General features: G+C 47.3%; 2 protein-coding genes, 2 long non-coding RNA genes and 1 pseudogene across 40 annotated transcripts in view; 2 read left to right on the forward strand and 3 right to left on the reverse strand.

The window, feature by feature from the left end:
- Window positions 1–356: 356 nt before the first annotated feature.
- Window positions 357–2,865, reverse strand: LOC140619170 (uncharacterized). The gene is made up of 3 exons (XR_012019120.1): window positions 2,595–2,865; window positions 2,140–2,424; window positions 357–604 (listed from the first exon to the last, which is right to left on the reverse strand). It is a non-coding gene; the product is annotated as an uncharacterized lncRNA (long non-coding RNA).
- Window positions 2,866–46,673: 43,808 nt separating this feature from the next.
- EPB41L2 (erythrocyte membrane protein band 4.1 like 2) lies at window positions 46,674–240,243 on the reverse strand. 25 transcript variants are annotated; one of them, XM_072833939.1, is made up of 24 exons: window positions 240,109–240,205; window positions 162,879–162,998; window positions 148,677–149,152; window positions 147,375–147,581; window positions 118,314–118,418; window positions 104,055–104,097; window positions 100,600–100,675; window positions 97,079–97,297; window positions 95,730–95,817; window positions 93,536–93,688; window positions 92,896–92,993; window positions 86,896–87,068; window positions 81,229–81,398; window positions 76,453–76,515; window positions 74,415–74,561; window positions 72,978–73,079; window positions 69,418–69,582; window positions 67,372–67,425; window positions 66,591–67,157; window positions 64,622–64,744; window positions 62,945–63,043; window positions 61,307–61,387; window positions 57,849–57,958; window positions 46,674–47,645 (listed from the first exon to the last, which is right to left on the reverse strand). In XM_072833939.1, exons 3-23 carry the CDS (start codon window positions 149,136–149,138, stop codon window positions 57,854–57,856), a joined length of 3,300 nt encoding a protein of 1,099 aa, XP_072690040.1. In that variant the 5' UTR covers window positions 149,139–149,152; window positions 162,879–162,998; window positions 240,109–240,205; the 3' UTR covers window positions 46,674–47,645; window positions 57,849–57,853. The 25 variants fall into 25 exon arrangements, 24 of the variants coding, with proteins under 24 accessions (XP_072690040.1, XP_072690038.1, XP_072690043.1 ...); XR_012034572.1 differs by lacking the exons at window positions 162,879–162,998; window positions 240,109–240,205 and adding an exon at window positions 57,426–57,648; XM_072833937.1 differs by lacking the exon at window positions 162,879–162,998 and having other exon boundaries at window positions 240,109–240,243.
- LOC140608622 (developmental pluripotency-associated protein 2 pseudogene) lies at window positions 125,770–127,162 on the forward strand (annotated as a pseudogene).
- A 19,869-nt stretch (window positions 240,244–260,112) lies between the features above and the next one.
- On the reverse strand, window positions 260,113–275,427 carry LOC140637656 (uncharacterized). Of its 3 annotated transcripts, XR_012034732.1 has the most exons (7): window positions 275,291–275,427; window positions 263,875–264,046; window positions 263,623–263,696; window positions 262,912–263,215; window positions 260,949–261,923; window positions 260,692–260,783; window positions 260,113–260,517 (listed from the first exon to the last, which is right to left on the reverse strand). It is a non-coding gene; the product is annotated as an uncharacterized lncRNA (long non-coding RNA). The 3 variants fall into 3 exon arrangements; XR_012034723.1 differs by lacking the exons at window positions 260,113–260,517; window positions 260,692–260,783; window positions 260,949–261,923 and having other exon boundaries at window positions 262,701–263,215; XR_012034727.1 differs by lacking the exons at window positions 260,113–260,517; window positions 260,692–260,783; window positions 260,949–261,923 and having other exon boundaries at window positions 262,701–263,215; window positions 263,875–264,106; window positions 275,291–275,421.
- Window positions 275,428–280,877: 5,450 nt separating this feature from the next.
- The window catches only part of AKAP7 (A-kinase anchoring protein 7), a 127,359-nt gene continuing 119,878 nt past the window's right edge, over window positions 280,878–288,358 (forward strand). For all 11 annotated transcript variants that reach the window (XR_012034763.1, XR_012034769.1, XM_072834000.1 and 8 more), the window contains exons 1-2: window positions 280,878–281,000; window positions 286,359–286,490. Coding sequence is in view for 9 of the 11 variants with exons in the window: in XM_072834000.1 (XP_072690101.1) it covers window positions 280,982–281,000; window positions 286,359–286,490 (151 nt within the window). In the remaining 2 variants the exon portion in view is untranslated. The remainder of the gene's footprint in view (window positions 281,001–286,358; window positions 286,491–288,358) is intronic.

The raw sequence follows: 288,358 nt of genomic DNA on the forward strand, positions 1-288,358 counted from the left end.
GGCCTGCTCCAGGATCACCGCGTGCTGGGACCCACTGGGGCGGCGGCGGAGCCAGAGCCCGGCCTAGGCAGCTCCCGCGGGGCTCACCCACCCACCCACAGCCCGGGACCTCCAGGGGCCCAACCTGGCATGAGGCGCGGCCTGGCACGCAGGCCCAGGGGCACCTACGGCCCAGAGCACAGTAAAGCCCGCTCAGAAGCCACCAGAACACAAGCTGGAACAAGACCGCGCTGTCCCTGGGCGCCTGGGCGGCCTGCAGCGAAGGTCGGTGAGGGTCTGCTTGCTGGGGTCACGACCCGGGCCCACGGAGCCCTGCACTGGCTGCGTCTCCCTCTCCCTCCCCCCCCTCCGTCATCTCTCTTGCTCTCTCTCTCCCTATCACAATGAGTGAATGAATGAATAAATAGATAGACAAATATCCTTTTACAAAAACCCCCAGATGCTTTTACCCCCATAGTTTTCCACCTTTCGGGACACGGGCAACCGCGCGCCGGGCAGACAGGGGCAGCTGGAACTGGAACGTAGCCTTGGCTTCTGGGATGGGGTCGCAGAGCAGATCCGCTTGCGGGGAGCAGAGCAGGAGTCCGGGGGGCACGGCCACCACCTGGGAGGGGATGCACAAGCCTCGCACCACAGGGCCAACACCCCAACACTGGGGCCTGCCCTCGGGCCAGCAGGACTGGGGGACCCAGCGCATCCCCTCAGCTGGCACAGCCAGTGGGTAAATGGGTTCCCAGGCACCGAGAACAGTCACCAAACTGGGACATGAAGTTGGGACTCTGTACAAGGACGGAACCCGCAAGCCAACTGGGGAGTTGGGGCCCAGAATGGACTCCATCCTGCAGGTGCCCCAGTGACAGGGCCTGGGCTCTGAGCGGGCAGTGACAGGGCCTGGGCTCTGAGGGGGAGTGACAGGGCCTGGGCTCTGAGGGGGCAGTAACAGGGCCTGGGCTCTGAGGGGGAGTGACAGGCCTGGGCTGTGAGGGGGAGTGACAGGGCCTGGGCTATGAGGGGGGAGTGACAGGACCTGGGCTCTGAGGGGGAATGACAGGGCCTGGGCTGTGAGGGGGCAGTGACAGGGCCTGGGCTCTGAGGGGGAGTGACAGGGCCTGGACTGTGAGGGGGAAGTGACAGGGCCTGGGCTGTGAGGGGGAAGTGACAGGGCCTGGGCTCTGAGGGGGCAGTGACAGGGCCTGGGCTGTGAGGGGGGAGTGACAAGACCTGGGCTCTGAGGGGGGAGTGACAGGGCCTGGGCTGTGAGGGGGCAGTGACAGGGCCTGGGCTTTGAGGGGGCAGTGACAGGGCCTGGGCTCTTAGGGGGCAGTGACAGGGCCTGGGCTGTGAGAGGGGAGTGACAGGGCCTGGGCTGTAAAGGGGGAGTGACAGGGCCTGGGCTCTGAGGGGGAGTGACAGGGCCTGGACTGTGAGGGGGAAGTGACAGGGCCTGGGCTATGAGGGGGAAGTGACAGGGCCTGGGCTCTTAGGGGGCAGTGACAGGGCCTGGGCTGTGAGGGGGGAGTGACAGGGCCTGGGCTGTGACAGGGGAGTGACAGGACCTGGGCTGTGAGGGGGGAGTGACAGGGCCTGGGCTCTGAGGGGGCAGTGACAGGGCCTGGGCTCTGAGGGGGCAGTGACAGGGCCTGGGCTCTTAGGGGGCAGTGACAGGGCCTGGGCTGTGAGGGGGGAGTGACAGGGCCTGGGCTGTGAAGGGGGAGTGACAGGGCCTGGGCTCTGAGGGGGAGTGACAGGGCCTGGACTGTGAGGGGGGAGTGACAGGGCCTGGGCTGTGAGGGGAAAGTGACAGGGCCTGGGCTCTGAGGGGGCAGTGACAGGGCCTGGGCTGTGAGGGGGGAGTGACAGGGCCTGGGCTGTGAGGGGGCAGTGACAGGACCTGGGCTCTGAGGGGGCAGTGACAGGGCCTGGGCTGTGAGGGGGGAGTGACAGGGCCTGGACTGTGACGGGGGAGTGACAGGACCTGGGCTGTGAGGGGGGAGTGATAGGGCCTGGGCTGTGAGGGGGGAGTGACAGGACCTGGGCTGTGATGGGGGAGTGACAGGACCTGGGCTCTGAGGGGGCAGTGACAGGGCTGGGCGGGGGGCTCTCCTCCCACCCGGTCAGGTGGGACACAGACAGCAGCACCTGGTCACATGGGGTGGCTGTGGCTCAGCTGCCGTCCCAGGAGGAGGCCCCAGTGTCCCGTGTGTCCTCCTCAGCTCGCCCGAGAGCCATGGCCCCCTGCATGCCGCACCTGCCCACGGGCAGTTCCCTGTGAGGTGGCTCTCGGGATCCTGCTGTCTCGGAGGCCACAGCGACATCGTCGGGAGGACGGGGTGCCACTGGCTGGCGGGCCAGCTTGTCCAGTCACGCGGCACCGAGTGGGGCCCTGCTGGTGGGTCCTGCAGGTCCCCCGCCTTCTCGAAGCTGCTGCAGGGCGAAACCAAGAAATCAAAGTGCTGGTGGTTTTCGTGTCTCCTTAAGGTCGGTGGGGAGGAGAGAGGAGGAGCACCTCAGGGGGGAAGGAGCCCCCAAAATAAAACTCGGAACCCATGTCTCTGGCCTAATTAACCCAGTGCGTTTGGCTAGAGGACCGTTACCTAAGGCGTAAGCGTGTCCCTGGGCTCCTCAGAAATCCAAAGCACTGGTCCCAGAGGGTGCTGGGGACAGAAGCGCGCTGTGAGCTTCCCCACGTGGGAGTCTGAATCCAAGCTGAGACCTGAGGTCGTAGGTGGCCGCGGGTCGATGGGGTCATAGGCCCGGCGCTGGGCCTCCGGGTGAACAGCACGTGGCATCTCCCTTGCGCAAGGCCTCCGGGAAGGAACGCTGGCAGAGCGTGATGCCGTGGAGCCGTGCTGCTCCGCGCTCTGATTCTCTGATGAGAGACGCATTAGACAGGAAGAGGAAAAGGAGAATTTGGTGACGTGAGCAAACCCCAGGAATATAAATTAGTACAAATCAGAACCCAGATAACTCGATTCCCTACGGCACTCGAGGACCTCTTGGCAGAAAATCAAGTTTTCAACCTTGACAGAGAGCTACTTCCGGCTACAACTACCATCCGGGTTTATGTAACGGCATCTCTGGGTAAAGCAGCAGAACCCCAGACTGGCTGTCCTAAGCGAAAAGGCAAGTGAACGGAGAGACTAAGGGCTCACAGAGGCACCGCGAGGCTGGGAAAGCGGTCTGGGCGGAGAAGCACCCAGGGCTCCCGCGAGGCAGCCGGAGTCCCAGTCCAGGTTACAGAGCTGCAGGCCACCACCACTGCTACTCGGACAAAGCATCCAGATGCTCATGGTGGAAAGTTCCAGGAGCGCGTAGCTGGTGCAACCATCCCATGCAGACCCGCAGGGGTAAGACGCAGGGACGGGCCACAGCCTAACTCCCTTCGCTTCCACAAGGGAAGGTAGGCCACACACGACGGGAGTCTTCCCAAAAGGGAGAGTGGGGTGCAAAGCGGAAGGAGTGTGAAAGATCGAACGGTGAAAAATTACACGTGTTCGTTACAGGCTACCTGCCTGGGTCCACAGAGTGCTTCCCGCCACCACAAGCCTCATAGAACTGAGGACACGCTCACTGCTTCGAGGGACAGGTCTCAATGAAGCAGTTCCGGGATCCCCGGCTGGTGTACGTGGTTCCCATATTTGCAACCCATGGCTTAAGCATAACCACGAAGAACCCACCCCGTGAAGTAGATGAAAGAGGAAGAGGGGCGTCAGCCAAGACACGCATGTACCCGTGATGGAGCAGAAGGTCAGGTGTAGTTGAGGCTATGGTGCTAATTTCTGCAAATAATCACAAAGCTGTGGCTTTGTCAACATTCAGCGTTCTCAGAAGCAGCTACCCATCAGCTCGCGGCATTGCTTCTCTCCGGGCACACTCGGCGCCCCCTGCTTCAGTGGGCACGCGCGCTGCAGTTCCCTGCTCCACTGAGTCACCCACAACTCGTTGACTGAGGAGCTGAGCCCCTGGAGGGACTCAAGGCATCCAGCATCCTCGCATCCCGAGGCTCTCGGGGTCACATGGGTTTGATTCCCGCCCTTCCCTGCACCACGAGGTCACAACTGCATTGTCCATTGACAGCCACGGCCTCCCTCTTTCTCACTCCCATAGCACAGTGACCCCCGTGATCCCGTCAGCCCTGCGGCCTGGTGAGCACGTGGCGCCTGCGCACGGTGGTCCTAGGCCCAGAGCAGCACGACACCCAGGTCACTAGCGTCATCGTTGTATCCAGGTTGGAAGCACCCCTGCCTTTAGGCTAAAGCATTTCAATCAGCTAACCCAGCGTGCAGGGATAAGGATTTAAAAAAAAAAATTACAAGCAGATTATTTAGAAGTAATTATCTTCTGGTTCATGGACTCAAGTATCAATAATTTACATCAAAAAATCTCTCTGGGTCGGGCCACTTACATGATCATGCTGAGCCTGCTGGCCTTACGCACAGAATGCCACTCTGTGCCCGCACGTTATGTGGACTGTGTCACCTCTGGACCCGAGCTGGCCGTGGACTTAGGTAGCCCGTTTCCGGTGCGTGGCCTCCCGCCAGGGTCTCCCGCCTCCAGAAGGGAGCCCGTTCCCGAGATGGTGCTTCCTCCACCCATGAGTCTGAAGACCTTATCGGAGGCAGCAGATCGTTGGACCGTTTATGACGTAGTTGGGTAAGATGCTCACAAGGGACCGCCCCGTACTCCACGTGTGTAACACAACACGTTCTTTGATTCTATACCAAGAAATATTCTGTGGGCTAGAACTGAGCAGGTCAATTAGCCAAACAAATGATTGCAGCCACACAGGGCTCCCTGGGCTCGTTCTGGATGCCAACCCCCTGCTAGGCTCAGCCGGAGATACAATCGTAGGCCCCCTGATTTGTTGGGTACCATCTGGTGTCCCCCCCACACACTCCGCAGACTATTTTCTCATAAAATTAGCAAAGCCCTGGAATTCTCTGCTATATAGACCTTCTCATCACAGGAGTGATTTTGTAATTTGTGCTCCAGTCACGTGGAGATGTAACTCCAGCTATTTCTGCCAAGCGAAGCGTCCGGCAGGTAGGGGGTTTTGAGAATCGGTGTCTCCCTTCAGGAAGACCTCTGCCCTCAGGCAAAAGAATAAAAACTGTCGAAGCAAGAGGAGAGTAATCTCATCGCAGCAGGAACGGGAAATTGTCCCCTTGGGAAACCGACACTCTGTACGGCGTTGGGTGAGCATTTGGGATCCTCGGATGTGAGTCCCCCCGTGGACTCCACCCCCCGTCCCAGGGCTCACTCATTTTTGAGGGAGGACCACATTTTCACGGGCCTGACACACACAGCAAAACATTTATTGAATTGATGTAATTTGGCTTCTTTTAGGATCAAAGCTCCACTTCTGAGTCTTGGCTACTACAGCTTTACAGTTGCAAGATAATAGATTCTCTCGTCATGGTTACAGAACATCTCTAAATTCCTTTCCGTAGCTTAAACTGAGAATTTAGAGATTTGAGTTTATCACTCTCTGGCTGTAAGCCATCCAATGTTATCAGGAGCAACTACCCATTGATTTTTTCGTATCCGCCGTACTGTGTTCATGGTGGTGACACATGGCCTGCCGGAGACTCCTCGATGGATCCTGGAACCCGGATGTCCCAGGCAATCATTTCATTCATTAGCTAATCATTGCAAGCCATGGGCCACTAGATCACTGTCCCAGAAAAAATAAGGGGACATTCAATTCCCTCCACACTATCTCAGATTGAGATTGTCTCCAATTCCCCACATTTTCTTGAAGACTTATTATTTAAAACTCCACTTTCCGATACAAACCTCTGAGCAGTCTGGTTCAGAAGAGACTGGGTGGATTCAGATCCTGGCTCTGCCATGCATTAGCCCCTTTGAGCAATCTCTCTGCGCTTGAGTTGTGCTCCTTTGGAACCCAGGACAGTAGTGGCCACGTCAGTGGGCCTCATGAGGAGAGGGAGTTGGGAGGTGTCAATGCTAAGAACAGGGCTCGGCATTGTGAACGTGCTCAATAATTGTTAGCTCATTGCTATGAAAATAACGATGATTACTATTACTAGTATATTATCAGCCAAAATTCTTGTACATAAGTGAAAGAACCCAAATTTGGACATCTCAAGCGAAGCAAGAGAAATTACTGGAATATCTGGTATCCCGGAACGGATGGGAGCGGGGAGGACCAGGCCTGAGAAGCATGAAAGGACAGGAGAGGTCCTGAGGGCTGGGCCACCACAGCCACAGGCAGACAGGGCAGGGGGCGTCCGGTCCATGCACCACCACGGCTGCTGCAAAAGGCAGACGCGAGCAGCTCCAGGTCCCTTTGTCAAGACTGAAGTTGCAAACCACTCCTTAAGCTAAACCTGTCACATGCTTCTGGGCACCGACTGCCATGGAGGCTACACAATGGGAGTTCCCCCCACCGGGAGTTGGGGTGCTATTAGGAAAGAGGAGTTAGATACTGAAGAGCCCAAGGATGACAAGTACTGAACTGGTTGGGTAGCATTAGTGTCACCGGCGCAAATGATCAGCAGCCCATGGGTATGACATGGGACCAACAGGAAGTTCCCTCTTTTGAGTCTGAAATGCACTTGTCAAAGAAAGGAGGTTTTCAGCTTTTCTGAACATTTGAGGTGGCCTTCAGATCACACCATCTACACCAGGAAAGTCTCCCAAAGAGATGTAACCATCATACCAGCTCACTCAACTCCGCACATCTCCTCTCCAGCCTCTCTCCACTTCTAGGTCAGGACCCCAGCTTCCTCCCTGCAGCTCTAGGAGGGGGAGGGACCCCCAAGAAACAGAAAGGCCAGGGGTGCCTTCAGGGAGGGGGGAGGCCTTAGTTCATCTTGGACGGCTGGTCTACCACTGCGACGAGGATGGGCTGGGCCAGGCCAGCAGGACTTCTCTGTCTCTCTGGAAGTTTCCTCGTGAGGATACGGAGGGAGGAAGATTGAGTGGGAGGCTACGTCCAGCGTGTAGGCCCTTAGTTGCCGAGCCAAGATTTGAAATTTAATCTACATATAAACTTAAAACAGGATCAGACTCACAGCTCTGACTGGAGGCCCCCTGGGGTACAACCAGGGCCTCCCTGCATTCCCTGCACCACTTCAGCACTGGAGGCTCTTACAACAGAGCAGAAGGACAGGAGCCTGGCGCTGGATTTATATTGGACTTTCTGCTAAACTTGGCAGGTGGGAACCTTTCCGTCAAGTTAGGAAAACAAGAAAGATGACATTTCTTTCATCTTTTTTTTTTAAGATTTTATTTAAGAGAAAGAGAGAGAGAGAGAGGCAGCGACACAGGCAGAGGGAGAAGCAAGCTCCCTGCGAGGAGCCTGACGCGGGACTTGATCCCGGGTCCCCAGGACCAGGTGCTAAACCGCTGAGCCACCCGGGCTGCCCAAAAGATGACATTTCTTGAGTAGCTGATGGTCTGGAGCAGTTCCTGTCTCATCAGACAATACAAACAACTATTGCCTGAGCACTTCGCACGTGGGAGGCATAACGCCAGCTACTTATGAGCATCATGGGGGCCCCTCATTCTCACAAGCCCCGTCTGGGCTGAGTGCCGTAAACATTCCAGTTTGTAGTTGAATCAACAGAGGCTCAGAAAGGCTACGGAACCCTCTCAAACCCACACCGCCGGGTGTGAGTGAGGGAGCCTCATGGATTTTCAAAGTCTATACCCTCAACTATTCACTAAAGTCAGTGTTGACGGGTCTAAAAGTCGTGGCAAAGATACACAAGAGTGTTTTCTCTACACCTAATAATATTCATAATCTCCCATGTTCACGCTTACGTAGTGCCTGGGAACGCTCTGTGGTTTTACAGAATAATCGTGTCCTCCTGGGGTCTTCTTATCTGTGATATAAACCGTTTCCTCCTTCTTTGAAGATTTAACATCAACACAGAGAAGAATGACAATTTAGGGCAGTGTGAGGATGGTTCCAGTTACATTTTAACGTATCCTTTTTTTTAACTTCGGTATCACCCTCCTAACAGGACCGATGCCTTTGTCCAACACACCCCACAGCATCTGCCTCTCCCCTCTCCCCTTTGCAATCATTCAGCTTCTTCACACCCAGAACAGCCACACTCGGAGAGAGCCGCATCCCTGCATTTGTGCGTGAACCCAACTGCCATCTCTTGAGGAGACAACCATTTCTCACCGGTCTTAACGACCACTACAAGGCCACCTGACCTGTTTTAAAGGCCACACATGGGACGGAAATCAATCACCTTCTCTGGAATGGAGAATGTGGAATGGAAGGCCTTGGGGTTCTACGGTGTGGTCGGCCTACTGATGCTTTTGTAGAGAACACAGACCAGGTAAGAACCTCACGAGTCGAGACTTTGATTTCAGCAGAGCCCTGGCTTAGAGGGTATGAGCTCCTGAGGGAGCTCAAGTGCGGTGCTGGCACTCTCCGCACAAGGAGTCATGGCCACGGGCCAAGAGCAGTGACAAGCACACCAGAGAGTTGCTTAAACCTCGACAAGGAGGTTTATGGGGGGTCATGGGATTCAGGACCCACATCTCCTTCCAAAGAGCCCGTGGAGGGGAGCAGAGTTGGCTGACTGCCCCCAGCTCTGCCCGTTGGCCCCCCACTGCCTTCCCACCAGGCTGCACCTGTGCCGGAAGGCCCCCGCCAGTGACGAGCACTGCTGTGACCCCATCCCCATAGGGACGACTCCGACTTTCTTTTTTTGTTGTTTTTTTTTAAAGATTTTACTATTTATTTGGCGGGCGGGGGGAGCAGCAGAGGGAGGGGGGAAGCAGGCTCCCACTGAGCAGGGAGCCTGATGCAGGGCTGGACCCCAGGACCCCGGGATCAAGGCATCCAGGCGCCCCGACCCCGACTTGCTTACCTCTGCGGTTCACCTTCCCTCCGACCCTCCTTCCTCCTTGTCGCCAGCGGGAGGGGAGACCTGACGGGAAGAACTAGGAAGTGAGTGGGCCACATCCAGTCTCCAAGTCTCAAGTAATCACGTGACAAGGGGAAGAGTAACAGGGAATAGACGTCAATTAGAGAGAACAAGCAGTGTCCTTTATTCATCCCCCAAAATCATCTTAACATAGTGTCGATATTTGCGGAGGCACCACGAGGCACTTGAGTCCCCGCGGGTGATGGGTTGTTGTCCAACTCGGAGGTCGGGGTTCAGGCCCGGAGGCCCTGGACGCCTGCATGGGACCCGCAGCACCGGGTGGCGTCGAGGGCCCAGCCGGCCACTTGTGAGCAGGCCAGGCCTCCGGGCTCGTTCCGGGCCGCCCAGGGAGCCCCCCACCTCCTGCGGCCCCTGGCCTCCCGGTGGCCCCGCAGCACGGACCCCAGGGCCACCCCCCTCCCCACCCCCTGGCCACCAGGCCTCTTCTCGCCCTCAGGCCAGTCCCACTTCCAGACATGCTCTTGCTTCCCGCTGAACTTGTTTGAGGCTGATTTTTAAAGAATCCGATCTGGGGTCGCCTATCCATACAGGTAATATCTAAAAATTATATCCGGGGGCAGCAGGGGGCTTGGGTCAAGCATCGCGACTCCCGATTCTGCTCGGCGGTGACCCCGGGCCCGGGATTGAGGCCTGGCTCAGGGCCCTGCCCGCCCTGCAGTCTGAGTCTCCTCCCGCCTCGTGCTCACTTGCTCTCGCTCTCCCCCATCTCAAATAAATAAATAAATAAATAAATAAATAAATAAATAAATAAAATAAAACCTTTAAAAATCAATCTGCATACCACAGGTGTTTTCATTTATGAATGACTACACGTGATCTTCAGAAGCCCAAGCAGTATCATCCAACCCGCACGCTGGCACCAGGATCATTCCCCTGGCCCCGAGGGCCGCCGCGGCCACAGGGCGGGCCCCCGACCCCAAGCAGGTGAAGGCTTCGGGAAGACATGGAGCTTGAGGGCCCCGGCCAGCCCTCGGCCCACCCTCCAGGCTCCAGACAAGACCCCGTCACTTGCCCTCAGATCCCCAGCCTGCCCGGTGGGTTCCGGGCGCGGCGACTCCCCCGGCTCCAAGAGCCGGCTCCCTAGGTAAGTCTCCGTCCTGCCCGGGTGGACACAACTGTTCGTCCTAGTTCTCTGCAAAGCCCTAATACACAAGGGTTTTTCCTTCTGTTGCAGAGGGGACAATTTGGAAAAGGAAGGGACAGCCCAAGACAAGCCCATGCGACCAAAACAAATCCTTGAATTGCAACTGTCAAATTTAGGCTCCAGAGACTTCCACATGCGCAGGTGTTCAGAAGATAAACCACACTGGTCTAGCGATCTCCGTGAAAGCCCCGGCACTCAAGCAAGCACGTTGGCATTTAAACTTGAAACTGTTTAAAATTATAAAACTAATTCGTTAACATTCCAAACCCAGGTTTTTAAAAAGCACACCCCCCATTGGGTTTGTCTGGCGTTCAATAAAGTACGTTTCTGCTGAGATAGAAGAGGAGAGAAACCCCGACCCAGTTAAGCTCAGGCACAACTAATCTTGCAAATTGATCAAAAAACTGCTTCGTAAAAATTCCCTTGTTGAAGTGTCTCGGGAATAACTTAGTAAGAATTTAAAAGATCCCAGGGTAAATCAGGACAGAGAACTGGTTTTCCAACATGACACACACACAAAAAGGCTGTGTCTTTCACTTCATTAGAGAGGCAATTTTATTTTAACGTGACATTTTTTAAAGGCTATGTTGTCTCATTTTCTGTGTGTCACCCTACGTTTCTGCCACACCTACACCCTCTCGTGCAAAATGCTTCTAAATTTGGCAAACTCAGCTTTACCTCCCTTTTACATTGCAGCTGACGTTGTTGAGTTGTGGTTGTTTAATTATAGTTAACCAATAGAATACACAATGCAGAAGAAAAGATTAATAATAAAGCAAAAATTTTTTTAAATGAAAAGTCTCTGATAAAGGACTGTTTTCCAAAATATACAAGGAATTATTAAAACTCAACAATAAGAACACTAACAACCCAATTTACAGCTGGGCAAAAAATGTCGAACAGACCCTTCACCAAAGACAGAATTTCATAAATAAGCACATGAAAACACATACACCTTGCATTTCATCTGGGAAATACAAATTTTAAAAAACAAGAAGATATCACCACACACCTATTAAAATGCCCACAATCTGGAGCACAAAGGGCTGGCAAGGATGTGGAGCAACAGGGGGGACTGCAAAATGGGGCAGCCACGTTGGAGGACATTTTGGCAGTTTCTTACAAAACTCAGATACTCTTACCATTCGATCCAGTAATCATGCTCTTTGGTATTTACCCAAATTAATTGAAAACATGACCATACAAAAACCTGCATATGAATATTTATAACAGTTTTATTCATAATTGCCAAAACTTGGAAGCAACCAAGATATCTTTCAGTAGATGAATGGAAAAATAAATGATGGGACATCCAGACAGTGGAATACTATTCAGTGCTCTAAAAAAAGAAAGAAAGAAGAAAAGAAAAGAAAAGAAAAGAAAAAAAAGAAAAGAAAAGAAAAGAATAGGAAAGGAGAAAAGAAAAGAAAGGAAAGGAAAGGAAAGGAAAGGAAAGGAAAGGAAAGGAAAGGAAAGGAAAGGAAAGGAAAGGAAAGGAGAAAAGAAAAAAGAAAAGAAAAGAAAAAGCAAGGAAAGAGAAAAGGAAAAAGAAAAAGAAAAAGCTATCAAGAGGACACGGAAGAAACTTAAATATATATTACTAAGTGAAGGAAGCCAATCTGAAAAGGCTACATCCTGTAGAATTACAACTAGATGACATCTGGAAAAGGCAAAAACTGTGACAACAGTAAAAAGATTAGCGATTGCCAGAGACTAGGGGTGAGGGAAGGAGGGAAATGCCATGATCTGAACTTAGGAATCATATTTTCAGGAACTATAGTTTTCTGGAACTCTGCTAAAGGAAATTTTTCTCACTACGAATCTGAGTATAGAATATACCATTTAGAATTACAAGGTTCCAAATGTTCAACTATCTTCCTACTCGGGTGTTGAAAAAGAGTTTTAAACGTTGATCGGCCTTTACTGTGTCACTCGATCAACCATCCCCTCTTCTCTTTGTCACGTGTGTCTATCAAAACTCCCCTCTCTTCATATCTCGTGCGCGACCGCTTGGGAGAAGCAACCCACTGGCCTGAGCTCCCCTGCGACTCCTTGCTGGGTGTCCCACGCATGCAAGGCTCTGACCACTGTTTATCTAAGTCACTTGCAGGGTTGGGTTTGTGACTTTAAGAGACAGAAGTGACCAGTATCCAAAACAAAGGGCAGGCTTGCTTCCCTTACTGCGGACTTGGCAGGTTCTCCAAGTCAAAGTGCCTTTCCTACCATGCGACCCACTGCGGGGTGAAGGCTCCCATCTAGGTCTGCTTGTGCCACCCCCCTGCACAGCTCTGGGGCTACTGCTTTTGCTGTAATAACGCTTTTAAATCTCTAATCCAGGAGTCTCAGATCTTCTACTCTGGCCGAACTGAGCCAGGAAACAGAAGTAGAAGAACTTGTTAACTTATAAGTAGGATAAAATCTTAGACCATTCACAGCTCTTGACAGTAGGATTTGAGAAGTGCTAACAATTACACATGTCCCACCCTCGCAAAAAGCTGATCCCCCACATTGGCTCAACCGGGTCTTAAGCTGTTGAGTGCAGAAAAGTACTGAAAGAAGGAACAGAAAAGAACTGGGACAGTGTCTAGAAGGGGTGGCCAAAATTGGGCATGGCCACGCAGGTTCTGAACAGACTGAAATGCTAAAGACAACTCTGGGACTATGTTTGAGGTCAGGCTGCCTACCTCTTTCAGAAAGAGTGCCAAAGTCTGTTCTGTGCCTCTTACATTTCTTTTGTTAATTTATTCAGTCAATGAATATTTATGGAAGGCCCCGGACAAGACTAAAAAGAGAAGTTTTTCAGAAGATATCTATAAGACCAGATAGGTTCGTAATCTCATTTTCATTCTGTAGGTTTTTCACATTCTAAATAAAATGATCTCTCTCCTCTTGTACATCTGCTCATGTGCTCAGAAAGCACCTCTTCAGGGGTCCCTCCACCCAGGTACAGCTTTATTTGTATCGCCTTGTCTGCAATACTAGTGATACAAGTTTGTGAACCTTCTCCAGTGAGATGAAAACACAATTGTCCCATTGTTTGCCTAGTTCCAGACTTCTCCTTATCTGAGAGCTACACCACTAAGCTGAGTCTTGTATATTCATGCAGTCAGTCAGTCATTATTCAACAAGTATTTATTGAGTGCCTTCTGTCTGCTAGGTACTATTATAAGAGTTGGAAATTAGCAATGAACAAGATAGAAAATAGTCCATTCTGGGGGGAGATTGGAGAAAGACATTGGGAAGCAAGCTCTAATGCATATTCTTAGATATGGAGAGAGAGAATGAAATAGGGTAATTGGATAGAGCATACAAAAGTAAAGAGTATTTTATGCTAAAGGACTATAGAAAGTGTCTCTGAGGTGATGCTATCACTGACACTTAGAAGATGAAAGAAAATCTTCAAGGATGCATGGGTACCCAAGGTAGAACGTTCCAGGCAGAGGAAACCATAAAACACACTAATGACTGGACTCTCCCCAAAATAGAGAATCAGAGTGGCCAGAAGAAGGGGAGAGAACTGAGAGATCTTCAAGATCCCTGCCCAATAATGTGGAGTTAATACCTAAGCAAAATGAAGACTAGAAGGTATATGAGCAAAATAAAGAAGTATCGATCTTGTATGTTCTCAGACATCTGTCCTGGAATTGTTAGATCACCAGAGAGCAAAGGCCCAGAGTCACTTCATCTTAACATCTCAGTAATGGATTTTCATCAACTTTGCAACAAATTGTAGGACGTGCTGCGTCACTGTGTCTCCTCTGCCCTGTCATGTGCTGTCCAACGTCATAATATCTCCGGAGGTAGAAACAAAGCACAGAGATAAATTTTAAGACATCAGATAAAAGTATGAAATTAAATACCTTAGGGGCTTAAATATTGTTATTGCGAATTAAAGGACACCAGACAATATTGTCTCTGCCCCTGTGAGCCCTGGGGTAGAGAGAAGAAAGGATCCTGTGGAACCAGCATCAGATCCATCAAGAGTATTAGGGCCTTAACCAGGAAAAGGATGGTATTTAGAGGACAAGAAGGGACGAGGACAAACTTGGTTCACTTCCTTTGCCTTGGGTTAGTCTTTCTATTGGAGGCAAAGAGATGGGAGTGTCAAATACAAGCTGTTGCTAGAAGCATTTTTGGTTAAACACATTAAAGCTGACTCTGGGTCTTATCCAACTAACTTAGCTGGAAAAGATGGAAAGCTTTTTTCACATTTTTATTTGTTGTTAAGCATTATCTTAACAACCAAGCACATTTTTTTTTGTCTTTTTAAATATGTTAATTCCAGGGGCACCTGGGTGGCTCAGCCATTGAGCATCTGCCTTTGGCTCAGGGCATGACCCTGGGTCCTGGGATCGAGTCCCGCCTGGGGCTCCCCACGGGGACCCTGCTTCTCCCTCTGCCTGTGTCTCTGCCTCTCTCTCTCTGCATCTCTCATGAATAAATAAATAAAATCTTTAAATAAACAAGTAGTCAAAATGTTAGTTCCAGTGTAGTTAACATACAGTGTTATATTAGTTTCAGGTGTACGATGTAGTGGTTCAACAATTCTATACATTACTCAGTATTCATCGTGATAAATGTACTCTCCTTCACTTATTTCACCCTCCCCACCCTACCCACTTCCCCTCTGGTAACCATCTATTCATTCTCTAGAGTTAAGAGTCTGTTTATGAACAACCAAGTGATTTTAAGACCAGAAACCACTGACCTCAGAACTCTACCATTTTAATAAAATTTAATTTAAAAAATTAATATTGTCTGTTTCTATTCTTTTTACATAGACTCACTTGTATGTAAAATTATTATAATAGTTTTATGGGTACAATCTCATGTTCTAATATGGGCTTTTGGGTTTGGTTTGGAGGGGAGAGAAAGTTGGCTCCATTTTTGGTCATCTGAGATGAAGTAGGCTGACTGTCTGGGTGGAAGACAACTCTGTCTTCTAAATTTTCACAACAGAATGACAACTCTGCCTTCTGTGCATCTGGTCGCTAAGCATATGGTTCTCACTTTTATCAGCAACATAGACTTCATGCAGAACAAGCACTTGTCAGAGAAATCAACTGTAGTCCAAAGCTCCCCTATATCCAATGTGCCAGAGTCAAATGGACAAGAAAAGTACCTACACTGTTGTGTTTCCCAAATTGTATCTTGGTATTAACCAGACCAACACAAAGGGCAGTTCCCAAACCATTCTGTGTCAGCTCTTCAGTTTCACACTATCTATAAAGAGTTGATAGTGGAGGATTTCACGAAGAAGCACCTTTGTCTCTTTTTCACTGTGAACCAGATTTACCTGTGAGAAAAGACTCACGCTGGAAATGTATTGTGAGGTTTCATTCCTGAAAAATGCTGCTTTCTGCAGAACTTTTTCATGTGCTTCCGTTTTCTAAAATTAAACCATAAAAGAAGGATGATATAACTCAGTGTGCCTTGCAGTTTGGCTCAGCCGCTTGGAAAGTCAGCCACATTTGTAACCCATTACAGCAAACATTTCATTGCAGATTATCTGTTAACATCTCTTCCTGCTCTTTATGAAGAGTTCCATTCTCATCATTAATCTTTCATCGTGTTAACTTTTATAAAGCACATTACATCCTCCATAATACATATCATACGTACTGAAGAAATGGTGCACACTCAAAATATAAAGGAGTCGGGGACAATAACGTTCAGGGAGTCAGGACAAGTCTGTGCATGGAAAGGGCCAGGCCTTCCGTGACTCCATTGCAACTTCCTGATGAGAGAAAGGAGGACATTTCTGCAGAAATATTACTTAAGCAAATATGGGGAAGAAATATTCTCCTCAGTAGTCAATTCATGCCTGACCACAGTGAAGGATTCACAGGGGGAAACAGTGGAGCATGAAGTTGGAACGACATCAGGGTTGATCTGAGGAGTGATTTGAATGTCAGGTTTATGAGTTTAATTTCCACTCTGTAAGTAGTTTTTGAACAGGGAAGAAGCTGATGAAATTGCCTGGATAATTACAACCAAGATGGCACCATTGATGGGTCTACATCCCTCTGGAGGATAGGACATTTGTTGTCGGGGATGTTGAGAGTTTGTTTTTGGACGTTAAACTTTAAGTCCCAGCAGTATATCTTGCTGGAAGTGCCCGACAGATTGTGAGGTAGGCATCTGGAGCTTGACACTGATGTCAGAGAGACAGACTTGGAAATTCTCAGCGTTGAGGAACATGAGAAAAGCACTGAGTGGAGACGAGTATTCTGGCCTCATTCTCTTTCAACAAATATTTAAAATAACCCCAGAGAGCTGTGACATCTAAGACGAAAATGATCAAGCTCTCCTAAATGAGAGGGCATGGTGGACATCAGGGCACTTGAATGCCCTCAGCCCTCAAAGTTCTACTTCCTCACAGTCCGACATACTAAATTTAGAGCAGTCTTCAGTTGCTGGCATTCCAGCATTAGAGCGTTAATGAATAATTTGGCAGGGGAGGTAATAAATAATGAGGCTGAAATGCTGAAAAAAAAAAAAGACAAATGTATGTCATCTATAAACTGAGGAAACAAATTCTTCGGAGAATAACAAAGAAGCACTACTGTCAACTCTGCTGAGAAAAAATATGAATAGGCAGCAGCGCCTCAAGGTTGTTCAGTGGCAGCCTTGTAGCAGTATTACCCGGTGTCAAGAGAAACGAACGTCCCCGATGAGAAGCCACATCCCTCTGTTGAAATAACCTGGGAGAATGGGAGGAAGGGGAGCCATAAAGGTAACACCGGGCACCTTTATAGCAAAGGTAAGACCTTTGGGATGTGGGACTCGGACCCATGACAAATGAGCATAGTAGGTTACATTCAGAAACAGCCTGGTGCTGATGGGATATGGTCAGAACCGGTTAGCCTGGGTGGGCTGGGTGTAAGAGACAACGTTGCAGAAGGGGAAGCTCAACATGACCTACCGGGGGATGAACATTAGAGTGAGGAGGGAGCTATGGAAGATGGAACTGGAGAATTAAGGGACAAGATGACAGACCAAGGAGTTTGGGCTCCGCCCTGAAGGCAATGGGATTTATCAGAAATTTGTCAGGAAGGGGAACAACAGATGCCTATATATGTTGGAAAAGGGACTCCAGTGAAGGTGCACACAAAGGCCTGGCGTGGGCCAGAGGCCAGCAGAGGGAGGCCAGTTAGAGGCTTTTGCAACGGGAGGGCAGGTGCCGCTGAGGCCTGTGGCCAGGAAACCACGGGGCAGGGGGTGGTGGGGGGATGGATGAGGGGGGGTGGGAAGGACGTTGACCATGATCCTTGCGAGTCATGCACTTAGATGGCTGTTCTCAGACGTTAACCTTTCAGCCACTACCCCTCTTTCCTCGTGCCCCTCTATACCTCAGTCTGCCAGGAGATACAATTTCCTTAGATGTAAGGAGGAAGGGCAGAGAAAGTAGTATCACCTCACTTAGCACGATAAAATCTAGGATCTCCGGGGCCTCTCGTAGAGCTTGAGAGCAGGTGCTAATGCACGGCCTCCTCCGTCTCCTCTTCCTTTGGAGAGTTTCTCTTTTGTCACAGTCCCCACACAGGGGTTCCAAATAGGTGGGTCTACCTTTAAACCCCGATTACACGCAGGCCAAGATCTTTCCATGCTTCCGCTTAGCTCCGCTGAGAAACATGACGTCAGGTGAGGTCCAGAAAGCCTTCGGGCCCGTCACAAGGGTGTTGGAAACTTGAGTGCTTGAACGCAAACAGACGGGAATGGAGTTTAAATTCTAAGTCTTCTAAAATAGTCTAGGACCTTAGCCAGGTCTAGGAACGCTCTAAGTCGGGACTACATGACTCAGAGGGAGGTTGAGAAAATTTGGATGCGACCCTGGAGAAGCGACTGCCACTGCGAGGGCATGCGTGCCACTGAGCAATCTGATTTGGCTGCTAGTAACACAGACCCGACTCCAGTGGACTAAGCCCACAGGGTTTGCTCTCCTGCAGAAAGGAGGTCTTAGGGGAGGTCGTCTGCGGGCCTGACGCCTCCAGAAACCTTCAGGGAGGCGCACGCCTCCTATTTTCCAACTTCTCGGTTACGTCGTGGTCAAGATCACCGCTGGGCACAGGACGGAAGAAGTCACCCTCCCTGCTGGGAACCGTCCCAGAAGGGACTCTCACTTCCGTCTCATTGACCAGGACGCAGTCACCAGACCATACCTGACTGCTAAGTAGGGAGGAAAAAGCTAGTTTTCAGCAGGTCACGACACACTTGGTTCTTTTACAAGAAAAAGGAGGACTGACGTTTGACAGGTAATTAGCACTGCCTGCCATCGCTCGTAGTAAACGCTAGTCCCCTTCTCTTTGGATAAAAAACAAAATTCAACCTGGAATTTAATATCATATCCTTGGTTTTTCTTGATCAGTGACATAACAGATGGTAAAATGAAGAATATTTCCTCTTTTAAGAAATCGTTAATATATCATCCAAAATGGTCAATATTCTTTGACTCGGCAATAAATTAGTGCCAGGACAAAAATCCACCTCTCCTGATTAAAGAGATTTTTTTTGGTCTCCTTTCCCTTTTATCAGATGAGAGCTATATTTTTTATTTTGTCATATTTTGGTTTGGCTTGCTATTTTGCACTCAGATGTTAACAGGAAGCTTAGTCTAAATTCCAGATATAATCATCTCCCATTATTTTCTTAATTGGCCCTTGTACTTTTACCCTGATGTTCATGATCCTTAGAGCATGTGCACTTCAGATTCTTTTGAAAGTGTACGGAGGCTAACATAACAAATAAATCAGAAGATTCAGCACTTGTTCTGAGTATCCATTTGAATTATTGTTCAGCTTCAGTGCTTAGATAATTAATAGAGAGTTGAAAACCTCAGCTTCCAAGGCACTGTAGGGAGAGAATTGCCATTAAACTAATGCCAGGGATCCCTGGGTGGCACAGCGGTTTAGCGCCTGCCTTTGGCCCAGGGCGCGATCCTGGAGACCCGGGATCGAATCCCACGTCGGGCTCCCGGTGCATGGAGCCTGCTTCTCCCTCTGCCTGTGTCTCTGCCTCTCTCTCTCTCTCACTGTGTGCCTATCATAAATAAAATAAAATAAAATAAAAAAAAAAACTAATGCCAATGATGTCTTAAGATCTGGAAATATGTACAGAGTTTTCATTCATTTCAAATATAATACTACTGGGTAGGCAACCAACGACGTGAAATCCATCCTCGAGAACATTAAAGCCTTAGAAAACTTTCCAGGACTAGAATAGGTTGCAGCCAAATCGTTTTAAGGAACTAAATCTAATATGACAAGAAACAGGAATTGCTACATGACTGCATTTAATAAAATGGACATTTAAGAGAGGAAAAAAAATCACAAGAGAAATGGAAAAATTCATAAGATAAAAAGCAGACTGTGACCTATCGTACTTGTCCGAGGGCAAAATGCTGAAAAGTTAACAGATCAAGATTGCGCAAAGATCATGGCTCTAAAAAAAAAAAAAAAAAAAAAGCAAAACAGTAGAATTCATCTGGTAAGGACTAGTGAAGAGATTTCTTTTTTTTTCTCAACTGTTCTGAGGATCTTCAGAGAGAAAGCCGGTTTGGAAAATGAAGCTGCGGGCCCCCCGGGCCCCTGATTCCCCGCCTCGCAGCCCAAGGCCCCGCCATCTGACCTGGTGCCCGCACCCCAGCCACCTCCGTGCCCCCCGGCCCCCCAAGAGAGCCCTCACAGAGCTGTTTCAAGCACGTCCTTGCCAGAACCAGCCACCGGCCTCTTAGAGGCCTGCGGCCCGGCCTGCAGGGCACACGTGGGCAGACGCGTGGCCCTCGAGGCCTTTCCCTCCTGCTGATGCTCCCACCGGAGGGGGAGTCACGGGGAACCCCTGGCATTCCGGGGTTCTAACTCGCTGACCGGTGTGCCCGAGGACAGCTGAGCCAGAGGGCAGCAGCGCAGCCGGGCCGGCCCGGGACTGACGCCCTAGGTGCGCCCCCCCTCGCCCTGCCGACACCATGGGAGGCCTGCAGGCCTGAACCCTGCCTCTCCACACAAGGTCCCGCTGGCACCTGGCTGCCTGCTCTTCCTCTTGGCGTTCTGCTTGAGAACAAAAGCAACAGGGAAATGAGAGCTTCGCATTTCAAAGACTGAGTTGGCTTTGGTTGAAGGAGTTTGCCCCCAAGGACTTTGCCCTTTGCTACGCCCTTCTCCCCAGTCCTATAGCATCTGCACAACCAAGCTCTCGTTTTGTATTTGCCAGGAAGTCTAAGAGTCCATTGCAATCTCTGCCCTTTCATTTTCTTAGATCATTCAACAAATAATGATCCACTATCTCTCTCAGGAATCTCCCCACATACTGGGGATACAGTGGGGATTAACATAGGCCCTTGGAGCAGGGTAACCGGTTAGTCGCCTTCCGAAAGGTTCCTCCATCTGGAACCCGAGATTATATCTCAGGGGGAAATGAAGGGTCTTTGCACAGGTAGTGAAGTAAAGGATGCCAAGGTAGGATCACCCCGCATTCGAACGGGTTCTAAATCCAATCATGAGTCTTTAGAAGAGAATGGGAACAGAAGCAAGACAGGAAGAAGCACCATGGCAAAGGCCATGAGAGGACGGAGGCGGGGGTAGAGGGGAGCAGTGCCTGTAGGTGCCACGCAGTGCCAAGGATTGCCAGCGGCCACCAGACACCGGGGGGTGGGGTGGGGCAAGGAGGGACCGTCCCCCAGAGCTTGCAGAGGCAACCCGGTACCTGCCAACACCTTGATTTCAGACTCTGGCCTCCAGGCCTGTGAAGAATACGCTGTTGTTTTAAGCCACCATGTTTGTGATTATTTTTTTCCACAGCCCTGGAAGATAAATACATCCTCCCGTGAAGCTGACCATTACAGCGAAGAGAGAAGCTAACAGGAAAGTATGAATAGTGAGAGGCAAGTGTGTTAAGAAAATGAAACAGGACAACGTGACACAGTATCAGTAAAAGGCAGGTTGGATTAGAGGCTGAGGAAGACTGTTTCATCTCTTCCAGTAGTTCCTAGGAAATCTTATTTGTATTTAAAATAGTTGGTTGCTAACTGGTTAACAATTTTCCATGTACATGTTACACATGATTTTCTTTGGGTCATTTTAAGGTAGAAGTGAGACGCGCACCCTTCTAGACAGCTGGTTAGGGCATCATCAACATGTGTCTCATGACCTGGGGGAAGGGGCAGTACAAACTACCCCCTGCATTGGGGTCGTAACATTGACCTTAGGACCAAAATAAAGTTGTGAAATAAATCACTTGTCCAGGAGATAGGTAACAAATGTCATCACAATTCAACATCAACCACGTTATATTTTTTCATCTAACAGTTAAGTAAGTATTGTTTTTATGGTTATGCAAATGTTGGGGATACAAAGAAATAAAATGAGAGAGGTACGGTCTCATGCCAGGGGGTCTGTCATCTACGGGGGAAATGTTGACATTACATACGTTATTTCAAGTAAAAAAAAGATTGTTTAAAACCAGAACAAATATAGGATAAGGAGAGGGAGGTCACACGGGGCCGCTGATGATAAAGACCAGGCCCACTACATGCCAGGCACGTTTGAGTCACCAGGGATACATCAGTGACTAGCACAGGCCAAGAACCCCGTTTCCCCCCCTCTGGCCCCCAACCAGGAAAGACAGGCAAAAATATCCAATAAATGGATTATTTAATATTTCACAAGAGATAAGTGCTAGGAGAAAAGAACAGAGTAGAGCAGAGTGGATAGTACTGGAAGTGAGAGGAGGAGACAGGCCGGCCGTCTGTCTGTACGGGGCCGTCTGTCCAGGGTAGGCAGGAGAGGGTCGTTGAGCGGACATGGGAGCAAACACCCGAAGGAAATGACCGAGTCAGGCAGGCGGATCGGTGAGCAGAGAGGATTCCAGCAGCAGGGCCAGCCAACGCGCCAGCCGGTGTGTCCAGGGGGCACCGAGCGGCCAGTGCAGCTGAGTGAAAGGCAAAGGGAGATGGAGTAGGACAGTGTAACACATGCAACCCAGCAGGGCCCGCGGGGCTCCCAAGCTGCGGGGAAATCCACTCTCTCCTAATGCAGATTTGCTCTTATCTCCATAGAGTCTCACAATTACTTCACGGTGCAACGTCAATGTGACTCTTTATGATCACAGATATTTGCTATTGCCTACGAGAGCTTATCATTGTATTCCCACATAATAACCACATATATCCTGCCCCCCTTCTCTCACTGTTATCCACACACAATCTAAGAAAATTGCACACCAATGAATAGAAGGGCTTCCCAGAACTGTGGCAGGAAAATGGCAGTAATGTATTTATTAAAGATGAAAGAACAATGCCCATTCATAAATCAAAATGAGCTAATTTTAAAATGTCACCCAGGGATCCCTGGGTGGCACAGCGGTTTGGCGCCTGCCTTTGGCCCAGGGCACGATCCTGGAGACCTAGGTTCGAATCCCACATCGGGCTCCCGGTGCATGGAGCCTGCTTCTCCCTCTGCCTGTGTCTCTGCCTCTCTTTCTCTCTCTCTCTCTGTGACTATCATAAATAAATAAGTTGAAAAAAATTAAAAATATTTTTAAAAAATGTCACCCAGTCGACTATCACTCTGGGAAGGAGTGGGAGCAACGATGAACGGCCCTGGGATTGAAGTGGGGCTGAGGAGATGGCTGAGCACCAAGTCAAATGCCCAAGTGCTGTTCATCCTTTCAGGGGTGTAAAGGAAAATGCGGCCAAGAGAACATTTCACTTGGAAGAGGACAATGAGAAAAAGTGGAAATGGAACATTAAGAGGAGAATTTCTCCTTGTTTGAAGAAATCATTCAAAAGCACGACCCGACAAGAGACCAAAATGACCCAGAAGACGGCCAATCTTTGATGTTGCTCTTCAGACAATAGTTCTGAGAGAGACAGGATGGGCCTACTCGCCCAAAGGAGAGCTATTAGCTGGGGAACAAAAGGAAGAGTAATATTGTACCACAAGATGGAACTTTCTATGCAAAGTGCCCGCCTTAAACAGAAACCTTTCATGTGGTTTTCTACCTCAAATAGAGTAAAGATCTATCGTCTCTAAATGACATAACTGTAAGCAGGAAACTCCTGGGCCAGAGCAAGATTTATAGCCATAGGTCTCAGGCGAGTCAGCCTCTCACACCTGGAACGGCCAGCCAGGTAGCCTTCCCATGATGCCGCCTTCACGCCTACACAACCTTCGGCTGCATTTCCAAAGCAGGCTGAATGGCCTTAAGATAACATTTTGCTTCCAGTTATAAAGTAAGTAAATCTTGGGATGTAAGGTACAACATGGTGACTATGACTACTACTGCACTGCATGTATGACAGTCACCAACAATGGCCAACTCCTCTTCGACAAAGCAGGAAAGAATTTGCAATGGAAAAAAAAAGAGTCTCTTCAACAAATGGTGTTGGGAAAACTGGGCAGCCACATGCAGAAGAATGAAGATGGACCATTTTCTTACATCATACACAAAACTAAATTCAAAATGGATGAAAGACCTAAATGTGGAATAGGAAACCATCAAAATCCTGGAGGAGAACACAGGCAGCAACCTCTTTGACCTCAGCTGTAGCAATTTCTTACTAGGCCCATCTCTAGAGGCAAGGGAAACAAAAGCAAAAATGAACTATTGGGACTTCATCGAGATAAAAAGTTTCTATACAGTGAAGGAAATAATCAACAGAACTAAAAGGCAGCCTATAGAATGGGAGAAGATAGTTGTAAATGACATATCTGATAAAGGGCTAGTAGCCAAGGTCTATAAAGAACTAACCAAACTCAACACCCAGAAGTCAAATAATCCAGTTAAGAAATGGGCAGAAGATGTGAATAGACACTTTTCCAAAGGAGATATCCAGATGGCCAACAGACACATGAATAGATGCTTAACATACTCATCATCAAGGAAATACCATTAAAACCAGAATGAGATCCCACTTCACACCTGTCATAATGGCTAAATTAACAACACAAGAAACAACAGGTGTTGGAGCAGATGTGGAGAAAGGGGAACCCTCTTGTCCTGTTGGTGGGAACGTGAACTGGTGCAGCCACTGTGGAAAGCTGTGTGGAGGGTCCTCAGAAAGTTAAAAATAGAACTGCCTTATGGCCCAGAAATTGTACCACTAGGGATTTACCCAAAGGATGCAAGGGTACATGAACCCTGATGTTTATAACAGCATTATCCACAACAGCCAAACTATGGAAAGAGCCTAAATGTCCAGCAACTGATGGATGAAAAAAAAAATGATGGATGCATAAAGATGTGTGTGTGTGTGTAAGAATATTACTCAGCTATCAGAAAGAATGAAATCTTACCATTTGCAACGACATGGATGGAACTAGAGGGTATAAAGCTAAGTGAAATAAGTCAGTCAGAGAAAGACAAATACCATATAATATCACTCTTATGTGGAATTTAAGAAATAAAACAGATGAAGATGGGGAGGGGGAACAGAGAGAGAAGGAGGGAAACCATGAAAGAGACTCTTAACTACAGGGAACAAATTGAGAGTTGCTGGAGGGGAGCTGACTGGGGGGAGGAGTATTACAGAGGGCACTTATGATGAGCACTGGTGTTACACGTAACCGATAAATCACTAAATTCTACTCCTTAGACTAATATTACTCTATATGTTAACTACCCAGAAGTTAAATAAAAACTTGAAACATAAAAAATAAGTAATGAAATAAAATCCCATACAAAAATTATGTAGTCACACAATAGTACCAAACACTAAAAAAAAAATTGTGGAGGTTTACATCAGAACAAAAAGAGACATGAGCCCAAAAAATATACTTTAAGAAATAAAACAGAACAGACCAAAAGATCTGGTTTTCAGCTTCTCAATATATATAAAGCCCTAGAGTAATTACACAATAAAACACCTTGTAGTTGGCATGCCCCTAAGACGTTTGCATTTTAATTTAGGGATTTTGGATCCTGTCTTACTGAATGAAATTTTCCTAACAAAATTTGGTGAACTTGAGCAAAATTTCTGATGTGCAATGAGAAAACAAGAACCTCAAATAGTTAGCAAATTGTCTTTGTGGACTTAATTGCCATTGACAGAGAAAGGCCATTAGGCTGGAAAGATAATCATCATTTAGCCAAAAGGCATGATACAGTCTGAAATTAAGGGAAAAAATTCTATTAAAACAGTTAGAAAATGAAATCTAATAAAGAAAATATTAATTAAAAAATAAATTTGCTAATGGAATATATCTTAGAAGTTCTCATCACACACAAAAAAATTGTAACCATGTATGGTGATAGATGTTAACTGGACTTATTGTGGTGATCATTTCACAATATATACAAATATCATATCATTATGTCGTACATCTGAAGCTAATATAATGTTATATATCAATTATATCTCAATTAAAATTATATATACCATCTTTTGTATTTTTAAAGAATTTCTCTATAAAAATGTGGAAATGTCTTTGGGCTGAGAAAGTGGAGAAGGGTCAGTTGTACTTTGCTTTCATTTGAATTATTACTCTTATAACTACGAACAATAAAAAACACATCCATCCGCATCAATACAGACTCTTGGGATCCCTGGGTGGCGCAGCGGTTCAGCACCTGCCTTTGGCCCAGGGAGCGATCCTGGAGACCCGGGATCGAATCCCACGTCCGGCTCCTGGTGCATGGAGCCTGCTTCTCCCTCTGCCTATGTCTCTGCCTCTCTCTCTCTCTCTGTGTGACTATCATAAATAAATTGAAAAAAAAATACAGACTCTTCTAAACAAAAGGTCCTAGAGAGTGTCTTAGACAATATATATATATATATATTTTTTTAAAGATTTTATTTATTTATTCATGATAGTCACAGAGAGAGAGAGAGAGGCAGAGACACAGGCAGAGGGAGAAGCAGGCTCCATGTACCGGGAGCCCGATGTGGGATTCGATCCCGGGTCTCCAGGATCGCGCCCTGGGCCAAAGGCAGGCGCCAAACCGCTGCGCCACCCAGGGATCCCTATATATATATATATTTTTTTTTTTTTTATTCAGCCATAAAAAAGAATGAAATCTTGCCATTTGCAAAAACATGGGGCTGGAGAATACAAGGAGGGGTGAAATAAGCCAGTCAGAGAAAGGCAAATAGCACGTGATTTCACTCATATGTGGAATTTAAGAAAGAAGCAAGGAGGGAAAATAAGGAGAGAAAAACCAAGAAACAGACTCTTAACTGTAGAGAACAAAGTGATGGTTATGAAAGGGGAAGTGGGTGGGAGGAGGGTGAGACAGGTGACTGGGATTAAAAGCACACTTATCACGACGAGCACTAATACACAGAATTGCTGAATTACTATATCGCACGCTTGAAATGAATAGAACACCGTGTGCTAACAATACTGGAATTTTAAAAAAATTAATTTAACAAACTTTTTTTTAGTCAAATACATAATTACTTTGGAATAGGCTTTTACAAGTTTAAGAGTCCAACAACGCCAAGATTAACACTCAAATCAGGGAGGACCACAGGTCCAGCGCAGGGTCCCCTAATCTACCAGGATTATCCACTATGACACCCGTCTTCACTACACATTAATGACCTGTGTATAGACAGAGTATGTGGGTCTGAAGACTCTCAAAACACAGTCTTGGCCTTTGATGATTTTATGATTATTGCACAGAATTCTGATTAGTCAAACCTCACTCTGCACATCTGCAGAAAGTCAGCAGGCCACATACGACAAAGGTAAGGGATCCACACAGCTACGGTCTGCAAAGAGAGAGTGTACGGCGATGACTGAGAGCAAGTTGGAACAAAACAGAGAAATTGGCAAACAAGCCAGAGATCTGATGATTCTGCAATTAGCAAAAGACTGAAATGCCTCATAGAGACTTTTGCGGAGGGCATCCCGAATATCCAGGCCCTTGTCAGGCACTATGGCAGGAATTGTGAACTTTTGCACTTAAAAAGAATTTCTGTAGACACCAGAAAATACTATAGGGGCTTGTGCTACATTCACCTGATTCAATCTAAAACAGAAAGTGATTAATCCTTTCTAATCTCTTGGAAGGAAAACATTTGTCTTCTCACATTTGTAATATCAGCATTTAATGCTTCCCTTTTTTTTTTTTTAATCTTATGGGGAAAATCCTACTGATTTGGTGTACTATTAGCGAAGACAGGGAACATAACTGGGGGGAGGTTAAAGAAAAGTGAACATAAAAAATATGTATCAAATATTAAAAAACAGTACATTGCTCGGTTTTTTTTATAAAAGAGGCTGGCTTTGGACTTTGCATGGCTACATGACTACAGTTACCATCGTACCACAGACAAATCTCATTAGTGTGGAATTCAGCAAGTAGGAGAAATAAAATGAATTTTCAGCACTGGAGTGAATAATCCAGTTTGTCATTTTATCTGCACAACAGCAAAGAACCTGATAGGCCCTTTTCCTTCTTCAGCCAGGAAAGCTCTGAATAAGACAAGTTGATAATTAGAAGAACTAAATCATTGCTCGTTGTTTACTCTCCCCTCCTGTTGGCAAACCATGATCATTATCCATCGATCATTCTTTCTTTTTCTAGTCGTAGCCCCTGATGCTATACGTGTCAGAGAAGACAGTCCTAAATATTTATCACGAAGACAATCAAAACCCTTTGCTGTTGCCTGTGACGTGTTTTCCGCTTTGAAGAAGGTGTTAAGCTCATCAAATATATGCCGCTAAGCAAAGATAGCTTTTAGCTCAAAGGAAACAGAACTTTCTCTAAAGCAGATGACTATGGGAATAAAATAAGTATTTTCAGGGTGGGGGACCAGGAGGAAAGGGGAAAATGAGAAATAGAAGGGGGAAAAAGAAAGGAAGGACGTAGTATCTTATGGAAGAGCTAAGGTTATCGAGGCGTAAAGACTTTTTAATCAATCTTTGTAATCACTTGACTTATGTGAATGGTCATCATGAATTTCCAAATTCAACTGGAGGCAAGTAGAGGAACAATCAGGAGGCTCCCAGATGATGAGCAGTAGCCCTACGGGTATTTAGTCTTCGGGCGGAGCCTTTTTCTGAAGCCAGACGACACGCGCAGCGCCAGACAACACAGGCGGGAGGATGGAGATGTAAGTTCTACTCCCGGTTCTACTCCCTCTGTCCTGTCTGACCCTCAGCGTCCGTTGATCCCGCTTCCACAAGCGTAATCGAGCTTGCTTTCCTCACAGATACGAAGGAGCCAGCTCCCGAGCAGGCCCGACAGGGCTCTGGGGAAGCTCGCCCAGTGCTGCCATCCCCTGTCTCAGCCCTGCCTTCATCCCCCTGCGCGGCCCCGTTCCCACACACGCCACACTCGGGCCTTCACATGGGCCGCCCCGCCGCCTGGGTCCCGCCCTCTCCCGCACCCCCATGGCGCGTCACTGCACCTGACACTCAGGTCCCTATGAACCCTGGTTTTCCTTGGGGATGCTCCGCCGAGCTAGGCCAGCGTCACCCTGTTCCAAATGCAGGAGTGTCATTATTTAGGCAAGGCCGACAGATCAGGAGATGGTTGCCTCAGAAAAGGCAGTTTGTTCGCAGAGCAAGCAGGGCTGTGGGGCTCGGGAGACGCTCGTCCCACCAGGAGCACAGTTGGCGCCACATCCTGCTGCTTGGGCCGGGGCGGGGGACCCCAGGGCCGTGGGGCTCGGGGGACGCTGGTCCCACCAGGGGCACCGCTGCGGCAGGAAGGATGCAAGATCTCAGAGTGACACATCTGCATGGGGACCTCGGCCCCATCGGCCTTGGCTCCTCCTCGTCCACAGCCGACGGCCTCTGCGTCCCGCGTACTCAGAAGTTGGGGGGGGCCTGTCCCCACACTTGGCATTTGTGGCGTTTGCTCCGTGTCTTCGCCGACAAAAACGTGCCAGTAACAGGAGACACCGCCACAGGTTTGCAGGGCCCTGGCTCCTGGGTCACCATGGGGGCCACACACAGAAACCTCATGTCCCCTACTTTCTACCTTTGATGTCCTTTGAGCTTTATTTGTCCCCGCAGAGGAGCAATCCTGCAACTGAGATGTCGGTGACTCTAGTGACTCCTCCCCAGTCTCCATCTCCAACGCGAATGTCATGATTCAGACCCACATGTCTCAGACTCAGTGGAGGTTATAAAATCTGGTTTTGCCTCTCGAAAATACGCCAAATCCCATAGGAACGAACACTCACCCTACAGTTCAGGGGCCATGACGCGGCCCCTGCGGCCCGTGGCGCAGAGGCCAGTGGGGACACAGCGAGGCCTCGCCCTGCTGGCCAAGCAGCACCCTCCTGACCTGGGCAAAGGCACAGGATTGGCCAGAGCGACTCGGCTCATGTCTACACCCGCACAAAGAAGAACTGAGCCAACACGTGGCGCTTGTCCTGACGCGGGAGACAGAGGCTGCCAACAGTAACAGCGATTAACACCCGCGTTGTCTTCCACGCCGCCTCTGTGCAGACTCATTCTCCATCCAATTTATTTATTACTTGACTTGAAAACAGGAATCTAACCTAATAAAGATTTTCGGCTCTAAAAGCCGAAATGGTATAAATAGCAAAATTAATCAAGATCAAACAATTTCATTTCTGAAGTATAGATGCCTAAAGGTAGAAATAGCTACCAAATTCTTCTCCGTAAAGGACAAAATTAAGCGCAAAGAAAAGACTAGAGACCTGAAATGAGCTCAAGCCCCAGTATAATTAACGTGATACAAAATACGGGGTAACGTGATACAAAATTCCTCTCCCACCCAACTGACTCGTGGAAATTCTGAAAATGTACTTTTTTTCAAAAGATTTCTTTATCTTAGAGGATGTGCGGTGGGGAGGGGCCAGGAGGGGGACGGTCTCTGGAAGGCCCCGCACCACACCAAGGCACGGGTGAGGGCTCTGCCTCGGGACCCTGAGCTCATGAGCTGAGCTGCCCCGAGAGCCCGGCGCTTGACCCACTGGGCCCAACGGGCACCCAGGGACCCTCGAGACGTACTTTAGCAGAAGAGACTTTCAAGAACAGAAAATAGTTTGGGCCTCAGAATGCTTTCCAACATTGAACTTCAGAACGGTCCCCCCAAGATAATAAACATGAGGCACAGGACACTCTGCCTGGTAAGAGGAAGGGATGATTCAAGAAGCAGCGCCTCCCGCCCGGGGGTTAAATCCCAAGTAGAAACAGAGGCGTGTGAGTCACAGAGCTGCAAGGGTGCGGCAGTGGGAATGGCCTGGGGGAGGGTGACCTGGGATGGGGAGGAGTCTGGGGACACTTGAGCAGACGTGGGGGGGGGGGATAGGTGAGAATCCCATCGGGGGGCCGGCCTCCAAAGCATGTGGCCTGCACATGGGGCACACGCGGTGGCGTCTGTGTGGCGTGGGGGTCGACAGAGGGAGCTGCCTCTGCCGGGCCCAGGGCTCCGGCTTAGATGGGCGGCCCCCAGGGATGAAGGGGCCTGTGACCCACCACGCTTGTAAGAAGCCCCTTGGGCCACACCACGGTGCCATGGGGCACGGACTGGCGAGGTCTGCAGAGTTTTGAGAGTGAGCGGGTAATTCTCAGCAACACAGGGTAGTCACCTGGGAGCTTTAAAAATATATAGATGCCCCTTAAATCCAGTTTCTGGAGGAGCAGCCTACTTCTGGGTCTGTTTCAGGAGCTCTCAAATACGCCCAGGGTAAGTTGAAAACTAGTGGTTCAAAATTCCCCTTTTACAGCAAAGCAAAACGGGTTGAGCCCCGTGAGTCCCACGGCAGATTTCATCATCGCGTTGTCACCGTCATCACCAACCCGGAGATAAGGAGACACTGGACAGTATCTAATCCTAAGCACAAAGCACAAAGTCCAGAATTACCCTCCCCTTATGAACACCTGGAAAACTGGATAAAACACAGAAGAAGCTATTTTCAGGCCCGGGGGGGACTGCGGTCCTTAAGAGCAGGGTGAGGAGAAAGGAGATTAGGCAGGATTTCTGACAACCTCTAGACTGAGAATCTTGCTGAGTTTAGGATTCGGAGATGGGAAATTGGGGCAAAGCAGCTAGAATCTGCAGGGCAAAGTCCCCAACAGGAGGAAGCTCAGCAGAAAAAGAATTCCAAACATCTGCCCAGGGATCCCCTTGAGGCTTTTGCCAAATACGAATTTGTGCACACAAGATTGAAACCCCCAGGATCCAGGTGGAGTAACTTCCAACAACAACAACAACAACAAAAAAGAACCACTGCCCACTCTCTTACTTATTTCATTAGTTCGATTAGACAAGAAAAATAAATGATAAGCATGCAGGTTGGAAAGAAAGAAGTAAAACTCTTGACATGCATGTTGACACATAAAAAACTCTGAGGCATTTACCAAAATTAGCCCTTTAAAATTCATAAGCAGGCTCAGAAAGTCCTCAAAATACAGAATCAGTATACAAAGTTAATTGCACTTCCATATACTCGCAACAAACAATTGGAAATAAAAATGTTTTAAATCCCATTTATAATAGCATCCCAAACATGAAATACTGAGAAGTAAATTAAACATGTGCAAACCTGCCCTTTAAAAACTACAGAAGATTCCCGAGAGAACATTACAAAGGCCTAAGGGGATGGAAACGCAGCCCATATCCATGACCTGGAAGACTCGATGCTATTAAGATTCTCATTCTCTCCAAATGGAGCTGGAGATTCAAAACAATCCCAGTCAAAATCCCAAAAAGCTAAAAAAAAAAAAAAAAAAAAAAAAAGAAAAAATCCCAAGAAGCTTTGTTTGTTTGTTTGTTTGAAATCCAATTCTAAACTTACTTGGAAAAGAAAAGGACTTAAAATAATTGAAGAATTTAAAGTTGGATGACTTGCAGTTTCTGATTTCAAGGCTTACTACAGGGATTCCCCGGGTGGCTCAGGGGTTTAGCACCTGCCTTCGACCCAGGGCGTGACCCCGGGGTCCCGGGATTGAGTCCCACATCGGGCTCCCCGCAGGGAGCCTGCTTCTCCCTCTGCCTGTGTCTCTGCTTCTCTCTCTCTCTCTGTGTCTCTCATGAATAAATAAATGAAATCTTAAAACAAACAACAGTTTGCAATAAAAAAAACCTACGTACCCTAGGATTCCCTATATTTAACCATTTTCCAAGCAGTGTTTAACGCGTTGGAGTTTCAGAGATTCGGCTACAGGTACCTTTTCTTGGCCTCTTGTCCGTGTTGACAACGGTCTCGATCAGTATTTCCCAAAGTTGTAATTTCTATCACTTGCCCTCTTTCTCAACGTGCTGCAGCCACAAGAGGTCTTATTACGTACCTTTGATCATGCCGGAAACATTTCCGTTTCAGAGATTTAGGACTTCCTATTCCCTCTGCCTAGAATTGTGCTCCTCGAAATATGTTCATGGCTCCTTCTCTCACTTCAGAGAAGCTTCTGAACCATGTTCCCTCCCAGGATTCGTATGCTGAAGCCCTAACGCCCAATGTGGCGAGGGCCTTTAGGGGAGTAATTAAGGTATAATAGGTCCTAAGGGTGGGATCCTAACCCAACACACCTGGGACACTAAGAGGGAGACCCCGGAGAGGCCAGGTGAGGGCATGGCGGGGAGGAGGCCACCGAGGCCGAGGAGTAGGGTCTCCAGAAGCCAACTCTGCCAACATCTTTAACTTGGATTTCTAGCCTCCAAGCTCTTGTCTGCAGGAGACCAGGAAGCAGGAGGGTGGAGTACAGGGGACAGGCGTTAGGGCTCTGGGTTCAAGTCCGAGCTCTGCCACTTTCTAGGGGTGTGAGCCCCGGTGGGTCATGAACACTCCCGGCGCTTTTCTGTCTGTAGAACAGTGACGAGAGAAGTGGCCCTTACTTCAAAAGGCATTGATGTGAGACCATAATGAGACCCAGCACAGGCGATGCTTAGAGAACCGCCTGGAATAGGACACGCGTTCCGTAACGGGCACCTCCCATCGCGCACGGCCTGCTCGCTTCCCTGGAACGCCGGTTCCGAGGGACAGGGACGTGGTCTCATCCGGGGATGAGCTCATAGCCCCCAAGCCAGTGCCTCCAGTGCACATGTTAAGCCCTTAATAAGTATTTGTGGCCAACAATACTTATTAAGTATTGTTGGAATTTATTGTTGGAATAAATGCAAAAGCCGGTCGACCTCCTCTCAAAGTCCACAAAGAATGTAGATTCCCCATGGTCTGTTCTGTGATCATCTTTTTATTATTATTATCAAAGCCCCTTATTTGAAATTCACTGCCTTTGTTTCTACTTAATTTTTCTTTTTTTTTAAAGATTTATTTATTTATGATAGACATAGAGAGAGAGAGAGAGGCAGAGACACAGGAGGAGGGAGAAGCAGGCTCCATGTGGGGAGCTCGACGCGGGACTCGATCCCGGGACTCCAGGATCACGCCCTGGGCCAAAGGCAGGCGCCAAACCGCTGAGCCACCCGGGGATCCCTCTACTAATTTTTCCTATTGTTTTTGTAGCTGGACACGATCCACGCTCCCAGGTAACAGCCAAGGGCACTTCCCGCTGATGGACTTCAGAACGCCCCTTGTCCCCTGACGCGTCACTGGCATGAGTCACCCTTTACGGCTCAGGCCAACATGTGCAGAATCCAAATCAGAGGCCTGGTGGGTTTGGTACGACCTGCAACAGTCACAATTATCCACGGAAGGCTGCGGCCCCGCTCCCGGGATAAGAGGTGGGGTACGAGGAGCTCCCGAAGGCATTTTATTCCCAAATATCAAAATCTGCAATCACTTGTTTCTTAGCCAATCATGTGAAGTCAACGGTGGGAGCGTTCACTGTTATGGAAATCAACAGGCAATGCCATCTCCACTGTTACGTTCCTCAATTTTCACGGATGTATATTTTCCCCTAATATTAATGATTTTTCCCACTACCTGGTAAAGAGCCAGGAAAAGAATTTGCTGCCGTTACGTTAAGTAAGAAATTGCACTGCCTATGACATCCCACCCTGAATTCTGCTAAATCAAATAGGTTACCAGTGTCCCCACCAGTGCCATCCCTCCATAGCTGCTATGCCTCCTAAATATAACCCCAAGCAACCAGTTTGGATGGAGAGAAGAGCCCTTATAAATAAAAGGTCCCGAGCTCTGAAGGATGTTTTAATCGATTCTGATATTTAATCTTCTTGAAGTTCGCGGTGCTGTGGCATTTTTTTCAAGATTTAAGAAAACCTTTAAGACCAGCAGTCTCCACAAATCAAGATCTAAAAAGCAATCGCCTTTGCAACAGCATCAAAAATATGAAACACTTAGGCAGACATCTGACCAGAAAATGTCCAAGGCTACGACACAGAAAACCACAAAACATCGTTGTGAAAAGCTAAAGAAGATCCAGAGAAAATAGAGACATGTGAGATATCTGTGGGTCAGAAGGCTCAATATTGTTAAAATTTCAATTCTCCCCATCATATTGACCGTCTGCTCCTTTCCTTTTTTTTTTCTTTTTTTTTTTCGTCTTTTTTTATTTTATTTTTTTTCGTCTGCCCCTTTCCAGATGCAATGCCGTCTCAGGGAAAATCCCAACGGGTCTTTCTAGAAACATTGGCATTGTGATCCTAAAATTCACACGGAAATGAGGGTGACCCATCTTAGCCCAGACGATGCTGGAAAAGAACAACGTCGGGAGCTTAGAGTACCCGATTCAAGGCCCGTTTCGAGGCTCCAGTCGTTGGAACAGAGCGGCCCTGGATCAGTGGGGCAGAGTCCAGGGCGCAGCGCCCATTGGACTTCTGGTTTTGTGCAAAGGTGCATGGGTGATTCGACAAATTCTCCTGGAATAACTGAAAAAAGGAAGGTGCTCGACCCTGCGTCTCTCATCACATATAAATACTAACTCAGTAGATCACGATCCTGAACGTAGAAACTAAAGCCGCGTAACTGCGAGAGGAGAACCCAAGAGGAAATCTGTACGACCATGGGCTGGCCAAGGATTTCAGGGGTGGGATGTGGACGGCGCGAGGCACAGGAGAGAACCGGCCAGCGATGTCATGAAGACGCGAAACCGTTGTTTTCGGAGACCTTGGTAAAGGGATGAAAAGACAGAGCTAGAATGGGGACCTGGGTCCTTGCGAGTCCCGTGGGGAAGAAACCAGACTTCTTAGGACAGCGAGTGGCACAGCCTGGAGGAGCAGCGGACGGCCACCTGCGCCTCCCACGTGCCCTGGCCGCCACCCAGAGCTAGGGGAGCCTGGGCCGGTTGCGCGGAAGCGGACAGAGCTCTGCCGACAGCCACCTGGCCGTGGAAGCCGTGACACTGACCCACACGATGGCGTGGATGAGCCCAGAGGACCTGTGTCAAAAAAGGGACAGGCTGCACGACTTCACGCGTATGAAGTCGGAGGACATGCAAAGTGACACCAGAGAGAGAGCCTGGGTCAGAGGCTGGCCGAGGCCCCTGGGGCATGCATGTGCACCCGCCGAAGCCCCCGAGCCACTCACCTTACTCCGTCACCCACGTCCCCGGAGAGCGCGTCATTATTTTCCCAAGATGGTATGTATTTATTCAGGAGACCCAGAGAGAGGCGGAGACCAGGGGCCCTGCGGGGGCCCGATGTGGGACTCGATCCCAGGACCCGGGTCACGGCCTGAGCCGAGGCCTCCGGGCGTTGCATCCAGAGCCCCGTAAAGGGAAGAGTAACCTTGGAGCCCGGGCACAGGCCGCGCCGAGGACCCAGGCAGGGTGGGCTCAGAGGCAGCGCCCCTGCCTCTCGGCCCCTTCCAGGCGCCCCCTGGCCCCCGATGCCGCTGGCGTCCTGGGCGCCCCCAAGCTGCCGCCTGCCTATCGTCATGCCCCGCGGCCAGGCCGGGCCCCAGGTCTGCAGCCGGCCGGAGCCTCACCACCAGCCTTCCTTCCAAGCAACGTCTCCACGGCCCGGCCCTGCCATCTGTGCTCTGCACGCCCCATCTACACGGCCACCTCGGCCTCCACCCCGAGCCCCAGATTTCCAGGCCGCCGGGTGCATGGCCCCCGTGTGACATGCCACCTGTGCCCCCGCCACCTGGCCTCCCCCGGGCTCGGCAAACACCCGGCACCATGCAGGTCAGCAGTGACAACGGGCTGGGTCTGGTCGTGGCTCCAGGCTGGTTCCTCCCTACATGTGTTGGGGTGACTCAGGGGTCCCCGGGCCCCCATGGGGCGTGTTCCGAGCTGCCTCCCGTGGCCACTCCGAGCAAGGAATGGGCTCTGTGGAGCACCGGAGGTGCGGGGCCGAGGACCGAGCCGGGACCAGCGGCAGCTCCGGGACGTCCACCCTCGGACCTGGCCGCCGAGGCACCGGGCCCTGTCCTCGGCCCCTTGTCTCCGGGGCTGAGCCAACCTCCCGGGTCAGAGGGCGCCCCGCGGCCCCGTTCAGGGTCCTGCAGCCCCCGCTCCTGGCCTGCCCTGTGTCCGGTGTCTAGGGGGTGATCCCTCCCGGATCAGTGTCTCCCCAGGGCTCCCACTGACGCCACTGTCACCTCACCTTGCTAGGGCTCGCCGGGGCCAGGGCACTGAATGGAGCGACACACAGTCTGCACGTCCCGGGTCCCTGGCTCGGGGCGTCGGGGTCACAGTGAGCATCTGTCAAGCTGAGAGAGGCCGCACGGCCGCCCCGTGGGAAGCACCCAGAGAAACGGCCACAGGGCGCCAAGGGTTCGGGGGAGGAGAGCAGGCGGGGTGGGGCAGGTGACGCCGGGGCCGCCCCAAGGGCTCCTGCTGCCATCGAGACGTCTCTGTGCCGGGACGAAGCTGTTCGCCTAGGCGCCGGGCCCAGGCCCCAGGGAGCCCGCATGCTTGCTGCTCCCCCACCCAGGGGGACCAGGCCCGGGCCCAGTATTAGCTACACACCTGCATGGGAAGGAAAATTCACGTTCTCCAGATCACGGGTTCACAGCTACAGGAACGTGGCTACATGTAATCTCAACTCTGAAATTTAGAAAATATAGAAATTCGGCCAACGTCTGGGAATATATGAGTAGAACACATATGCCAGTGGGGTTTGCTTTGAGTCAGGTACTTCTCGTTCCAGACAAACTGGACACCACGTTCCAGACAAACTGGACACCACGAAATCTAGTCCCCCGGGGTCGCGCCCAACCCCACCAGCGGGCTCGTCCGGAATGGTCTGGAAGGGGCACCTTCCAATTCCCCTACACTGTGGGCCGAGTTACAGAGTAACTTGCCAGCAGTCCGCTCAGAACCCGCAGGGCTGTTGACTCAGAGCAAAGTCCACCAGATTCCACGGAGCTGCGCCGAGCGGAGGCCACAGCCGGTCCCGGCGGGGACACGATGCGCTCGGTGCCGGCGGCCTTCCTGGCCGAGCTCCCCGGCAGCCTCCTGCTCGCTGCTGTCTTCCTGCCCGTCGTCCTGCTGCTGCTCCTGCTCATCGCCTGCTTCAGGGCCCAGCTCGTGCACGGTGAGTGGGAGGCCGCGGCCGCCCCTGCCCTGCGTGACACCCTGCCCCGCGCCCTCGGCTGCCGGGGCCTCCCCGTGGGTCTGCACAGCCTGCCCCATGCCGCCGAGGGTCCCTCGGGGCTGGGGCCTGAGCGAGCGGCAGGAGGACCCCTTGCTGCGGCCCCGGCCGGGCCCCTGCCCGACCTAGACCCCAGCGCCGACCCTGACCCCAGTCCTGACCCCAGCCCTGGCCCTGGCTTGGCCCTCACCCCAACCTAGACCCTGACCCTGGCCCAACCTCTAACCCCGGCCCCTACCTAGACCCCAGCGCCGACCCCGGCCCCGGCCCTGGCCTGGGCCCCACTCCGACCTAGACCCTGACCCTGACCTAACCCCTGACCCTGGCCCCGACCTAGACCCTGACTCCAGCCTGCCCCCAACCTCTGACCCTGGCCCCTGGCCCAACCCCGGCCCGACCTAGAGCGTGGCACTGACCCTGAACCCGACCCCGACCCTGGCCCCCACACCCAGCCCCGGCCAGGCCCTCAGCCCGACCTAGACCCTGACCCTAGCCCCGACCCTGGCCCCGACCTAGACCCCTGCACCCGGCCCCAGCCTAGACCCGACCTAGACTCCAGCGCCGACTCTGACCCCAGGCCCACCCCTGGCCTGGCCCCCACCCCAACCTAGACCCTGACCTTGGCCCAACCCCTGACCCCGGCCCGACCTAGACCCTGACTCCAGCCTGCCCCCAACCCCTGGCCCAACCCCAGGCCCAACCTAAAGCGTGGCACTGACCCTGACCCCAACCCTGACCCTAGCCCCCACACCCAGCCCCAGCCTGGCCCCTCCCCGACCTAGACCCTGACCCCAGCCTAACCCCTGGCCCCAGCCCAACCGGACCCTGGCTCCGACCCCCCCCAGCCCCAGCCTGGCCCCCACCCTGACCGAGACCCCGCCCCCGCCCCACCCCCCAGGCCCACCTGTGGAGCAGCACCTGGGCCTGTGCCGCGGGCCTCCGTTCCAGGGCAGCATACCCCACGGCCGTCAGAACGGGGCTCGGGGCCACAACACAGGCACAGACACAGGTGTGCAGGCGACGTGTGCACACGCGCACCTGTTCTCATTAAGGTGCCAAACGCTGTGAGATCAGGGCGCTTGGCGAACATTGGGCTGAGGGCTTGGCATCAACTCTCCGTGAGTCTTTAGTCTGAAGGAAAAACCAAACCAAACCAAAGCGAAGCACCAGGAGCTCCAAGCCGGTCAGGCCGCCGCTGAGTTCTGCTGTAAGTGAGCAACTGAAGTGTGACGACGGGCTGAGCGTCACTCGTGTGTGTGGCAGGCACCAGATCGGCGAGCTGAAGGGTCCCTGGCAGGGCTCCCGAAGCTGGCGCTGCTGCCACGCACGGCGCCCGGGAAAGGAGCAGCGAGGGGGGCATGAAGGTCCTTCCTCTCCCGCAGACGTGTGCCAGGTGCACACAATGTCTCTACAGGGGCCCCGCTGCCCACAGGGGCTCCCGACCCTCGGTGAAGGCCGTTACGTATGACCTACAATCAAACAGAAGGACAGCTGGGGTATTTATTATTTTTTTTTAATAGAGGGGAAGGGCCAAGGGAGAGAGAGGAGGAGAATCTCAAGCAGGCTGCGCCCCCAGTGTAGACCCTGGTGCGGGGCTCGATCTCACACCCTGGGGTCATGACCTGAGCCGAGATCAGGAGTTAGATGCTTAACCGACTGACCCCCCAGGAGCCCAGGGACACTTGTGGGAGGAGATGGGGAACACAAGGAGGCCCTGGAGGATGGGGAGCACGCCGCCGGGTCGCAGGGTTCCATCCCGACGTACCGACTCTCCCTGGCTTTCCGTCCTGTGCCTCCTCCCCGCGAGCGCCGTCCCGGAGGAGCCAGCTGTCCATGTCGCTGTCCGGCAGCGGGCCCAGCCCTCCTCCCCGCTAGGTCGGCGCGGCTTCAGTTCGGAAGGGAAGCCCTGGCGCGCCGGCTGCAGCAAGTGGGGTCGGGGTGCTGGTCCCTGCGGGCACCGGCCAGGGGCCAGTTCCCGGGCAGCCTGCCCTGCATGGCTCTCAAAAACCTCCTACTCACACCGCAGGCTGCTGATCTTTCCCTCTTCTCCCAAAGGGAACTGTGCATCCTTTTCATGGGTAACTCCTGCCTATACGTTTTCCAGGGTTAGCATAGCAGGCAACCTTAGCCTGAACATATTTTCATTTTTATGTAGGTCTGTTCCCTTTGTTTTCCAAATTTTCCTTTAAAGAAAAAGATCTTTAAGAATATTTTAAAAAGGCTGTTCTTTCTGTAGCTGTTTTCCTAAGTGTAAGTAGTTATATCATTTCTATACTTTTAGGGGAATTGAGAGCACTTGGCCCCAAATAAGATATCACCAGTTCGTATCTTTATTTAGCAGTTCCCACTTAAAAACCGTAGGCAGATGGTCAAGTGTCACGTCGTGAATCTTCCAACCAGGGTCACGGCAAATGTAATCGTTCCTATTTTGTTCCTGTAAAGAAAAGGACGTTGAGAGATTAAGCGGGGTGTTCACAGAACACCAGAGTCCTACATTCTGGAGCAGAAAACCAGCTCGCCCGCCCCATATGTCCTAGTCCATCCACCGAAGAGGCATTTTAGGATGTGATGGACGGTATTGTGATCGCTCACCACTGATCCCCACACTCGGACGTAATGGTGCCCACGGAGCTAATTAGTTTGTAGACCCCAATGTTCTCACAAAGGAAGAAAGGAAATTCTCTAGCGTCGTGTGCTCTCCGTCCCTTGCCTCGAGGAGTAGCTTTGAAGGCAGCTCGGACGCCTGAACCTCCCATCACTGAAGCCTTCATTGCCCACCGCCATGGACATTTCCTACCTTGTGGAGCAGAGGCTTGGATGATCTCCCCAAGTCCTGTGATTCCTAAACCTCTACCTACAGTGCGATACTTGCCCCCCAAATACCTTCACCCTGACCAAGCACAGAATGCTCTCTAAATAAACAACAGTGCCCAAATAATCATTATTTTCTTAAAAACAAGTCTATTGAATGCCTGCAAGTTTCCATATGGGGTTAGACCCAAAATAAGGCCCAGTAAGTGACCGCAGTCTGGCCCTCAGTGACGGTTCACGTTCCAGAACAAACATCTCAAGCGCTGAAAATGCGCGGGCGCCCAGATAGCTTTCACCGACCTTCATATGCGTGTCCCGGCGGTCTGCGATCGAGAGGCGGAAAGAACAAGTCCGGACGACGTAAGGGTTAGTGGAAAGCTCGGACTGTGGAACCAAACCAAATGGGGTTTGACTTCCAGATGTCGCCACGGCCACCCGACCTCCTGAGGTCGTTTCTTCGTCTCTAAAACCGGGTCGTAGCAGGAAATAGCCGTCCGGTTGGTGTGGCAGTTGAGTGAGGCGCTACGCACAAGGTTCTCAAGAGCGCCTACCACAAAACTACCGTGATCACTACTCCTGCAGCTTACAACCCCCCCGGAAGCTGTGTTTTGGCACAAGCGTAGCTATGATTAAAAATCACCCTTGTAAGAATTAACTAAGCTGCCCAAATCGTTCACCTGGAGAGCAGGAGAGACCAGAACGGAACTGGGCGGGCGGGCGCCAGAGCCAGGCTTGTCCGCTACCATGCAGACTGCACGTGCGCAGGCACCTGCTGCAGGGGTGCACCCACCGACACGGAGGGGGCGGGGGGAGAACTTTAAGCAAGGCAAGGAGCTGATGAAAGCTCGGAGAGGCTTTGCTCTCCTCACGGGACAGCTTACGAGTGACGGGGACTCCTTACCGCCAAGGCTTTGCCCTGAGTCCCAGAGGCTGCATCCCTTCACCTGGGGCCTCAAGAGGGAGACCTCCGTCGCCTACAGAGGGGGCTCAAGGACGAACTCCGTGTTCTCAAGGCCACCTGGTGTCACCTGCCTGGGGCCTCCCGGTGTGCTCCCTGAGCCAGGGGAGACAAAGGGGGGGGGGGCGCTGCGCTTGGTGGGCTCCCCCTGGGGCTCTCCGTGCTGGTTCTCGCTCTCCGACTCCTGTCCGTCAGTCTCGCTGCCCAGGTCGCCCATTCTCAGTTCTGCGATGTGTGTCCCGGTTCCTCCGTCACAGCACCCATCGCGTGGTCAGTCTTCGGGGTTACGGGGGAGAGGGACCCATCCCCTCCGGATGAGCCTGCGGCCTAGGGGGGCCCCTCGAGAGCCGCCTTGGCGCCAGCGGTGGTCCCAGGAGGGGGGTGGGCAGTGGGGCCCAGCGTGGCCAGGTGGGCGCAGCACCTGCGGGCCGGGCCCAGCCTGAAGCTTCCAGAGCACAGGTGAACTGGTATCACCTGCCTCAGTATGTGCGGCCCTGAGTAAGACAAGCGAGGGCGACAGCCACAGGACACCACTGCGAGAATGAGGCGCCTGAGGTGTACACAGCGATTCCCGGTGTGGGCCCTGCCCCGTCCTCCCCACATCCCCTGCTGCAGCTCCCGAGGCCCGGGGAACCCACGCCTGTCGCACCCAGGGCCTGGGTGACTTCTCCAGGGCGGGCACGGTGCCCAGTGGGGGACACGCCGCGTGGGCCCAATCGAGCCAAAGACCCACGAACACACAGCCCCCGCTACAGGCTCCTGGTCTCGGCTCTGGATGACCCAGTAACTGCGATTCTGGAAAGAAGACTCTGAGGAGGAGAAGCAGGCCCGGGTCCGAGCGGGCGGGAAGGCAGGGGTATTTGCCGCCGTTCCGGGAAGACCCAGGGGACCCGCGAGGACCTCAGGGGACATTGCATGGCCGCCAGGGGGGTGACACTGGAGCTGCAGAGGCAAGTGGGAGGCCGCAGGTCGCGGGGGGTGGTGACAGCCGGAGTAAGGGGCTCGGGCTGGGCCACCGAATGGAGCTGCATGGGAAGGCACCACTGTCCCCCGCCCTGGGCCACCGGGAGCTCACGGGGTCGGGCGGGTGCGCAGGCGATGAAGGTCGCAACCGTCAGTTCAGTGAAGGACGAGAGGCAGCCGGGGGAGGGCAGCGCCAGCCGATGGCCCCACACAGGTTTGGGGGGACCTGTGTCCTCCTTTGCACCCCCGCCTTGACCTACGACCTGCTTTATCGATGCCGACCCAGTGGGGCCTTAGGGACGCTGATCGTGGGATCGGAACTCACTGAGCTTGCACCTGTCAGGATGACGTGTCCGCCACCGTGGGGAGCATTCATTCACATTCCCGTGGGGGGCGGTGGGGGGTTGGGGGGACCCCGCAGAGGGGAGGTGGGGGACCCTGCAGCTGGGAGGTGGGGGGACCCCGTGCTAATGGCCGGTTGTCCTTCCAGTGGACGAGGAGCAGTGGCTGTGGGCGCGCCGCCAGCGGAGACGCAGGTCCCGGTACCGGGGGGCGCCCAGACCGCGCCGGGGGGGTTGACCTCGGCGGGGTGGCGCATTTCTACCGCCAGACAGCGACGACTATGAAATAAGGTGACCAGCTGCGGCGACAGTGCAACAGAAGCTCAGGTGACTGCCTCGGAACCGCTGTGCCAAGCGGCCGCCCCCAGCGGCTGGGAGCCCAGGCGCAGGTGCTCATCGCAGTGCAGGTGCTCGTCCTGGTGCAGGCGCTGGTCCCGGGGCAGGTGCTCACCTCGGTGCAGGTGCTCGTCCCCAAGCAGGTGCTCACCTTGGTGCAGGTGCTCATCGCAGCACAGGTGCTCCTTCCGGTGTAGGTGCTCCTTGCAGCGCAGGTGCTCACCTCGATGCAGGTCCTCATCCCAGCGCAGGTGCTCATCGCAGCACAGATGCTCATCACAGCGCAGAAGCTCATCGCAGCACAGGTGCTCATCTCGGTGCAGATGCTCATCCCGGTGTAGGTGCTCATGGCCGTGCTGGGAGTCAGGCTTTCCTGGCGGAGCCCCGCGGACTGGACGCCCCGCGCACTGTGACTTCTGCAGGGCCTGGTGTTGCCTGGGGGATGCGGTTTTTAAGTGACATCGCTGAGGATCCCCTCCTGTGGCCCCGAGGGAGCACAGGTGGCGCTGATGCTGGAGTGACGAGGCCCCAGGTCCCCGCGCCCGCTCAGAGGGCATCCTTCGGTCTCGGGGTCTGGCCCGACTTGGCCTCGATCCCCTCCCTGCTGCTTTCACCCATCAGCACCCTGGTGACAGCGCAAGACGAGCGTGTGGGTCTCAAGGTGCGGGTCACGGTGCGGGTGCGTGGCCATGGGGTCCGGGGACAGCGGCTCCAGGACGATGCTCGCCTTGGCCGCGCAGACCGACCGGTCAGCGGCTATTTCCAAACGCCGAGGGATGCCCACGCTTCGGCACGAGCTCTCTTCTCTGTGGGAGGGCGCCCAAGGGCGCGAGGATGACCGGTCGCCAGCACTGAGCTCCAAGCAGGGGTGAGGGAGTAGGGGCCGCCCCGCTCCGGGACCACAGCAGGAGCTCCCTGTGCCCCCCAGAACCCCAGCAGGTGCTCCCCGTCCCCCCTCCAGGACCCCAGCAGGTCTGGCTGTGTCCCCGGCTTCACTTGTGAACCTCCCGAGCTGTTAGCGGCACCGAGTGAGCAGGGGGCGCGGGTTAGAGACGCAGCACGGCGAGGACCAGAGCCAGAGCGCAGCCCTGGACCCAGCTCGCCGGCGCCGCCCCCCCACCGCTGCTCCTGGCGCTTCTCGGCACCGGGCGCTGATGCTGAGCCTCTGGGTGCACTGGGTGCGTCGCGTGAGACCCGATCCCTTGGAGACAGTCCCTCCGGGTCTCTCTGCGTCTGATCACGAGGGGCCTCCCCGCGGGGCTCCCAGGCCTCTGCTGGAGCCACGGGGGGGGGGGGACGGCCCCCCACCGGCCCTGGGGGTCTCCTTGCCCCCCGACACCCATGGACGGCGCGGGCCGAGGCTGGGCCGCCAGGGGCGGATTCACGACGCGGCTGCGGGGACCCGGCCACGCACCGGAGGCAGCGCCCGGGGTGGTGTCGCGCCCACCGGCACCTCCAGTGACTCGGGCGCAGGCGGTGCTGTGAGCGGAGGGGCCTCCCGGGGGACCAAGCCCCTCTCCCCGGTGCTAAAGGCGCTGCGCTCTGTCCCCGGCCCGCGAGGGAGCGCCACCCACAGCCACACCTGCACAGGGTCACCGCAGCTCGGGGCAGCTGGGGGCGGCTGGGGGCAGCTGGGGGCGGCTGGGGGCAGCTGGGGGCGGCTGGGGGGAGCTCGGGGGAGCTGGTGGCGGATGGGGGCAGCTGGGGGGAGCTGGGAGCAGCTGGGGGCGGCTAGGGGCAGCTCGGGGGCGGCTGGGGGCGGCTGGGGGCAGCTCGGGGGTAGCTGGGGGGCAGCTGGAGGCAGCTGGAGGCAGCTCAAGGGAGCTCGGGGGCAGTTCGGGACAGCTCGGAGAGCTCGGGGGCAGCTAGGAGGAGCTCGGGGAAGCTCAGGGGCAGCTCAGGGGCAGCTCAGGGGCAGCTCAGGGGCAGCTCGGGGCAGCTCGGGGCGTGCTGGCCGTACCCCCGTCCCTGCGTCCCCTTAGGGACCCCTTCCGCCCCGGGACTCCCAGGCCTCTCCCGGGCCCAGAGGCTCTCAGGGCGGCTCCTACCCCTACTTCGCAAGAACTCCTGTCCCAACTCTTTCCCCAACATGAGACCTTGGGTAAAATCGCGCTCCTTAGGTTGCCTTTTTTTCCGTGAAAATTCACCAAACAGTAACTGTTGTTACGAGCCACGTAAAGCTGTCCGTGCTGACCTGGCACGTCGGTCGGCAGCCGCGCTGGGACCCCGGCCCGGAGAAACGAGAGGTGCGCGGGCAGGACGTGACCCCTGGGTGTCCTGCTGCGCCCCGAACAGGCGGACTTACCTGGATTTAATTTGACCAGTTAAGAGCCGCGAGCGTTTTCTAGAATTCAGTAGCAACTAAAGAATCAAGGACAGATGCACACGGTCCGACACCAAGAACAGCTTTTCCCTGGAGTCTTAGGTTCTCGCGCAACACGGTGTCTGCTGTCATTCGCGTTCACGACCATTGAACCGTGTCCTGGGCGCCCGGCGGGCTCAGCGGTTAGCGCTGCCTTCGGCCCAGGGCGTGACCCCGGGTCCCGGGATCAAGTCCCACGTCGGGTTCCCCGCACGCAGCTCCTGCCTCTGCCTGTGTCTCTGCCTCTCTCTGTGTCTCTCATGAGTAAATAAATACAATCTTTAAATAATAATAAAAATAAAAACACGTTCTGGAAATTAACTTTCTGAGTTGCTTAGCAGCAGGAGGTCTGGATCACTGCGAGGCTCTTGCTTCCCCCCCCGCCCCCGCCCGCCCATCAGAAGGGACCCGTGGGTTCATCAGAACCTACGCGGCGCGTGAGTGACAAACACAAAACACACATTCGAAACGTTTTATTTATAATCGGCACCAGGCAGATTAGGAATTCAAGTATTCTTTCCGCTGTTGTTTCGATCATTCAAACCCACGTCCCCAAACCCCGGTCACTAAGGGCAGAGGCTCCTCCCTTCCATCCGGATGATGAGCTTTCTGGGAACCTGATGGGGGCTCAGCCGCGACGTCCACGCAGGGCCGCAGGACGCCCAGCATCTGCGCCTGCGCAGGGGACCCTGGGGAGGGGGACGGAGGGGAGGGGCCATGGGGGAGGGAGCAGGGTCAGAGGGTGGGCGGGGGGGCGGGGGGCGGAGGGGGGATAGGGAGGGGCTGTGGGCCGTGGGGGAGGAGGCGGTGGGGGAGGGGGACAGAGGGGAGGGGCCGTGGGGGAGGGGGCGCTGTGGGCGGGGCACAGTCGGCCGCCCGGTGGAGCGGGTCCCGTGACCGGCGGGCGCGCTCCGAGGGCGGCCGTGCATGCGCGGGGCCATGAGGCCACCGGCTCCGCCCCCTCCGCCTCCGCGCGCCTGCGCAGTCCGTGTTCTCGCAGCTGCTTCCGGCCGCCGTGAGGTACGGGCCGGACTGTGAGGACCTGCCGCTCCCGCCCGCGCCTGGGTCGAGCCGCCGGCCGCGCACGCTCGGGAGGGCGGCGGACCCACGTCCCCTGTGTCCCGGGCCCGGGAGGCCGTTAGGGGCGCAGCCGCCGTCCGGCCGGTGCCTCCTGAGGAACAGCGGAGCCGCCGCCCGGGCCTGAGGGCTGCTCCCGGGGTCACAGGGACTTCGGGACGCGGCGGAGGCCCCGCGCTGACAGGGCGTCGTCGGGGGCGGCCTGGGGCGCTCGGCGGGCTCGCGGCCCGAAGGGACGCCCCGGCAGCAACTGGGCCGAAGCCGCCGGCCCGTGGGCAACCTGTGGGGGCGGCGGCGGCCCCGCTCCTCCCGCCACGGCCCCGCCCCCCGCCGGGGACCCGGGAGCGCCCACAGAGGAGAAGCGACAGGCTGCGGGAACACAGAGCCTTTATTTCACGGCCGCATCACAGCGGGGCGCTCGGAGTACAGGGGAGGCTGCCAGGATGCGAGGCGGGCACCGGCCCGTAAGGCGGTGGGAGCGAAGGAGAGCGCGCCGCCCCGTGGCCGCCGCCCCCCCCCCCCGGCCTCCGCAGCCCTCTGCCCGCCCCGCCCCGCCCGGGCCCGCGCCTGCTCCTACGGGGCCGCCGCACAGCACACGCGGCCCACACCAAGCGCCCGGCGCCGGACGCCCGGAAACCTCGTGCCTGGCCGCAAGCACGACGGGCTGGGCCGCCCGGATGGACGGTCGTGGCGCCTCCTCCCGCGTCGAGAGGCCGGGGCTCCACGCGCAGGGCTCGGCCCTCGCCGCAGGTCCCACGGCTCCGCAGTGGAGGCGCCCGAGAGCCTCAGACGCTAGAGGACCTTCCGGATGCACGGAACGCTCCTGAGCGCAGCGACGTTTCCTCCGCAGCGTGGCCGCTGTGCTCCGAAGACTCCGCTGTTTACCGTGAGAAGTCGAGGGGAAGCGTCCGAAGGTGGGAAAGCCAGCATCGGGATTAGTCACACAGTTTCCTTTCCGCACAACAGCACCTGTTCAGGTGAACAGCACCTCGCCAGCCGGGCTGGCTTTGTTCACCGTCATCGATCAAAATGAGTGACAAAAAGCAGGTAGTTGTACACAAAGTAAACGGGAAACAAAAACAAAACTCCCTAGTTAAAAAAAAAAAGAATCAAGAATGTTTAGAAGTGGTTATAAAACAAAATAATGTATTAAAATGCGGGGGAACAGGATAGACCAGGGCTGTTAGGTAAGGTTTGGTTGTCGGCATTTTAATTCTTCAGGCTCCTGGTCGGGTTACCGGCGTAGCACGGACTGGCGGCAGTAGGGGGGCGGCGCGGACATCTGCGAGGGCCGAAGCTCCTCAGGTTCGCAAAGTCGAGTGTTGTTTAAAAGATGGGTTCTCTAGGAGGAAAAAAAGAGAGAAAGGACTTAAATATTCCAAAGACACAGGCTTGGGGGAAAAACCCACATAAGTACCGTCCCACCCAATTCCCAGTCGGACCACCGACCCTCACGTGCCTGGTCCCACAGCGGGGCCATTCCCGGAGGCCAGCACAACGGCCCACCCGGTGCCCTGCAAGCAGACCGACCCAAGAGCCGCCACGCTCGGGTGACCCTGACCTGCATGGTCCCGAGGGGAAACCGAGGTCAGCTTTTTAAAGCTCGATGCAAGGAAGGAGGAGAAACCAAGTCCGTTTGAGCTCCCTGACGTGAGCAGAAAAGGTGCCTCAGGTGAGGAGAGCGGGCCGAGGCCGGGTGGGAGCGGGGACACAGACCTTGTGGACCAGGAATCGCCCACGGGGCACAGGAGATCCGGGGAAGTGCCAGGACCCCTCTGATACCACACCGAGCAGCACACGCTTGGTCTAGCAGCCCGGGGAGGCCGCACATGGCTGTACACAGCCCAGAGAGGTCGTACACAACCACACATGGCCCCGGGAGGCCGCACAAGGGCCCAGGGAGATCGTACACGGCCGCACACGGTCCAGAGAGGCCACACACAGCTGCACACAGCCCGGGGAGGCTGGCGCAGAGGGCAAGGGGACCCGACAGGGGGACGGGCTCTGTGAGCTTAAAGCAAAGTGAGACATGAGCCCAAGAAACCCTCAGTCGGAGGAAGGGAGGGACTAAAATGGGAGCAGACCAGGGGGCAGACAGGAAAGTAAGGGTGATGTGCTGTCCCGGAAGGAGAAACAGGTTTTGGGAAGGTGACTTTTCACTTCTTAGTTGAGCTGGTCAGACACTTGGCGGGTGGTGGTGACCCAGCGGGCAGTGCGGTGCTCGTCAAGCTCCTTCCAAGAGACGCCGGCCCCGAAGTCGACTGGAACAGACACAATTAAGTCTTGTTTCCCAGGAAAACCCGCCAGCACGGAGACTTCTCTCACTTCCTATGTTAGCTTCCTCTCAGATGTGTCTCCCGCCCGTTACGTGCTTGAGGCTGTTTCACTGCTGGTTCCAGGCAGGGGATGGGGGGGGGGACAGAATCAGTGGAGCAAACCCAAAGTTTTAGGTTTTAGGTTAGTGATTATGAACAGACACCTGGGGGTGGTGATTGGCACCGATGAAAGATCAGTCACTATCACTGACTTGGGGACCTTGCTGGGACCTCAGTCACAGGATTGCCCCCTGCTCTGGATGAGTGGCTGTGTTCTCCTTGCTCAGTGAACACCCATTGTTCTAGGAACACAGCCGCCACCGCAGCCCAGCTTCTATTAGGAAGGAACCTCCCGCATCAGCAGTGCCTGCAAAGCCACAGAAGATGAGGCTTCCGATCCCATTCTCCACGTCTCCGGACACCATGGCACGGTATTTCACAAACTGGCTTTCACCAAAATTAAAACTTCAATTTAGAAAACAAAGCTAAAATTAAACTTGTAAACAGGAACCAGGAGTACGTAGGAGTTGAATGAAAAGTCTTGATTTCAAAGAGCTTCAACATTTATTGAAATACATGTGGAGAAAGACATAGTTGCCCACGTAAACCCGAAGGTCATTTGCTTTCCTGTATTCACAGACCACTAAGAGGTAAAATAAAGCACCTCCCTTTGCCGGGAGTAAGGATCACAAACGACAACCTGCACACATGCTCACACTGCACACCGCTGCGGAGTGAAGGTTGCATCACTGCGATTTTAGCAGCAGGCACATTTTCCCGTCGTTCCTCAAACAGCAGTGAATCACGTGCAGCTGAGCGGCGGGCAGCGTGTCAGGACAGCCCAGTGGGCCCTCCCCGCTGATGCAGATGCGGGCACTCGTGGGCTGTCTGTGATGGGCGCACCAGCCAACCTCTGCTGCTTCTGGTTCCTGCGGCTCCTGAGGTTCTGAGCCCAGGAGGGGGGCATAGGCCACAACCCCCAAGGCCACTGCTGCACGCTCATCACACATTCGTGCTTTTCCTGTTCCGCCCACGTGTATCCATGAGAAAGAAGGGGAAAAAAACGCTTCACGTTTGGTTTTTGTTGTTTTTCACATTTTGGGTCTAATGACTCCGTCACCCACTCTGATCCCACGGAAGACCGAGCACCGGCTCCTCACACGAACACCACGCACGGTTGCGCTCCTTCCCCAGGGGCGTTCTGTGCTGTGATCACAGCAGCCCGGACACCCTGTCAGGACCGACCACGTGCCTGACTCCCAGCTCCTTCCTTTTGGCGACTTCGTGATGTCCGCCTGGAGTCTGGGGAGGGTGGCAGCAGGAGAAGCGCCAGGTTGCGCGGCAGGGGCTGGAGTCCTGGCCCAGGAAGCAAACGCGTCGCCAGCCCTCGAGGGGGCCAGGCCAGGGGCGACGCTGACCCCCGGCCTTGTCTGAGCCCGCGGCCCCGTCCCGCAGCCCAAGTCCTCGCAGCCACCGCCTGCCTGCCTATGTCGCCTCAGTCGTCGCACATGCTCTCAGGGCACTCGGATTTCCTGGGTGAGCCCGGGGCCAGCGGGCAGCCGGTCAGATTCAAGCACGGGGTGCCAGGGCTCCAGGGACCGCGCTGGCAGCAGGTGGGCTCCAGGCTGTGGCTCTGCTCCACAACCCACGCGCTCAGCTGCCACATGCGCTCGCAAAACCAGGCCACCCAGCCGCGCCGAATTCTGCCAGGTGCTGCAGCCCCTACCCGGACGGGAGCCTCGATAAAAATGTAAAAATGCGGTTTTTATCAAAAATAATTAAAAGGATGCAAGAAACCGTAACATTTGTTTTTGGAGTAAGATTCAGTTACCGTAGGGCAACAGTATAGCCAGAGACCTTAAATATATGAATAAAGATATTTATGTGAGGAATCCAACTATTTCCTAAATAAAAATAAGAACCAGGTGCCAAATGTTTGGTTTTAAATACAAAGGTTTACAGGCTTCAGTTGTTTCTAATGCTAAACTTTCTTTGCTGGGTTTCCCATTTGCAGATTTGATTTTCATTTTTTAATCCACTTCCGTTGGAAGAAAGGAGTCCTGGTGCCAAAAGTGCGAGTAGGATATGTTTCTATTTGGGGGGTGTGCCCGTGGAGTGCAGACGAGGACACCGAATCCAACGTCTTCCTTTCTGGCCGGAGACAGCACGTATCCGAGGAGGCCGGGGAAACGGCTTTGTGTCCCCGTTTGCCGGGCCGTGTTACCGCCGTCCAGGCGCCCGGCCTCCTCAGCCCTCGCATGGCCTGCAGGCCCGTCTCCCAGGGGGCGCACCCCATCCGCCCGCTGCTTCTGCTCCCTAACACGCACGCAGGCACCATTTCACCTCGAAGACTGAAGTCCGTTCAGAGGTTGCTGGGGTCACATCCATTCAGTTGTTTCACTTTCAGGAGTCAATTTGAGATGTTCACCCCAAGTTTCTGTTTAAGAAATGAAAAGCCTACCTTTCCCACAGCCGCGGTTCCCTCCCCCCAGGGAAGGCCCGTCGCGGCCTCTACCCCGTCACCCGTCAAGGCCCTCACCGGCCTTCGGGAGAGGGTGAGCTCTCCTGATGCCACTGGGCTACCAACCGGGTTTCTTTAAAGTCAACGGCAACGTTTCTGTCCGCGTCTCTACACGGCACACTCGAGTTCCTCTACTGGAGGAACTACCACCACCAGCACTTGCAGAACATTCTGTCAGATGAAGACATCGATTTTACCTCATTTTTAAACATGATTATTTTGTGAAATACGGTTTTACGTGTTCACTTAGCTTTAGATCATAGCTGCAACTTCAAAGACACTTTGTACAAAATCAGCTTTTCTAGGATGAAGCGAGTGTTGACGGCACCGCTGGGAGTGTTACTGGAAGGGTTCCCGGCAGGGGCCCTGCGGGCTGCAGCGTGGATTCGGGACGAGCCAGTCCAGCCTGGCCCTGCTGCGAGGCCTGGGCCCCCGGTCCTCGTCCATGCCCTGGGCGGCCGTGAGAACCAACGCAAGTAATAAATGGCGAAGCTCCCCAACAAAGCAGGGCACGGAGCGGGCACTCGGTGATTGTTGTATCGATCTCCATACACAGTATCTCAAATTTTGCCGGGTTCGCTTCCACATTAGGTTCAGTTCTACCCTGCAGGATGCAGGTCCAGCGCCCCCAGCATCAACCGCCCGGCCCAGGTACGTCACCCAGTCCACACGCTTTCCCTTCCACCCTGTGCTCCACCAAGGAAGCCGCCCTCCTGAAGGCCGCCCGGCCTAGACACCGAGGCAGGCGACCTGGAGTCAAGTCTGAGCCCGCAGTGCTGCCAGGGGCGTTGCGGCCTCTGCCTGCCCAGGTCTGCAGGGAGCCCCAGAGCAGCACGCGGGGGACCCGCTCTCGCCGGGCCCTGCCACAGCTCGCCACCCGCCCCATCCTCTGCTCGCCCCCGAGTGCCCGCACTCCGGTGTGGGCATAGGGCCTTCCCTGCTGCCTTCTGGGGGGGATCCTGAGGTGCCATCCCAGCCCTTCCTCGAGGCCTCCCCTACACACCATCTTTTCCTCCGCATGCCATTCTGGGTTTACTCTGTCACAGCGACGATCCTAGTGCTTCAAGCACAAGAGTCTACACTGAGGAGTCTATGAATGGAGGCAACAGGGATGGACGTGCAAGGCAAGAACCAAGAGCAGGGGTCTGGGAGGGAAAACCCAAACTACTGGATTCTATCATCGGGAAGCAAGGTCTAACTGCCTGTCTTCCCCACCACCTCCACCTGCTGATTTCGGGTGGTTTGCAGGCTCATTTCCTGTCTTCGTGTGAAGGAGCCGCATCTATGCTGTCCTGGGAGGACACGATAGCTTTCCCAAATCTCTGAAATCTCTGAAAGCTGACAAAGATTCCTCCAATACTTAGTATTTGGCCCTAAGGCATAAGGTCTTCTGCTTCAGTCTCCTAGGTCTAAGTCTCATGGGAACGTGACATGAAGGCGTTTCCCAAAATCTTAAAGCTTCTTTTAAGAAATGAATGGGCTAGAAGAGGTCAGTCAGTGCGCTGTATTCTAGCTACACCTCTATCAGGCTTAGGTTCCTAAGATGAGGGGAGCGGACAGCGTCTCTGCAGCATCAGAGTCACGTTTAGAAAAACTGCATCAAACCGTTGTTTCAGGAAGAAATCCTTTGAAACCACATATGAACAGAACTCACCAAGTACCCGTCTGGTGTTTGCCTAGAACAGGAGGCTCAGTGGGAATCCAAAGGATTCATCTCTAGACCCAACTCACTAGATTATTAGTAAGTTATTAGTTTACTTTTTTTCCCCTAACATTTTTAAATCCAGTATGTTGTTTCCTACTCAGCATGTCTCGATTCCAAACAGCCGGAGGTGAGTACTGGCCACCGTGACGGACGATCCACTCACACCTGCCCCACAGTTGACAAAGCTCGTGATGCTCGGGAGCAAATAACTGCAGGGCCAACGTGTCCGTGAAGGTGACCCTCACGGGGTTAGGGGCGCCTCACACACGTCTTGGTTACCGGAGCACAATTCCCCCAAATGCCACCCCCCCCACGTCCAGAAAGCAGCATCTGGGATGACCAACATGAGAGGCTGTCCAGACGTGACACACGCTCCGCTCTGCCCATGGATGGCATCCGCGGGTCCTGAGTACAGGCGCTGATGCAGATTACTTCATTCTCGAGGCTTCTGTTTAAAAAGTGTTGAGGGAGGGCACCCGGGGGGCTCGGGGTGACCCCAGGGTCCCAGGATCGAGTCCCGTGTTGGGCCCCCCGCAGGTAGCCTGCCTCTCCCTCAGCCTGGGTGTCCGGGTCTCTCGAGGAGGAAGAGAGGAACAAATGCTCCTTCCTCACCAGACTGGCAAAGTCTTAAATTCTTTAAAAAAAGTCTTAGGATTTCAGCGTCAGCAAAGGTGTGGGGCAACAGGGATGCTCGTAAAGTGCAAGTGGGAGCCTCCCCTCGCAGAACGGGATCAGCGGGGGCTCCTCCTCCAAGGCACTCGTCAGTAGGTGCTCGCTTCCCGCCTGGCGTTCCAGTTCATCTTGAAGCCCGGACTCGGAATGGTCAGCTTGAATCCTATGGTCTCCTTCAGAAATCCGTGGTCATGGACACGCGACAGCAAGGGAAGCTTCCTTAATGCGCGCTCTCCTGACCCCCTGCACCTGTGGGCTGTCCCCGCGGCCCAGGTGATTGTACCAGCCTCGCAGGGCACTCGCCCTCCTGGTCAGTTCTCGGGACCCACCCACCCTCTCGGGGCTTCCATGCTCTGGGGCTCCCAGGGTAGCCTCCCGCCCTCTCCCTCCGCCGGCCCCGGGGCAGCCTCACTCCCGCCACAGGCGTCCTCCCTCCAGGATGCGCGCCCTGACCTTCTGACCTGCCCCTCCTGCACAGGACCTGCTAAGACTTCCTGCACCTCCTGACACCCCACCCCCGTGGACGTCCCACCTGCACCTCTTGACACACCGCCCCCACCCCTGTGGATGCCCCACCTGCACCTCCCAACCTCCCTGCATGGACGCCCCACCTTCACCTCCTGACCTCCCCGTGCGGATGCCCCAACTGCACCTCCTGACCCCTGACCTCCCCCTGCAGACGCCCCACCGGCACCTCCTGACACCCCTCTGCCCCCGTCCCCACGCAGACGCCCCACCTGCGTCTCGGACTCCACGTCTCTGGGAACGGCATTGCAGCGCTTACTTATTCTGGGAGTCAGCGGGATGAAGCCCACTGGCCCCGCGTGTCATAAAGGCCTTCCCCAGAGCCCTGGGAACCACTCCTTAGGGCCTCCCAGCACCCAGTTCACGAAGGCACAGCTGAGGGGCAGGCAGGAGGACCGTCACCCATGCAGGATGCAGACTGCCCCCCCCCCCCAAACCCGTGGAGCTGCCCCCTCGCACGTGCTGCTCAGCCCACCCGGCCAGGCCCAGCCCAGGCCCCCAGGGCGCCCCCATCCCAACACCACGACACACAGCTTGGCTTTAAGGCGGCTCGGCTGCGAGGAGCAGCCCTGGTGCCCTGGCGCCGGGCCTGACGCCACAGGAACCCCTGACCCGAGCCTGAGGCCCTGCTCCCCTCCCGGGCCATCGTCCACACGGCCTCACAGCTCTCACGGTCATGGGGCACGGCAGCCCTCCGCTTCTCTCCATGAGCCCCAGCCCCTGGAGCTTGGCTTGTAAGGGCCTGGCGGGGCGGCCAGGCCTCTGCAGCTCCCCCGTCCTCCCTCCCCTCCCCCCTTCCTGCCCCCATCCCCCGCCTCCCCCCACGTGTCCTCAACCCGGCCAGGCCTCACTCTGCCCCGCACTCAGGTGCAGGTTCCCGTACCGCATCACGTGCAGAACCACAGCTTGTTTCTCCGTGTTTCTCCCCCCAACAACCCCCGCTGTGGACCCCTCCCTGGGAAGGACAACCCATCTGCTATTTACCACCTTGACGGTCTGAACGCTCAAGGCCTAGCTCTACCCTCACACGCTGGTACTCGTTTAATATTTCTTCAACAGATGAATGGATCTTTCCAAGTTCATCTAGTTTGCTCACCTTCCATGTGAATTTACATTTTACCTGCCCCGATCTGTTTGACGAGGCTGCTTCTAAAGGTGGTCCTGAGACAGGCAAACTTCAAAGGCCGTGCGTGTGCACGTCTGCGTGGTGCGTGTGCCTCTGCGTGGACACAAGCCCACTGCAAAAATGGGTACGGTCCTCGGGGTAACAGACAGAACTGATCCCCTCTAAGACTTATTAAAATGTCACAAATCCAACTGCAGTGTTGGCCACACTCACACTGGGCACTAATTTTCATCTTCTGCTCCTGATCAAGTAACGTAACTTAGCAGAAACACCCAATACTTTTGTATTCGTGTGACACCATGTTCACTCATCACCGTGTCAGGAAAGGCCGGCTGCACCGGACACCCCGGCGGGCCCAGCGTCTCACGGTTTGAGTCTCCATCTCCCGACAGCAGCTAAGAAAGTCCTCAGCCTCGCACATAACACAGCACACCTGTTCAGTCTAGTGGACGTGCTGCTCACACATTTTCAATTATTTCTGCTTGTGGGCCTCTTGAACATCTTGTGTTGAAAACAGCATCTCACGTATAGGGAGTGAGGCTGTGGACAGAAGACGAGCACTGAAAAGTCAGTTGTATCTCCCTAAACCAGCTACAGGGAGAGCAGATTTGTAAGACCTTCTTTGGGTAAAAAATCATACAAGCTTATTGGAAGATATTAAAAAATACCGACATAAATAGAGATATTTTATGTTTGTGGGAAGAAGCGATCCTTACCACACACTGAGCTCCAAACCAGACGCAGTTCCAGTTAAAACACCACCGGGTCATCTCAGAACCAACAATCTGATTCTGAAATTTCTGTGGTACAGAAAGAGCCCAGAACAGACCAGACATCCCTGGAGGAAACACGGCTGGGGAGACACGGCCTACCAGGGACGAAGCCTCATCTTAGAGCTATGGTAACGTGGACGGTATGGCGTCCGAGCAGGGACAGACATACAGACTCACGGAACCACGGGGCCCATGAGGTCCCCACACATACGAGGGACTTGACATGCGACCTGCAGGTGGGGGGAGTGATGACAGGCTCAGCACCCAGGGCTGGAAGTGAGGGGGGGTGGACGACGATGGGCTCAGCACCCAGGGCTGGAGGTGGTGGTGGGGACAATGGGCTCAACACACCCAGGGCTGGAGGTGAGGGGGGGTGGATGACCATGGGCTCAGCACCCAGGGCTGGAACACTGGCTACGCCAGCAGGACACGAGCCATCCCCATACAGGAACCATTTCTCATGGACCAAGAGTTGCTATACAGAAGGCAACATTAAGTACGCGAACGACCGCAGCTCTAAACCACAGGGTATGGGGGGCGTGAGACACAAGGGAAAGCGTGATAGTCCCACGTCGTGACCTCTGCTAGTAAGTGCAGCCAGCGCACCAACATACGGACTCGGACAGCAAAGACAGCCACAGCCTGAGGCATTTGCAGCAAAGACACCAAGGGCGGGCTGGTGCGTGGACTCCGCCGGGAGCAGCAAGAACCAGAAAGCCAGGTGTCCTTCACATCAACCAGTTTGGTCAGAGGGGAGGCGGTGCTGTGGCGGGGGCCACGCCGTCCCCAAGGGGGGACATGTGCGTCCTGCGAGGCGCCGTCGACTAACCCATCAGTGTACACATCGCGGTACAAACAGAACGGCAACCCTGGTACACGTGCCGAGCAACAAAACCCACCTCTTCCATGCACCATCGTGGACGTTAGCAGCACTCAACGGTGGTGATCCCATCACATGGGAACAGCGTCACCAGCCGGCTGCCGGCACAGAGGTCGTTTCCGACCTGCTGGCATATGTAAGAATGTCCTCAACACGCTGGTGGCAAGTCCTCGTGTGCATGTCTGCTTATCTCAGATAAATGCTCACGGTGGTTTACATGGCAGGCTCACAAGGTGGGTTTTGCCAAACTGTCCCCAGGAAACAGGACCCGTTTAAAAAGCAGCAGGGGATCGTCACCTTCTCTCTCACAGCCCCCCAACACGAGCTAAAAACAAACTTTGCCGGATGTGTCAGTGAAAACATACACACTGAGTTTTTAATTTGTATTTAAGGATAATGAGGCTGAACAGTTTTGATTGTTCACGTAGCTTCTACATGGTTTGCTGGGTTAATGCTTTGCCCACTGTTCACTCATTTGAGACAGAGACACCGAGGGAGCACGAGCAGGGGGAGAGGCAGAGGGAGCCAGGTCCCTGTGGGAGCCGGAGGTGGGACTCGATCCCGGGACCCCAGGGGCACGGCCTGAGCCCAAGGCAGACACTCACCCGTTGAGCCCCGGGTGCCCCAAGTGCTTGATTTCTGGATGCGACACAAGAGTCCATGATCTGTCCCTGACACGGATGCCCCTCTGCACAGTGAACTGTCACTTCATCCTTTAAGTTCTCAAGGTTCATGAGCCACAGCCATCTTTCCTTTACGCGTCACTCCTCACCCGTGTTGAGGGCTTTAAGGTCAGGCCCCCGTGGTGCCCCTCCCGCAAAGTGCCTCCTGTAAGGCAGACGTCGGTGAAGACAGCCCCTACTGAGGTCCTAGGCAAACAGGACACCCCAGGGCGTCGCTGCAGCCGCCGTCCGCGCCCGTCACCACCACATGCGGGGACCTGGGTGATGAGGTCGGGAGCACCGGGCGGAGCCCAGGCACACACGGTGCCAGGCGCAGTGGCATCCACGCAGGGCGCCGACTCTTACCTTGCCTACTCCTCCCCTTCGTCCAGCTCCGTCTCCTTGTGCACCACCACTCTCGTCACCGACATGTCGGGGTGCTGCTCCCGGGCTTCCCGGATGGCCTGCGCCAGCGCCTGCGGGGTCAGGACAGAGGACGGTGAGCCAGGCCCTGGCTGCGCCGCTCCCGGGCAGCTCCAGCTCCGGCGCACACGGGAAGCAGGGCCGGCCGCAGGCTGGGGCTCACTGCGCACTCAAGCCGGCCTCGCGCTCGCAAAGACTGGCAGGACACAGACCCTGAGCTCGTACAGTCACCTGCAGCCCGAGGCCACCACTAAGGTCGTGCAGCTCCCAGAGCAGCGGGGAGGCCCTGGGCCCACCTCCAGCTCCCCCAGGGCCTGCTGTCCTCCTTCAGGGGCCCCCACTGCTGGAGGCCAAGTGTTGCGGGAAAGACCCCCGGAATTCCAGGGCAGCAGCAGGGGGCATATGGCAAGCAGAGTGCAAGAGGCGGCACAGACAGTCCTTCAAGTACAGGTCTCTGCTCCACAGTCAGAACCACCGGGGTGGCGAGGTCAGCGGTCAAGCTCGAGGCCACCGCCGTGGGGCTGCGGGCAAGAGCAGGGCGCGGGGGCCCCCGCCGGCTCACAGGCTCTTCCAGGAAGCAGCGGAGTTTCTTCATATTTTAACAGAAGATAAAGTACGTACAAGTGTCGTGACAAAGTGGACAGATCCGCTCCTCTGCAGGAGAGAGGTTTACAGGTGTTCCAGAGGGAGGCGGCACAGACGGCCCTCAAACTCTAAGAAGACGTCCAGAGCAAGAGGGAAGTCTTGGGGGAAACTATGTGCCTGAACCAAGTGCCCCCCGCCCCGCCCCCCGTCCTCTTCCTCTGTCGTCTGCCTGCGGGGACAAGGGCGCCTCTCATCTGCCATCTGGCCAACAGAGCATGCAGCCTCATTAAGGAGGTAAAGCTGCAGCCTCACACACACGGAGGTAAAGCTGCAGAGACCTGCATGGTTTTATGCCCAAGACGTCACAAGGAAGCCTGGAAGACGCTGGAGGTACTTAGGTCCCTGCCAGGGAGCAGGTTGTGGGGCGGGGGGCAGCAGCAGGGCGGCCCAGGACCGAGGGGGAATGGGCGATCCGCACGGACGAGCCCGTGTTGCTGTCTGGAGTCCGGTCTGGGAGGAACGGCCGTGCTGGAGCCAGTGCAGGTGCTCACCTCCGCTCCTCCCAAGGAGCTGCCCCGTGAAGCACAGAGGGTGACAGGGAAACAAATGATGCCCAGGGGAAGGGGACACGCGTGACACGCGCCTTGAGTAGCAGGGAAGGAGGGAAAACCGAAAGCCACCCAATGGTCCCCAAACACATGTGAAATCCATTCACCGTTAGTTCCGTTACTCTGCAGTATCCGCACATGAAACGATATACTGCAAAATGTCAACTTATGAGACAACGGGAGAGGCTGTGCGCAAACGATCACATCCTCCTGCCAAACCGGGAGGTTATTTCACGGCAAAGGAGCAGACACAGTGAGAGGTGAGTGCGGTGCCCCGTCCCGGCATGGAGTGGGTGCACGCGGGGCAGCCGCCTGCGACGCAGCCTCTCAAGCGCAGGACCCCTGTTGTCTCTGCTGCTCAGAGGGAGGGTTTCTCCCCATGGTTACGATTCTCCTGAGACAGGACAAGGGCTGAAGAAGGGGCCGGGACAGCGCAGACCCCACGCGGAGGGCTTCGGCTGTCGGCAGGAAGTGGTTTCCCTCTGCCTGTGAAAACGTGCGTGGTGTCGCTGCAGGCTTTCAGGGGAGGGAGCTTTGTGAGCACCGGGGACAGGCCCGCCTGAAGCCACTTACACGGACTCAAGGAGGTCCATGTGCCTTACAACTACCCGCGAACGTGTCACAGAAGCTTAGCCCCTCTTCTCTCCTCCGGCATCAGCCCTTGGTTTTCAAATGGGTGGACGCGGGACACACCGAGCAAGGCCGTGTCCCTGCCGTCTTGGGTCAGGCTGCAGCCTCCTCCTAAGGGGGGTCAGCAACGGGTGTCCCGCTGGCACTCGCATTTCAGACCCTGTCTTCATCATTTGCTGCTCAGAAGCTGTATTGTCACCACAGGCGGGCCGGCGGGAAGGCCAGGAGGGCGCACGTCCAGTGGCCAGACGGGCAGCAGAAGCAACGACCTGGAAGGCCTGGATTTCCACTTCCTGCCGAAGAGCGCAGGCCCGGGCCTCTCCCCCACAGGGGCCTCTCCCCCCACGGGGGCATACACACTCCCACTAGAGGCCAGCAGGGAAGGGAGCACTTGCTCTGCCCAGACCGTCCCAGCAGAGCATCCCTCCCCGTGCAGAGCGGGAAGCTGGGCCTCCACGGAGTCAGCCAGGCTCCCCCATGGGTAGGCGGGCCCAGCCAGCTACCCCAAGCCCTTATGACAAAGTCCAAGTTCAGAGGCAGGGCAGCCCTTCTCTGACCTCAGAGCACGCTCAGGGATGAGACACATAGGAAAGAGGGAAGCCAAGTCATGTTTACGGGGCTCTAGAAAAACATAGTTTTCTTTTTAGGCAGAGAAGAGCATCTCTGGTCACACAGAGTGAGCTTTTTTAAAAGTGGGACGTCCTGTTCTCCAAACTCTGTTTCCTGAGCTCCACGCTGCATCAGAGCCGGGCAGCGATCATCTGTTCTGACACCCCAGCCGAGATGCTCAACTGAATGTCTCTAACAACTTAAAGAGTTAGGAGTCTTCCATGTTCTGTCTCCCTTTCTGATATTTCCTACCCATTTCTTCTCTGCTTTCCTTTAAAGCAGAGTTAAAGTCACTCTGAAAATCACAAAACAAAAAATTCTCATCAGCTGAGGCCTCGGCCTAAAACTAAAGCTCCTTCCACGTCGCCAGCAGTCCGGCCCTCCTCTCCTGCATTCCTAAGCCACGCACTGCGCTCGGGTAAACAGCAGCTGGAAGCACGATTCTCTTAAGCAGCTTCTGAAGCCACGTATGGGGTCACTTTGTGGGGGGCCTCGGACTTTTCTCCCGCTCCTCGAAGATAGTAATAATCAGGGGACACACCTCAGGTAAATAGCCCAACTTGTCTAACGCTGTAAAAAATACTTTGTGAGCTCCTTAAAGTTGGTCTGAGTCAAACTTGGTGACTTTTCTTAGTGTCATTATGCTGCCATTCAGTTTTTAATCCACGATGGGCCTAAACCCAGGCCCACAAGAATTAACTAATGGTTGCCAGGAATCCTCGCGATTACTTGGACCCGAAAGCACACAGGAAGCCAGTGGGAAATGAACAGCCGTCACGTGCTGCACTGCTTTGGCCTGAGGGGGGCTCCCGGGACAGGCCATGTCTCGGGTGGGATGCGTCTATGCCTAGGAGATGACTCCATCCAGGAGGCACGGGGAGAAGGGGCCAGACACGGGGACACGACCCCACGACACCTGCCAAACCGAGAGACACGGTCACTTTCAGAACCAGAGCCGCGGGTCTTTACCTGGTCATGATCGATGTCTGCATCTCCCGTGATCACGATGCGTTTCTCAATTCTTGTTTCAGATATGCCACCTTTCACAGTCTAAAGGCCATAAAGAAAACAAAATCAAGGAGACAGCACTCATTACAGCACGTTCATGCTCACGGGAGGGGAAGGGAGCAACTGCGCCACGTGGAGAAGACGGGTGTTCCGGAAACTCTATCTTTAAGCTCAACAGAGATTCCTATTGTTAAAGTTGCAGCATCTGTAAGTTGTCCTCAACTGAAAGCAGCTTTAAAACTGACGTATCAAGATTCAGGGAAAATGAAGAGGAGACGGATGCCATTTAATCCAAAAAGTTCCACTGGGACATTCCACTACCATTCCCCTGAGTTTCCGTACCCTCAATCGGCCCATTTGTTAAAACAGGAAAGAAGAAAGGACTCTTTGGTTTATACAGAGTTACAAGGAATCCTAACGATCTGGGTCCCCAGTTTAGGTTTGGGAATTGCTTGGTGTCACCGTTTTGACGGCCTGATTCTCCTACAAATCCACCCGTAATGTTTTCATCTGGTTTAGTGCAGAAGAAAAAAGAGGACTTGGATTTGGTTTAAGGTGAAGATACACGAAGGTGACATAAGGATTTCTGTTTGACGTCTGACCTGACTACAGCCTCTGCATGTCGCCGCGCCTGCCAACAACAACCGTGAGCATACCTGGGCAGGAGCCCCACCCGAGCGGCCACGCGGTCCACGGCACAGTCTGGGACACGGAGGCTGACGAGAGCATATGGCTGCGAGCTGAGCCCCGAGAGGGACACAGCCAATCTCTACAACCCCCATCAACTATGTACTAGGCCACACTGATTGCGCTTTTTTGTGAGAGACCAAGCCGACCACTAGCCTGGACAGCCCCATACGCTTTAAAACGAGCGCCACTACCATCTCGTGTTTACGTGGCACTTTTTTAATTTACAAAGTTTCTGGCTGAAATACAGCATAAAGGATACACTGAAAACCTTTAAGCACTAACAAAACGTGAGAGGTAGATGGAAAAGGAAACGTGGGGAGACAACGCTGGAGTCAGAAATCGGGCGATGGCCGTGCGCCTCAGAATCACCGGGGGGCTCGTACGCCCATCCCAGGCTTTTGGTAGATCGGGCGTGGGGCCGCGGGACACACGCTCCTAACCAGTCCCGGGAGAGCCTGCTGCTGCTGGTCTGGAGACCACACTCAAGAATCACTGGTCATCTGGTGTCAAACCTTTAGAGAATGAGAATGACCTGGAAAAATGCCCCATCTCCAACATATGAACACCTTAGGATCAACGAGGGAAAAATTATGTTCCTTGAACAACTTGCTGAAAATCCTGAATGATGGTCTTGCTTCTGTCAGGAGGCTTCGTGTGTACTTGCCAACCTCGTGCTTCCACTGTTCCCACGCTCCCTCTTTGCTCCTGCAGCGCCCTGACCTACAGCTACGCATGACCTGTTTTTATGCCCTTGTACTTCACATAAGTACATTTGCCAATGGAGCCCAATTTCTTGGATACTTGAAGTCCAGGCACTTTACTCCACGGGGCTATCACTTTGAGGCTGGTGTAGGAACAAGCAGTTCAGAACAGACCCTGTTGGCAAGGTCCCACCCTGGACTGCCTTACCTTGGTGATGTGCGTTGTGGTCGTTGTCGACACGGACTCAGATGTGATGGTTTGCGCCGTCAGTAATGTCCCGGAGTCACCACCAGCCCCGCCGTCAATCTTTGGATAGTTGGAGGGAAAATACAAAGTAATGCTTAATTTCCATCATGTGGCCATAGAAGACCCCTTCCCATCGAACATGCATGCTGTGAGCTCTTCGAGGTCGGCAGTCGGCTTAGCTGCCTGGCCCTTGCATGTCTGTAGCAGTGATTTATGGAGCAGGAACCTGCTGGCCTTTAAACAGAGTCAAGGCGAAGGCTAAATGCACGTGGAGAGGCAAAGCCCCAGGAGGGAGGGGAAAAAAGGGAAGAATCAAGTAGAAAATGGGACTAAAAGCTACAAGGGTCACGAGACAGTTCGAATGAAGGCCTCTTGCAGAAGCTGGAAAGAGAAACTAAAGAGCCAGACAGAACAGGGTCCACAGTGGCTGCGAGTGCTGAGTTCGTACATGTTTTCTCATCTATGGAGCAAGAGAACCAGACTAGGATGGCGTAGACCCACTGATGTGGCTGTCGGCTTATCTCTAGTCGTTGCTGGAATACTTGGGATGAACTTACACGTGGACACACACTTTACTATGCGTGCAGCCTTGTGTTCTCTCTGTACGTATGTATAAACCCCACACATGTCTCTAATCGGGTTTTAACTTGTTTGCCTTGATACTAACAAGGCAGAAAGTTCTAGAGTTTACCAGGGCAAATATGGAACAAATTAGTGGCCTAAGCGTATACGTGAAGGTCACCAACACACTCATCTCCCACGTCCTGATGTTGACGCAAGGCAATAACCAGGAAGCCCAGAGCCTGAGTTACGGGGAAGTTCCTGTCAAATGTAAGCCATGTATCTGCATCTACCGGGGCACTTACTGTACTCCCGACACGCGAGTGCGTGCTCTCCCTCAACAGCTAATCCTGAGAAACCTGCGTTTGCATGGTTCTATGTACACACACGGATAACACATCTAGGATAATTTAGAGGAGTATTTGAACACGCCCACGGTAAACCTTTTGAAAAAGATTTCTGGAGAGGTCAATGATCTGCCATCCCCCAGCACGGGCTGATCTGAGCTAGGATACTAAGCTCCTCAGTCGAGGAACAGTTGTATGGATGTCTAAGCAGTTCCATGTCGAAATAATGAATCAGTATCTGCATAAGGTCTAAATCAAGATCTCAAATTAAGCATATAAATCTGATCGTTACTTTGACCCACGGTATCGTATTTACTAAGATCAACAATGCGTCTTCAGAAAATAATTCCACGTGTAGCAGCAGCAGTGACCGTGTGTTACATGTGGCGAGCAGGAGTGGGGACTGCATCTACCCACGTGGAGCTGCAGGGGCGGGCGGCAGGATGAGGAAAGCCTCAAGGTTACCGGTCCTCAAGTTAGGTCAGACCCAATGAATTCTGTAAGATGATCTCATTCCCAAGTGTGTACCAGCATGCCCATCCTTCACAAGCACATGTACGCTGCCTGCCCCCACCCGCCCCCGACTGTCGCGATCTAAGACAGGATATGGCAAGTTGGAGTGCAGTGAAGACACCAGGATGCGCAACATTACATCAAAGTCAGAAACATGTAAAAACGGACACAAAGCAAGGAAAAGAACTCAAATAGTCCAAATCTAGAGTTTTTGTACCTGTGGAGACTCATATGTGATGGTTTTGGTCTCAGTTTGGACAATAGGGACTTCCTTGGTGGAGATTTCTGTCCTTTGTGAGGCATCAGAAATTGTTACCATCTCTGTTTTTACCACTGGTGGCTGAGGCAGAAAGGAAGGGAAAAATAAATTCTAGACGTCACAAAGTAAGTGTTTAACGGAGCCTTCAAAAATAATTGTAAAAAAAAAAAAAATCCAAACACACACTCATGCACAAGAGTTAAGATAAATAAAACAAAAGACACAAGAGAAAAACAGTTTCCTTAAAAAATCACACGTGTGCGCGTCTGGAGAATCGGCTACCACGATGGCTCCCTAACTCACGGCACACTTCCCATTACTGCCGTCCCATCGCATGTCAACCGTGGCGCGTGCAGCGAGACTGGCACTGCAGCGTTGCAGCACGTTGTAACAAGATGGAAAAGAGAACCAAACAGAGCGAACTATGTGACGTGACTGGTCTCCGTGTTCCTGCAGCTTAAAGAACCACACGGTGTGCGTGAAGGCTCGTGGTCTTCACCTGGCACATCAGCTACGGGGACTAGGGTTTTCCCCAAAAAGACTCTTCTACTCCATCGACAGACTTTCTACTTTGAGTATCTTCCAGTAGCATTTTTTTTTTTCCACTTACACTGGTCTAAGGCTTGCAGTGCTTCTTCTGCGTTACAGAAGTTAAAATGTTACATCTAGAATTCTCCACCAACATTGCATGACGGCTTTGAACAGTTAAAACATTAAGGAACAGGGTCAGGCCTTTGCAGTGTCCTCTGCTGGGCACGTGCATTTACTGCACCACAGACCACGCTGCTACCAAAATACTACAGGCACTTGCCTTGAGAGAATATTCCCAAATGTAATTATTTAAAGAGGAACAGCCATATAGTAAACGCAGGAAATAATAGTTCAGAGCGTCCAAAGACTCTTGAAATGTCTTCTCTGAAGCACAAAGTTTAAAATATAGTAAAAATCCATTTAATTATTTCAAGATAAAGTCACTTCGAGATTTTCCAGCCCATCAAAGGGAGCAAATAGTGCCTAAAGATTTAGGATAGTGCCTAAATCGTGGGCATTTGGTTTTAGGAAGAAGGAAGTCCTATGGAGGGAAACCCCCACTCAGCATAACTTTGACTCCCCTTTGAGGGACACTCGCACCTTGTGACCAAGACCTAACCTACCAAGAGCCTGGAAAGTTCTCTTTCTTGAAGAGAAAGTGTTACAACAGTCCTATCCGATGTAGATAATCCACAAAACAGACAAAAACTTGCAAATGCCCCAGAATTGAGGACAGGACAGAAGGAGAAGGGTGTCCTCCTATCCACCCGGCCAGCCCTCCGCTGCTACCGGGAAGGAAAATGCTCCTAGCTGGTCTGTACGCTCCCTGGGGCCTAAGGACGGCCGGCACAGTGGTATTCAGGGAATGGGTTGTCGTCACTGCCGGATGCTGACCTCCCAGCACCACGGTCACCATGACCAGCTGCCATTTCTAAAAACGTAAAGCTGAAGGGAGAAGGAGCCAAAAAGTGAGACCCAATCACGACAAGAGCCACACGCACACAAACACGCTGCCCGTGGGTCAGCGATGCAGGTACAATGTGCTAATCAAACCAACGAAGAAGGCATTTAGCACGAGGAGGCGGTGCGACTACTGACAAACCGCTGGAAACACCCAGAACATGCACAGAAAACGTCAAGTGTGAAAGGAGAAGGGAAAGCACCCCGGTCGGCTGCTGAAGGCGGGTTTACTGTCAGGTGGATCCAGGTGCAGTAAAGAAGCCAGACCCCGACCGGAGCCGCGGAAACCCTAGAGAGCAGTGCTCCCGCTTCCTCCCGAGAGCAAGACCAGGGCCTCGTAGGAGCAGCTGGAGGCGGGTCGGGAGGACAGAAGGCAGGCGCTGTTCCCCTGGGGGCCAGCTCTAGAGTTTCGCTCCCGCTCGGGCCTCCCATTTACCTCTGAACAACAAATAATTTGTGGCAAAACATCAAGGTCAACAGGAGACACCTCTCCGTTAACTTTATGCTGCTCGTCCTCCGCGTCTTCGCTGCCGTCTTGCTTAGCGGCGCCTCCGTCTACACGCTTCTCTGCAGGGCTCCCGGGGGCCACCAGGCTTTCCTGGCTCTCGGCTCGCACTGCGCTCACACTGGCACCTGCCTGCGAGCCGGGGCTGCCTTGGGGCGCTGGCGCCTCCCTCTCTACCACCTGGGCTGCTCGGCCGGCTCCTTCCTCCACCTCCTCCTCCTCCTCCTCCTCCTGCTCTTCCCTGATGGTGCCCGGGGTCACGCGGTGGTGGGGCCGGTACTCGCCCACGTCTTCCTCCTCGCTCTCACTGCCGCCGCTGCTCTCAGAAGACAGGGAGGTGGAGTCCTTCTGTGTCACGGGCTCCACCTTACGCGTGGCCCCAGGACCACTCCCAGGTGATAGCTCTTTACCGTTCAGCTCTTCCGCGATTACTCTTTCGTCTTTCCCAACCTCTGCCTGCTTCTTCTCCTCCACTACATTCAGAGTCTCATGTGAACTCTGTATGAGAAAAAAAATGGATGAGGGAAAACAAAATACATGAATAAATTAAAAAAAAAAAAAAAACGACGGAAACCAAAGTTAACTGATGGTGGTAGGTTCATGTCATGGAGAAAAAAAATAAAGATGATTATGATGGCTGACTGAAAGGGAAGCAGGGGAGCGGGGAGTCAGAAACATCAGGCAATGGTGTTAACATGGAAAAGGGGAGAACCTTAACAGCATCACTGGCTCCAGTGCAAGGCCCTTCTGACTCGGGAGCACGTTTCTGCGGAACAAAAAGCAACCGAGGACACAAATCAATAAAGGTTTACACCTCAACACCCACCAAAACAAACACATGACACTGCAAGACAATGGCAAGAATCGACATCCACAAAAATCTTTGCTCAAGATGACATGGAGGACAATCCAGACAAAATGCAAAAAGTTTACGAAAGGACACAAAACACACAGAACGCCAGCATCCTCCCAAAGACATAAAATGCTGATTGCAAGTCATGCATATCAGCTCTCCTCATTTAGCTGAGAGGGTGGGAAGAGAAAAGGAGTCACACCAAAGCTCACTGAGGAGACGTGAAACTGTAAGACTTTCAAAACCTATTCACTAAACGGTTTTGATTTTAACCAGACGGTAAAGCCTGGCCTGAAACCCCAATCCCTGAGTGGACACGGCGTCAATGAGATGGCACCTCTATTTTCTGCTGGCTCATTTAAAAAACAGCTGTAATTGGCAAGATTAGCGCTGGTCTCAGAGAGCTATTAACACAAAGATGTTGTCGTTGCAGAAATGGTTATTAGCATCCCAAGTCACAGAACAGGTTAGCAAAAGGGTATTTTAACGTCAGGGTGGATGTCAATGATAGCTCTAAGTGCTTTCTTCTGGAATTTAGTTTCTCCAAACTAGCATCTTTGGAAACTGAAATGAACCAAGTTTATTATCTGAGATGTTTATTTTTGGCCCCTCACCCCACCCCCACATCTAATTCTTGGGAGCAAATTAAGTAGTACAGTGTTTAAATGTTACTAAACACCTGTCGACCAAATACAGGAGTCCTATAAATCACTATGCTTCCCTGTTGATAACGTAGAAACATCCGTGCAAAGGAGTTTTTAAAGCTCACAACATTCCTTAAACTTACCCTGAAAGGTGGGAGGGCTACTTTACACTGATAAAAATGAAGCCTAGCCAACTTTTTAACATTCAGGTGACGGGGCAGCCTGAGATCTCACCGAATCCTAGTTCTGCGAGAGAGAGTAGCCCTGCTGACTCAAGAAGGTAGCTCCCTGCTGAACGGAGGGCAGCGAGCCTCTGAACACGGGGGCAGGAACGGGCCCGGGGACGCGGCCACGGCCCCACGGACTGGAGCTGGCTCCTGCAGCAAGGAGCAGCATCCCCTGTTCTTCTGCACCAGTGACATGGAAAACTGAGCAAAAGTCCCTCGAAGGGAACACTGCGGACAGCACCTATCAGCATCTACTCGCTCGCTGTGATCTGTGCCGTTATCCTGACGTGCGTGGTAAGGGCATGTTTTCACTGCTCGAAGTTAGTGCCATGTAAATCGTGTTACCGACAGACAAGAGAGAGATCCTTCCAGTTTTTTATTGAAAACCCAGAGGTTTCAGATAGTACACTGGAAAACTCTGAAACCATTTTGGTGAATGCCATTTAACCATGAACTTCTTTATACATAAAGCTGTCCAGTGACCAGAACCTCTCTAAAGCAGACATCCTGTTATTATTATTCCGGGTCAGTAAATTATTATTACTTGGTCCCAGATGGCCAGATGGGCTCTGCCCAAGTTCAGGGAATCCCTTAGGGTCATTCCAAAAAATGAAAATAATTATCTGGGCGTGGCAGGCACTCCATATTTTTACACAGGAGCAGAATGTTAAAAAGCATGCAGCCGTCAGGAGACGCCCGAAAGACATTTAGGCTTTCAAAGCCTTTCTGCCCAACGTACTTCGCTTCCCTTAGTGAGGGTTTCTTTCGCACACAGCTCAGGGTCTGGACCTACTGCTTTAAGAGGATTCTCTGAATTTAGGCAGACTCTGCGGGTGCCAGGGGACCAACAGCAGGAGAAACATCCAATCTGTAGCCTTCCCTTGTGTCCAACTGCAGTCATGGTTTCTTGAATGTTTCTCCAGGAAGGGTTAATTTTACCAACGACAGCACCGGAGAGAGGGGTTCTTAAACGTCCCCCCAAAATCACTTTCACATGTGGCTTTCGAAGGCAGGGGAAACAAAGTGAAATGCACCTCAGGCAACTGCGAGGAGGGCGAGGAAGGCCTCTCAGGAGGGGCTTTACGGCTCACAGCAGGGCCCTCGGCTGTCCGGGTGCTGGCTGCGCTGCAGGAGGCGCCCACGCTACCACAAAAGCCCTTTGCACTAAACAAAATGGATGTTATCTCCTCTTCTAGGCTCTAGAGAGGTCAGAGAGGAAGAGCAGAGAATTACCCAGGAGCCAGGACACACGGCGGTGACGAACTGGAAGGAAGGAAGGTCACGCAGACCAGCACCAGGGGCGGCAAGGCCGGGAGGAGACTGCGGACCCGCCTGGTGCCAGCTCCCCGCCCGCACCTGCACCCGCACCTGCTCGCCTGCTCCTGGGGCGCACCCCTGCCACCCGAAGGGCCGCCTCCACGCTGCCCCCACCACGCAGGCTAGGGCCCTTGGCACCCCACGGCCGTGCTAAGTGTGCCACGGAGAGGGTGCCAGGGTGAGGACGCCAGGGTGAGGACGCCTGTGGGCTCCGTGAAAACCCCGCGTCCCTGGGAAACCATGAAGGCAAAGTCACCCTTCCTAGCTCTGGCCCTGAGACCGCTGTCCCCAACCTGAGGGCGCGATGGAAGGCCGGGCCGTGCCAGGGACATGCGATGCCAGCAGTAAGGAGGCGCTGTAGAGCGGCTGGCTAGAGGAATAGGTGGCCTTTCTGAGACGCCCCCTGAAATAGGGCAGGAGGGTGAGGAAGAGGGCCCGTGAGGGGACGGGGACGTGCAGAAGCGCTCGTGGTTATTCGGGACAGGGCAAACATCTTGCGGGTGAACTCAGCTTAGCCGTGATCCTCATAATCCTGCCATCCCTCCGGGTCAGGTGGGTGGAAAGACTGTCCTTCCCGTAGGAGTGCTGGGGACTTCAAGTAGGTGCCACGCACGTAATTACTCAGGCAAGCAGCTTCAAAAGTACCTCAAAACTACATTCTGTATAATCCCTACTGGGCTCCTGGGAACACAACAGGTCACAATCCTTACAAAAGAGGTAAACCTAGTTACTCAATGTAAATGTATTACACTAAATGATTTGGTCTCCAATTTTCTCTCAAAACCATATTCACACTGAAGCCATCCTGAAAGTTCAGCATATTCCAACACGAACTACTACGGTTCTGGGAGCCAGACTGGCTCAGTGGCAGAGGCAGGAGACTCCTGGGCACACGAGTCTGAACCCTGCACTGGGTGCAGAGATTACTTAAAAACAATACAAAACAAAACTTTAATCTGATAGAGATTTAGAAACTTTGGTCAAATTAGACTCCCATGCATAACTTTTTATTTTACATTCATTAAGGATTATAATTTAAAGGTAATCAAAAAAAACCCTACAAAATCAGTAGCAAAATGAAGATGCGGCAAAGAAATTTAAAAGATATTCTGTTGGGGGATCCCCGGGCAGCTCAGGGGTTTAGCGCCACCTTCAGCCCAGGGCCTGATCCTAGAGACCCGGGGTTGAGTCCCATGTTGGGCTCCCTGCATGGAACCTGCTTCTCCCTCTGCCTGTGTCTCTGCCTCTCTCTCTCTCTCTCTCTCTCAAATAAATAAATAAATAAATAAATAAATAAATAAATAAATAAATAAATAAAATCTTTAAAAAAAGATACTCCAAAAAAAAAAAAAAAGATATTCCGTTAAGAGTCAAAATACTACAGCAGACTTAACTGCTCACACACTTACAACGAATAGTAGTGGAATGCTATTGGCAGAGGGGCGGGGGGCATGATGTAAGTGGTCCATAAATGTTGGGTGAATGGGTAAACGGATGCGTGTGACTGCAATTACAACAATCCACGTACGTGCCAAGTAAAACTATTTTCCTGCAGATCCTGGAGGACAAGAGCAAGAAAACAGCAGCAACTCCAACTACAGAAAAACCACTCAGAAGTGTAACAGGGGGTCAATTCCAGATTTAAGTTTCACCTAATAGCATTTTAATGTAACTTCTACGACAACGAGTGAATGATTTCTACCGTAAATGGTTTCTAATGGATGGTACTAAGCCAGGACGGCAAGGAAGACGGTAATTTTCAACGTCTTCACCAACATTCCAAAGTCTACAATTGCAAAAAGTACATCATTTTAAATGGATCAGATGGTGCCATCGGTCTTGCTTCTAGAAGATAAATTTTCAAAACTATGTAATATTTCAAAGCATAGGATATTAAAGCCATCTTACACACAGTCTGACAGGCTCTGGATTTCACGCTGACCTTTGAAAGTATATAAATATGTCACTTGGTTTAGCTTTATGACACATTATCTTTCTCATCTGCGGTGCTCTGGAAAGGCTTCCTCTCCACTCCACCTCCAGTTCCTTGAGGGCAAGGCCTCCTCTTCTTTATTCTGACTCCTCCCCTTGCCCCACTATATGCTCTGACGAAGGCTACCATCCACTGAGGAACAAGACCAGACTCTGGAACGGATAGGCTTTTTCCTTATCACTGATTTATGCTCTCATTCCCATCCCCCTGGGACTCCGTCCTCATCCAGCACCAGTGGGATCTCTGTCCGACATGTGGGACTAGGTCATCTTCCCGCTTAAGGCTCTGCCATGGGCTTCCCGTCATTCCTAGGATGGAATCCCAAACTGTTACCATGGTCTTTAAGATCCAGAGTGGACCTTCTGACTTCTTTGACTTTTCCTAAGCCCTTGTCATGTGAACTTGCAGTTCCTTGCACTAGTTCCTGTCTTGGGCTGTTGCATTTCCTCTTCTTTACACACGGAAGCATCTTCGCGTGTCTGCCTCCTTCTCTTCAGATTATGGTCTCAACTCACGTGCCCCATCTTTCCTGAGTACAATGAGCAAGCAGCCCTCCCAATCTACCTTCTAGCAAGACTCTGTTTCACCTTCTTAACCCTTACTCTTTAGTACTCTAAAAGTTTTAATTAACATGTCCGCTATCATCTCCCTCACTGGACTCAAAGCACTCTAGTCCCAGCAGAAGATAGGCCAGTCAGCTGGCGAGGCAAAATTAGCAGAGACAGCAGAAGAGGTATGTCAAGGCAATGGAAAGCTAACTTCCTTGGTAATACCAGATATTTCCTGTACGCAGGGAGCACAGAGACCTGAGGGGCAGCTGTGACACACCATTTCTCCCGCTAAATGAAATTCAAATGAAAATTTCTATGGTTTCCAAACGTATTTAGTAAAATAATTACCTACATCAGACATAATTTGTTATTTTAACACTGCCTCGGTGCACACACATGCGTGGTACTAATGGTGCATTTTCACACGAGATCATGGTTTCCCAGCTGTCAGCCACATTCATCAAAATTCGGGGTCATTTATCACCTAAATTGGTTGGTAGGTCTGCATTTCAAATTGTGGATTTTCAAATACAGTCCTCCTACAATATGGCATTTCTCACTAATGATCATAGGTTTCCACATAAGGGAATTTGATTTTCTTAACTGATCGAAAAATCATTTCAACAAAATTTTAGGTGATACATGGGAAAAAAGGAGTCTCCTATGGCTGTGTACAGAAATGAAAGGAAAAGGGGGAAAAGCAAGAGAAGATCCAAGGATGCAAGGTGAACACCTTGTCTGCCTCCTGGACTTTTTCTTCAGCTGTCCGTGCTGCTGCCATCGGATGCTTCTCCTTCACGGATAAAATATCCTTGAAAAGATGGTCTCCTCTGCTCTATTGTTTTAAACAATAGACATAATCAACAAGTCAGACAAGTACATTACATCTATAGCAACACAAACATTAAACTCTGGGTCAGCAGAACAAACCGGATAAAGCAGCACATAAAGGGAGGACAAAATAGCATGTCATCAGACATGGTTTTTCCAGAAAACACAACACTCTAGAGCTGAATGCTGACATATATTTTCAGAAAATCTGAAAATGAGGATGTAAGCTGTATACAACTTCATGAGACCCTGCTGTTTTCGATCTTAATGTTGTCATCAGTTGTCTTTTCGGTTCAGCAATTATTTTTTGCTTCTGTTCTTGAAGAGCAACTTTCCTTTCACTGTCACAAACTTAGAAATTCAAAGCAACTAACCGCTTTGCCCTTTTTAAGAAAAAGTGAATAAAAATAGCATGGGAGTAACTCAAGTGCGTACATGTTTGATAACATTCAAGCCAGATGAGAGAGAGGGGCAGATGAGTGTCAGGGAAAGAGAGGCCTGTAAAGAAGAGGGGAAAGGTGAAATTGTCAGGTAACACCTTCAGGTGCTTTTTAAAACAGCATTTTCATACAGTATGATCATTATCTTCTCATGTATGACAAATGAGTCCATGAAAGTTCTTAGTTGATAAACAGATTTTCGAGCATCAGAAAAGAGCTGCAGATGAGAATGAAGGTAGATACAGATTGAGAATATACTGTAAAGGCAACAGTTATACTGGTGGGGGGTAGGGGAAGAAATAAACCATGAAAAGAAAAAGAATGAGTTCAGAGAGATGTTATGGTTGAGAGAATCCTCTCAAAACAGTAGTCTACATCTCATTACTAAAAACTTTCAGTATTAATATTAAATTGTGTCACATTTTGCAAATCTTCAAAAGAGCTCATTAGTTTTCAAAGCTAAGTTTAACTCTTCATCCTCACAGTAATTACCTTAAAACCATTCTAAATACCATCTGTATTCCTACATCCCTTTATTTAATTATCAAGTAAACTTTATTATTTTGGAAGTCCATAACTGAAAACCTTATTACATATACAACACACGATCAGTCTCTAAAAGTCACCCTACATTAAACATTTCATTACTGTTAATTTACTGGAGTATGATAGTGAAATTATTCTGCAACATTTGAAAATATTTTGAAACTCACACAATTTACTAAAAACTATGTCAATAAGTATTACATTGTTAATATTTAGTATTTAAAAAATTGTTAGCAACTACCTTAAAAAAGAAGGGAACACTTTCTAACTTCCTGAGAATCAACAATTAGCAACCTGAGTTTTATTGAAGAGCTGGAGCGAGACATAGAGCCAACAAACAGCTATTGACATACCCCTTGTGTCTGTAGGGACAGAGGTGTGATACGTCGTTTTTCCCATTCATTAGGGCGCGGCTCAGGTGTGGATTCCATAAAATTGCGCTTGAGTTCACTAATGCTAGCCTGATGTCTCAGTATGTCCTCCTGGGCCTTATCGAGGTCCTAGCAATACGTAACGTAATAAAAGGCAGAAATCCAAAAAAAAAAAAAAAAAAAAAAAAAAAAATTCCCAGCAGGACAAAAATAAAAAACCAAAAAATAAGACAAAGCAAACTTATGATTAAAAAAACATACTAAAGCAAGAAAAATGCCAAGTCTCAAAAGCCATATTATCACCTATGAATAGTTCATCAAAATTTTAAAGTAGAGCCAATTCATATTTTTTTATGATTCCCATTTTAAAAGGTTCTAATTTATTCTGTTTGGAATTTTTTTAAGAAATAATTACTTCTATTATTAGAAGGAAGCCATGGAATTACTAGTACTCAAAATGGCTAATAACCTTTCTAGTAACTGGACTTAAAATGCAGCCTATGACTTTATTCTTGCAAATTTACCTTTCTCATTGAGGCTCTTACTACAGCTGCATTCTGTGAATATAGTAAATCAAGTAAAAATAGAGAAAGGTACTCAGAAGTACATTCAGCCTGATAGGAAAGCCAGATCAAGATCAGAGAGAGATCAGAGAGAAAGAGAGAGAGAACACCAAGGGTTGACTTTTTCCAGGAAATTCCAGCAATGGCTTTAATCCTTAAGGAATAAGAATAATGGCTTCCAGAGGCTGGTCCTGTGTGGCCTCTCTATAAAAGAGGGAACCCCGTATACTGGGTTCCTGTACTTGCTGAGCATGATTGTGGGGCCCAGCCACCCCACATACCAAATGGTCCTCATATAGACAAGGATGCAAGAAAACGACCAGGTCAATTTTCCTTGGAATGAGCCCCGACAAATGGTATTTGTGGGAATTTTTAGATTGGCCCTGATAAATAGTATTTGTGGGAATAAAAGGTAATTAGTGTTCAGGAGACAGTTTTAAGTGAGTTTTCAATGCTTTCTTACATTTCAAAATCATGGGGCCACCTGTGGATTACAGCTTTCATTCCACTCCCAGAGGAACAGGTCATGCATCTGATAAAATTAGATCTTCCACATTCATGCACAAGCATAGTAGCTCCTCTTGGAGCTTCTATAGCCATTTGCAAAAACTCATAATAATCTAAATCTCTTTGCATGGCATGGAAAAATGATTGTGGCTTGAGATCAGGCACATTTCTTGCATTTGTTCAAAGCAATGTTACACATATTACACTTTAGAGCATTTTAGTAAGTTATGCAAAATACATTTCCAATAGTTATCAAAGCTGCCAAAAGCAACCAGATTAGTCAGATTACTGAGAATTGCAGCTCTCCACTCAATACATCACCGTTTTACTAAAGGGGGAAAAAATAACAACAAAAAGTTCTCGTGTGACACGGGGAACATATTTTACACATCTAATCGGTTGGGGTTTTTTCCTCCTTTTTTCTCACTTTCTTTTTAATCCAAACAATCCCATTCATCAACATTTTCTCAAAGGTGATACTTTAAGTGGACCACATTCTTAATTGCATGGATTTAAGCAACGCTGCCCCCGAAATTATGAGCAGAGACTACCGTCATTTCATGCCAGACCAGCAAAGCTCTGTTCCGGTGAGTGTATGTGAAGGACGGGATGTTACTTCAGATTCTACCCCGCGGAGATAACCCATTAGGAGCGAACAGATTTATCTGTAGAACTTCAAGAGAAACAGATAAAAATTTCACTCGTTTGATTAAACAGAGCATCTTTTTTCCCAGCTGTCACTTTGAGAACTTCTAGCGGATTTATTGCTACCTAAGCCACTTTAAAGGAACGGAGTCGGACTGCTCCCATGCACTCCCAAGCTGAACTGTCCCCCATGCATCTCATGCAGATGTGCTCGAAGGAAGTTGCCAGCCAGCCTGTGCGTGACCTCCCATCCACAGCAGCCTGGCAGCCATTAGGACAGAGTTGTTTTCTTGAATTATACAAACCTCCAACATTAAATTGCTATGTCTGACATAAATATTATCCCCTTCTACTCTCAAGGAATTTTTCTGTGAAATTAAATCACACACAGGGGGGAAAAGGCAAATAAACATAATTGTATCAATCAGCAGGCACCAGAAATGACCCAGAGTTGGACAGTCCAAGACATTAAAATACAAGAGGAATAAAAATCTTAAGAACCTAAAGCCACAACAAGCAAAACTCACATACGTATCAGTCCTGAAAGTGCATTACCCCATGCACATTACACGCGCACACATACACAATGGCAAGCAGCAGCCATCAGGTATTTAACCGGGGATGGGGGGGGGGGGGGGGGATATCCACCTCCTTCAGCTAGGTCTCCTCTTCTTCCATCTTCACCTGAAAGTCATACAGCAAACGGCCAGAAAGAAGGGGCGTAGCAGTGGGAACCCTACCCACTGATGCAAAGACGTTATATTTGAACCAAAATGGTGAACCAGCATTACCAACCTTTACTCTTTGGCCCTCAGAAGATGCAGAACATAAAGCCACTTAGGTCTTTCTTCACCTATAGTGTCACACAAACGGTGGAAGGGATCCTTTGCAAAGGTGGAATGGAGAATGGAAGCTTCACTCTTTCTCAGTCCCTAGATCATGTGCTGCTTTTGAATGTTTTCACTCAGAAGTGAAAATATAAGAGTGTAAAAATGGCATAATTCCATCTGTCCTAACGTGAAAGGTCTAAATCAACTGGGCAAGAGGACAAAGTAGAATGATGAAAAACTGAAAACCAAATTTTACATCAGGGACAAATATTCACCTATAGTTCAGTTTTTTAACATAGATTTATTTCCTTGAGAGGAAAACTGGTTTATTTTGCTGCTTGCACATTAAAATTATATTTAAAACTACTCCTATTTGATGGCCACTTTTCTTTAGTAAAATTCTTTAAATAAGAATAGTTTTTCATGGTTGTGTAATTCTCAGTATCTAATGACCCAACCCAAAAGGAAAAAAACAAAAACAAAAACAAAAACCCACAACCCTGTAAATTTAAAACTAACTCATGGAGAGGAAAAGCACAGCATAGGGAATAGAGTCAACAAAATTCTAATAACATCATATGGTAACAGATTATAGAATTGTCAAATCATTATGTTATAAACCTGAAACTAATGTTAACACTGTATGTCAATACTTCAGCAAATTAAAAAAAAAAAAAAAAAGCATAAATCCTCCTAACCACTCAAAGAAAAGGAAGAGCAAGAAAGAAAAACAATGATTCTGAGACCAAAAGACCATAGTTAAACTTTCACATGTTAAATTATAGCAGAATCATACATGTTCCTTTCCTCCTTACTGGAATGATGGTGTCAAATCTGAGAGTTCAAAAATGCTTTTTTTTTTTTTTTTTTCTTGAAACCAAGTATTTTTGAGGTAAGCAGGGAGCTCAGAGTATCTTTTTATCAGAAGGGAAAAATAAGAGCTACCCAACAATCTATTAAGGATCGTGGTCCAATTCCTTGGTCAATACTTAATTCTGCAAAATGCCAATCTTTGGCATTCTTCAGGTAACCTTTAGGAATAGTGGTTTCTCCCACTATGCCTAATCATATAGCATGATCTTCACATTTTTCTTTAGGTTTGCTCTAAATTCTGACTTTCTCTATGTATGGACAGTACCCACAGGATAAGACTTGAAGTCACCAGACCACATTTAGCAAAACAAAACCGTACTGTACATGCTAGCACCAACCTAGCAGTGCAGAGGTAGCCCTACACAGGGGGAAAAATGCTCAAACCAGACACCTAATCTGGAATAAAAGGACACTAAATAGCCCAACCTTAGGGCAAATCACCCAAATTTTCAAAAAGCCACGTTTCATTTTTCTTAAGTATCTCTTAACAGAGTGGTATCTTCCTTACAAATACCTGACACTCTTTCATAAAACTACATGATTTAGAGATTTAAAAAAAAAAAAAAAAAAAAAAAAAACTACCTGAAACTCATCCGATTCCCAAATGCTACAGTAACAGGGAGACAAGGAATTTCTGAGATTAGACCTATAAATGTCAGGAGTAAATGTTACAGATTTATCCTCATAAATGCAAGAACGAGCTTGGCTTTCTAATGAGAAATAACACTAAGGAGTTTTACTCATATACATCAATCACAGTTACGTCCACGGAATCTTAAATTCTACATCGAGACAAGTTTCCATCTGAAAGGAGCAGCATTGATACGATTGATGTTTGTCTGCAAAACAAACAGACCCAATATGGACTGTTAAGGGCAACACAGGTTTCCTGTGTTTTCTGTTTTGTTTTGAAGACCTAGTATGATTGAGATATTTACAAAATAATCCTGTAACTTTGCTCTTAACTTCAAAGGTGTGGACCTGGTCAGCGGCAGTCAACGAAGAGGAAGGGCTTATTTACACGTATTTCTCATGCACTAAAACACCGTATGCCGCAACGTGTGGACCATACTATTTTGAGGGTAATCAGTGGTGAATTTATGCACATGTTTACACTCTACAGTAGGGAGGGTAGAAGATGTGTTGTTGGCCCCACAGGTTAAAGCTTATGTAGGAGTGCCAGCAACTGCTTCCTCTTCCTCGGTTTTGTCGTTCAAGTCACGGTCACAAGAAATGTTGAAGGAAGTGGCTTTAGCCTCCAGGTAGCAGAGGGACAGAGCCAGAGGAAGGGCAAAGGTGAGAGAAAAAGGCACAGACTGAGAAGCAGAGAGAAGCAGCCCGAAGATGAGGATGAGCGAAGGAAGGAATGAAGGGGAGGTAATAGGAAGGTAGTGCTGGATGTCGGCAGGCAGGAAGGAGACCCAGACTTTGGGGAGGCTGGGGAAGGCCAGATACCCATCTTCATCGAGAAGCGAGGGGAAGCTAGGTGGGAAGCATTTGCAGAAATGGAAGGAAAAATACCCAAATTCGGAATCCTCGGGGCCAGCCTCTTTGAGAGGCTGCTCACGGGTGGGAGGACAGTCGGGCTGAGGAGGGGCTGCACCAGGACCCAAGACAGAGTCAAGGGGGGTGACGTCACCGTCTCCCTGCTCTGACGGGTCACCCGTGGAGGGCAGCTCTAAGCTGTCTAGCGTGATCCGGTCGGCCTCCCCAAAGGGGTCTTCCTCCGAAATGTCTGAGAGCAAGTCCCTCTCCGGGACTGGCGACAGGTTTGGGGAAAGAGATGAGACACAGCGAATGAGTGGGGAAGGCGGGCACATGGACACAGGCTATTGTCGGCAGCAAACCCATGATTGAGTGTGAAGTCGCACAACACACATGTTCAAAGGAGAAACACAGGCAAGAGAGAAAGAAAAGAAATGGGCAGTTAGTGAAAGCTTGTACTCCTGCTGTTAACACAGCACAGTTAGAATGTGAATTACCCACTTCTAAAGAGAAAGACTGGACTACTCTTCACATGAAATTTATAGCATAGATGGATTTAATTATTATTTTCTGACTGGTTGCAAATAGATCCAACGAAACTCAAAGAACATTCCCACTTTTAAATCTGGCTGCTGACAAGCATCAAAAGCATTAGCGGAAAGATCAGCTCACCCAGTCATTAGCCGAAGATAAGCAGAATTCCTGTGGAATGTCAAGTAACTTTTAAAAAATAACTACCTGTATGGAATAAATGAGGCAGAATGGTACGGAGACTCAGAAAGCCTGAGCTCTCTCGTGTTTCAGATGTAAGCGGTCTCCTGGGCGCCTCATTAGCCCAATTACAATAGATTCTGACAACTCTTCAGTAGGTGAAGGGTATCTTGGTCATGATTTGTTATTTTTAACTGCATGATTTTTCAACCAAATAATTCTTGCTGGTATGACGGTCCCAAACTCTTCAGCAAACGTATTGAGAGGACTTGATGGCAGGAGTCTGGGGCGTCAGGCCCGCATGGTCCCCAAGCCCTCGTCTACGCTGACAGGTGGTCAGACAGGGCTCCCTGAGACACAGGCAGCTCCTTCATCTACTAGGTCCTCTACAGACTCATGTTGCAGGTCTTTACAGTTTTCAAAAGTTAAAATTTAGAAAACACTATAAATCTATTGCAAAAAGTCATTTCCTCCTCGTATTCACTTTCAATGTGATCTATAAAAAAAAGTGCTTTGTGCGTATACAGAAAAGAGATGTGAGGAACTCAAAGCCTTCACATCAACCTGTGAGTGACTTTACTTTCCTAAGGTAAAAAAGCATCGTAAAATAGTGACAAATTTGAAAACACAGTGTAAGTTACTTCTCCATTCACCACGCTTTATGCCCCAAATAATGAGCTAATAAGCAACACACCATCTTCTCATTCACTATTCACAAAACAATCAGGCTTTGCTTAAGAATTTCCTCATCAGTTAGAGCTTAATGAAAAATAACATTTTTCATGAAGACCATATTTGTTCATGTCAAAAAGAATTCAAGACAACGTTATTAAAATACTCAAGACAAGCTACAGTTTAAAATTTACTTGTAACCAATATAAATTTTGAAACACCACAGCTCTTATAATATAGAGATTTAACTAAAAAAAAGAATGATTTTGAAGACAGTCAAAAATGTCCAGCCACTAAATTACTTGTCTGCATTAATATAATCTACGTTGAAGTATTGTGCTTTGAACAAGAATCAGAGAACGGTTAGAGACCCCGTCCAAGCCAGTGGGAGCCTACAGCCTGGGAACCTGTATCACAAACAACAGACGCTGACGCCTGCTTAACACCACACGCAACAGCCTCTCGTCTAAGGACACATTGAAAATCAGGTTTTCTGCTAGTTTACCATACCTTTCCTTCAACGAATTGCACGTGAGGGGCTTTGGCCGGGCTTCGGAGGTCCCTGGTGCCATCCCCATCCTGCACGGCGGCAGCGCTGCCCACCCCGGGGCCGGCGGGCAGCTCCCCAGCAGCACCGGGAAGGTCCTTCACGAGGCCTGGTTCCACGACGCCCAGGGGAGCTAGGAGAGAAGGGCACTCGGGTGACGGGGGCTCGTGTCCTGCCCACCAGGGGGACGGCAGCAGGCGGCCCGACGGGAGGCCCGACAGAGCGCCCTAGAGCTCAGAAGATGGCACCACCCCAGCTCCTTCTCGCACTTTCACCGGGTTCTGAAGACATTCTGAGCTTTCACCTGTGGGCTATAGCCCTCGGAAGGCGAGGCTGCGCTCGGGCCTGGCCAGCAGGAGGAGCCCCGAGACCGGCCCGGAGCCGCAGCCCCCCCCCCCCCCCCCCCCCCCCCCCCCCCCCCCCCCCCCCCGCCCCGGCCAAACGGGAGCCTACCTCCGCTTAAGCTCTCAGGTTTTCCATAAAGGAGCCTCTCAGCTGATTACCATTCAGAATTGTGACAGGACCATAAAAGTAGATTTTTAAAAAAATATTTATTCATTTACTCAAGAGAGAAGGAGGCAGAGACCTAGGCCAGGGAGAGGCAGGCTCCCTGCAGGGGGCCAAGGCGGGACTCAACCCGGGACCCGGGGTCACGGCCTGGGCCGGAGGCAGGGGCTCCACGCCGAGCCCCCGGGGGCCCTAAAGTCGATTTTACGGAGTAAACTGTACGTTTCCTAGTTCTCAGCTTTCGGACCTGGTCGGTGCGTCGGCGCCACCTGCTGTGCATCGAGCACACGCTCCGTCCTGCCTCCTGCCCTGTGGCACACGCATGGGCCACACGCGCAGAGCACACACACAGGGCCCACGCGCAGGGCACACACGCACGGCCACATGTGCAGGGCACACGCAGGAGCACACACGCAAGGGCACACGCACAGGGCACGCACAGGGCACATGCAGGGCCACAGGCAGGGCCGCACGTGCAGGGCACGTGCGCAGGGCCACACATGCAAGGGCACACATGCAGGGCCACATGCACCGGCCACACCCGCAGGAGCACACATGTAAGGACACATGTGCAGGGGGCACACACACACTCCACACGTGCAGAGCCACACACGCAAGGGCACACGCAGAGGGCACATGCACCGGCCATACGCTCAGGGGCACACACGCAGGGCACACAAGGGCACAGGCACAGGGGCCATAGGCACTGGCCGCACACGCACAGGGCACACATGAAGGGACACACGCACCTGCCACACGCTCAGAGGCACACGCAGGGCACACGTGCAGGGCACATGCACATGGGCCATAGGCACCAGCCACACATGCGCAGGGCACATGCACCGGCCACATGCAGGAGCATACATGCAAGGGCACATGCGCACACCACACACACAAGGGCAGAAGCACAGGTCCACACGCACCGGCCACACGCTCAGGGGCACACACACAGGGCCACACACACAGGGCACACGTGCAGGGCACACACGCACGGGCCACAGGCACCGGCCACACACACGCCAGGCCACACGCACAGGGCACACACAGGGGCACGGGCCCAAGGCACACGTGCAGGGACCGGCCTGCCGGGTGCCGGGTCCACCTGAGGCCGCATCACCTCTCAACAAATGCAGGTGGGGAAGAATGGCAACGAGGTCGCCGTCCACCCGGGGCTTCCCCCCAAACCGCACCCACTGAGGCGACTGCACCTGCGTGCAAAGTGCCTGCCCGGCAGGTGAGGTCCGCAGGTCTCCAGGCCACCTGGAGCAGGGACATGCAGGCCTTTGGGCAGCCAGCGCAGGGGGGCGGGGTGTGGGGAGGGGGATGGGAAGGGGGATGGGGAGGGGTCAGGATCCCCCAGATTGAACTGCAGAGGCTCCAACCTCATCTATTACACAGAAAACCTCTTGTCCCCTGTCCCCTCCGTGTCCCGGTCCCCTCCACATACCCTGTCCAAACCTTCCTTTACCACCAACCTTGCCTTTTTCACCAGATACCACACGGAGGTCTCTGGCCTTCATCCCTCGATGCCATCCAGTCCCACTGGATCTGAATGTAGCCAGTGCTTTCTCCTCTGTTTTCCCCACCCAGGTCCATTTTAAGGCCCCCACAGTCCATAAGTACTCACACTTTTGAAAACCCACACCAAAAGTCACAAAATGAACTCCCATCTTACATGAAGTATAATTATTTTCCAGAGTGTTTTTCTTTTATTTTTTAACTTTTGAGATTTTAATAATTTTCCCTGGAAAATCTAGGACTATGAGTAACTCCTACAATTATGATTTCAAAGCACCCATTACACATGCTCAAATTAGAGCAAAATGGGAAATCTGACCTAGAAATGGCTTTAGATGTAAGGGTATCAAAATGTTAACGAACATCAAATTTAAAGTTCTAAAATAAAGTTGACAAAATAATCCTTTGTTTTGCATGCTTTAAATACTTTACTTTCCCTCTGTGTGTGTGGGGGGGCGGGGGCAGGTTGTTTGGTTTTTGGTTTTTGCATTTTGAAGCAAATAACCTTTTTTTAGGTCTTGAGCACTTCCAGAGCCCTGAGAAGCCCAGAGGCCCCAGGCACTGAGCTTATGGTGCAAACGGCTAAGTGGCCTAGTATCATCCAAGGCAAGGTCACCATTACTGTCACCTGCAGTATTCCTACCCAGTCCGCCTGCTTCCTGTCTAGTCCTATCGATCATTCTCAACATTGCATCAAATGATTTTTTTAAAACAGCAATATCGTGCATTTACATACTTGCATAAGTGTGCACGTGTGTGTAACACATTCCATAGCACTAGAATAATCATCGTATTTCTTTCTCCTGGGCTGCAAGGGCTGCATGACCTGGCCCCAGCCCCTCTCTCCCCATATGTGCAAAGCCTTCTTTCTGTTCCTGGACTGTATCAAGCTCTCGCTAATCCTATAACCTGCAGACCTGCTGCTCCTGCTACCTGAAATGCTCTACTCACGGCTAGCTCCTCCTCATCCTTCAAGTCCCAACCAAAATGCCTCTTCCCCAGATGGGCTTTCCTTCTCCCACAGCCCGATCGAAGGTCCCTGCGTATTACATACTCCATTTTCAGGAAATCATCACGATCTCCCCTACTGGCAAATGCATCTTGGCTGTTCTCTTAAATGACTGACTTGCCTCCTTTTTGATTTGATTTTCCAATCTCAGAATCACCCTGCTCTAAAAAAGACTTCTAGACTGATTTTTATTTTAGGTATCACATTGATTTTTAGGTTGCAGGCAAGCACTGGAAGATTGATTTCAATTTGTCAAACCTTAAAGTAAGGAATATTTATGGATGTAAATTAGCCTAACCTAAATAAGGACAAGAAAATGCAACACATGTCAACAACAACAACCAAAAGGTATCCTGATGGGGAGTGGTGGTGAAAGTCAAGTTCAGTACCAGGTTACAACCTCGCTTTGCTCCGGGATGGAAAAACTATGAGCCCTAACCAAATAGTTCACTGGCTGTCTGGTCATGTATTGGCACGAAAAGCCTTCTATTTTTCACAATAACACAATAATCCTTTTGATGACTTGCCCATCTGATGAATTACAGCGTCCAAAACACAAAAGGAAAAATAATGGATCACTGTGCCATGTTTGTTGCTTTTGCTTGTAAAAATCATTGTTTCAGATACAGACCCTCTGCACTAACTGCTCACACAAGATGGTGGGTTTCCTCGAGCAGTGTTTATATATGTCAAAAGGACAGGACTTTACCGCTCTTTCTAAACTCTAGAATTTGCCATGTAGGAGTTACAGAGCCTCAGAGTTTAAAACAGGCTGAAACAGACCGTTTCCCAGAAAGGGGAATGACTTCTCTCGGGGCGTTAGCCAACAGTGAGTACAGTTATTCAGCACATACATAAACTCCCGTGGTAAGGGGTAAGGCTTGTGAAATATTTCCATGAGTGGGCAGGGCACATGGTTCACATTCACTGGAAAAAAGTGCTCAGTTGTTGATGAGCCAGATACACTGGCAGTTATCAGGCATTAAAAATCCACTACGTTACCATTTACGTTACCGCATTTGGAAATGTGGACATTTATTTGAACCACATTGTAGGATCCCCTTGTACATATGTCCCCTTCAAAACTATACGGAAGATTCTCCAGAATCAAGATTTAACCACTATATATAAAAAATGCCCACCAATGAATCCCTGCAACTATCTTTGTGCGTCTGCCTGGATGACTTTTCCAAGTTTATTCTGGGAAAAATCGAGTGTCAAGCCTTCATTAATGAGGGAGCATCTATAGCATCAGACCCGTAAACACAGAGACCTGACGGCTGCCAGAGAGAAATGGGGCAGTGGATGGGCAAAGGGCAATAGGAGACACAGGTTTCAAGAAGTCATGGTGATAAAAGGTACAGAATAGAAAACACAGTCCATGACACTGTATTGTAATAGTGTTGTACGGTGATGGATGGAAGCTTCACTTGTGGGGAGCACAGCGTAACGTATGCAGAAGCCGAATCACTATGTTGTACCCTTGGAGGTAACATAACACTGTTAGATCAACTATACTCAAAAACTCGTGTGTGTGTGTGTATAAACATATAGAAAGAGTTTTCAGTATATGAGAAAGAGCATGTTTATCTATTAGCATATCTGTTTCGGCTACTTAAAATAGAAGTTGCTTTAGTTCATATTTCAGAAAAATGTCAGAAAAGAAAGTTTTCAATGATCAATAGTAGTGAAACAAATTTTTAGATCTGTTATTGCTAATTCTGTATATGTTTTGAGATTAATCAACCAAAAAATGTTGGAAAATTACTTCCGAGAGAAAGTCATTCACGTCAATTACCTTCTTCTAGGCAGAAAGTAAAATGAAGTCCCTTATAAAGCATTCTATAAAATTAACTTTAGCTCCTTTACAGAAAACCTGCTATTAACCGAAAATTAGGGTAATAAGATACACATAGAGGGGAAGGAACCCAAATTTATTTCCATATGTAAAATATATAAAACTACAAATAGGTAGCTAATTAGAATTCTAATAAAATAATACACAAATATATACATTTATCTTCCTCCTCTTCCTCCCACCACCTTGGCTGACCGAACTAATGAACTAATGATTACACTGTATTTCCTTTCTTTTTGTTAAAGCACTACATTGAAACTAATCCTTGGAAGTTGTGGATGGGTTCTCTCATATGCTACGAAGTTTGGTAAGCTTCAGTGAGTTTTTAAACTCATAAAATTAAGACGTTTTAAGTTCCGTTCAATAAAGGTTCTTGTGTTATCATGCCAAAACTCTTAGAATTCCACTTTTGCCAGTAATTAACAAGTTCAAGAAATTAAGACGCATAAAATACGTCACAAGTCAGATCAGTAACAATGTTTGTCCAACATTTTATCCATGAGAATTCCTAATATTTGTGTGCACTGACAGTACAAAGAAAATTTAGATTCAGAATGACAGCTTCAAAACACCATAAAACTTTTCTTGTGAGTAGAAGAAATACCACTTTATTTACTCAAGAAAAATAGCTATCCCTCTAGGATATTTCTGAGAATCTCATTAGCTAGATCAACACTTTCTGATCCCACTGGATTAGAGAAAGATTAAAGGAATCCAAACTATCATAAATGTGTTTACCTCCATCCAGACTCCTGGAGACCCGCTTACTGGAGGTACGCTCAAAGTGTGGCGCTGGCCTGTCAATGAGGGTGCTTGCCTGGCGGGTCTGGGCTTGGGTGCGGCCGCTGTAGCGGAACTTGGACCCTAAGGTCAGGAACTTGGCCTTTGGTGGCTGCTCTGGAGACACAAGCCTGTAGGGAGAAACAAAGAAATGAAATAGGAGCCTTTATGAGTTTTCTTTTTTTAAAAAAAATGTTGAAACTTTATATTTTAATATCCCATTTTACTAAGTAAGATTACTCAATTTAAAGAGCAAAGGGCTTCCTAAACTTTCTAATGAAAAAGAACATTTATAAACCCTCCTACATACAGAGCTTTAGGATAGTGATAAGATGACTAAATCCACATTCATGTATTCACGAGTAATACGTTCTTCTCAACCTGAGCAAAAGAGCAGCTGTTCTCAGTGTATATCAAAGGCTATTTATTTGTATTAGCTTAAATCCTTTCTATAAACACATATGTCTGAATTCTTGCTCCCAGCTCTGAGTGCCAAGTAGCAATCCATTACCATTAGTAATTCTCAATACTTATGTCTATTCCTCCTGGGAAAGGACATCCAACTCAGGAATCCCATTCCATCAAGGGATGCTTTCCCATGAAGAACACGGCACACAGTAGATCTGCAGAGATGAAGAACAGCCTTTCTTGCCAGCACAATTCCAGTGCTTAAGCCCGGGGTTTGTAATAAATGAAGGCAAACTTTCTTGATGTCAAATACTTCCAGACTTATGCAAAAGTATGTTTTTGGTAAGTAAGCCAATCTCGTCTGGCATACAACTGGAATTGTCTCACTTCCATTGTCTAATCACGAGTTGGCCAAATGTCTTAACAAAAAATGATAAACTTGGAGCTCTTATAGCTTTTATTAAATAAGACAGCTGTAGTTGACAATTCCAGAATATAAGCTCCAACAAAATTTTTCCTTTCATTCCCAAGGAGTGATTTCTTAAAGAGTTCGTTACCATTTCAAGTAATTTTAGACCTTCTGCTCAGTTTTTTTGTTTTGTTTTGTTTTGTTTTTAGAAACTGTCTTCTGTTTAAAGACAACAAAGAGTTTCAAGTCGAGTTAAAGCTACTTGTGATAGTGCAACAGGCAATCCTCCATGAATTCTCAAGGATATTCACCCAGAAAAACGATGTATTGAGATTAAACCAGTGAAAGAAAAACCAATACTCTCTGGCCTTCATGGTGGTGATCTGTTCATGTAAGGTAGCAGGCAAGTTTCTTGAAAACTTCCATTTTCTGCCAAAAGACTTTCAAAGGAAACACAGATGCTGCTGCTGAGAAAAATCTACTCTGATCATGGCCAGTGCCTCAATTTGCACTTTGGGAAAAGCTGTATATTCTTAAATTAGAATTCTGGAATACTAGAAATTTGGCCAGAACAGAATTCTTATTTGTGCTCTGATTTATTTTTTTTCAAACAGTTGGGGAAACTAAGGCACCAGAAAGACTGAATATTTCAGCATCCAGATCATGAATAAGAAAGGCAGGGTGAGAAACGTGGTCATTTAGCAAGCACTCCCCCTCGAATTGACTATGACAGGCTTTCCCTACCTAGGGAAAAGAGGATTTTAGGATTGTAGAGAGGATCTAACAATGCTCTGTAAGAAAGCAGTGATCTATAGAAGAGAAAGGGTCACTGGCAGGCTCATCACTTCAATAATAAAGAAACGTTCATTCTTGGGGCACCTGGGTGGCTCAGTCAGTTAATGTCCGACTCTTCGTTTCAGCTCACGTTGTGATCTCAGGGTTGTGAGATCGAGCCCCACATTAGGCTCTGCACTGAGCATGGAGTCTGCTTAATATTCTCTCTCTCCCATTCTTTCTCCCCTTCCTCTCAAAAAAAAAAAAAAATCATTCTTGGAAAGCAAGTTAGCTAAATCACATATATCTTTATCATGTATTCATGCAGTATACTCTATACTTAATGGGATATAAACCAGCGGAAAAAAGTATGTCTAAATATACCTCAAAGGGGAATAAGCATTGGTGACCCCAAAGAAACTACCCCAACCCCCAAAATTGTTAAACTAAAGACAACAAGTGTTGGCAAGGAAGTGGAGAAACTAGGACTCTTGCACACTGCTGGTGGGAACGCACCGTGGTGCAGAAGTTATGGAAAACAGTAGAGAGGTTCCTCAAAATATTAAACAGAATGGCCACACAATCCAACAGCCCCACTTCTGGATATTTATAAAAAAAATAATAATAAAATAAAAATAAAAGTAAATAAATAAATAAAAACCCTGAAACCAGGATCTTGAAGAGAAATCATTAGCACTCCCATGTTCATGGCAGCACTACTCACAATAGTGGAGATGTGGAGACATAAACATGCACTGAGAGATGGATGGATAGAGAAGATGCGGTATATGCACCGAGCAGACTCACGAGGAGAAGAATTCTGTAATAATGACAACATGGATGGACGTTGAGGACATCACGCGGAGTGAAATGAGCCAGACACAGAAGGACACGTGATTCCATTTGTATAAGGAAGCAGAACGGTCAAATTCATGGATTCAGAGACTGGAATGGTGGCTCCAGAGGCCGGCAGGAGAGGGAAATGGGGAGCTATTAGTCACTGGGCATAAAGCCTCAGTGAGGATGAAGCTCTGGCGTTCGGCTGTACAACACACACCTATGGTCAACAGCATCTCATACAGATGAAGTCTAAGAGGACAAACCACACATTATCTCACCCAATGAAGTATACTTATTCAAAAACAAAATAAAAGATGGAAAAGTAAAGAGAAGAGTGAGGTTGGGGAATCTGGCATCCATCTGTAGGTTCACCTTCATTGGCTTCATCTCTCGAAGGCCGGGTCTTCCTAGACCGACCAGCTTCCCATGAGGATTTACTGGTAGCTCCCATTTCCAGTCCCATTAACTGTGGGCCTAGGGATGTTTTCAAATCCTAACCATGAAACCCTTAAACTAGAAACAGGATGATACCTGTTTGTGGGAATTATTAAAAATATTTGAAGAATTTTCTCTTTTTTTAAAAAAAAATTGAATTCATGAAGAAAGAAGATTGAGAAGTTTCAGTCTTCAGAAAATAATTTTAAACTTAAGAAAACTTAGTGATTGCTGACTTTCTGGTTATTAGTTTATCTTCTATAACCTCACATGGATCTGTGCTAGGTCCCAAATACAGCAGGTGCTCAATACAGGCCAGATTATCAGAAAGAATCCCACTGTCAAAGTTTCCTTGAGGGCACTTGAATTTAAGTAGCCAGAAAACCCAAAGACATGTCCACCTATCCATTTCTCAGATTTCTCCTCCTTACTATTACGTAATCACAGCATCGAAGTTCATTCTCTTACGTTGGGATTTTAGAGAAGGGAAGTTGGGCTGTAAGTTCTAGAACATCTAACACACTGAGAGAACGAGTGCTCAATATTTCAGTCTTAATTTAATAAACAAAACAATCCCAGTGCTACAAAAAGCCCTTTGCAAAATGAAGTTGTTGGTTTTATTTTTTTTCTCCTGGTTATGAAAGCGGGCTCTCGTTTATATAGACTGGGATATGTGACCAGCTAAACACCTAAGTCCAAGTAAGGAGAATTCTGTACAACCGTATTTCTTTACGTCTAATTTGCTTTTAAGGTAACAGACGACTGACGGCCATTTAAATACATACCAGATTATCCACTTATGCGTTTTGTAAAAGATACTTCAAAAGTATAAAGACATGAAATACAAGGCAAGTATTTTAAAGGCATATATCCATCACAATGTGAAATTAGGAAGGGATTTTTATTTTATTTAACTTGAGATAAAATACTTCCTTGCCCAAGTGGCACAGGTGACCACACAAAGTGGTAGCTTGCTGATTGGTTTTCTGACAACAAAAAATTTCTTAAGTAATTAAGTTGCAATTAGAGAACACAAAATCAAAACAAAAATGGACCGATCACAGACATTAGCGTTTTCTAAAATAATATTTTTGGTGACTTGAGTCAACGGTAATGCAAATAAGTCTTCCACAAAAATGTAGGCCAGGCAACAAAATGTTTCAAGATCACTGAACAATTATTTCCTTTTGATATTACTTTTATTTACCAACCGAGGCTCTACCTTCATAAAAACAACATCAAAATCACTACAAGACCTCTATCATCTCACTCTTGGGAATTTAAAAGCTGTAAATAAGGAACTAATCATCCTAGAGTTTTAAAGGTGCGGAGCAAGATGATGTAATGATACGTCACAAAAGAAATCAACTTTTACATATTTTACTGCTTAAGAAGCACAGTGACATTTTAATTTTACAAAAATTCTATTATAAATAAAATATCATTAAAGTTTTTACACTGTGGTAAGTAAAGGAACCTTCTAAAAAAACCCCAAAAATCAGTTACTAAAGTCAATCATTACACAGTTAACAATAGAGCTCTCCCTGAAGCGGCTGATGACGCTAATTCACTTGGAATTACTCTGGATCTACAAGGTCAAGTCTAAACGGCAGTTTCATGCCAAGCTAGGGGAATGTGTTAAAGCTGGTTACATGCTGCGCCGCCACCAGAGCCGCTGCCACCGCCATCACCACCAGCACCACCACTAGCACCGCCACCTCCAGCACCACCACCACCACCACCACCAGCACCACCGCCCCACCACCAGCACCGCCGCCAGCAGCACCGCCACCTCCAGCACCAGAAAAAAGCTGTGGAGGGAGGGAGAAGGAAGCCCATCCACCATAAACACGGTCAGGAAGCATGGCTCAGTGGGTATGCTCATGGGCACCCTAAGCCACAGGGTCCGGCTCTAAATTCCATCCCCACCCATGACTGTCCACAGGACCAGGGGCAGGCTTCTTAACTTCTACATTTGGAAAGACTGAGAAACATAAAGATTACGACAATGCTGTAAAGATTAAAAGAACTCTCAGCAGGCTGACAGGCTCCATCAAACACAGTAAAGTAACAGCTCTATTATTATGTTCTTACTCGACTAATACTAGTCTGGCTGAGCGGCTATCAATCAATACAAAGTTCTGCTTCTTTAATGGCTTTAATTTTCTGAAGATATCATTTGCATCTTTTGTGATAAAATAAAGCAGAACAAAATCCAGATTTGATTCCAAGCACTGTGTGGACGAATTACGATGCCTTGCTTTAGCTACATTGCTTCCTGTCACGTGTAAGCAAAGTTACCCCAGGTTTACAGATCTAAAAGTCCTTTCGTTAACCATTACCTCAAAAGTGTGCAGGAGCAAACTGGTCTACTTTGACACTGGAGTCACGGTAGGTCAGCGAAAATGGAGAAGCCTGAGGCTTTGCAGGGCTAATAGACACTTCAGAAACGCTTGCTAGAGGAATACCAGAGGAAGGACAGCAGGGAGGTGACCGGTGTGGGCTTTGTAGTCGCAGAGCCGGGCCCTCAGCTCTGCCCAGGTGCCTGGCCCGTGACCCTTATGGGCGCCCAGCTCTCAGCCCCCTGCTCCGTGGGGTGATCAAGAAATGAGATGGCGCGATGCAAAGCAAGTGCTTACGTGCCTGACAACGGTACATGCTCAACGAATGTAGCGCTCATCATTTCTAAGATAATTATTGTTTCCGTTACCAGTACCTGACAGGGAAGCCCACTATCTACCCTGCTTTGACCTGTGTTGTTTTACTCATAAGTGGTATCCACCAGGCTTCTAGGAGGTAGTCTCACGTTGTCTTGAGGAGAAATGTCATGGCTACCAAGGGAAATGATCAACCAACAACTAATGTGCTCACTGTAACCGGGTCAGATGGATTCAAGTATGTTTTATGGGGATCCCTGGGTGGCTCAGCGGTTTAGCGCCGCCTTCAGCCCAGGGCCTGATCCTGGAGACCCGGGATCAAGTCCCACGTCGGGCTCCTTGCATGGAGCCTGCTTCTCCCTCTGCCTCTCTCTCTCTCTGTGTCACTCATGAATAAATAAAATCTTTAAAAAAATAAAAAATAAGTAAAATTACCTGTAGAAAGTATGGTGCTCCACACACACTTTCCATAGCCTTTTTGCCGCCCGATGGTTTGGCAGTTTGAATCCAATGGTGCTCTCAAATTGTTCGAGCTGGAATAAATCAACACAATAAATCAGCGTATTTCCTTAGAAGTTGATTGGAAGCTACCAAAAAACAGGCTCAGAGAATTCTGAAAGAACTTAATCCTTCTTGGTGAAAGGAAGTATTAGCAGACACAGCGTAATTATACAAAATGAATTTCCCATAGGCCGCAATGCTAGTTTCCGTGAAGAGCAAGTACAAGCACGACTCCGACCTGTGTCCGCACAACCCCTCCTACTACCTTCCTGTCGATCTCCACCATTTGTTTGACAACAAGATAACGGGCCCACCTTGTGGAGGCGCTTACTACGTTTCCATTTGGCCAAAATGTGGGGAAGGGGTCCCTCCTGCTTATTTCTTTACCTCCAGCAACATGGATATGCATGCAGTTTTATCATTAAGAACTCTGACCTTTTTTGCTTTGAAAGAATAAGGAATAGTTCATTTGTAAAATTCAGTAGGAAAAAAAAAAACAAACACAGCTAGCCCATGGCCGTGAGAACAGTGACCCACGCCGTCTGGATACTCCCGCCCGCCCGACAGTGCTTACCTCTGCGGGCCTGACTTTAATGTAGAAGTTACTGCGCTTATAGGAGATTTTCAAGATTTTCGGCCAAGCAAAGCGATTGATTCTCAGTCTGTCTTTGTAAATGAGGAGCCCGTTGGCGCACACCCCCAGCTTGATGTCCACGCCTTCCGAGTCCTGCCAAGCAGAGGCCATTTGATGGGGGTTAGAGCTGCAGTCGCATGGGACAGGACGCTCATTACCCCCCTTCCCCCCAACCAGGACCGGGACCCCTGATTCTGCAGGTTGGTATTTAAATCTCCGCGACAGCGCCCAGGGCAGTAGGAACAGCAGGACACGCGATGCCTTCCGGGATCAAATCTGCTTGGCCAACGAGGTACAGCCCTGGCCACAGGGCACAGTATTCTCCACAAGGCGGGACCTGAATGTTCCTGAGCCCGCCGGCCCGGGCCTCGGGCTCCGCAACCCCCAACAAGGTGCCCCCACTCGGGAGCCGGGGCTGGGGCGTGTCCCTGTTACCACGAGGGCTCCTCCGCATGCCCACAGCTCTCGGGGGTCCCCTGTGGCCTGTCCTACCAGGAGGCGGCACGCAAGCACCTGCAGCTGAGCCTCTGTGTTGGCTCCGGGGTCACCCCACGGTCCCCACTCATCAGGGACCACAGTCCTGCGGCGTCGGGCTCCCTGCCCAGCACACATCAGCACCCCCTGCCCACCCCGGCCTGCTCCTGCTCTCCCTCTCTCTCTCAAAAAAACAACTTTCAATTAAAAAAAAAAAATCTTATTTAAATATAATTGAGACAATGGAAGATGTACGAGGGCACAAACTTCAAACTCCACCAAAAACTCGTCTGAATTGGCCCAGACCTCCTTTTTGATGAGCTTTGAATACCTTCCTCATCGTGAGCAAAAAACCCCCAAGCCCCGCAAACCCTACTGAAAAAAACGCATCAGAGTTCAAGCACTCGGAGGTGGAGTTTTTTTTAAAGGAAATAAGAAAATGTTTCAAAATAGCAATCGTGCCTACTTTGCATAAAGAGATTTCAGTGTTTTTACCCCTTCTGTTTGCTTCTATTTTCTGTAACGTGTATATAGATCACTTGTGTAACCAGGAAAAACAGTTAAGGGATAAAGAGCCACTGGGGGGGAAGTGCTCTGCAAACACCAAGTCCTATCAACAGCTGAGCAGGAGTAATGAGCCCTTCGGGTGGGGCCTCTCCGAGAGAAATCACAGGATCACACAAGCAGAGGTTCCTGGGCTGCATCTAGGGACCCACAGGGTCTTTTAAAAACCAGGCAGCTGGGCAGCCCGGGGGGCTCAGCGGTTTAGCATCTGCCTTAGGCCCAGGTTGTGATCCTAGAGACCCTGGATCGAGTCCCGCATCGGGCCTCCGCATGGAGCCTGCGTCTCCCTCTGCCTGTGTCTCTGTCTCTCTGTGTCTCTCACAAATAAATAAAATCTTAAAAAAATAATAAAATAAAAAAATATAAACCAGGCAGCCGTTGGTTGCCTCCACGTGCAGGCTGTGGATACGGTTTTCAAGACCAAATCCGCCTTTCTCCTTGCTGCTGCTCTGCTCCCGGACTCTCCCCGGCTCTGCGATCGATCGCTGGAACCAGGGTCACGGAGCCTGTGATGCTTACGAGAGGCACTTCCCAACCCAATCCTTCCATCGCCCGGCTCGTCATTACATCTCCTGTCCCTTCTCCAAGGCTCCGTGCTGCAGCCCCGGGGCCCGGCCCGTCTCCTGCATCTCAGCAAGTACAGAAGGGACCTGTGGCGAAGGGCCTGACCCTTGGGCTCCTTCGTAAGCCACAAGAGGTCTGCAGAGGAATTACATCCATACGGCTTTTGCCCTCATGGTTGCCAGGATCTGCTCTTCTCTCCCCCAAGACGGAAGCAGAGAGGGGCTGGGGCGAGGCAGCACTGACACAGCAGAAGCCGGGATGCAGCATAAACCAGGACGGGGGTGGAGACGGCAGGCATTGGAGTCTTAGGATAAGCATGTGTGGCAAGGGCACCAACCGAAAAGAGGTAGGGTTGGAATGAGTGGTCCTTCGCACCAGCATAAACCCCACTGTGAGCAGAGGGGGACGGCCCTTTCCTAGGGTGAGCCGGGCCACTCTGAGCCCCAGAGCCACTGGGACTCCCGGGGCCACTCCTCCCAGAACGTTCGCCGGCAGATGGGCAAGACGCTGCTTGGCGCAGCCTGGACGGTACCTTGGCATGATGCAGGTCGACACCGTACATGGAGAGCCTCTTGGCATTTTCTAGGAACTGAGAATCAGCTTGTGCTGGAGATAAGCCCCTGGGAATCAAAACAGACAAGATCATCTCATCGGCAGATGGATAACAGATGTGGTCAATACGGGAAAGGAGCACGAGCTCAGGATTCAGGGCGGAGGCGGCAACCCTGAAAAACCTGCAAACAAGCAGGGAACGGGCCAGAAGGCTCACCTCTGCACCTCAGGCGGTTTTCCTCCCAAGATAAAAAGGGTAAAGGGTAGAGATTGAGGTTATTTGAGAAAACTGCTTTCATTTTTTTTTCCTCACTCACCGGGGAAATGGGTGCAACATCAATTATCTGAGAATAAAAGTGATCTCATCTTTCTGAAAAAAGGCAAATTCTTACTTCCTACTCCTTCATTTTATTCAGCTAGGATTGATCCTAATACGGCCCGGAAGTACTTGTATCTGGTGTCACAGCTACGGGAGTTGACGCGTTCCACATCCCGTAACTGGAATCCTCTCTATCCCGTCTCTAGTCTCCGCCCCACGGAGTCTCAGCCCACAGAGCAGGACCCTGTAGCCCACATGGCATTTCGACACCTGCTACTTCAAATCCGAATTCTACAATAAATACCTATTGAGCAGAATTGGAACAAAGTTAATAAGAATCACTGCCCTTCTTTCTTACGGACAGGTCAGGGAATGTGGTCCAAGGACTTCTAATCTCTGAAAGTTCCTTTCCCAACATTTTTGTCAGATTTTTATGAAATTTCAATCTTGCAATATGGGACAAACCATAATTTTGTAGTGAGTTTTTTGAACTTCTGTCAAAAACATTTATTTTCACAAAGATATACAAGTTCTTGAAATGTAATTATTTACTACGATGTTAAGTAAGTAAAGTCCAGCTGCCCAGCTGCCCAGCCAAGAGTCACCTTCTGTGGCCAGAGAGAACACCCGTGTTTCAGGCTCCTCGCTCCGTCCCCACTCACATTCCTGACTCAAACCCTGAAGCCTTGTTCCCTCTGCAGCTTTAGCAAATGGGACAAATACAAACAGAAGGCAGGAGAGAGGCACAGCAGCGCCAAGCGAGTGTGCACGTGTGCCTCGCACGTGTGTGTGCATGAGGGTGGGCATGGGAGGAGGCAGGAGGAGTCATGGGAGGCGAGCGTGCCCAGCAGCAGGAGCCCAGCAGCGGGAGCACCGCCATCCATGGGAGCCAGGCCACAGGCCATCGGCCACGCCAGGGGGCGGCCAGCGAGGGCTGGACGTCCTGTGCCAATGCCCGGGGGCCAGCAAGTGCGGGTCGGTTGCTGCCTCTGGGAAGTGGGCCTGCAGACCTGTGGGTTCTGTGCAGCTCCGCCACCTTCTCTTCCAGCTCCTTGGTCTGCATCGGTGCAAACTGGAAGTCGCTGAGGTCACCACCGCCGTGCTCCTCTGGGTCATGGTCCCCCAGCTCAGCCTGCAGCGTATAGGACCCCAGGAGGGCGTGCGTCACGAAGGAGCAGGGCAGGCGGCCCGAGGCGATGTCCTGCCGCAGCTGAAGGCACAGGAGGTACCTGTGGGGGGGCAGGGGAGAAGGCCCGTCAGGCGCGGCGTGGAGGTCCCAGGGAAGCGGCGGCCACCAGGCCACCCTGCACCCGTGGCCCAAGCCATCCCGCTAATGAGCCACCCTGCCCTGGCTCCCGGCCTGGGCACAGCCACCGCAAGGGGTCTAACAGGCCCCCCGTCTCGAGGACCACGAGGAGTCGGTCCTGCAGGTAACCCTCTAAACCCTGGACTCAAAACCGCGATCCACATTTGCACGTCCCTCAAGTCGTAAGGCCTCATGACACTTTAAAAGCAGCTGCAGCTCCCAAGCGCCGGCAAGAGGAGCCCAGGTCACCGCCCAGCCCCTTCCTTGTCTTCCCGCACTAATCTCCTTTCCTGGAAAAGCAAAACGCATAAGGCGTTGGCAGTCAGGCCCTCATGGCCCGCTCACCCCATCTACAGAGGCAGCGAGCTCCGCCGACAAGGGCAGGAGCTCGGGGCAGGCACAGCGGGCTCGGGCCTCGCGCGGGTTCCCCACCCGTGAAACCTGACTTCTACCTTCCATTGAAGGTGAGAATAAACATCCGATAACGGAAATGAAACACACTGCAAGTCACCTGGGGATCGATAACAGCCATCATCATCATCATCTTTGTAACGACAACGTTACGAAGTTCTAAGCAGAGCTGTCATTCAGTGTCATTCAGTGTTCCACGTGGTTTGACCACACACTGAGAAAACATCCTATTTTTCAGTAAGTGACATGCGGAGCCACGGTATTTACACGAGGACGGGGCTGGGGAGACGTTCCCCAGCTCCTTTGCTGACATTTTGGAACCTTGTTTCTATCTTGAATTTAACCACTTACAACAGGAACGGCACCCCTCTGAACCAAATGGTCCCTTGCTCTTGAAGACCTTTTAGAGAGAATTTCCTTGTAAGATTATTTCTTTATTAGAGAGACAGAGGAAGCACACAGGCGGTGGGGAAGAGCAAAGGAGACGGGGCTGTGGGGAGCCACCAGGGGGCTCGACCCCAGGACCCCAGACCACGACTTGAGCGGCAGGCAGGCCCCTCACCCACTGAGCCTCCCGCGCCCCGGGGGGCCCCTCCTATTAGCAGCCAGCCACCCCCCGGCCCCCCTTGTGAGGGGTCGCAGCCCACCCCTCTTGCACTCCGTCCACACGGTCCCCCTGGAGGCCGCCTCTGGACCAGCCCTGGGCGTCGGACGGCACCACCCGGGGGCTACACGTGGGTGACCGCCAAGTCTGCCCCAGGCAGGGTGGAGACCCGGTTGACGTCAGCCTGTGCCCCAGTCGGCCAAGCACTTGCCAGGCATGCACAAGCGCTCCATAATCTTCTGAGCGGGTCACCTGGTGGGGGGCTCAGTGGGGGAGTGCTGCCGTCGGCCCAGGGGTGACCCCGGGGTCCCGGGATCGAGTCCCGTGTCGGGCTCCCCGCAGGGGCCTGCTTCTCCCTCTGCCTGGGTCTCTGCCTCTCTGTCTCTCATGAATAAATACATAAAATATTTTTTTAAAAAAATGATCTTCAGAGAGAATGAAGGCCACCCCTCCATGGCTACAGCCTGAGTGCTCGTACGCCCTGCAGGCAGAGCGCTCCTCCTAAGGAGGGTGATGTTCCCTGGATCCCTGAAACCCCACAAGCACACCCGCCTTGACTTTAGAAAACCCTGTTTCAGACCAGGGTTCCGGGGCCCCGTGACGAGGGCGCTAACCAGGAACAGCGCAGGCTCTCCTCGCCGTAAGGCACTTCCAAGACTTCAGCACAGAGGTGCTATTTCTAAAATCCTGTTGCTCCTTCCGGGTTGTGGCCTCGACGCGACCCTTCGGTCCTTTCTTCTGTTGTCAAAGATGAAGTCGAAGGCCCAACGGCGTCCCACGAAAACTCCCAACGGCTTCCTGAATTTCCTAGCCCCGCCTTCTCCGCAAAGCAGGCCGTAGCATTCTTCAAATATTCTGAACAGTGTCCTCAGACCCTCAGAAGCCACGTCACCCTGTACATTTTCACTCAGGTCACGGTGAAGGCTTCGGTCACGACACAGAGGCGACCAGGCAGGTGGTGGCCCCTGCCGGCGCTCTGAGCTCCCAGTTCCCCAGCCGGTCTGGCTCCTCCGCCTGACACACGGGGCGGCCCCAGCCCCACTTGGGAGACCAAAGCGCTCATGACGCCATAAGCCGCAGTCACCGGAGGACTCCCGTCCCCACGCAAACCACCGTGGGAAGCGGGGGCGCAGAGAGGGCGCGGAGTCACAAAGCCCCAGCCACAGCGTCCAGAGGCTTTCCTGGGGGGAGACCCTGCACCCACCCCGCCAGGTGGATGCACCCCGGCAGCCCGCTGGTGGCTAGGAAAGCTACTGGCTGGAGCGACTTTGGTCACCAATTGCTTAGTGTCAGAAACCCCGATCTAGCAACGAGGGGCAATGGAGGGAGAAAGGCTTGTCCTCTGCCCAGACTTGGACAGAGATCTCCAGCATTCCTCTTTCCCGTGGGTACCACAGGACCTGATGCCTGACAGCGTTCTGGGACCAGCACAAAAGCCACGGGAACCCAAGGCAGAGGTTTTCAGGGAGACCCTGTGGTTCTCCCCGTGTTCCCTCTACAGTCCTCAGGGCCACGCCACCTGTGCAGGGGCTCACCAGAGCCCGCAGGTCCTAGCGCTGGCAACCAGGCTGAACAGGGCAAACTATCAAGGCCCCTGTGGATTCACACATCCCTTGGTGACCGTTCAGTCACTGAGCAAATGAGTAAATGCTCTCTCGCTCCTCAACTGAATCTTTTATTTGCAACTGGAGCACATGGAGCATACGTGCACGGAGCCTAGATAGCCTCAAAGGAGACGGGAATGAGGGGGGTACTAAGGAAGCCTACCCGCCTCGATTCCTTTCCCCTTCGAGGTACAGGGACCCCAGAACTGGCTTCCTAAAATAACTCCATCTATCACCTTTGTGATCGATGGGAGACTAGGACACAGGTACACAGTGGTTTTCAATAAAAAAAAATCTTAATATTAACCTGAAATATTAAATATCAACAATTTTTAGGAGGTAACATAAGAAACAAAGTTGGCAGCAATATGACCTTTGTAATACTCCATGACTCAACTGTAAATGGAGAAGTTAAAAGTGATTAGGATTTTTGAAGCCAGAACCAATTCCAAGTATTTTGGAGTACACTTGTTCCCAAGGAAACGTCTAGAACTCAGCTTCTGAAAAAATAGCTTGGCTTTAATCCTGAAATCACCATTATTCTCCCAGAGAACAATAAATGAGAGCTATTGGTAAAGATTTGTTTAAAATACAAGTATAAAGTACCTGGTGAGATCTTCGGTCAACTGAGAAGGGTCAGGAGGATAAAACTTCACATTAAAGGTGAACAGCCAAGGAAAATCTGTAATTATCAAATATGGGTATTTATCCAAACAACAGAATGAGCATTTATTTGATAAAAACTAAAGGCAAACAGTACATACATATAAGTCAGTTAGGAGAATTTCATTGTTTAAAGAAATCTATTTACAAAAACAATGAAAAATAAAAATTGCATAAATAACCCACTATCAGGGAACAAATTCACTTTATTTGAAAGAGAGCGAGAGAGAGAGCGGGAGAAACTTCAGCAGACCCCTCAGCGAGCTCAGAGCCCAACCAGGGGCTCGATCGCAAGACGCTGAGATCATGACCTGAGCTGAATGAAGAGTCGGAAGCTCAACACACTACCCCACCCAGGGATCGCAGATTCGGTTTTTATAAACATGGACTAATACTTCCAATTTTTTGTATGGCGAGATGCAAAAATTTTACTATAACCTCCACATAATTGTTTTAAGGTTTATTTTAACCTCAGTATCTCTACATGTCAAATATTCCCTACTGTTTTTTAAAAAAAAAAAAGTATTTTAGGATTTGTACATTGTTGGGAGAAGAAAGGTAATGATCAATTGATCACACAGCTATTCAAGAAATAGTCAATGGGCTATCTGAACAAGTGTTAAAAGAAATCCCAAAGGGAGAGAACAGTAAAACATCCCAATACTCTAAGACAATAGAATCACCCCTAGATTTTAAGGAGTGACTGTAAGGTTACTCATCGTATATTACATACGCTTTGCGCTATTTTGTGCCACAAAAACGGATATAGCCAACAACCATGTTGGAAATTACTTATTAGAAGTTAAAACATTGCTATCTGTACATTCACCTGTTATTAATGCTTGATGTGTCATGCCTTGGATGGCTTTAAAAAAAAAAAAAAAAGAGAGAAGAAAAGAAAGAAAAACACAATTCTGGGCAGAGGGCAGGTATTTTCCTAAAGGAATCCAAACAATTCCAGTGGCCAGAACTCAGGGTTGTGCTCAAAGTTCACAAGATTTCCAAATACAAACAAAAGTGTGTGCATGTTATTTCATTCTGTCTTTGAAGGGCTCATGGTTGCTTTTACTTGGACTTGAAAATTTTATTGAATCCCATGCTCTTTTCCAACATGTCATTTGTTTTTTTTTTTCTCCCCATCAGTACATTAACTTTTCTTTCACTGAGAAGTCAAGGAAGACTTCTTAACATGAGCACGCGCCTGCCTGGACAGGACTCCAGGGATAAGCCACTAATATGACGCTTGTACGTTAGCATTAATCATGCTACATTGTGAATTCAGTATTATCACAAATTTTACCTAGTGAAATATGAATAGTCCATTGAGCTCTGGACCATTTATATAATAATCACATGCAGGTCTTATTTGTGTACATCTGAGGGAGACCTTGAGGCAAATTTTATTTTATTTTATTTTATTTATTTTATTTTTTATTTTTTTAAGGCAAATTTTAAACAGGAACTAATAGGCTGTCAGTTTTTAAAAGTAATTGAAAAAAGATGTTTACCTTTGCTAATCGCCTATTCACTGAAAAAATAACAATAAAAGTATAGCAGTGGCTGCACCAAGATAAAATGAGCGGTTCCTGGGTTCCTTTTAACACAGGCAGAAAGGAAGAGGTAAAGGCAACAGCTGAAACTCCATTTCCTCAGCCTACTTTCCCCTCCGGACAGCACAGGATCCTGTTTAGAGAACCAGCTCCAATCCTCCAAAAAAAAAGCCAAATCCTATTTGTTACTGTTATTCCTCTTGCTGAACCACAAGGGCAAAAGTCCTGAAAGAACTCTAAAAAGCTTCACCGATCACCAAAACACAAGACCGTGATTCAGAATCAGCAAGAGTCTTGCCTTCCAGAAACGAGGCATCTCCACAGCTCTCTAAGGAGTGGCACACACACATTTTGCTGGAGCAAAACCGCAGGAGACGGCTCCGTGGAACCTCAATCCCGTTTCGGAGGTAACCCCGTTCTACGGTCTGGGTCACGCGGCAGGTCTGGTCTCTGATAAAGTGCAAGAACCGGGCGTCCGCACCTCCTGAACTCTCGCCTCTGCGGAGCACAGATCCCCTACACAGAGGCGGGGGCTTCCGAGGCGCGCTGTGCGGCTTCCTCAGTGAGTGAGCAGAGCTCGTGTGCCTCACTGCTCCTTTTCCCTGTGCCCCCCTTTTCCATTATGAGCCTAGCCTTAGTGGGTGAGATGCCCCGATAATCAACCTGGGGGAAGAAGAGCAGGGGCGGGGCTCCAAGCTGGGGAGGCCAGGCGCCCCCCTGGCTGGGGACTGCAGGCCTTGGGCCCCTGTCCTACCTCCTGACAAGGCCATTCTGTGCAAAGATCCTTTCTTTAAAAAGGTAAAGAAAGAGGAGTCTACAGGAGAAGAAATGGGAAAAATAAGGTGTATGTCAGAATTTTAAAAAGGAGCAGAGAAGACATGATAGGAAAACTACCAAAAAAATTAATAATTTCAGGGAGGGGGAAAGAAAAAGCAACGAAGAAAACAACTGTGGAGAACCTAAAAGGAGACCGCGGGCAGACGGCAAGGAACAGAGGGAACCGCACGGATTCACTCCGGGGTGCTGGCTTCTGGAGTGACAGGTCGTGGCTGAAGCCACCCGTACAAGGGGCGCCATGCGGCTGTCACCCGGGGTGGTGGCGGCGGGGGGGGGGGGGGGGGGGGGGGCAGCTCTGCTCATTCAGCTGCCCCGAGGCCAGGTAAGTGCCTTCTGGGCGCAGACATCCTGACGCCAGTGGGGGGGGGGGGGGGGGGGGGGGGCGACGGGCAGCAGGGGCAGGGCCTGTGCAGGGAGCGGGGCGGGGGCGCCTCAAGTCACCTCGGGAGTCTAGCGTGTGGTTAACGGTAAGGACTGGCTCAGGAGCCAGACGCGAGGGCTCGCAGAACAGCCCTGGACGGTGCACAAGGGGGTGGAGGCACCGCCCGTCCGCGCCCCTGCCCTGGAACCTGCACCCCAGGACGTCTGAGCAGTGTGTCTACGCCTCTGGGCCAGACACAAGCCTGTTAATCAAACCAATTACACACTTCCAAAACAAAGTAGACAACGTGAGCGTAACTGGTCGCCTAGAATAAAATTTACACCAACAGTGAAAGCTCGAGAAAGCAGCTCCTCACTCTCGTCCCCAGAGAGTCAGCAGTCACCTCGGGGGGCAGACGCCGGGAGGGAGGTCGAGGACCAGGGATCTAGTATCTGTCCACCGGAAGGGTCCCTAGGCCCCGCACAGGATAAGGTCACGGTCCTACACAAACCTTCAGCACCCTTAGCTTCCCTCAGGGTACAAACGTGCTCTCGCACGGCCTTCGTGTCCCCGTCCACAGCCCTGCGGGTTTCATTCAAGACAGACAGAAGGAAAGAAGAACTCAGAAGTATGATTATTTAAATACTCACTTCGCAGTTGTCTCTTTATTTCTTTCGCAGGATCTAGCCAGTTCTACAGGAGGAAGGGGTAGAAGAAGGTTCATTAAGCCATAAAACATATTCCAGAGTCCAAAATGGAACAGTTTACAGTTCACATACTTGAGCGTAAACATGCATTCCTATGCAAAGCAGATCTCACCTATTAGCATTCCACTGGGCTAAGTACTGATTCGGTTCTGAATGTGCGTGTGTATAAATAAAACATTAAAACACTTTTAAGGTGGGTCCCTTGGGCCTCATTTTCTTGGATGTGAAATTAAACACATATCCCGGTGAGGAGACCCAACACACCTACATGTAGTCTTTGCTCTCAGCAGAAGCGCCAGCCATCAGCCCCTGCGGACACTGGAGACGAGGGCAGGCAAGGACCATGACTGGCTTGTAAAAGCAGGTACACCCCAACCCAGAGGGTCATCCCAACTCCTAAAGCCAACTTCTCCTCCCCTTAGAACTTCCCTTCTCCCTGCACACGACACTCTGGAGAAGGACCTTCAGACCAGCTGACGGCTTCCTTCCTGCTCCTCATGCAACATCCTTTTTAAACTTCACGCCAAGCTGGAGGTCTAGTCGTCAGGAACTTCCTTTCCCTCCCCCTTTCCACCCTTTGAGAGACTTAACATAAAAGATTCTGGGAAACTAGTACAGGATCTTAAAGCGAAAATGGCCAACTGTGAACTACTAAGTCCACACCACCTAAGGACGTTAAACACTTACCTCTCAGTTATCAGCAACAGATCCACCCAAAAAAGTGTCTAGACATCTATTTTTTTGCCCGTATTTCTTTATTATTTCCTCTGCGTTCCTCAGGTCCAGCCTCTCCAAGTTCACCCTACCTTATCTTCATTAATGCACCACAAGCACATTGTCTAAGATACAGCATATCGACTGAAATAGTCGAGCTTTAGACAACCTGAAGGTTGGGGGTGCCGGCCCCCACTCGCAGGCAGGAATCCACGTGTAAGGTGACCCCCACCCAACACGTCGCTACTACAGCCGGCTGCTGACCAGAAATCTCACCAGCAACGTACACAAGTCACTTAACGCATATTTTACACATTCTGTGCGTTGTACACCACGTGCTCATGACAAAGTAAGCTAGAGAAAAGATGCTGAGAAAGTCCCAAGCGAATACAGGGCTGTCCTGTACGTATTGAAAGAGCTCTGCGCCAAAACGGACCCTGCACAGCCCCAGGCCCGTAATCCAGGGTCCCCTCTAAGCCGCTTTATAACCACCAAGTTTCCCCTGCGACCCTGAGGGGGACCCGCGTTCCGGTCACTCGGGGCCCTCCCGCCCCCGACCCCCACCCCTGGCCTCCGCCCAGACGACAAGGGTGCCCCAGCACCACCTCGGGGTGTTCACAGACCCCACACACGCTCTGCGGCGCTGACCATGCCGAGGCCTCGGAGGGACCGACATCGCCTATGGCCTCTGGTCATCCTAAAATACAAGTCCTAGTATTTCTATTAGAGTTGCTTTTATTTGAAAATTAGGTATTTTATTTATTAGTTAATTAGCTATTAAGTAGCTATTATTAGAATAATCAGACTACTAACATCCCGAGTGGGATGTAATTTTATCATCTGGGGTCATAGATTCATAAGTAAGATGACATGATGACATAAAAATGACATAAAAATGACAATGTGACTTCTAAAGGAAATACAACTCTATTATCTATTATCTACTATCTATTATCTGCATTATCAGCCACAAACTAATAACATATATGTAACAAATACATAACAAATATTTAACAAATAAAAATAGACTTCCTGGTTTTGACACTTGGAAAGTGCTGGATGGATTAAGAAGCAGACACAAAAGGAGGGGAAAAAAAATCTGAGGACATAAATGCGCGTGGCATACGCATGCCCGTGCAGGACCCACATGTGTACACACACACGCATGCACCCCACGTGAGATTACGGTGCAAAATTCCAATTCTTTCAAAGACTTGGCTACCCCACACACGGACTTTGGGATGGATGCTACATGGAGTCCAGCTTGGCTTCCACCAACTCAATGAACTGGGGCTCCCCTCGGGCTCCCTGGAGGCTCGGGTCTACATGAGGACCAACACGACCTCACAGGGTAGCTCTTTTCAACCATTCGTTCAAATGCTTCCTGGAGAGTAAGTGCAAACGCCAAGTACCTCACCCAGCACCTCTAAAAGATGATACATCGGCCTATCACCTTTGGGTATATATCCCTTCTCACATAGTTATATTACTTTCAAAGGTGATAGGCTACCTGTATTAGAGAAGTTAATCTTTATATGAACATTTCTACCCACAAAAAAGTCACCAAATCATTCACTCTATACTCATGGGCCACATGGAATAAAAAAATCAGACCCCTTGTCCTTAGAGACAACTGTCTGGATAATGCCCGCCCTTGAAGCTGTCCCACTGTAATGAAGAATCCTGCTGGAAGCAAAGGAACATGAGCAGCACAATCCCCTCTCATGAGAATAATCACTGATAACTAGTCCCTATGCTTTCATGTGCACAGTAATGTATTACCTGCTAAAAAAGACAGATTTACCCATGGCCCACTTGAAACAGCCTCCAGGGAGGTGGCCTGAGGGTCTCTACTTTGACAGTCCCAGGCAACTCATAATCGGGCAAGATGGGGATTTTCCTCAGTGCTTCCCAGACTTTAAGGTACAGGCAACAATGCAAAACTAAAAAGAACTAAAATCCAGATCAGAATTCAACAAAATTTATCTTGGCTCCTTAGAAATTAAAAGTATTTTGGCAGCTACGCTTAGGGGCAGGGACATTCATTCACTCAATTTGGTATCCTCCTCACCTTCCCCTTTTTACCCCCACTCTGTACCCAAAGTATGAACTCATCATGTACTTATTTTCTGAATGAACATCAGGTGAACCAAGGAATAAATAAAAATTGCAAGGGAATCCTATCACAGGTTGCAACAGAAGTAAATTAAAATGGGGTCCTAGAGTCCAGTGTTATTAAATCACCTTAGAACATGAAACTGGAAGACTTGAATCAGTTGGTGGGGGAAGATGATACATCTTTACTTTCACTAATCTCTAACTGAAATTTAGCATTAACCACCAGTTATGAACATAGGAGAAAAAATTCTGGTTAATATGAGCAGTACCGTTAGCTTTGTCACTCGTGGGAATCAAAAACAGTTCCCTATCCCATTACGGTTGATGCAGACCTTAAAGTATCTCTTAGGCTAACCAATATTTTGAAATCACCGTAGGGATTAGATGCTGGTGATCATCCCAAATTTAATGAATATTTTGGAAATGTTATTTACTGGCTTCCCTTATAAGCCCGTGTATAACTTTATTATACAGTTAAAACCCTATTCTGAGAACTCAGCAGCCTACAGAATTCACTAGGCTGCCAAAGGAATACATGACAGCAAAAAAGGTTCAAAACAAAACAAAAACCTGTCTTAGAAGGTTACAGAAATCCAAGGAGCAAAGCAAATATCTGTACGCATATTTCTTGTTGCACTGAAGTCCTTCTGTCCTCACCCCACTCCTGATCACTACACCAACCTGAGGGCAAAGCACTCTTGGTTTACCAAGTCTTCTCTACCACATTTAAAAAGGGTTAAAGAAAGAGGATTTTCAATTATCCTCTAACAACAAAAACATCTAGAAAAAGATGGAAGCCCTGATTACAAATGCTGGTGTTGGGAGAAACATCAGAGGCTGATGGTCTAAACATCTGCGCACGGTGGGAATGGTCTCCCTCCCCCTAAGTGCCTATGGCTGCGGGCACACGTCCAGAAGCATGAGCCACGCGGGGTCCCCGCTGCCTTGGCTCCTGTAATGCTCCAAACTTCTACAATGCTGTCACCTCACAAGAACATCTGATCCCCTACGTGAGTGCTTCTCAAACCCTGAGAAGGTTGGAGTCACCCGAAGATCTGGTCAAAACACGGACATCAACTCAGTAAGTAAGGATCCGGAGTCTTCCTTCCTAACAAGCTCCTAGGTGGGACCAATGCTGGGGGCCCCCGACCATCCTTTGCGTAGTACAGCTGTAGACTGCTTTTAAGACTTTTAAGGTCTTTTCCCGAAAGATGAAGGTTGAAAGACACTTTTCAAGACCTTTACCTGGCTTGCCAGGTAGATGCCCAGGCTTCCCTGGCTCCTGCAGGAGCCCTAGCAATCCCTGCCCTCCACGTTTCCCTTCTTTGGACTCTGCCCACCGCACTGAACAGCTGTACCCAATAATGCCAAGTCCCGCGGCCTCTCCTCCACCAAGGTGCTAACCACTTCCAGCTGACCGAGGAGCCACAGCAGCAGCCTACTAGTGGCCGAGAGTGTGGCTGCCTAGGCTGCGGGCCACCGAGAAGAGTGGACCTTGACACTGGCCCAGGAAACTCTCACCATATCTGCCTTGTTCCTTGCTCCCCCAAAACACCCATCTCACCTGCTTCCCTTTCAGCCTGGATGCTAGGAGCCCAGAGTTAGAGGTTTTCCAAAATGCTCAGCTGTGCCTCCCTTGCTCACGTTTGTCCATCTGGCCGGGTGAGAGACATTAGATCCATCCGACCCTGTATTACCAAATGTTAAAAGTATAAACTTGCCTAAAAGCTGCGAGTTCCCTTCAGAATTCACCGTGCTGAAGCAGATCCCTCCAAACCTTGGCCGCAATTAGGCCTAATGGAGCGCTGCCCTCGTGCTGGCGTTGGCAGAAAAGGGACAGGCTTTCTAGGTTACGGTGACACGTTCACTACGCGTCTGGGAGGGCGGGATTCTAATTTCCGCCTCTGGTATTAGAAGCTGCCACTGGACTGAATACAGAATTTCATTAAAGAATACTTTATATGTGACAAAGGATTTAATATTTGTGTTTTTAGTTCCAGTTTCTGGAGGGAAATGGTCGGACTATCAGACAAACATTTTAATCAGTTTTCATAAAGTTAGCTGTCGATATCAACGGCACTTCTAACAAGCTCCTCTTTCAATATGGCTTGAAGCAAAGGAACATTTAATCTCTGGGGCCAGGCGCCAAACTCTATTAACATCAAAAATTCAAGACAATATTTTTCCCTTTAAAGAGAGTCCAAACCCTTAATGATGGTTCCAGCTAGACATAAATACAAGAACTATATGGACTTGAAATTCCATATATAAACGAGTAACATGTTGCTCGATTCCACATATTTTTAACGGCATTTTCCACAGTAAAGTTTACATAAAACTCCTCAAGAGACATTAAGAAGTTCTGACACGAATAACGATACATTTTCATATGTAGAGCAAACTGAAAGGCTTCCAACTCAAGACCTCAACTATGAGACACAGCACTACACTAAAATCGAAGGAAAGTTTACATTTTCTCTCTATGGAAAATTTTCATACAAATAACTATGGCTTTATCTCACCTTCAATTTATATTACGTTGAAATGAGTCACTGAAATTTCTATAAATCCAGGTAATATTCAGCAGGAAAAGGGAAGCGGCTTAAATTCCTTTACCCTATAGTGTCCTATTGTTGAAACTGCATGGATTTCAAACGCAGTAAGACTGATGAACCAAAGTCGATACAATGGTAATATTATTCTTTGGAAAAATTAGGACACCATTCAAATCTAGATTAGAAAAAATAGGAGTTCTTTTGCCTACATGTCTTGAGGACTGATTTTTTTTTTTTTACATCAGCGAGAAGGAATAAAAAAAGATACAAAAGTTATGAAAGCAAATCAGATTATATGTGAAAAATACACTGCCAGTGACATGTGAGCCCTCATTTTCTGAAAAGTCAGGATTTCAGAAGGACACCCCAGTGTTCTAGGGTTAAAGCCTGGATAACAAAGCATGTGCCTAACCACATGTGCCTAACCACATGGGCCTTCTCATCTCCCATTTCACAAGAGAAACTACAAAGTAAAATAAGGAATTAGGAGTTCCTGATTTAACAGGTTTTTCTGTTTTTCTGTCAGCGAGGATCCTGTGTTGAATCCCTCCACATTGAACTTCATCCCAATTCTCTGCCTCAAGGACCTGAGCCTGCTGGGGACTCTGGCCATCCTTTGCACACTGAGCCGAGGCCCTGCCATCAGTTTCCACCTCTGCAGACTTCATCCCATTCTCAGATACAACACCCTCCCTCTCCTTTTAAATTTTCTACCCATTTATTCTCACCGCAGCAGCTCTTCAAGGCCTTCTTTGGACCTTCACCCCTCGGCCCCAGCTATTTCCTCCCGAACTATTAGTCCATTTCAGTTTATGTTCCCTCCCGTGTCCCCATGAGTAATCAGCTGGATTACCATCCTAGGAGCAGCTCTGGTTTTCTAGATCTTCTGTCCATCTTACCGTAACCACCAGGAGCACAGCCACCTGGGAACCCCCCATGACACCCCATTTCCCCAGTCTTCTCCCCAGGGAGCCGATGGTACCACCAACATATTCCGTGGCCATCATAACTGTATGATCTCCGGCCTCGGCTGGACTGGCTCAACGGCGATCCACATATTTGTCCTTAGCTGTCTGCGTCCCGGGGCCCCCTGCACATCCCCCTCCCGTTACTCTTGGCAGAGGGGTCTACCCTCGATTCCTCAGAGCTTTGAGGTGGCACTTGATGAAGACGGACTCCGAGCAGCCCCACTCCTGAACTCACTCCTGCAGACGAGGGATGAGCCGCCTGCTTCATTCCAGGCTCGTCCTCTTCTGGACTCTGGAGCCTTCCATCATCATCCCTTTCCTCCTCCTCGGGCATTCCCACAACCACAGTCGGAGTCCTTCCATCCAAGCAAGTCGACCAACCCTCCAGGTCCCTACTGCATGTGCTGCCCTGTCCTACGTGCTTCAGGTTCATGAGAGACTGCTTCAGGTTCAACTCATACACTAGAGTAAAATGTCACTTGACTTCCACAGTCACAGCAGCCACATTTCAACAGATTGACAGCCATCTGTGGTGAGCAGCTGCCATGCTGGATGGAGCAGTCTAGAACATCCGTCATCCATCACGAAAGGCTCTGGGGGACCATGCTGGTCTACATTCTTGTATCGTTCTCCCACCTGTCCTCCTCCTCACAGCCAGCTTTCTTTAAATAGTCTATACTCACTCTCATATTTTAAGATTCATTTGAGAGAGAGGATAAGCCATGGTGGGGCGGGCAGAGAGAGAGAGAGAGACTCAGGGCTCACCCCAGGACTCCAGGATCATGACCTGAGCCAAAGGCAGACACTCACCTGGCTGAGCCATGGGGCGCCTCATCCCACTCACATTCTGTGTGCTAACCTTCCCCAATCCCCAAACACAACGTACCCAACAGCCTCTAAGCATTTCCCACTTAGCACAATGGAAACGAGATCTCATGTCTGCCCACAACTCCAAACTACACTGCTTCCCCATGGACCCTGTGAACAGGTCTCCACCGAGCTCCAGCTCCCAAGCCCGCCATCACCCTCACACCCCAGAGATGATGGGCTACACGGTCCTCTACAGACACTCCCTACTCAGCATCTGTCTCCTGTCCTCACTTCTTATGTCGCCGCCTTAGTTTCCATCACCTCTGGACCGGACACCGGACCTTCCTGCCTCTCACCTCCGTCCCCGACGATCTCCCTCCACACCACAAACAGGGCCCTATTTCTGACATGAAAATCTGACCGTGGCACATTCTAAAAACCCTTTATGTCAGGATAAAAGTCTAGATGCCTTAGCGTGAGACACACAGCCTTCCAAAAACCGTTCTTTGCTTAGCTTCCCATGATCACCAGCATTCTCCACAGAGCCACCCTAAAGTAACCCATGACGTCAGATAAAACCCTGTGCCTGCTGAGAAAACACAGCTTCAAGACGAGTTCTCACTCCTCCACCCACCTTGCCCATTGCTCGCAGGTCCCTCCTGCACAGACCCTGGAGCCCACGTCCTTCAGCCCGTCAAACAGCTTGGAATTCCTTACACACCACCACTCTTCACACTGGAGCTATTCCTTTCTTCTGCACAGAACGTCCCCTTCCTGCCCACATCCAGATTATTGGTCATAAGTCTCAATTTCTACGATAGAATGTTAATATCAAACTGCTTCTATCATTTCTAAAATTTATAGATTGGCCTATATATACAACAATATAAACATTTCAAGCCCTTGTCAGCTAATAAAACAATAGATGTCCAGCTGATAGGGTACATTAAGTTGTGTCACTGAACTCAGATTACTAGAGCCCACATACGTGGGTAATATTAGCCTCACTGCCATGGTCAGAAGGTTTGTGTCTCCCTACAACCCCTACATGGAAATCTTAATTCCAATGTGATGCTATGAAGAGGTGGGTAACTGGGTCATGAGAGTGGAATGGTCATGATCGGGATCAGCACTCCCCACAGAAGAGGCTCCAGAGAACTCCGCTGTCCTTTCCACCACATGAGGACACTGCGAGAAGTCACGGTCCGTGAACCAGGAAGCAGAGCCTCACCAGATACCAAATTTGCTGGAGCCCTGATCCTGAACTTCCCAGCCTTCAAAAAGGTGATTTATTCTGATAACCCATCCAGTCTGATATGTTGTTCTAGCAACCCAAATGGACTAAGACACTGACCAAAAAGTCAATCTATTTTCTGTCCCAAAATGTGTGAGGGATGGGTCATCTCCCACCTACTTACACAGCCTGTAACATAACAGCCTTGAACATCCCCTACACAAACAGCAGCAGGGCTATTCCTAAACTGAGAAGAGTGGAATCACGGCATATTCAGTGAGCCTGGTTGGGTGGGTGAGTGCACATGTGGGTGCATGGGTCTCATGAGCGGTAAGTAAGACTGAGTAGGAGAAAAACAGGTTTCCTACTTGGAAATTCATCTCCCAGGTGATCTGGCAAGAAGGAAACAGCCCCTGGGGTGCCTGGGTGGCACAGTCCGTTAGATGTCGGACTCCTGGGTTTCAGCTCAGGTCGTCATCTCAGGTTTGTGAGATCAAAAGCCCCATGTCAGGCTCCTCACTGAGCTCAGAGTCTGCCTGAGATTCTCTCTCCCTCTGTCCCTCTCACTTATGCATGCTCTCGCTCCAAAATAAACCTTTTTAAAACAAGGGAGCAAGTTTTTTAGAGAAGCACCAGCATGGAATCTCACAGTCACTAGTGGCAGGTCAGGTCATCCCTTAAATTCACTGACACACAGAAACATCAACTAGAAAACTGCTACTGGGGACACAGCCCAGAATATCCTCCCCACAACCCATTTATGAAGTCCTACAGGATGTCTTTCAGAATCTGGTAAGATGGAAAGTCCTTCTACGGCAAGATGACCTTCTTCCATCCTTCCAGTCAGAACACCCATGAACACTGTACCCATTTTCATACCTTGCCTGACAAAGCTAAGAACTGCTGAGTTTTCTATTTTTTTCCTTCCTAGTTTACTTGGTTTTGAATCTTACCTTCCATGTTTACTGCCTCGGTGGCCTTGGGTGAATCATTTAACCTCTCTATACCTCAATTTTCTGTATTTATAAAGTGCGGTTAATAATACCAACGTTTCAGGGCTGTTCTGAAGACAAGACGAGGCGACGTGTGAAGTGCTGCAATAGTGCTGGTGCATTGTGAGAATCCCAGAATGATTAGCTATTAATAGTTAGGTCTATTTTATTTGGCTGTTTTTTTAAGTAGGCTCCATGCCCAGTACAGAGCCCAACACGGGACTCACAGACTCACGACCCTGAGATCAAGCCCTAACTTGAGATCAAGAGTCAGATGTTTAACTAAATGAGCTGCCCTGGAGCCTCTATTCAGGATATATATTTTTTTTATGATAAAAGCCACTTTGGAATCTTTTAAAATGAAGTTATAAATAAGCATGTCTAACTAGAAGCCTCAATATAAATAGGATATTCCCATCTAGAAATAAAACCACCCTACAGCACTCTGTATCGAGACAGAGTCCACCTGGAGTGCTAGCAGCCACTTTTTTTTTTTTTTTTTTTTTTTTTTTTTAAGAAAGAGGGATACACAGAGAGGAAGAGGAAGAGAGAAAATCTTAAGTAGGCTCCACGCCCAGTGCAGAGCCTGACGTGGGGCTCCATCTCATGAGCCAAAACGCTTAACTGAGCCAGATAGATGCCCATTCTTTAAAGCACATATAAAATTAATTTAGTTATTCTTCTAAAAGTTGTTATCTGACCTAAAGTCAACATGTCTTGAAAAATGACACGCATGATATACTCTGCCATCCCCCTAACTGGGCCCTCCCCAACTCACTAAAAGGCACCTCCAGCCAGCCTCCCAGGCCTTACTAGTGTTATGTCATCCCTCACACCCAATCATCACACTGATTCTTCCTCCTTCCTCAGCCAATCTTAAATTCTTTACTTGACTAGGGGCTTACCGTCATCACTATTTTTTAGTACACAGTTCAGCAATGCTAACCTTATTCACATTGTTGTGCAAGAGATTCTGAAACTCTTTCATCTTGCAAAATTGAAACTCTATACCCACAGAACAGCAGGCACCCCCTGCCCCTGCCGGCAGACATGGTTCTACTTTCCATTTCCACGAGCGTGACTATGGATACCTCATATAAGTGGATCACAGTGCTTGGCTTTTTGTGGCTTATTTCACTTAATGTCCTCTAGGTTCAACCATTTTAGAGCATGTGATAGACTTCCTAAGGCTCAATGATATTTCATTCACCACATTTTGTATATACCACGCTTTGTTTATCTAATTCATTCATCAGTGGACACTGGGCTACTTCCATTTCTTGGCTACCATGAATAATGCTGCAATGAACACAGGGGTGCAACCATCTCCTAAAGATCCTGCTCTCAGTTCTTTTGAATATATACCCAGAAGTGGGACTGCTGGATCATATAGTTCTATTTATAATTTTTTGAATATTTTCCTGTTTTGAGTGCTTATACTGTTTTCTGCAAGAGCTCCATCATTTAACATTACCACTACCAATGCACAAGGGTCCCAATATCTTGGTATCCTTGCTAACATTTCTTATTGTGTATTTCTGCTAATGGCCATCCTAATGGGTGTGAGATGGCACAAAGGCAGTATTTAATAAATATTTGATAATGTTTAACTAGATTGAGGTTACACAGACAAAAATGTATGATCTCTACCCTCAAGTTCCTAAAGGAACGGGGAAAAATGATGGACACAAATAAGGTTTGTGCTAAATTTCTAGATAGATAACAGATGGAAGAAACTGTCAACTCTCCTTGAGTGGGAGCAGGAGACAGGGTGGTGGAGAGCAGTCAAGCTAAATCTCCTAGAGTAGAATACTTAAGTAGGCATCAAATACCAAAAAAGTAGGATATCTTAAGTAGGCATCAAATACCAAAAAAAAAAAAAAAAAAAAAAAGGAGGGGGGAAGAGGACACGCCAAATGTAAAGAATAGTATATTCAAGCAGCAGCTATGGTATGGACCAACAAAGCTCTTATGAGGAGAGAACTTTGGTGTGGATTGAACCCAGACTCTATGTAGGAGGTTACTGAGAAATGAAATAAGAGAAATAGAGCCTTGTCAACCACCCCAAGAGGGTCAGGCTGGATCCACTCAATGGTGCTAAACCAGGGAGTGCCAAGATCAAACAGGCGCTCCTGAGATCTTAGTCTAGCAGCAGCGTGGTGTGTGACCATGGGGGCCGGGACCAGACGGTTCATCCACGTGGGAGGATGACAATATTGTCAAAGCAAGAGAGGACAGAGGTCAAACCTAAGTCCAAACCGTGGACCAAGAGAACTAGGAGAGGGATGTTAGTAGGTAGACGAAGAACAGACCTTTTTGACTGATAAGCAATGGAAGCATGTGGAAGGAGTGGAAGGACCCACTCTACAGGAGACGGATGAGGTTTAAGGGGAAGATGCCGGTTTGCTCTGAGACCACTGAGTGCAGTGTCCAGGAGGCAGTTAAAGAGGAGTCTGAGATTCAGGTCAAAGATATGGATTAGACACATATACTGGAAGTCATAAAAATAAAAACTAGGTGGATCCCACTATCTATATACCACTCTTTCTCATGTAAATCTAGGGTTGCAGAAATACCAGATGTCTTTATGTAGCATATCCTGTTTCTACTAACAGAACGTATTTTTCTACATGTTTTACAACATACTAGATGGCTTCCTTCTTTCACAAAGCTTTAGTGCTCTTATGACTCTCCCATATGTAATTGCAGAAAAAGTGGCTAATGATAGCCAAATTCCCACCACTTTCTTTTTAATAGCTTTTAGGACTAGCAGAAGGGCATATGGTTGGAAATATTATCAAAACCACCCTTAATGTCAAGTCTAAAAAAAGCACGTCGTTTATTTAGTCAAATATCTGATACGTTACTACGTCTGAGAAACGCATTCTAAACAGAATTCTAATGGAGAATACTACCATATTATTCTGCAGGCAGACATGCAATTTAATTGTCTTTCGTTTAAATGTGGAATTAAACCACAAATTAGGCATCAAGGCTTTAAAACTAAGCAAACTGAGAAAACTAAATTTATATGTAATTATCACCCTTAATACCCCGTATTTCATTACCAAGACATATAAACAATGACAGCATGTGGGCAAATAAACTTTCCCGCCTATGTTCATCCACTGACTGTTTTCTTCTGTTGACTGTGACGTACAGGTTAGAAACAGCAAGGCCACTTCCTTCACCGTGACTAGGGGCTCAGGCATCCCCAGAAAGAACATCTCGGCGAGGCTGTCCACAGCCACAAGCTAACAGACTTAAGAGGGCTTTGCTCCGGGATGCAACAGAATCAAACCTTTACTCTTCACTCCTCCACTCAGCCTTCTCCGCCAGTCACATCCCATTATTCAAAGTGCAGAAGAGGAATGGCCCTTTCTTAACAAGGAGGAAAGTGCTAGAGACTGACTGTATGTGTGTCCCCCCACCCCATTCATATGTTGAGACCCAATCCCCAGTGTGCCAATATTTGGGGGCCTCTGGGAGGTGATGAGGTCATGGAGGCAGATCCCTCATGAGTGGGAGCTGTACACGTATGGAGAAGCCTTGGAGAGCTCCCTGCCCTTCTGTTTGTGAGGACACAGAACGCATTATCTACGAGGGCCAGAAAGTGGGCCCTCCCCAGACGCTGAACCTGTTGGCATCTTAATCTTGGCCTTCTCAGCCTTCCCGTGTTATTTATGAAGAACTCCGACTATGGCACTTTGTTAGAAATGCCCAAACTGACCCCGACAGAAGGCTGCTGGTTACCTAGCTAATTGCCAGATTGGATTACTGTTGCCCCCCCGTGATTTATATAGGAGACTGAGAAGCCCTGCCAGTCCCTGGAATTAGCAGTAGGCATCAGAGCCTCCGAGGCTCCTGCTTAGTGTCTTGGGAAATTCCTGGGGCAGAACAATCTCAACACACTTGATGCCAGGCGGATTTGCACCGGGTGCCGGCCGGTCAATCTGCCGCCTGCGCCAGGCTGGGCCCCACCTCCTTTCCTGCCTCCCCGTAACCCGACAACAGGGCAAGGAACACATCACCCCACACAGCCACCAATCTGTCCAGCAAGGCAAGCGCTCTCCCAAGCCCCCAGACAAGTGCACATTGCTTCCAATATGCTTTCTTCCTTGCATTTTAGAATGTTTCACCACTTCAAAAAGAACCCTCCTATCCATGATCTGTTAGTCCCTCCTTTCCCCCAACACCTCTCTCAGCCCCTTGCCACTACTAATCTACTCCCTGTTTCCATTGATTTGTCCACTCTGGATATTTCAAATAAATAATCATATAAATATGGTTATTGGTGTCTGGGTTCTTTTACTTAGCATGTTTTCAAGATTTATCCATGTAGCATTTATCAATACTTACTCTTTTTTTAATTATTTTTTTAAATTATTTTATTTTTTCACCCAGTCCTCATCCTGCCAAGTGTCCCCCTCAGTTACCCCAACCACTTCCCTTTCCACCACCCCTTGTTCGTTTCCCAGAGTTAGGTGTCTCTCAATTCCTAGCATACAGGTGGATTCAAGAGCTAAAAAATTCAACATAGAAATTTTTAAATCCGTTCTTTCAGTCTCTAATAATTAACACAGAATCAGACATCCCTTCTGTCTGCATACGGTACTAGTGGGAAAACATACACACACAATGGCGGAAACTTTTAGGTGATTCTCTCTACATAGGTTTTTAATACTTACCTAATTTCAACAATAAATATAAAATATGTCAAATTATTTTAAGGGTAAATTTTATACTGCTTAAGGAAAAAAATAAAGTATTTTTCTAAGAGATACAAATAAAGTTGAAATCATTTCACTTACTTTCTGCTCAGGGCTTTCCTGAAATAAAAGTCCAAAGTAGTCCTTCTCTAGGAGATTGAGATGTTCACACACTTTGTCAAATAACACTTGTCCCTTAGCACGTTTCTGAGGGAAAAAAGAAATGGTATCCTTACTTTTCCAGCACTAAAGATTCCGTGAATATGGTAAATAAAGGACTTCACATCAGATAACATTATTTAGCATAATAGATTTGTTTCCCAATCTTTTATAATACAAGAGTGATTAACAACTTTTTCACTTTAGAATCCTCCTCCCCTGCCACAGACACAAAGCTTAAATTCTAAAACGAAAGCGTGATTAAACGCTCTCTGCTTTACTTCCTACTCTATAAAATATAAAAAGGACTCCAAAAGTAGGACGCTAAGGGTTCGTTTATTTTTAAGATGGTACAAAAATACGTCCGATCGCCTCCGCCGGCTCCTCAGGGCGGCTGACGTCCTCTCCACAAGCCGCGTGCTCCCCCGGGCCTGCTCTTCACTTATCCTAACACGATGTATCCCATCGGTTCTCAGGTTTGATTCTTGGAGACTAGAAAAAAATAATTTTTTTTCAATTCAGGCAAAGCTTCTTCTTGAGAACGACGGGACACTCCATCTTCAGAACAAGAGTTCAGGATACAAGGTGATGGAACTCGTAGAGTAAGGTCAACTGCCCCCGAGGATGTAACGTACCTTCTGCCTTAAACAATTCGCTGTATTTTGTATTTTAATTTAAGAAATTGCTCTCAAGCGAGATGTAAAGGCCTTTGACAGCCCCAGAAAAATTCGTTGTCAACCAGCGGCAAGGCGTCAAGCGGGGACTGGTGTCCACTCAGGATGCGCGGCCCCGGGCAGGCCCCTTCCCCGCGTGGAGGTGAGCCGCCCCGGGTCCCCCTCGGACGTCGGCATCCTCAGAACGATGCCCTCCCGCCACCACAGGGACACTCCGTCACCTTCCCCGCGTGGAAGTGAACGTCTCCCACGGGCGCATCCCGAACAACCCAACGAGGCATCAAGGACATCTCAGGGTCGAATCAGTAGGACCCCGACACGGGATCCTGAGACAGTCTCAGAGAAACTCAGTTCAAGCACTGGTTTCGCTCCCCGAACCTTTTCCTCCTCCCCTTGGTGGGAGCAGAGGTGGAAAACTCGTGTCTGAAAGACGTGCAAAGGAGAATCTGGAACTTCCACTGGCAAACCTTTAGTAGTAATGTTTCTTTAAAAAAAAAAAAAAAAAAAGAGGAGGAAAGGAATCACACCAAAGAGAGGAAGAAGGAAGAAGTGACATCATTTCAACATGACAAGCACTGCACCTTCACTATTATCACTGCAGATTCATAAATTAGGGACACTTAAAATAGACAGGTGTTTATAGGTCTGCATATTCAAAGTACGTGAAATAGGGGCACCTGGTGGCTAAGTGTCAGCCTTCGCTCAGCTCGGGTGGTGACCCCGCGGTCCTGGGACCCAGCCAAGCCTTGGGCTCCCTGCGCAGGGAGTGCCTCTCCCACTCCTACCCCCCACTCCCGCTCTCTCTCAAATAAATAAATATCTTTAAAAAAAAAAAAAAAAAAAAAAAGAAAGTACCTAATTCTACAGTAGTAAGGAAGAGTATTGGATTCTGGATCCCAAACACCAAAGTTCTACGTACATTCCCATTATTGACAAATTACATGACCAAGGACAATACACTTTCCTTCCATTTGCCTTAATTTGCACACCTGTGAAATGGGGGGTAACAGCATCCTCCACAGGGTGCGGTGGGTGCTGGACAGGCCGCTACACATGGAGAGCCTAGGACAGCGTGCGGGGCCTCGTGCTTACTTAATGTGGGTGCCCGCCGTGAGGGTCTGGAGAGTCTCGAACACGAAGAGGGACTAAGTGCACTTACACAAGATTTTGGCTTAAGCTTTTAAAATGGAAGGTTCTGTATTTCATTATTTGGTCTGCATGCAATTATTAACCTATATAATTAAAACTTTGAATTCAGAGGTATTTTAAATTAACTTTATGAGGAGAAGGGAACTCAAAACATAACAGCTGGCTTTCTTAAATGTACAGTAAAATCTATGGTCTCTTTTTTTTATAGGAACCTGGAGTTGATGTGAAGATATATGGTTGCAAATAGCAGCATTTTTTTTTTTTTAGGAGAGTGAGCGGGTGCCCATATCGGGGTGAGGGAGGGGTGCAGAGACAGGGGCAGAGGGGACCCCCAGCTCAGCACAGAGCCCCTGACACAGGGCTCCTTCTCATGACCCAGAGATCATGACCTGAGCAGAAATCAGGAGTAGGATGCTCAACTGACTGTGCCACCCAGATGCCCCAAAGAATATCCTGGAGATAATCAATAATTCAAGATAGAAGTAGTGAATTCTCTGCATTAATTTCAACATTATTCACTTCTGAATGTCTAGTGGGTAGAAAACCGCCCATCAAAATAAGTGGTCAAAAAATACTGACTGAATCAACTGAAAAAAAGTACTATGGTGTACTATATGCAACATTCCTATTTTTAATGAGGTGACACTAACCTACTCAGCTCCTAGTGAAGGACCATAGCTATGACGTCAGCACCCACTTTGTAATTAGCAACTTTCCTTTTCTGAGATAACAAAGTGAGCCATCAACTACAGCCCCCGCCGCATCCATCTACTTGGACATCATACCGATGCATTTACAATGAGGTATAAATGACTTGCAGGGGACAGTTTATCTCCTATACAGCAGAGATTATCATCTTATTTAGAAAGACACTAAAAACTCAACAGAAGCTAACATAAGAAGTTGACCTTTAATCAGATAAAGCTCCCAAACTTATCATTTCTAAAAAGGTCTGGCTGTATGTGACCACTACTTTCAAATGAGTGAAACCACCTAGCTGTAGACATCAGGAAGAAATGCAACAGACTCAAAAGGAGAGTCCTACTATTTGGTGATAACACTATTTGAAGTTAGAGTAAAAAGGATGTTTAAGACAACCCACGTCCGTGAACACATACTTCAGTTCAAAGAAAACACGTATTCAACACTGGTTATAGTAAAATTTTATTAATAAATCATACTTTCTCACTGGTATCTGTTTCAAAAATGGAAACATGCTCTCATGGACAGAATTCCCCTAAAGGATTGAGAGAAAAATCTGCAGAAAGCTCAGCACCACGATGAGGCATTGCTGCGCTGGGCAGCACAGGGGCATCCACGCAGGGGCTGGGGTCAGAGCCAGGCCCTGCCTCGTTCAGCTTCCTGTAGGCACTTTCCTACTAGACAAGTGCGACGACAGGCAAACCACTTAGTCTCCCTAACTGTCCAAGGAAATCCCAAGTCTCTCACAGCTCACTGGGAGGGTCAAATTAACCCGAGACAGGACACGTCAAGGTGCCAAAGCAAGTGCCTCCATCAGCCCGCCGAGTCCCGTTGGGGGCTGCTCTTTCACGAGCCCACAGCCAACACCAGAGGACCTTCTAGAGGCTTTGAAGATGCTCAGACCTTGCTTCTCTGCTATTCTCTCCTTCCCCTCTCCAGGCACAGATACTTTAAATGCTTGATTAGATCTTAACTGCACGCAGTTATTACTTATGCTTCTATTCAGCATCTCCACCCTCAATGAACTCAAAGTCTGGCTGGAAGACAAAAAAGCAACAATACCGTGGGACACGGACTGAAAGATGCACGTACAAAGTGCTATGGCAACACCAAGAACAGAGGAGTAACAGGGTCTGAGAGAAACCACAGCTCCACCAAGACTGTGGCATCTGAAATGAATCTTAAAGGAAATTACCTCTGTTAAGGCAGAGAAAGAGCATTTTCAGAAGAACTTACTTTTCCATTCGGATGTTTATAGAGTCCAACAGAGCCGATTTCTCTGCAAAAGCTACTGGAGAATATGGTAAGGTGAAAAAGTAAGCTGTCCATAATGGACAAGCCGTACGCTATGACTGCCAGTCCTGCCGCTCCCCTCTCGCAGGACTGCCAGGGCTTGCTAGGCTAAGAAGCTCAACACGTACTGACCCAGCATCTGACGTGTATTGGTTCCTCTGGGAAGACATCGTGAAAACAATGATAAATAAGATACAGATGGTCTTGGAAAATTCACAAACGACAGAAAATAAAAAGGAAGTCCCTCCAAGGGAAAACAAAGTCCTATGAACCTGCTGCCCTAGAAGTAACTGGCTACCTGGTCCAACTGGTCCAAAGATGACTAACCAAGGGCCTATGAGATAGCTGCACGCAACAGGTCCACGCGAAGACAGCACCTGCTCCGGGGGGGGGGGGGGGGTGTTACCACGTACAATCCCATCTTCCTCCAGCACCTTTAATACACGATGCACACGCACGCACACACAGCCGGACACAGGGGGCTATAAACACAGAGGTGAAGAAGAGGGAAAAGGCAGTACGCAAAAGCCGAGGTTTCAGGAGGCAGAGCAACACACACCCACCAGACCCACGAGACGTTCCATTTGCACACCCACGTCCCCAAAAAGGGAGTAATGGGAGATAAAAACTCTGCTTAACTACTATGCATCAAACTTCCTACTTGCACGTGAAATGTCCTGAGACGTTCTATGGCGAAAAAACCTTGTTTCCCATCATTCAACCTCATGTTTCCCCAAAATTATTTGGCTAAATAAAGCACTATTTTATTTTAATACAACACTTACTAACTTAACTCCACATCAGAATGACTGTTCTACAGACCATATCTCAAGAAATGAGGGATAAAAAATTACCATGATTTGGCCCTCAAGCAGATTTGGAGACTGGCATTAACAGTTTTAATTAATATGATTTTTTCAAAAACATTTTATTCATTTAATTGAGAGAGAGAGAGAGAGAGGGAGAGAGAACACAAGCAGGGGGAGCAGCGGGCTCCCCCCTAGGCAGGGAGTCGAATGTGGGGGGCTCCATCCCACGCCCTGGGATCATGACCGGAGCCAAAGGCACATGCTTAATGGACTGAGCTTCCCAGGTGCCCCATTATGATTTATTATACACACACACAGAGTTCATCCACTATCTTTTTTTTTTGGAATTCCACTATCTTTTTGATTCAAAAATGCCAAAAAAGAGAATTTAGTTTAAACTGAATCAGAAAAAAAAAAAAAAAACTGAATCAGAATTGGATGTGTCCAATCTTCTGGCTGGAGCCAAGGATTCCTGGACATAAAATCCCAACAAATATAACCAAAAAATCCAAACACACAAGGAAACCAATCACTGTTATTGAGTATTAGACACTATCGAAATCAGATCTTCAGAGACTGCAGATAATGGAATTATCAAGTACAGAACACAAAGTCAGTATGTTTTACTTGTTTAAAGAAATAAATATCAAGAAATAATTATAAAAAGAAGACTCTGAAAAGAACCAAATAGACGATCTATAAACAACACCTGTAAAAATAAATCCAAACGGACAGTTTGACGCAGACAGAAAACCAGTGACCAGCAAGATGGATCTGAAAAGACTACCCGAAACACAGCAAAGAATGATGGAAAGTGTGAAAGAACTTCAGACATGGAAGACAGAATGAGGAGTCTACACAGACTTCATCAGAAATGTCACTGAAGGGGCACCTGGCAGGCCCAGTCAGTAAAGCAGGAGACCCCTGATTCTCAGGGTTGTGAGTTCAAGCCCCATACTGGATGCAGACTTTACTTTAAAATAAACCCTGTAGGGGCCTGGACGGCTCAGTCGGGTAGGCGTCTGCCTTCCATCAGTCAGATCCCAGGGTCCTGGGCTCAAGCCCCATTGACAGGGAGCCTGCTTCTTCCTCTCCCCTGTCCCTCCCCTCTACCCCCTGCTCATGCTCTCTCTATTGCACTCCCTCAAATTAATAAAATCTTTAAAATAAAATCTTTAAAAAATAACTAATTGAAAACAATACAGAGAATAAATGAGAGGCAACATTAAAAGACAGAATAATGGGAGCATTTGGTTAAGCATCCTTGCAGGGGAGCCCAATGCAGGACTTGATCCCAGAACCTCGGATCATGCCCTGAGCTGAAGGTAGAACCACCCAAGTGCCCCCAAAAATAAAATCTTTAAAAACAACTTAAAAAAAAAAAAAAAGGCATAATGGCTGGTTAATGTCTAAAACTCTCCAATTAGGAAAACTCCGTGGGCCTCTAGCCACATAAAATGAAACCCAGTACTCTACAATCACTTTCTCCCATTATTTTATTACTCTGACTCATTGACATTCAAAAGGTTTTGACATTTATTTTAAAAAATAAGATATAGTAAAACCATCCAGACGAGAGGGAAAGAAACAGGAGCTAAGGAATAAGGGCAGACGAAAGTAACTTTTAACAGAAACCCCAAAGAAGTTACTGTTAAGAAACCTAAAACTGATCTGCTTTTGGAAGCTAATGCAAAAAAGGCAAACAAAATAGCATATTTCTCCTCTCATGAATATATCGGATTATCCCATATTAAATATTACCCACAAAATGTAATAACGTGGCACGTTTAATAAATACTCATCTGCAATCAAACTTGCCTGAGCAAGCTGTCGGCAGTAGGAACCCGAGGTTCCCACTTCTCTTTGCCTTCACGCTGTCCACAGCACACGGGGGACAAGAACCAGCACACAACTGTGATCGCAACACAGAAGGCTGGGGGGTGCGCCAGTTGGACCCGTTCCTCGAGCCCTCCAGATTCCTTCATGTGCCATCTTCCATGAGAATAACTGATTCTCAACTACACTGGAAAAGACACAGCAGTGCAGAGCCAGTGACCCGGGCTAGAGCCACAACCCTACCTCTTAACAGGTAGGTACCTGGAGGCAAGTTACTGACCTTCACCTGCCTCAGTTTCTTCTCTTTAAAATATAAATACTCCTTGGGTTGCCTGGGTGGCTCAGGGGTGGAGCGTCTGCCTTCAGCTCAGGGCGTGACCCCGGGGTCCCAGGATGGAGTCCTGCATAGGGCTCCCCACAGGGAGCCTGCTTCTCCCTCTGCCGGTGTCTCTGCCTCTCTCTCTCAGGAATAAATGAATATAATCTTAAAAAATAAAATATGAATACTCCTTGTATAATAGTGATAATTAAGTGAGGTGTATTTAAAGTGCTTAATAAAATAGTTGACACTTCATATGGTTTAAAAAGCAGCTGAAATCAAGGACCTTTCTGAGCTGCTCTAATAATAACTGATTTTAAAAATGATTAAAGAACTTTCACACTTATTTCATCCAATCTCATTTCACAAATGAGAAAACGGAGGTTACAGAGAAGTTAACTTAGTTTTCAGACTGATTTCCTGAATTTCTTTTGAAGAACTGAATTCTTATCTGTGATACCCATAAACTTTAGTACTCTGTATTTCTATCCAGGAAGGCAATTTTCTCCTATTATCGTTGTTTTAACTTTTTTTTTTTAATAAACGACTTGGATTCTATTGCATGAAAGGACTACAAACCCACGTGTTAACCAAGCAGAACATAGGTGTGGTTTTTTTTTTTTTTTTTTTTTTTTGGTCCCACTACCTGCACTGAAGACCCGGACACCTCGCCGCCATGGCACTTTGGGGGTACTGCCCCAGACGAAGACAACTGTGGACTTGCCAAGACATACTCTGAATTTCTTTTTCACCCTGAATTATCTCCAGCTGTTGAAACCTTACCTCTAGACCAATCTCCAGACTCTCCTTCCCTCTGAAAGCTGTGCCAGTCTCCCGATGCTCCTGTTTCTCCTTCGAGCAGCCTCTTGCACACCTATCACACTTACTCTTACATTGTGCTCCTTTTCGAAGCTAAGTTTGGAGCCTGAGTTCTTTAATCAAAAGTATGTTTTTCTCACTTTAACATCTCTTGGGGAGGTGAAGAGGATTGGAGGGCCCAAGTCCTGACCTTGCTGGCTCTGCCTTCCCCTAAGTGTCCTGGAAATGGAGAACTCGACTTACGACAATGAGAATTTCTCTGAGGAGGCATTAGAGGAAGAAAGTGTGATTCTCACATTGGTTCCAGTTAATGAAGAACTTAATGAAGAACAAATGGAACCAAGTGTTTCTTCAACTTCAGAAGTCAGTCTGAAGATGCCTGGGTCAAGCGATAAAGTTTGTCATCCTCATATAAGTGAACGATTCAAGTTTTGTCCAAAACATAGTTGTTGTTGTAGTACACCAGCCCCTCCTTTGCCAGCCAGTTTGCCTCCAGTTAATAAAGTACGTTGGGACATTTTGCGGAACTGGTGCCAACAACTGAATTTGAGTACCCATGGCCGGAAAATAGAGGTTTATCTGAGGCTCCAGAAACATGCTTACTCTGAAACAAACCAGGAGTGTGACAATGTAAAGACTATTCCTGAAACACCACCAGAGGCTAAATCGGAGTCATGTTCGGCGAAATGCAAGATGGTGGCCAAGATTTGGAAAAGTAGTAAGAGTGAGAGAGGCAGGGGGATTAATATAGTCAAAGTGGTAACTTCAGCACAAGAAGGCATGTTGGCAGCATGGTCAAGAATTGCTGCAAGAGCCAGTCAATCCAAGTCTGTGAATTCACGTTCCATTCCTGCTTCTGTTGAGACCTTTCTGCTGCAAGCCTCTGGTGTCAGGTGGTGTGTGGTCCACGGCAGACCTCTCCTTGCAGACACACAAGGTTGGGTTCGCCTGCAGTTTCATGCAGGTCAGGCCTGGGTGCCTGACACTCCCAAAAGGATGATCTCTCTCTTCCTGTTACCTGCCTGCACTTTCCCATCTCCAGGCCTAGAAGATAATATGTTATGCCCTGAATGTGCTAAAAGAAATAAGAAGATGATGAAAAGATTAATTGCACTGGGGAAGGAAAGGCGACCTCATTTGAACACATCAACACCATTCCCTTTGAATGGGCCATATCTTGATACAGAATAAATGATCGAGAGCCCAGAGCCACCCCTGAATTGCATCCCAGTGTTTGCTGCGCTCTGTCCTAGCCAGCCTCAGCATCACTTGGTAACCTTGAGTACGGATGTGAATGTCTGGGTTCTGTACTTGAGGCTTGCCAAGAAGTGACTGCTACCCCTGCTTCAAGTACTTAGTCCTATAGAGTATAACTTAGTTCTGTTTTAATTAATAGATTTTTTAAAGTTTTAGGTTTTCAGAAAAAGTGAACAGAAAGTGCAGAGCTCTGAAATAACTGCTCCAACCCCTTCCCCTACTATCAGCAGCCTGCACCAGAGTGGTGCAGTTGTTGAACCTACATCAACTTACCATTATCACCCAAAGCCCATAGTTTACAACAGGGTTCACTTTGGGACTTCTGGGTGGCTCAGCAGTTGAGCATCCTGCCTTTGGCTCAGGGCATGGTCCCAGGGTCCCAGGGTCCCAGGATCGAGTCCCACATTGGGCTCCCTGCATGAAGCCTGCTTCTCCCTCTGCCTGTCTCTCTGCTTCTCTCTGTGTGTCTCTCATAAATTAAATCTTAAAAAAAAAAAAAAAAACATCTCTTGGGGCAGCATTTCGCTGCGTAACGAGCTCGCCCGTCGGCCAGAACCATCCGTTGGGTGGGATGGCTCGGAGCCATGATGCCAGCAGCAAAGCTGGCAGCGCCGGCCCTAGAATCCAAGCCTCCGGCCGAGCGTCTTACGCAATGTCCTGGACCCAACTCTGGACTGCCACCCATAGATATTCAGGGAACTAACCCGGACACACGCTGCCAACTACATTCTGAGGGAAGAGCAGCCACAGACCTACATTTCATCTTCACAATTCTACATTGTGCTTACACTCTTCCTTAGTAATTTGAGCATTTCCAAATACTTGTTGAGAACTAGAGGAATGACAGAAGCAGAAAGGCGAATCCGCCTGTTTCTCTTAAGGGCAGGCCTGCGTGTGCCCACCTGCATCCAGAAGGGGACCGTGGGCTTCCGGACGTTCCATCCCTTCACTAAGACCCTTGGCTTTGTATCCCTTCCTCCACCAGGATCTTTCCAGACTACAATCTGTGTCAACAGCAACTCTAAGAATGTAGCAGCAAGTTAATTAAACAAATCCATACAACTGTTACCAAAACTTGCCAGGTACACCTCAAAAAGAAATCTTCCTTTCTGTATTAAATGCCAATGAGCTTTACAATCTCCTTCTCTGTCTGCCTCTCCCTAACCCCACTTACAGCACGGACCAGCAATATAAAATCAGGGCACTGAAAAATTGACCATGGACCATTCAAAAGAAAAAAAAAAAAAAAGGCCCTTTGGTTTACCTTCCAGGTATCAGGGGGTCTTTTTGTTTTTTTTGTTTTGTTTTGTTTTGTTTTCTTCTTTAAAACACTGAATATGTGAGAGATATCCAAAAGGGTGGGGAAAAAAGACAATTTTGATGGGTTTAAAATATATTCTTCAAGAGCTACAAGACTAACTTCTGGGGACTTTAAAAGAACAAAACAAAACAATCTCGGCAGACCCAGCCGAAGAAAGGCAGACGGCAATCTGAGAAGCTGAGCAAAGTCCCCAGGGCCGGCGCTGTTATTTGTGGCATTCACTTCTGAGGCCAAAACATGACATTTCTGGAGGCCTCTCAACTTGGAGGAATTTGTGCAACTGCTTACCCGGCAGATTGCAGTGGCCACCACACACCACTGGCGTTTCATAAAGCACCATCACTGTCTCCGTGTAGGCCCCTCCACACTGCAGTCATTGTGCGCCGAGGACGCGGTGCTGGGAAGCGCACAATGCCATCCATACATACGGCCCTCCAGCCAGCTCTGTATCTTGCACTAGCTCTAAACTACACTATGCAAATGTAAAAGGCCAAGGAAAGAAAGGTATGCAAAGAGCACACACAACAACTGGCACATTGTCATGCGGGTAGAGGAAATCAAAGCCACACAGAATAGGAAAGACAGCGTCCCAAATAGTCCAAGGCCATCATTTACCAGATCATTCTTTTCCTAACCAGTCTGAGCGAGTGGTCGGCACACCTCTGTCCCAAAGCTCGTTCAGACCCCAACAAAAAGACACCATATCCAATTATCCTGTGTGTGTTGAAGATTTAACTCCAGAAATAACGGAGTCGTTCATAGTCAACAAAGATTTTTAGGTTTCCCTGATAATTAATACGAATTAATTTCAAAAAAGTTTTTCCAACTACCAAGGATGCGTATATATAGGATATATGCATGTGTACAAAAATGTACACGAGTATACACACATATGTATCTTATTTTGAATAGAATTAAAAAGTTTCCAAGCTTTTTCATTACTGATCAGAACTGCATATGTGTACATCCACATACATGTACACGCATCATCAAGATTATGTAGCACGGACGTCTCTAATAAAGTAACTGTTAACGTATAAGTAGTTTTTCTCGTACAGTGTTCTTTCAAGACTAGGCTACGAAACAGAAGAAGGAACCTCTCACAGGTCTTTACAAGAACTCTATTTCTTTTCCATTACACAGGATTTAGGGGGTCAGGGTAAACATGGAGCAAATCCTACATTCCTTATGTTGCAGACGCGGACAACATAAAATGTAAAATGTAGTTTTAGGTGTGAAGAATAAAAAGGGGAGTCTCTATGCTTCTAGCTATGCCAGGGTTTCCCTTAGAATTACTGCAGGACGTAGTTACTGGAGGGTACTGCGCCGTCTATTCCGGTCTAGGGTTTGGTTTGGCTTTTGTAGCAGCCTTTTAAAAAAATTTTTTTTTTGAAAGACAGCACACGTGCATGTTTTAGAATTCTTAACTGAGCACACAATTCATCTCGTAAGCAACCAGGTAAGTTTAGATGACAAACCAGATAGAAAAATAGGTTTTCATCTGTATGCTTTGTGGAAAACAGCAACTCTGACAGCAAAATCCTGCAACCGGTATCACAAACAAAACACAGTATCAGCCACAAACCCGAGTCTGTGGATGTGGTTTTTTTTCCTCCCAAAGCAAATAAATGCTTATTTTTTAGCCTTAAAAGACAAAACACTGAGTCTTTAATCCTGCATCCACAATCACATTCTCTAAGGTGGATGCAGTTTCTATTTCCGGCAACCCTGAGGTTTTCATCAGCTTTCAGGACCCAGGAATCCGCTCAGTGACCAGAGGACAGGCCTTCAGGGGATCCAAGCCCTGACCTGAGGATGCCCAAACCTCACAAAAGCCCCAGAGCCGTGGATCTCGAAGCTTGTTACACAAACTCTATTTGTTGATGACATGTAAGCATCTGCACACAAATTTCGTACAACGGATTATACTTATTTTTTGGCTTTAACTAAATGAAATAAGCGGTCAGTTCTAACGTGTGTCGATTACTCAGCTGTTCATAAAACGTGGTCCCTTAAATGCCTTCCTTCCGTAATAGAAGTTTAAGGAACTGGTGCCGTAGTGTATGGGGAAGAATCATCTCAATCTCCATTTGCTCCAAAGAGCCTGCAATTTCTCATGTGCAAAATCCAACCGTGTTTCTATTCCTAGAGTTCTAGTTTATTTTTGTGGTAAAGGATTTCATCTTTGATCTCTCTTTTGAATCCAACTGGTTATGGACCATGTGTCTTCTGACTCCCCAATAAAAAGTCCTTGGACACTAGGGACTGGCCTATTCAAAACTTCGAGATAAAATGTATTGTTTTTAAACCTTGTGATTTTTTTTCTTACTTGTAGAAGTACTAAAATTTAGAGACTAAGAAGTTCTTTAAATTACAAAGTCACGGTGAATACATAAGTGGTATATGTTTACATTATGAGCCTTCCAAGTCCCAAAGTGATTGATGAAATATAAAAATACTATCAGGAGGAACACCCAGGTGGCTCAGTGATTGAGTATCTGCCTCCAGCTCAAGTCATGACCCTGGGGTCCCCGGATCGAGTCCCACATCGGGCTCCCTGCATGGAGCCTGCTTCTCCCTCTGCCTGTGTCTCCGCCTCTCTGTGTCTTTCATGAATAAGCAAATAAAGTCTTTTTTAAAAAAGTATTTAAAAAATAAAATCTTTATATAAGGCATGGGATTTTATTTTTCACCAAAAATTCAAGAAAAATAGTACGATCCTGAAAAAATATCATCGGGGTTTTAAAACATAACAATGGAAGCTCATGCTTCTCAAGCCCTGACTATATACAGAGCGTTGCTCAAAGCAAATTCTCACCAAATTCAGCCACAAACCAGTGAGGAAAAGACTTGAGTAGAGACCCAGACACTTAGACCTCCTGCGTGTCAATGGAGGGTCTCTACTCCACTCACTTTCTACCACTGAACGAAAACACCTCACCAGCCCGAACAATATTTCAACAAGGAGCTCATCTAGGAAATCCCCCTGCACCTGGGGAGCAGGTGCTCTGCAGGGACTGCCTGGCAGACAGGAGGTTCGGCCTTTCCATGCAGTTGGCTCTGGCCGCACAGATTTCAGCCTGGCATCATGGGGCACCCAGGGGGGCTCAGCGGTGGAGCGTCTGCCTTTGGCTCAGGGCGTGACCCTGAGGTCCCGGGATCGAGTCCTGCATCGGGCTCCCTGCATGGAGCCTGCTTCTCCCTCTGCCTGTGTCTCTGCCTCTGTGTCTCTCTCATGAATAAATAAAATCTTAAAAAAAAAAAAAGCCTGGCACCAAAACCACTGAATCAGCATCTTCAAGGTGATACCTGGGCATCTGTACTTTTGTATTAGATTTTAATTCTTACAACAGTTTTAGGTTCGCAAGAATTGAGAAGGTAGAGATTCCCCGTACGTCCTCCAGCCCCACACATGTGCAGCCTCTCCATTATCCACATCCCCCCAGCGGATGAACCTCACTGACACACACTCATTATTACCCAAGGCCCCAGTTAACTGTAGGGCTCAGTCTCGGGGTTGTGCATTCTGTGGGTTTGGACGAATGTATCATGACGTGCATCTGCCATTACGGTACTATCCAGAGTAACTTCATTGCCCTAAAGCTCCTCTGGGCTCCTCCACTTGCAGAAACCTCAACCAAGGATTCCGACTAGGAGACAAGCTGATACAAAGGTCAGCAAGAAATGTGTGGGAAATATCAGAAAGGGAGACAGAAGGTAAAGACTGCTAACTCTGGGAAACGAACTAGGGGTGGTAGAAGGGGAGGAGGGCGGGGGGTGGGAGTGAATGGGTGACGGGCACTGGGGGTTATTCTGTATGTTAGTAAATTGAACACCAATAAAAAATAAATTTAAAAAAAAAAAAAAAAAAGGTCAGCAAGCACATCCCCCACCCAGAGTGAGACTGCAGGGCTTACGCCCCAAGTGCGCGAGCTTTCAATGTAACCCAACATCCAGGGCACCATACTCCCCCCTTCCCTCCCTTTCAAAGGCTTAGACACAGAAGCCAGGGCCCTGGCTTAATACAGCAGTTGTTCAAGTTTTCACTTCAAACCACTTAAAAAAGGACTGGTTCACAGGACGTGGTAATGTAAAATTTCCCCGACAATCTTCAATGACAACTATAGCTGAAACTACCTTTGAAACAAAAAAAGGTCATCAGGTGGAAAAACACAAGACACTCATCTGACCCTAGATCTTATTACGCAGATCTCACCTCATCACCAGCCAGGCCCACTGAAACTGTCCTTACACCTCCCCAAGGGTTTTGTTTTTTGTTTTGTTTTTAACAACGAACCAAAGTGCAAGTCAAGTTGCAATGCAAAATAATCTCCATCACTTAAATATTTACTTTATGGCAGCTATGAAACAGGGAAACAGGATCTGATGCAAAAAGAGAGGTCTTGAGTTTCTTAGCAACAAAAATCTCCTGCATTTCTGATTCTTGAATTCAGTGGCAACTTCTGGGCAATGTGAGAAATATAAAAATACGTTTAATTTTGAGATAGCACGGTTTTTAAACATTGATCTGAGGCAACAGTGTTTCCATTCAGCTTGACATTTTTTTTCCCATTAAAAGTTGTTCATTCCTGATGGGTGACTTAACAAACTCAAGTAAAACCCAAAGAGACAGTAACAAGGTCTTTTTGTTCCGCGGGGGGGAGGGGCGCTGGGTGAGTCCCCAAGACTCTGCGGACTTCCCTGCACAGACATCGAGTCAACCCCGTACAATCCCAGAGAAACCCAGGGATTCGGCAGCAAGAGAGGGGGCGTCTGGGGGAATGCGCCCGGAGCACGCCTCCCCAAAAGGCTACCTTCGCCCCAGCGCGCCCCCCCTGGCCTGAGACGCGCAGACCAGCCTTCTGCCCCCAGCCCAGGCTGCCTGCCGCCTTCCCAGGCCTTGGCTTCCCGGGTGAAATCTCACCACTTAGGATTCCCTGGAGGGAAGAGGCTTCCTTTAAAATGCAAATCTCTCTTAGAAGGCAGTACAGGTAATCAATCATTCACACATTGAAGTCATTCGCTCAAATCACTGATCCCCTCATGACTCGGCTGAGAAACCTGCTACATTTGAGGAATTAGGAATTTAGATTCTAGAAGGAGAAAAAGTAGGCAGGAAGCATATAACGTTGTTTCGGTATTTACTGCAAAAGCGTAACAGCATCATGGAGGTAGGAACAAGAAGGTCTAAGGGAGAAAAGCACCAAGAAATAGAAAAATAATCGGGGGGGGGGGGGTCGGGGGGAGCGGCGGTATTTGAAATTTCGGCCCAAGGGGCACCTGGATGGCTCAGTCGGTTAGGTGTCTGCCTTCGGGGCTCGGCTCAGCTGGTAGGTCCCAGGGCCCTGGGATCAGCGGCCCCACACCGGGCTCCCTTCCCAGCGCAGGATGCTGCTTCTCCCTTTCCCTCTGCCTCTCCCTGCTGTTCCCCTGCTTCTGCTCTGCCAAATAAATAAAATCTAAAAAAACTCTAAAATTTTGGCCTAAGAAAGTGAGGTAAAAATTCTGCCTTTACCAACCCGCTCCAAGATTTAGCACCCAGAATTCAGTTCAAAAGCCTGAGGTATGGATTTTGAGAAATCGACCTGGAAATCTAATCATTTGTGCACTGTCTCTATGGGAAAGCCTACTTTCCAAATAAATCATTTGCTCATGTATGGAATGTGCGGACAACCTGTTCATACACTGGAACTCCCTGTAGGGGCCTCTCCACGCGATGTATTCAAACACCAGATGGTCAGCCCCACGCCATCCTGTATCATTTCTTCCCTAACGTGCAAAGTGACATGTGGCGTGTCTCTTTGAAATTCAGAATTTTTTTCCAAAGGAAGTAATATTTCTACCTGTTCAGGTCAATCATTCTCCTTCCAAACGTGAACTCCCCTCCTGAGTAGATCAGGAAAATAACACACCCAGCTAGAAATACTAAACCCATGGTAGAGCTTCCAACAGAACTTAGAGACAGTATGACATTTGCTGGAAAACCTAAGAAAAATCAAGAGACCCAGAAATGTGTGCCTAAAATGTTAGGGAGTGAGGAGGGGGGATGAGGGCGGCGAGGTGGGGGGGAGCGGAGAGAAAGAGGGGAAAATGTATGTGTTTAGTAATCACAGTCTGCAGACCCAAACGGGCTTCTTAGAGGAGGAGAGGGAATAACAAAAAGAACGTATCTGTACCACATGGAAGGACACCTGCCGTAAAAGCACAATTATTCTTGACCTTGGCAGACGTACACACCCTCCAACGGTGGCCCTGGATCAAGGGACAGTGGGCTGAAGCCCATTGACGGACCACCCCTTGCCCTGAGTTGCACCAAGAGGTCTCAGGATTATCTCCTGGCATCATTCAAGGCCTTTACCATGAAGAAAAGAATCAGCTGCACAACCACCGTGCTTGGCAGTTATGTCCCCGTGAAAATCCCTGCCATTCTACTCACTCTGCTCACAGGCCTGATGAGCAAGGGCCAGTATCCCCTCCCCGACGGACCGGGGCGCAGTGAATGAAGAACTAACGTATGCACGCGTGCCCAACCGGACCCTGTACCACGCTCTCCCTCGTCCTACGTTGCTGAAGCCCCGGGCTCCGTCAGCACGTGAGCTGACCCCGCAAACCTCGTAGCATCACCTCTGCGACACTGTGAGACCTCAGCGGGGTGGATGCAACTGCTTCTTCTGACACAGACTGCATGACGCAACCAGATTTCAAGATGCTGAAATGAAGCGAACCTTCAACTGAAGCCTATTTAAGAACTACTCTACCAGTGGGAGCTTTACAACAGCTCACCCTACCTCCATCGATTTCTGTGGGGAAAAGGAGAATATTCCACAAATTAAAAAGCTTCAGGGTACCTGGGCAGCTCAGCGGGTGAAGCGTCTGCCTGCGGCTCAGGTCATGATCCCGGGGTGCTGGGATCGCGCCCCACTAGGTTCCCTGTGCCACGGGGAGCCTGCCTCTCCCTTTCCTTGTGCGCGCTCGCACTCTGGCAAATACATAAAATCTTTTTTTTAAAAGAAGAAAAAAACTTTATAGAGGGGTACCTGGGTGGCTCAGTTAAGTGTCCGACTCTTGATATCGGCTCAGGTCATGATCTCATGACCTCGGGCTCCTCACTCGGCAGGGATTCCTCTCTCCCTCTCCCTTTGCTCCTCTTTTCCCCTCTCTAAAATCAATCCATCTCAGGATGGGGGAGAAAGCTTCATGGAAATGTCAACATTGGATCCTTCCCCAAATCACCACATCCAGAACAGTCTTACTAGAAGGGCGTCTGAAGTCCAGCCTGAACCCGGGGGGAGGCCTTCACCTCCGCCTCTGCCCCACGAGTTCTGACCAGGGAGCAGAGGGGAAAGACTCTTCCTCAACAGGATCATGGACGCTTGGTCCAGAAACGTTTGGTGAACAAAACCACATGCTTTATGTAACAGATAATGACCCAAATCAACTAAGAAGTGAATTACACCTATTAGTCACAAAAACCAGTAAAATGTATTTGCGCTAGAATAGCCTTTCCATCCTTTCATTCCCTATGACCCACCTTCATTCTGCCAAATTAAACACACAAGCAGAATAAAATGATAATCCAGACACCTGCAGGAAATAATGAGACAAGAAAATAAACAAAAGGCATCTGCAGGAAAATGAACAAAATACCAAAACAGATGCTACTAAAGCCTAAAGCTACCACAACAACGTATGAAAGGGCTTTTTATAGTGAGGTAACCTGAAAGCCTGCTGACAGCTATGGTATGTGCTACACGGAGAGGATGGCCTGGCTCACTTCGTCCTAGAGATAAAACGTGTTCAGTACTCAAATTCCCCTAAGGAGACGGTGAACTGCCAATTCAAGACGGCAGGCTCAGCGCAACGCATTTACTTCCGCACCTATGAGAGCTTAGAACAGAAAATGATGTCACGCGCGTGTAGACGAGCACACGGGCACAAGCACACCGTCCTTCTCCCCCACCCAGACACAAGGGGTAACAAAAGAACAGAGTATGTGCCGATGAAATTTTGGAAAGTAGATAGAAAAAGGTTGGGAGGTCGAGTCCATGCATTTAGGTTTCTCGTTTTCTTTGTAATCTCCTGTGGGTGGGAGCCCCTCTACCATGATGTTTGGCAGGAGTGACCCGCGTGATGCGGTGGCTTCGTAAACTGGGAGGATTTCTAGTCAAAACCAAGCCAAGAAGAGCTTGGGTCAAACCTAGCAACACTGGCTTGCTCCTCCTAACAAAGGTTCACTCTCAAGCCAACCTTGACCAAGGAGGAAGCAGGCATTACAATCTATTCTTATAACCCCGTATTTCTGCATGGCTATTACTACTGAACGATTTTTAAATTAAAAAAAAAAATGTAATGGGCTAGGAGCTGTTTCCTAAATACCTCATTCTTCAAAATCTAGGAGTTCCTTCCTCCCCCGCGAGGAGTTGCCAATTCCAGCCGATGACAACATGGTACCTCCGTGTTATTATCTAACCCATAAACAGGACGATAATTACATTCGTATCATACTCCTGGCTTCATTTGTAGAGTTTATTCTTGAACATAAAATTCATAAGCAGCTTGAGAGGAAAAATACTTAGATTTTTATCTTCTCAGCAAAAGTAGGAAACAAATCAATATTTGGGCATAAAAATTATTTCCGAACACACAAGATATGTTTAAATGAATAGGATTCTAAGACCAAATTTGTAAAATACCGTGCAAATATGATTTAACTTCCTATTTTCTTAAAAATTACATGCCATCACTAGGGGATGTCAGCAACCCAGTCAACAAAAGAATTCCTAAGAAATGAAAATATATTTTCTTTTATCTAACTTTTCCTATTATTTAGTGTGAAGAGCAAGACTTGGCATAAATCTATGAAAAAGTATAATCTCTTTAAAAGTGACTAAACCTGTTACATAAATAGAGGCTGGTATCAAACTTCTAGCCAGATGAACAGCCCCAGATTTTTTTTAAAGTATCATCTTTTAAATGTTGCTAAGTACCATTTTCCATTAGGATTTATTTCAAAAACCAGAAGCAGTAACTTCCATAGGCCAGCACATTCTCTGCAAACTATTTGCTTAGGATGAATCTTGACATTTGATTCATACAGGCTTTCTGTGGCAAAGAATAGCTTAGCAGAGCATTCTTACTGGCTTTGCTTTAAATTGCTGCTGACAGAAATATGAAAAGAGATCGATATAACCAACGGATCGTAAGCGTCGGGTTAATTCTCCTCTCTACGTAAACAACTAGGGGATGCACAAAATCAGACTCAACCCTAAACAGGTTAAAACGCCATATTCCACAAATGAAACGCAGTTTTGAGATGTGGTTAGTAAAACGGAGCTTTTGTCTGCAGGGGCCTCTGCGGAATAGAAGAGTTCAGCAAAAACGTTGGCGGTAATACTCTTAACTTTTCTACCAGCGTCCTTGTCCAACTCCGTCGCGGAACGTAATGAACCGAATCACAGAAACGGCGACCCGACAAAGGCTTTATCAACACCTGAGCCATTCAGCCACCCTGCATGAAGAGATTGATGTTTTAGTCATCTGGGGCTTTCTATGCACATTGGCGGAAACAGACTGCATTTCTTCATTTGATGAATCCTGCCAAGGAGCTACGAGCTGCACGCTGGGGCGGGGGGGTGGGGGGGTGGGGGCGGGGGGCAGCGGGAGCGAGAAAGAACCCCAAGCGGAGCTCCCTGCGCGGCCTGCTCGCAGGACCTCGGCATCACGACCGGAGCCAAAATCGAGGCGGACACCGACGACTGGGCCACCCAGGGGCCCCGAGGAGCTACAAAGCTTCAATGCCTAGACGCTGTAGTGACTGCAGAGAATGTACCAGAACGGATTTTAAAGTGCAAACCTGATCCTGAAAATGACCTTCCCCGCCACTTCTCATCTTCCTCAACCTTCCAATCATGTTCGCGCCAAACCAAAAAAAAAAAATAATTCGAAGACCCGGTGTCTGTTCACCACCCTCAGGTTAGAGTGGACACTTACTATGCGGTATTCAGCGGGAAATGGCCAATCGCTGTGCCCGCAGCTGTGTGGACGGGCCAGGAAGTGACGGTGCTTGCCTTCAAAGTTACCTCAGGATGGTTCCTCATGGCGAGGGGGGGGTGGGGGGCGTTGCCTTCAAGTGTCGCATTTAATGCAAAATCCCCAGATTAGGACACCAAAGTGAGGCAGACAGAAAGGATAAAGCATGTGGGAGGATTCCTGACGGCCTAGAAACAAAAACCAGATCCTTCCTTAGTGTGCCCAAGGGGAGCGCGGCGGGAGACTAGGGACCAGGTATGAATCAGTCCCTCCAAGCCCAGTCTACACTAGCAGCAAGACACCTCCCGCGCCCGCGCCCATAGGAGCAAGACGCTCAGGCTGGGAACAACGGCCCCCTCCAGGCCGCGCTCAGGGCCAGGGCCACATCGCACCCACTTCTGCGTGGCTCTCTCCCAGCGATCTCACAGCCTTCTGTAGGAATTTGTTTTCATTCATTTAAGCCCCTGAAGTGTTACTATAAGAACTTAGCCTGCTGTTCCTAAGTATGTAGAGAGCAGGGCAGTGGTCAGCAGAAGCAGCAATGGGGGAGGGGGGTACACATATTTATACACGCACCCAAATCTTCTGATCGGAAGGTGGAAAGAAGAATTAGGAACAGAAATAAGCAAGTGCAATCATTTGGCTTAGACAGGAAGGACGGAGATTTCATACATATCCAAGAAAGTAGAAAAGAATAAACCAACAAACACTTTCTACAAGTACGGTACAGAGTCCTGGGCTAATGCCCCATGGGGAGAGAGAAGAAAGTTCCTTTCCTCAAGGACTTAACAATCCAGGTGAGGAAACAATAGGAAAAAAAAAACAATACGAGAAATTACCAGGTTTTCAACACCAGGTTTTCAACACAATACACGTGACTCCTCCAGGAGCCAGAGTGTGACTAACTGCCCGATCAATGGTGCGAACAAGTTCAGAGTAAGGAAAGGCTGGACGTTAAATGACAGGGAGGACTCATGTGGCTGCGCAGGAAATCAAAATGCAGGGACCGTCTGATCGGAAACTTGAAGAAAAGGTCCTTGAGGATGTGCCTGATTAGACCTCGTAGGCTGGCAGGGGGAATCCGACGATCCCCCAGTGACGGGGGTCACAAGCTCATCTGCGGCCATTCCTGAGGGAGCCCTGAACTCCCAGCTCGGGGGGACCTGAGGGTAGGCCCCGCTCTGCCCTGCGCCCCTCCCCCACTCGCTGCTGTTCCTCAAGCCCCTCACCTGCCACAGCAGTCTCCCCCCACTTAGTAAATACAGGTGAGTGAACAGAATGACCAACTTAAGTTTTTTAAGCTAAAAGGACCGTTGGACAGACAGCGGAGACATTCCACCTGGACCTATACTGTTAGGATTTTCTATTGCCCATAATATACGCTGATTAAAATTGTTCCAAGCTCCTAATCCATATCTGGTTTTGGTGTTTTTTAAGATGTTATTTATTTATTCATGAGACACAGAGAGAGAGAGAGAGAGAGAGAGAGAGAGAGGGGCAGAGACACAGGCAGAGGGAGAAGCAGACTCCTTGCAGGGAGCCCGACGCGGGACTCAATCCCAGGACCCCGGGGTCCCGCCCTGGGCCGAAGGCAGAAGCTCCACCGCTGAGCCACCTGGGCATCCCGCGAACCCACACTTGTTTAAATCTAACACCATTCTGTGGGTGTAGAGAGTGCCACCACTTGTAGACCCTCCACAAGTACCGAGAGAGTTAGAACTCTTTAACCAACAATCCTAGTAAGAGTCAGGGCCGGAGGGCTGGAGGAACCGCTGTGGAGAGTGAATGCGGAACAAGCCATCACGTAAATGAATAAAACACACTCAAAAGCAATGATATCAAGTTGGGCTCCTGAGACCGTAGCCCGCACAAGCGAAGGCGACCTTGCCACACTCTGCTTTCTGATAAACACTTTTATCATCAGAGCACTGATGGAGGAGCCCACATTCTGATCGCCTTATTCATGGCACTAAGGGGAAAAGGTACTGGCATTCCTGCGTGGGCGGGAACAATGCACTCAATTCTCAGACTAAAACCAACACGTGGGAACAGCTCTCGGATGCCAGAGGAATACACATTCGCTTTTGCTCCCAAAGTCTTGCGGGAACTTTCACATTTATTTTCAGACTTAAAAAATAGACAGACTTATCAGCTGTAGTAAAACCAGCTCAATCATAGAAACAGAGGAAGCAAGTATTTTCATTCTCACTTTGCAATCTGAGAATAGAAAAGAGGAAGTGACTGGCCGAAGACATCCAGGGAGCCAAAAGAAACGGAAACTTAGGTCCCCTGACTTTATATCCACAGCTTCAACTAAATCTTAGTCTATATTTTCCTGAGAGGAAAGAGCCCCGCTGTTTTAACACACTGACTGTAGAAATGATCAGCGGCCGCATCACCAGAATCCTACAGCTGAGACTCTGGAACACGCATGCAGAGCCCAGGAGACTCCCTAAAATTCCTTCCATTCAAATTCTGGTGCTAAACAAGCTTGTACATACCATTAAATATCCCAGTAAGATAAAAACAGATGTATCAAAAACTAGGAATTATAGTTTCTTCGGTAAAAAAATATAATCTTCAAAGTTCTCAAAAAAAATATTTGAGATCTCCTTTCATTACCAAGAGGACGAATTAGCATAAAATATAAATTTTAATTTTAACTATACAATGAAAAAACACTTTCATAAAGATTTGGAACAAATGCACACAGACTAGGCCTTGGGTCAAAATCAACGCATGGCTTAGCAATAAGCCTATTGTTACCTAAGCCAAAAATAACACTCATTACACTCAAGCCACTTCCATACTGTTTTTTTCACTTAACCATAATCATTCTCTTAAAATGCCCTCTTATCCAATACTTATGCTCCCAAACATTGTGTTTGAGGCATTTTTGCCAACTTATTAACAACACATACTCTTACCTCAAAAGAATGCAGACCCTAAAGATAATAATTAGTGTTTGAAAACAGAGCTGCCTCAGTTCCCTGAGCAATTGTATCCACTTAATTCCTAAGGTTCAAGAAAGAAGAGTCTCAGATGGCCTAGAGGAGAAAAAAATGTGGAAAGGAGAAGCCTAAAGTGAATGGAACAAGGGCTATAGGGATACAGATGGACGTATGGAGATCCAGCTACTTATTTTAAGAAAGTCGGTGGAGATACAGATGATGCTAGGACAAATAATAATCTCCCCAAGAACTACCTTCAGGAAAAGCTATTTAGTTAATACACTACCATTTGCATGAAATGGCTTAAAAGGGGTGCCTTTGTAGCCCAAAGGTTCTGACAGGTTAACAAAAACAGGAAACTGCCTCTAATCACACTGACAAGATCATCTCTCTAAAGACCATTAATGTGGATCTTAAATGTAGTGAATAAACAAGTTCCCCCTTAAATTACTGCAGCCACGCAGCTACTTACTGGGTTCTAAAATCTAAACCGTATTCTTCACCGGGCTGGATCCTCCATCCCGATGACTTTGCAACCTCCTCGGTTTCTCCCCCAGAAAATTCTGCTCTACAGACCAGTTTTAATCCTCTCATCCTGGCGTTTGAATGCCCTTTCGAACCTCATCTGACTCTATAAGGTCTAAGTTAGGTCATTCCAACTCCTCGAGACTCCTCGACAGACCATGCTTCCCTCCCCTGTTGAAGGTGCCCTAAAAGTGAAGACAATCAGGCCCTCTTCGGTGGGGATGCTATAGCCTATAGGTCTAGTTGAAAATTAGACACGTGTACATATAAAAAGAAAAGAAACCATAACGACAGGCATCTAAAAAGTCACGGTAGACAGAATCTTTAATGACTGCAGACAGATGGGAACAAATCTAATCTCCCAAACCAAATAAAGTGAAAGTATTTATTTCCCACATTGTATTCATCTTCCTTGAGTGCTTGCAAGTTCATCAACAGCTACGGTTTCCCACAGCATACTTCCCCAAGTAGTCCTTAGACACCCATTTCCGGTGTGGAGCTGCAGAACCACAGATAAGCAGCATCAGCACATCACCCAATCTGTCTGAGGTCAGCGCTGGGACGGGAAACACGAGAGCATTCACACCACGTGACGACTGTCCTCTGGGCTCCGCTGGTGAACGGAAAACAGCAGCAGGCCTGATGCATAACAGCCCCATCCTGATGATACTAAGCAAGCAACCAGGGAACCAAAATGGGAAGAAAAACCGGATAAAAGAGGAAATACAACCTATAACATGTGCGTTGTTAGAACAGCTACCATGACACTGAGGAGTTACAGCCTATGGTCAGACATAAAGTCGCTGCTTAGAATCCTAATGAATCAGGTACATAAAATCTGCTGGGATCACATCACCAAAACCTACTCACATTGCGTTTTGCTTGGTGCTTGAAAGAAAAAAGATTACTCAACACCTACATGCTACACACTTATTTCAAATTTATGGTCCTCAAAAGTTCATTTTCAATGATATATTAAGTAACATTTATCAACTAAATAGACAATCTGTACATTAAAAGACTCCCATGTTTTTTTTAAAAAGATTTCATTTGGGATCCCTGGGTGGCGCAGTGGTTTGGCGCCTGCCTTTTGGCCCAGGGCGCGATCCTGGAGACCCAGGATTGAATCCCACATCAGGCTCCTGGTGCATGGAGCCTGCTTCTCCCTCTGCCTATGTCTCTGCCTCTCTCTCTCACTGTGTGCCTATCATAAATAAAAATAAATAAATAAATAAATAAAATAAAATAAAATAAAATAAAATAAAATAAAATAAAATAAAATAAAATAAAAAGATTTCATTTATTTAAAGGGAAAGACAAAGAGAGTGAGTGCAAGAGCAGGGACCCCAGTGAACACGGGGCTGGGATCACGACCTGAGCCAGAAGCAGATCAGATGCTTAACCCACTGAGCCACCCAGGTGCCCCAAGACCCCCACGCTTTTGGAACCAATTTCAGTCTCAGTGAATTTAATGTTCATTAATTGCAAACTTTGCTGTGTTTAACTCTGCACTCTTTCCCAACTCTGCTTCAAGCACCCTAACAACTTCATTTCTCATGAGCAGCAAAGTCCTAGAAGAGGGAACAGTCACACAGAGAAGAATGTTATTTTGTACCATTTCAAAATGAGATCTGACCTCTAATAAATGAGTGCTAACCAGAGGAAAAAGGGGGGGGGGGCACAGTGATTAATATTAGATTTTATCAAGTCAACTATGTCTATCAAACACTTAAATATTCCTAAAAGAATAACAATAAACTAAGAAAAATACCAGACCACCTAACATCAGATGGCAGAAATGGCCACACATCAGTGATCATTTAAATAGCTGGCCCGAACTCGCCAGTTCAGACTGAATTCCCAAACAAGGATTAAAAAACACGCCTCTCCTCAAAGACACAAGGGCATAATGTCTAAAACCAAAGAAATGGAAAAAGTCCAGGCAAATCCTAACCAAAATAAAGCCAGTGCTGTAATATTAATGTCAAAATAAACCTAAAGGTACTAAATAATGGTAAAAAGGAAAAAATTTTGCACCAATCTAGCCTCTAATTTTATAAAGCATAAACTTATAGAAATATGAAATTATCACATCAATAATTATAGAGAATTCAACACACCTCTCATTAGTTGATAAGCTAAGCAGTTAAACGGTTAATAAACAACATGAACCACATAATGAATAAGACTAACCAAAAGGACAGATCTGGAAACCAGGCCAAACTAATAAAACAGAAGATCTGAACACATGAAAAACACCCTCTTCCCCCAAGACATGCACACATATATTCACACATACTTTGGAAATTTAAAAATTTAAAAATTTAGAAAAACGTCAGTGGTCAAAAATGACCCATAAGGGGATGCAAAAACATAAAGAACTGAATGGCAATGAAGAGCCCTATGTTCAAAACTTGTGCTCGCAACGAGATACTTGACAGGAAAACCAGAGTCATGGAAGCATGTGTATATTTAATATTCAACTCAAGAAATTAGAAAAACAAGGTAATCCAAAGGAAAAAATAAAGAGCAAAAGGGGGGAAATTCAACAAAGTAGAAAAGAAAAAACAAACGACAAAACCAAGTTGTTTCTTCAGAAAAAAAAAAAATTAAAGTGGTAACTCTAGGAAGAATGATCTGCAGCGTAGGGGATGGGGAAGACAAACAACACTAAAAAAAAAAAAAAAAATGGAATAAAAATTGAATGCAGAGCAGCCTGGGTGGCTCAGCGGTTTAGCACCTGCCTTCAGCCCAGGGCATGATCCTGGGGTCCTGGGATCGAATCCCGCGTCAGGATCCCTGCATGGAGCCTGCTTCTCCCTCTGCCTCTCTCTCTCTATCATGAATAAATAAAATCTTAAAAAAAATTGAATGCACAACACGATGATGCTATGAAAACCTTCATGCCAGCGGATTAAGCAAATTAGATGAAATGCAGTTTCTAGTAAAACTGTGAATTACTAAAACTCAAGGAAAAACAGAAACAAACTCTTGAGTATTCGGAAAGTGAATCAATGACTTGAAAACAACAACAAACAAACCCACTCTCTACTCTTTCCACCAGGACAAGACAGTTTTAAAGGGAAGTTGTATCACATCTCCCAAGAACAGGTAATCCTGACTTACCCAAACATTTCCAGAGAATATTAAGAGGGAAGCAACTCTATGGGGCTTACGCCCTAGGCCACAGGATCTCATCAAGGGTTGAGAGAAAATTAAAGGTAATATATGCAAAAACCCTAGATTAAGAGTTACAAAATGAGTGCCAGGTCATCAGGAGTAAGTAGAGACAATGTGGGAAAAGTTCCACTTGGTGGTTAGTAGCTGGAATTCAAAGTGGCACGAGCACTTTGGAGATCACTTCGCAGCACCTGGAAGTCTGAGGAAGTAAAATCACAGCCTATCAAGGTCACAATTCCCTGCAGAACCGTGCAAGGCCCACAACCCACCGAAGCACACAAAGAAACAGCGCAGAAGATGGAGAAACTGGTCATTCACAGTTAAAATACACGCAAGAGATTTACACGCTGTCGCACAGAGCAAGGGAGGAGAGATGGGACTCAGACTTTACCAAGGTCTTCAAGGTCTTAGTTCTTAAAAAAAATAAATAAATAAATAAATAAATAAATAAATCTAAAAAAAAATAAATCTGAAACAAATGGCAAAATGGGAACATGGAATTAAAATGTTTATGGTGAATATATACAACCATCCATTACTTTCTAGATTTTTGTAGTTTTTAAACACATGTTGATGTTTTTACGTACATTTTGGTATTTTAAAAGATAGACAACAAAAATAGATTTAAATCATAAAACACGTTGGTAAATGTTGAGGTTTGGTGACAAAGAGCTTCAGAGAGAGCTGGAACCTTCTGAGGGACCTAAGCAATCTTATATTCTACAGTTTCTAGGCCTTTGTTTGCTTGAATCATGGCTCAAGGTCAAGTGACCATCAAGCTGGTTCTCACAGTTTAGACGCCCTAACATTCAGGATAAGAGGGAGAAACAAGGGAATGTGATCAAATGTAACTGAGTCAAGGTGAGACCACCCCAGACGCAGCGTCCGTCTACCTGCCGCCCCTTCCCCCTCTCTCTCTGAGTGTTAAGGATTCTTAATCCTCTTTTGCCGTTCCTGTTCTTAAAAATAACTGAAGTATCAGAATAATCATAACTAAAATGAGTAAAGTAGATAAAGGCAAGGACCATGAGACATTCGTCTTAGCAACCTTGTGCTCTGGTGCACGTTTAGATATATAATAAACTACTGTTCAAGTAACCAAGCTGAATGCTTTCATTGTAGTTAAAAGTATAACTTCTATTTTTAATAAGCAAGAATGCAAGGAATTAGGAAAAATATTTAATAGATGAGAAGACCCAAAAAAAGATTTAGAAACCATAATTTATTTATTTATTTATTTATTTATTTATTTATTTATTTTTTAGAGACCATATTTTAAATGAACAAATTAGGTCCCATGCGTAGCAAATGAAATAGGGTAGTTCTGTTCATGACATCCAGAGTCAAACTGCCATGGCTGGAATTCTGGGTCACCCACAAATTAGTCATGACGCTCCAGGCAAGTTAAACTGTCTACGCCTTCCCCCAGGAAACCAGGGGAAATACCCACAGTAAATACCTAAATACCTACCTCGCGTAGAGTCGTACACGTGTGACCTGAGAGAATCCAGCCCCAGCGCTTGACAGAGTTCTTCCATGAACAACTATTAGCCTACGTTCTTGTAAATCAAGTCACTGAGCTATGAGAAGCAACAAGCTCTTCTGACAAAATGATAAGGCACTAGACGCTTTAAAAAAATTCTATTGGTTTGGGTCACATCCACACTAATGAATTATACGCTTTGCAAGTCATGAGTGTTTTTTAATTAAATGAAACTAAATAAATGGGCTCGATTTTGTCATTATCTGACTCAGGATTTAAAAAAAAAAAAAAAAAACCCTTTGGTAGGGTTAAGCGCTGCAATTATCCTGGCTCTTGAAATAATCAACGGAGAACCACTGCTGGTTCTCCTCCAGCAAAACCCTTGTGGACAAGGGTGATAATACTTCACGCCCACTCAGAACACACACGGCCAGTCCAAACCGGCCAAACACCTGACTACCCCCCATCCTCCCCAAGGGTCAGGAAATACTGTCTGGAATAGACATGACCCTCCTGCGGTTTTCCTGTTTTCTAAAGCAAACTGACGACTGGCTTATAGGAAGAGAAAACCGTGCACAGTGTGCCACCCCCACGCGAGGTGGCCGGGGCTCCCACGCTCACTGGACGCCACACAGCAGCCAGCAGCGCCGCGCTCACCTCCAGGTCACAGCTGTACTCGGTGCCGTCGAGGAGCATCACCTTGCACTGGACCATTTTGGTCTTCTTGGCGGCTTTCTGGGCGGCCTTCTCTGCTTTCAGCTCATTGGTCTGCACCTCCTTGCTCTCCCTCTTCGCTGCTTCCTCCGACACGTCTTCCTGCACCTCGTCCACCTTCTCTTTGCCCTTACCCACCTCTTCAGCAGACTGTCAACGGGAAAAAGCAAGCGCATAGTAAAGCTGAGCAACTTGCAGAAGACCGAGCATTCAAAGGGAAATCTGTAGTAAGAACTGGGATTGTCAGAAACCTTGTCGGCCCCGGGATCCCTGGGTGGCTCAGCGGTTAAGCATCTGCCTTTGGCCCAGGGTGTAGCCCTGGAGTCCTGGGATCGGGTCCCACATTGGGATCCCTGCATGGAGCCTGCTCCTCCCTCTGCCTGTGTCTCTGCCTCTCTCTCTCTCTGTCTCTCATGAATAGATAAATAAAATATTTTTTAAAAAATTGTTGGCCTGACTCCCAAAGACTTCAAAGCTTTGCTGGCAAGGATGTTCCCCGTATCTGCCTTCCCCCAATCCGCCTCCCACCTCTTCATTTGCCAATTTGGTAACTTCAGCATTGAATGAGTCAAAGAAAATACATCCTGGCCACTAAAATTTAACTATCATTTCAAATAATAAAATTTCTAATTATAATTTCATGCCATGGTAAAACCTAGGCTGAAGTAACCAAAATGTTTGCACATACAGATCTTCTTCTGACTCACTGAACGCTTACATACATTGAGTCAGAGGTAGAACAATCCACACTATTTAGAAAGGGAAGGAAGGATCCACACAGTATCTGTCGAACCTTAAAAGGAAGGGATGTGAATGTTTTCTGTGGCTTGCACATATAGTCCATTTTTTGGCCTTATTATTTTGGCAAGGTTTAAAAAAAAGTAACGAGGGACGCGGGGTGGGCTCGGGGGAGCCATTCAGCAGTGGACCGACTGCCTTCGGCTCAGGCCGTGACCCCAGGGTCCTGGGATCGAGTCCCGCATCGGGCTCCCTGCATGGAACCTGCTGCTCCCTCAGCCTGTGTCTCTGCCTTTCTGTGTCCCTGCCTCTCTCTCTGTGTCTCTCATGAATAAATAAAATCTTTTTTTAAAAAAAGTAAAATAAAAATGAAGTAGTAAGGAGAAGGCCGTAGCACACCACACCACAGTGGGCCCCACACCGCAGACACGGCAGGTGAAGCCGCTCCAGCACAGCTCTCCTGGGTCACCACGCGGCTGACGCCCGCAGGTTCGGTCTCAGACACACCTGGGCCTCGGGGCTGGCCGCGGGCTTCTCGGGCTTCTCGTCCTTGACCCCGGCTGTCACCTCCTGCTGTCTGCTCCCAGCCCGCTCCTGAGCTTCAGCCTGATGCGGCCTCTCCCCTTCGGGAGAAGATTCCTCTGGACCTGCCACCTGCTCCACGACAGCCCGCGGGGGCTCCTTCGGCTCCTTGTCCCCGGCCGCCACCAACGTATAGGACTTCTGCTTCTTCAGCCAGGGCGGCAGGAAGCGCGCGAGTCCCCTGCTCTCCGACGGCTCCCCCTCCCTCTTCTGGCGGGGGCGACCCGGGCTGTCAGCTGCAGGCGGGGGCAGCCCGGGCTCCTCCGAGGGCTCCGAGGGCGGATTCTGCCGGTTCTCTGCTGCCTCCTTAGGCCTCTCCGTGGCGGCGGCGCCCACTTTCTCGGGCTCCTGCTTCACCTCAGCTGCGAGGCCTACCTCGGTGGTCATGGCTACAGCTTCCACTGGAAACGGAACAGAAATCACACACGTTACCTTACGAGCGCGCTCCGTGTTAGCTGGGAGGTGAGAACGGGTGAGGACGGGCAGGAGGGGAGGCGGGAGACACGCCGGGCGCAAGGGGAGACCTTCATGGCACAGGATGGCCGAGATGGCGCAAGGGGAGACCTTCATGGCACAGGATGGCCGAGATGGAGCTGCCGCCTCAGGAATTCTCCATCAGAATCGGAGAACCAGAGGTTGCATCACAATAGAATTAACGGATTCTGTACCAGCAGAGCTTAAAACTGTGAACAGCTTAGAGGGACTATTTTCATCGAGCTATTAATAATACACCCAGAAAACTTTTTTTTAAAGGAAAAATACTTCTCTCCCTACTTGGTATCCCGCGTTCTATTGCACAAAATGTTTACTGATAATGTTAGAAAGTCATGGAGGCAGATGTTGCTGCAATTTCACATAGATCAAAATCTACAAAAATTTGACAAAAAAAAAATCAGGTATTATAAAGATGAACTTTAACTGTAGAGCGCTCACTAGTGAGAAAATCAGACGCAGGGGAAAAAGGTGTTTTTCCCCCAATTTAAATCCCCTAACGTACCAGCATTGTTTCAGTGTAGCAGTCAGTCTTCTGAAAAAAGTACTCAAACTATAACCAAAAATCTAACCCTCTATCCCATGCGACCTCAAACATGGTTTACCTTTAGATGTGGTTATAGGATAAGCACCTCAGGGCCCCTAACTGGAACCAAATGAAGACATTGGGGTGGGGAAAGATGCATCTAATAATTGATCCTATCATGCAAACAAAATTGAAGTTTAATCTGTAAGTAGAGGCACCTGGTGGCTCGGTCGGGCGAGCAGCTGACTCGATCTGGGCTCAGGTCCTGGGACCGAGCCCTACAGACAGCTCTGCACTCAGCAGAGAGTCTCCTTGCGGATTTTCTCCCTCTGACCCCGGCCCCCGCTCACACGCTCTCTCTAAAATAAATGAATCTTTAAAAATAAGTAAATAAATCTGAAAGTAAATGGTGTCTCAAGTTCACATAAGCAAAGAGGGACTTGTTCAAGTATAACTCCCCCAGGGACAGTGTGGGAAAAAAAAAAAGGAACAGCAGAGACAGTACACGCTCCCCTCTCTTGCCAAAGATAAAAGGCCTGGCATCCTGGCCAGTAACAAACTCTCCAGCTATCTTCCAAAGTGGTACAAACCTCAATAGTTCAAAAAACAAAATAACGCTTGTTCTTTTTTAAAGATTTATCAAGATATAATTCACATATAATAAAAAAATCACCCATTTAAATTCTAGTTAATCATCTTAAGTCTATTCAAAAGGGTTGTACAATCACCACCACTCTCTAATTCTAGAATATTCTCATCATCCCCAAAAGGAACTTTGTAATCTATTAATAGTTACTGTCCATTAGCCCCTCCTCCCAGCTCCTGGTAATTACTTTCAATCCTCATGGATTTGCCTCTTCTAGACATTTCAAATAGATGGAATTACACAACGTGGCGTTTTCACGGAGCGCAGTGCTTTCAAGGGTCGTCCATGCTGCAGCACGCATCAGTAGTGAACCTGTTTCTTAAAATATTCTTCACCATCTTTTGCAAATCATGTATCTGGTAAGAGTCTAGTAACCGGATTATTGCAAAGAACTCCTATAACTTGTCAAAAAAAACCAGAAGATTCTTAATGGGAAAAGAATTTTGAGTACACGTTTCTCCACAGAAAATATACAAATGGCCAATAAGCCCTGGAAACCATGCTCACCGTCATCAGTCTTTAGTAAGACACAAACCCAAACCGGGTCGGGAAAGCTTAGAGCTCTCGACCTTGACAGTGAGAATGTAAAATGGTGCAGCCACTTTGGGAAAGTTTCTCAAAAAAGTTACAGTCACCCATGTGACCTAGCAACTCACCCCTAGATATGCACCCAAGAGAAATGAAAACCCAGGTTCGCAGGAAAACTTGTAAATGAATATTCCTGACAACCTGCTTCATAATAGTCAAAAACTAGGAAGGACCCACATGCCTGCCAACCATGAACGTTGAGAGTCCATACAACAGAACGTCAAGTCGTGCGAGCACTGAGGTACGACATACGGGGTCATACACAGGCTCTGAAAACATTATTCTAAGTGAAAAAAATACAAAAGGCCACATGTGGTATGATTCCACTTACATGAAATTTCCAGAATAAGCAAATCCCCACAAAGTAGGTTAGTGGTTGCAAAGGACTGGAAGATGGAGAGAACAGGGAGCAACTGCTAGTAGGTACAGGGTCTCCTTTGGGGGTGATGGAATGTTCTGGAACTAGGCCGTGGTAATGGCTGTACAGCCCTGTGAACACACTGAGAATCACTCAACTGTGAGCTTTAAAGGTGTGAGATCTCAATAATAAGAAATAGTTTTAAAAATGTTAGTTGTGGGGCCCCTAGGTGGCTCAGTCACTTAAGCGTCGGCCTCCTGATTTCAGCTCAGGTCACAATCTCAGGGTCATGAGATCGAGCCCCACATCAGGGTCTGCACTGGGCACAGGGTCTGCTTGGCCCTCTCCCTCTGCTCCTCCCCGTGCTCACGCCCACACTCTCTCTCACAAATAAAATCTTAAAAAAAAAAAAAAAAAGGTTACTTGCTTCTGATGCGGGAGGGTGAGGACGTTCAGCCGGCCTGCCTCCGCTGAACATGCCGGGCACATGAACAAGGAAGGACTGCCTGCCTTCGAGAAGCTGACAGGGGAAGGCGGCGGGCAGGTAAGTCGAGAGCACGGGGGGCCCCTGAGCCGCTGGCAAGTGACATGCCTTCTCCCAGGCAAGGGAGTCACCGTCGGGCGCGGCCTGGCACAGGCAATGGCCAACAGGACAGCGTCCACCACAGGAACCCATGCACCGCACACGCCGTGGCAGTGGAGACGGGGCTCGCGGCAGCGAGGCAGCAAGGATAGGTGTGGGCAGTGGGCAAGCCAAGACGTACACGTGCCTCTGGATCACACCGAGGAAGGCCTCAAGGGTGACAGAAACGAGGAGTCACACGGCATCTTCCGAGGAGTAATGCCATCAGGCCCGTGGGGTAGACGGCCCGGCCACGAGGTGCGGGATGGGGGGAGCCTGTCCCAACTGCCCACACAACAAGGGGGGGGGGGTCACACGCTGGTGGCAGCAAGTTGAAGGGGGGGAAGTCGAAGCCAGGACCATGGGAGACCCGCCGCCGGAACAGGGAACCCAAGGAAAAGAGGCTCAGATGCAACCGGTTTTGAATTCACTGCACTGACCCATCTGTCGAGCCGACCTCCTGTCGCACGGCCTCGAGCAGAGACGGGGGGATGCAGTGGATCCGGGGCCCACATCCTGGGTGACGGCTCAAGGCACCAAAGATCCAGATGCCACCAAGAGGGACAGCGTAGTTGGAGACCAGAGGGTCCGAAGGGCCTTCCCCGCGCCCAGCATCCCCGGGCCCGGCGGGGAAGGCTGAGCGCCGAGGAAGGCGCAGGAGAGCAGGAGGGGAGGAGGGAGGACCTCCGGCCTGGGCTCCCGGGCAGAGGGGCCAGGGGACCGGACACTTACCCCGGCCCACCCGCCAGGCCTTGGCCTCCCCGGCTCCACCTGTCCGGCGGCCGCAGACTAGTCCCCACTACATCCCCACCACGTGAGGCGCGGCCTGTAGGGACACATCCCTCCGTGCCCATGTCGGCCTCCAGCACCGTGTCGGGCAAATTGGGAAGTGAACCCACAGTCCCAGCAGCATGGCCACAGAGCTTCCAGGCTGTTCTGCCGTGAGAAAGGTTATCCCCAACATTCCTGAAGAGCAAGCACCGCTGATCTTGCACACTATGGAACTATACTGTGTCTTCAGGTAGTTTTTTGGAGAAAATATTAGTTCGATATAAACTAATACGTGAAAAATATTAAGGCATCACCTTCAACTAGGACGACGAGACACATGATTTGTTGTTAAGTCACTATAAAGCTGACATTAAGGGGCAGCCCAGGTGGCTCAAACGTTTAGCACTGCCTTCAGCCCAGGGCGTGATCCTGGAGACCCAGGATCGAGTCCCGCATCAGGCTCCTGGCATGGAGCCTGCTTCTCCCTCTGCCTGTGTCTCTGCCTCTCTCTCTCTCTCTCTCTCTCTCTCTCATGAATAAATAAAATATTAAAAAAAAAAAGCTGACATTAAGGAGCTGAAATGAAAGCTCGGGTAAATAGAATGAAGTTACTATTCATAAACCTAAGTTATTTTTTTTCCCTCAATCTATTTAAACTAAAAAAAAAAAAAAAAAAGAAAATTCACCCTTTTCTCCCACTTCTACATCTGAGAACCACCAGCTGTCCTCTTTATCAGGTTGGTTTTAATTTCCCCACATAAGAGATGTTAAGGTGTCTTTCTCCAACATTTCACTTAGCGTGACGCTCTCCAGATCCACCCAAGCCATTACAAATGGCAAGAATTCATTCTTGTTTATGAACAAATATGTGTGTGTGTCACAAATTCCTTATCCATCCACCCATCAATGAAAACTTAGGTTGTTTCCACGCGTTGGCTGCTGTAAGCAATGCTACAGTGAACATGGGATGCATACACCTCTGAGTTAGTGTGCTTTCATTTTCTTCTGATAAATATCCAGAAAAGGAATTAATTTAAATTTTCTGTGGAACTTCCCTTCTGTTTTCTCCAGTGGCTCTATCACTAGTAGGTATTTAAAATTTAAAGTCATGTCTCCCAATAAGACCTTTACCTCAGTTCTTGAACTAGCCCCATATTGCACAGAAGGTCTTTTTCCTTCTTTTATTTTTTAAGATTTTATTTAAATTCAATTTGCCAACAGGTAAGCATAACACTCGGTGCTCATCTCATCATGTGCCCTCCTTAATGCTTGTCACCCAGTTTCCTTCTTTAAGGTGCCATTTTCCATGTACCACGTAAGTGGAGAATATTATTTACATTAATCATGAAACGACCAAGGTTGATTTTTAGTATATACTCATTTTAAGAGTTGAGTCAATGTCCTGGTAAAAACTGAAATAAAAATGTCCTGCTCTTATTCAAGCTAATCCAGATAATTGGTAACTTTCTAATTACTTTGGCTGTAAGAAATAACCTGGAGACCAAACAAGTAATGTTCATTTTTGGTCAAAATATTTTAGAAGCAATGAAATATGAAACTTAAAAAATAATAAAATAAAATTAAAATTAAAAAAAATTTAAAAATAAAAATAAATTTAAAAAAGCAATGAAATATGAAACTAAACTTTCCACTATGTTAGAAGCATTAATATTTGCATTTTAATCATAAAGCTGTCACTTACTGTGTCAGACATCATTCATAATTTCTGCTCTTGAAAACATCCTACAGGGGAGGTATTATCCTCATTGTATATGTAATAAGCAAAGGGTAAAAGTTAAGTGATTTGTCCAAGGCTCCTGACAGAGGCCCACACACCCCTGTATCTCATAACTGCACTGTTTGCAATGACTGACCAACCAGGGCTCTTGGCGTAGTCCTCAAGGAAAATCCATGCCAGTTTATGAAAATGATGATAGAAGAGGATTCTATCCTGTGATTTACCATAATTAGGGTTGCCCCCCGCCCCCTGCAATAAGAAATTTATAGATGAGTAACCATCACAAAGGAAATCATATTTGAATGTTATTATTGGCTCCATAATCACAGCTGAGCTGGTGGACAGAAAGTAGAGACCAGGTGCTGACAGAAAGAGCACAGATGACCACACCATTAACAAGCCTCCACAAGGGGCGCCCGGGGGGCTCAGTAGTTGAGCCTAGGCCTTCAGCCCAGGCCGTGATCCGTGATCTGGGCGGGGGTCCCGGGATCAAGTCCCGCGTCGGGCTCCCTACGTGGAGCCTGCTTCTCCCTCTGCCTGTGTCTCTGCCTCTCTCTCTCTCTGTCTCTCATAGATAAATACATAAAATCTTTAAAAAAAAAGAGAAGCCTCATAAAGTAGTCTTCCTCAATCACTACTGTATTCACACTTTTAAGTTGAAGAACCTCAGAGCCGATCAGGATCATCCATCCAAACACACGTTACATGATAAAAAAGCAGGAGGGAGGTGGGTGGGGAATGGGCTACCGGGGTGAAGGGTATCAAGGACAGCACTTGCTGTGATGAGCGCTGGGTGTTGTACGCTGCTGCTGAATCACTCAATTCTACTCCCGAAACCAATACTGCACTGTATGTGAACTAACTAAACTTTAAATAAAAATTAAAAGAAAAAAAAAACAAGATAAACAGTAGAACTGGGGAATTGTATAAAAAAATGTATTTTGTAATTACTCAAAAATAAGGGTGGGTATAATTCTACGTAAATAAGTACACTCTTAAAATAGTTTCAAGAGATCAACAAAAGCTCAAACCTAAACACTACGTTCTTTGTTGACATAATGGTTTCTTGAACAAATTACCACCATCAAGAAAACATGATTATAGCACATCCATTCACCATAATTATCATGCCTGTGACTCTCAAGAGTTTCAAATGTGGATAAGCCTTTAAAGTCCATCACCCACTAAAATGGCAACTCCTGCAGTGGAATGCAAGCCCCCCTCCCACCCCCATGAAAGCCCCGTCAGGGCTGGGATCTTTCTTCTCTTCACTGCTCTGTTCCCAGCACCTAGACTGGCGGGTAGGGGTACCACGCAGAGTGCTGTGAAACTGCCTAGTCTGATACACTCAATTTTATCTTATCAACAAGGAAACGGAGGCTCAGAAACACAGGAGGTTTGCCCAAGATCACAAAGCTGGACTAGGGAAGCCAAACGCAGAACTGTGATTTCCCAAATGCTCATTCCACTAATTACATATTATAAATACAATTACAAACACCTAAAATCCATCACTAGTATGGTTATGTGACATATAACATACTAAGACCCTTCTGCTTATCAGCAACCAGAAAGTATACTGCTGTGCACAGCCAGCCCATTACACAAGCGTGTGGCTCTGACACAATTATCACGTTGGCATTCTCCATCTGGGTCGGCAGCGCCGGTTCATTACTGTAATGGCTCCATGAGAAAAAGCACGCATCACTTACCACGCGACCGAGCGGAAAACCATCAACAGAGGGTCAGCCCTGGTTAGGTAAGGAGTATGTTACACAAAACCATTCTTTTTGTCTTACCTTTATTTTTATTTTTTTAACGATTTCATTTATCCACTCATGAGAGACACAGAGAGAGGGGCAGAGACCCAGGCAGAGGGAGAAGCAGGCTCCATGCAGGGAGCCTGATGTGGGACTCAATCCCGGGACTCTGGGATAAGGCCCTGGGCTGAGCCACCGGGGTCGCCCTTTGTCTTACCTTTAAAATGCGAGGTCGGTTCCCAGGCACTATCTCTAGCGCTATCCCAAAACCTGCCACCCAACGGGTGCCCTCATCAGAGCCACAACAAGCGAGGCCAAGCAGATACACTACTCTAGACACTCCTGCAGAGAGCTTCAAGCAAGGGGTTCCTGCTAATTATTGGGTCCAGACGTTTCCTTAAAACCTTGAGAGACCAGAGCCACTCTGCGAGCCCTCGATGCTAATAAGATGCCCGTACAGGGACAAGGCAGGTGCTGCGGCCAGCGGATGGCTCTCACCCTTGGCTGAGATCAGACCTCCAACAGGAGGCCTTGGATTTCTATCAACAAAGCTCGGTCCATCAGACAGCGGAGCACAGATTTGCAAATGGAAAAGTAGGATTTCTAACCTCCCAAGTGATGGTAAGGGAACCAAGAGGCTTTCCTGTGAACTTAGAGGAAGACATTTAGTTGTGCAACAAACAGACCTCTGTGACATGGGCAATGTGGGGACAGCTTCAATTCTGCCACTTTCTGGGTCTGACAAAACTGGTTTTCATCTACTGTGACTCAGCCACGGGGCATACAGGGCAACTTTCTAATACCCACAATCACTTGCTTATGTCCAGCTCCTCCAACAGCTACGGCCCAAGACAAGGTACTTAAATACCCAACCATGTTCCCTGGAAGCATCGAATGTGAGAGAAAAACAAAAACAGTAACCCCAATGTAAGAATGATTCAGCAGCCACCTAACTACTCAGGAAAGAGTAAGAGCTGTGCTTCTCAAATACATATGGCAAGAAAAAGGAGAGGATGGGGAAAGGAGGACAACGAAAGGGAAGAAAAAGGGAAGAAGAATGTCTGGAGAGGAAGGAGCAACAAAGCAGGCCGAGCGCATGTGATTCCTCTGTCCCTTGTAGGTTTATTTTTCTCAAGCGTTAAAAGGTCCCATATCCCATATTCAAATACGTGCAGCTACATCCCACAGAGACAATCTGTTAGTCTGAGTTCTCTATATGCTGAGGATGAACAAGGGATGTTTTTAAACGACCCAATGCTGCCCACCCCAGTTACCTTAATAACACACCCTATGACTTGTGTTTTTAAGGGATAAAGAATCTATGAGAGAGTCAGAACTCTTTCTGTAAAGATACAAGCTAGCATCTGGCTTAAATTAAACCCACATACACAAAAGATAGAACCGTTGCCCTGGGCTAGCGCAAGCCTGGACAGGGTCAGGTTACACTCAGAGCACCATTTCCTCCACCTCTCTCTCTTCACAGAACTCCAGTTTTGCTGGGCTTTTCTCTCCTCCACACACAGGCCAGGGAGGTGGGCTCCAGGCTGGCCCACAAGGCAGCGATCTACTCATGGAAGGCCACGCTGGTTCCCCTTCCCCTGCCAAGATGACACGCACAACACGCCTCCTGGGAGGCTTCCAGAAAGATCCCTCCCCGTGGAGAGTGCCCCACGCTAAAGGCCCCTGCTCTGCCTCCGAGCACCGTGCCCCTGACCCCCGGAAATGCCGTGCCCACCGTCGTATCCGGGAAGGGAGACCGGCCAAGGACCGGGGGACACAGCGGAGCCGGCACGCCGCACAAGGCCAGGCTCTACACTTGAGCTTCGCATTATGTGAAACAACACAGTTCCCACCAGGAACAAGGGACACGGTGGCGCCAGGGGTTTCAGTCCTGCAGCCACTCTCAGACTCCCCATATTCCGAGGCAAGCACCGAAAACGGAGCTCTGGGCCGCCTGGGTGGCTCAGTGGGTTAAGTACCTGACTCGATTTCAGCTCAGGTCTTGATCTCCGGGTCATGAGTTCGAGCCCTGTGTTGGGCTCCATGCTGGGTGTGGAGCTTACTTTAAAACAAAAACAAAGGGATCCCTGGGTGGCGTAGCAGTTTGGCGCCTGCCTTTGGCCCAGGGCGCGATCCTGGAGACCCGGGATCGAATCCCACGTCGGGCTCCCAGTGCATGGAGCCTGCTTCTCCCTCTGCCTGTGTCTCTGGCCCTCTCTCTCTCTCTCTCTCTCTCTCTCTCTCTGTGTGACTATCATAAATAAATAAAAATTTTAAAAAAATATAGACACATTAAAAATAAATACTAAAACAAAAACAAAGTGGTTAAAAATAAATAGATGAGCCTTAAGAAACTGGAAACACACAGGAACTACCTCAGGTGGGTCATGGCCCTCATACCTAAGAGCCGTGCTTGTCAAATCGTCCCATTTTTCCCTGATGCACAAATTCTTAGAGCCTACTATCAAAGTTAATATCTAAGGTAGGATAAATGACAAATTCTTCATCCTAACAACTGTAAATAAGAATGAGATCTTAGAGTTCCTCAAAGTGTAAGACTCTGTTTCTTCATACACTGGGAGGGCCCCCCAATCCAATGAAAATCTGGACATAATTTTCAATACTGTTCAATTCCAGTAACACCTAAGACAAGTGCTAAGAATCTTATTTGTTAAAAGCCAAGTTCTTGCTGCTTTCATTAAGATGACGAGCATGGGATGATGTACGGAATTGCTGAATCACTATACAGCACACCTGAAACTAATACAACACTGTACAGTAACTACACTGGAATTAAATAAAAAAAAAAAAAAGACATCAAGAAAGGTCTGGGCAATGTGAAGTCTTCTCTAAAGCAACTAGGGTCATCCCCAAAACAGACACCTTTTCCTAGAATGTGCAGAAGTCATTAAGGATCCCAGTACTTACTGGATTCCAGTACTTACTGGATTATCGTTCTCATCTCCAACATGCACACAAACCTTGTCCTACCGGACCCTCCAACAGCACACACTAATCGAAGTGACAGAGACATCCCGACCTCTGCTGGCTCCTCATTAAGCAATTATGCATGGTGTGCTCAGAAATATTGACGAACTGCATTGAATTCCTTCTCTCAGACGGGGCCCCAATTTTTTTTTTTTTCTTTTAAACAGCCAGAGCTAGATCTCCATTCTTTCTGTGCGAAGCTATCTAATCTTTGGATAAAATAACACAGTGGTTTGGACATCAAGTCTGGGAACTTAAAAAGACCAGGATTAGAATTCCAGCTGTGTCTCCTACTAGCCATGTAATAACCATGGAGGCTATCCAGCCTTGCTGAAGTTCATTTTCCTCATAAGCAAAACAGGTATAGAATACACACTCACTGGGGTGCTTGAAGGATTAAATTAGATGCTATACATAATGTGCCTAGCACACAGTAAACTCCTAATAAATGGTGGGCCGCTGTCATCAAATAGAGGTTCCGGGGAAAAAAGGGACTCTGCTCCTTTGTTCACTAAAAATAAAATAGTAACAGAACAGAAATGATAGTGATGATATCACCTATTTGCTGAGCATTGTTCTAGAGACTCTGCATGTGGCGACTGCTTTAATCTTCACGACTCTTTGAAGTAGGAACTAAGAATATTCCCGTGTGATAGATGAAGGAGGAAAGACAAGATAAAGGATTTACACAAAGCTACATAAACACATGGAAGAGCTGGGATTCAGCCCAAAGGTCCGGCTCCAGGTCTTCCGCAACACTGCCCTCAGTCCCAAACAACGTCGCTATCACGTGACTGATGCCTAGCACGGTGCCTGACACTTCGTGATCTGTAGAAAAAAGCAAAACTCAGACTCTCACTACCCACTTGCTGATCTGCCGTCCTAAGCAATATGTTCTAACCGGTCCCTGATAAATCTCACCTATTTTCGGGATGTCGATCGTATAATTTAGGCCCTTCTCTCGGAAGGAAGGTTTCTCGAGGCCTTTCACACATAGGTAGCAGACACAGCAATGGAAATGAAAAGAACCCCGCTCTCAGCCCAGTGAGGGGCAGAGGTAGCAAGACCAGCTTTAATATAGATTCCAAACACTCATCACTAATTCAGAAATGTGGGTCATTTAGACTCAGAAACTACTACTCATTTGAAAAGCTAACGGTTTTCTTCGAAGCCATCAGCGTCCTATCTTCAGGAAGCCACACAATGGGCCTCACGGGAACTCTTGGTGAAACACTCCAAAAAGGCATCATGCTTTTTAAAGAGCACTTAATTTTCATTCTCAATTGTGTTTGCTAGGTATGTATTTGCTCTCTAGCAAAATTTAAGTGACTCGAATAAAAAAGCCAAATAAAACAGTCCTGGTTATAAATTCCTTCAACGACAACAACAACAACAACAACAACAAAAAAAAAAAACTTTCAATTTTGAAATGGCTAAGGCTGACTAGCCCCCAACGAGGGGCAGAAAGTGAAATACAGAGTTAAGAGGAATACAAAGGACGCAAACGTATGAAAACGTCTCCATCACGCGCCTAGTACAAGAAACGAAAATTAAAGATTCAGAATGGAAAAATCCAAAAGCTTTATCATGTAATCACTGAACAAGACGACAGGGACAGAGGGGCATTCTTAAATTACTGCCAGAAGAGAAAACGGCATGAAATTCAACTTGTCAGCGGCTGTCAGAATTCCAAACGTGCAACTCTCACCAATTATCCTGCTTGCAGGAACAAATTCCACACATACACCTGCACACGTGTAACGTAAAATAATTCTGTACGGGTGACTCGCCGTGACATCGTAATAGCAAACGATCAATGCCCATCGATAGGTGACATTATACAGCTGAATCCCACGTAACTGTAAAGAAATAAAAAGAAGGTATCCATCCCAGTTACAGAAATATCTCCCAGTTACACTGTTAAGTATAAAAAGCAAGATTCAGATAGCACACCTGATGTACGACACCTTACAGGCTGAAAGCCAGGTATGCGCCAGTTATAAATACGTGAATACACATACACATATTTGCATCCATAGGAACAAAAAATAGGGAAGGACACAGAAGAGAAAGGGCAACGATTACAGGGAATGCTGAGAGGACACTAGGTAGATGAGGTACAGACCTACAAATATGGGAGCCAAATTTTTCAGGGAGAAGTTTGCACAAACTGAAGAACGTAAAAGTTTTCTTAAGAGGACAGTATTTTGCATGAACATATCCCACGCATGAGTCTGCTTCCGTGGAGATGATCCAAATGCCACAATTGCCATAAGCGACAGCGCCTTTTCACCTTGCTCTGTCCTCATAAATGAGCCGTATGAGTACAAAAGCCTTCCAATCTATTGCAGCTCAAAAGTAGCATTAAGAGAGCTTGAAATAAAATTGATTTTCTGGCATATGAAGTTTAAGCTCGCTTCTATCTCAAAGAGGTGGACACTTCGAGTGGCCTCCAAGTCAGCCTACATGACGAATCCACCCCTTACCCTACACAGGCTGCTCTCCTCAGCAGGGAAAGCTCAAAACCTAAGCTTTTAGAGCAACTGGACATCTTTTAAGTAAATCAATTCTTCTTTGGAAGATCCTGTGAGCATGATTCTTTCCACCTACGTGGCTGCTGTCTGGTACCTACATGTGAAAGGACTCAAGAAACAGTCTTTTCCAGAGAAGGCTTCTATGGCTCCGGAGAATGAGCCTTGCTCATCTTTAGCTTTTTCCCCTATGGTGTAGGGTGAAGACAAGAAGGCATCTTGGCTAACAGGAACACTGGTTTAAAAAAAAAAAAAAAAAAAAGGAACACTGGTTTACGTGCAGGTAGGCCAAAAAAATTATTCCTATTCTCTCCTGGAGGAGTAAAAACAGGGAACTTGGAAACGGATTTCTTTAAGTGTCAAAAAAAATTGTTTAAAGGGAAATAAAACAGATTGGGAAGATTCTTATTAAACTTCTAAGCCGATCACACATAAACATCCCCGACCTGTCAGCGGCATCCTCCACATTTACAGGGAAAAGCACGAACAAAACTGGCCTGACAAGCACAAGGTCATGTCTCCTGTCTACACCTCTTCCCTGCCCACTTCTGCTCCTAAACTCACATTAAGAGGGTAACTCTTTTCTGCAGATGAGTAACTACATGTTTCTGGTGCAGCGTTATGCATCTGGCGGCTTCTCGATAAAACGTCTTTTGTGATGTTCCTTGTACTTGGGAAACATCTGTGCCCGCACCATACAACATTCCACAGAAGAGAAAAATACCCTAATGTGCAGTTTCTTCCAATGACATCCACAGCCAGGCTCAGAGCAGAGCCAACACCAGCACTCTCTCCTCCTCCTAACAGGCACCCGGGAGCGGGCTTTTTCTGAGGCTCATCCCACAACTAACTTCCAATAGGATCCTTCCCCAGCCCCATCAGGAAACTCACTTGGTACCAACTGGTAACCTACCACCAGTCTAATATTATTTCTGCATGAATAAAACTCTAAATTCTTTAGCTAAAATTCTTTAGTTCAGTAGGCTTTTCCCAAATAAGCTAACGACAAATCCACCAAGGTTAACTGCACAGGATAAACGCACAGGCTGCAGACGCTGCATTTTAGTAGGTCATAAGACAAAGTCTTGTCAAAATCAATCAACTCACCACACTATGACAAGGCCACCAAGCTGCAGCCTACACTGATCTCCCACTTCCAAATCCTCTTCTCCGTAAGCTTTGGAACACTGCAGTCAACAGGCATAAATATCTGAACCTCGTCGAAAACTATAATTCACTTTTAAAATGTTGATCGTTAGCTCTTCTTCCATTTTAAATATTTACAGCCCTACCAAAGAGCCATGCCCGTGCACAGCACATGTTCTTAAAATAGGAGACACTAAACTGAGGACTTTTCTAGCTGAGGTAAGCAGATCCAAATGTTGACACTAGTCTGGCTGGTCGGCAGAAGGTGCTGCAGACTGTTAGCATATGGACCATCCGAGGCTGCCGTGAGAAAAGCAACTGTCCCCAGGCGGGAAAAGCTGTGACTACAATGGAATTAGAGACATGCCATTTGGAACGCCTCAAGCCTTTCTCCCCAGCCACCCCCCCCCCCCCCCAAGTATTTCTACTCTGAGCTTTAGTTTAGTTCAAAAACTATTTTATTTAGTAAAAGCTTCAAACACGGACTTCTTGGGTGGGGCTGGCTAGGACATATTTTTGCTTTAGCTAAATACATTTCTTTCTTTGGAGGGAAGAGTCTCAAAATTCAACATTTGTAAACCTGATTCGGTACAGAATCCTGCTGGAGAACATGCCAGGATGTGCATCCAACCTTCGAGATCCAACAAAAATTCAAGAACCCCAGATGTCAAGGCTTAATATTTCCCTTTCCAACTTTGTGATCCAGTAGGATGTTACCCTAGAGGTCACCAGCGCATCACAGGGTACGCACGGGCACACACGTGGAGGTGGGGCGGGGCGCCTGCGGCTGGCTGTCCACAGCACCAGGGTCACCTGCACAGGTATTTATTTATTCCCACACCCAGTGGCCCATCACTTTAAGAGATGGTTCTTTGCTGGGCCTCCAAAAGGAAAACCTCTCCTTCACAGGTACATACATGCCTCCCTGCCCCCAAATATGCCAGCTGGTAACTGCTTCGGCGGTCTAAGAGCAGCATTCCCTCAGGGTGGACAATCACAGACCCTGCAGAGATCATCTGGCAGTCACAGTGGTACTGCTTGTTTCATTAGAAAGGAACACTAAAGCAAGGTCCTTTTTTTTTTTTTTTAAAGGAAGTTGTCAGGTTAATAAATTATATCAAGAAAAAGCAGGAAGATAATTTTTTCTAAGCCTGGATGTCAGAAGCTGGGCAATAATGGGGAGTTGTCCCATTTCTTCAAAGTGACAACAGATGACCTATTCAGTAAAAAAAGAGGTTAATACTTATCCCTATTCAAACAGTATTTACTTAGGGTGTGACAACTGCAAAACAACATACAATTCTCGATCGCTGCTCGTGGCCACTAAGTCTGCAGATGCTAAAAAATGTGACTTCAACTCTGTGCTAACCACAGTACAAGTGCCTTTAAGCAAATGAGTTAGGCTGAAAATGAAGCAGTTTCTAAATTAAAATATGTCACCCTTTAACATGTTTAAAGAGTAACTGTAAACTATTAACCTTACACAGTGCTCATTGTGCTTTAGGAACAATTCACTTTCACACAGTATATCGTACGCCTGAATAAATCGACTGTGAACAACAGGACAAGTATGTCACATAAACCAACTAGCTCCATTATTCTCATAGGTCAAGCCTGAAAAAGCAATTATGTTAAAGATAACTGGACAAAATTCAACATCTGCCTAGAAAAATGCACACAAGGAGGCCAAAGCTAAACTCTGGCCACACGCACGCACACAAAGGTACTTTACATAGGACTTGGATCAAATATAGCTGAACGCACCCCCTGCCAAGCAGCATACTTACCTAGGCTCCATGGACTCTGTACATTAGTATTTTCCAAATGTTCAGGCCCCTGGATATTGACACTCGCAAAAGCAAACTTTCTTCAAAAGCCAAAACAAACAAGCACATCCCACAAAACCCACTGCTACAACAGAAATGTCCTCAAATCTCCCCCCTTAAAATACATACGCAGCTTTTTTAAAGTACATGGAGCCCGCTGTCTGCTGTTCCCTCATTAGAAGCCTGGGAAGCTGATGGGAACCCAGCTCCCAAAAGCCTACAGAGCAGGACCGGCCCCACCCAGGTGGGACGGGGCTGGAGAAGGGCATGCCCAGCTGGGTGCCAAGCCACTTCATTCCCCAGCCAGAAAATCCACACGGGTCACAGGAAAAGTCATCTTCCCGCTGCTCGCTCTGCCCACTAAGTGAACACTTCACAGAAAGAATGGTTTTAACAACGACTGTAATTTTATGAGTCTAGTTTTTATAATCCTACTATTGCTGAAAAATTTCTCCTCAGTGTTGGTATCATTTTGGCTGTGGGTTTGCGCCTCTTAACCCTTTTTTTTCTCCCCCCCAACTTTGTTTTTTATTTCTGTCATTTGAATCCCCCTACAGAGAGACACCAAAAGCATATGTATAGAACACAGAATCGAATCTTTCTCTATAAATTATCATTTATAGATACCAAAAAAAAAAAAAACCTATAAACACATAGGTGTTTCACTTTTATGTATTGAAAACTGGACTATTTTGATTCATTTATAAAATAATTTGCTTATTCATTCAGACTGTATTTAAAAATAGAGGCTCCTTTAGATTTAAATTTATAGGTACCATCGTATGGTCACAAAGCTGCTAAGTCCCTGCTTTGTCCTTGTCAATCCTACACGAGACATGATGGATACAAAAGGTAATCCTATATCCACAGGTCATATGAATACAAATACCTAATGGAAAGCAAAACACACTCCAAGTCATTAAAGAAAAATGCATTAACTTTAAGATTCCGCTAAGAGATCTGAGAAATGACTAACCTTCCTTAATCCTACAACACCAACCCTCTGCCCTTTACATTTCCACGGTTTAAATTCAGGTGTGCGTGTATGTTCCAGTACAAATCCTCACATTAGTAAGTCAGGACCAAGAGACTGCATCTAAGGATGTACTTTCACACCCTCACTGTGCTACCGTGTTCTTAGGTCAATGAGTATTATGTGCTCACTCCACCTACAGAATCTTGAGAAAAAGTCTCTTCAAATTACTTGAGATATTTAAAACAAATGTAACATCAACATAAAAAAATATGTTATGAAACATGTTAGTGAAAATATGTCCCAGTAGCAGCTCTGAAGAGACTGATCCATCAAAATAAACAAATACAAAACACCTTTTCCTGAAATAGGTTACTCTGTGGAATCCCTAAGGCTCAGAACTCCCGCCATGCCAGGCAGCACTGCATCCAGTGAAGGTAACAATGGTAGATGTCTACAACCCATCCCAGCCATCTCTCATCACCCCTGTGCCCCCTATGCTCATAGCTCTCCTATTGCTATTGACTGAATTGTGTCCGCCCCAAAATTCACATGCTGAACTCCCACTGTGCTGATATTTGGAGCTGAGAGCTTTGGGGGAGAAGTCAATTTGGAGGAGGTCACAAGGGTGGGGCCACCATGATGAATCAGTGCCCTCATAAGAAGAGACACACCAGTCTGCTCACTCTCTCATTCTCCCCTGCTCTCTCTCACTTCACTACGTGGCAGCCAGTGACAAGCTAAGTAAGAAGGGAGCCCTCACCAGAAAGAGACCATGCTGGCACCTTGATCTTGGACGTCCAGCCTCCAGAAATGTGAGAAAATGTGCGTAAGCCACTCAGCGGTGCTGTCCTAGGGCAGCCCACGTGGATCACAGCACCTACTTTCTCAATAATACAGCCCCATGCTACTGCTCAAGCTCCTCTGCTGTCTTCAATATAAAAGATCCTGCTCCTAAGACATCTGAATTTCATTGTTTAAACAAAAGATTAAGAGAAGACAGGAAAATCAGTTTTATGGCACTATAATCTGGAAATAGAACAAACCATTCATACGGAAGATAAAAAGAGAACCCAGAAAATATAAATGAGTTTCCAAATTCATACACCCAATAAGTGGTAGAGTCAGAATTCACACCAATCAATTCCATCTGTCTCGAAAGCCAACGCGAGTGGTGGTGTATTCATACCACCATAGTGGTAATAAGCACAGCTGCTCCCCAAAGCCAACGTACCTTTCCACCAAGGTCGCATCACTGCTATTTTAACACCTTTGTTTTCCAGATGAGTAAACTGAGCCCCAAGGAGTGAAATAACTTCTCCAAGGTTACTCAGTGGGTTGCTGGCAGAGAGGTACACAAACCAAGTCCAGGGTCATTTAATCCATTCATTCCCATAAAATTTTGAACACATTAAAGTGCACAAAATGCATAAGCTGAACATCCACAAATATCTTTCCATAAAACTGTAAAATACAAGTTTATATTTATTAAATTTGTCTTGTGAAGATCCTAAGTAGTCACGTTCTGATACATGTAAAGGGGAAGTTAGGGGCACCTGGCTGGCTTGGTCAGGGGAACACATAACTCTTGGGAGTAGAGATCAATTAAGTAAAACTGCAAAAAGGTGCAGGGAGTGGAGAGATTAAAAGTTTATCCTAATTTTTTTTTAAGAATACTATTTTTTTTAAGTGCTCCAGCTTGTTGGTTGGGGTTAGAGTGTGGGACATTTTTCCTGTTACATGGGTTTGTATATAAATAGAACTTAATGTTAAATCCAGTATCATAATTTGACTTTTAAAACTGTCCTACCTTCTGCTTTATGAAAACAAAAAAATATATAATTGACCAAGATGTAGAGGACCCAATAATCTAATAGGTCACCCATAGCTCCAAAACCGTAAGAAACACAAACTCAGTACAGAAAGTAAAGTTACCAGTATTGCAGAAAGACAATGAGGAAGACCATTCCTTTTAATCCTCCCATCTTTATTCATCTAGCTTCTGTCTGAAAAGCAATTATTTGTCACAAAAGGGGAAAAAAAGCATGTATTTTTCTGGCATAACTCTATAATAACCTAAAAAGTACTCCCCAAAACTCACTGTTTTTGATTCTACTATTTTACAGAGATTCCTGATAGGAATCTAGGTACTGATTCCTACCTACCAATTGGCATACAAGACCATACTTCCAGAACAAACATGTAGAAGTTTTATCATTCTTTCAATCTGGTTGAGCTTCCACTGGTCTATAAAATGTTCTAACAGCCCACATTTCATCACTGTTATCTGATATCTGATGTCAGCAAAAAGAAAAAAAAAACCCCACTGAACTAGTTCCATGGTTTCCTATGCGTAAGTTCTCCTTTGACAACATACCACCACAGTTTAGCTTCTCTCAAGCTCTAAATCCAGAATAATTTCCACAACTGCAGGAGTCATTTGCAAAGTTTCATCCCTGCCACATTTTTTTAAATGTAATATTAGAAAGTGCTATAGATTCACAAGACTTGAAGGGAAAAAAACATCTTATAGTCCCAGATGTTTTTTTTAATGGGTTTTTAGATAAGAGAGTAGGTACAGGGGAAGACATAACAAAGAGGTGGTGGTTGGGAATCCATAATCAGAGAGTTAATGTCTTGAAAGCATCTAAAAAAGCGTCAAGGTGGAAGGATTTTTTTTTATATAATAAATTTATTTTTTATTGGTGTTCAATTTACCAACATACAGAATAACACCCAGTGCTCATCCCGTCAAGTGCCCCGCTCAGTGCCCGCCACCCATTCACCCCCACCCCCCGCCCTCCTCCCCCTTCCACCACCCCCTAGTTACCCAGAGTTAGGATTTAAGAGCTCTAACTCAGATGTCAAAAGTAGCACTGAGACTTACACACTCAGGCGAGTACGCCAAGCCAGCATTTACTCTTCAATGTATTATTTTCATTCAGTCATGTCTAGGAAACGTTTGCTAAGTTCCTCCTTTGCACCAGACACTAAGGCCTTCTTCCCCATTCCAGCCCTCAGGGAACTCACCAGTTTGGCAGGGAAGGCAGACGCATAACTAATCCTACCATGGGTAACAAGGGCTATGGCAGAGGGACAGGAAGGCCACAGCAAAGAGGACTCCTTGAGGAGGCCAAGGAAGGAATCACAGACTTACAATGTCTAGGCTCATCGGTACCATTTTAAAGGAACAAATGCTACTGCGAATAACATGGCAACGACACCCCCTTTGCCATAGGTGTTCAAATAAAAGCACCCATCAAAAAGCCTGTTGCATAAAAAGCAGAAACAAAGACCTTGCTAGCACCTGGGAAACACCCTACATCTGGCCGAGCATAGTGGAGTGCTTACAGAATTAAGAATTCAGAGCCAGAAGAGACCTCAGTGTCTGTGTACCTATAGCCCTTGCCTTTCACAGACGCGGAAGCTGAAGCCCGCAAGTCGAGGACTTGTCCAGGCTACGCAGTTAGTCTGCAGCAGAGCCCAGGCTGCAGGTCACCAGCAAATAATACCAGGCCTTTCCCCACATGGGTTACCCGGCTGCATGAGGAGGAAAGAGCAGAGCCCTAGGATGGAGAAAGCAGGCCCCAGAGGCCCCGGTTGGGCTCCCCAGTGGCAGAAGAAACCAGGAGCCTGGAGAGCAGGCACCTGGTAGGCCTCAATGTTCCCCAGCTCTGCCCCCACACTTTGGGCCCAAGAAAAGCCCTAAACCTTCCATTCCCCAAAAAAGGAGGTTTCAAAAAATAAAAAGGCCATTGCCAAGAAATCACGTACTCTTTGCCATCTGAAAGAACATTAAATTCATAATCAAAGAGTCTGATATACGTCACCACGGCACACTACCACCTCGCTGGTGCCAACCAGGTAAGAGGAAGGTCCCAGCAGACCACTTGCCTACATCCCGGGGTTGTTGCGAGGATCACGGGAGAATCACCACAGGAGCCACTGCTGAAGTGCAAAATGCTGAACCAATGCAAGTGACTAACAGATCTAGAATTCCAGTGGTCCAAAAATTCATCTAGGCTTTCTCCTAAAAATGGCTAAACATGCCGGTACATTTATTTAAAAAAAAAAAAAAATTAAACATGAACATGTAGTCATCTCTTACCAATTCTATCATATCTATTTTTTCCCCTCAACTTGTGGAAGGAAAACTGTTTCTCCACCTTAATTCACTTTCTGTAACTTCTCTTCTTTCCCTTCCTTTCCAGCGGCACCACTGTTTCCAAGAGACCCCGCTAGAACTTAAGTGGCAGGGACGCCCGGGGGGGGGGGCTCAGCGGTGGAGCATCTGCCTTTGGCTCATGACCCTGGAGTCCTGGGATCGAGTCCTACACTGGGCTCCCTGCATGGAGCCTGCTTCTCCCTCGGCCTGTGTGTCTCTGCCTCTGTGTCTCAAATAAATAAATAATCTTTTAAAAACTAATATACATAGCAAAGAGGTCATACAAGCCTCTTACCAACAGTCCTGTTGTGCCCGGTCGGACACCACTTGTACCAGGACGAGCCAGGCAAACAAGCAGCGTACAGCTGTGGGTCATGCCCTGGGAGGGATGATGCCCGAGCGGGTCTCCCTCCTGCCCCATCCCCTTCTGTGTGACACAGGCCTCACGCATGGCTTGGGCACTCGTCTGGGCACCAGGTTACTTCCAGAACCTTACAGCTTTGGGAGCTCTGTCATTTGAAACTGGGGCTCCACTTTGCAGCTTTGCCTGTGCAGCCTCGCTCCCCCCGAGGTGAATCACGGAAGAAAACCCCACGGCAGGTGCTCGGGAGCCCTCGGCCACAGCCCGTGCCCACCCCAAGCAGGAGGAGGCCCAGCGGCCACCGGAGTCCTCACCAGTAGTTAGCCTCACCTAGGACGTGCTGACTTCGGCTCTGTACATTGGGGGAAGGAGGGGGTTCTGCTAAAGTCCATTCATTTGGTGAGGAGTTGCTGCCTCCGGAGAGCGGCTGGGGTCACACACCCGGCTGAGCCTCCACGCCAGCAGTGCAGGGGAGGGCATTTCCCTCAGGGCTACGGAGCAAGAGGAGCTCAGCTGGGCACGATGTGCTCGACGGCGACAGGCGGCAAGGACGCTTCCCACAGCGACGCTGCGCTGACCTTCAAGGCCGAGGGGGGCTTCCTGGCCCTGCCCGTGGAACGGAGTGAAGGGCCAGCCCCGAGATAAGGGCCCCGGACACGAGGGGGCACACAGGGGGCCGCCAGCGAGCAGTGGCCCTCAGTGTGGACGCCTCCGCCGCCCCGCCGGGCGGACACTCGCCGCGCCCCGGGAGGACCTCGGCACCCCGGAGAACATGCGCCGCAACCAGAAGCGGGACGGGGCGGCGGCGTCCACACCGACGGCCGCGGAGACGCCGAAGGGGCGGGTCAGTGTTTCGCGGTTAAAAGGCCAGGATTTGGTGACCAGGTGCGTCGTGGGGTGCGCAGAAGCCATGTCCCGGGCTTCCGGAGGCTCGAGCTCGGTCAGCACGGCCGGGGCACAGGAGGCGGAGGTGGGGGGAGGGCGCGCTGCCAGGCCCAGGGCGCTGCCGGGTCAGGGGGCACGTGGAGCCCCGAGCGACGCCGAGCGAGGAAACCCTGAGCAAGCCCCGGGGGAGCCGCGGGGGGGGGGGGGGGGGGGAGGGGCGCGGGCGCCGCCCAGGGGCCCTGGGGCCCGGCGGAGGGCGGGGCGGGGTAGGGTGGGGCGGGGCAGGTGACCCGCAGGGCAGGGCAGGTGACCCACGGGGCGGGGTGGGTGACCCACAGGGCAGGTGACCCGCGGGGCAGGGCAGGACAGCTTAAGGCAGCCCCGCCGAGCAGTGAGCGCCCAGGACCCCAGGGCGGGTGCGAGGTGCAGCGGAGGCCTGGGCCGGGAGGTGTGGGCCAAGCGTCCCGGGGCCTCTCCACGGGGCACAGGCGGGCAGAGGCCCAGGCTGGGGGTCACGTGCCTCACTGCGATCCAGGGCCCGTGGGGCTAGGACACGCGCGCCTGGGGCGGAGGGCCCCGGCCACTGAAGCGGGTTCCGCCTCCACGCCGCTCCCATCCCGCTGGGGCCTCGCAGGCCGGCTCCCCACCCACGGTGGGGCTTGAACCTACAACCTGAGCCAAGACCTGGGCCAAGACCAGAGCCAGATACTTAAGTGCTGAGCCATCCAGGCGCCCGGAAACCTCTGAGGAGCTTAAGGAAGAAAAGAAAAACTGAGGAGAAAGGGAAAATTTTGGAGAAAATATGGCCAATCCCCTAGAATATAGCCAACGAGAATTCTCTTAGCATTCACGTCAACACAGAATTCAAAACAGGTTAAACTGAACTATTTCCAACATTAAGTTACGGGCATTTTAAAAGCTTTGTTTGAGATTCCTCAGAGAACCTTCTAATATATTAACTTTGTACGTCGAAGGCAGTAAACTGCCCAGAAGGACCATATCCAGTAAGTGCCACCTTCGCCCCGGTTTAGCAGCCGCAGAGAAGCTGAACAACTCACTGAAGTCACAAGGTCTGGAGAGCGCTGCTGTCATTGCAGCGTGTGCCAAGGATCTGGCTAAATGGATTTTACAAGATACAATAACTATAACTGTAATTCCTATTCTCAGACTGTGAAGCCTGTGTCTCAATAAAATGCCGATTTAAAAGACAAGACAATAAAGACCACCGTCACTACCAGAACCCTGTAAGAGTATGTGAAAGGTTATAAAACAAAACTCCTTTTATAGAGTTGAATCCTTTCCAGGGTGGGCCTTTAAGACATTCTGACAGTGCACACAAATACTATCTCTGGAACGGAACCAGAAAGGCACAGCTGCAACACATCTTCCACTGAAGTTGTAACGGACTCAATAGCAGTCCTTCCCTTGAGCAAGGGAGTCCATAAAAGCCCGAAGCAGAGCTATTTTCCCCTACCAACTGCTCCGCGGAACTCCTCTCTCCTCATCCAAACCGTAGCTTCATTAAAAACCTGAAATGGACAGCGTGGACAGGATGCCTTCACAATAGGTTTGTATAAGGAAATCTAAATAAAACTTGAAAATAGTGACTACTATATGGTTTTCATTAAGAAAAATCCCCAAGTGAACCAAAACTATCCTAAGAATACAAGGAGATACATATTTTTTGAATTACAGTCCATCAGCATCACAAACAGGAAATTTGGATGGATTAGCAGGATACTTTTTTTCGCCAACACTCTTAAGAAGTTAGTGACCAAAAAAATTAAGATGACTTAGTATTCTCAATCCTGATGTATTTTGAACTTATGCTATATCTGGTTATTTATGGCAGCTAAGACTGACAAAGATGTTTTAAAATCAGTTAGGAATAACCTACAACAATGAAGGTAAGCACATCAAAGGTTTATTTGTCATGCTTTCCCTGCTGTAGTTTTGACTATGTTTCTTTTTTTTTTTTTTAATTTTTATTTATTCATGATAGTCACAGAGAGAGAGAGAGCAGCAGAGACACAGGCAGAGGGAGAAGCAGGCTCCATGCACTGGGAGCCCGATGTGGGATTCGATCCCGGGTCTCCAGGATCGCGCCCTGGGCCAAAGGCAGGCGCCAAACCGCTGCGCCACCCAGGGATCCCGTTGACTATGTTTCTATAGCAACACCAACAAATACTCTTCTACAAATACTTCTGCAGCCAAGATAAAAACCAATAACCACTTCTCTAATTCATTTCTATCATGGCTTCCAACAAAAAATATCAGCCTTTTGGGGCGCCTGGGAGGCTCTGTCATTTAAGTGTCCAACCCTTGATCTCCATTCAGGTCTTAAATCACAGTCATGATTCAAGCCCCACAAAGGGCTCCACGCTGGGCATGGAGCCTACTTTAAAAAAAAAAGAAGAGGGATCCCTGGGTGGCGCAGCGGTTTAGCGCCTGCCTTTGGCCCAGGGCGCAATCCTGGAGACTCGGGATCGAATCCCACGTCGGGCTCCCGGTGCATGGAGCCTGCTTCTCCCTCTGCCTGTGTCTCTGCCTCTCTCTCTCTCTCTCTCTCTGTGACGATCATAAATAAATAAATTTAAAAAATTTTTTAAAAAAGAAGAAAGGAAAGGAAAGGAAAGGAAAGGGAAAAGGAAAAGGAAAAGGAAAAGGAAAAGGAAAAAGGAAAGGAAGAAAAGAAAATCAGCCTTCCTAAACCATTCCAGAAACATCAAAACCTAAGGCTATGCATATATCACTTGTTAACCACAACTGCAGATACCCTTAAATCCTTCACAAGGGGAAACTAATGACAAAGGAGGTATAATTCTGTTACTACTTTGACAATAACTCATTTTGAACAGAAAGAGACAAGATAGCAAAAGAAAGTGATTACTAACAAATGACTTACTTGGAAAATTATCTAAATTCTAGAAAAAGAACACTGAAAACTTTGTGTCAAAATGTAAAGCAAAGAATTCAATATTCTGAGGCCCCAAGATAAGCGAATTTCTCTGCCTAAATTTCAGACATGCTTTCAAAATCTTTTGTTAGTGCCATTGTTTTGAAGTAAACAAAATATTTTACTAGTAGCAATAGGCCTGCCTCTTTTGTGAGCAAGCACATGCAGAATGCTTTACAAATGCCCGGACTTAAGCCTCAAAACATCTCTACACAGAAAATATTATCAAGTTCATTTTTTTTTTAAGATTTTTAATTTATTTATTAGAGACAGAGACAGAGAGAGAGAGAGAGAGAGAGGCAGAGGGAGAAGCAGGCTCCATGCTGGGAGCCCGACCTGGGACCTGATCCCCCATCTCCAGGATCACACCCTGGGCTGAAGGTGGCGCTATACCACTGAGCCACCTGGGCTGCCCTCACGTTCATTTTATACATGAACAAAATGAGCCTCAGAGAAATGAAATACCTTCCCTTAATAAGCATGGGATGCAAAATAGCACAGTGACCACCAGTCCTAGAGTTAGCAGGAGATAGATAATCAAGATTTGAATCCAATGCTATTTTATTTGAAATACATCCTTGGCATTACACCATGACACTTCTGCAACCACCCAGTTACACTTCACCCAACAACAAAACTCAGCCTTTTATTTTTTTTTTTTTTCAAAACTCAGCCTTTTACATGTAAATCTCACCTACCCATGCGTCATGCTCGCCTGTGAACTTATACATAAGGACTTTACTCAACTGCTTCTACTCTAGCCCATACGTTTTCTCAAAAATATCTTTTAGAGATACATAAGGAAAACTGCAAAACACAATGGAAAGTATTTTCCAAGCACATACGTATACGTCAACAGATACTTACCTGGCATATAAGGTTAATAGCTAGATATATGCCACACCATGCCTTCTTCAGAGCACAGAGAGCCGTTTGGGGAGATGAGAGCGATGTAAATAAAAAGCCAACCCTATAAACTTGTGAGTTAACCATAAATGCATTAAAAAAAAAAGCACATGTCCATAAGTACTACACATACACCAGATATCCCAGAACAGTTCTGATTTCAAATATTCTATCCCACTAAATTGTGGGTTTGGGACTAATGGGTAACTGCAGGCTAGAGTGGTAAATAGAAGAAAGTTGAACAAAACTTTGCAAGAATGGTGGGTTCTCATTGGTAGGAAAGAGGAACAGGGGCATGCAAAGTAGGTGGAAAAAGTCCTCAGGGTGAAGCAGCAAGATGCACGAAACATTCTGGGTCTGGGGGAGCTGGTGTGGTGAGTGGGGCAGTGGGTTCACCATTATCCCTGGATCAGTCACATACAATGGTAAGCCAGAGGCGATGCTGAAACAGGATAGTCGGAAAGATTGTTCAGGGCTGTGAAGTCCAGGATAAGGACTCTGAGGTAAAGAAGATAGGTTAGCCCTCCTAAAGTTTGGCGGGGGGGTTGTTTTGATTTTAGGAACAGCTTTACTGAGCTCCCATACAAGTCATTCACTGTAAGTGTACAATTCAGTGATTCTTAGTATAGTCAGTTGTGCAACCATCACCACAAACTATCTTAGGACATTTTCCTCAACCCAAAAAGAAACCCCAAACTTCTTAACTCATTCTATGAGGCCAGATACCAAAGCCAAACAAAGATATCACTGGAAAAAAAAAAAAAAATGAGGCAAACTACAAGGCGATATCCCTAATGAATACAGAAGCAAAAAGCCCTCCACAAAATACTGGTAAACTGGGACACCTGCATGGCTCAGCAGCTAAGCATCTGCCCTTGACTCAGGGCGTGACCCCGGGGTCCTGGGATCGAGTCCCACATCAGGCTCCTGCAGGGAGCCTGCTTCTCCCTCTGCCTCTGTCTCTGCATCTCTCGGCATCTCTCATGAATAAATAAAATCTTAAAAAAAAAATACTGGTAAACTAAATCCAGCAAGATATTAAAAGGCACTTACACCATGACCAAGTGGAAATTATTCCAGGAATAGAAGCATGATTCAACACACAAAATTCAATCAGTAATCATGTTAATAAGAGAAAAATACAAGAATATCTCAATAGACAGAAAAAGCATTTGACAAAATCTAGCATCCTTTCATGATAAAACATTCAACAACCTAAAATGAGAGGAACTTCCTCAATGGGATAAAGGGCATCTACAAAAATACACCTCACACCTAAATGGTAAAAGACTAAAAGCTTCCCCCCCTAAGATTAGGAACAACACAGATGTCCCCTCTCACCACCTCTATTCAACATTATACTTAAAGCCAGTGTAATTAGGCAAGAAAAATAAATAAAAAGCAACCAAGTGGATAAGGAAAAAGTAGATGACCTCTATTTGCAGATGGCATGATTGTTAGATTAAAAACCATGGGACGCATGGGTGGCTCAGGGGTTGAGCACCTTGCCTTCAGCCCAGGGCGTGATCCTGGAGTCCTGGGATGGAGTCCCATGTCAGGCTCCCTGCATGGAGCCTGCTTTTCCCTCTGCCTGTGTCTCTGTCTCTCTCTCTGTCTCTCTCATGAATAAATAAATAAAATATTTTAAAAAAATAAAGTTCTAAAACTATCTTCAAAAAAAAATCCAAAAAAATAAAAACATAAAAAAATAAAAATAAAAAAAACCTAAAGAATCCCCCCACCCCCCCAAAAAAAAGCTAATGAAGGAGTTCAGCAAAATTGCAGGACAGAAGATCAATATACATATTCAGTTGCATTTCTATATGTAAACAATCCAAAATATAATTCTCTTAGCATCAAAAGGAATACAAAGGAATAGATTTAACCAAGGAAGAATAAGACTTGTATACTGAAAAATACAAAACATTGTTCCAAAAAAATAAAAATAAAAATCACAGACAACATATATAAATCCATACTCGTGCAAAGACTTCATAGTGTTAAGATGGCAATAATCCCCAAATTGAAAGATTCAATGCAATCCCTTTAAAATTCTAAGTGCCTTTTCTGCAGAAACAGGTTAATCCTAAAATTCATATGGAATTGTAAGGGACCACAGATAACTGAACCCATCATGCCACAGACGAACAAAGTAGGAGGATTCACCCTTCCTGATTTCAAATTTTTAACAAAGCTAGAGTAATCAAAACAGTGGTACCGGCATAAGAGCAGCTATACAGATCAGAACAGACTTGAGAGTCCAGAAACAGACCCATACATCTATAACCAGCAGAATTCGGCAAAGGCGCCAAGTTTGTAACAATGGGGAAGGAACAGTCTTTTCAACAAATTGTACTGGGACAACTGGCTATCCACATACAAAAGAATGACTCTGAACCCCTACGTCACACCATATAAAATAATTAACTCAAAATGGACCAAAGACTTAAAATATACAGCTAAAAATATAAAACTCTTTGAAGGAGTATAAATCTTCATGACTTTGGACTTCACGACATAGTCTTAAACAGAACACCTAAAACACAAGCAACAAAAGAAGAAATGAATTGGACTTCAGCAAAATTAAGAACGTTTGTGAGTCACAAGACACTATCAAGAAAACAAAGAAACAGCCCAAAGAATGAGAGAACGTGCTTGTGCACCACGCTCAGCATGTGTACCCGGTGTGAAGAATGTATAAAACATCCTTACAATTCAACAAAATGACAATCCAATTTTAAAAGGAGTAAAGGACCTGAATAAATAATTCTCCAAAGAAAATGTAAAAATGGCTATTCATTACAGGAAAAGATGTTCAACATCATTAGTCATTAGAAAATGGAAATAAGAGCACATCGAAATAGCTCTTCCATCAACTAAAATGACTAGTGGAAAATAAAAAGCCACCAAGTGTTTGCAGAGAAATCAGAACCCTCCTACACTGCTGCTATCGGGAACATAAAATGAAACAGCAGGTGCAGAAGGTGACGTGGAGAAGGAGGACTGGGTAGTAACTGCTTAAGGTATACAGGGTTTCCTTTGGAGAAAACATTCTGAGAGGATGGTAACAACTGCAGATCATTTGGATATAATAAAAACCACTTTAACATACTTAAAACGGTGACTTTTAAGTGATTTTGTTTTTACATTAAAAAAAGAGAGAGAGAGACCTCAAACCCTTTAGCCATCATTCCCTAAAACTCTCAGCCCTAGACAACCACAAATCTACTTTGCGTCCCTATAAATTTCACAATTCTGGACATTTTACATAAAAGGAATCCTGCCATATATGGTTTTTAGTACCCTTTTTTTTTTTTTACTTGGTGTAGCATTTTCAAGGTACATTCATGTTGTAGCACGCATCAGCTCTTCATTCCTTCACACGGCCAAGTGACTGTATTTTATGGCTCTACCACATTTTGTTTATCCACTCATCACTTGATGGACATTTGTATTGTTGCTACTTTCTGGCTATCATAAATCATAAATCCTGCTGCTGTGAACATCGGCGTCCAAACTTTGGTGTGGACATAGGTACAGGCCAAGAGAAATGAAAGCCTAAGGGCAGAGCAGCCAGGCAGATACAAGTTCCACGTTCAGGTTTTCAGAAACCGACAAACTTCTCCAAGTGGCCACTACACGACTCCTACCAGCAGCATGTGCCCGTGCCGATCCTCTCCACACCGGACTGTGGCAGAGCACAATGATGACAACTGTCACTCAAGAAATATAATTTTGAGGACCCTGAGTTGGAACGGAGAGGCAGTAAAAGCAGGGACGGTGCAAGTGGACGGCTACATAAGAAGGCTCCTGGGGGGCAGCTAGGTGGCCCAGTCAGTTACGCATCCAACCTTGGTTTCAGCTCAGGTCATGGTCTTGGGGTTCTGGCATCAAGCCCCCGCTGGGCTCCCTGCTCAGCGCAGTCTGTGTCTCCCTCTCCCTCTGCTTCTCCCACCCCTCAAGTGTGCTCTTTCACTCTCAAAAAAAAAAGAAGAAAAAAAGGCTCCTGTGGGTGGAGAAGTGGGAGAGATGCTGGTCAAATGATACAAATTTTGTCATGAGTAAATTCTGAGGATCTGACGTATAGCACGATGACCAAAGTTATCGATACTGTATTGTACACTTGAAATTTGCTGCATAGGTCTCACGCATTCTGCTGCCCCTCCGATAGTAACGGAGGCGATGGATGCTTAAGCCTCATCTCACGATGTATCTGCACATCAAATCGTCATGCTGTGCATTTTAGATGTATTATAATTTTTGTCAACTATACCTCAATAAAGCTAAGAGGGAGCAGAACAGGCTGGTGGGCAGTAATAGGAAAGACAAATAAAAGACAGATATCGTATCAGAGAAAAAATAAAATCCATAGAAGTCAGCACCTATATAGATAATGGATAAAGAGGCATAACTAAAAAATAATACCAAACTTTGAAGCCCAGAAGACTAGGAAAGGCTGCAAGATTTCAGACCCTTTAGACTCTCGGGGTTTAACAACATGATGACATGATACTGAAGTTCTTGGACAGAATTACAGAAATTAAGGAAAGGAATGATGATTAGGGATTCACCCCAGGACAGGAGAGAAAATTATCCTAATTCTAGCATTTGTTCCTACTATTAACTTTTTACCTTACTTCCAAGAAGCGACTATTCTTAAAAGTTTGGGCAATAGAGAACAACAACAACAAAAAAGCATCTTAGAAACCAGGATTTCCTCAAAAAAAAAAAAATTTTTTTTTAAGGACTATTTGACTAGCAGGGCATCAAAAGGGGCTAGAACTAGATAGAAGTCTGTGTGACAAGAACAGAGGTCAGGTACCATAGGAACTAAACACGGTAGATGGAATCTACCCTCCCAGGCAGGTAGAGTCACCTGCGTGGTTTTAATGAGAAAATAATCAGAAGCCGCAGCATCAGACTAATGCACCACAGGGACACGGGCCACTCACGAGCTCTGCAAGGCAAGAGAAGCGCTAAGGACGTATCAGATCATCCAGGGATCATTTGTTCATTCAGCAAATACCTATTGAGAGGGAGCCCATCGGGTGCCAGACCGTCGGGGACACAGACGTGGTCACGGCCTTTGTGCAGCAGAAAGGCAGGCAGGGAGTCAAGCGGGGTGGAGGTGGGCTTCTCCAGTAAGTCCATCTAACAGGGAGGAGGGGGCCCAGTACAAGAAGGGCTGCTCAAAGGAAGTTATGTCTACGTCAAGACCCGAGAGTCAAGTATGAGTCGCAACATGTACGCAGGCCTAGAGAGGAGAGGACCTGGACAGATGAGCAGGGGAAGCAGATTAGGATGCTGAAACCCAGAACAGAGGAACCTTACAGAGTGAAAGCTACATTAAAAATTCCAGGTGGGGCGCCTGGGCAGCTCAGGGGGTTAAGCATCGACTCTTGGTTTCGTTCAGGTCATGGTCTCTCTCGTGGCATCAAGCCCCATGTCAGGCTCTGCACGCAGCGTGGAGTCTGCTTTAGATTCTCTCCCCCTACCCCTCCCATGCCTGTGCTCACTCTCTCGCTCTTTCTCAAATAAATAGAATCTTTTAAAAATTTGGGCTTCTTCTGAAAAGCCAAGTGGTATTATAAAAGGATCTTATGCACAAAACTAAGAAACTTTATATTGCAGTCAGGGTGATCGTTTTAAACAACGGATTGAATAAAAACCAGGAAAAGCTGGAAAACTAGACAGATCATGACATATTTATGCAGACAAGACACGGTGGCTACATTGTCTTTAAACAAAATATTAACAGGCAGTCACAGTCTCCACTCCCACTCTTCCCAAGTGAATTCTGCTACTGTAACTTGAATTTTGAAAGCAATTTAACCGGTTTATCATGGGATGGGCTGAGTTACCAGAGAAAAGAATAGATCCATAAAGAACACAGGAGAGACTCAAGTTAAAACTGAAGGTGTTGGTGTTTATGGTTTGGGAAGAGGTTGGTTTAAGGAGGAGTCCGAGGGCTGCTCCATACTGTGATGAGAAAGTATCAGAAAAATTTATAAACTGATAAAGAGGACTTTTGTTAGCTGTTCTTAGGAGATCACTTGTTTTTCAAGAGAGCAAAGTAAAAATAAATGGTTTGTCAGTTTTTTACCAAAGTTGAGACTTCGTTTCTTTGGCTACCAAGGTTACAAATGGACCTTGAGAGAGCTGAGCTTTATGCAAGCCACCATATCCCAATATGGAAAGTGTCAGAGGAATGAGGTGGATAAATTCAAGAAATAATTTAACTAGGAAAATGTTAAGACTCTGGTGACACATTAGAGTTGAGAGAGAAGGAAAGAAAAGATAAAAAAGCAGTTAATTAGACACAAAACCATTCACTGAAACAGTTAAAGTAAAAGGTTTGGAGACCATTAATAAACCCAATTTAAATTGAGTAACACAGAAAAAGGGATATATAGAACAGAATCAGCCATTAGATAAAAATGAAATAAAAAATAATTCAGAAGAAGACAGAAAAAGGACAGGACAAACAAAATAAATAGCAACATGGTCCCCAAAACACCAATAATTAGATTAAATATAAATGATCTAAACACATCAAGACAGAGATTATCAGTTTGAAAACAATAAGACCCAATCTATGCTATCTATGTAGAAGAAGTCTACTTTAAATGTTAGGACCAGGAATAAGAAATGCTACAAGGAAGCAAACCGTGATGTACAAAATCGTGACAGCAAAGCAAAGAGACGGTGCTAGACCACAGAAATGAGAGGCTGTTTACTGCAAGACTGAGGAGGAAAAGTCTAGGAAGAAAACCCGTAATACTTTTTAAGATTTTATTTATTTATTCCTGAGAGACACACAGAGAGAAAGGGAGAGACACAGGCAGAGGGAGAAGCAGGCTCCATGCAGGGAACCCGACACGGGACTCGATCCCAGGACCCCAGGGTCAGCCCTGAGCTGAAGGCAGACGCTCAACCTGTGAGCCCCCCCCGGGTGCCCCCAAAAACTCAGAATATTAATAAGTGTGGTCCATATACAATGCTTAGTGTCTGTAATAAGTGTCCTGAAGGTTCTCAAACCTAATCACAAATTTTAATGACTAAACGGTCTAGAATAGGTCAACTTCATGGGGGTAATACCACATTCCTACTCCTATTTCCTCGTTACTCTTCTACCAAGGTAGGAAATGTGCACCTCCGTGGCTGTGTCCTTTCTCACACAACATAAAATATGAGGACAGTCACGTGGTGGGGGACGGCGCCTTGGGAACTCTGCCACCAGGTGGGCACCCACAGGGTCTTCGCAGCGAACAAAGCTTCGCCACCTCTTCCCCACTGCATTCCTACTTGATAAATTTAAGCTAAGATACTTTCAAACATCTAATTTATGTCTCCTAAAACAGAAAGCTCTTGAGTATCCATTTTGCCTTCCTTCATAAATCTAATGCTGTACTATCTGACTCCCAGAATGCTGACAACAGCAATACACGAGGTTATTTGAACTTTACCACACATACACTTCCATCATTTTTTTAAACTCTGAAATAAAGTTCTCAATGAACATTGAGTTGTGCTAATCACTAGGAAAGGTGGGAACAACATGGTGACGATCCTATAGCATGTTATCTTTGTTTTATCCCGCTTTAAGAAAAGATGGTCTTTGCAAAAGAAAAGTGTAAAAAATATATATATATTTTTTTGAGCTTTTAGTTTGAGGAGACTGAAAAGTTCACATCCATGATTGTAATTTGTTTCTCTTGGATCTAAACATACACCCACCCATTGGCTTCGGAAAAGTGCTTGGACAGAAACTTGAGACAGTGATACTTCCTGGAATTTCAATTCAAGGGGAAAAAAAAAAAGGAAAAAAGAAAAAGTATCGTTTCCGTGAAGGGATAATCAGTAGCAAATGATGCAAATGTTCTTTAAATACCAATCTATAAAAACCTATTCTTGCACAAAGGATACATTAGTTCATTCAACAAATAGTTGTAGAACTATTAAGAAGGTGATTTATAAAACCATTCCCCCCTCACACAGCTGATGCACAGTAAGAGTCCACTGAATAGTAAGCAAAATGGTTCAGTAAGAAAAATGTATTTACCCACAGTTCTGTGGGGCCATTTGTAGATCCCAAAATGTCTCTGTTCTCTTCGCTCCATGCGAGCAATCAGACTCTTAAGAGGAAAGATGATCATCTCGCACCCACACCCCACCGCTTACACGGTGCTTGGCATACAGTAAGGTACCAAAGATCACGTGATGCACACGTAATGGGACCACGTCCACGGAGTGTGCAGCCACGGACAAAACCCCAGGAACACACTAAAATTTAGGACTCGCTGCAGCAATCACTCCAGAGCTTTTCCTCGCTCTTCATCCAAGCTCACTCGGTTGTCCTTTCTCTGAATGTACCTCTAAGGCTGAAATGATCATTTTTGAATTTTTAGTATCAGTTAAGTCTTACTGTGAACTTACCAGCAGCTCAGGCTTATTCACCTTTGAATCCTCAGCCTGGAACACAGGAAGAGGGAGTTCTAGTTTGCCTCATAATAAAGTGCAACAAATTCCTAAAGTCATACTCCCTAGCTTCAGATTATTATTCTGTAGTAAACACAATGTACTTAATTGGCAACAACAAGATTTACTATTACAATCAAATATTTGATCCCAGTCACCTTTTTAATAAGTAGCACCCAATGTAAAATTCAGAGCACCAGCTTTTACTGTATAGAAATACAAAATGAGGCTTCCTTGGGCAGGCTCCTTTAGCCAACAGTAAAAAAATTAAAAAATAAATCACTAGGACAGATACCCAGGGTAAACAGGTATTCTCCATAAAATGTGGCATGTAATATTTACAAAACACAGATATCTGTAATTAGGTCTCTTTCTTCAAAATAAAAAAAAATAAAAAAATAATAATTTTTAAAGGCTTCCAGTGGCTCCACAGGAAGAATGAAGACCAAACTCCTCAGTAGAAGCTTTAAGTTGAGCACTTGTGGGCTCTGCTCCAGATCTTCAGCTTATCTTCTGCTTCCCATCCCCCGACCTCCAGCCATACCAGCCTCCTCAACACAAAATAAATTTTCATGCTTCCGTGTCTTCATTAATGCTGACTCTCCCCCGTCTAGACTGTCCACTTCCCGTGTCTATACTTGGAAAAAAAAAAAATCCAACCCAAGTTTCCAGGTATAAGGTTAAAAATAAGCAGTTTGTGATTAACCTAACAATAGCTCTTTTACTGATTTTTAAGCCACAGGATACACTGAATAAAATCTGGGGTTCGGGGAAGCCCAATCAGGTTATTTGGTGGTTTACGGCACACATGCGCGCACACGCTCATCGATCGCGAGGCTGTGAAGAGAAGTCCGGCAGGTGGCAAAGCAAGCAGCAAGGAGCCTTGCTTCCAACAGTACCCAGCAGCAGAGTAAGCAGGGTGCCAAGCACGGTAACGTCAGAGTAAAACGGGCTAAGAGTAACGCCCGCCCCCCCGGTAGCCCTGACACACGAGGTGGGCGACGGCAGTCCTCCAGTCCTCCCGCTGCACAGAGCCAGGGGCAGGGAGACCTGAATAGGACCATGCTGCAAAGATAACTTCTCCCTCGAGCAGTCGCTGCTGTAACTTCTCTAATCATCCACCCCATGGTCCACACAATGATGACCTAGAGAACGTGACCTATGGCTACTCAGTGGGACAGGACAAGGCAAAGCACGGTCCTGGGGGAAACGTGAACAACGGGCGGAGCACTGACCTACAGCCCAATGGACATGGAACTAGAGGAATGCACACCAGCGGTGGACGAAGACCCTGCCTACAGACGCAGCAGGTCACAGGACTTCAGTCTGCCGTCGGTGAGGCAAGGACCTGTGATTGCGGCTACAGAAGCTGCACTGAGACGAGACACACACATTTATATACTGTACTCGGAGGTACGGAAAAGTGTGCGCACACACGTACGTATCTGACAAAGGGATGAAATGCAGCACTTCTAACAACGCAGCATCCATGCTCACCTTCCCCTTTGTCACCATCTCCCTGACCTTTTCCTCCCACTGGAGTCAACCTTAGTCTAAGGATTTTAACTAGTTCTATTTGAACATCTGGGTTCAGCCGTGATTGGGCTGATGTCCTGTCCTCCTTCTCAATCCCTCGGTGTCTCCTCATTATCCCCCATAATTCCATACTAACCATACCAGGACAACAGACTTCAATAAATGCTCAATGAACTGACAAAACGGCACGGTTATAACAAGAAAATCGCTGTATTGTTTTTGTTGTATTATCTATAGATCAAAAGTAAATATTCTCCCCCCTTGAACCTCAGAGTAATGAGAAGAGGGGAAGAGGATAGTTTTCCTCTTCTGGAAAAGAATGGTACCCAGTAACCACCAGTCTATGGGGTAGGGTTCCCTTCTACTTCCTCCCCTCCAACTCTATGGGAATATCTGTATTAAGAGTTTATTTCTACCACTGAGTTTATTGTAACAGGATCTGTCCTGTACCAGTTGTATATTGATCTTAAAAAAAAAAAAATGATGCAACGGCATGACACAGGGCTGGTCAAGTGCAGCTGATGGCTGGACGTACACAGACACTGTCACCCCGTGTAACTCTGCGCCAGAGGACAGGACCTGAAATAGCAGGATCAGCTCTTGCTGAAAACCAGCGAGCCAGCTGTCCAGGAGAAGCCAGGGCGATGTGATCAGATCTTTACATGTTTAAAGGCTTCTCAAAAGTTCTAATAGAGACTTGTTACGCTTTTATGATCCTGGAAAACACCCAAAATGATCGGCCTATCCCTTTTTGACACACGCATCTTCAGGCAATACAGGTACATACTTCCTACTAGTGGAGAACTTCCAAGGGAGTCCACGTAAATAAACCGAGCGCCCTGTGGATTAACATTTCCAAAACTAAGGCTACCAGCTTAAGAATTTACAGAGACACATTTGTCGTATTTTGCCGGGGGAAAATAAGCAGGTTTAAAAGGATAAGGCTGTTGTTTTAACCCATGTGTACATATTCGCAGATAAAAGACAGGAAATGCTCAGCCCAAATGATAATAGTGGCTGTTCCTAAATGTAGACAATGGGAAATTTTTTGCTTTATTTGTATTTTATTCCACTAGTTTCTTCACTGAAAATGTGTTACTATGATTAAGAAAATAAATAGGTTTTAAGTCCATTAAAACAAATATATATATATATATATATATATATATATATGAAGTTTTCTCTTTAGTTCTGTATTCCTACTTTAGCAGTTTTAAAGGCAGTGCAAAACAGGATGAGTAAGTCCCAGTAAAATTATAATAAACTGGTACCATGCCAGGTAGTATAGATTCACCTAAAACACAGAGGTATATTCATACTATCCCTCTTTAAGCCTGGCACTGCATACAAGAAATTACTGAAGGCTCAGAGCACATGCTTTCAGACACTGTTACATCAGAGGTCTTTTTTTTTTTTTTTAAAGTTGGGTTTTTAACTAGATTTAAAAGAATGAAAGGAATTTCCTGGATTTTATCACGGCAACTTCCCAACGGATTTTTGTCCCCACTTCTTAATACAAGGATTAAAGCCACTTAGCAAATTAGAGCTCATTCTTGCCACTTAAAATGCTATTAAGAACATATAAATTAGAAGATCTTTGAAAAGCAATACGTATCAACAAAAGGCTTAGAGCTCTGGTTCAGAATCAGTTGTTTTAACAGTTTTCTATAAAGTCAGTCAAAAAGCATCAAACATCCGAGGGCCTGCGTGCGGGAGGGATCTACTTTCGGACCACACGACACCCTGGAGAGATGGAGAACACACACTACATTCGATCAAGAAAGGGCCTTTCTTTGTTATCATATGACAAGTATCACTGTCAAGTTTTCACTACGACTTCATTAAAATACCAAGCCATACACACGCACAATCTAACGCAGCACAAGGAAGACGGGGACATATTTTTCAGAGCTGCAAAATGGCATCTGCAGAATGTCTCAAAGGAATGACAAAGGCACTTCTTTGGCCCTAACAAAGGGAACAATGTTTCCACGAGGACACTACAGGACTATTGCATTTCAGGGAGGGGGAAAAGCAATAAAAATTAACACAAAACAGAACTGAATGAGGAGAATGACAGTCTGTGGGGAAGGATTAAAAGAGAGTATTGAGGATGCAAGTTTCACTGGTAGGACACAAAAGGGTCCTACTGTCTTTACTGGTTTAAAATTGGGCAATTTCAAATGTTGAATTTTAGGAATATTGTGCCTCCAAAACTCGGGACATAAAGTTACCTATGTCACCAATCGAACCAACCAATATGTTCATCGACCCTGTGCGTCTGTAACTCACGTTGTGCAAAAGGCGCTTACAAACAGGTGATGTGAGCGCTATGCTGTAAAATCTCCACGGATCACCTCCTGCGTCGTGACCACCTGGAGACGCTGGGTCAATGGCTCCATTTTACAGATAAGGAAAATGACCCAGGGTATCAGGCACTTCCAATCTCAATTCCAACTCTCTCCCTTATTTTTTTTTTTTTTGAAAATTATTTATTTATTTATGATAGTCACAGAGAGAGAGAGAGAGAGGCAGAGACACAGGCAGAGGGAGAAGCAGGCTCCATGCACCGGGAGCCCGACGTGGGATTCGATCCCAGGTCTCCAGGATCGCGCCCTGGGCCAAAGGCAGGCGCTAAACCGCTGCGCCACCCAGGGATCCCCAACTCTCTCCCTTATTAGCACGCACTTGGCTTTTCTTTCCAAGACACTTTTAAATTTCAGGATTATTAACATCAAATATTCACAAAGATTAAGGACAAACCACAGTGTGTACCAACTCTCCTTAAGATAGCACATTACAGTGGGACCAGAGCTCAACACGTCGGGGTGGGGGATGCCAGGGTACGTACACCCTCTTTTAATCAGTCCCAGCCACGTGTGGACCTGTGTCGTGGAAAAACCCTTCACCGACAAACAGCAGACTGGTTACAAGCAGCAGAAGCAGCAGATGTAGCCAGCAGGGACCCTTCTCCCACAGCCGTCTCCTTCCATCCATGCTCACCCTCCGAGCAGGGTCTCCCCAGGGTCTCCCCCGCCTGGGCCGCCCCAGTGATGGCGGGAGTGAGGCCAAGGCTGGGGTCGAGGCTCTGAGGCCTCCCTCCAGCCCTTCCGTTCCCGGCTGTCCCCCAAGAGCCCGGGGTTGGCAGAGAGGCCGCCCTGAACCGCGGGCTCCGTGGGCAGCTCAGCGGGCCGGAGCCCATCGTCCCCCCCCCCCCGCCCCCCTGCCTGGGCCGGAGACCCGCAGGGAGGGACCCTCGGAGAGAGAGAGACCCGCGAGGAGAGAGACCCCCGCAGAGGGAGAGAGAGACCCGCTGAGGGAGAGGCCCCCAGCAGAGGGAGAGGCCTGGAGAGAGACCCCGGGGTAGAGACCCGCGGAGAGAGACCCACGGAGAGAGACCCATGGAGAGACCCACGGAGAGACAGACTGGGAAGAGAGAGACCCCCGGGGAGAGAGACTCCCGGGGAGAGAGACCCCCAGGGAGACATCCGCGGAGAGAGATCCGCAGAGAGAAATCCCTGGAGAGAGATCCCCAGAGGGAGACCCGCGAAGAGACACCTGCGGACAGACACCCATGGAGAGAGACCCCCGGGGAGAGACCCCGGCCACTCCCGGCCCGCAGCGCCCCATCCCCTGCCCCAGCACGTCTGGGCCCTGCGCCCGCATCTCACCACAGGTCCGACTCCTCTCCGTGCCCGTCGCAGCAGGAAGCGACCCCTCGGCGCACAGCTACGCTTAGCCGAAGAAGTGAGGTTGTAAGAAATCACTTTTAGGAAACTTAAGCCCCCATTTTCCCCAACAACTGCAGGCAGCATAAGCTTGTTCTTCTGCTCCCGACATAATCGCCTTAACCACTGAGCGAGGAGGCCCCAACACTAAGCCCCGGAGCCGCCCACCACCCCCGGGGCCCTGCCGCCCTTTGAGGTTCCCCGTGGAGTGCGTGTGGGATCCGCTCCCTGCAGCCCGCACCTCGCTCCTCGTGGGTTAGGACCGAGCTAAGCGGCCGCTGCCTTCACGAAGGTGTTAAGTTCTAAGAGAAGGAGACAGAAGTGGTTCCAGAGCAAGTCCTGCGGTGATGCGCTTCGGGACGGACCACCCTCCCGAGCCGTGGAATGGGGGATGCGCGGGAGACCGAGGACGAGCCGACCGCTGGAGTCCGAGATTCTGACTCGCGGGGGGAGGGGAGGGGAGGGCTTCGTGGGTGTCCCGAGCAGGGCGCGGGGGGCCCGGCCGGAGCGGCTGCCCTCGGCCCAGGCCGTGACCCCGGGTCCCCGACCGAGCCCCGCGTGGGTCCTGCTTGGGGCTCCGCCTCTGGGTCTCCCAGGGATAGATAATAAAATCTTGAAAAAAAGAAAAAAAAAAGTCCCAAGCAAGAGGCAGGAAGGTGACTCGGGCCAAGGACGCCGGCAGGTGCTCCCCGCTTGCTTCCACCCGCGAGACGGCCCGGGACGAGCTCCACCCCGGGGAGAAGCTTCCCTCGCCCGCACGCGCGTCCCCGCCGGCCCCGGGCGTGGGCAGCTCCCACCACCCCTGCGCAGGCCCACCCGGGGCAGGTGCGCACACCTGGAGCACCTGGAGCACCTGGGCGCGGCCGCCCCGCCGCCGTGTGACCGGGACCCGTGGCGCCGGGACGCCTGACCTGTGTCCCCCGCCGCCCCACTCACGCCCTCCGTGTTCCCACTGCGGCCGAGGTCCCGGCGCACCTGCCGCCCGCAGCCACCACTTCCCTGCTCGGCACCGCGAGGCCCAAGGACACGGGGATTAGGATAAACGCCTTAGGGGCAGCGCTGACACAGTTACGGTCCGACGCCCAGGTGGGGGGGGGGAGGGGCGGGGGCCACGCCGCGGACGGGGGCCGCACAGCCAACACCGCCCCGAACACCGGCTCCTCAGCAAGGGTGACGCCTCCTCCGGAGAGCCCGGAGCCGCTTCCCTCCCCGCCGAGCACCCCGAGCCTGGAGGGCGTGCAGCCACAGACCCGGGGACCCCGCGCTTGTGCACCGCACACCGGCCCAGGAGACACCCCCCCCCCCCGCCGCGTGCACCCCGCACACTGGCCCGGGAGATCCCACGTGCGCGCACCGCACACCGGGCGGCCCCAGGGAGGCCCCGCGGCCACTGCCCGCAGCTCCCGCCCCCCGCAGCTCCCGGTAGCCTCGCGGCCTCTCCCGCCACTTCTCTGCAGCGGGTCAGGGGCCGGACAGGCTGTGGGCGCAGGACGTGCTTCCTGAGACCCCGGAGCTCCGGCCCCGCGCCGCACAGCACCGTCGAGGAACCGCGTCCCCAGCAGGAGGCCGTGGCCCTCGCACCCCCCCCCCCCGCCCCGTCCCCCGTCTGAAACCCGGAGGAGCGCAGGAGGAGCTCGAGCAGCCTCGCCCGAGGGTTCAGTCCGCCCCCCTCCCCCCCCCACCGCGCCCACCCTGGGCCTCAGACTCTTCAGTTGTGCCTCGGGATGCGGAAAGCCAGGTGCACAACCGCGAGGGCTTCAGGATACAGGGGTGTAGTAGGCCGGAGCCGTCAGGGAAGGAAGCTTTCCAACAGACACAAGAGCGGAGGATCCTCCACCACCTATTTTTCTAGGCATCCCTCCCAGGGCAGTAAAGCCACTTGGCTGTTCTGGTCTGTTCTGGATGGACCGGAGAGGGTAGGAGGGAGGAGGAATAGGATGGAGGGGGGAAGGAGAGAGAGGGGGAAGAGGGATGAAGGGGAGGAGGAGGAGGAGTAGGATGGAGGGGAGAGGGGTGAAGGGGGGAGGAGGAGGGGGGAGGATGGAGGGGGAGGGGGGAAGGGGGGAGGAGGAGGGGGGAGGATGGAGGGGGAGAGGGGGGAAGGGGGAGGAGGAGGGGGGAGGATGGAGAGAGAGGAGGAGGGGGGAGGGGGGAGAAGGGGTAGGATGGAGGGAGAGGGAGAGAGGGGGAAAAGGGGTGAAGGGGGAGGGGGGAAGGGGGGAGGAGGAGGGGTAGGATGGAGGGGGGAGAGGGGGAAGGGGGGAGGAAGAGGGGTAGGATGGATGGGGAAGGGGTTGGAGGAGGGGGAGGGAGAGGAGGGGGAGGGGGGAGGCGGAGTAGGGGGGAGGAGGAGGGGGAGGGAGTGGAGGAGTAGAGAGCGGGGAGGCAGGGGGGGTCCAGGCCTGCTCCAGGCCACCACCCAGATGTCGCAGCCCGTGAAGGGCCTCCAGCGACCGGCGGGCCAGAGCAGGGGTGCAGGCCCTGCCGACCGCCACCCTCCGCAGAGGCCCCCTGCCCCCCGGCCCCCCAAGCTGCAGGACTCCTCAAGGGCCGAATTCGCCCTGAATGGCTCAGCGGCTCTCCCCGCCGCCGCGGGAAGGGTGCCCTCGGGAGGTGCTCTGCTCGAGCTGTGAAGACCCAGCAAAGGGGGGGGAGGCAGGGGGGGAGGACGACCTGCCCACCTGGGGCCCCACCATGTCGCCATCCACCACTGCCCCAGCAGAGAGGCCACGGAAGGGCGCAGGAAGGAGCCGCGGGCAAGTCCTAGAGGAATCCAGACCAAAGCCAGTGTATTCCACGGCAGAAGAAATTTGGCATAGAAATAATTAACAGTTTGGCAAAACCACTAAGCTTTCAGATATTTATTAGTTTTAACATGGAGGAAAAAAAAAACCTCAAATATACTGATGCTTACTCTGAATGCAAGGCCTACATTTTTAACTTCCGCTCCTCTCAGGTTCATATCAAATAACCCACAAATAGCAGCAATGCGGCCATATCATAATGGTTTTCAAATTTCTCCAAATTACCTGGGGCACATTAACTACACAGGTGTGTTTGGGTAATTTCAAGGTTTTACTTTTTTCATACTGCACATCATAGGTGGACTTAACTCTCTAGGGGGAGGATCTCTAATTTACCCTAGAGGATAACCCCTCAGATTCCCAGTAAATAAAGTGAAATAGGCAGCATGGTACAGTAAGAAGTAAACAAATAAGTAGAACCAGTTCCAGTTCGGAGAGTCACAATTGTGAGCAAGTCATTTAACCTCACTTTACTAAATTTCCTCTTCTAGGAAATAGAAGATTAATTATCCCTTAAAGTGTTCTACAGTTCTAAAGTTGTACCTTTTTTTTTTTCTTAAGTTCTACATTTTTAAAAATTACTTGGGGGCACCCCGGATGGCTCAGTGGTTAAGCGCCTGCCTTCAGGCAGGTGGTGACCCCAGAGTCCCGCATCGGGCTCCCTGCATGGAGCCTGCTTCTCCCTCTGCCTGTGCCTCTGCCTCTGTGTGTGTGTCTCTCACGAATAAATAAAATCTTTAAAAAATAAATAAAAACTACTTGGCTTGGCAAACCACACAACATGATGTTGGATGAAAATGGACATGAAAACCAGATCTACGGTTTAAGCCCTACTTTGTGAAATGCATACAAACACCATTTATTGAAGTATTTTATAAGCTATGAGTAGGCTACAAAGCTAAAAAGAGCATAATATTAATAATTATATGTGAAACTGAGAATCTAGCTTTTATTATTTAAGATTCCACATTCCACAAATCATTAAAAAGGTCCAACTCCGGGGATCCCTGGGTAGCTCAGCGGTTTGGCACCTGCCTTTGGCCTGGGCGTGATCCTGGGGTCCCGGATGGAGTCCCATATCGGGCTCCTGGCATGGAGCCTGCTTCTCCTTCCTCCTGTGTCTCTGCCTCTATCATAAATAAATAAATCTTTAAAAAAAAAAAAAAAAAAAAAGGTCCAACCTCTCGAAGCCAAGCTTGACATCTGGAATCAGAGCTCTTGAGCCTCTAAATGTGCCGGAAATCAGCTCTTAGAAACACCCTAGTCCAGTCTTCAATTAGGAGGGCACTAAAGGGGTGTGAACCTTCGACCTTGTTCTTGCACAGCTATTTTTCTCATCTACTCCGATTCCCCGCCTCTGCCCCACCCTTCCCCTTAAAAATCTCTTGGGAGTAATTGAAGACAAGTAACCTAAAACTGGAATTTCTGGGATGGGATGCTTCTCAGGAAGCACTATATTTTCATCACTCTACACACACACACACACACACACACACACACACAGAATTGAACCTCATACTTCTTTTTACAACAAAACCTCACAGTAGTACTTCAGCATTCTTTGTAAAAAAGGGAAGAGCAAGGCAGGGCAGGCTATGTAGGAAAAAAGAATGATGTGGCACCTGTGGAGGTGATGTCATTACCAGCCGCGGCTCTGAACTCAGGCTCTAGAAAACAAGCCGTGGCTCGGATTCCCAAGCCCATCTAACACTGTAACAACACAATCCCCCTTCCTGGCCCTAGAAAACCGCACACTTGACCGCTCTGCTTAGGAAGCCCTATACTTGCAACTTCTCAGCTTTAAACATATTGTAGAGCAGGACATCAAACACCATCAGGCCCATCTTTGGAAAGCTAGACTTTAACTGCTCTAAGTTGTATTTACTATCTGGCAGGCCTGAAGAGGACTAACTGCACTCCCGCCTGTAGGCAGGATAGAAGGACTCCAACCCATGACTCAGTCCTGATTGAAAAAAAAGAACCACACATACCTCCCAACTCCAAATGAAGTGACAACATGGTTGCAAAAGGGGTGGGCACAGTGGGGGAATGAGGGGAGATGTCAAAAGTGAAATCGTGGGGCGCCTCGCTGGTTTGATCAGTGGAACATGTGACTCTAATTGCAGCGTTGAGTTTGAGCCCACCTTGGGTGTAGAGAGAGGACTTAAGTAAAATCTTTTTTTAAAAAAAAAGGTCAAATTGACAGGTGAGCCTCAATCTTCATCCTGTAAAATGACACTAAAAAAATTCAATTCCTGGCTACTCATACAGATAGAAATAAAATACTGCTGGTAGAATGATGGTTTTTAACATAAAGCAAACACTAAGCTAGTATTAGCCACTACTGTCTTGCCCCACAGTAACAGTCCTTAAAGGGAATACTAATTCCTCAAGTCTACTTAAAGTCCAATTAATCTATAATGCACGTGAAAAGTACCTGAAAATTTAACAGCAAATTTTAACACTTCTAAGGAAAATACACACGGAGTTTTAACTACAACACAGATGGATGGGAGAGGACCCTTTCTGGCACCCCCCATTCATGGTAGAAAAACCCCCAGTACAGAATCCCTATCCTGCCGCTCCTCCAGCAAAGGCCCCCCGGAGATGGGGTATGGTACAAGAGCTTGGGGTAACAATGCCGGGCAACAGGGTCGGTGGAGTGCTACAGGAGCCCCTACCCAACCTCCTAGCTCCCCAACGCCAGACAGCCTGGTCTCCTTTCCCTCCCTTTGTAGCCTCCTGCTTCCTTCTCCCTGCCCAGGAGAATGATCCAGCATAAAGGAAAACCAGACTCTGCACCTCCCAGGTTCAGTCTAAAAAGCAAGAGGCCTTGCAGGACTTTACTCCTACTAACAGCAAGGAGGTGGCCAAGGAGAGTCTAAATATGTCTCTTTTCACTTAGATTCTAAAGGCAAAGCCAAAAATCATACTCAGATGCTAATGCTAATATTTCTTCGTCTTTAAAAAATCATGAAAAGGAGGAAGACATTAGAACCCATGTCTTGCAAATCCCAAGACTGCATCTACTTGATTTTCTATACAGCTATGACCCTCAAAACCCTCCAGAAATTAATTTTCAATTCTCTATTGCTGATGATGCGTCCTACAGTCAACCCATCAGTGTGAAAGTCACAGAAAGCTCGCTCTCCGTGACCCAAAGCACACCAGAGGTCTCTCCTCACTGCCTGGCTTTTAAAAGATCCTAGCAATGACCCAGACTCTGCTACATCCCTGACCTATGCCTGACCGTTAAGCTGCAGAGACCCACTGTTAAGCCAGAAGCTCACCCAACACCTGAGCCATACTTTTCCCCACCACTCCACCATGGTTAAATCTTTACTAGGGAAGAAGGGAGCTGAATCCCAAACCTTCACATATATAATGCATTCCAAATCGAAATCGTTTTTATTTCTGTACTCCTACTGTTTTTATAAGGCACAGAGTAGTGAGAGAGAGTGGGTCCGTCTCTACTTAAAAAGCCAACCCCAGTCCTGCCCTCCTCACCATCTTGGTTACCCATTCCCATGGTCCCACCCCAAGCACTGGCTTTCAAACTTTTCCAAGTGTGACCCAGAGTAAAAGATTTCCTTCTCAACCCAGTTTGCAAATACAGTGTAAACACATCTAGTTTGAATAGAAACAAAGTTTTCAAATGACGGTCTGTGATCAGCTCTGATCCAGATGGAAGGCCAAATTCAGGAAGACTTACGCTAAATCCAGCCCCTCCCCTGGGTTCAGGGAGCCTCCCTCCAGAAGATATTCTCGGCCAGAAAAAAGGGCACCTCTTTCGGCCCACTGCCCCTCTTCTTCCCTTTCCCAGAGGGGAAGCATTGTGCAGGGGCCAGATCGTGGCCCATCAGGCTGATCTGAAGCATGATTATTGCTGATGGAAAATTTTTCCCAAAGAGGGAACCTTTTTTTAATCCACGTAAAAAATTCTGCATAGCTCGGTAAGACCCTGACTCTTATGTTTATTCTTTTTCATATTCTAAATGCCAGTCCTAGCCTTCTAAAATGATTTCTTGAAAAATCCTGCCTTAGATCTATAATCCTGTTATCTCAATTTCCTGCATCTTGACCTTTGATGACCTCCCATCTTTCTAGCTTGATCCCTCTCTCCAACTCCAACAATTCTTTGACCTGAGCAGCCTGTGCCTCCATCTCTCCCCAGGCTTTGTTACCCTGCACCTCCAGCACCTCCAGCACCTCCAGCACCTCCAGCACCTCCAGCACCTCCAGCACCTCCAGCACCTCCAGCACCTCCAGCACCTCCAGCACCTCCAGCACCTCCAGCACCTCCAGCACCTCCAGCACCTCCGCCACCCTCCCAGCCTTAACCCCCAGCCCCTCTCACCTCCGGCACGCTCACACGTTTCACCTAACTCTGGCCTTACATACTTGCACCCACACAGCAAAACAAGTTCATAGCCACAGACTTCAACCAGAAAGACTCTATCTCCAGAAATCCTAGGACAGTTCCCTCATCAACCTACCACCTGTCTCCCAGACACAGATCTCACACCTCTGTAAAAAAGCAAAAAAACACAACACTACTATAGACTAAAAATATAGGACACCAGAAACTGATTCTTCCTATAGGTTCAGCCATAATCTAAGTACAGCTACCCCCCAATAAAGAAAAACCTGATATTGCTTAACAATCTCAAGGTTATAAATAAAAGTTACTAGATTTAAAAAAAAAAAAAAAAAAAGACTTTCCATGGCTGACTTCCAATAAGTTTAAGAGCATTTAACCACTAAAGATTAAAAGAAAAAGCATATTTACTCTCAGAAAGTGTATTTGTTTTTTTTTAATGTTCGTCAATATCCTCTTTAATTCTCGTACCAAAGTAGTCCACGTGCAACTCTGTCCTGCCTCTCTAATCACTGACAGGCATAACAGTTTATTGTCCAAACAGAATTTGTTCAACCATGCAAGCACCTGTGCAATCAAGCATGTTCAATTTGCAGGGGACAAGGCCAACGGCATGGGCACAGAGATGAGCTCTGATCCTGCTGGTGTGCCTTTGGCTGAAAGGCGGCTTCTCCCATAATTATCTCTATTTTTGAATCAAAACGTCTAATAAGGGCTTTCCCATAATTCAACAGAAAAACAAGACACATTATAGAGTTGCTGTTTATTCTAACGCAGGCCACTAATGGTGACACATTAGTGTCATTAAAAAAAAAAAAAAAAAAGAGTAAAAGGAGGCTGGGTCTCTTAAATTCAAGGGCCAATAGAAGGAAGGCTAGGGAAACAATCTGCCTGAGGAGGCCCTAAAAGGTCACGTCCAGGATTTAACATACTGGATAGGAGCACTGTTACAGGACTTTAAGGGAAAAATCACCGCAGGACTTTAAGGGTCATTTCTATCACATTAAAACACATTTCTTCCTGGAGGGAGGGAACACACACAACTAACAGTTGAAAAAATCTAGACTGAAATCACACTGCCAGCAAATAGATTATATTCCGGCACAGGCAAAGAATACAAGCCCTCCAGAGTAAGAGCCCAGGAAGAGGACGCGAACGCCACTTGGACCTGCGGAAGTGGCCAAGGCCACAGGCTCGCCTACCAGCCGCAGTTATCCAAAATGGGGAAAAAAAAAAAAATGCACAGTACAAACCACAGCAATATGGTCAAGCTAACATAACAATTCCTACCTTCACTCACTTAGGCTCCTTCCCCAGCACATTTGGACTTTCAAACGCCCTGTTTTTCTCCTTTAGTTTTAAGATTGCTAAACTGGTTGCTTCTCCTCCTCCTCTACCACCACCATTCAGTCATTCAACATTCAGGGAATAAAGGGCCACTATGCACCCAGCACTGTGCTAGGACATCATAACCTAGTAGGCAACACACGGCGGAAGCCAGGGATTACAAATTCACCGTAAGAAATACCTACATTAAAAAAAAAAAAAAAAACCGGGATCCCTGGGTGGCGCAGCGGTTTAGCGCCTGCCTTTGGCCCAGGGCGCAATCCTGGAGACCCGGGATCGAATCCCACGTCAGGCTCCCGGTTCATGGAGCCTGCTTCTCCCTCTGCCTGTGTCTCTGCCTCTCTCTCTCTGTGACTATCATAAATAAATAAAAATTAAAAAAAAATTAAAAAAATAAAAAAATAAAAAAAACCGACATAAAGCAAGTTAAGGGGGGTGAAAAGGCATAAGAACAGAGTGAGGTAAAACTGGAACCATCTCTGAAAAATCAAGGAGTGAAGAAAGATGCATAATCCCAAGCACTTACAACAGCATCAAGATACCACTAGGAGATACAGAATTAAAAATTAAAAAATAAAACAGATAACACTAGGAGTTGCTCCTTTCAACTTTTAACATTTCATCAAAATCACCAACACCTCTTAAAGTAATAAAATCCAAAAGTCAACTTCCCTAACATGGTAGTTATTCCATAAATACTGGACCTAGAGATTTCTTTTTAAGCACATCTAAAAGTTCCATTTATCCACTGTATTTCAGTTTTCAGCGTACAAAGCTAATCAACACCTGACCTATAGACACGTGTGGACCCACGTGCATACTCTGCTACTCAGTATAGTTGCGAGGGGCACGCAAGGACCTCCCGCCCAGTCAGATCTTTGGTGGGGATCCCTCTTCTCTTGCTTGTCTCCACCCCAAAGCAAGTGGCTCATGTACCAATGGTAACCGGCAGTCAACTTATCACGACCGGGATAATGGCAGGTCATCCTTTAAAGGTGTGACCCGGCTGGGGCTGAAGGTAGAGTCGGAAACAGCAGAGAGACACTGCAGTGTAAGGTCAACTGTGTTATTTGACTTAGGGCTGGGTGGGCAGGCAGATGGACAGCCTCTTCCTCAATCTCTCAAATAGAAAATAAAAACTTCCCTAGTTACCATGGAGTTGTTTTGCTATGAAAAAAATATCACGAAGACAGAAACTGCTCCTAGCAAGATTTGGTCTGTGCCCCACAGTAGCTCCATCAAGGTTTTCATCTTCTGCACAATGGACATTTTGGCCACATAATTCTTTGTTGTGAGGTGGTCTCCGGTGTATTCTATGATGTTTAGCAGCAACCCTAAAGTCTATGCAACAGATGCTCATACTGCACCCTCAAACCGGAGCAATCACAAAGGCTTCCAAACGTTACCAAATGTCCCTCGGGGCCCAAAAAGTAAAAATAAGTCACCCACTCACCCCCTCCCTGGTTGAAAGCAGCTGCTTTAGATTTTGAGCATCAGGCTACTGATTAAATATGCAATAAAGAAGAAAATGATATTAATGAACAGGGAAAAATATTAAGAAAAAAGTTAGGTCTTAACCAGCTATTGTCGGCATCTCCATGAAAAGCGAACAGACATCCATCCTCCACAGAAGAGAAGATCAAAACTAAGGCCAAAAAAGTAAAGAACATTTAAGCCACAATTAGTACAGGAGTGATGGAAGCTGCAATTGGGAAAAAGATTGGTGAAAACATTAAAATGAAACAAATCTATCTTCATGTCCAAACCCATTCGACAAAACAACACCACACAAAACCCACACACACAACTTTTAACAGACCTTACATCTACAAAATGACTATGTGGTATCTGAAACAGTACCTATTCGGAAATAATCAGGAACACAGACCAGACTCCAGATCCGTCAGGCTCCGACCATCTAGCTACAGGCCAGCCCTGCCTCAGCGATTTTTCTCAACCAAAGAAGTGAATGGGGGTGCCTGGGCGGCTCAGTGGGGTTAAGTGTCTGCCTTGGGCTCGGGTCACCATCCCGGGTCCTGGGATCCGGCCCCGCATCGGGCCCCCTGCTCGGTGGGGAGGCTGCATCTCTCTCTTCCTCTCCCTCTGCGCTCTCTCTAAATAATAAAATCTTAACAACAAAACAAAGTAGTAAACGATTTAACCAGCCTGAGGACCTCACACTGCGAGAACCCCTCCCCGGAATCACTAGGTAGATTTCATAAACACACTTCTCACGCTGCCAAAGTGAACTAGAAACACTTCTAATAAGTCAACTGAGGGGGCGGAAAGAAAAAAATCCCTGTAAAAATACACACTCTAAATGCCAAGATTTACCGATACGCTTTCAAGGCAGGAGAAAAACGGATTACCATTCAAGCCCATGGTTACAAAAGAATATAAAAGCTGGAGTTTTTTGTTTGTTTGTTTTTAGGTACGACATATGCACCACTTGTACTAACTCCAAGTATATTTCCCCAGGTTTTTAATCCAAATCACCCAAAATACCACCACTCTAAGCAGCTGAGTTTAAAAATTCACTCTATAAATTTTCTACAAAGCCTAACAATCTAGTGGGGGAAAAAAAGAGCATTTTCTCACACATACCCGGAGCCAGTCTGAAGTTGCTGTTTTTGCCTCACTGAAGTTGTTTTCTAGCCACAAGCTACTACAAATTGTTCAGACCTTTTGGCAGCAACACAGGAAACTGCCCTTTTCACCCGTTCTCCCACAAAAATGTAGTCAATTTCTAGGCAGGCCCATCTCTCAAGGCTGCTTGCTTTATGGAGCCAAATGCACACCATTTTCATCTAGCAACACGGAAGGGCCCCAAATATTGTGCATTTTTGTGAAAACAAAACAAAGCAAAAACTGAAGGCAAGTCACCAAAGGCCTGTGGGCAAAGCTCTCCAGGCAACGAGCCCGTAAAGCGTGCTCCCCCACGGTCCCGGGGCCTCGGAAATCTTCAGGGCACTCGGCAGTCCAGCTGTTTTGGTTTTATCCGACTCGTCCAGGATGCAACAGGCCACATGTGAAGCCATTTCCTGCGCTTAATTGTCCTCGGCTTCCCACTGTACTCAACTCACCGTGTTTCAAATAAGCAGGTAATAAAGGCACATCTGCCTTTCGATTTAAAATAAAATCATAACCTCAGATCTTCACTTTGAATCTGTACTTTTTCCACCATCCTAAGAATCACATAAAGGTATTTGGGCAAGCCACACAGAAGTGGTGCAAGTTTCTCTCAACTTTTTATGGGGGCATACAAATCGATCTATATTCTTCTCCTTCAAGTATGTAAGCAGGTGAGGGCAGGAGTAAGTTAAGTGAGCTGGAACATTTAATTTGTAACAGCAGGGCTGAAATTACCTTTTGAATGCAAAATTAAAGAGCCTTTGAAAACCAGGATTCCTTCTAGTCTCATTTGGCTTAAAATTTCACAGGGCATTTAAAAAAAAAAAAATCAACAAATAAAGAGTGAATGGCAAGGAGCATCTGCAGCTACTCCCCAAGTACAGCTGGACACTACCCTGCCCGGGGAGCGTCAGATGCCAAAATGCAACCTGATGAACAATCCACAGACTATAAAAGGAAATCGGCCCAGTATTTTCCAGGGAACGTTTACGGTCTCCAAAAATGACTTGTAACCTCAAACAAGTTCCAATATGACACAAAGGTAACTTTTCCAGAAGGGTACGATATCCAAAACTGTCCAAAAACCACGGAGACCAAAATGAGAAGCAAAGGGACCTGCATTCAATTACACACACCCATTACTTTGATTTCATAAAAGATAACCAAAAGGGTATTTTTCAGAGTCCAACATTAACAGTAACTGAAAATGTGTTCAAGTTCAGACTCCTTTTCAAAGCTACACTGAATTATTATAGCAAAATAGATCCTATAGATTATACCAGGGGAAAAAATCTGGAAGGCAAACCAAGAAATCCAAATTTAAAATTCAAACGAAAATTCCTGCATAGTAGGTAGAGAGACCTGGCTTGCCTGGATCTAAGTACAAAAGGCACACTTTGTTATTTTAGGTAATCTTCCCGATTTAAATAGATTAGCTGCACAGGGAGTGAGTGCTAATTGCAAACATGCCTTCATTCACCGCCTGCATTAGCTGATAACAAACCAAACCATCTTCCGTCTCCATAAGCAAAGCGGTCTATCAGAGAGGCTTCACATCATTGCTTATCAGCTCATCAGCACCTTCAACGTACACACCACTGTGAATATTATGAGAAAGTGTCTACGGAGGGCGCAGGACGAAGTGGCCTCCTCGTTGGGAGAGTCACTGTGTAGGTAGAGGAAGCGCCGCGCGCTGCGCAGCACCAGCAGGCGACAGCCTGGAGGACGCTCACCAGAGAAGCGGAGCCTGTCCTTGCTCACCTGTCCACATCTTCACATGACTTAACTTTCGAACAAGTAAACAGCATCAAGGAACGGCTGCCCCAAGGTTATCCAGAGGTCTGGCACGGAAAGTCAGAGCATCCTCAAGTTCAAACACATGGGTTTTCTGGCCCGCGGCAGAGAAAAATAGGGTTGGGCAAATGTCCTGCAGATTTGAGCTAAGTAGGCAGCCAAGGCCTCTGTTTACTCCTGCTGCATGTTTCACTTTCTCACACATTAGGAAGCCCATCTTAAAGTGCGGTTGGACTTTTCTAAATAGCAGAGGAGTGGAAAATGCAGAGTCAGGCACCGATTTCTGTCACTCCTCATCCCACTTCCACCCCATATTCAATCTGTATTTATTGTGCAGTTACTATATTAAAAAAAAAAAAAGAAAACAAGGCACACAACTATCAGTGAGAAGGATAAAGAGCTCACAGATGTATTTGCTACCAAGTGGGTTAGGTGTGCATCTGTATACACACGCAATAAACGTGCCAAGGGGGTTTGGTTTGCTTGTTTGTGCAGTTTTTGAAATATCTCTGCGCGGTTTACGTTATAGAGGCAAGAGCACTGAAGGCCCTTCACGTGTCTCAGTGAAAACCTCGACCCATGTGGCTTCAATCAAGCCAGGGGTTTCTTGCAGACGGTCCCAGCTCCGACTCGCCTGCATCCGGGTGCCGGGAAGGGCCAGGAGGGCAGGCTCACGCTGCTGCCAGGGGCTGAGCGATCCGCAGCCTATGCTGGGGCACAGCTTCCCTACGAGGACACTGTCCACGTCCCAGCTGTCTCACATACTTGTGTGAGATCATGGGATCCTTCCTGATTTACTCTTATTTTCTCCTACGTTTTTTCCAGTGAAATCCTTCCAGGAATGTTAGAATCATGTCTTTAAATGAGCTCACTAGTAAAAAGAATGTGTGAAATAATGCTTACTAGGAGACTTAACAGAAAACCAGTTGCAGCACACATCCGACTGTGGAGTATTCAAATCCTTCCTAGGGGCACGGGGGCCGCTCAGGGGTTGAGCGTCTGCCTTCAGCCCAGGTCGTGATCCCAGGTCCCGGGCTCGAGTCCTGCATCGAGCTCCCTGAAGGGAGCCTGCTTCTCCCTCTCTCTGTTCACACTCTCTCTGTCTCTCTCAAATAAATAAATTTTTAAAGGTTGTTGGAAAAAAAAAAAACATAAAACCACTATGAAAAGAACTATAAATCAGAAAGTTCGAGTACTGCCACTTTGAGTAAGAATAAAAATCCTGCAGGCCTAATACCTCAGAAATTAGAATAATTAAATGAAGATATACATGAGTATGTTTTACAAAGTGCTTTAAATTTTTTACATTATACCGCTGCTCAAGGAACAGCTCTGGTTTTAATATCCCCAGTAAATAAGACGCTGTCAGGAATAAAACAAGCAATGAACTAACATTGGCTGAATTTTAAAAATCCATTTTTAGGCTTCCAGAAAATTCACCGATGAGCAGAAATATTTGCCAAGGTGTGCATCTCTCTCAGTGGCTGTAGCTGATGACGCTGTTTTGCATAGTTTCAATGTTTTCATTTTCTTTATAAGTATTATCCCCACATTCATAGTCTTCTACATTTTTAGTTCAAGATTAATTTTTTTTCAGATCTGTGCTCATATATGTATTTCTATGTAATTCATATATGCAGGTCATTCTCTTTAACTCCCACACAGTACTCCACCATAAAATAAACTTCCTTTTTCCCAATTGAAGGATAGTGTTTCTGCTATTTTGCTATTAAGATAGCTCAGTGACCACTGCTTCCGTTCTCCCTTGCAGAGGTGCAGGAGTCTCGAGGGTAGGTATCTAGTGGAATGCTGGCTGGGGAGGTATGGTCAATTTTACCTGATACTACCAAAATGTTCCCCAAGATGCTTGTACCAATATCTAGTCTCACTAAAAGTGAATACAAATAACAATTTTTCTACACCTTCCTCAACACTTGATGTTTTTAGATCTCTATTAAGATGGTTATGGAAAGTCTCTTATAATTTGCATTTCCTAACTATTAATGAGATTCATATGTTTCCTGGCCACTGGGGTTTCCAGTTCTGTGAACTGCCTACAATTATCCTCAATTTTTCTATCAGTCTGTCCTTCTTATTGATTTATAGGAGTTGCTCCTATCACCTAGATTTTAATCCTTATGGGATATGGGCTATTGTCAGTAATCCTCTCTTGAAAAAGCCACCTACAATGGCTAGAATAGACCCAAGTCATTTTTTTCTCATTTGACTACAAGTATGGGAGTAGATGATTCATGGCTGATGCCTCTAGTCAAGAACATCATCACGGAACTAGCCTTGTATGCTCCTGCCCATCATCTCGAACATGTAGCTTCAACTTCTTCACTGCAACAAAGCCGCTGCAGCTCTAAACTTGATTCCCACATTGCAGGCAAGAAGGGAAACAAGGAAAGACAAAGACCAGACCCCGTATTCAGAAAGCAAAGCTTCTCCAGAAATTCTTAGCTTACCTGGTCTCAATGCTCACAACCTCTGAAGGACACCAAAGCAGACCACCACTGTTAAATGGGCACAAAATAAGGTCGTGTTTGTAAAGATAGGAAGGCAATTATCAATGTCTTTCAAACATTCATTACACTCTCCACCAATTTGAGCCTTTTCTTCCCAATGTAGTATATTTTCTTGTTGTACCGAAGTTTAAGAGTCAAATTTCTCAATCTTTTCCTTTATCATTTGTATTATCTGTGTTCCCTACTCCCCAACAATGTTCATATTTTCATCTAAAAATTTTAAAGATTGGCTTTATACCCTTATCACTATTTTGCATGTATAGTGAATTTTTGCACCTGGTATGAAGTGAGGAATGAAATTTCATTTTTTCCCATATGCTTCTTTAATAGGTCACCTTTCCCTACTGATTTAAACTACCACCTTTATAACATAACAAGTTTCCTTATTTTAGTTTATATCAAGTTTTTGGGCTCATATTGGTTTATATCAAGTACAGTGGTCTAATTACCTGGATTTGCAACATTTTAGTAAGTTTGATATGTGTGGTATGGCAAGTCTTCCCAACTTGTTGGGAAAACCAAAAATTATTTTGGCTACTCTTGGACACACGCTCATTGACATATGGATTTTAGGATGAACTGTTCCATAAAAACCCTGCTTTGGTTTTTAACGGGTTTTCATTGAAATTATAGATGTATCTTAGGAAAACTGGTATCTTCACAATATCAAGCATTCAATAACGAACAGCTCTCCATTTATTCAGCCCTTCTTTTACATCTTCAATGTTCTGTAATTTAGCCACAAAGATTTCACACCTTATTAGATTTGTTCCTATGAAACAGAATTTCTACACTATTAAAAACCAGAAATGAGATCTTCTTTACATAGCATTTTTATTTGGCTATCCCATGATTCACTAGGGTTTTGCAGAATATTCTGTAACTGTGAAAAAATAATTTTCATCCCTCCTTTCTAATACTTAATGCTCATTTCTTGTCACACTGTACTGACAAAGTTCAAGAACCACATAAAAATGACAAAAAGTGGTATTTTTTATTTTGACTTTAAGAATATGCTATCATCATACTGTTAAGTGTAACATTAGATATTAATTTGAAAAAACATTACTGTATTAAATAACTATACAGATTCCTATTTTAGTGAGCATTTTCATGAATATTAAAATTTCATTAAATGGCTCATCTAGCAAAATAATTATGTTTTCCCTACAGTTGCCAATAATAAAATCTATTAAAGGAATCTGAAACAGTCTGTTATTCCTACATTCTTGAACTCCATTTGGTTATAAAAGACTTTTGGGAGGGTGTTTATTGGGTTCTTACCTATAATTATGAGTGACATTAGCCTATCATTTTGTTTTCTTTTTTTTTTTTTACCCCCACTATTCTGATCAATATCTGTTTTCAGCGTTATGTTGGCCTTCAAATTTTAAAAAGAATGCTTTAATACAGTTCTACATTCTGGAACCATAAAGGAATGTTCAGTTCCATGATACTATAAAAACATTTTCCTACAATGGAGGCCCAGTAACTCATATTTTTTTCATGTTCTCTATGATTATTAACTTCCAAGATTTTCTTCTGAAGGAAAACATTTATATTTTCCTGGGAATGTTTCTATTTTGCTGATTCATTTCTAAATTGTTACTAAAGGTCTATCTTTACAATGTTTCCTGGTCTGAGGTTATAAAATTTTTTTCTCATTCTTTTTTCTGTATAAAATAGTTACAGGTTTATCCTTTATCTAGTGACTTCCATCCCCCCCTTCTCCGCCCAATACAAAATTATTACATTTTTTTCCTCTTCCAATTTTTGTTCAAGTCACTGACTCCCTCTTCCTTACTTACTGGGGCTTATTCTTCATTCTCTTTCTACTGTCTTAAATGTAACGTTCATTTCCATTTTTTTTTCCTTAGTAATTTAAAGCTGTGGATGTCAGGGCACCTGGCTGGCTCAATTGGTCGAACATGGTACTCTGGATCTCAGGGTTGTGAGTTTGAGCCCCATTGTGAAGGGAGAGTTTACTTTAAAAAAATAAAGAAATAAAATAAAGCTATGAGTGTCTGGTTACAGTTCCTGCAGCCTCTCTCAACTTTTGCCATGTAGGTTCTCCCTGTTACTGTGTTGTAAGCAATCTGTAATCTAGCTCCCATAATGGATGGTTTCCTGTCCCTTCCTGTTACACACGTTCCAAGAGGCTCCGGTCACCGGAGTCATCCACAACTGAATGGAATGACAGTAAAAAGACCAATGAATGGATTTTCCATGCTAAGTATCAACAGTATATTTGGTGAGAGATGCAAGTCAACAATTTAGGCTCTAAGTCAGAAAGCCCATCCCGGAGGATTACAACCCCAATTGTTGAGTTATCTGCTGGAGTTTCCCAGGACCCCCAGCCCTTCACTCACTGTGCTGCTCATGCTCTCAGAACCTTTTTTTTTTTTTTTTAAGATCGTATTTATTTATTCACGAGAGACACAGAAAGAGAGGCAGAGACACAGGCAGGGGGAGAAGCAGGCTCCATGCAGGGAGCCCGACCTGATGCGGGATCCCAGGATCACACCCTGAGCTGAAGAAGGCAGATGCTCAACCGCTCAACCGCTGAGCCACCCAGGCGTCCCTGGGAACAATTCTTTTTTTTTTTTTTTTTTTAATTCTTAAGCACACCTTTACTCCTCCCTCTCTCATCACAGGGTCTGGTGAGTGCTGGAATCCTGCCACAGTGACTCATCCAGAAGATTACCATCGCAGCACGCTTCATATCTCAAGATTGGAGCCCTTTCTATGTAATATGCTGGGGGTTCTGGTGTTAAAAACTACAGCAAATAAGAATCACTGAAAAATATTTAAAAACCCTGCACAGACTAAAGAACCACACCCCAACACCCTCCTGAGCAAAACCCTGGCCAAAAACACCAAACTTGTACATATCAGAAAAATCAATTAGGAAAGTAAGGATGGTATATACCCAAATACATGGCAACATTTTTTTTCTAAAAAAAAAAAAAAAAGCAAAACCTCAGGAAAGAGGAAATGCTCTTTAAAAAATGTCAATAGAAACAAGAGTAGTAAGAGCACTAGCCAACACTTCCTATGGATTCTGCTAAGAGTTCTCACATATATTTAAACCAAACTTTAATTTTTTTTCTTGCATAACTTAATCTTTACAAAAACCCTATAAAATAGACATTTCACAGATGATGAGAGTAAGGCACACAACCACTCAACCCAAGCGTTCTGGCTCCAGTAGTGACCCTGATGACTACACTTTATACCACCGAAATACTCCATACTTTTTACTATATCCTACAGATAATTCTTGATCTGCTTCATATTTAAATCTTTGTAGTTATCAAAGGGAACAGTCTCTTAATTTCTTTATTTTTTTTTAATAATTTACTAACATGCTTGCATTCAAAGCCTGGCTCGACCAATTAGCTGCCATGTAAGTGATTTAATCTCCTTTCCTCTGTTTCTTCATCTTCGACATAAAAACCACTGATGGCACCGATCTCATAAACCGAGCATGTGGTTTAAATACCCTGAAGTGTTGAGGTTGTATTACAATACCTGTCCTGGTGAGCAATCTATGTCAGCTGTCACTGCGAGAACAGTGTAATCACCAGGATCAGCCACTGTTTCCAGGGGGGATTTCCCTATAATTATAAATAATATTACACGGGGCGCCTGGGCGGCACAGTCGGTTAAGCAACCACCCCTGGGTTCCAGCACAGGTCATGAGATAGAGCCTTGCGTCTGGCTCCGGGCTCAGCAGGAAGTCGGCTTGAGAGTCTCTCGCCCTCTCCCTCTGTCCCTGCTGCTCGTGCTTGCTCGCTCTCTCTCAAATAAATAAGTATTTTAAAGAATAATATATGAATAACATCATACACAAGCCTTTTAAAAATCTGTTAAAAATCAAATTCTGTAAGACTAACCCTTGTGCCTATCACAGATATTAAGCAATCAAGTAAGTCTATGGATAAGATTCTTGTGACATTATCATATCAGATTCAACTCTAGAAATAGGATTCACATGAAAAAAAGTTTTTTTTGTCTGTTCTGTAAATCATTCTATTCCCCTTACCTACAACATCGTTTGGCACCCACACGTATGTGCTGAATGAATGAATAAAAACGTGCTTTGTCTCAAACGAGTTAGAAGGAAATGAAAATGTCATGTCCTAGAAAACAATGTCATTAGATAAAAAGTTTTATACAAAAAGTCTTATAAAATGACGAAAGCGATCCTTCCATACTGATACATGGTATTTTGCTGTTTTAATACTCGCATGTAATTACCAAGCAGTAAATGAACGCGTGAGAGGGAGAGGGTGCCTGCCCTGGAAGTTCACACAATGACCCAAAGAATCACTTGAGGGACATAAAGACCTTTCCTCCTTGTCTTTTCCTGTCCTGCCTCCAGAATCAGTTGCACCTGATCTTCGGGAGCCGGCGTTCTCAGGGGCAGCAAGTACAAATTCCCGTTTCCTGGAAGGAGCTCCGTGTCCACAGGGCGCTCCGCTTCCTTTGCTGTCAGATAAATAAACCTCCTGACAGACGCTGGAGCGACCTGGAGCGACCTGGAGCGACCTGCCCGTGCCCGCGGCGGCCACTCGGGCACCTCCACCTCCGGGGCCTTGACCGAGGCCACCGCGGGGCGCGGGCTGCAGCGAGGCCGAGAGGCGGTGCGACCTGGCGGCCGGGGCAGGCCCTCGGGGCAGGCCCTCGCGGCGAGCCCGGTTCCAGTGCGCTTGGCGGGTGGGCGGAGCCCGGGGCGCGGGGGGCCACACGGGCCGGGCTGCTCACGCGGGAAAGGAGCGCGTCGGCCTCGGTCCCGGGCGCCGCGGGGACGGGGCGGGGGCGGGCAAGGGGGGCGGGCAAGGGGCGCGGACCCCAGACGCGACTGTCCGGCCAGGCCTCGGGCCCCGCGCCGCTCGGAGCCTCGGCACCTGCCGCTGCCTCAGCTCGGTGGCTCCCGCGCCGCCTGGACGCCGGGCGCCTCGGCACGAGAACGCGCACACGCGGGGGCGGCCCGGGCGCCACGGCCGAGGCAGGCCGCCCGCCCGAGCAGGCCGCGAGCAGCGCTCAGCAGGGCGGCGTCCCCTCCGGCCTCCGCGCCGAGCAGCCTCGCGCTGAGAATCGCCCGCCGCGTGGCCGCCGCGCACCTCGAGGGCCGCCGCCGCCCTTCCCGCCGCCCTTCCCGCCGCCGCGAGCCCACGAGCCCACAGGCCGGTCTCTGCTCGGGCCCTGCCCAGGGGCGCGGGCTGCGCCTGGGGCCCTCCCGCCTCGCAGGGCCTTCCCCTCGGCCGCCCGCCCGCCCGCAGCACGCGGCCCCTGTCCGCCTCCCGGCGTCGCGGCGAGGACACCATGCGGGGCCCCAGGCCCCAGGCGCCCCCCCCCCCCGGTCCCCCTGGTCCCCCGTGGTCCCCCGCGCCGCCCTCCGGCTGCCCCCACCTCCCCGCGCCTCCTCCCGCGCTTCCCCGCAAAGGCCTCGGGCGCCTCAGGCCCGGCCATCGCCGCCGAGCCCGCCCACCCGGCCGGAGCCGTCCGCAGGCCGCGCGCCCAGGACAACACCAGGACACGGCGCGTCCTCCCAGGCCCGAGAGGCGCCGGGCAACGGCCGCGCCGGAGGCCCGCAGGGGCGCAGAGCTCTGGGGGAAGGCCCGGCCATGGACCCCGCCCCGCCCCCCCCCCCCGGGGGCTCAAACGACGTCGCCGCCGCAGAGCCCGTCCTCGCTCCCCGAGCGCCTCGGGAAGGGCGGGCGCGGGGCCACCCCGGGGCACCTGCACAGGCCACGGAAGCCCCAAGCAGCGAGCACGAAGCGGCGGGGCAGGACCCCACCCCCCGGGGGGTCACCGCCGTCGGCCAGGGCCCGGGGCACAGCCAGGTACGCGACGCCTCAGCTCGCTGCTGCCTCAGTCCTGAGATCGAGCCCCCCCCCCCCCCCCGCCCCCGCGGGCAGCACGCTCAGCACGGGGTCTGCGCGAGGTTCTCTCTCCCAGCCCCTCCTGTCCTCTCTCTAAAACAAATAAATCTTTATTTAAAAAAAAAGGCAGCATTGCCTTAAGATAGGCCCCCAACTGAAAAAACTTCCACCTACTAGGCCCCCCACCCCATAAAAGTTCACTCATTCAACAGAAATGTACGGAGTTTCGAAGCTGGGAATTGGAGATTTAACAATGACCATGAGTTTTATTTTTCCAAAAAAAGGTTAAAAGAATTCTCTAGAAAGTGTTTATGCGTGTTTCCAAGAGTCCTGCAATATTCCAAGGTCAATTCAAGTTTCTGCTGATACCCGATCAAGTAGTTTATTCAAAACTGCCAGGACTTGAAATATTTTCAGGGAAGGCGAAGTGAAAATTCTGCACCATGACTTCTATCATGAGCGCCTAAGCAAAATGCAAACACCCTCCCCTGTGAAGTATACTTATTTGGTGACTGCAAAGATAATTTCAAAAGATCTAACCAAAAATGACAACAGATAACAGGATACTAGTATTCCAACATATCTATGAACTACATATCAGAGTTTGTTTGTTTGTTTGTTTATGACATGGAGAGCGCACAAGCAGGCAGAGGAAGCAGCAGGCTCCCAGCTGAGCAGAGCACGATGTGGGGCTCCACCCCAGGACTCTGGGATCATGACCTGAGCCAAAGGCAGATGCTTAACCCACTGAGCCACCCAGGGGCCACAGATATCAGAGTTTTTTTTTTTTTTTTTTATTTATTTATGATAGTCACAGAGAGAGAGAGAGAGAGGCAGAGACACAAGCAGGCTCCATGCACCGGGAGCCCGATGTGGGACTCGATCCCGAGTCTCCAGGATCGCGCCCTGGGCCAAAGGCAGGCGCCAAACCGCTGCGCCATCCAGGGATCCCGATATCAGAGTTTAAACATCAGCAGTTACCACTCATGAAGTAGATCTGTCCTTCGTTGCTACTTTAAACAAAGCGACGATAGCCAATCACCAACTCACGTTACCAACTTCTCTAGAACACCAGAATTACGGACACTTTCTAAGAATGAATACCTGTTTCTAAAGAGTATTCCCACCGAGGGAAAAGCAATCATGAGGCTCCTTCAAAAAGTATAAAGTAAACATGTCCTTCACGACACAGGCAAAGCGGCTTCCTGCTCCGTGGACGAAACCCATTTCCCTTTCGGAGACTCCCTGATCATGTGTCACTAAGGGCCTGGCGCATCCCTCAGTGTGACACTGCTGCTCTCCAGAGAACAATGAAATAAAAATACTCCATTGTCTCAAGCTCAGGACATACTAGATGATACAAAAAGTTGACTCTAACTGGTTTATTATTTTAAAAGGGAAAATGGTAAGTAAACATGCAGGATGAAAAACTGTTCAATCTGGCCCAGTCCTTTGAATACTAACCACTACACCAAGGACATGTGCCTCAGCAGTGCGGCCCTCAGACAATAGAACCTGTGTCCCCCTAATCGGAAGAAAAGGTTACGTAGTATGTAAATCCTGCACCGGGTTATCCAGTCATATGCTAGGTTATATCCAGGGCATATCACCTACTATAGGTACATGCAGATTTGCACACATATTTTTCTCTTCATTACTCTCCAAACATATTTAAGTAATCAAGAGACACAAATGTTAAAAATAATAATAGCTTAAAGGAACATTTCTCACTCCAAAATAATCTGCACTTGTTGTATCTTGATTTCTTGTGTCTCCCATTCTCCATATGTCCTGTCAAAGTCTTGTTGCGCTCCTGAATGGCCAAATTACTGAGGGCACCATCCCACTGCTCAGCTCGGCTCCAGTGCTGCGAAGTAAAGAAGGATCTAGTTCTCTCTCAAGTTCTGATCAGCTGCTCTCATCAGAGAGCAAACTTTTCAACCTTCCCTTCCATCGCTGAAACTCATTGGTGATAACACTGGAGAGAGAATGCGAGAGAGAGAAAGAAAACCTAACACCTTCCACGTTTACACGAGTATTTTCCTCCCCGGTACCTCCCTTTGGCATCTCTCTCTCCTTTCGGAAATTCTGGTAAGGAAATACAAAACCGTATCCCCTTATGACTTATGCCCCCACTTTGGGGCGGGGGGCTATCCTAGGGAAGAGCATCAAGTGAACGCTGGTGGCCTTCTCTATTTGCTTAGGACTGAAAAGCTGAACAGCTTAGTGTTATTTTGCAAAAATCTGAATATATCACTCCACCCCTCTCCCCACTGAGCACTGATGAAAAGACATTGTTATTAGCAAATTCCCCTAGTCAAATTCTGGAGAATGGCCTGGGTAAACAGTACATTAATCACTGTCCTTTCAAAAGCTAAATTTACATTCTACAATTTCATCCTATGGAAATAAATTTTTAAAAACATGCAGAAAGGATTAGAGCGATCACTGCTCTATTTTTAAATTGCCAAGTTAATTCCAGAAATTAAAAGGGCATTTCCCTCTATGGCATCCTGATTCACATGTCAAAAAATGACTTAGATTTTATACATTTACTTTGGAAACTTGGAGATGCGTGTCAAATTACAAACCAACTGCATAAACATTCCAGTGACATTTAACTGCTACCAAACTGCTAAACGTTGATCTTTAATAGGACACGGCCGTTAGTGTCACACCACCTACAAGTCTGAACCGAGATTTGACTGTTCTGAGCCCTTTAGCCAACAGTGAAATCCTCAGGGGAGGATCTATTTTGGTTTTTCTTTTCCAGGCGGCACCCCCAAACCCAATGAGGATAACAGGTGGATTGCGGCCATCCACAAACACATGTTCTCTCTCTCTCTCTCTCTCTCTCTCTCTCTCACACACACACACACACACACACACACACACAACCTATTCAGAACCATTGTTTGCAGTTCTTAAACTACTTTAACAAAAGGCTGAGGGCCCTACTAAGAAGAGTAAGGACTCAACTATCAGTGGCTCCAGATCAGAGGCTGAGAGAGAAGGGATGTTCTGGACGGCAAAGCCAACAAGAGGCAAAGGTGGCCGGAAGCACTGAGCGACTGTAGGCCCTGACCCCGTCGGCTGGGCAGTGCTGCCCCTCACAGCATGACTGCTCACTGACCCTCCCTGTTGTGAGACCTCCTGGTCTCACCAATGCCTTCCCAACCCCTGGTTTTAAAGCATTTATAAGCAACTTTTGTAGCAGGTGCTCCATAAATTCCAAAACTACATCAGCAGACTTCTACTGAAAGTATTTCTCCACTGCCTAATAGCCAGAATCTCTTGTGTAACTGTCTATCTTCAAAAAGCAGAAAGTTACTGACAAGTCATTTTTATATAAGCTTTCCTTTGTATGGTAATAAGATCAAAGTAAAATATGCAGCCTCCCCTGTATATCTTAGGTCCTCAAATAGTACCTCTTTAAGATGTGCTGCATTTCTAAATAGGCAATTTCTCAAGCACTTACCTCAGTATTAAATAATTTCCTTAATCTGAATCATTTATATAACGACTCCACCAGACTCATCTTGTAAAAATGCCCTTGTCGTCAAATATAATTACATGTATACAGCAACAGCTGCTAATAAATTAAATGATATCCTTCACCTAGAGGCGCCAAAGGCTATAACTAATTAAAAAGTTTATAAGAATGGTAGAGAATATTAAAATGTAGCACGATGTTAAATACCTACTAGGCACTAAGTAGACACCTCCCAAAATGACTGAACTGTTGTTTTAAGTACCTACAGAGCAGATTTACCCAGGGTGCCTGGCTAGCTCAGTCAGTGGAGCATGTGGCTCTTGATCTTGGGGTGTAAGTCTGAGCCCCATGTCAGGTATAGAGATTACTTAAAAATAGAGTTTAAAAAAAAAAAAAAAAGCAGATTTACCCAAATGTCCACTTAGACTAATGGACAGAAAAGTAAGCAAACAGGTACGAAAAAGAAAACGTACCAAGATTAAACAAACAGGCATACGAAAGTAAGCTACTTAAAAGTAACAGCAATGGGCAAAAACAAAAAAATGCCATAGAAGAGACTAGGTACCAAAATCACGCCAAAATAATCAGACACGCATATAGTAAGTTCAACAGATCTGTGCCAAGAAGCAGATTAAGAGGACACATGCTAAATTCTAAGGACTCGAATCAGCTGACTTAATTAACTGGAAATTTTACTAATTACAAATTAAATCCAACTCTTGGCCAATGTTACACTTCAAAACTTCATGATTTCCTCACTCAATTCTTCCATTACACGAATTGACACCAAAAAAGAAAATAATTTATGAACATAATAACTGAAAATTCAGTAACTGTAAACATTTATTACCAAAACAGTAAATAAATAATCCAACCCAGGAGTGACTAATTACATTCTCTAAAATGAACCATGGAAATTATGAGTGTCTTCTCCAGGACTTTGACCGTGAAGCTCTACTAGGTCTTCTATCTCAGCATTTCTCCAGTGGAAGGCTGGAGAAAGTAATGAAGTATACAAATGAAAATCAGAAAAAAATTCTACTCAAGTATTCACGTTGGTAGAAGATACATTTAAATGTCATGAAGCGATTTCTTGAGAAGAGGGCATCATCAAATATGACAAAGGACACTTACTCCAAAATGATGTGTAAAGGGGAAGAGGAAACAGGCCTATTTCAACTATATACCAAATCTTGAAAGGGCTTCAATTCTGAGAAATATTTCCCTAAAAACACGTCTGAAGACAAAACCACTAGAAGAAATGCTTACCAGATAAACCCTTGACCAAGTTTATGTATCAGTTTCCTGTGCATTATTGTATCAAAAATCACAGAAGAGGTGACAGCCTGGGGTAGCACAGTGACCCCTTCCTTTAAAAGGGTTTAGCCGAGGGGCACCTGGGCAGCAGTCTGCCTCTTGATTTCGGCTCCAGTCGTGATCTCAGGGTCATGAGAGCAAGCCCCACGTCCCTCTGTCCCTCTAGCTCCCTGCTCAGCAGGGAGTCTGCTTGTCCCTCTCCCTCCCCACTATCCCCCCACGCCACCCACCCCCCTGCTCACATATGCTCTTTAAAATAAATAAAATCTTTAAAAAATAATAATAAAGGGCTTAGCGGAGTACTTTAGAAAGCTGTGGAACAGAACAAGGGCTTCATCCTTCCTTCATGCTCTTTCAACTATAAAATACAGCCGAACTTACCTCCTACCTCCTTTCAGCTCCTGACAACGTAAGGGGAGTAAACGAAATAACAATTTTGGTCCATTTGAACAAAGTTGCTTATACAAACCTTACTTTTTTTTCTCACAAATCAAAGACTGGTTTGCACAGGTCACAGCATCACAACGGGCCAAAGTAAAAGATCATAAGTGGCACTATGTACTCTACAGAGTATTTTCAGATTCATGCTTTAATCTCAAGAACCAATGGGGCAGGCCGACCTCACCTCAGAGTATTACCAATTAGACCCACCTGCCAGGTTACTAGCCCACGGCAAGGACTCAGGTCTTGAACTTTAAGATCTAAGTTCCATTTACTACATCACTCAATGTCCCAAATCACAGAGAACTTCTATTTGTGAGAAACACGCAAGATGTGCTCTTACCCACCTGTCCTGACAAAATAATAACTGTAAAGGTAACAACCTTATACATACACACCGATGCTGAGTCTACTTACCTCATAATGGTGCCTCCTCATTCACGTTACCTTTAAAAATCAAGGGCTAACAAATTCAAAAACAGGCGAAGGCCTTAGACATTTCTCCAAAGGGGAGATACAAATAGCCAATAAACACATGAAAAGATGCTCAACATTAGGGAAATGCAAATCAAAACCATCTTCACACACATTAGGATGGTTATTATTATTTTTTTTAAGGAAAGTAAGTGTAGGCAAAGATGTGGTGCGATTAGAATTGCTGGTGGGAATTTAAAATGGTCTAGCCACTGTGGAAAGACAGCTCGAGGGGTCCTCAAAACTTAAGAACTACTATATGACCCAGAAATTCCTCTCCTAGGCATATACCAGAAAAAACTAAAAGGAGGAACAAAACAAGTATTCATATACCAATATTCATTGCAGTATTACTCTCCATAGCCAAGAGGTAGAAACACAAATGTCCATCAACAGGTGAGCGGGTAAACAAATCGTGGTATAACATACAAGGAATATTAGTCTTAAAAAGGAATGAAATCGCCACTTGCTGTAACACAGATAAACCTTGAAAACACTACGCCTACTGAAATAAGCCAGATACAAAAGGACAAGTATATTATGATTCCTCTTACATGAAGTATTTAGAATAGGCAAATTCAGATACAAAGCAGAATAAAGGTTATCTGGGGCTGGAGAGGAGGAACAAAGGAGGAGTTATTATTTAATAGGTACAGAGTCTATGTCTGGGATGATAAAAAAAAAAAAGATCTGGAAATAGGAATGTAGCTGTACAACACTGTGAATGTACTGAATTCTACTAAACTGTACACCACCAAATGGTTAAAACGGTAAGTTCTCTGTATTTTTATTTTATGTATATTTTACCACAATAAAAACAAAACTTCAGTGCTAAATCTATAGTCACCAAAAACTGGAGACATAAGCAAAGAAGCACTAAGTGTTAAAACATCCCCTGATGAATACAGTGAACCATAGAGTCAGCATGTCAACTTCTATTATAAATCGGGTTTCATACTGTTGCCAACTGACATCAGAGATCTGTTTTCCACAAGCAAATGAGAACATGACCTATGGTTTCAGAGCTGCTGGAAACAAACTATGAATTTGGTATCTGAGACCAACGTACCTGGGTGGGTAGAGAGAGATGATATAATCAAACTTATGAGAAGCTAGAAATGAAGAAAATGAAGCTCAGAGTTACCTTTCCATGACCCTACAATCAGTTAATGATAAAATAATGACTAGAACAACTCAGGTCTCTTTCTCCTAAACTAGTGCCTTTTTTTGTTTTAAAGATTTCATTTATTTATTCATGAGAGACACAAGAGAGAGAGGCAGAGGCAGGCTCCATGCAGGGAGCCCGACGTGGGACTCGATCCCGGGACTCCAGGGACGCCCTGGGCCCTAGGCAGCCACCCAGGTGCCCCCTAATCCAGTGCTTTTCTATATTCGGTTAGGTTGACCACGTTACTTATCCCCCCTCTCAAGATATACATAGCATTCATTTTTAAAAAGCTTATTCAAATGTCCTGAAAGTTGTGTTTCAAAGATCACCCTGTAACTCTTGAATCTACCTCCCTTGAGGGGAACTGGAGAGGGCTCATTCTCATACTCCTGATCACTAAAGAATTAATAAGCTGGCACAATATCCTGTGGAGGTGATTTCAAAAGAACAAAGACTAAACTCAAATCCTAGAAAAATGGAAAATCAATATACCTAAATAGCTTAAGGGTTTCACTTTGCTACCAAGTACAAGGGACAAAAAAATCTTCACACCTAAATGCCTGACTACAAAAGGATAATCACTGGCACCACCCACATCCGTAATCAAATGTACCTGCACAGCTTAAGCATCCCACCAGCTCGGAAGCGCCCAGTTAAGATGACAAAATCCAACACTCTATTTGAGAAAATCATCTAGGAGCTCACTTTGGTAAAAAGACCAATCTTTTGCTAATCGCCTAGTTTAGAGAGATTCAAGAGTACTTAAAGATAACAACATACAATACAACGATGAGCAAAGCCAGAAAAGACAACGAGCAACTAAAATGCTATTGCAAATTCTCACAGGTAAATAAGTGCACCAAATCTCATTATGGCCACTAAACAAAGAAAATTACGGAACTCTCCTGCCCACAACATTCCACAGAAACTTCAAACACATACCTTTGTCTTCTTCCAAGATCTAGTGCCTAGAGATTTGAGAAAAGCTTCACATATTACCTTCTACTTCCCTAATCTTCAAAATGTGGTCACAAGTGATGGTTCTTCCAAGTGCAGTCACCAAATATTTCCTGAGCTCTAGATGCTAGAGCGGATACAAAGACATCAGTGACCTATTCCCTCTCACCAAGAGCCTTATAATCCAGTGGAAAATAAAAGATGTTTATACACTAAAAAAAAAAAAAAAAAAAGAAAAAAAAGAAAAACACCTTCACAGTGTAGATGACTTTGGCTCTGGCATCAGACCAAGCTGAGTTACAACCTCAGTCTTTTAAGACTTAGCTCTCTACACCTGTTACCTCATGGATGATGTGGACAATGCCTATCCTGTAGGGTGATTGAGAGGTCAAAATGAAACAAGCAAATGCTTGTGACTCGTGCAAAGCAAGCACTCAAAAGCCAGCAATATCCTTGTTCACTATTATTACAACGGAAATACCAATGCAGCCATAACACAATAAATGGCACCAAAGTGTGGAGACCAGAATAGACTCTCTTACTGAAAGTCTGACAGAAATGCTCGAGTTTAAGTTGCATCTTAAGAGAAAGGTCTTTTGAAAAATGAACAAAGAGATCTGAGTTATAACTCGGGTCTGAAGCTAGCTAAAATTTGTTCTGTGGCCTGGGCGGTGGAGGAATAGTGAACATTTTAGGTCTCGGTTTCCTCATCTCTCACTTGAAAAGGCTGAATTAAATGACCGCTAACATGTCCCGGAGCGAACGTCCTGTGATCTGTTGTAGAAGCCTGGTAGGCCAAGTCAAAGGACAGAATCCTAGACACGGTTTACGGAATGGCTTATAGAAATTCAGAGAAATATAGAGCTGTACAAATGACACTGAAGGATCTTCTTGCTGGAGCGTAGGATCCAACAGGTGTCAGGGGACGAGACGGCTCACTCTGACCCCCTTCCGGTACAAGTGGCTACTAGAGGTTGACACGCAGGGCAGTAGCAGGATACAAGGGCATCTGGCCAACAGGAGAAGGGTGTGATGGAGCAGCAGAGAGCACGGGACACTCTGAGGAGTGAAGATGAAGGAGGTGACCAACAGCCAGGGGACTGAGTGCATGGAATTCAATGACTCCGGGGTGATGAATGGGAAACAAATGGGAACTCGCCATGCACGAGATTTTCCAATCCCCAAATTCTTGCACCAAGTCTTTGATTACTTTGAAACACTGCTTTTAGAAAGGCCCTTTACAGTCTCCAGGTTCTCTGACAGAATCAAACTTTTATTTCTTCCAATTCTAAAATTCTAGGATTCTGATACAACTGATCTGGATTCGGGCCCAGGCTTTTTCTCCCAAAGGTCCCTGGACAATTCTAACATACAACCAGGGTTGAGGATCATCGTCTCAGGGAAGAGAAAGAAGACAGGGTACAGAGGCGCCAGGGTGGCCCAGCAGTTAGGCGTCTGCCTTCGGCCCAGGATGTGACCCCGGGGGTCCTGGGATCGAGTTCCATATCAGGCTCCCCACAAGGACCCTGCTTCTCCCTCTGCCTGTGTCTCTGCCCCTCTCTGTGTAGAGAAAAAAAAATTAAAATAAAATTTAAAAAATATATATTTCTTGTATAAAAATAAAACATACACAAAGATAAACAAAAACAGTATCAATAAAATGTATGATGGGCTACAGCTACAGGTTACATATGTTTAGGAATCAAAGGTGCATTGAGGGCAGATCTTAATTTTGGTATTTTCTTTTTATTTCTGATTTACCTGACCTCCATTTGTTTTTACTTAAGCAATTTTACCATATATATTCCCTATACAATGCCTCAAATCCTTTGTTACAGTGATGGAGAAAGGAAGTACCTCTCTAGACACACACTGGTATTTCTCCTACAAGAGACACCAAGCCTTTATGGTGTTATAGGGACAATCCAGTATAGATTTCAATTGCACTAATTCACAATTCATTAATATCATGAATGGGGAAAAAAACAAATCAGATTCTTCCAGTAGCTGTTGCCATCTGGAAAATTTACAGAATGAACTTTATTACTACCTATGATGATACTTAGTTTCTACAGTTAAAGCAACTTCACATATTTTTTAAAGTCTTGGCCTTTGGGGGAAAAAAATGATGGTCTTCTTCTAGATTCTAAATATGATCTTATGAGATTATCTTATAAACTAACCATGTCTATCCCTGAAAAGGAATACTTCTAAGTAAAAGACAGTATCATCTTTCATTTACTCCAAAACTTAACTCAATGATGAATACAGAATTCCATAGTACTTCTTTCTAAGAGAAGAAATGGTTTTTCAAGACACAATATTTTGTTTTTATTAGCGTAGTATGCAGCTGTATTATTTGTACTTCTGCCCAATATTCAGTAAATGTTCAAAGTATTTAAAAACTGGCAATTTGTATGTAATACTTAACAAAAGAGGCATGTGAGAGACTACTGAGGGCATAACAATAAAACTGAACCAAATTTATTCTGGAAAAGAACATCTACTAAACTAAAAAGAATGATTGCTCAGGGGGCGACTATCCTCCACATTAAACTCTATAATGGGAAAAGTCAATTTAGAAAAGGAACATGTTTTTTAAGATGTCAGACTGTAACTTCCCAGAGGTTTCGAAGCATGACGTAAATCTTACGATGTCCAAAACAGATCTTCACAAATCCAGTTATACACGTAAACTCCTGGTGAAACTTCATCTGTTTACCCAAATCAGAGGAAATAAGGGTGTCTGCACGAAGGAGGCAGCAGCTTATGGATCCAGCATTACGAGGCTGACCCTCCCCATGGGGAATGCTTAGCTGCATTACGTTGTCGGAATAAATGGCAAAGGTTAGGATACAAACCCCTTCTCGTTTCCTGAGGATGGACTTTGTAACTGTGAAATATGTTGAAACCCTTGCTTTTCCAAATTTACAGTCCTTTAACCCATGGCCCAGGAAGCAGACTATGAGAACAGGAAGAAAGTAGTAAAGATGTTGTTCACGACAAAATCTGACAGCATTCACTCGTGAAACATTTTGTTCTGGGGCACCTGGCTGGCTCAGTCTTCTAGAAGAGCACGTGACTCTTGATCTCAGGGTTATGGGTTTGAGCCACACTAGATGTAGAGATTACTTAAACTTAAAAGATAGAAAATATTTGTTCCAATAAAAACCAAAGAGTAAAACAACTGTATAGATAGTAAAAAAAATCATAGAACATAAAATGAGAAAAAACCTTAGCGATCACTAATTTCACCCTGCTTTCCTATGTTGATGAATTAGGACTTTGGTATCAAGGTTTCACTCTGCTCTGTGGCAATTTTCTGTAACACAGATGCTTCTTTGGGGCTATGGCTAATAAAGATTTGACCCTGTTCTCCAAAGGAAATTTACTGCCTTTAAAGAAACACATTCCTCGCTTTCAGAGTCTGATAGGATCATGTCAAAATGACTTAGGTGCCTATTTGAAAGGGCTCCCATTGGCCAAAGTGGGGACAATTTGAACAGTAAAAGAATGATTGAACCAAGTGCACCCGATTGAAATACGATGAATATATAAAAATCCACAAGCCAATAATGACGCTTAAAAAAGAGAAAGACAAAAATCATGAAATAACAACACTAATGGCTTACTCTGAAATATGGTAAAAGGAAAAATTTTATCCTGTACTTCAAATAAAAATTGTATTTCACAGTAATCAAATAGCTCACATTGAAGAAGGAAAGCTATTTCTCGGGACGCTTGGGTGGCTCAGTGATTGAGCATCTGCCTTTGGCTCTGGGATCGAGTCCCACATCAGGCTTCCTACCTGAAGCCTGCTTCTCCCTCTGCCTATGTCTCTGTCTCTCTCTCATATATAAATAAATAAAATCTTTAAAAAAAAAAAAAAAGCTATTTCACACAGAAAAATTGCAAGTTTGTAAAGCTGAAAGAATGATAAAACTTGAAAATCCCATTTTAACGTACAATGTACGCATACAACTGTACCCTTAAAAATGGTTAAGATGTTTAATGTTATGTGTATTTGATCACAACTCTTTTTTTAAATCCCATTTTATGATCACACTGCCACCCACCAATGAGATAATTGATTCAGGTGAGAGTCACCAATGGATACTAACATTATTTAGATGAAAGAAATGATAAGGAAATTGATGTTTATGTGGTGCCAAAGTCTCACTCCTCCCAGATTATATGATATTTTCAAGGGAAAAATATAATTTCATAATGAGAAGATCAATCATTATTTTAATCTTAGCTACAGTAATAGTGCAAAAACATGAGATGGCCCTGATAAGATGTAATAGGAAACATACAACTTGGCTATTAAATACTCTTACCAAAGATGTTTATTCTCAATTAACCAAACCTATAGCTCTAAATTTTACTTCACATTAAATAAAGAACACAGGAGACCACCCTGAATACCAGCACATGGAGACAATCTTCAGACAAAGAGTCTGAAGAAAGAGTCAAGAAGAAACAGTCTACTAGACACGGGGCCTCTCCAACAGGAGAGTGATCTCTCTCCAACAGGTCACTGACATGCAAATACAGTGAAAAGCAATGGAATGAGGATCATTTTAGATTACAAGACACTTAAGTGACAAAGGCAATAACCAAATGCAGTATGTGCTCCTTGAGATAGGATCCTGGTTTGATAAATAGAGGATGTCACAGGAATTATTACAGAGATTTTAAATATAGAGTGGATATTAGGTAGTATTTGAGAATTATTGTCAACTGATTGTTATACATAAGAACACTGTTCTGGGGGCACCTGGGTGGCTCAGTCGGTGAAGCGTCTGCCTTTGGCTCTGGTCATGATCTCGGGATCCTGGGATCAAGCCCCACATCAGGGGCTTCAGTGAGGAGCTCGGTGCTCGGTGAGGAGCCTGCTTCTCCCTCGCCCTCTGTGATCTCTCCTGCTCTCACTCTCTCTCTCAAGTAAATAAAAGTAAAATATATACACACATATATACGTATGTCCATATTCTTTTTACAAATACATAATAAAGAAATTGGGGTGAGATGTCATGAGTTCCATAATTTATTGTAAATTACTTCAGAGAAAAAAATATATGGTAAAATGTCAATAAAATGAAAAAAGTATGTAGGCAATGGTCATCAGCGGCTACCAAACACGAGGCAGAGGCTTGATGGGAAATTTACAATAGACCAAGCTGACTGACGACAACACCTGAATCCACTGATCACCCTTCATCCCAAGAGCACAGCCACCATACATGGGGTTCCTGAAGTGCAGTAGGAAATAAACACGAACTACAATGAAGAATTCCCCAAACCATCACCACCATCAGAATCAACCTTGAATCTGATTAGGCCCCGGATCTGCCTACCAATTTAAGAGAACATTCACATAAGAGAAACATATTAACCACTACGAAAGGGATATAATCAACAAAATCCAAAATGTGGGATATTCTAAAGAAACTGAAAGAAAAGGAGAAACTATATAGTAAGTTATTTAATAGACGTATCAGCCAAATGAAATGTAGACCTCATTTGGGTCCTGACTTGAACAAACCAACCAGAAAGATATTTATGAAACAAATGAACATATGAACACTCACAAATATTTGCTATTAAGGAAATATTAAACTTCTAGACCTGACAATGGATTTGTGGTTTTGTTTTTTTATAAATGCGTATCTACTACAGACATATAAAAAACTATTTACAAAAAAAAAAAAAACTATTTACAAGGACTTGCTCTAAAACCATCCAGCAAGGGGCACCTGGGTGGCTCAGTCAGCTAAGCCTCTGCCTCGGGCTCAGATCACAGTCTCAGGGTCCTGGGATGGAGCCCTCCCCTTCTGCCCCCCACTCCCCACTCTCCACCCCTGCTCATGTGTGCATGCACATTCTCTTTATTTATTAAATAAATAAAAAGCAATTTAAAAATAAAACTAATACCATCCAGTAAGGTACAGGGTAGGGAGACAGGCGTTGGTGGCCCTTAGATGACACCAAACTGACCATGGTAATAATTAGCTACAAGATGGGTTCATGGAGATTCATTATTCTATGTTTATCATATAGGTTCCATTATAAAAAATTTTTAAAAAGAAAGCACAGAATGAAGTGTAAGCAAAGCACCTTCACGTAACCAAAGCGTCTTCTTCACCTACTACCTAACATAACAAATACCAACTAAAGTAAGAGAAGATCTAGCAAAAGATTTACCAACACTGACAAGAGAAAGGAAAAGTGTGCCTGGCCTGTGCCGCAGGCCTCCCGGCCAGGGAAGACAGGGATGGGCGAGCTGGATGGGGCAGAACCCGGACCCACCCCTTAGGAGGTGGACTAAACACGACGGGGAAAGCAGGTGGGGGCACTCGGTGGATGTTACAGATCTTCTCACCTTGCTCATCTGAAGTTGGTCATGATAAAAAGTGATCACCACAGAACACACTGACTTGATTTTCCACACCTCCTGGTTGCTTGCTGACCTGCCATCTTCCCACCCACCCTGACCCTCTACCTGCAGCCCCCAGGGGCCGGGGGGGGGGGGGGGGGGGAGGGGGGGGGGAGGCGGGGGCGGGCACTAGCACCAGCAGTACTCGCTTACTGGGTGGGAAATCTAACTAGCAAAACCGAAATGTTTCCACATTGTGCTAGAAAAATCCAGACTGATTTTACTGTAAAATGTCTCACTTTAACTGAAAACCTGATTTGTGGTCTGTAGAAATTACTGAGGCATCTGCTCTTTCCCGTTCTTTTTTGGAAAGGAAGCTAGACTAGAAACTCTTGTGTAATTTGTATTTGGATGTGGTGTTTGCAGAGGATAATAATCTTCCCAAATTCCTAAGTAGTTCCATCTGTTTTTATGGGAAATTTGGCTTAGAATGACTTGAGAAAATGAAGAACTAAGTAAGAAATCCAATCGCCTTTACAATTAGTCTTAGTATACTCTTTGAGTGGTTTTAAGAAATAACCAAAGAAATATTCACAGCAAAAAAAATTTTTTAACTGAACCTAAAGCTGATAAAAAGCGTCTATGAAACCATCAATTTACAAAACAGAGGCAGGTTAAAACTATGCCACACGGATAAAATTAGCAAAATAAAAATTGTAGGAATGATAAAAGACAATCCAATTTCTTCAAAAAAATAAATTACAAGGAAATATATAGTTTTGGTTTTTTTTTTTAATTTTTATTTATTTATGATAGTCACAGAGAGAGAGAGAGAGAGAGGCAGAGACACAGGCAGAGGGAGAAGCAGGCTCCATGCACCGGGAGCCCAACGTGGGATTCGATCCCGGGTCTCCAGGATCGCGCCCTGGGCCAAAGGCAGGCACTAAACCGCTGCGCCACCCAGGGATCCCCTACAAGGAAATATAAAAGAGAGACAGAACCTATAAAGAGAATCACTACTCCACAATATGTGCACCTAATTTGAATCGTATTCCAAAAAACCTGAAAGAAAACAGAAACAAATTGGAAACTGAACAGAGTGAATATTTGATGATACTAAAGATTAACTATTAATTTGTTTATGTGTAATAATAGTATTGTAATTTTTTTTCAAGAATCTTAGCTTTTAGAAATATCTATTGAGGGGTACCTTGCTGGCTCAGTTAGAGGAGTATGCGACGCCTGACCTTGGAGTCATGAGCTCGACCCCATGTTGGGTATAGAGATTACTTACAATAAAAAGTTTAAAAAAAAAGATATTTTGAATATAAGTAGATGAAACAAAAAGATGCCTAGGATTTGCTTCAAAATAATCCTGTCAGGGTGAAGTGAACAGGGATGTAGATAAAGGCTGGCTACCAGCTGATCGCTGTTAAAGTTAGGTGATGACCCTTCATGGGGAGGATCATCGTACTATTCAATTTGCTACATATTTAAAACTTTCCAAATAAAGCTGCTTCATTTAAAAAAAATTAAAAAGGAAATAACAAAGTTAGCTTACGAATTTTTCAAATTAACTTCTAAAAATTTTAATATCTAAAATAGAACAGTGAGACATTTTGTACCTAAAGTAGCATATTAACAAATATATTTAGAATTAGTACTTCTCATCTTGAAATCACTTTAATCACCTTAAAATTTCAGCAAGTCACAAAATGAGAATCATAAAATCTTAACACGTGGTGGCCCCAAAGTCCCACCTCCCACGCAGTGAATCATCCTCCCACCTCCCAACAGACAATTACCAGCCTCTGGCAGAGGTCCTCCAAACCCTGGGAAAGTCACTCCATTCTCTGCCCACACCAACTGTCAAAAAGTTCCTCTTCTCCCAAAAAGGAAACTCCCTTTCTCCAGATCTGGTTTACGCCTGGGAAAAAGGGTTTTCCAACAGGTCACCGTCCATTTGTGAGGTGTGAAGTCAAGTTAGTGCCTCGCTGACTGGCATCTCTATCACTGTCATGATGCAAAAAAGAAAATCTCAGAGCTAAGGACAGAACCGCAGGCAACAGGGAAAAGCTGATAGTCAGAGGAAAGGAAGTCTTCAGAGAAGAGGAGGAGTAGAACAGAAGCACTGCAAGGGGTCAGGGGGGAATTTCAAGATGGTCAAAAATAAAACAGGAGGGGACAGTACTCCACAGACTTGACCCCGGGGCCATCGTTACCCGGTGAGAGGAACTTCAGGGTACTGCTGGGGCGCAAGTGAACGCGCTCTTTGCTGGGGAATACGGAGCCATCTACTACCTCTTAATACATCTTCACTCTGGAAAGAAGGCCAACACTGCTGTGTCCTAGAACTCTTTCAAGGAGCTTATAATTCAGCAGACTTAACTTTCATTTCAAAAAAATTTAATCCTATTTCAACCGGTTTTGTAGCCATCGAGACAAGCCGCATCAGCTTGCTAGGCTTCCCTACGAGCGTCCCTGGCGTCTGTCCATCCATCCTGTCAGCAGTCCCCGTTGGTCATAATAAAAATCACTGGCAAGAAATATCTTAGATGACCAAGATTAAAATTTCAGTAATAATCACCACCACAGAGTTCCCACAAATGAACAGCATACTCCCAAAACTGCCATGGGGATACCATGAAAGCTTTAGCCAATGTTCTGCCCAAGCCTGTCTGTGTCGCTCCTCTACACAAGGGCCCTGGGAGCGACCCTCCGCAGGGCCCAAGGGCCCAGCCAGACACCGTATACGGATCCGGACTTAATTCAGGGCGCCTGACCCATTTAAGAGAAGGACACAGGAAGCACCCTTATTTCCCCAGTGTCACACCCAGCAACTGGTTGAAGCGGGATTTGGGGCTGCAACAATATCCTTTCCACCCTCCGCTCCTTTCAGGAAAAAAGGAAGGGAGATAAACTATCAGGTACCTGGTTGCTTAAAATTCCCATCCCCAAGGACCCGGGACAAACTCCCCCAAGCCTGTCTCCTGGGGACAGCTCAGGGACAGCGGAGCTCCGACACCCCTGACGGCACGAGGCAAAACTCCCAATGGTCAGCGGCACCTGGAACCTCCAACCTGGGCAGCCACTCTGCGACCTTTCACGCTGCAGATGGACGCGACGTCCCACTTATAAAGCGGCGACGGAGAGCAAGGCAGGCGGCAGCCACCCCTGCCCAGATCTGCGCTCGCCCCCCTCCTGCCCAGCTTCCCAGCGAGGGACCGGGCCTGGAACCCCCCCAACTGCCGTCCAACTTCTGAATGAAACTGCCCCTCACTCTTCCGACAGGTAACCCAGGACAGTACCTACCTCGCAGGGTTACTGCAAGGGGACAACGAACAAACTAAGCAACAGAACAGTACTGGACACAGACGAAGTACTCGATGAATGTGACCCGTTATTACCAATACTTTCTAATTCACCATGTGATACCTTTACAAAGAAAATACACTATGATTCAATAAAGCACAGATTAAAATAATTCAGTATATAATGACCTCCCAAAGAAAACATACTAAACTATATTTTAATTTAAAGTAAGAATCAGGGATCCCTGGGTGGCACAGCGGTTTAGTGCCTGCCTTTGGCCCAGGGCGCAATCCTGGAGACCCGGGATCGAGTCCTACATCGGGCTCCCGGTGCATGGAGCCTGCTTCTCCCTCTGCCTGTGTCTCTGCCTCTGCCTCTCTCTCTCTCTCTCTCTCTCTCTCTCTCTCTCTCTGTGACTATCATAAATTAAATAAATAAATAAAATAAAGTAAAAATCAGGAGTGCCTGCGTGGCTCCGTCCATTATCTTGATCTTGGCTCAGGTCATGATCTCAGGGTCATGAAATCGAGCCACTCGTTGGGCTCCGTGCTGGGCATGGAGCCTGCTTAAGACTCTCTCTCCCCCTCTGCCTCTCCTTGCTCATGCACTCTTTCTCTCTCTAAAAATGAATGAATGAATGAATGAATGAATGAACGAAATTTAATAAATAAATAAAAGTAAAATTTAAAATAAACTACCTCTCACATAAAAATCCTGCCTTTAGGGGCACCTGGGTGGCTCCGTCAGTTAGGTGTCTCCTCAGCTCCGGGGTCCTGGGATCAAGCCCCACATCAGGCTCCTTGCTCAGCGGGGAGCCTGCTTCTCCTGCTCCCCCCACCACTTGTGCTCTCTGTTGCTATTTCTGTGTCTCTCTCCCTCAAATAAAATAAAATCTTTTCAAAAAATTCTGCCTTTATTAATTGGGAAACACATTTCAACTACTAAGTGATTGTCAGCTTCAGCTATAATGCCAACTTTTTGATTTATAAACTAACATATGACCAATGTTTGAAGCATGCACTTTCCCCTCTATAAAGCCAGACAGACCATACACATGGCAGGTTGATCTGATTTTACAGTAACTGTGTAGTCCCATTAAAATCCAGTCAGCTGAAAAAAAATGTTTCGCTTGGTCTACTTCCAACATATTGCCAACAAAACCATGCTAAGCAAAAGAAGAATGAAAGAGAGAAAGGGAGTGTGGGAGGGAAGAAAGGAGAAAAAAGGAAAATCGGAAATCATTAAAGTCTTTAAAGTCATTAAAGTAAATGTAGGAGCAATGGGAAAAAAAAACATACAGAACAGCAACAGTACCTTGAAAATATACTAGACTCTGAAGATCAGCTCTGATTTGGTTTAGAAAGTATTAGGTTTTTTTTTAGCACTGGCTAGAGCATTTCCTATGTCCACAAGCTACGTTTAGATGAAACTTTCTCTGAGCGGGATCCCTGGGTGGCGCAGCGGTTTGGCGCCTGCCTTTGGCCCAGGGCGCGATCCTGGAGACCCGGGATCAAATCCCACGTCGGGCTCCCGGTGCTTGGAGCCTGCTTCTCCCTCTGCCTATGTCTCTGCCTCTCTCTCTCTCTCTGTGACTATCATAAATAATAAATAAAAGAAAAAAAAAAAAAAAAGAAACTTTCTCTGATCAAAACCACAGTCAGAAATTTATTCCAAAAACATGACCTAAGTCGCAAATGAACTCATCTCTGTGACTCTACACAAGCAGTAATGGACATCAATTTTATTTTGGAGACTAGAATGCACGTGCCAAAAAGAAGGGGCAGGAGGAAATATCTATATACAAATGAAATTATATGATGTCTAGAATTTGCTTCATAATCATCCTCGGAGGAGGGTAGTGTCAGGAGTGGAAGGGAAGTGTTGATGAGACACGACTGCTATGTCCTGGTAATTATCAAAGCTGGGTGAGGGTACCCGGGGTTCACTACACGAGTGTTCTCTCTACATCTGAATGTATCTTCAACTTCCCGTAATAAAAAGTTTAAAAAGAGAGACACTCTTCTGTAACTAACGATGGTATATTCCTTCTGCCAAAAAGCGTTTCAATAAATAGATGCATTAAAAACATGACTTTAAAAAACTCCAACAACAACAAAAAAAGTCCCGGAAAAAAGGCCACGTTATCTCTCACTGCTATCGTGTGGGCTGCACAGAGCAAGCAACACAGAGATCACAGATCCATAAAATGCTCTAAAATCTACCCTCGAGTCTTTCCATTTAAACTTGCGGCACGGGGACGAAAGTGAACTGGCCCCAGCTAGGAGAAAAGCTAGAGGCACATCTGCACGACACATGCTGCCCACATCTACGGCTCCTCGCCGGGGAGCTGCAAAGTTAAGAATATCTGCAACATACCTTTATTTTCCTGCTGCAGGTGGGGGAGGGAGAGGGACAAATGTATTCATATTCTCATACGTGTATAACTTAAAACAGACAATCTTGGCATTACAGAAATTAAGACACAGGCTTTACTGATGTTGATTTTAATGGCTGAGATCCAAAAACAGTTCTGGTTACAAGCTTATGGATAAACTCTTGATTCCTCTGTCAGTAGACAGACCCAACTCATTTCTTGACATTTTAACCTTTCCCATACACAATTTGTATTCATTTTATTAAGAAAAATGAGTTTTCCTTTCTCCCTTTAAGAGAAGTGGATTAAAGAAAACTTTTCAAGGGAGGTGTTCACTTAGCAGCTTTCCTACCAGAGTCCAAGAGCAATTAAACAGAGCATACTGGGGAAAAGGGAAAGATTATCATGGTGCAAGTGGGCTCCCAGAATGAAGGCTGAATGTGCACCGCCGTCTAGCAGATGACCCTGCCACACTAGCTTTTCAAATCCTAGTGAAGGCATTTGGCACCATTTCCTAATAATCCCATAGGACTTCTACTTCCTTGTTTTTTCAACAGTATCTCAAAACGTTGACACATTTATTGAACTATTTTTGGAAGACCCAGCTTTGTCTACCTTCAGGGCTCAAGATACAAATAGATGAGAGCTACAGGACAGATCTCTAGCTACAGAACTTGGCAGGCTTCCTGTGTTCTCCAAGAAAAATTCAATTGGCAACTCCATCAGCAGCAGAGAAGCACAGAGCAGAGGGGACAACTGGACACAAGCAGGCCTTGGCTGTGCCTGACGCTCCCTTAGGAAACCGAATGACTGGTAAGTTTAACCTCTTCCTGACCCGCTTTTATCTGTCGGACACACGGTATGAAATGTATTTTAAGAATCAAATGAGAAAAGTGATTTACTTTGAAAAGATTAAAACGAAACTTTGCAAATTAAAACCATATTTAATAGAAAAGAAAACCATGAGAAGTCTAAGCTGCAATCACCACATAACGGTTTTTATGCTGTTATCTACTAGGAGAAAGAAAAAAATCTATTAATGACCTTGATAGAAAATGATATTTTGGGTACGCCTGGGTGGCTCAGCGGTTCAGCATCTGCCTTTGGCTCAGAGTGTGATCCCAGGGCCCCAGGATCAAGTCCCACATCGGGCTCCCTGCATGGAGCCTGCTTCTCCCTCTGCTTGTGTCTCTGCCTCTCTCTGTGTCTCTCATGAATAAATAAAAATTTCAACAAAAAAAATGATATTTTGAACATATGCACCATTTCTCAAACTTCACTCACAGAACAACTTTATATTTTTTGCCAAATCCAAACACTGTCACTGTATTTTTTACTTTATATTTAACCTTTAAATCAAGTTACAAAAATACCTACTTCATTTTAGCCTTATACTATGTTAATACCAATGAAATCATAGGTTTGAGGCACTTGTCTATTTTTCTGATGTACACTGACATGTATATTTAACCAGTAAGAGAGAAAGATTCATCTGTGTACCACCTTAACTCATTTTAACACACACCACACTTTCGGAAAATATATCCTGGTCTACTGCCTGCAACATCTTCTACAATAAGGAACAGAGTATTTGAATTTATAAATCTGTAAAACCCACCAAAGAGTTTAACCTACACTAACCACACGCACATATGAGTCTTTGGGTCTTTGGGAGCTTCCTCGGACCTCACAGCCAATACCTTATCAGAACCCCATTTCTGTTGCCCTAAACTCCATACACAAAAAATCCCTAGTATGTATATCTTCACGAGTGTAATTCCCATTCCCTATTCATGCCCTAGTAACCAAATTTTTTACCCTAAAAGTATTTAACACAATCCACAGGAGTTCAGAGTTTCCTCTAATCACGGAATCAATATTCAAAGAATATTTAATATATGTGTATGCAAATCACATATCAATCTGAAGATAAATGAAGGTATTCAGGACGCTCTAAAATAAGGTTGCCATTTCTGAAACATAGTCACCAAACTTTTACTGTGTATTTTTAAATCTAATTCAAGTATGTATTGTAAGATTTATAAACATCTGTACTGAACTAATCCATGAAACTATCACAAGAAAAAAAATAATACATTTGCCGAAGTCTTCCTAGGAAGCAGCACCTTTCCGTTCAGACATATCAGTCGTCAACTCCCACCCACCCTAGATGTTGGCTCAATCACCTGACTTTCTCTCTCTCTTCACATGTATATATACACATATCTATGATATATACATATGTTATATACATGATATTATATATACATAATATTTTTATATATATAAAAATACATATATAAAGTTCAACTCAGTATCTGGCATAAAAAAAAAAAGGACCATTTTACTATGGCTGCAGTCCTTACCAAACTGTGACTACCACAGTAATCTTGGGGATTTTATTTTTATCAATTCAAAACCCTAAATCAGTGGACTGAACATGAGTTAATTTCTGCTCCCTCCCAAAACCACACCAAAATGACAGTAAGGAAAAAAATTTTTAAAGGGGAGGGACAAAAAAAAAAAAGGAGGGGACAGGCCAGCAGATGAGATATATCAACAGAATTTTAGAAGATGGAAAACAGATGTACAAAGTAACTGACTTAGCAAAGCAGAGGAAGCCAAAGCTGAATCCCTGTTCTGGTGGAGGCCTCCAAGAAGCAAACTGAGCCCTGGGAGAGGCCCCAGGAGCCTAGGAAGTAGAGGTTCCAGAGGCCACAGAGTGCAAGGGGAGAGACAGAGCTGAAAACAGCACATGGAGCACTCCTGAAACTCTTCCTTCTCCCTCCCTCTCTCTGAACTTTGCAGCCAAAAGACAAGAGGTTCATTCTCTAGAGCAGTTGAAGGAAGTCTCCAGGCTGAGGGAATCCAGACACAGAGGGCAGATGTGGGGGGAACACAGAAAACAAGGAGGCCCTACTACTCGGGCAACATGTATTCACCAAGTGCAAAATAGACAAAAATATTTGCCTTCTTGCAGTTTACACTGAGGTGATAATAATACATACTATGAAAGAAAAGAAAGAAAGAGAGAAAAAGAAAAGGAAAGAAAAGAGAAAAGAAAAGAAAGAAAGATTGAAGGCATACTAGGGTTTTAGGTGTGCAAGCAGGGTTGTAGTTTCAAATAAATGATCATGGGAAACAAAGATCTGAAGGAGTTAAGGGAGTAAGCTATGCAGGTATCTGCTGGAAGAGCATTCCAGAGGGGAAGCAAGTGCAAAGGGCCATAAGTAGAGTAAGATTGGAGACACTACACACATGGAAAAACCAAGGACATTACCAGAAAGAAAATTCAGTGACCATGGAGCAGCGTTGAAAACAGGAAAACAAAAAAATTCAGCAGAGAGGTTAGAAGAAAGCAAAAACCAAACAAAAAAAAATAAAGGGATGGTATGAGAGGGAAAAAAAAAAAACACTAATAAAATTGGAGAGTCAATCTAGAAAATTTAATCCAAATAACAGAAGTTTCAGAAACACCAGAGAACACAGAGGGAGAAATTATAGAGGAAGATTTCAGGCAGACACGAGTTTCCAACCTGGAAGAGCCCACTGAGCTCAGCACAATGAGTGAAAAACCTCCCATACCCAAGGCACACCATCATGAAATTTCAAAACACCAAGTTCAAAGAGAAAATCCTAAAAACTCTTAAGAAGAGCAAACCAGCCACACCCACAGAGGCAAACATTAGAGTTGCAGGGCTCCTGCCCACCAGCACTGGCAAGCCAGATCACAACAGAATCATGCCTGAAAAAGTCAAAAGAATAAGCAGTCACTAAGTTGGAATTCTATACCCAGCCAAACTATAAAAGCATTCACCGTAAGAGCACAAAAAGGCATTTCAGGGGTGCCTGGCTGGCTCAGTCAGTAGTGCATGCAACTCTTGATCTCAGGGTCATGAGTTCAAGCCCCACAGTGGGCATGGAGCCTACTTGGGGAAAAAAAAAAAAAAAAAAACGCATTTAAGAGTGGAAAAAAGCTGCTTCAAGACATGCATGCAAGTTTTCAAAAAATTCACCTTCCATTAGCACTTTCTTGGAAATTGCTGGAGGATATAGTTAAAGTAAGAGTTAAGAAAGAGACAGAGAGCCCAGTAACCTGGGAGCCCAGAAAGAAAGGCAAAGGGAATTCCCAGAATACAGCTGCACAGGAGCCCCAGAAGTAAACCAGTCCAGCAGGATGGAGGTTTCCTAGCCTCAAAAATAAGAACTGAACTAAAACAGTTTTTGATCTTCTGTTTCCCAAAATACTTTCCAAAACACTGCTCCCAAAAATCTCTCTCCAATACTCAGACACACGCACACATGTGCACACGTGCACACAAGCACACACTTTATTAAAGTCTCAGCCTGGGACACCCGGGTGGCTCGGTGGTTGAGCGTCTGCCTTTGGCTTGGGGCGTGATCCCGGGGTCCCAGGAGCTCCCTGCATGGAGCCTGCTTCCCCCTCTGCCTATGTTTCTGCCTCTCTGTGTGTCTCTCATGAATAAATAAATAAAATATTTTAAAAATAATAAATAAATAAAGTCTCAGCCAGTTCACAAACCACACTGGGCAGTACTTTCTCACTCATCCCGCTCTATTTCAAGCATGTCTACACTAAATAATCTCCATGCTCCTTTCTGGTCCTCTAGGTGAATGAATCTAAAGGTGTAGCCTGTCTGGACAAAAAGAAAAAGAACCTAGGAATTATGGCAAAGTGCAAATTACGTTTTAATTTAATGTCTTTGAGATAGTGGGATGTGTGTTTATACTGGTAGAAACTCAAAAATATGATTAAACTCAGCACACTTGTTATCATGGTGTTAGTTCCAGCTCAACAGGAGGTCTAGAAACTTGAACTCAGGGCTTACAAAAGGTGATAGGTGGTAATCAGACCTATATGAAAAATTTCCAAAATCACAATTTTCCTGGGGCTCCTGGGGGGCTCAGTCGGTCAGGTGTCCGACTCTTGGTTCCAGCTCAGGCCATGATCTCTGGGTCATGCAATCGAGCCCTGCATCAGGCTCCATGCTCAGTGTGGACTGTGCCTGAGACTCTCTCTGTGCCTCTGCCTTTGCCCCTCTCCCTGCTCATGCTGTCTTGTAAAATAAATACATAAAATCCTTTTTTAAAAAAAAATCACAGTCCACAGTCATCTTGGAATAAGGCAATCAAAAGGTACCATTCATCAGTCTTTTTGTATCTGGCAATTCCTTTCAAAGAGGTTCACAGGCCATAAAAAGAGCAAAGCAAGAGGAAACTGGCTTTTCAGTTTCATAAAGCTTTAGTTTAGATACAATGACCCTCCCTACCTGGTCTAGACAAAATCATACGGAGGGGCAGACAAATCACCGTGGAGCCCTTTCCACACCCTCTCCTTCTTAACCTAGAAAGTACGGAAACCGTCCCCATGACCCTGAAGTTAGTCACATGTGCAAAATGTTAACTTGGCTACCTGAAACAAAACCTTACTGAAGGTATTTCTCAGAGCGAATAAAAAGAGCATTCTTATTCCTCACACATATTCCAATTACTATAAAGATAATTTAGGAGGCAACCTACAGACATGTAGACCTTCATGGCTCTAATATGCTAATTTGAAAAGATACTAATACCCAGGGCAGTATCCATGAAATGAAATTATAATTCCATTTTAAAAGTAATTGAGAATATGAAGTTAGCCCAATTTCGATCTTTAGGGGGAAAAAATCCAGAAGCAGTATATAACGTAGTACTGTCCTTATCCAAACGGTAAGTGACATCACTTTAAAAATGAGAAAACTGAGGTATGCCTGGGTGGCTGTCAGCTAAACATCTGCCTTCAGCTCAGGTCGTGATCTTGGGGTCCTGGGATCGAGCCCAGGGCGGGCTCCTTGCTCAACTCTCCCCCTGCCCCTTCACCCAACTTGTGCTAAAAAAAAAAAAAAAAACTTTAATGAAAAATTGAGAAAACCACTGAAATTCTCATTAAAACAAATACTATCCCAAACACTGAGTATTGAGAAAAATGATACATCAAGTATCTATCCTTCTAGACATGAAAAACACATCTCTAAGAAACCCACAGGGATGTCAATCCAACCACAAAGCGAGAGGAAACAAAATCCACCAGCAAGAAAAGCAAATCCCCTGTATGACATATGGCCTACATGACCCATATGGCCTACGTGACGCAGCTACATGAACTACCACTAGGTTCTACGCCAACTCCAACTTTCAAAGAATCTTCACAAAAAGCACCCCTAATATATTCTATAAAGGTTCAATGAATAGATTTGTCAAATGAGTTAAGCACGATGTTCTAGATCACTTCACATGCCAAATATACATCCACATCCACGTAAATACATTTGCTCTCATACAGAATGCACACACGCACTTTACAGAAAACCGTTAAAAAGCACTGGTCACCACCGCCAGCTACCTCTAGCTATGAGGACGACCGCCCGCTCCCCTTTCTGCCTTCCCTATAATCGCCCCACGACTCTACTACTTGCACCTGAGGCCAGGCTCCTGCAGCTCCCAAGAGGCCACGACCCCATCTGAGACTTGGGGGGGGGGGGGGCACACCAGCGATGCCCCCCCCCCCCCGATTAGGGGGCTGCTTCGGGCCGAAGCATGGCATTCCCACAGGATGCTCTGTCTGGAATCTGGGGGGGTTCCTGTACAAATCTTCTATGAACTCCGACCCCCGAGGAGTCTGCAAATGTCTGGGTGTCGGGGCGGAGGGCAAGGGCTGCGCGTCCATTCGCTGAGTGGAAAGGGCAACCCTTGAGGATTCTATGAACGTGCAGGGACTCAGGGCCAAAGCCAGCAGAAACCCTGACGTCCAGCTTTTAACTCTGTAAGGGTACCTGGGGGGCACCTGGGGGTACCCGGGGGTTAGTACAGTAATTCTGAATCTGAAAAAGCAAACAGGGCCACTGGAAATGTTTCTAAATAAAGGTGGGGCGGGGGAGGTAGGCACATTTCCTTTGTTTTCTCCAAGTAAAAACCAGAGATTTTAGAAATGCAAATTTTGACTCTCCGCGATATCCGCACAAACTACTATATTGTCTTATAAAAATATGAGCAAAGCATACGCTCCCAAAAAGTCCACACACAGCTTTCGAAAAGACTACTTTGGTTCAAAAAACAAAGACAAATGCCCATAGCTTCCTGTGGAAACAGAAACAAAGTCAAATCTTCAAAAATATTTAGCATTCTACTAAATAAAATACAAACCCCACATTCCTAAATAAAACGGCAAAGATAAAACCCCTTGTAGTTCTCTGGCCACAGTAATATGAGATTGGTGATTCAGAGCAAAACCTGATGTTAAACATAACTATACAATATTACTAATTACAGAGTAATTTTACCAATAAATATTTTGGTTGAGGACTGCTTTGTCATCTTTGCAAGTATTTTTAGTTGAAAGCAAATGGCTGGGTAGTACACATGGACATGGTTATGATTTTTAAAAATCTATTTTTAAAATCTGGTGACTGGATAGGTCTTCTAAACTCGATTCTTTGGAACCGGTAATTTGGAAAGGGTAAACCACAGGAACGCTACGTTAGGAAGGAAAGGACGCGGCCGGCTCACCAACTCAGAGCAGCACAGGGTACACTGGAAGTGACCACCGGCCCAAGAGCCACCAACACGGGCACATACGTAACTGTCCTCAAAGCCAGCTCTCCAAATACAGTAAGAATTCCCTGAATTTCCTTGTTTTACGTTTGCGGTTATTTTTTGGTGGGCCTCCTTTCGGGTCCATCCCCTAAATCTGAAAATCTGCTTCTTCCTACTTGGAATTAAATTTCTGATTTTAACGTAAATACCAGCTGCATTCCTACCCAATCTAATAATACATACCCAGTTGAAATATTCCGTAACAGTTAAATTTTTTTTACATAAGTTAGCAATGATTTCACTAAAATTGTAACTTTGGTATTACTTTTAATCACTTTAAGCAATCCCCACCCAAGTTAGATACCAAGATATTCCGAGTGGAGAGCTCAACTCACCCACCTGTTTCCTCCGCAGTGTCTCTGCACAGGTGCTCTAACTACTTGGGCTGGAGGTGAAAGATGAGCAACCGCTTAGGACTTGGGCTTTCTTAAGGAAGTGTGTTTTGAAAGGAAAGAAACTGTCCCCTCGGATCAGTGCACGTAAGCAGCCTCTGGTTCTTGGCAGTCCTCCTGCACACAAGACCACTACCAGCGGGAAGTCTGCCCAGGGAGTGGGGAAGGCAGGCTAAGACCAGAGGCGCCCTAAATCCACCCCATTGTTCCCACAAGCTCCAAAGAGGAGACATCTGAGGTTTGAGGTGGTTCTCAATCTGAATTACAGGACTGGCCACCGTTGACAGGTGACACTGCCTTCGCTCTTTGCAAACTGTGTCCGTGGATGGAGGAAGCTGGGTGGCCCGGGTCACACCCCAAGACTGCCCGCAGCACCGGGACAGGGGCAGCGCCCTGGTCTCCCAGGGAACCTGCTCAGGACCTGGGAGTCCTACATCCCCGCCCCTGCGGCCAAAAAGCTGACTCAGTTTCCCTCAAGTGCTAAACCCAAAGTGAAATGAGATAGAAAGCCAAACTACACTGCGAATTCTCACAGTATTTATTATAGACGGAGGACACAGAAATAATGCGTTCCGGTGGGAGAAGAAAACCTTGGGGGGGGGGGGGGGCTGAAGAATATGGACGAATAAAGGGAAGCCTCTTGGAGTCATTAAAAATATGAAAAAACTTACATAACAGTAAAAAGAACAAGACTGCTGGCACGACGACATGCAAAAGACATTTTGGAGGTAAGAAGTTCAAGAAACAGGAAAGGACGGGATTCAAAAAAAAAAAAAAAAAGTACATTTACTGCTCCGATCTGTTCACCTTCCCTCCGTCTTAGAAGCAGCGGCCGCGGTGGAAGCGACGAGGAACGGGTGGATGGAAGGATCCGCAAATTAGCGGGAGGCCCCGGAGGCCGTGCTGCAGAGTAACCGGTCTGGGCGGCAGCTCCTCTAGCCTCCCCGCAACCCTGGCCGCCAAGGAGCGGAGCCCCCGGACCCCACCCGGCACCCCCGGACCCTGCACCGCGTACTCTGCACCCCCGGACCTCGGACCGCGCACCCTGCACCCTGCACCCCGCACCGTGCACTTGCACCCCCGGACCCTGCACCGCGCACTCTGCACCCCGCACTCGTACCCCCGGACCCTGCACCGCGCACTCGCACCCCCAGACCTCGGACCGCACATCCCCGAACCTCGCACCCCGCACCCTGCATTTGCACCCCCGGACTCCGCACCCCGCACCGTGCACTTGCACCCCCGGACCCCGCACCCTGCACCCCGCACTCGCACCCCCGGACCCCGCACCCGCCCCCCGCCCCCCGCAGCGGCCCCGCGGGCGGACCGGCAGTGGGCGCAGAGACCCGGGCGCTGGGGGCCGCCCGCGACCTCCGGGACCGCAACAGGGCGCGCGGGGGGCGGGGAGGGACGGGGCGGGACGCGGCGCGCGTGGGGCGGCGGGACGGCGCGCGTGGGGCCCCTCGCCCAGCCCCGGCACCGCCCACGCGCGCGGCGGGCCCCAGCCGCACCCCCCCCGCCGCCCCTCACCCCCGCGCCGAGCTCCGCGCCGAGCTCCGCTCCGGGATCCGCTCGGGCCCGCGGCCGGCGCCCGGGATGCAGCGGGATTCCTCCGCCGGCCTCCCCGCGGGCCCGGGACGCGCCGCCCCGAACCCCAGCACCTCGGGGCCCGCGCGGCTCACCGGCGCCCCCGCCCCTCCCGGCGCCGCCCCGACGTGGCCCCGACCCCGGGGAGGGAGAGGCGGGCGGGGGACCCGGGACCCGGGCCTCGGGGCGGGAGGCAGCAGTCCCGGGGCCGCCGCCCTCCCCCGGGGACGCCGTCCCGCCGCCGCTTCCTGCCCGGCTCAGCGCCCCGGCCGCGGCCTCGGGGACACTCCGGGCGGCCCGCGCTCCGCGGGGACCAGCCGCTCCGCCCGGACACCCGGACACCCGGACCCCCGGACCCCGGGACCCCCGACCCCCCCAGCCCCGCCCAGCCCCGCGGCGCCCCCAGGACTCCGACCCCCGGCCCCCGCCCGCAGCCCCGCAGCCCCGCGAGCCGCCTCACCGCGCTCCGCGCCGCCGGGGCTCGCTCCCGCGGGGCCGCTCCCGCTCCAGCCGCAGCCTCGGGGCCGCCGCGCCGCCTCCTCCGCCGCCGCGTTTCAAATTGAAATTCCCTGGCTCCGGCCGTCAGAGCCCCGGCGCCCGCCCCGCCCCTCGCGGCGGAAGCCCCGCCTGCGCCCCCGGACGCGCCCCCAGCGCGGAAACCCCCGCGGCCGCGCCACGCCCCGGCCACGCCCCGGCCACCCCCCTCCGGCCGCGCCGTGCCCCCTGTGGCCACGCCCCTCCGGCCGCGCCACGCCCCGGCCACGCCCCTCGGGTCGAGCCACGGCCCTCTGGCCACGCCCCCTCGACAGCGCCACGCCCCTATGGTCACGCCCCCTCCGGCCGCGCACGGCCCTCTGGCCACGCCCCCCTCGACAGCGCCACGGCCCTATGGCCCCGCCCCTTAGGCCACGCCCCCAGGGGCGGGACTTGCCGCGGGATTCGCCGCCCCGGCCGCCGGGCACCCGCGGCTGCAAGGATGCGCTCCCCGACCGCGAACCCCGCCCGTAAATCCCGTTTCACCAACTTTGCAAACTGCTTTCCTCGGACTGCGAGAGGCCTAAGCCGTCACTGAGCCCATGGACGCGGGCACAGGGCTCGCGGGTCCCTTTCCGCGGAGCCCGGGGAAGAGCTTTCCCGCGGGGAGCAGAAGGCCTGGGGGGGGGGCGTCTCCCGCGGCCCAGGGCGTGACCCAGGGTCCCGGCATCCGGTCCGCGTCCGGCTCCTCCCTCGCTCGGCCAGGGTCTCTGCCTCTCTCTGCGTCTCATGAATAAATACATAAAAATGTTTTAAAAAGAAAGAAAAAAGAACTATTTATTCTTCCTGCGGGAGGGGCTGGGGGGTTTGGGGAAACCCCACAGAGGAGGGACTTTCACGCCGAACCCAAAGCGTGAGTAGGCTTCCTCCAGGCAGCACCCTGGGAGCCCGAATTGCAGAGCAGGACAAGGCTGAGGATGCTGCAGACCTAAGGCTGTGAAAGACACACACGATACCTCCCGGGGCCCTGCTGCTTTTCTTTTATAAAATTACACCACTTTTTCTCAGATTCTACTGATTTCATCTTTTCTGAACGTTGACCATCAAGAGGGAGGCGCAGGGCAGGCCTCCAGGGTGTGCCAGCCGCGCACCTCTCGTTCTTGCTCCCTCCCTCCCTTAGCGAGGGCTTTAATGACGCTGCCTGGGCCAAAGTCCTCTTTTCTTTGCCAAACATAATCTTTTCTAAAACTAACAATGTCGCATGGAAGCTCGGTTACAGTCTCCAGGGGCCTGGTGCTTGTAGTCGACAAAGCTCCTTCACGTATCTTATCATTTGATCCTCCCAATAACCGTTGGGAAAGGGCAGGGCAAGTATTAACCCCAGCACATCAAAGAAAATTAAGTCAGGAAGACACACTGTTTTCTAAAGATCTGCTGGTAAGCAATAAAGGTAATAATAGCCGGGTGGCCTGGGTGGCTCAGTCGGCGAAGCACCTGCGTTTGGCCCAGGTCATGATCCCAGAGTCCGGGGATCAAGGCCCCATTCCGTCTCCTTGCTGAGCGAGGGGCCTGCTTCCCCCTCCGTCTGGTGTCCCCCCTGCTTGTGTCCTCTCCTTCTCTGATGAATAAATAAATAAAATCTTTTTAAAAATAATACTAGTAGTCGCTAACACCTATTGCATGTTCCACGTACTAGATGTTGTTCTAAGCCCCTGACGTATGTGAACTCACCCGATCCTGCGTGCGCTGAGCACCCCGCTGGCCTTAATCAGAGGCACTGATATGGGGGGAAGAGCCCTGATAAGAGAGCAGCCTTGATGGGAGAAAGCCGGGGATGTCGTGAGACGATACCAACAGGAACTTTGAGGCCGATTTACAAGGAGACTAACAACACTGAAGCTTCGGGATCCCTCATTCTCACAGGCCTGAAACTAACTATATTTGTAAATTTTTTGCTTAACAAAGAGAGTCCCTAAGGTTATATAAGCTCTAAAACCCATAAGACCTTTGTCTAGACCTGGTGAGAGCCTTTAAAAATGCTAATGCAAAATAATAACATAAGTCTAGGTGTAATCGATAAACAATAATGCCCTTCTCATAGGAAATGATTCCTGTCCTCTGTTCTCCGCTGACGCATGGGAGTCACTTCAGGAAGCTACCTTTTAGGGGGGATACCAAGAAGCGAACTTATATCCGTGGGTGCGTAGCCTTGATAACGCGGGAGCCGGCAAGGTTTAGGCTAAAGAGATGATCAAAAAGGTCCTGGGAAGGGTGTTATCAGAGCTCTGAAGGCTCTTGTGTGGAAGAATCAGACTTTGTGGTGTCGATACAGCCTTACAACATTTCAGTGGAACGGAGCCGACTCTGTGATGACCTGCAAGGAACTGAAGGAGGAAAAATGGAATTCTGGGAGCGATAAGGAAGGGACGAACACAGATGGCTCATGGCACGGCACAGACGTCAGCAGACAACAGGTGGCATTCCAGGCGAGCGGGGTGGCCTTAACCGGGAGAGAAAAGAAGTTGGGACGGCCAAGCAGGGCAGAGTGTGAACAGGTGATATTTGGAGATGCGGGCAGTCAGCACGGGCAGGCCCACCGGGTGGGAGTTCAAAGCAGAATATTTGTCTCCAGGAAAACGGATTGATAAAAGCCAGGCTGGGTCTCCCCACTCAGAGGGACTAGAGTAACAGGGAGGGACCCACAAAGAACAGCACAGGAATCTGGACACCAGACCCGAGAGTCATCCTATCCAAATTTAGCGCCGCCGCCTCAATCTTAGGCACCATCTGCAGGCAAAGCCAGTCTGGCCTTGTAAGTAGGAGGCGGCCTCGGATCTCCCCGAGCCCTCCTCACCAGCTCATCCACGCGCTTCTCAGAATCTGGATCCCACCATACGGGTGAGTCATCCTTCCATCCTCGCGCCTCTGGCTGCCAAGCCCAACCAGGTAGCAGTACTGGGCGGGCTTTGAACGAGAACCTGCCCTTGGGTCCTCGGCAGGGAGACCGCTCCGTCTTGGACGCGTGTTCCCAGGCCTGCGGCCTACGCGATAGGGACACCACGTAAGTGTCGCAGGAGGCACTCCCTCCCCGGGCCAATCCTTGGAGTTTTGCACTTGTCTGTGGCTGCACAACCCCCCAGATTAGTGACAAACATTTCGTTGCTGGGATTCTTTGGGCATCGAAGCAGGCTCAACAAGACGGTGCCACTCTGCGCTGTGCGGTGTCGGCTAGAAGGGTCAACTGTGGATGAGCCATCCAAGGCGGCCTCACCCGGTCTGGCAGTTGGTGCCGCCTGTCAACAAGGAGCCTAACTTCCCCTCCACAGGAGCTCTCCTTTTACAGCTCTCTCCCCAGGCGGCCTCCTAGCAGGATGGGCTGGGCTTCTCTCCGAAGCACCTGGCTCCCGATGCGTGAAAGCAAAAGCTTGAGCGTCTGCCCTCGGCTCAGGGCGTGACCTCGGGGTCCCAGGATCGCGTCCCGCGTCGGGCTCCCCGCACGGAGCCTGCTCCTCCCTCTGCCTGGGTCTCTGCCTCTCTCTCTGGGTCTCTCAGGAATAAATGAATACACTCCCAACTATTGCTAGTAAAAGTATGTTTCTCAACCTGCCAAACTGAGCTGCTTCCTCAGCTGGACTGGGGTCGTGCCACATGCGCAGCCCTGCTCCGTGTGTCTCGGTGGCAGAAAGCCGCCCGCCCGCGTGGGGCCCCTGGAGCTGTCGCTCCATGGATGTCACCGTCGATTGCTCCCCGGAACTGGAAGCAGAAGCAGAAGAGGGCCCAATGAGAACCCCCCCCCGAAAGCTGCATTTGCAAAGAGTGAAACAAAGACGTGAGCAGTCCGAGGGGTGTGATGCCGCGGGCCTCGCGCCATGTCTGCACACGCAGAGGCAAGTAACACGTGTGCTCCCACGGTGCAGAGCAGTCCGGGGGCACTAACTGGGCCAAGCAGTCGGCAATTCTGGTTCCCACCTGTGCCCCCAGATTGTCCTCATCTCCCAACGCAGATGTTTATTCCGCCAGGTGACTGTCACGGGACACACAAAGCTAAGGCAGTGTTGTCCAGGCCAGCACACCGAGTCCCACGCACACCATCTCCATCCCCCAGTGACGCAGCACAAGCCCATGAAATCTGTTACTTTACTGGAATTTCCCGTGACAAGTCAAGGGACGTTTCCGTGTCCCTGGTCCTCGGAGGGAAGGGCTGCGGGGCTGCAGAGCGAGCAGCAGCTCGATCCCACCGAACCCAGCGCAGGGACTGTAGGGTCGGTGGGCAAGTCTCAGCGGCTGGACCCGTCCTTCCGGGGGCGGGGGCGTTGCAGAGCAGGTGCTGGGTCCCGAGGCCCGGCCTGTGGCGCGTCCCGCGGCCCTGAGCTCAGCTTAAAGCTGTTTTGCAGGCGCATGGCTGAGCCCAGTAGAAACAGTGAAGTCATTGTAAGAGGTCAGAAGCTGTGACAAGATCGTACATCCCGCATCCCTGTACATCACACCGGACCCACTGACACGTGGGGCTTTGGGTTGCGTCCCTTGGGGAGGGTCCCTGGTCCTGCTTTGTGTGATAAAACAGACGCCGTCTGGTGAGAACAGATCATGGCAGAGGCAAGGCTTCCTAGTCACCAGAACAATTTTCTTGTCACCCGGGGCACAGACCTATCCACCGCTTCCAGCCTCCCTGCCAGCAAAAGGTGCCCACACACCAGTGGAATCCGGGTAGTGCTGGTGTACACTGTCTCCACGCAGGGTCCCCCCTAAAACCATCTCCTGCATGTTCCTTCGCTCACTTCCTCCTTCCTTTGCCAGGTGCGGAGGACCCAGAGAGCTCTAAGGTCCTAGGGCACGAGGGACCTTCCAGAATGTAGGAAGCCTGGGTTCCTGAACCACGATGAGGAACGAAGCCTTCTCCCACCCCCACTGGACTCTGAGCGAGAAATAAGGAAGAAATAAGCCTTTGGGGTATTGAGCCCCTAAGACAAAGTTCAACCGAACCACTCAAAAAACAAGAACAGATGAAATATATTTGAAGTCATTGTATGCTATCAGAGCACAACGGGAACAGCACAATGCAGAGATCATGAGGCCAATCTCAACAACAGGCCCAGCAGTTCGAGTCCTAATTGCAGACACTAGAAACCCATAGAAAGGGGTGATAAGTTCCGATTAAGGGCCTCATGGAGGTTCAAGAGTGGCCAGATGGCCTTGAAGGAACTACGTGAGCAAAGGCAGGGAGGCTTTGAAGGGGAGCTTGAGTTTAGAGCTCGTTCTATAGTCATCCGGGACTCAGGATAGGTTTCCATGAGATCATCATATGATGAAACGTCTTACCCATTTGTTATATTAAATATAAATTTCCCATCAAGTCTTAGTTAAGCAAAACCCTCAAAGCACAATAATTCAACTCACTTAAACCTAAACTTAATAAATTGAGCAAATATTTTCTTTGTAATAGACCATGAATGAAGTGGCCTGGCAAGCCCCTCATTTTACCCTTTAAAAATATTAGTGCTTGGCTTATGACCGTTCGACTCGATGGCTTCTGAGCAAATAGTGGCCTCGTGAAATGTTTACATCTAAAAAGCAACGCACTCTTCATCTGAGAGTCTCGTATACCCTCGTGAGAGAATAATCTTCACTTTAATGTGATTTAAATGAAGATTTAATGTTTCTCACACCTGGGGTTTACCACCCAACCGTGTCTGTTCCCAGCGCCTGGTGACTCACCCAGTTGAGAAGCCAACTCCTAAAAAAAAAAAAAAACAAAACAAAAAGAAGCCAACTCCTGGTTTCAGCACAGGTTGTAATCTTGGGGTCATGGGATTGAGCCCTGAGACGGGCTCTGCGCTCAGCAGGGAGTCGGCTAGGGCTTCTCTCTCCGCCTCCCTCTGCTCCTCCCCCTGCTCGTTCTCTCTCTCTCTCTCTCTCTAAGATAAATGGATAAACCTTTTTAAAAAAAAAATAAGGGGACACCTGGGTGGCTCAGGAGTTGAGCACCTGCCCCCAGCCCAGGGCATGACCCCAGGGTCTCAGGATCGAATCCCACATCGGGCTCCCTGCATGGAGTCTGCTTCTCCCTCTGCCTGTGTCTCTGCCTCTCTCTGTGTGTCTCATGAATAAATAGAAAAAATCTTTTAAAAAATGTTCTCTAAAAACAAATTGAGATCAACTGAAAGAAGAGGACAAAGGAGATTCTTTAGAAAGCAGATGGAGGTGAGGTTGAGATAAGTCAGGCCTGGCTACATTTGAGCTCAGCGGTGCCAGTCAGAGCGGCCTTGCCAAGGTAGTAACATGGAACATTCCACCAACTCAGGTGGGAACACGGGACAGAATTCCAGGATACGTGGCAGTTTTCAGAGAAGAAAAATTGAGGATGTGAGCCTGGTCTGACTGTGACATGTATCAGTGGAATTAACCACCAGCCCTGGTCAGACAGTGTCCCTTGCTGCCTCGTGGGCATCTGCTCAGATCCCCAGAAACTCTGACCTCACAGAATAACTTTCCCAGCTGGTTTGTTATACATTTAATACATTTAATATGAACAATTTTTTTGGTCTGTCTTGGAAAAGGCTAACAGACAAGGATAAACTCCCCAAAATAAGAGTAGTGTCTTATGCCACAAAACGATTAATAAAGCTGTCCAGAAGTTAATTGGATGACAAAATCCACAAACTAGAACTCAAAAGATCCCCAAGGGTAAAATCATCTGTAATATGCACGCAAATAAGAAAGAGTGAAAGAAACATATTAATATGTAATTTTTTTTAAAGATTTTATTTATTTATTTGAGCGAGTGTGTGTGTGCACAAAGGGGGTGCAGGGGTGGAGGGAGAGGGAGAAGCAGAGTCCCTGGTTAGTGGGGAGCCCGACGCAGGGCTCGATCCCAGGACCCCAGGACCATGACCTGAGCTGAAGGCAGACGCTTACCTGACTGAGCCACCCAGGCTCCCCTGTAATTCTTTTTTTTTTTAAGATTTTATTTATTTATTCATGAGAGACACACTCAGAGAGAGAGGCAGAGACACAGGCAGAGGGAGAAGCAGGCTCCGTGCAGGGAGCCCGAAGTGGGACTCGATCCCAGGTCTCCAGGGTCACGCCCTGGGCTGAAGGAGGCGCTAAACCGCTGAGCCACCAGGCTGCCCTGTAATTCTTTTTCTTAATAGTTGAATTGTTAGGCTATAATGTATCTCATTTATTCCTTTAGCAATGGACACATATATACTTAAAATTTTTTTGCTTGTAAAAGCAAATTGCTTATAGTAAAATTACTTGGCCTGTACGTAAAGTATTTGCTTTAATTGCTTATAATAAAATTAATTTTCTTCTACAGATGTCTCTAAGTACATGTGCAAGTATGTAGGATTAATTTCTAAAACTGGAGCCATTGGATAAAAGAGTATTTGCATTTAAAATTTGTATATATGCTGCCATATGATAGTATTTTTCACAGGAAATTACCTCACGTGTCACTGGCCAGGCTATGGACTGGGCAAATAACTGATGACCACACTATTCAGGGTTCTTGAGAGAAGCAGAACCAATACCATATATAGCGGAGACCTGGTATGGGAACTGGCTTCATGGTTATGGAGCATGAGAAGCCCCAGCGTTTGCTGTTTCTGCGCTGGGTAACCCGGAGGGCTGGTGGGATGGTCAAGGCCAGGTGTGAAGGCCTGAGAACCAGGGAGCAGGTAGGATGGTTCAGGGCAGGTGTGAAGGCCCGAGAACCAGGGGAGCAGGTGGTAAGACTCAGGCCAGGTCTGAAAGCCCGAGAACCAGGGAGCAGGTGGTAAGACTCAGGCCAGGTCTGAAGGCCCGAGAACCAGGGAGCAGGTAGGATGGTTCAGGCCAGGTGTGAAGGCCCGAGAACCAGGGAGCAGGTGGTAAGACTCAGGCCAGGTGTGAAGGCCCGAGAACCAGGGAGCAGGTGGTAAGACTCAGGCCAGGTCTGAAGGCCCAAGAACCAGGGAGCAGGTGGGATGGTTCAGGGCAGGTGTGAAGGCCCGAGAACCAGGGAGCAGGTGGTAAGACTCAGGCCAGGTCTGAAGGCCCGAGACCAGGGAGCAGGTGGGATGGTTCAGGGCAGGTGTGAAGGCCCGAGAACCAGGGAGCACAGGTGATAAGACTCAGGCCAGGTGTGAAGGCCCAAGAACCAGGGGAGCAGGTGGTAAGACTCAGGCCAGGTGTGAAGGCCCAAGAACCAGGGAACAGGTGGTAAGATTCCTTGTCTCAGGCTGAAGGTTCAGGAGGGGACCGGGGACTGTTGGGGGTCAGTCCCGGAGTCCAAAGGCCCTCACACCAGGAGCTCCCATATCCACAGACGGGAGACAGCGGATGCCCCAGCTCAAGAAGAGAGAAATAAAATTCGCCCTTACTCCACTCTTTGTTCTGTTTGCACCCTCAGTGGTTGGATGAGGTCTGCCCACGCTGTAAAGGCAGATCCCCTGTTCTCATCTGTAGATGCAAATGCTGGGCTCTTCCTAAAGCCTCCTCACAGACACATCCAAAAATATCTGGTCTATCCTTAGCCCTGTCAGGTTGATACATGTAAAGCCAACCATCAGAATGACTGTGCAATGCGGGGGTGTGTGGATGGGGTGGGGGTGCGGTTGGGTGGTTGACGACATGAACCCCCCTATTCAGGGAAGGTCCTGGGACCCGTTCTCTCTGCAGGTACTGCGGTTGCTACTGTGTCTGAATCGTTCAGTGATATTTTAGGTGCAGGGGAAACGAGGTCCAGTCTTGAATAGCCTGGAACATACTTAGAGGAAACCAGAAAATAGATTCTTTGGAAGAATGAGATTATTCGACATGTAATTACCGCGCCGACGTAAAGCTACTTCAAGGTGACGTTTCCTTGAAGGGTCAGAAAAAGGGTAGATACCTAGATACCTGTGTGTTTAGTCAACTATGATTTTTTTATATTTGGAAAGTTGTATTTTCTAAACTTGTTTGTTTTGACTGTCTTGAATTTATTTGTGTGTTGCTTTTTATAGCTATGTTTATTAAATATCCAATCTGCCGGAAATACAGTGAAAGAAAAGAAGATAAGGAAAATTTTGTGCAAACCTAGGCAACAGGCCAGAGGATGGAAAACCGACTGTGTCCAGATATAACAGGAGCCGCCGCCGCCGCAGGACTTCGGTAGACTCGGACACTGTGATACTAACTGTGGGCTCGGCTCTGAGCTAAACGCTTTAGGCCAAAGAGAAAACGGAGACTGGCTTCTTTCACACAAAAGTTCTTTAAGCTTTTAGCAAAAGCTACAATTTCTTTTGTGACTGATGATCTTTAATTGGGTAGTATTTAGAAGAAAATACATAGTTAATGATTTAGTTTTATAAATTCAGTTAGATGGGGATCTAAAATCTAACGTTTTACAGTTTCCCATAGAGAAGCCTCACATAACTGGAGTTAGACTCGCTCCTAGGTGTTTGATTGTTTTCATGCTATTGTAATGTTATCATCTTAAATATTTCATTTTCTAGCTATTTTTTATTACTGAATAGAAATCCAAACGGTTTTACCATGTGTGCTCATATCCAATGATCTTAACAGACCACTTTTTTATTTTTTCAAAAGACTTTATCTATGTATTTGAGAGAGTGAGAGCGCGAGTGAGTGGGGGGGGAAGAGCAGAGGGAGAGCGGGGAGCCTGCGGGGGGCGCTGGGGTCACGGCCTGAGCCGAAGGCAGCCGCCTAACTGCCTGAGCCACCCAGGCGCCCCAATAAACCCACTTTTTAATTCTGTTTTTCTGTAAATTCTTTTGGATTTTCTCTGTACACTGTGGTTGTTTTAAAATCTTTCCATAAGTTCTTCGAGACAGCTCTCTCTGGAAGAGCCTAATTTCCCTCCACAGCGTGTGGACTGTACTTAGTAACCCGCTCTTAACAAAATAAAATGTTGTAGAAATGACAGTGAGACATGCAAGGCAAGGTTAGAAAAGGCTTTGTGGTTTCGACCTTGTTCTCCTTTGGAGGATCTGTCCTGGGAAGCAAGCGAGCAGCTTTGGAAGACGCGCGGGGAGGCACTGAGGCTTCCAGGAGCGTGAGAAGCATCTCGGAGCCGACGCTCGCGGACTCCCGGGCAAACCTTTGCTGACTGCGACTCTAACTGATTTCATGAAATGCCTTTTCCACCCAAATCAACCAGCGAAGCCACTCCCGAATCCCCAGCCCACAGAACCAGTGACATAATAAATCCAGTTGCTTTCAGCTTCTAAGTTTGGGGTGACTTGTCGTACACAAATAGATGACTAGAATACGACTATCGTGCTTTATTTGCTAATAATAGTTTTATTTCTCTCTTCTCAGTCCTGTTATTATTTTATTCCTTGCCTTTGTATACTAGGTGGGATCACCAGGCTAGGGACAGAAGTGATCTTAGCGGGCTTCCAGATCTCATTCCTGATTTCAAAGAGACGTCATTTATTTATCATTGTTTGATGGTTATGATAGGTGTTTTTTGTAAATATCCTTCATCAGGGTAATAATACTCCTTTCTGTTCCTAACGTGCTAAAGATTTACTTTTTTAAAAAAATTTTTAGAGAGAGAGTATGTGTGCATACACGCACATGTGAGCACATGCGTGGAGGGGGCAGGACAGAGGGAGAAAGACTCCTAAGCAGACTCCAAGGGTGGGCCTGGAGCCCATCACTGGGCTCAATCCCATGACTCTGAGATCATGACCTGAGCCAAAATCAAGAGTCTAACGCTTAACGGACTAAGCTACCCAGGTGCCCCTACTTTTTCTTTTTTAAATCAAGAATAGGTGTTGAATTTAATTAATATAATCATATATGACTTATTTCCTTTATGAGGTGAGTTATATTAATTGATTTTAAAATGTTAAGAGGATCCCTGGGTGGCTCAGCAGTTTGGCGCCTGCCTTCGACCCAGGGCATGATTCTGGAGTCCCGGGATCGAGTCCTGCATCGGGCTCCCTGCATGAAGCCTGCTTCTCCCTCTGCCTGTGTCTCTGCCTCTCTCTCTCTCTGTGTCTCTCGTGAATAAATAAATAAAATCTTTAAAAATAAATAAATAAAATGTTAAATAAGCTTTGCACTGCTGTAATAAATTCGACTTGACTGTGATGTGTTATCTTTGCACATCCTACCATATCTGATTTGCAGGTATCATATTTAGGTTTTTTGCATTTTCATTCATAAGAGTAAATGGACTATAACATTTCCTTTTAAGTAATTTCCTTATCAGGCTTTGATATCAAAATTATGTTGTCCTTATAAAATGAGCTAGAAAGTTTACACTTATTTTCTTTTTTCTGAAAGTTTGTGTAAGCTTGGAGTTATTTTTCCTTAGTGTATAAATCATTCGCTAAAAGAGTCATCTGGGCTTACAGTTTTCCTTGTGGAAAGGTTTAATTATGGGTTTCTATTTTTATTAAAGTCTCAGTTGCATTTTTAGGGAATTCTTTAATTTTGAATTTTCAAATTTATAGACATTAAATTGTTCATAATGTTTTTATTATCTTTTTCATGTCAAAGGGATCTGTAGTGATGTCCCTTACTTCATTCCTGACCTAGGTCCTTGTGCTTTTTCTCTTTTTTCTTGATCCATCTTCCCAGGGCCTTATCAATTTTATTAGTTACTTTTTAAAAAGGGGGCACCTGGGTAGTTAGTTAGTTGAGTGTTCGGCTCTTTTGATTTTGGCTCAGGTCATGATCTGAGTCATGAGATCAAGCCCCGGGTCATGCTCCATGCTCAGCGGGATTCTGCTTGATTCTCTCTCTCTCCCTCTCCCTCCCCCTCTGCCCCTACCTCCCACCACCATGTTAATAATGCACACATGCATATACACACTCTTTCTCAAATATAATAAAGATTTTTTTTAAAACTTAAAATAACTTTTGACTTTATTGATTTTTCTCCATTATACAAGTGTTTTCTAACTAGTGTTTTTATCTTTATTATTTCTTTCATCAGCTGTTATTCTAAAAAAATTTTTACATTTTAAATATTTAAATTCAATTTGCCAACATATGGTGTCACACCCAGCATTCAACCCATCAAGTGCCCCCCTCAGTGCCTGTCACCCAGTCACCCCCAACCCCCCCACCTCCCCTTCCGCAAGCCTTTGTTTCTCAGAGTTAGGAGCCTCTCATGGTTTGTCTCCCTCTCTAATTTTTCCCACTCAGTTCCCCTCCTTTCCCCTATCATCCCTGTCACTATTTCTTATATTCCCTGTATGAGTGAGACCATATGATGATTGTCCTTCTCTGATTGACTTACTTCACTCAGCATCATACCCTCCAGTTCCATCCACATTGAAGCAAATGGGGGGTATTTGTCCTTTCCGATGGCTGAGTAATATTCCATTGTATATATAGACCACATCTTCTTTATCCATTCATCTTTCAATAGACACTGTGGCTCCTTCTAAAATTTTGAAAAAGATAATGTGGCTAATTGATTTACAGTACTTTTCTAACATATACTTTTACGACTATAAAATTCTCTCAAAACACGCCATTTTGATGTCATATTTTTACTTTTATTCAGTTAAAAAATATTTTTAACTCAAAATCTAGGTGTGTTTTGCGGTATTTGCTATCAAGACTTACTATAAAGCTACAGGATATGTGATATTGCTAGAAAGATAGACAAATAGAACACTGGAACAGAACAGAATGCCCCAAAACAAAGCCACACACCCAATATGGTCACTTGATTGATGAGAAAGGTACAACTGTAGGGAAATGGAGAAAAGATTTCTTGTCAATAGATAATATTGAGTACACTGGATGACTGAACAGGAAAAGAAATTAATCTTGACCCGTACTTCTCTCTGTACATAAGAATCATTTGCAGCTGGACTGTAGACCTGTGTAAGTGGTAAAACAATAAAGCTTCTACCTATGAGATAATATAGAAGAACATCTTTATGATAGATGACAATATCTTAGAATTAAACCATGCATGCATACACACACAACACTAACCATAAATAAGGAGATTAATCAATTGTACTTCATTAATATTAGGAATACTTGTTTACTAGAAGATATCACAGAGAAAGTGAAAGGCAACCTGAGGTGGAATAAATGTTTGGAATTTATGTATCTGATAAAGTACCCTTTCCTAGAATTTATAAAGATCAGCTATGAAAAAAAAAAAACCAAAAACTTGATGAAAAATGGGCAAAAGACATGAAAACTTCATTAAAACAGAATACTCAGTTGGTCAATAAACACAGGAAACGGTGCTCAACTTCACTAGTCACCAGTGGATTGCAAGTGAATCACAATGTTATGCTACTGTATACCTGCCAGAATGGCTAAGATGAAAAAGAATGATATTCCAAATGTGATGGGTGATAAGAGTAGAAATTAATAAAACCACTTTAGAAAACTATTTGGCAGTATATACTGAACATACACACCTGTTACATAAGCTCCAAAATTCTACTCCAGGGAATATATTCTAAAGAAATGCGTAGGGCGCCTGGGTGGCTCTGTCAATTAAGCATCTGCCCTCAGCTCAGGTCATGATCCCGGGGTCCTGGGATGGAGTCCCCATCCGGTTCCCTGCTCAGTGGGGAGCCTGCTTCTCTCCCTCTGCTGCTCCCCCTGCTTGTGCTCTATTGCTCTCATTCAAATAAATAAATAAATAAGCAAAATCTGTAAAAAAAAAAAAAATAAGAAATGTGTACATAAACACACCAGGACATACATGCAAATATGCATAACAGCATTTTTTGAAACAGTAGGAACAACAGAATATCCACAAACAATAGGATTATGGTATACTCATATAATCAGTGATAGTACGATAATAAAATGAAGTAATCGTGACTGTAAACAAACATGAGCGTACCTCAAGCATCACAATGCTGAAGGAAAACAGCCAGACAAAAGAATATGCACAGTGCAGTTCTATTTATATGAAGTTCAAACAAGCGATAAAAGCATGGTGATGGCAATCAAGGGTGATTTTGCTGGTGAACTAATGCTGGGGGTTCTGGGGTGCTGGCAACGATCTATTTCCTGGTATGCGTAGTGGTTACACAGGTGTGGTAAACTTGTGATTTGTACACTTTTCTGAATGAATGCTAAACTTTAATTTAAAAAGTTTCGTTAAAAACAAATGCTGAGAGGCCCCTGGGTGGCTCAATCGGTTAAGCGTCTGTCTTCGGCTCAGGTCATGACCTCAGGGTCCCAGGATCGAGCCCTGGGTCGGGCTCCTTGCTCAGCGGGGAGCCTGCTTCTCCCTCTGCGCCCCCCACCCCAAAGGAGGTTCATCCTCTATCTCTCACTCACCCTCTCTCAAGTAAATAAATAAAATCTTTTTAAAAATGCTGAGAAAAAAGATATACTTTTTATCTCTAAGTGGTGGTGTCTCTCTGCACTCACCTTCGGCCTTCACAGAAGAAATGACTCCTCACACTGTGAATATATTTCAAATTGTCTTAAAAGTATTAAAACCAGTTTTAAAATAGCATAGATTCTACCCTTAACATTTGATTTACCAGGATTGATTGGTCTTCTTACCTCTACCCTGTTAATTACCGCTAAGTAACAGCTTTTATTTTTATTTCTGAAAAAACTTTTTAAATGGAGCATGGTTGTCAAAACTGAATATGCTTTTGTTCCTCAAAATTAAAGATACTTTTAGTTTTCTTACTTGAATAAACATATTCAATATTTCTCTACAGCAGTTTTGCCTTGTATTCAGGAAGACCAGTTATTGACTTTACAATAAATATGTGGTGGAAATGTATTTCTATCTATATGATCTTGGTTCCTAAGGTCTGTGTTCTTTATTTTTGAACAATGTATCAACGTGAATTGGATAGGATTATTCTTGTGAATAATCAAGAAATTAGGATAGTGGTGTAATTATGTTTGGGTACACGTGCACTACTAAAGAAATAGTCATTCATCACATATAGATTCTAAAATAAGAAATGTTTTTTAAAAGTCATAGCCTGTGGGAGAATTTAGGTAAAGGATGGCTTGCCCTACTATGATCGTCCTTGTTATCCATCAAAAAAACCAAAGCCAAAGCCAAAATGAAAAAATAAGAAAGGATAGAAAACAAATTAAGACCAAAACCAACAGGCTAAATAAACAGGTTATTTTATTTTCCGGTTTGGTAGCATGATCCCCTTGTTAGATGGTAGGACAATCTTCGTACAGAGAATTGCCAGGGGAAAGGATGAGAAACAAGCCCAGGAAACAATGTAAAGCAAGGGACCAAAAACCACTTCTTTTTTTTTTTTTTAACTTTTGTTTTTTTAATTTTTTATTGGTGTTCAATTTACTAACATATAGAATAACCCCCAGTGCCCGTCATCCATTCACTCCCACCCCCCGCCCTCCGAAAACCACTTCTAAATAAGTATTTAACCCATTGTTTGGAATATAATGGGGTTCATTCTAAGCAGGTGGAATTTTCTGCTATAATTATATTTACATATTTAATAATGTATGCCTCCTTTAAAATTCTTTAAACTACGTTCCAAAAGCCAGTTTACTCTAAGAGGATTGAGGTCTTAGTCCTCACCCATTCTCACTGGCTTACTGCTGTCTCATACGTAAGTCCTTCTGGAAAAGAGATGCATGTTTTGTACCCCCACCAGTTCAGATGGAAAGGAGGTGATGGTCAGGAAAGACAAGCCGGGCAACAGGGCTCCGTCTGACAGGACGGCAGGAGAGCAAACGCACCGCGTGCACAAAATGACAACAGCTGCAAGGGACGCTCTCTGCTGTATTAGTCACTCATTCAAATTTCAGATTTTCCTTTTTGTTCTTGTTATTTTTTGCAGTTTTCTGATATTGTCTACCTTAAAAAAAATCACAAGTTTTTGAAAGATATTTGAGAGAGCGAGCACGCATGCAGAGGGGAGAGGCAGAGGGAGAAAGGGGGTCCTATGCAGACTCACGCTGAGCAGGAGCTTGACACGAGCCTCAACCTCAGGATCCTGAGACTCATGACCTCAACCAAAACCGAGAGTTGGCCGCTTAACCAACTGCACCACCCAGGCACCCCCTAAAAAATATTTTTAAGAATTTCCCTTTCACTTTCAGTCATAAGCCTTTTTTGATTTTTTTGTTTTTAAGTCAAATTCCTTTCTCTGATCTTTGGACTCTTTAGGATTGCGAGTACAACCCTTGTATCTGAGCATCTCGTGAATATTTCTCCACCTTTTCCCCAGTTTGCCACCTTTCACTAACTCTTTACTATTCATGTTTCCGATCTGCAAATCTGGACTTTTGTACTTGCCACTGCATGGACTGTCATTCCCTTTGACATTATCTCAAGTCTGATTAAATTGTCTAACTCCGTTACCAGTGGTCTGAGCGGACAAGGCCCTCCACTTGACCCTTTGTACTAGAGAAGGAATCCTTTGATGTCAATAAGACGTTTCAGCAGATCAAGTTTGCTGGAGGATTGGTAAACATTGAAAGGAAGAGATAGGAACATGGGAAATCAGTGTGTCATTATTTCTATTTCATTTCTTTTATAATCCTACAGAAAAGTCTATAATCTTGTATTTATTATGAGACTACAACCATGTAAACTACTTTGAAGTTACAACTTCAAAAAGGTTTTCAACATCATGAGGTCTAACAGGGCAGAGAAGACTTACTTTATTATTAGTCTTATTTAACCAGCAAAGAACTTTGATAATTTACAAAGTTTCTAAACAAAATTATCTAAACATCTGGAAGCTATTAAAGAACTGAGGAAGTTATGCCACAGTTACATTGAGGAAGGTATTTTTGTTATAAATTCCTTATAAAGTAAGTCTGTGAAAAATGAAACTAAATTACCGTTACCACTTCACTTGGATTTCTCATATTAATCAGGCCTAGACATTTAAAACTATTGTGATTGAAATAGAGGTTTACTCCTTGGGAGAACAACGACTTAGCACTGAGATATTTAAATGTTGACTTCAATAATCATGTAAGATCCCACGTATGTGCGTTTTGGTGCGTGTTCACCATATTGAAACAGGACACAGTTGGAGGTCTGCAGAACTCGCTTTTAATTTCCACCCCTTGCTGAAGAGTTGCATGAATCAGGCTGGGAGCCACGATGCCCCCGCCCCCCCCCTGCGGGGTGTAGACATGCCCTCACAACACAAGGTGGTGATGGTGACATGATGCAATACCTGGAAGTGCCAAGCCCGGCGCAACTTTTCCTCCTTTAGCTTCCCTTCCACTTGGTTCCCGCCTTCCCGTTCCCGCCCATGTGGATAGGTGACACTGGATTTTCACTTGAGGGTCTAAGGGGTGGTGCATAGGGTCTTTTAAAAATTCCCTTATTTTTTTATATTTTTCCATTGTTACCAACTGCGTCAACACTGCAAATCCTCGAGAGGACTATGTGTTTATCTCAGGGACAGGACGGGAGTGTGGGGACAAAAAAAAAAAAAATTTTGTTGGGCGGTCGGTCCTGGATAAAGGTAGAGAACTCGTTCTCTACTGAGCCCTCTTCTCCCTAGGACACCTCAGACTGATGACATCGGCTGGTTTTTGTCCCACTGCTCGGGTGCGTGGTGCTCTTGCACCAGCCTGCCTCCACCTGCTGTCGCCCACCAGCCCACCAGCCGGGACAGGGGATGGTGCGCAGGGCCAGGAGCACGCAGGTGGTTTGAAACCCCTGAGTAGCAGGTGCATGCAGAGGCCTGGCCACATCTGAGTTGGGGCGAAAAACCGGAACCTGAAAAGGGGGAACCCAGGGTGGTGCTGCCCTAGCAGCCCCTGAGCCTGGAAAGGTCAATGGAAACAAGAGCTGGGAATCGGAGCAAGGCTGCGACCTGCGGGCCCTGAAGGCGAGGAGGGGTGGGGGGTCCTCGGGGTCTGTCTCCAGGCCGGGCAGGGGTGCAAGGCACCAGGGTTCCCGCGATGCTCTCCACTCCTGGCCCAGGCCCAGCCGGGGCCCTAGCTGCCCCCCCGTGCTGCACCCCTGCTCCCCTGCACCCTTGTACCCCTGCACCCCAGCACCCCTGCTCCCCTGCACCCTTGCACCCCTGCTCCCCTGCACCCTTGCACCCCTGCTCCCCTGCACCCCTGCTCCCGTCTGCTCCGAACCAGGCATCTGCCCAACACCCCCCCGACTCGCTCGGGGCTCCCGTCGCCCACAGTCGCCTCGTACCCACCCCCCCACCCCCAGGCTGTAACTGGGTCCAGGACCTCCTGGGGTTTCTAAGATTTCATTTATCTGAGAGCGAGCACGGAGGGGGGCGGGAGGGGGAGGCAGGGGAGAAGCAGGGGAGAAGAAGGGGCGAAGCGGGGCGAGGCAGGGCGAGGCAGTGGGGCAGGGGTGCAGCTGGCTCCCGCCCGGCAGCCCAGCACAGTGCTGGGCTCCATCCCCGCCGAGACCCTGAGCGTCCCCAAGGACTCCAGGGCTCGGCCCCTGACGCCCCCCGTCCCTCCCCCCCAGCCCCTCCTGGACCCTCGGTCACGCCTCGCTGAGCCGCTGCCACGGGTCAGAACGCTGCTCCGCCCAGGAGGCAGCCCGGGCCTCGCCTCCTCCCGCAGACCTGTGTGCAGGGGGACCTCCTCAGAGGGCGCTGCCTTGGGGTCCTTACCTCACACCGCATGGCTCTCCCTGCCCCTCCTCCGTCCTCCCTACCTCCTCCTCCCTCCTCCCTCCCTTCTTCCCTCCTCCCTCCCCCTCCCATCCTCCCTCCCTCCTCCAATCCTCTCCCCTACCCCTTCCTCCTCCCATTCTCCCCCTTCCCATTCTCCCTCCTCCCATCCTCCCTCCCCCTCCTCCCTCCCTTCCTCCCTCCTCCACCCCCCCCCTCCTCCCCTCACCCCTCTACTTTTCCTTGGCTCTTACCGCCCCTGACATCCTCAGTGTCTTACTGTTGGACGAGCTCCACGCAGGCTGCGCTTCTCCACCGGCCTAGGCCTTAGCCCAACCGCGCTTGGCAAAATGAGGTTCACGTGGAGCCGGTGAGTGACCAGGAGGGGCCAAGGGGCACTCGGCCAGGTGCCTGCCTGGCTCGCACCTGGGGGCACCTGGGGACCGGGTCACCTTGGAGGGAAAGGTCGCTCTCCTGTTTGATTCCGGGTAAGGAGAAAACCCCTCCCAGAACCCAGCTCCTGCCTTTGGGGCGAAGATTCTCCAATGTCCCAAGAAAGCGGGGAAGGAAAGGGAAACTTCTGGAAGTTTAGTCAAGGCAGAAGGTAGGAGGGACGTGCTGCCGCCTGCTGCCCCTCACAGGCCCAGGGGGTGGGGGAGGCTCCGAGCAGGGGCACGTCTGGATGTGGGAGGGAGACGCGCAAGGACGGCCCTGGGAGCCTCTGTGACCTACACCTGCATCTTCCCCTGGTGCGTCCACCCCACCCCGACCTGTACCCCAGAGTGGGCCCCTTGCAGGGGAGGCCTTGGGCGCCTGGGGGGGAGGGGCGGGGGGGGGCACCCGCATCTCTAACTCAGGAGCCCTCCGCGAAGAGGTTTCCCACCGTGGTCACTGCTTCTCCGACGGAGACCCCAGGGAGAGGGGATAGGGAAGGGCAGAAGGGAGGAGGGAAGGGAAGGGAGAGGGAGGGGGAGAGGGGGAGGGGAAGGGAGAGGGAGAGGGGGAAGGGGAGGGAAAGGAGGGAGGGGAGGAGGGAGGGGGAGGGGAGAAGGAGGGGAAGGAGAGGAGGGAGGGGAGGAGGGAGAGAGGATGGAGAGGGAAGGGGAGGGGAGGAGGGAGGGGGAGGGAAGGAGGCAGGGGGAGGGGGAGAGGGAGGGGAAGGAGAGGAGGGAGGGAGAGGGAGGGAGGCCAGTTAAAAGAGTAGCGGTTCACGTGAACTGACTGGAAGGGAAGAGGGAGCCGGTGACGGTTCATCTACAAGAGGGTCTTTGCTCTAGAATCATCTACTCCGCTCACTTCTTAGCCGGCCTCCGGCCTCCCCGAAAGAACTAATTATGCGATTGTCTTAGGTCTGAACAAACCCTTTGTTATACGCTGCTGCCTCTGGCCACCCGCAGGGTGAGCAGGGTAAACTGCTGCAACTTCATGGTGATCACTGGTGGTTAATGTTTGAGGCTGAGAACTACACACTTCCTACCCTTGTAGCTAAAAAACCATAGTCAATCCATAGTTCCAGATTAGGTTGATGAGATCATTATTTGTATTTTCAGACATTAAGTCTGACTTCAATGTTTTCAGAAAGATAAATTCCAGAGAAAGCATTATATTTTTCCTTTACTAGACTTGAACATACTTACTGCTATTAAAAAAAGAAGAAGAAAGAAAGAAACCTGAAAAAACGTCCTGCAATGACAATCATCTTATATGGACTTCAGACTGCTGAAGCCTTCTAAAAACCTTTGTTAAATGGGATTTCCTTCCACTATTGCCGACTCAGCTTTTTACTGCGAGTGGTAGAAGCCTGACGACAGCAGAGTAGCCTGGATCTTCACTCAGAAGCATCAGCCCTATAAAGAGGAGGTTTGTGTTGTTTTATTGTGGTAAAATATACAGAACATAAAATTTACCATTTCAGCCATTTTAAGTGTACAGTTCAGTGGCATGAAGTATGTTCACAATGTTATATAACCATCATCACTTTTCATGTCTAGAACTTTCTATCATGCCTACAGAAACTCTACCTGCTAAGCACCGATCAACCATTCCTTTTGACCATCAGTTCCTGGAAACTTCTATTTTCCGCCTCCGTGGGTTTGCGGGCCGTAGGCATCTCCTGAAAGTGAAATCACACAGTATCTGTATCGTGTGTCCGGCTTATTTCACTCAGCCTCCTGTTTTCAAGGTTCATTCATGTCATAACACGTCAGAATTTCATTGCTTTTTAAGGCCGAATAATATTCCGTTGTATGTGCACAGCACACTTGGTTCATGCACTCACCTGCTGATGGACATTCCGGCGGTTCCACCTGTGGGCGGTTGTGGAAAATGCTCCTGTGCACATTGGTACTTCGGTCGGCAATGTTTTGTTTTTAGATAGAATGATGTTTGTTTTCTCCTAGGTGATTCAAAGAACTTTCTTTAAAATATTTTTTAATGATTTTATTTATTCATTCGTGAGAGATGGAGAGAGAGAGACAGACCCAGGCAGAGTGAGAAGCAGGCTCCATGCAGGGAGCCCAATGGGGGACTCGATCCTGGGACCCCGGGGTCACGCCCTGGACCAAAGGCAGGCTCCAAACCACTGAGCCACCCGGGCTGCCCTCAAACAACTTTTTAAAGCTTACTATTGTTTGGCCTCTTGGCAAATATAACCCCGCATCAAAGCTGATGTCAAAAGACAAAGCTCCTGGTGGATGGTGGGCAACTGGCGCAGGCCCCTGTGGGGCGGCCGCCTACACCCTGAAGGCTGCACATTAGAGCAAACCGAAGCTTCAGCCCCTGCTCCAGAGCCGCCACATCCGATTCTGCGGGTGGTCTAGGGCTTTGGTATTTTCCCAACCGGCACCAGCCTCCCCCAACCCCCCCCCCCAGGTAATTCTGTTACTCCGTGAGCAGCCAGGGTTCAGGGTTGAGAACCGCGGACCGAGGGCAAATCTGGGGCCAGTCCTTAGAGCCGCCAGCTGAGCTAGGCTTCCGCCGAGGCCTCAGAGGCCCGTGGAGTCTCTCACAGCCCAGGCCCCTCACGACTGGCGACAATAGCATCACCCACGTCCCGCATTTGTTGGTAAAGGGATTGAGCAGGCTCGGATCAGATGGATCAGAGGGCTGGAAGATGAGTGGTGGCCTCTGACGCCAGGACCCTCATGCCAGTGAAAATAATTCATCGACTCCCCAAGGGAGACAGATCCGTCTTGCCTCGCGCTGCGGCCCGAGTGTTGGCGTCCTCCCCAAATTCATATAGTGAAGATGGTACCTGGGGGGGGGGGGGGGGGCGTTGGGAGATGATTAGAATGAGGTGAGGAAAAAAAAAAAAAAAAAGAATGAGGTGAGGCCCTGAGGGCCGGGCCTGGTCGGGTGGGATTAGCAGCCCTTATGCAACAGGTCTCAGCTTGCTCGCCTACGGCACATGCCCGGGGAGAGGCCACGGGAGGCCCCAGCGACACGATCACTGTCTGCAAGCCAGGAAGGGGCTCCCACCAGCGAGTGGCCCTGCAGGACTTTGAGCAGGGACCTCCAGCCTCCAGAACAGTGAGAACATGCATTTTCGTTGCTTAAACCACCCAGTGTGTGGTGCCTTGTTCTCTCAGGTGGACAAAGGTACTCTAAGCACCCTGCTCACCCCCACTCACAGCCTGAGGAATAAGAAAGGATAAAGCCAATAACAGATGCCGTCCTACCAGGACCTTCCAGGCAGCCTCAGATTTAGCCATTAAGGAAAGGAGGCGTGGAGCACCTGACCCACCACGCAGGTCCCACACCACCCAGGAGACCTGAATACCCTCCCATTTCCAGTCTGCACTTTGTTGAATGCCAGGTAGGTTCTAGCAAACACCCCCGCCCCCTCCATGCTATCGGGGAGGCCCGTGGCTACACATGGGTGTTAAACCAACGCAACATTTGATTTTATTGGGAGAGCTGACTGGTCTTCTCACAACACACCATTGATCTACTTCCCATCGTACTATCCATGAGTGACGCATCGCTTTGGAAATACAGGTGTGAAAAAAAAAACAAAAAAAAGAAATACAGGTGTGATGATGCATTTTACGTGCCGGCTGGACCAGGCTACAGGGCAGCCAGGTGTGTCTGTGAGGCTGCTTCTGGGTGAAGCTAACGTCGGAATCGGCAGACGGAGTAAAACCAATGGTCCTCCGAAGGGGTGTCCAACACCAGGGTGTGGGGTGGGGGGATTCCGACCAGCTGGGGGTCCTGCAGTTCAGCTTAGTTCTGACTGTACCTACCCGGACATCACTTCAGATCCCACAGGCCAAGGGTTCAGCCCTGCAGGATTGCTCCCACTCTTACTTCAGACACCGGTCATGAGCCCAGGCTGTCACCCCGGCTTCCATCTGCCGTAGATCGGAGGGGCCCATAACCTCCTCCTCGGGCTTACTTAATTTGCTAGAGCAGCTCGGAGACTCTGGAGAACATTTTACATGAGCGTCCGGGCGGCTGTTGAGTGTCCAACTCTTGATCTCAGCTCAAGTCTTGATCTCAGGGTTGTGAGTTCAAGCCCCATGAGTTCATACCCAGCATGGAGCCCACCTTCAAAAAAAAAAAAAAGAACATTCTATGCACCGGGCTGCCGATTTGTTATAAGGGATATTACAGGATACGGTTCAGCAGCCCGATGGAGAGATGCATAGGGCAAGGGATGCGGGAAGGGACATGGAGACACTCCCCTGGCATCCTCAACCTGACATCCACCGACCGGGAAGCTCTCTGAACCCTCTCCCTTCAGGTTTTTATGGATGCTTCCCTACAGAGGCATGGCTGATTAAATCCTCGGGCACTGATGACTGAACTCCATTTTCAGCCCCCTCCTCTCCCAGGAAGGCAGGGGATTGGACTGAAGATTCCACCCCCCCAATCACATGATTGATTCTTCAGACAGGCAGCACCCCTCACCCCCCATCTTTCCAGGATTCCTGAAAGTCACCTTGTAGACTCACCTGTAGTTGAAAAGGGCTTGTTCTGCACAACAACACGACCATTTCACCTGGAGGGCTCTGAAGGGACTTCGGAACTGAGGAAAAGAGTCTATTATAATAAAAGATCCTCCCAATTTCTTTTATCGGAAAATTCTAACCACTTGGGAGCTCTATACCAGCAACAAGGACAGACGTACAAATGCGTAGATGGACAAATGTACATACACACCTTTACAATCCAAAGTGTACTTATTGGGATAGTTTCTCCCTCACCTGGTCCAGGGTGCTCCTACAGCCGCCCCCATCTGAAGGACCGTCCTCCCGCAAGTGGCCAGAGGACCGTGGAGTGGTTCGGGCAAAGGTGGCGGGGACTTTACACCCTGCTGGTGTTTCACATCCGTCGAGTAGCACCGGGGCTCTGCACCCCCGTTGTCCCTCTTCAACTCTGTGGACAGCCGTGAAGGAGAGCCTTCGTGAGAGGCATGTGCTTGTGAGGAGGTCATCACTGTTGGAAAATAATCCCTTACTATAGGTCACAATATCATCTCCCCAGGGTAGGAGGCCATCATACAGTCCTGCCAAGGGGCTGAATAGAATTCAGAAGGTGAAGGGACGGAGAATTTGCTCCCCCTCCCCCCGGCTATTTAAGCTGGGACACTGGTCTTCTGCTCTAAGACTGGGATTTCCACCGTTGGCCCTCCTGGTCTCTAGGTCTTCAGGCTTGGACTGGAACTACATCACTGGCTCTCCTGGGTTTCCAGCCTACTGACTGCAGGTCTTGGGACCTTTCAGCCTCCATAATCACATGAAACAATTTCTTATTTAAAAAAAAAAATCACATATATAGGGGTGCCTGGCTGGCTAAGTCAGTAGAGCATGCGACTCTTGATGCAGATCAATCTATACATCAATAATAGATCTAGAAGGGTGTGAGTTTAAGTCCCATGTTGGGCATGGAGGCTACTTTAAAAAAAAGAAAAGAAAAAAATAAAAAAGAAATGTAGGCTCTCAGGACCCACCCTAGACCTGCCTTTAAAAAAACCAACATTGGGATTCCTGGGTGGCTCAGCGGTTTAGTGCCTGCCTTTGGACCAGGGCGCGATCCTGGAGTCCCGGGATCGAGTCCCACGTCCGGCTCCGGCATGGAGCCTGCTTCTCCCTCCTCCTGTGTCTCTGCCTCTCTCTCTCTCTCTCTCTATCATAAATACATACATACATACATACATACATACATAAATCTTAAAAATAAATAAAATAAAATCTATAAAATAAAATAAAATAAAATAAAATAAAATAAAATAAAATAAAAAACCCAACATTCATATATATATACTCCCATTGGTTCTGGAGAACCCTGATAAATATGCAGGTCAGTTGTTCAGAAGACAAAAACAAAAATAAGCCAGGTATAAGAGAATTGTACGGGAAGCAATTCAACTTCCAGTGACATAAGGCTAAGAACTATGACAAATCTGAAGGTTTTAGGTGTCTATTTTTCATCTTTTAGTTTGCAGTCATTTGAATGACTTCTGTACCAGTGCTGAAATTACTCGTTTAAGGAGAGCTAGGTCTGTGCTATCTAAATACAGAACCCACATAAGTGGAAAGATGGTAAAATCTTTCCAACTCTTGGTATGAAAATATTTTAAATATTTACCATAGCTTCATACACACATTCTAATATTTTGTTATATTGCCTGCATCCTCATGTTTATCCACAACTGTGTTAGGCAGTAATTTCATTGATCAGGGACTGACAAGTTATGGCCCATGGCCTGTTTTTGTATGGCCAAGCTAGGAATGGTTTTTACATTTTAAATACTTTTTAAAAAATCGAAAGAATAATGTTCTGTGACACATGGAAATTATATGAAAGTCAAATTTCAGTGTCTATAAATAAAATTTTATAGGAACATAGCCACATCCATTCATTTACATATTATCTGTAGATGCTTTTATACTAGGATGGGGCGTTAAATAGCTGCAACAAAGACCATACGGCCCTGCAGAGCCTAAAATATTTACAGTCTGGCTGCTTACGACCACGTTGCTGACCTCTGGTTTCCTTTCCTTTGGTCTTCACTGGTCTTTCTAATGAGGGCGATAATTCATACGTGCCCCTAGCATAGGTTTTGACGAGGCAACTCGAAATCTACTAGATAGGAGAAAGTGTTATTAAGCTATTTTATAGTCTTTACAGATCTAGTAATAGCATGTACATAATAAATGCCTATCGGCTAGACTGTAAGCAAATAGCTGGTGAATCGGATGGCGTGCGGCTCAGCCAGAAGCTGGAGCGAGGCCTGCTTGTTCCTGCTGCCTGGTGGCACAGAGCTCAATGGCACATACTTCAGGAAGCACATCCACAGCTGGTATCGCAGCTCTTTCCCAACAGATTGAGAGGACATTCAAGTCACAGGGTGGGGGGACACCTCGCTAACCAGAGACAGCACCAGAGAATAAGAGATCTAGAAGGGCAGCATTTCAGACAGCTGCTGACTTTAAGCGGGACTATGTTTAAATGTTCCCCAAAGATAAACTGGTTCTTTCATAATAATAATAAAAGCTATCCAAGGACACTTTATGACTTTCTGCGGTTAATATTTCAGAAGATCCCAACTGAACTCTTAAAAAGTACTTCCTCCTCTTCAGCCTACATCTGCACATAGTCGCATAAACATATTTTTGAGGCCATTCGTCCAATAACTTTATAAACAGCATTTGCCATAAAGTTTGCAATTGTGTCTCCCTTCTCCTGGTCACCTTCTTCGCAGTTTGGGGGCAGTGCTTGGTATATATTTATGTGTTTAATATCACCAAGTAGCAGTAGATGATCTATCAAAGTTACCACCACTTGGGGTGCTTGAGCGGCTCAGTCACTTGAGCCTCCTACTCCTGGGGTTTTTGCTCAGGTCATGACCTCTGATTTTGAACTCGGAGAGTTTGTTTGCTTGGGAAGCACAGACCCACGCTCCAGTCTGGAGGCCAGCCTTCCTTCATTTCGGGCAGCACGACACTGCAGCAGTGATCCTCCAGAGAATTCTAACTGAGCGTCCCAACTCATGCTGAAATTGGCCTTGGAGGTTTTTCAGAACAAAGATTTTTTTTTTTAATGTGCCTCCTTAGAACTTATAATGAATTATTGATCAAATATTGCAAATCACTTTGCCCAATGGTGTAAAGCATGTACATAGACTTTTTTTTTTTTTTTTTAAGTCAGAGGTTAAGAGAACAGCACAGTTCTCAGGAAAAAGAGTGTTTGGTTGGAACTATTATAAATACACTTTATTATGTATTTCCTTAATTTAAAGACTTTGTCCTAAGTAATCTCTACACCCAACATGGGACTTGAACTCACAACCCCGAGATGCAGAGTCACGCTCCCCGGGGAGCCAGCCAGGCACTCCTGGAAATACACTTCCGTGCTTGCTTTCCATGGAGGGGCCACGGTTTCATTCAGGAAGTAAAGCTAGCACTTGGGTTTCTGTCTTTGTCTGAGGGCGGTGGTCGCTGTCCCCAAGTCCTCGGTCCCCTGCTCGATGCCCAGGTGCGCGGCGCTGCGCTCAGCGGGTTCCATCTGGAAAGTGACAACCGGCCTGCAGGCTCTCTGGGGCCTGCTCCTCGGTACCCAGCAGCTGCAACCCTGGACCCGCTGGCTTCTCCCCGAGGGGCAGGGCACCGTGTCCTGTCGCCCGCTGAGCCGCGAGCCCCTCTTCTGGCCCTGCCCGGGCCCCAGGGGTGTCAGCTGCTCAGCGCCCTGGTCCCTGACACTGCCAGAGGCGGGGCCTCACAGGTGCGCGTCCTGCTGCCACGGTGCGGCGGGTGGCAGGTGCACACTCGGGGGCAGGTGCACGCTTGGGGCAGGTGCACGCTCGGGGGCAGGTGTACACTCGGGAGCAGGTGCATGCTCGGCATCCCGGGCCAAGGCCTGCAGGCAGCAGGGAGGGCAGGAGGGGAGAGAAAGCACCGCAGCCTGCACCCCTCCGTCTGGGAAACCATCCCTGCTCCCAGGGAGTAGCCGGCTGCCCCTGAGGGCGGCAAGTGTCGGCCGCCTGTTGGGACCTGGCGTCATTCCGGCTCCCTCGCTCCCTGCCTGTCGCCCTGCAAGTGGCCAAAGGAGCCACAAGAAGCGCTGCCAGGACAGTTCCGAGCCCCGAGGGGACGGAGGCCACGGAGCCCAGGCCTGGGTTGAAGGCGGGGAGGGGAGAAGCCGAGCCTTCCTCCCACCATTGAAATGGGAATCAGGACACGACTTTTTGCATCAGTTTCCCTTCCTGCCCTGTATCCGGGGCCCAGGGCTGCAAGACCCCCACGGCCACTGATTTCCATCTCCGCGTTTCTCTGACTCCTGCATGAGCGCAAGAAGCTTCAGGTGTAGTTTTAGTGAATCGGGAAGCTGGTGGCAGCCCCACAGCTTTCACTCCTTAACCCCAATCAGAAGTTCCCAAGCACTCGTTTCTCTGTATGAAATGCCTTTGGCTTTAAATATTTAAAGTGGTTTCTACTGTTTGACTGAGCTTTGCAGACAGAAATGGGATCTAATTCATTTTCGCAGTTTCTGTAATACTTAACAAAATCTGTTGATGAAGCGCAGCAGGATGGCTGGCTGGGTCCACCGCACACGGATTCTAATAGTTTTGTCAGGAAGCCCTTTGTGGCATCATCCTATGTCTCATAATGTGCGGATCATTATTGTCTGTGTCTAAATCTCAGGCAAAGGAGTCTTCGGTAGGGATTAGCACGGCGCGTTATCACCCCTGCCATCTGGCTGCTGCTTCTCACACGAAGAAATAAACCAGATCTTAGTTGAGCTAAACAGTTTTTGCCAGTTTAATATCATATACAGCCCGACCCTACATTCTTGGGCCACTTGGGCACCACCTCTTAGTAAATAACTTCAAGAGCACAGATAATACTAAAATATTAGAAACTAATCAAAAAGGGGTGTGCTTTGAGTATGATTCTGTTTTTTTTGGAGGGGTTAACAGCTTATTGACATATAATCCATGACTGACACATACAGTTGTGTGGTATGTAAAGTGCACAATTAAAGTGCACAATTCAATGGTTTTTAGTACATTTACGGAATTGTGCAACCATCACCATGATCTAATTTTAGAACGTGTTCAATATTCCAAAAAGGAAGTCTGTGAAACTGTGCCCCAGAGGGTTAATGAAGGTAAGACTATTGGGAAAATTAAAGTCTATTTTTCGGAGACCTCTTTCTCCCTAATCAGCTTTTGTTTCTTTTCAGACCCTACTAACAAACCACCAGCTGTTTTCGCAGAGGCCTGGACTGATACAAATGAAGGTCACGGATATGATTCCAGCCTATGTGAGCAAGGCCCCGCATTTCTTACCCGAGCTAATAAGCCCAAGACCCAGCTCTCCCAGAGCATGCCCAGAGTCCCTCTCCTTGTCCTACAGATGACCTTCTGGTGTAAGAAGCCAACATTTGCCTCATTTTATTTATTTATTTATTTATTTATTTATTTATTTATTTATTTATTTATTTAAATTTATTTTTTAAAGATTTTATTTATTCATGAGAGAGAGAGAGAGAGAGAGAGAGAGAGAGAGAGGCAGAGACACAGGCAGAGGGAGAAGCAGGCTCCATGCAGGGAGCCGGACGTGGAACTCAATCCTGGGTCTCCAGGATCACACCTCAGGCTGAAGGTGGTGCTAAACCGCTGAGCCACCCGGGCTGCCCCATTTGCCTCATTTTAATGTTAAGTTTCCAACCCAAAATGAACATGGGATGGATGTTACATATGTTTGCTCAATGCACATGCTCCATCCTTCCTCACCAATAGTCATAAATCTTCCTGCCCTTTTCATCAATATGTGTGTTACCCCAACCCCTATAGATTTTTTTTTTTTTAAGATTTTATTTATTTATTCATGAGAGACACAGAGAGAGAGAGAGAGGCAGAGACACAGGCAGAGGGAGAAGCAGGCTCCACGCACCGGGAGCCCGACGTGGGACTCGATCCCGGGTCTCCAGGATTGCGCCCTGGGCCAAAGACAGGCACCAAACCGCTGTGCCACCCAGGGATCCCTCAACCCCTATAGATTATAAAAACTTATTCTAATCTCAGTCGGGAGAGACAGACTGAGCTATGCTTTTGTCTCCTTATTTGATTGCTTCTGGAATAAACCCTTTCCTTGTTACCTACTTAATAAGTCAGTGATTGGCTTTGCTGCGTGCTCTTGGGCTCAGTTACACCTGTGATTATTCCAAGTCATCACTCTCTCCCCTCCAGCCTTAGGCAACCACAAATCTACTTTCTGCTTCTATGAATATGCCTAGCCTGGACATTCCTAATTTTCCCACTTCCTCCCATTTGCTCCGTAAATGTATTAAAAACCATTGAATCGCCAATATTTGCTATTGTCTATCTTTTTTATTATAACCTTCCTAGTGGATATGAAGTATTTATACATTGTGGTTTTGGTTTGCATTTCCTTAGTGACTAATGATGTTGAGGATCTTTTCATGTGCTTATCGGCCATTTGTATAGCTTTGGTTACATATCTGTTCAAATCATTTACCTATCTTTTAATTCGGTTATTTTTTAAAAGTATTATTGAGTTAAAGGAGTTTTTAAAAATGTATTCTGGGGATCCCTGAGTGGCTCAGTGGTTTAATTCTGCCTTTAGTTCGGCCCAGGGTGTGATCCTGGAGCCCGAGGATCGAGTCCCACATCAGGCTCCATGCAGGGAGCCTGTGTCTCTGCCTCACTCTCTCTCTCTCTCTCTCTCTCTCTCTCTCTCTCTGTCTCTCATGAATAAATAAATAAAATCTTTTTAAAAATGCATTCTGGATATAAATCCCTAACCAGATACATGATTTGCAAATATTTTGTTCCATTGTGTGGACTGTATTTTCATTTTCTTAGTGTGTCCTTTGAACTTTTAAATTTTGATGCAGCCCAATTTAACTACTTTTTTATTTTTGTCATTTATGCTTCTGGTGTCATAGTTGTCATTGCCTGGGGCACCTGGGTGGCTCAGTCAGTTAAGCATCTACCTTAGGCTCAGGTCATGATCGGCCTGGACTGTGGGATTGAGCCCCAGGTCAGGCTCCCTGCTCTACTGGGAGCCTGCTTCTCCCTCTCCCTCTGCCTGCCACTCCCCCTGCTTATACTCTCTTTCTCTCTCTGTCAAATAAATAAATAAAATCTTAAAAAAAAAAAATCATTGCCTAACTCAAGGCAGAAGGATTGAATCCTATGTTTTCTTCTAGAAACATAGTTGTTCTTATTCACCAGTTCTCAGTTCCAGAAGCCAAACAATTGGCTCTGGCAATCAGGCATGAGCCAGCTGAGCACACCATTGGTACCATGACTGTACAGGGCTGAGTGGACCTAGGATAAAAACAAGCTAAAATTCAGACATCAGGATCAACAGGAAAAAGAAGTTGCTGGTCACTTACCCAGGAAGGCAGGGGTGTCCAGGGGCACCTCACTCTGAAATCTGATCTTCCTAAAGGCAAGTAGAAAACTAATCTAAAGCTAATCCCATGAGGATCTCAGGTGTGGTTCCAGAAACACCAGTAAGAATGGAATTCCTTGGATTAATCAGAAAACAAGTTGGAGGCTGATGGTGACAGCATTAGTCTGATTTATATTCTATAGAACTCAAGAGATTAGTGACCAGGGAAATGGGTTCAGACTGAGAGGAAGAACACTGATGGGAAATAAATACGGTAGTGGCTCAAGTTGTTAGATGGAACTCAGAGGAAGCTCCCATACTCTGTCACAAATGGATCACCAGGCTTTGCGGAGTATGAAAGCAAAGTCAAATGATACGAACTCCTCTGGGCTAGACCCAGTGACTGGTAAGGAATGTGAAAACTTGAAAGAGACGGAGGATACCAGATTTCAGAGTTAGCAAGAACAAGGGATCGAAGGACGGGTTCGGATAGAATCTCATTTGAGATATATGAGTGTCTCTCCCCTCACAACCCCTTCTCCTTGATTCCTTGCTGCCGAAACCAACTAGAAATACTGGATGAACTATGTATCATAGTTGGCAGGACAGTAAGGAATCTATAGAAACAACAAAAAAAGGAAGAGTCCTGAAAGACAAGTGATCTATAAAGCTGATTTTCACCCCTTTGATCAACCTAAGGGACCTTTGTACATTTTGCAAATGACACAGTATGTGGAAGTTAGCAGATACGGCCAAGGTGCTATGCAAGATCATTCCATAGATTTGAGATTCCAATAGGCAACACTATCAGTATGAGTGAGCCAGAAATGAAACTACCTTTAAGAAGAAGGTCTTTCAAATTAACCCATCTCAACATTTGCCCTGGGAGAATGTGGACAAAATTCCCTGAGATTTCATAACCTAAAGCAAGCCCTTATGTATGTTTGAAGCCAAATTCAAGCTATCCGTGTGCAGGGTTGCCAAGGTTACCAGATAAAGTAGAGGATGCCCAGTTAAACTCAAATTTCAGATAAACAATGAATAATTTTTCACTCTAAGCATGTTCCAAATATTGCACTAGGAAAGAGTGTATAGAAATGAATATTGGTGGTCATGGATGCATAACTGAACTTGTACTTAATTTGGTAGGCAATCTTAATTGCATGAGAATTTGGCCTCAAAAGCTCATCACAGATAACAAAGCAGCTTTCAAAGTCCATGCTCTTAAACATTCCACTATGCTACCTATGGGCAAGGATGCCTATTTACAGGATCCAGTGATTTTTTGGCAAAATAGTAGGCACTTGATAAATATTTGACTATTAGAAAAATTTCGGCATTGCTGATGATTTGAGAAGTACCGCTATAGGGGCACCTGGCTGGCTTAGTTGGCAAAATGAGCTGACTTGATCTTGGGTGATGAGTTCAAGCCCCATGTCGAGAGTAGAGCTTACTTTTAAAAAAATAAGGGAAGGGGGAAAAAGAAGTGCAACTGTAAACACTTGGAAAGTACCAAGTGAACAGTAAATCCAATATAGTGAAGGCTTTTGGGGAGCAGATGCCTTGCCTTTACACTATCTTTTTTTTAAATCTGTAGATCAATCTGATATACTACTAACAAAAGACATTAAAATCAAATGAATATCTCTTACTTTGGTAAGTTTATTTTTGATGTATGCATCAAGAAAATAATACAAATTAATGGGGAAAAAAGTCCAAGGATATTTGTAAGTACATTCTACTGGAAGCCAGTGTTGTCAAAATGATCAAGATTTGGGGACTGCCATGATACAATAAAACACCATAACATAGTGCAAATTATGCTATATATATATATATATATATATACATATACATATATATATAATTATGCTATATATATTTATATATTATATATTAAATAGGTATATATAATACCTATTTAAAATAGCTATTAGCAAAAATATTAAAGAAAAAGGTGACATAAACTATTATATATCATTTATTTACATATAGAAATTATGTGTAGAAAATATACAGTGTTACTACAAAGTGATAAAGATTGAAAGTCAGAAGACCTTGGGTTGTTGACAGCTGTGATGAGAAGATTTTTGCAGTCTGGCTGATTATAATTATTTTGGCTTTCATTATATAGTTAGATCAACAGAAAAAAATATATTCTTTGATTTGAAACCACACAATATCTGAGCAAAAGCTGTTAGGTAGTGAATATATTCAAATAGATGATTATCACTAAGGAAATCTTTTACTGTATAATGGAGAGGAGATTCAAGTTTTCTTGAACTCTGATTCTATTTCTTTCTGGCAGTTTTAGACTTTTTCTATTTTTTTCCCTTCCTTATATCATCTAATTCATATACAATTAAAATAAAACCACATAATACAATTGCCAACCATACTCTGGTGGGCATACAAAGAAGATTAGTCTTGCCAGTGCCATCTTGTGTAATATTGTTTTAAATGTCAATCACACAACTGAAAAATGAAGAATACTTATGCCAAGTAAGCAGTGAGGTGATTACATTTGGAAATCTGCTAACCCAGGTTTTAATATCCTATTAATATAATCTGTTACTATGTTGCTGAAAAGGAATTATCACACACATTTAAAATGGATGGTGAGAAGTTCAAACATAAATCACATCAATACTTTCTAACACATTAGAGGACAATGAAACCAACATATAATATTTAGCCTTGATGACCCACAAAGTAGAGTCTGACATAGCTCATAATACTTTCATTTCAGTATTCAGAAGCTCTTATCAGAAAGTAACAACAAATCATGAATACTGAATGATTATTGGAAAGCATGATGGTTTACATGATGTATATGATGCAAAAAATAGCCAAGAAAACAGGTGGTTCCGAGCTAAGTCTTATAGGATAAACTGTCAAATGAGAAATAAATCCCTAGCACTAAACAAATTCAGGAAGCCTAATTAGAGCTATTAAGCCTAATCTCACAATTTGGCATGTGACTAAATGTGGTCAGAAACACTAACTGCTTTAGTGTATAAAAATAGAAATTATCTCAAGACCAACAATATAAGAACATTATTATCTCTAAGTAATGATATAAACCAGCACATTCCTCACCATAATTAAATGATCCCATTTCATTTGACTGAAGAATATATTCACATCCTTGATGAATATATTCTTATGGTGATTATTTCTTATTTTTACCCAGAAAGGAAGAAATGTAATAAGTAGGTAGTAATTCAGACAGCTGATGCAATGTATTAAAAAAAAAAAAGATTCTGACTGCAATAACAAAGACCATGAAAGAGTTCCAGCCATCATTCCCTAACTCCATACACTCTCCCTGGGTGTCTTCAATGAAACCCATAGTTTCAGCGACCGCTGGTACATCCCTAAACTCCTAAGTCACCAAGATTCTTTCTTCAATGTCTTCTCCTCCCAGCACATGACTCCACCACCTATTTTCATGACATCTCTAGAAAGTAGCCCCCTTGATGCAACCCTATCCAAAAACTCACCAGAATCTATCTATCCTACGAATCCTTCCTATTTCTCTAAGATCAAAGTCTTCATCTTGTTCCGACATTATACCCCCCACATCGCTCAATCAGTTTTCCTCCTTCACTGTATGTCTCCCTACTAGCTCCTTTCCACGAGCTTCTAAATGGAACTGAGTTGAATGGCACTCACACCCCTCAAGAGCGGCTGAAACCACTCAAATTCTGGTGGCACAGGAGAGTCCAACCACTCTTGTACAATTGCTGCAAATTCTTAGGCGCTTATGACCAGAGGATCCCAAGGCTCTAAGCACAGGTTCCTCGTGTTCCTGTGCTCCTCAGCCTTCTCTTCGGTTTCTACAACAAAATCGCTCACATTTAAAATTGGCGAACTTAATTACTGATTTTTCTCAAGATGCCTGAGGCATGAGAAGCGTTGCCTTGCCCAGCACACACTTCCTGCCCTCTTGCTCGCTCCACTCGCCCTCTCACTTCTCATCTATCCTCTTCATTCTGGATTGCTCCGGGACACCCACCTCACCCCATTTCTAATGTCTTGGTGCCGGCCAACCAATTTTCTCTTTCTCCACATTATTGTTTGCTAAGTTTGCGAGGGATTGTCTTGCCCCTGCTTCAGGTGTCTGCCTCTCAGGCTTTGATGACTGCAGCACACAGTGAACTAACTAGACTTGGGGCCTTGACTCTCTCCGCCTTCGTTTCCAGCAAATCCTGCACAGACATGAAAGGTGTGTCTCTCTAAAGCCATCACTCACCAGGTCAGTTCCAAGGGCAGAGGTCTTTAGCAAATCCCAGTTCTTATGTAGTCAAGTCCCAGTTGCTTATACTGACATTTAAGACCTTCTATAATCTGGTCCCGACTGAATTTTCCAGCCTTATCTCTCAGTCCTCTGAACCAGTCAAACTGGTAGACCCACTCTCTCTTGTATCTACTTGTGTAGTCCTGACTTTCAGGTTGGAATGTGCTACCCCCCTGCTCCAGCTCTCTTAATCCACTCATTTCCAGACTTGGTCTCAAATATTACCCCCTCTTCCAAGCCTTTCCTGGCTCTCGCAGCCCACAGAAATCTTTATCCTTTGGATGCATCACCTCTTTTTTTGATCTGTATTAGGGTGACAATTATCCTGTTTGCTAGGGACTGAGGGGTTTCCTGGGACATGAGACTTTCAGGGCTAAAACTGAGTAGTCCTTGGCAAATCAGGACAGTTGGTCACTCCACCTGTACTATGTGTGCTGAGAGTTCTTGGGCAGGAGGGAAGGCAGTGCCTCCTGAGGATACCTACTCTGGAAACTCAGGTGTCAGGGCTGTCCACAAAAAAACTCCAGGAAGGGAAAAGGAAGGTGAGGATCCTTATTGACCCGAAGGATAGGCCGAGTGGGGCAACTTTAGATAAACACGTAGCCAGAGGGAGCCCATTTCTGCAGTTCCTCCTATACATACATATATATATACACACACATATATATACACATATATATGATTTATATATATATATAAATTAAAGAAATGAATTAATTTTGAAGGAACTAAGAAGACCAAAGGTAAATACAAAGATACATTCCAAGTAAAGGAGTTTTATTTCATTTTATCTTTTTTTTTATTTTTCAAAGATTTATTTTTTAGACAGAGAGTGTGCATGAGCATGGGAGGGGCAGAGGGAGAGGGAGAGAATCTCAAGCAGACTCCCTGCTGAGCACGGGCCCTGAGTGGGGGCTCAACTCCAGGACTCTGAGATCATGACCTAAGCTGGAGTCAGGAGTCAGACACTCACCTACCGAGCCACCCAGGTGTCCCTCCCCCCACCCCAATGTAGAGGAGTTTTAATAAGGAGCTAAGCAGGTGGGAAAAGTATGAATCCTAAAACCAAGAGGAGTATCTAGACAGGTCAACTACCTTTTCCTTTTATTGTTACCTTGGAAACAAAGTAGGAGCTATTCAGTGCTAGGAGAGTTCTATAAAACCCAGAAGGTAAGGTCAGACTTTCTGGAGATTTTCTGATGCTAAATTGAAATATCCAAGGTGAGTTAGGTAGGTTTGCTAAAATCGCAGCAGATTAGACAGAGGATCGGGTTAGATCTGTAAGATGCAGTTGCATTTCAGATGTTATACAAGAATATTCAAATGTTAAGAAAACTGTTATAATTGTTTCTTCTGTTATAGAAGATGAATGAGGCTGTATCATACACAGATCAATAGGAAGTGAAACACGTACCTTTTACATGTAGTCGCACGTTAAAAGGGATGGAAGGACCAAGAGGTTCTAAGAGTCAGGAGGTATTAGGTGTACACGGGACACCTGTGGATGGAGCATCATCGTCTCTGCGTCTCTCCGATAGAGCAAGTATGTGTCGCGGCTTAGAGAAACTTCCAGGTATGGGCCTCCTGGGACCTCAGCGCTGATCCTCATGACACACACAAGCAGGGGACGCTGATGGAGCAGCAGGGATAGATGGGGTGAATGGATACTGCGTATGTCAGGAACGCATTTACATAAAGGTTTAATATCCAGCCTTTGAAATTATGGTATAAAAGAATATTTAAGGACTGAGAAATTAGTCACAATATATTGCAAGGAAAAAAGCAAGTTATAAGACCAGATGCAATATCATTCTATTTTTATAAAATATATACTATGGCACACATTCGTGCTTGCACACGTGTGTGTTTGCCTGTATCGAGAGATATACAGTGATTTCTTGAATATACCCAAATATTAAAGAATTCATGTTTTAGGGATGCCTGGGCGGCTTAGTGGTTGGGCATCTGCCTTTGGCCCAGGGCATGACCCCGGGGTCCCAAGATCAAGTCCCACTTCGGGCTCCCTGCAGGGAGCCTGCTTCTCCCTCTGCCTGCGTCTCTGCTTCTCTCTCTCTCTCTCATGAATAAATAAATAAAATCTTTAAAAAAAATACATGTTTTATAGTTACACACATATTCCTCATCCTGAGGAATGAGATGTCATCCTGAGTCACGCTCGACCAAGGGAACCAGCTGACTTTCTACTGATGTTTGGCTGTGCCTTGTGGACTGCATGCCCTCACTTTCCTTGATAACCATTAGTGGGTGTAGTTTATTGGGAGGCCCAAAGAACCTTCTAGGATGAACACTAAAGCAGCAACAATGGTTTTGGCAGAAATGCAGGGGGACAAGACCCTAGCACAAAGGAGAACTGAGGGATCTGAAGAGAGCTCAGCACACTGAGTGGAGTTGGCCTGACACCCGCGTGGCCTCTGCAGCAGGCCCTGCAGGCGGAGGGGGTGGCTGTGCAGGACTGTTGCTGTGGCCTGAATGGGACCCTTCCTGTCCCGCAGCCTTGGCACTGCACCTTGTCCTCTGGGCAGAAGTTGGCCGTGTGTGTGACCTGCTAAGAGATACACTGAGGCATACGGAGCTTTTAAGAGTTTATTTGAACAAAATCAATTTGAACAAAAACTGATTTGAAGCAGGTAGCCTCTAATCTCACAGAGGGACAGGAGCTCAGGCTGGGGGGCTATACCAAGTGAAAGCTGTCATAAGCAGCAGGGGTGGGGGCGGAGGTCATACTAGGGGCACAGAGTGTTGATCCTTGCAAGCTGACTCTCCTTTAGGCTGATGGGCAGGTGACTCCCCACCGCCCGGTTTGCTGTCAAAATAATTAGGTCTTGGTTTGGTGATGTGGGGCTTAGCAGAAGTGACTCTGTTTCGGTGTGTTGTCTTGTTTTTGACAAAAGGAACATACTGTCTCAATGAATTCTCTTTCTCTTACACAAATCATCTTCGGTGTCATTTCATCCATTGTTAAAAAACAAAATTCAGGGGATCCCTGGGTGGCTCAGTGGTTTAGCACCTGCCTTTGGCCCAGGCCGCGATCCTGGAGTCCCGGAATTGAGACCCGCGTTGGGCTTCCGGCATGGAGCCTGCTTCTCCCTCCTCCTGTGTCTCTGCCTCTCTCTCTCTCTCTCTCTCTCTCTCTCTCTATGTCTATCATAAATAAATAAATAAATCTTTAATAAAAAAAAAATTCCGTTGAAGAAATTTAAAGGTCATATTGACCTCATTCAACGATTCATGAAAAGGGCCAGCACACCCCTAGCTAATACAGAGGAGCTCTGAGGAACTGAACAAAATGTGAGACTTTTATAGTCAAAAGGGGGCCAGGGACAAGAAAAGGGCAGGTGACGATCTTTCTTTGGGGAGCAGAAGGGGTCCGTCAGGTGGACTACCTCACCGGTGACATTCCAGATTTACTAGTTTCCGATTTCCTGGGAGAGGGGAAACTGTAATTAGGTCCGAAAGGAGTCCTGGTTCACTGACACTTAGCATAAGTGACTCCACCTTGGGTATGTTGTCTGTCAACACCTCGAAGCACAATGTAAGCTGGGGGAGGGGGCACTGGTGTTCTCCTTTGCAAGAGGATTGTAAGCCTGAGGACTGAGGCGAGCCACGTGGCCAGGGGACCACCAGGGAGCTGATGTCTGGTGAGGACACAGCGCTTCCTGGGGCGGAGACTGAGCCCCGAAGGGGGGGGGGGGCTCGGCAGGGCAAAGGCTGGGCCAGACTGAGCCCCGAAGGGGGGGGGGGCTCGGCAGGGCAAAGGCTGGGCCAGACGGCAGCCTGGATGGTCCATAGGCCATGTCAGGCCCATGTAGGACCCAGACGCAGGTTAGTGACCACTGTAGGTTGGAGGGTCGCACCAGGCCATCAATGGGGCAGGTCGGGTCATTTAGCAATTAACATTCGGGGGTCAATGTCAACGTCAACGTCAGTTATTAGTCTGCCTCAGGCTGGTGAAGCTTCAGGACGGTCTTATAACCCTCTTTCTTTGTTATGAAGTTAATTTAGATGTGTTGCTTTCTTTTTTGACAAATCTGGCTACTTAAACAGATCTAGGGCTCACAAAAGTTTCCTTCATTCAGCAACTATTCACTGAGTAACCCTATGCCCTCCGGAATACAGACGCTTGCCTCCGCCTTCAGGCGGTCAGAGTAGGAAACGTTTGGTAAATAAAGGTTGTTTCATAAGGTTCCTAATGCAGATATCCACTCTTCTCTTCTGGTTCGATTTCTACCTGTTCCAGAAGAGGGGAGAATCTTTACAAATGGGAGCTTACGTCACCTTCTACAAAGCGTAGTGTAAGCCTTGCTTTTAGCATAAAGGGGGAAGGAGCGGTCTCTTGCGGCTGTTTCTCAATAGCTCCAGCCCCAAATCCAAGCGGCACATTTTGGGGCGCTGCATTCTTATCCCTTTCAATATAGGCCTGGATCCCTTTTTTTTTTTTTGCAGCTTTTAGTTTATTACTTATTGAAGATGCTCATGTTTTTCTGTTGTTAGGTGATCAGTTCCTTTTTTTAAAGATTTTTTTATTATTATTTTTTTTAATAATTTATTTATGATAGTCACACAGAGAGAGAGAGAGGCAGAGACACAGGCAGAGGGAGAAGCAGGCTCCATGCACCGGGAGCCCGACGTGGGATTCGATCCCGCGCCCTGGGCCAAAGGCAGGCGCCAAACCGCTGCGCCACCCGGGATCCCAGGTGATCAGTTCCTTAAGAAAAAGGCCCGTCCTGTTCACCTGTGCGACTCCAATATTCAAATTGCTAGAATCATCTTAGAAGCAGCGTGACAAGCTTTATTCCTTCCCGTGTGTGGTCTTTATGTCACCTGTGGCTGTGCCAGGCGGTGCCTGCGCCGGTCCCTTAAGGTACCTCAAGGGGTCTTCGCCAAACAGCGACACTAATTTGAGGGGTGCACCTCGTTTTCCTTGCTGCAGAGTTTCTTTGCCCTTAAGAGCCCAGTAGAAATCTGTTCCAAGAATTTTTCCCCCCAAAATGAAGTAAATTGCTTTTCTCCCCCATTAACTCGCACCAGTGCTTTGACCTGCAAAAATCAAGTAGCTGGTTTCCATTTCTAGGCACAAAACCGTTGTTAAAAGTTCGAGACTTTGCCACAATCTGGCTTTTTCTCTTTTGCAGCGCAGCAACATCCGGTCATACAGATGGACCCGGCCGCATTCCTGAGCGTGTCGCTCTTCCCAAGTATTTTGTAACGAGGACTGTCTCGAAAGCTCTTCTCAAAACTAGACCCACGGGGCCTGAGGAGACCCCGGGTCGCCGCCCCGCAAGCCGCTCCGGCCGCCCGGTCCCCAGGCGCTAGGGGGGAGGGGGGGAGGGGGGACGGGGGGAGGAGAAAGGAGGAGGGGGGCGCGGGGGGAGGAGGAGGGAGGGGTGAGGGGCGGGTCACGGGCACGCGGGGGAGGGGGAGGGGGCGGGGAGGCCGGGTCACGGGCACGCGGGGCCCCTCCCCTCCCCGCCCCTCCCTTCCCCGCCGCGGCGCCCGGCGCCCTCCCCGCCCCCATCCGGGTCCCTCGCGGACGCCCGGCCCCTTCCGCCGCTCCCGGGGCCCGCCTGCTCCCGCCCCGCCTCCTCCGCCTCCTCCGCCTCCTCCGCCTCCTCCTCCGCCGCCGCCATGGAGCGCCCCGGAGCCGGTGAGCGCGGGCGGGAGGCCGGGGGAGGCCGGGAGGGCCCCGTCCCCGCCGTCCCCCCCGCCCCGGCCCCGCGGCCCGACCCCCGGGGCTGCCCCGCCTGGGCGCCCGCGGCCTGCAGGGCCCGGAGGGGGCGCCGGGAGAGCCCGCACCCGAGGCCCCGGGGGACGCGGGGACGGGCCGGAGCCGGTGACACGCGCCCCTCGAGGATAAACACGGGAGGAGACGCCGGGACGTGACCCCGGCCGCCGGTGGCCGCCCTGCAGTGGGGGCGGGGGGCGCCCGCGGGACTCACGGCCCCCCCACGGCCCCCCCCGCCCCCCCGTGGCCCGGCCCCGAGCTTCCCGCGTGGCCTCGCGCCTCGGGCCCGGGGCAGCTCCTCGCGGGCCAAGTTGACGGCGACCTGATTGGGCGCCTCCCCGCGCCCTGTGGGCCGTGCGGACTGCGCGCTCCATTTCTCTCTAGTAACGGGTTGTGTTGCTGTTCTTTCCGTGAGGAGGACGCCCGGCTGGGTCACGCAGCCCAGCCCCTCCGCGGGTGGACACGCCGCCGTTTCCGTGGCCGCGGCGCTTGCCCTGGGGCTTGGGGAGCACCACGCGGAGAGCGGCACGGGGGACAGCGGCACGGGGGACAGCGGCACGGGGGACAGGCACATGGGGGATAGGCGCACAGAGGACAGCGGCACAGGACAGTGGCATGGGGGACAGGCGCACAGCGGACAGGCACACTGGGGACAGCCGCACAGGGCACCTGACAGGCCTACTTCAGGGACTTACATTCCATTATCCAGATAGGAAGCTTGCATTTTGGGTGACAAAAGGCAAAACTGTCCTTAAGTCATCTGCTGAAGTGCACGTATATTTGAATATTGGTGTATACTTTGTGGTTTTACATTTAAAAAATATTTTATTTAAATCCAGTGTGCTGACATATAACACCCTATGTTTAAATGTGTGCATTAATTCTTTTTATAAAAGTGATATTCTATTTAAAATATTTGAATGACAGGGGAAAAATACAAATAGAGTGCAGCTAGGCCAGAACTTAGAAATAATCTATGTCCTCCAGCCTTTGCAGTACCGTAATGACAGAAGACATGCAATGTTGTATTTGCTTTTTAAAGTAGTTATCAATTTTTTTTCAGTTGTTGCAGACTTTATAGCCCTTATTTTCAGTTGTCATTAGTGTGAGCGTGCTTTATTCATTCCTCTATTATTAGGCATGTAAGTTCCACCTTTTCTTCCTTTTTTTTTTTTCTTCCTGCTTGCTTTTTGAGGTGTTAGGGTGCACATAAAGAGTTAGTTAATTACACTCTGATACAGGTGGACGCGGGCTGGGAATTGTCCCGCCCGTGTCAGCCTATGTGGTACAGATACATTAGTAAGAAGAACATTTTTATAGCTCCTGACCTATTTCTTGCCAGAGTGCCTTTTGAAAGAATTCCCTCAGTTTACAGCTCCGTGAACTACATATGTTAACAGGCAGTGGAGCATGTTGCCAGAAAAAGAAGTTTTGACAGTAGAGTGACAGGATTCAAATTCCAACCCTAAACTTAGCTGTGACCTTGGGCAAGTTACTTCATTGGCCAGTCTGTAAACTCAGTAAACAACTAATAGTACCTCCCTGATAGCTGTCTCTGTGGATTAAATGAGTCATTACCTATAAAGTGCTTACAGCTCTGCGTAGTGTTATTGCCCGCTCAATTGTTAGCTGTTATTTTATTTGGATTTGTGCAAAAGATAGGGTTTTAATCAGACCAAATTTTAAGTACTCAAAATGACCATTTTATGGTTTAAATGCTTTATTTAAGAGCCAGTTATTTTAAGGCAGTTTTTCAGAAGCAAAATACTTCTAATTTCTGTAGAGAGAAAGTGTAGTTGGTGTCTTAGTGATATCTGTCACCTTTGCCCAGACAGTGGAGCTTAGAGAACTGGAGAAAAGCTTCCAGATTTGAACTCTGTTGAGAAACATTGCTCTAGAGAATGACCAGCAATTCTTTGAAGAGTTATTTGGAAATGGTTTCTCTTTTTTTCAGAGTTAATGATTCATATCTACAAAAATTGTTTATATTATTCTGTAGTTTCATGGAACAAAGTTTATTTCAAGTTCTGGATTATTGATTTTGCTGTAGCATTGCATTTCAAAAGTTTCTATATGCTTTATTTAACAAGATGGAGAATGATATTGAGCAAGTCCTACTATACTTTTTATCTTTATATCAAATGAGATGGCAGTACATTTCCTTCATCATTCTGTGAAAATGAGACTCTGTGATGTGCTGAAGCTGCCATTTAAACACCACAAATTATTTTTTCTTGGGCATCGAAATAGTTGTACTGCAGTGTAACTTGAGTGATTTATTATTAAACACTCTAGAATGTGTGCTTACCTGTATCCAGTCATTCAGTACAAGCGTATTGATCACCAGCTGTGAGCTGAACACTGTACTAGACATTGAGGAATCAAATAAAGATAAGATGTGGCACTTAAGGAACTTAGAATGGGGGGTCTATACTTATGGATGGAGTGTCATTATGAAAAGTCCTCCCTTTCACTTTCTGAAGTATCCCATATGGGGTGGTAAAGTATATGATCACTTTTACTTAGTGTCTAATGGACAAGACTGACAGATGGACACTTACATGTGCGGTGACTGGAGGAAACACTAGCTATTGGGAAGGAGATGGGATTACCTAACTCAGCTCTGAGCTGGGGATCAGAAAAGTTTCCCCTAATAGTAAACATCTAATCTGAGTTTCTACTTTTAAGTTGATTATTCTCAATTGTCAACATAGTCGCTTGGTCTCGAGAAGAATCAAGGTGTGGAAGAGATGAGAAGGGATCTTTGGGAGCAGTCATTTTTCATCTCTTACACATTAGAGTCACCTTGCAAGGCTTTAAGAAAATACCAGCAGCTGCCTTGATCTCCAGAGATTCCAATTTAATTGGCCTGGAGTGGGACCCAGGCATTGGTCATTTTAAAAAGCTCCAGGTGATCCTAAAGTGCAGCCAGGATTTATAGTTTTTCAAGTAGGACAATGATGTCATCTAGGAGAGGGGCTACCGAGTGGGGCCTGAAGAGTTCATATGAATTTCCTGGGATCATACTGCTAGTGAGGTGGAAGCACCACACTAGGATATCTGCCTTCTAATTTCTGATACTAAACCCTCCCTGTTACATCGGCCAGCTTGCCTTGCGTCATTACCTAAATGGCACTCTTTTCAATATTGTTCCTTCCTGATTCTGCTTTTGTAGAGGCAGAATGATCCACGTAGCACTTCTCTAACTATTGGTTAATGGAGCTCGAGATAAACTGAAAGTATTTCAATAACTTTTTTCATGGAAAAAAAATAACAATTCATCATGCCATTCAAGTCTTCCTTTTGCCTTGACAGTATGTTGTTAGAGCACAGAAGTCAGCCTCTTAGGCCATTCCACACATTGCCAAGAATCCAATCTATTTCCCAGGGGCACACAGACTTTAAAGCTATTGAAATGTCAGTACTAATGGGCCAATTTCATATCACCGAGTTCTTTTTTCCTCCCAGCTTTATTGAGATGTAACTCACAAATAAAATTGTATGTATTTAAAGTGTGATGATTTTATACAAGTATATATTGTGAGATGATTACCACTGTCAAGTTAATTAACATCCATCACCTGACATAGTTACATAGTTCCTTTTTTTTTTTTGTGAGAATGCTTAAGGTCTACTTTCTGAGCACATTTCAAGTATATATAGTACAGTATTGACTACAGTAACCATGCTGTACATTAGATCTTCAGAGATTAGTAATACGTTCTTAGATTAAGAATGCAAGAGAAACACAAAAGTTGGGTTTATTTCATTTTGTTCTGATTTTCATTCTGCCTTGTGCATATTTACCTGCCTAAATACTCTGCTGCTACCTTTTCAAGAGTAAGCTGCATGGTCAGTGATGATTCTTTATGAGTAGCTATATGTGCCTGAAGGTATAAGATATATATTGACCTATTAAAATTTTTGTTTAGGTATAATCTGCATTTGTATTTTTCAACTCAGGCATAAAAATAGGAAACATTTACTTGTTCTCATATTTCAAGTTGTTATAAGTTTATGAATAGGCTCATAGTAAACTAATATTTGTTGAACACTTGTGTGCCAGGCACTCATATTTGGTAAATAAATAGTATCATTATTAAGAATGTACTATTACTTTTTTTGTTTGTTTTGGTATTGAACATGACTATATATAAATCTTTTGTTTTTTTTATTTTTTATTTATTTTTTTATTTTTTCACTTTTATCTGGAACGTGTGTGTGCATGTGTGTGCGAGCAGTAGTAAAGATCACTCAAATTGCAATAAAAATTTAGATTTTTTTTTTTGGTATGTATGTTAACTATGACCTTTCATGACCTTATTATGTTGTAAGCCATATTCTTAATGGAATGTGGTTTTTAGATATTTGAAAATAGAGGATTACAACAGAAAGAAATACATGACTTCATGAATATCTTTAATGGTAGGTTAGTCTTTAGTAAATACATAGGGTAAAAATTATACAATTATCCCAAGATTTTGTTCAGTCCTAGTTCAAACAACATTTGTGTTTTGTCAATAGAAGTGTGGAAAATAATGGTACTGGGACGACCACCTACTGAGACATTTAGCAATTTTATCAGTTTAAACAGACACTCTCTTTCCCTTAACCTCCACCCGAAACATGGTTGTTCCACCCATAACAAAAACAAAAACCAAGTGTGAAATGTGGCTTTAATATTAGCAAATATCCTTGGGAGGGCAGTCAGGGAAACGATACAATCTTCTGGTGTTTAATCATTAAATTTCTAGGAAAGCATATTTAGAGCCATGAATTACCAATGTTAATTAATAACAGAAAAAAAATGTCTTTATTGAAGAAAAAATAAAGGTCAGAACTTGTACAAATGAGAACACGTAAGTGATATTATTAAAAATAAACATGAGACAGACAAAACTATTGGTTTGTTTTCAAAAAGTATGGAAAAAATGGATTTTTAATTTTTAATTTTTAAATTTTTTTTAAAAAATGGAGTTTTAGAGTTAAGAAAATTTAGCTATAAAAGATCTGGAGGATTGTTGATTTACTCAGTCTTCCTCTAACCCTGAGTGGAATACTATGCTTCAGAAAATTATTAAAGCTGTTTAACATAAAAGTACATTTATAGAAATGTAGACTATAGTATAAATAATGTTTATATTACTCTATAATATATTCGAATACAAGGATCATTTCTCAACAAATGTTAATTTATATTGAATTCAGTTGACTTGTCTTAGTTTAGGATACAATTAAAAAATAAATAATACATTTTTTTTTCTTTTTGATATGTTAAAGGAGCAATAAATTCCAATGAGTGTGAAAATGTGTCCAGAGAAGAGGAAATGTCAGAAGAATTTGAAGCTGATGCCATGGATTCTCTGAAAGACATGCCATTTGCCACTATAGATATTAAAGATGATTGTGAAAGTAAGTATTGAAAATGAGACAGATTTGCCTATTACCCAGGTTACTTGTGAAGAGAAAATAGGGGAAAACACCAACGTATTCCACAAATGTTTGTTGACTGTATGCTCTGTACCACTTATTTTACATCCAGTCTCCTGTAGAACCTTGCTGTGATCTGATACAGTTGGGTCTCGACTGGGCTTCCCAAACTGGAGGATCCATAAGAAATTAGTTTGATCTCCCCCAGGGTGGGGTGCTGCCTTGCAAGGAATGTCTGTCCGGTGGCAGAGGAGCTGGGCTGCCTGGGCTCCATGGGTCTGGACTCTGTCTTCTTGGGGTCCTCATTTACCTTCAATGTTTAGCTTACATTTTGAGCAATAAAGCCTGGTGGTAGTGTGAAAAAAAAAAAAATTAGTTTGATCTCTTCATTTCCAAGAAAAAAAAATAAGACTCAGAGAAGTTAATCAGCTAAATGCACATAATGGAAAAGAACTACTTTAGGGTGGCTCAGTTGCGTGTTGAACTCTTGGTTTTGGCCTGGGTCATGATCTCAGAGTCATGGGATCGAGCCCCAACCGTTGAGCTCGATGCTCAGAGTGGAGTCTGTTTGAGATGATCCCTCCCCACCTCGTGCAAACACACCCTATCTCTCTCTCTCTTTCTCAAATAAAATGAATCTTAAAAAACAAAAAGAGCTACTTACAGAATCTGTGATTTCTGATTCGTTAGTCCTTTCTTTGATGAATAGCTATAACCTCCTGAGACGAATGTTGTACATGATTTCTGTGGGCTTACCTGGGGCGAAGGTGTGTCAGAGAGGCCTCTCACCTGGATGTGGGTGGGTGCCCTGGAAGGCCTTCCTGGATATTTGAGAGGAGGAGAGGCCTGCTGGATACAGGTGAACGCTTTAAGGTTCTCTCCTCTGTACTAACTGTCCTGTACTTAACTGATCATCTGGGTTTTCTGGGGTGTGATGGTAAACTCCAGATTCCTCTTTTCCACCTTTGTGTTGGGCCAAGGAAACTTTTTGATTTTTAAGCATCCCATGTGATTCTGGTGCTCATCCAGTCTCGGAAACACACTGCTTTCTATCTCACTGTCTTCCTATCCAGCGAGTCTGGTTCGCATTTTGGGGTGATGTAAGGAGAGAGGGATACTTAAAATGAGTCATATCTCTGATAACTTATTAATCACTCCCCCCCCATTCCATAATCCGAGGGGAAAAGGAAGGACAAAGAGGTATTTGCTCAGTCATGGGACGTTTTCCCATCTTTCCCTCTACACCTGGCCGGTAGAGAAAAACAGTTTTGGGGGCGTTTTCCAGCTCTTAGAGAAATTCTTCATTTGGAGAATTAGTGTACCTGGTAGGTAGAAGAAGATCCCTTTTGGAAACGAGGGGCAAGGATACCAAGGGTTTAATCATGTTTTCCTTTTTAATTTCCTACTTTTTGAGCAAATAAAATGAATATACCTAAAAAGTGCAATCACTTCTTTCTGATTTCACTACTTCCTCTAATTTGGATATAAAATAAGAGTTTTCCTGAATGGCCATGCCTGCACACCCGGGGGCATCTCCCGCCCCCCTTCCTGCCTCTGCACCCACCCGGTCCAGCCGGGATCATCCCCTTGCAGTGCTCCCAGCTAGCCTGGGGCGAGAGGAGCACCTGTCCCCCGGGGCCTCGGGATCCCACGTGGCTGACACGGGGCTTGTCTGTCGGAACAATAGCCTCCACTTGAGTCTGCAGCGAGCCCAGGGGGCAGATAGTGTTTCTGCAGCCACTGTGTTCTGTCCCCACCGGTGGGGAGAGGCCACGGCCCCTGGGACTGGAAAGAAGGAAGGGCCGAGCTGCTGCTTCCAGGGGGGCGTTGGGAAGACGGGCCAGTGGTCT

Source organism: Canis lupus, chromosome 1, assembly GCF_048164855.1.
Source record: "Canis lupus baileyi chromosome 1, mCanLup2.hap1, whole genome shotgun sequence".
NCBI classification, from domain to species: Eukaryota; Metazoa; Chordata; class Mammalia; order Carnivora; family Canidae; genus Canis; species Canis lupus.

Excerpts from the sequence above, each read along its gene's own strand:
- EPB41L2 (XM_072833930.1), bottom strand. The coding sequence starts at position 149,321 with ATGAAGGTCTCCCCTTGCGCCATCTCGGCCATCCTGTGCCATGAAG. Across the intron at positions 87,069-92,895 it reads GAGCACCATACTTTCTACAG|GCTTGTGTCTCCAGAGCAGC; the intron begins GTAATTTTACTT and ends TTCTCCCTACAG. Across the intron at positions 63,044-64,621 it reads TCACATATGAGTCTCCACAG|ATTGACGGCGGGGCTGGTGG; the intron begins GTACAAAAACTC and ends AACTATCCAAAG.